The 248424-nt window shown below is 37.5% G+C and overlaps 1 protein-coding gene and 1 pseudogene across 1 annotated transcript; both read left to right on the top strand.

The window, feature by feature from the left end:
* The first annotated feature begins 6803 nt into the window (after window positions 1-6803).
* Window positions 6804-132418, top strand: LOC141507380 (zinc finger protein GLI2-like). The gene is made up of 12 exons (XM_074214972.1): window positions 6804-7367; window positions 54587-54789; window positions 60048-60233; window positions 88920-89121; window positions 92528-92741; window positions 96014-96127; window positions 104315-104446; window positions 111684-111833; window positions 119117-119281; window positions 124410-124691; window positions 126702-127038; window positions 128056-132418. Exons 1-12 carry the CDS (start codon window positions 7309-7311, stop codon window positions 130491-130493), a joined length of 4482 nt encoding a protein of 1493 aa, XP_074071073.1. The 5' UTR covers window positions 6804-7308; the 3' UTR covers window positions 130494-132418.
* A 102309-nt stretch (window positions 132419-234727) lies between these two features.
* Window positions 234728-235190, top strand: LOC141521897 (large ribosomal subunit protein P1 pseudogene; annotated as a pseudogene).
* The last annotated feature ends 13234 nt before the right edge of the window (window positions 235191-248424 follow it).

Below are 248424 nucleotides of genomic sequence, written 5' to 3'. Positions count from 1 at the left end.
CTACAGTCACAAGTAGTTGAGAGCAAAGGTAGAATATTTGGCCTTGGGCAACAAAAAAAGTCACTTACTCAGAGAGAGGAATTTTTGTTCCTATTCAGTCATTTTTCAATTGTATCTAACTTTCCAGGATCCCATTTGGGGTTTCTTTGCAGTTTGCCATTTCTTTCTTCAGCTCATTTTACAGATGAAGAAACTGAGGCAAACCTGTTAAATGACTTTCTCAGGAATTTACATCTTAGTAAGGCGCTGATTTGAATTTAAGAAGGTTAATCTTCAGGTCTAGCACTGAACCACTGAACAGAGAAAGCACAGGAGAAAGGATTAGAGGACTGGGGTGGGATAGGGGTTGGGGGTGGAAGAAGAGAGGAATGATTGATAGCTTAAATAGATTCAAATTGTAAATCTTGGAAATTAGGAAGTCAATGAACCTGGGAGGAGAGGTTGTTTGAGGGGACAACAGCACTTATTGAAATTCCCAGTATATGAATGAGAGTGGGGTTGGAGAAGTCTTTTTTCCAGGTACCAAATGCCTTTTGAGAAGAAAAGGACAGTGATGTGGGGGGATTAGTGTATTGCAATAAGAAGAATTTTGATTTAGTGATATAGATGGATGAAGCAAACCCCTAAGGGAAGAGGTTGCTAAGTAATAATGGTCAAGGGGAGATAGTTGAATGTGACAATAGAGAACAAAGAATATTTCAAATCCAAAATAAAAGAGTTAGTGGAAAGATTTTTTCAATCAGCAAACCCATTCATTAATCTCCTATTTTGTGCTGGGTTCTGAAGATACAAAAACAAAAAAATGAAACAAATTGCTCTGAGCAAGACATCAAAGAGACCTGAGTTTGAATCAAGGCTCAGTCCACCTATCAGACAAGTAATCCTCAGTAACTCGCTTTTTTCAACCACTCCATTTTTTCATTTGTAAAACTTAAGTATTAATACTGGTAGCCTATGAGCACCTTGAAATCAGAATCAATCTTTTGCCTTTTATTCCCTAACCCTTAGAAAAGTGCTTGGCATATAATAGGCACTTACTGAATGCTTAGTGACTTATATCACCTACCTGAAAGAATTATTAAGATCATATTTGGATAATATATAGGAAAAGGCTTTTTAACTCTAAAGCAATTCACTTTTTATTGTTCAGACTTGTGATTTTATTGCTGTGGGGAACCCCTGTGGTAAACTCCCTCTCCTTCAGTGGGTCACTTCATTTGGATTCTAGAAAGTTGCCTGAAGTACATTAGGAGATTATTTGCCCATAATCAAGCAAATGCAATTTTTCTGAATTCAAGACTGTCACTCAATCCTCCTAGGCCATGCTATCTCTTGAAAAACCATTACTAAATATTATTATTATTATCATTAACTGAAGTTCAGACTGGTATCCCAATCATGCAGATTCAAAGAAAACAAGTTTTGAATGCTGACTGTGGTGCTGACTCACATGGTCTCATAAGGCAATTCCACCTCCTGTCTCTAAGTCTGTTTTTTCATCTATGAAATGGGCAGAATAATATGTACCCTCTTCTATCCCTCCCAGGTTTTAGAGGCAAGAGTTAATAAACATAATATCTGCAGGGCACTTCTAACCATTCTCAGAAGTGTGTTATGCAGATGCAAAAGGGCCATTATAATAATTATTATTAATTTTCTCCTAGGAATTAGTATTGTGCAAGAAATTATTTTTTTTAGTAGTCTGAGCTCTTTTGACCCAGGCCTGACCTCTATCTTTTTCATTTTTTGCTGTTTTTTTTTTTTTACTGAGCCTTCTCAGACTGTGTAGAGATTTGAAAAATAACCCATTGAATTTGATAAATGAAGATGGCAATTTAAAGGATAGATTTTTTTCCTGCAGTGGGTTTTGGAGCTCTTGTCTTACCTTCATTGTTTGAGTTTCTTCATCCATACAGAGGCAGGTTTTCTATCAACAGGGATTCTTCACCTGGTTCTATGGGGTAGATTTTGTGGGGTCCATGAGCTCAAATTGGGGAAAAAAATGTATATATATATATATAAATATATATATATATATATATATATTTGCAATAACTTCTATATGAAATTTAGATTTCCTTCCATTATTAAAAAAGGCTTTATTTGAGGAAGGGTCCATAAGCTTCACCAATTGGCCAGTGGGTCCTTGACACAAAAAAGTTTAAGAATCCTTGCTGAATAGAGGAACAGTCTCATAAGTCATAAAATAAAGATTTATTATTTTAATTCTTACTATATATATTATTATTCTAGTGTGATGGAGAGATGTAAAGAGATATGAGTCATGATCTCTGCCCTCAAGGAGCTTACAATCGAATTGGAAAAAAATAAAGCAAGCCACATGCATAGTTGTATGGGAACTAGTGAACAAACTGAAGAGTAAATGTGACAAAGGAACAATGCTGACAATGAGGGTGTGAATATAGAAGGAGGTGGGCTCTGAAGACTCAGGAAAGACTAAAACACCTTAAGCAATAGGGTTTGGTTTGGTTTTGTTTTTAGGTTTTTGCAAGGCACATTGGGGTTAAATAGCTTGCCCAAGGCCACACAGCTAGGTAATTACTAAGTGTCTGAGACCAGATTTGAACCCAGGTACTCCTGACTCCAGGGCCAGTGCTTTATCCACTGTGCCACCTAGCCACCCCAAGCAATAGGTCTTTAAGATATCTAGGTTTTATTCCTGCGTGGACTGAATTGTGTGGTGCTTTGTGAGCATCTTTTGTGTTTCCACTGCTCAGTTATGTGCTCTTCAATGTCAGGCCATATAGGCTTATTTCTTTGATCTCCTGCTTTGTTCAGATGGATGCTGCTTTGTTGACTAACATTTGCTGCTCCAAGCACTGACCTGGGGAGACAGCCATGAAGTGTAGGCTAAGTTGGTGTTTCCTTTCGTTTCTGAGTTTTCCTTGATTGGATCCCTCAGCCATCAAGGTCTCTGCTGTGGTGCCTCTTCCAAATCTCCCCTCCCAGAGAGAACCCTGTGCTGCAGACCAGAAAGTCTTAACCTAATAACTGTGAACTTTTTAAAAAATTATTTTGATACTGTATTTCAATATTATTGGTTTTCTTTGCAATCTTATGCATTTTACTTTATATATTTAAAAACATTACTCTGACATAGGGCCCCATAGACTTTACTGGAGTGATAATGGGGTTCATGACACAAAACAGGTAAAGAATCCCTTCTCTAAATTTTTATTTTCCCTTTTTTTTTGTTTTGTTTTTACTTTCATTCCTCTGGATGGGGATAGTATTGTGCATAACTGGTCCAATAGGGTTGTCCTAGCTCTCTGAACTGCCTGAGAGGAACAGTGTTCATCAAGATTGATAAACTCACAATGCCTGTTAATGTGGAGAATGTTTTCTTGGTTCTGCTCCCTTCACTCAGCATCAGATCCTATAAGTCATTCCATACTTCTCTAGAGTCCAACCATTTATGTTTTCTTCTGGAACAATAGTATTCAGTAACATTCATATACCATACCATACATACCATAACTTGTTCAGTCATTCCTCAATTGATGGGCATTCCCTCAATTTCCAATTCTTTGCCACTGCAAAAAGAGCTGCTATTAATATTTTGGAACATGTGGAATTTTCCCATTTTTTTTTTATGATTTCTTCTGTATATAGACCTAGTATTGGAATTGCTACGTCAAATGGTATGATCAGTTTTATTGCTCTTTGGGCATAGTCCCATATTGCTCTCCAGAATGGTTGGATCAGTTCACAACTCTCCCAATGATACCTTAATGTCCCAATCCTCCTACAACCTCTCCAATTTTGATCATTGCCCCTTTTTTAAATCTTAGCCAATATTTTCCCTTCTTGCCATCAAAATGTTCGATAGCCTTGGGACTATGATATGTGACATTAGGATATTTAGGGATACTAATCCATGCAAATGATTTGATGTAGCTTAAAATGTATTATATTTTGAGGAATAAAAAAGACAATATCTCAGTAGTATTATTAGGTCAGTAGAGGGAAGGAGGAGGGCAGTGAGATTTTTAGGAAGACAAGACTTGGGAAGCCCTTCAGATCACATGTTGTCTATGATCATCTACAGGCTGTACACCTTTCATAAAGAAGATGTTAAGTATTAACAGAGAAAACATATATGAATGTGTTTTTCCACATGCTTTTTCCTATTCATCTATAAAGTTTTGAAGTTAAAAAAAAACTTTTCAAAACATGGTCATTATGTAAGTAAATTCCATTCTGTTTTCCTGGGGACCCAGAAGATCTCATGTTTTAGCAGTAATGGCTGACAATTTTGTTTGTTTTAATAGGAATCACAAATTTCTCATTAGAAAGGGGGAAAAAACACCCTAAAGGATATGTGTTAATGATATTCCATTATTTATTAAGTCTTTCCTCTTAGGGATTGAACAGTTTCACCACTGTGTCCTATTATTCGTTAGGCAGGGAAATTCTTCCATTGCATCAGGGACAAAAGAGTGCCAGCTCAGATCCAGTCTGCTATGGAACCTAGAAGGCTTTCAGCCTCACCAAAAGCCTGCCTCTTGAGCTGTAAAGCCAAGGAACTATGCTGAGTTTTAGTCTCTTTTGCATTTTCTTGCCAGGACTGCCAAAAGTCCCAGTCCAGATTTGCTCTCTCTGCTGAATTCAAGAAGCCTAGATTGCCCACGGGAAATGGCCTAAGCTTCAGAGTCCCTCCAAAAGGCGGACAGCAAAAACAGATTTTTTTGTTGTTGTTGTTCAGATGGCAAAAGGCTGAAAGGATTGTAGTTTCTGTTTGGGATGCCTGCCTGCCAACCAGTGGAATGTGGACAGGTGGTTAAGAACAAGTCTTAGCAAAGGACTAAAGATGTTCCTGCAACTGAAAACGCAGCTTTTCTAAATCTCCAATTATAGTAAAATGCAACGGAAAAAAAGGGGGGGGGGGAATGTGTGTGTTATGTCAACAAGAGCTGCTGACAAACCCTGGGTGAAAAGATGATTTGTGGAAAAACTGACTCACCTTTTAGGGAAGGAATAGGAAACATACCTCCAAACTCTCTCATTGACTTTGTTTTGTTTGGATTTTAATGATCTTGTGAAGGAGGGATAAAGGATTAGGGTTGCAGCCTAAAACAGGACCTAAGGAATAAACCCTCTCAAAGAAAGCTATGACTTACCAAACCCTGTCCCTCCTGCCTCCTCCAGAGGTAACAATGTCCTTTCAAACTGGTTGCAAATGTCCTGTGGACAATTTAGGACAGACCAGTGGATGCCAACACCATTGATACTAACGCCTTGGTTGGAGGGTCTTGAGAGGAAGAACAATGACCACAGGATTGTTAGAACTGGAATAGATATCTTTGAGATTGTTTAATCTTCCTGAGGATGAAAAAAGTGAAATGATATATAACATCCTTCAGCTTCCTTTTGTTGTACTCTATGTACTGGTTGTTTGCATTTGAGATTTGTGGGCTTCAGGTTTGGCCAACTTTGTGTTTTGTTTTTTAATCTAGGCTCTTCCTCTTTCTTTCTTTCTTTCTTTCTTTCTTTCTTTCTTTCTTTCTTTCTTTCTTTCTTTCTTTCTCTCTCTCTCTCTCTCTCTCTCTCTCTCTCTCTCTCTCTCTCTTGGTTTTTGCAAGGGGATGGGGTTAAGTGGCTTGCCCAAGGCCACACAGCTAGGTAATTATTAAGTGTCTGTGGTCAGATTTGAACTCAGGTACTCCTGACTCCAGGGCTGGTGCTCTCTCCACTGCATCAGCTAGTTGCCCCCTGCCCCTTATTTCTGCCCTCTGATTTGGGTGCCAGTTACTTATTGATACCAGTAGATGCAGTGGATAGAGCCTCAGACACTTACTAACAGTACGACCCTGAGTAAATCACTTAATCTTGGCACCTCAGTTCCTCATCTATAAAATGAGCTGGAGAAGGAAATGACAAACTACTCCAGTAAATCATAAGCACAGGATGAGACTTTAGAAACTCTCTAGTCCAGAGTTTTTAGCATTTGTGTGTTGTGTAGATCTGTGTCTATGTCTATGCTGGGCCTCTTTGCTTGTCTGTTAAAAACTGTGGATCCCTTCCCAGAATAATGTTTTTGTTTAAATTCACAATTAAAAGAAATCTAACTTTCATTTAGAGTTTAGTGAAAATAAAGATGATATTTGCAGATCTCCACTGAACCCAAGGTTAAGGATTCCTGACCTATTTCAACCCTATCATTTTTTACTAATGAGGAAACTGAGGACTTCATTGGCTAAAGATTGAAAAAATTAGATTACTACAGTCTGCTAATCCAATGTTCTTTCCACAGATTTAGTGAGGTTTTATTTTGACTATAGATGTAGTCTCCCATCTGTTTAAAATAACAAAACAACAAAATTTCTCACTATTTTTCAAATGCCTTTCTCATATTAAAAGACACAAAAGGGGGCATCTTTCTTTTTAGCAAAGGGTATTCTCAAATAATCCTGATGATTAGAAGGAAAGGTGAGGGCAAAGATAAGCACTCGAGAGAATAACCTTTGGAATATCACCTTAGCCTGTTAGCATTTTCCTCCAACAGGTTCCCAGCACCTCATGTTGGGTCAGTAATAAATATTAAAACTCACAGAATTCATAAGTCAACGTAGGTGTCCTGGGCCTTTGGAGACCACTTTATCTCTCCATCAAAGATGAAGAGAGCTCCTCAGATGAATAAGAAATAGAGCTGCGAATGCTGACAAGCAGGAGCAATTTAGGAGTCTTTCTCAGAAGCCAAGCCACAGACGTTTTTTTTGGCGGCTGCTAATGGGTATGCCATTTATGTGTGAGCGGCTTGATATTACAGATGGTCTTAGGTAAATATTTCCAGCCTAATCGTTCTACTGTGTACGGATGCTGGAGAAGGGTGCTGCTGAAGCTGCTTCCAGCCAAGGCCAGCTTGGGTTGGAGGTCCCCAGAAATGGGAATCTGTCAGCTCTGATTTGCGTTGGCAGTCTAGTGTTCCATGGTACTTCCTATAATCTCTCCAAGTTCAAAGAGCGCTTAGCTGCTTGTCTTTGTCAGAAACATGGTTGGAGATCTTTTATGTTGAAGATGTAGGATTTCTCGGGATGTCTTTGATTATTTATTTATTCCACTTCTCTGGTATATGATAGCACCGGGATCCTGAAGCCCCCTTGTCCTATATTGCACTTGCTCTGAAATTCAAGGAGTTTTAAGTCCCTTTGAAAATTGCTTTAAAAGGGAAGGGGGAAAAAAAGAGTTTTTGAAGTTCCTTTTTTTTTTCTTTTCCTCTTTCCCCCCTCCCCTTCCACAGTGCCACAACACCTACTTCCAGCGTTCCACGCTCCCTTACCGATTGACATGCGACATCAGGAAGGAAGATATCATTACGAACCTCACTCTATCCATGCTATTCATGGGTAAGTCTTGCATCTTCCCTATGGGTGACTTGTCTCCCCCCCCCCCCCTGCCCCAACCTCCCCACCCTGTATTTTCAGTGTGTTCTCTCCATCTCTCTCTTTATACTGTCATTAAAGTTTCCTGAATTGAGACAGAGTTGGCAGACTTTGGCAACTTCCCTCCCTGTTATCTTTGAGAGAAAATAGAGTTAACAATTTTAAACAAGTATTTGTCTCTATCTGCTGTTGGCCTTTTGGAAATGGTATTATAAATATGTGTGGGTGTATGTGTTTGTAGTATTCTGAATTTTTGAGAAGCAAACAGCCTTCTTATGAATCAACAACTTGTAATGTCTCTTAACTTCCTTATGTTTTTTATCCTAGGCACTAGAAAGTTCAGTGCTATTACTCCCCATCTGTAAAATGGGAATGCTTTAGGTGTGAGATTTCTCTAACCAGAACCATGTGAAGTTTTATATATTGGCAATGTTATTACTCTAGTCTACTTTTATAACCATAGGTGAAAAGGGATATAATTGTTCTAGGCAAATTCTCTAACCTTGGCTATCTGCCCTACTTGCTTAAAGTTTTCAAATCCTATTTCTATTATCTCCTTCTTTACTCAGAGATTCTGACCCTTCCTGTCACTGTGTTGGACTACTACTCACAAAAAGTTGCAGTGGAAATACTCATTCCTTTTCAAAGCAGGTTAACCTAAATGTCTCTCTTTACTTTATGAAGGTTTTGCTAGAAAACATAAAATGCCTGTAGAGAAGCTAGCTCATATATACATAAATGTATATATATACATATATATATATGTATATATATATATATATCTGTCTGGATTTACCTCCCAAGGAAAGGTGAACATATGAAGACCAATCTTGTCTTCAGTTGGGGATGGAGTTCAATGCCATAGTGGAACAAGTCACTAGCTATACATACATACATACATACATATACATACACACACATATATGTGGCCTATTAGGCATTGTGCTAAGCATTTTAAAAATATTTAATTTTATCCCACAACAACCCAATCCTGAAAGACAGGTGTAGGGGTAACACCCATTTTTCAGTTGTAGAAACTGTAACAAACAGGTTCAGCAGCTTATCCGTACAGTTTGTGTCTGAGACTGGACTTGAACTCAGATCTTCTTGACTCCTAGCCCAATGCTCCATCTACTGATACTTTCTAGCTGAAGGTCTCATTTCACTCTGCCTGGGAAGCTAAAGGATTTTCATGGTTAGGAAAAGTAGTACTAGCCAAGAGTTGTTAATTCAGGAAGACTGGAAAATCTCAGGCTGTTAAGTGAGCTCAATTCATTTTGTTTCAGGGTGGACCTTTGAGTCAGTCTATTAAACCCTTCTTAGCTCCCACGGTTTTGAAAAGCTCAGTTGGGGTTTATCAGCTGCAAGGACATGGTAATTAAGTGATCATCTCTGCAGATTTGGCATGCCAACTAAGCAGGATTCTGCAAGATTGCATTTATTGGGGATTCTAGCCTGAGAGCTGTAACAGGAGGCCCTCATCTGGGTGTAGAGGGAGGTGTTTGGTTTGCTTTGGTTTTGCTTTAGAGAAATCCTTTGCTGACTATACCTGTGGTGCTGATTTTAGATATGCCCCTTAAGTTTGGCTTTGTAGAACTCCAACATATAGACACAATATTTTTCTAGTTTAGTGGACAATTGACAACATAGGACTTGCTGTCCCAGAGCTTAAGAAGAAAGAAATAATATTTATGCTCTAAGAGTTATGAGAAGAGAGAAATCTTTGTGGGTTGTGAGTTACACTTAAAGTTCAGCAATTGGCAAACGGCCATCACTAGACCTGAATATGGGGGCAACCTGGGCAATTCATGAGTATATTTCAAAACTGAACAATGAATTTTGAAAACAAAAGACCAAAATCCTGAATGAGTATTACTTTGGCCACCATTTTGATATGCTAAGCATCTTTAATGAGTCCCAATTAAATAAATCATTAGAGTAAAAACATAGACTTTGTCATAGATTCAACAAACTATTAGTGAATCTTAACTTTAAACATATGTGTTATTCATAATGGCATTGTCTAGGGGAATGAGCATAAGTCTGAGAATCTGGAAAACTCAGTTCATACTACAACAGTCTGTGAGTTCCTAGGCAAAACACTTAACCTTTCTGCATTCAAGTGTCGTTATTTTCATGAGAAAGACTTGTTGAATCATTTCTGACTGGATCTCATTTGGAGTTTCCTTGGTAAAGACTGGAATAGTTTGTCATCTCCTCTAGCTCTTTTAATAGATGAGAAAACTGAGGCAAACAGGGTTAAGTGACTTGTTCGTGCTCATACAGCTAGTAAGTATCTAAGCCGGATTTGAACTCAGGTTTTCCTGACTCCAGGTCTGGTGCTCTATGCACTGCACCATCTAGTGTCTATGAGAGGAGCATACTAGTGCCAAATTCACAAGGGTGAACCCAAGGGTGTTGTTAAGATCAAACAAGATAATGAAAAGTTATTTTTGGAAATCCTACTGTGGAAGCATAAAGGCTTATTATTTGAATCACTTTAAGCCTGACCTTTGCCTAATAGGAAAGGTTGAGTTCTGAACCAAATGTAGAGGGGTCTTCAGTACAAGAGTGTGGTTAGCCTAACTGCTCTGATCGCCTAAGACATGGAAGGAGATGAACTAAGTCTTTCAATGTGAGTGAATTGCAAATTCTCTGAGTGCTAAGCACTTGGTGGCTACCACCAATCAACCTTAAGCTGGTGAAACCTTATGAAAATGAGTATCAGGGGAATACTTGAAGAGGAAAAGAAGTCAGAACAGGGCAACATTCAGGCTTAAGGGTATGTGGAAAGCAGGAGAGGACCTTGGGTATAATGGGGAGGTTTATGGACTGATTTTATATGGATCTTAGGTCTTTTTTTTAGCACCAGCTAAGAGTCACCTCCTTCTGTTCCACTCAGTTTCATGGAGTCACAGTCTAGAAACCCCTGTTATTTTCCCCCAGACCTATAACAACAAAAACTAAGGACAAGACCTCTTTCATACACCATTAGTTATTGTTTAGGGACACTATCCTATTCATAGCAATCTTCTAGCAATAATAAGAATAGCTAGCATTTCTATAGGGCTTTATGATTTGCAAAGCACTTTTACAGATGATTTCTCATTTTCTCCTTACAACAACCATGGCTAGTAAGTGATATTATTATTCCCTTTTTACAGATGAGAAAATTGAAGATGAAGGACTTTGCATAAGTGATTTTCCCAGAGTTATGCAGGTCTGAGGCTGTATTTGAACATGTCTTCCTCATTTTAAGTCCAACAATGTACCGCCCTCTAAATGCCTTAGCATTTTGTGATTGGGCACAGTGCTAGGGGATAGGGATCTAAAGATAACAAAACAATCCTGCTTTCAAGGAACTTACAGTCTAGTTCAGGGAAATGCAAAATTGAATTCAATTTTGAGGGAAAGGTACAAGCAAGTTGTGATGTAACAGAGGGGATCAGGAAAGGCTTTATGTAGGAAGTGGTGGCTGAACTGAATCTTGAACAAAACTTGAATTCTCAAGAGGCATTGGGGAGAAGGGAATGAGTTATAGGGAGGGGGAATAGCCAATGCAAAGGTATGGAGTTGGGAAATGGAATGGCATTGATGAATAATATATAAGACAGGTTTGACTAACCACAGTGTCTATGAAACGGAATAATTTATAATACTGGCATCACAGTTTGGGGAAATGTGAAGGGAAATTCCAGAGATGATTTCCCAGAAGGTTATAAACAAGGACTCATCTAACAAGATATTGGCTTAATGAAATTTCCAACAGTGATTGACTTAGTAAAGAGATAACTGTTCAATCAGATCCAAGAATCAACTTAGTGTTGATATTTCAGGCACCTGAGCCCTCTAGAAATACTATTCTCACAAATCATCTCAGAAATACCTTCTGATCTGATGATCCTACCTTATATATCCTTCACTTTCTATTTCCATGGCTGATACCCTAGCCCCAGGGTGGGGAAACTCTGCCCCACTTGTCATAATTGGTCTGCTATTGCCAAGGCAATTGCAGATAGGACTTAAAATTCAATAAATCTAGGAGCTTTTTAGGGGTGAATTAATTAAATGTTTGACCAAATATCGCTATGAATGATATTATAAATATCCAAATGGCCCTTGGCAGTACAAAGGTTCTCCACCCCTGCCTTAGTTCATGCTCTTGCTATTTCTCACTTGTGTCCTGAACCTTATCCTTACCAAGGCCATCTCCAGTCATCCTATTGCTTATCTGGTCACTGAACCCAGATGGCTCTGGAGGAAAAAGTGAAACTGGTGATGTAGCATAGCACCCCCTCACTCAAATCCAGTTCATGTGCTTGTCATGTCATAACCTCCCTTGATATCTTGGTCTTCTTTGAGAAAGAAGGACCAAACATCATGGTGGGAACCAAACATCATGGTGGGATAGAAAGTGAACTCTACTTAAAAGATTGAGCTTATCCAGGTCAGTGACCTTGGAAAAATCACTTCCTCTCTATCTACTTCAGTCACATAAAAGAGCCTAACTAAATGATTTGAAAAGTGCTGTCTAGCTCCAATATTCTGGGATTCTAGACTTTTGGTCTATTGGAATTGCTCTACTCCTCCAAGGCCCATCTCCAGTTCTATTTTCTCTATGAAACTTACCCTAATGTACACTGGAAATTACCTCTCTGCTCGGATTTCTTACAACATTCTTTCTGAATCTAATGCATGCTGGCATTTTGCCTTATATATTAGTAATTTTGTGTATATATATTTTAACCTCCCTGTTAATTGTAAGCCTACTTGATGGTAAGCTTTATATTATTTATTTTTTCATCTTTATATTCTCCACTGCCTAGACCAGCACCTACAAAAAGTTATTATTCAAATAATACTTGTTGGATTGAAATATATTATGTGCCTTGCTTTCTTCAAAATGCAGCACCAATCTCAAAACTACTTGTGGCAGACCATCTTATTTAGGCTCCAAGATGCAAAAGGGAAGCCATTTTGTTATGAAACTTTGATTTCTTAAAAAAAATTATTTATTTAAGGCAATGGGGTTAAGTGACTTGCCCAAGGTTACACAAGCTAGACAATTATTAAGTGTCTGAGACCAGATTTGAACTCAGGTCTTCTGGATTCCAGGGCTATCCACTGTGCCACCTAACTGCCCCCTGAAACTTTAATTTTGCAGAAGAATGACATGCTGGAAAATGTTGCCTTATAGAATCTTTAGGGCCCTAATTACAGTGCATGCCTTTTTAATGAATTGTTGCTATCACCTATCTGCTTAGCCTTTCTTGGTCTCATTTTTCTTAAATGAGGAAAGTTTATAGGTCTCCACTAGAAAACTGATTTTAAAGCAATGTGGAAAATACCTTTTTTTTTTACACATAGCAGCTACAGATATGCAAAATATTAATGTTGATTTTGGTTATTTTTATCATAATTCATCCATAGTTCAAATCCTGGCCCTGCCAGTTATTTCCTGAGTGACTTTTAACAAGTTTAATTTGTTTAGGATTCAGTTTTCTCCACTGCAAAATGAGGGGTTGAACTAAATGATCTTTAAGACCCCTTTTGTCTTTAAATCTAGGACCCCATGAACCTCTTAGTACTTTAGACAGTTCTCTAAAACTATGTGCTATAGATAACCTGTATTGGAACAAGGAGTCACCACATTGGTTTACCACACCAAAGAAATGAACCTCTCCACTTTAAAAGAATGGAGACACAAGTGTTTGATGATACCTGACAGTACCTGCTTTAGGTAAAAGAAAATGTACCCCCCCCCCCCACACACACACACTCCTAAAAAAATGGAAATTCTCAGGGAAAAAAATGGAGTTAGTGAGCTTTGCCTTTATGATTAATGTGATCAGAGCTTGATGGAGCCCCAATTTATCAAGCCCATATTTTAGCTATCTTCTTTCTTGTCTGTACCAAATGTATCTAATTACATGAACATTGCACAGCAAATTAAATGGCATCTCATTTGTCGTCAGCCTGGGTCTTATTATCTGCCTGTTGTTTCATGTCAAAGGTTGGTTTTCTGATTGCTCTGAGCGACAGGCCAGCACGTCCCTCTTGAATGTTGTTGGGGTCATAGAGTGAGGTGCTTGCCTCTTCCCTCCTGTAGCAACAGGAGGGAACTAGCAAAGTTGCTCTCCCATGGCCTAGTTTGTAAATCCGAGGCTCCTAACTCAAACCCTCTGAGAAGAGCTGCCTTTGGCTCTTGGTTAATTGACAATTAAGCAGGTTTTTAGCCCCATTTCATGCTGAGATGGCCACAGTTCTTATTTCTCCCCCTGGACAGGAAAACAAAAGAAAAACTGTTGTGTTCTTCATTTTCTACCTTTGCTTCCCTCCCTTTAATATTGAGGTGTCTAGTAGCCCTTCCCAGGCTGACTCCAGTCCCAGCCTAAATGCTTCCAGCCTGAAGCTAGGCTTTGAGGTGGTTTGTTCTGTTGACCCTGAGTCACCTCCAGAGATGTGGCAGGGACAGGTTGTTACTTGCTTTCCTCCTTGCTTTCCCTCAGCCCTGTTATCTCTGTTCTCAAAGAGAACCTGTCCCCAGAAAGTGAACGTTTTAAGAGCTTAAACTTCCCCCTCCTCCTCTTTCTCATTTTTTGCTTTGACATCTCCTCTCCTTGCCTTTAAACTCCATCAGTGCCCTTATAGTAAGTAGAATGGAAAAGAAGGAGGTATTTAAGTGAGAAGTCTGATGGGAGAATTAAATCAGGATAAATTCCATGCCTACTGATCTAGAATGTTCTTGTGAATGAAGCAAAACTTTTGGAATGTTAGAGTTGGAGACAACTGCCCAGAATATTTCACAGAATTGAGTTTCTGCATCTTAAGATTACTCCATTTGGGACTGATATTGCTTCAAATGTGATTTTTGGAATTACACTCTTGTTCCTGGGCATCTAACTAGATTCCTCCTAGAGCTCAAATCTAGTTGGTTACCTTTTCACTTATAGTTTTCAAAGACAATAGATACATTTTCCAAAAATTAATAATGATAGATATCTGTCCCTTCCTTCCCCTTCAATCTAGTTTCATTATAATCTGCCTGGGAGCTCAGATAAGGAAATAAATTCTAAGGACAATTCCCTAAGAAGCTATTTAGAATTGATTAATAAATGGGAGGACGGCACTTTAAATTGTATCTGCTGTATTATCCAAATTCGTGCATCTAAATTTTAAGGTTTTATACTTGTAGACCAAAGATTTAGAACTAGAGGCCTCAGAAAACATCAAGGCCTGCTCTCTCTTTTTGTAGATCAGAAAACTGATGTTCAGAAGGATCATGATTTGCTGAAGGGCACACAGGTCAGAGTCAAAATTTAAACCGAAGTGGCCTGACTTTAAATCTAGTCTTCTTTTCACAGGACCACTTGACTTCCTCCTGTGAGTTTAACATACTTTGATACTCAGCTCCATGAGCAATTTTGATAGATTTCAGAATTTTTATTTATTAATGTGTTCTCTTGGTTTTATGAGGACCAGGATCTTAACAGGTAACTGATAACCTTATGATATCAGGAGGAATCAAGGATGGGGTTCCAGGATAGTGAGCAGGTGCCCTAAGGTGAATTTATGAGAAAACAGATAGGAATTATAAAGGACAAGCAGTGTCCATGAGTTGTAATATGTTTTAGTTGAAAGAATTCTCAAATGCTTGGGATCCTTCAGAATCAGAGTATGTTCTCTAAGACTGCATTGGTCGGAATTTCCTTACTAGGAATTCCCTACCCAAAGAGTCACTAATGCAGGACTCCCCTCTTCCCCCATGCCAAGCACATGTGTTCAACTTTTGTTAGTCATTACCTTCAGTTCTTCTCTTGTCATTACTAACAACTTTTGTTAGAATATCACACATTTTGTATCTACTTTTTGATGTTGTCATTTCAGTCATGTCAACTCTTTGTGAGTCCAGTTGAAGTTTTCCTGGCAGAGATACTTAAGTGGTTTTCCATTTCCTTCTCCAGTTCATTTTACAGATGAGGAAATTGAGGCAAACAAGGTCAAGCAATTTGCCCTGGGCTATATTTAGCATCTGAGACTGAAGTTGAATTTAGGTCTCATTGATGGATGGATCAATCAATAAATAAATCATTAGTTACTATTGTATGTATATTCTTTTTTTCCCTCTATCTCTACTTTTTTCTATGCATATTTTCTCTAGTGGAAGAAATGACCATTAATCTACATTCTGAATTATGAATATTTCTAATTAAAGGGGGGGAAAAATTCATTTAAGTGGCCAATATGAACAAAGGGCTGAGATATAGGAAGCAGAACTCAAACCCAGGTCATGTCCTGGCTCCAAGACCAACTCTCCATTCACTTTTCCACATCGACCCTCTCATCTGTATATATGTATGCATGTATGTATAGAAAATGCAGAATAGAACCACATTGAAATGAGAAGACTTCAGGTCAAATCCTGGGTCTACATTTTCTTTTCTAGGCCTTATTTTCCTCAGTTTTTGAGGAAAAATTCAGTTGAGTATTGTACTAAACACTAAATTTCTCTCTAGAGATCCCAAAATAAGTTCAGCATAAAAAATAATACAACTAATAAAAGCTCTTGGAGTTAGAGAAGGAAGTTCTATCATTGAAGGCCCAAGGAAGTCTGAGAAAGCTTCAGAGACTTGAGTGAGATGGTGATAGATAAGAAGAGTGGAATGGAAGGCATAGAAGTTGGAGGGAGAGATAGTGAGGGGATGGTCTGAGAAGAAGCAGGAACAGACACATTTGAAAAACTCTTGCATTTACTAGTTTTCATGATGGTACAACAAAAGTATATATATATATGTATATATATATATACATATATATATATCACATATCTGAGAGTGGTTAAATAGAAAAAAAAGAATTATCTAGCTCTAGAAATGTTTTGAAAGTAGAGAAGACATTAAGTCAGCACTGTCTCCAACCAACATGTTAAATGAGTGTATGCATGTTCGTGTGTGTGCTTGTGTGTGTCTTTACTTGCTTTTCTAAAGGATTTTTTTTGGGGGGTGGCAGTTTCTGATTGATGGCTCTGTACTACTTTGCTTCAGAGATGGAATATCCTTGTCCAGAGGCAAAACAAATAGGCAATGGAAAAGGAAGTTAAGTATATATGTTTCTAAATTTTGCTTTTCCATTGCAATACTCCTGGTGAAAGGCAGTTGGAAGCTTTTATCCAGACTTGTTTTCTTCCTGCCTTACTTCCATGATTCCCCAACTTCCATGCTTTTGAAAAATATGCTAAGATTGAATAAATGAGGATTAATGCAGATTTGTTGCCAATTGGGAATGGCTCAATAAATAAATCAAACAATACACATATATTAAATGCCTACCATGTCTGGGCTAAGAACTGAGAATTCAGAAATCCCTCAAGTTGCTTAAAATCTAATGGAGGAGAACAGTACATAGAAGGAAGAAATGGGGGGTGTGGCTAGGGGGCATCTTTTGTTGAGGTCAGATTAGTCAGAGTTACAAATGGAAAGTAGAAGAATCTACAAAGGTGAGATTCTGCCTAATATAAGGAAGGGATGCATTTAGTATTGCGCCCACTAGTCCTCTAATCAGAGACTGAGTTGAAAAGATCATGATGAAGAGACTTTTGGCTATCAGCTTAACCTGGGAAGAGCATCTGACAGTTCAGACCAAGCAAAGCTTCAGCTGGAACAGGCATGATTCAGACCCTACTCTCAAGCCTCTTTACAACCTATGGGGATGGTGTTGGGAAGAAAGAGAACTAATAGATAAAGAAAGTGATATAGTATAAGGCAGAAGTCCAGACAGTTTTGTGAACACTTTAAGGAACAATCCTGGGAGCTAGATGTTATTATTATTCCCATTTTTGCATATAAGGAAACTGAGACTGAGTGAGGTTAAGTGATTTGCCCAAAATCACATCGTTAGTAAATATTTGCTATCACATTTATACTCTGCTCTTCCTGAATCTTAAGTCCCCTATCCATTGCATTGTACTCCTCGTACACTAGTCAAAGTCCTTCACATTAAGGAATTCGTATTGAGGGGAGAGGGAGTGATGTACTAAACAAACATGAAACAAGTAAAGAACAATGCAAAATAGTTACATACATACATGAATAGTATGCAGAAGATTATGTGTGATTAGTGATGCAAATATTCCAGGAGATCAGGATGGCCAAGGAGGGAAGGGTTCATGAAGTAAATAGAGCTTGAATTGGGTCTTAAATAATAGGTAGATTTTTTTTGGTTACTTGTCTTTTATGAGCATTTATTTATTCTGTACAGAAGATGCAGGAGATATAGTTCCTGCTCCTAGGATCATAGATTTAGAGTTGACTGGAAGAAATCTCAGCGACCATTGGTGGTCTCAGTCTCTATCTATAGATTCCTTATATTTGACAGATGAGAAATTTCATCACAATCTATTTTGTTTACCTTATTTCTGGCTTACAGACTTTTTTTTTGCAAGGCAAATGGGGTTAAGTGGCTTGCCCAAGGCCACACAGCTAGGTAATTATTAAGTGTCTGAGACCGGATTTGAACCCAGGGACTCCTGACTCCAAGGCCGGTGCTTTATCCACTACGCCACCTAGCTGCCCCCAGACTTTTTAAGGATAGGATCTATGTCTTATACTTTTGTGTGTCCCCCAGTGTCTATGTATAGAAGGGATTTAATGAACTTTTTTCTTTTTGGTATGAATGGATGAATAAAATAAATGACTGAGTGCTGAGTGATGCATGAGCTATGATGTGTTAATGATTTATGCTTGGGATCTTTATCTGCAGTCCCCATAGAAGGTGAGATAGAACAGTTAATCTATATACAATTTGATGCTCAGTAACTATCCTTTTCATCTTTGCCAATCAGTTTCTAAGTGTGGTTTCAGGAACTGATTGATTTCATGACTGGGCTCATTGCTCCTTAATAAGAGAACTAAGATGGCACAGAATATAGGCAATCCAGCCCCTTCCCTCATAGAGATTTCAGTCTAAGATGAAGCTGAGAGAGACAATTTTTTTTTGCAATGAAAAGATCAGCATATACATATATATATATATATATATATATATATATATATATATATATATATATAAACTCCTTTTTCTGGCATTGCAGGGACCTATTGTGACCACAATAGATGAAGCTTCCCTATATTGTTGGGGATATTTTCAGTTTTGAAATTATTATCACCATACTAAAAAGATACCTTTCCCATAGGTGTCACCACTACTTATTTTCCTGTTCCTCATCAAGAAGAAGGTGTATGGTTCAATCTCTTTTTTTATAGGAAAATTTTCTTTTCTTCTGGTTGTTTAATCATTCATTTGTATCTGACTCTTTGTGACTCCATTTGGGGTTTTCTTGGCAAGGATACTGCAATGGTTTTCTACAACTGATTTTACAAATTAGGAAATGGAGACAAACAAAGATAAGTGACTTGCCCAGGGTCACACAAATATTAAGATGAGTCTTCCTGACATCAGGTCCAGCACTTTATTCAATGAGAGACATCTAGCTGCCACTGGGATTTCTCATACAGACAAGACAAAGGACTTCTAGTCCTAGGTGTTTCTACTACTTCTCCTTTTCATCTTTGTACTTCCCTGGCTTTTAAGATCCAAGGAGTACAGAGCCTCTGGTCTAACACAAACAGTTTCACATCATATCTAAATCAAGTTTGTTATTTTATTACCAGTAATGATGAAGCAGGGATATCTCCTAGTATAGTACTGAACACAGCAGACTTTAAAACACATACCTGTCAATTGATCAACTGATGGATAATAAAGAACCCTGATAAATTCATGGGCTTCTAAACCTAATTTTTCCTCCACACCTAAAAGAGAGACAATAGTGAACAAGGAGCTCCAGGCTGACTGTTTGGCCCACCCTCATATATATCTCCATTCTGTGTCTCATAATGGGACTTGCAGATTTCCTTCCTACACATCTGGAGACGTTGAAAGAGAATTGCTTCCAGGTTTGGAGAAGGACATGGGAAGGTTTCCAACAAAATATGGCTTTGTTGTTCAGCCCTAAACCTTGAAATAACCTGAGTTTTATCTCTTCAAAGTGTCAAGTCCTCTTTTAGAGCTGAGGGTTCATATCCCTCAATCCCACAATGTGAGTGAACTACTTATATAAGTCTTCAGAAGTTCTAAAGGCTAAGTGGATCTGGGGGATTAGACTTGTCTCCCCAGGAACTTTTAAAAGCATTTTACTCTCCTCTCTCCCCCTTTTTTCTCTTCCTCTCCCTCCCCCCTTTTCCTCCTTCCCTTCCTTTCTCGATCTCTTCCCCCCGTACCTGTGTGTGTGTGTGTGTGTGTGTGTGTGTGTGTGTGTGTGTGTGTGTATAGGTTGATGGTGAAATATCTGTGTGGCCACCTGGAGTTGTCATTTCCCCAAGCCTTGGCTTTTTCCCTTGTCTTATTCAAAATAAATGTGTTGCCCTGTCCTGACATACTAATGATCTAAGAAGGGAAGAGAGAACTTCCCCACAAATGGAATCAACCAACACTCATATTCCTAAAAAAGTTATTTTGAAGGAAGAAGATGAGTAGTGACCTTGAGTTTGTCCCTTCCCTAAAGTGGACTGGTCAGGACCGTTCAAAGTACTGGACACAGATATCACAAATGTTAAGCAAAGTAGAGAGAAAGCTAAACTTGTGATTAGGAAGACTTGATTTCAAATTCAGGCTCAGTTGCATGTTCTGCTGTTCCATTACGCCTTCTTCCAACCAGGTTGGACCTCACAATTTCCCTTTCCTTTTGACTTAGTCCTTCAATAATAGTTTGGGACCATATCTGATTCAGACAGTATTAATTTATTGCTAATAATGAAGATGTAGGGAAAGCTACCTAGCACAATACTGAACACATTGTAGATCCTGATATTCATACAATTGATTGATTGAAGCATAATGATGAATCCTGATAAGTCCATGAGTTTCTGAATCTAGTTTTGTCCTCCCCATATCTACAAGGGGAATAGTAGCTAACAAGGGCCACCAAACTGTCTTGGTATGAAGTATATCATATGTTTCTGACTTAGCCACAAGTTCATTTCTTAATCACTTTCTGGGACTCTGATATCTGATGACTCCCAATGGTGATTCTTTCTCTCTCTCTTGTATTCCTGTCTCTTCCTTATCTGTATCTCATAGAATTTGGCTTTTATCTGTTCTAATCATCTTCAGAGGAGTAAACTGAGGCCCATAAAGTAAATTGACTTACCCAAGATTGCAAAGTGAATCAGTGACAGAATTTTTTTTTTTGTTCTGTCTGACATTATCTTCAAAGAATGGTGCTATTATTCACCAAACTTACTGGTTTCACTTAATTCAAGAATCATTGCATTTATTTTTGAAAGGAACATTAGAGGTCATGCTCTCATTTAGAGAGGTGGGTAGCATAGTAGAGAGAGACCTGGAGTCAGGAAGACAATTTCAATTTCAGGTTCAGGTGCTTACCAGTTGTATGACCTTAGGCAAACCACTTAATCTCTGCCTCAATTTCAGTACCTGTAAAATAGGAATAACAATAGAATCATTTTATATAAACATAAATTAAATTAATAAGTTATTTAAATATTCCCATTCCCATCTTCAGAGGGGCTGGGGACAGGTCTATGGGAGAGCAGATATTTTTTATGCTATATAAATAAATTCAATTGTGAACTGACTCTTAATGATCCCATATGGGGTTTTCTTGGTAAAGATATTAGGATGGTTGACCATTCTTTCTCTAGTTCATTTTACAGTTGAGGAAACTGACACTGAGAGGGTTAAGTGACTAACCCAGGGTCACATAGCTATTAAGTGTCTGAGACTAGATGAATCTTCCTGACTCCAGATCTGGTGCTCTATCCACTGTACCACTTAGTTAACTAAGTAAATTTGAAGCTAAATTTTTCCTTCCTTCCTCCTGTCAACTTCCTGGATCCTTTCTCTATTTCTACCTGTCCTTTACCACCCACAATCCTACTATGACAAAGAGAACTTGGGGGAAGGGATTCCTATGAAGGACAGATGGTTGTGGGTCTAAGCTATAAATGTAATCTATGGAAAAGTAGCCCAGGCAGTTTAAAGAGAGCTGTCAGCACTCCAGCTGGTGGACATAAGGGACTCCTCACCTAGAAGACCATCAGCACGTACACTGCACCTTGTCAGGGTGTGCAAATTACCCCGATTCCCCTTTAGAGAGCTATTAATAACGTCCAGATTTCCTGCCTTGCCTTAACGACTGCATATTAATGGAGCTAGTTTACTCCAAACATTTGTGTCCCTTACCTCAAGGAGGTAGTTTCTCTGAGATCTCTGGGCTAAGCGCATAAACTTTTTAGTCTGAGGGGATTTGAAAGAAGCTCATTTCAAGGTCAGTGTACCATAAAGACTAGCAGTAAGTCGTGAGATTAATAAACATATTAAGATTCTCAGCCCATGATTCACGAGCATTGTTCTCAATACTCCTAACAACCCTGCCCCAGAGCCAATCATCATGTGGAGCAGAAAGAACTTAGGATGTTTTCTTTTCTCTTTCTTCCTCTCTTTCTTTCTTTCTTTTTTTGTTTGTTTTGTTACTGGCACTGACACAGAGGGTCAGGACTCTTAAGGGATTGGTTTTGTTTGGTTTTTGTTTTAAAAAAAAAGTTTTTGAAGCCTTTCCCCCCTCCTTTGGCATACACGCATTTTATAAAGAAGTGGAATCCATGACCTGATCCCATGAAGTTAGAGCATCCATGCCTCAGCCTCAGAAAGAAGGAGGAGTCATGGGATTTCAAACTGGAGCACAGAGAATATCTCATACAACCCACTCATTTACAGATGGAAAAGGCTCATTTGAACCCTTCTGACTCTGCAAGCATCTTGATGTGAATCAATCAACATGCATTTATAGTGACTACTCTGCCAATAACTGCTCATCAATATTCTGCAATCAATCTCCAAGGCTTCTTCTAAAAATTATTATGATTCTAAATGACATTTATTTATGGATTTAAGGTTTGTTAAGAATTTTATGGTATCTTATTTGACCTTTGCAAATATCTCTTCAGTGTAATACTGCAGGGATTATTATGCCCACTTTTAGATGAAGAAACTGAGGCTCAATGTCACACAAGTTTTTTTTAAGTTTTTTTGCAAGGCAATGGAATTAAGTGCCTTGCTCAAGGTCACACAGCTAGGTAATTATTAAGTGTCTGAGGCTGGATTTGAACTCAGGTCCTCCTGACTCCAGGGCTGGTGCTCTATCCACTGCACCACCTAGCCCCCCCCACACACCAGTCTTCATACTTCCTAAAGGTGGTAGGTTACTCTATAGTCAGGCTCCATCCTTAGGGTAAGACTGTCAGTTTCCCTGGAATGCCCTTTCTCTTCCTGTTATCTAGGGAAAGGACCTTGTCTAATCCTTTTCTTCTAAAGAACTTCAAAATTTCCTCCCATTTATTGTATTTTATTTATCCTTGAAACACAATCTATATAATTATCATCCAAGGCCTTGAGGTCCAAAACAGGACGGGTTTCCCCTCTAGATCTATGGAGACTTTTAAGGCAGAAAACCCAGAACTTAAGAATCAAAAAATCAATCAATAATTATCTAACAGACCACTGTTTCCCCCCCATTTTAATAGACATTTATCTCTACTTGAAACACTGTGCTAGGCACAAGAGATATAATGATGAGACAAAACAGTTCCTGCCTCCAAGGAGCTTAATTCTATCAGGAGATACAATGGAGGAATAAGTATATATACTTAGCATATATTTATACATACGTATATATAAAATAAATTTAAGGTGGGCAATATTACTAATGATGCAGTAGCTGGGGTGGGGGATGGGGAGAGGGAGAAGACTTCCCATAGGAAGTGACAACTGAGTTGAATACTCAAAGAAGATGACTCCTGAGATGTGAAGGTGGAGCATTCTAGGTGGAGCAGGAGGGGTGAACTCTGTGAAGGTGCAGAGGCACCTTGAGACCAAGGAATGGTGAGTGAATAGTCTATTTTGATGGATATGTAGAATTAATAAAATAGAAATAACAGGAAATAAATTTGGAAGGGTAGACTAGGACCAGATAAATACAGGATTTTAAGTATTAGGCTGTGGAGTTTGTCTTTAATCCTGGAGGCATGGAGGAAGCATGTGTCAAAGTGAAAGGAAGACAGGATTTGGAATCAGAGGACCTGACTTCCAACCTTAGCTTTGGCACTTAATATTTGTGTGACTTGAGACCAATCCCTTAACCCTCTGAACCTCAGTCTCCTCATTGTAACCTGATGGGACCAGACTAGATGACTTTTGAGGCCTTTTGTAGCTTTCAATCTCTGTTGTTTCTATGAGGGGACCCTGTGAGAATGAAAGCAAGGAGATCCTTAGAAGACTCTTACAGTAGTTGAAATATAAGGTGGTGAGGGAATGCACTAGGATGATAGCTGTGGGAATAGAGGAAAAGGGACTCACTGAAGAGATATTATGGAACATAGACAGTGCATCAACAAGATTGGCAACTCATTGAATGTGGAGATTGAAAGAGAGAGGGAAGAGTTAAGGATGCAGTCAAGGATTTGAAGTTTTATGGTCCCCAAATTGTTTGACTAGGATCTTATTATCTTATGATAACTATCCTTAATAGAAGCAAGAGAGTTTGGAGGAGCTTGGATTTGGGGGTTGGGGGTAGTGAAATAAAGAGGTCCATCTTGTACATGTTGAAGTAGCTATACCAGCAGGACTTTAAGGGGAAATGACACCATCTAAACTCATGCTAGCAGGTGAGACTTCCAAGAGAAAGAATGAATAGCGAATAGAAGAATAGACCATCTAATAAACTTTTTTTTTTAGGATTTTTTGCAAGGCAAATGGGGTTAAGTGGCTTGCCCAAGGCCACACAGCTAGGTAATTATTAAGTGTTTGAATCCAGATTTGAACCCAAGTACTCCTGACTCCAGGGCTGGTGCTTTATCCACTGTGCCACCTAGCCCCCCCCCCCCCCATCTAATAAACTATTAAAAACAATGCCTGGAAGGGAGAAAGGAAACTATATTTTCTCTCTCACCCAGACCTAATTAGGGAATCAGGGGGCTGTGTGGAGCAAGAAGAATAGGGTGGACTTCTCCTTCAAACTTCTTGCTAAACTCTCTTTTTTTTCCCTCTCTTGTCTTGGCATTGAGCCCTTCCATCCCCATCTCTAAGGAAAAGAACTTAAAATTCCTGCTCCACTTGGGCCCTTAACCATTAAACCCTTTCTGGTGACTATAGTCTGGGCCCCTCCAACCTGGTTCATGAGACACGGTTCATACTACTTGCATGAGTTGTTGTTTGTGCTTCATTCTCAAAGAAAACCCTGACATCAGGGAGGTGCTGCAAGTGAATTGGATTTGAGTGAGGGGAGACTGTGCTGAGTCATCAGTGCCTCACTTTCTTCTCTGGGCTAATCTGGGTCCAGTGGCCAGTTATGAATTAAGATGACTGGAGATGATCCTGGACACAAGGTAATCAGGGTTAGGATCACACAGATACTAAGTGTTAAGTGTCTGAGGCCAAATTTGAACTCAGGTCCTCTTGATTGACTCCAGGGTCAGTACTCTAATCCACTGTACCACCTAGCTGCCCTTATGTGCATGAGTAAATACTGACTAATCCTTCCAGCAAGATGGAGGTCTATTGAGCCTTACCATCTTGGCTGCCACTGCATCCTGGGGTTGATAATGCTTTACCATTTACCCTGATATTCTGCCCTTCAGACACTGATGCTATTTATCCTTAGAGCTTGTGGACTTTTCCATTTGTCCTATAATAGAGTTTTTTTAATATGTGCTATCTCTCACAATTAGAAAATAAACTTCTAGAGAGCAAGTACTATCTTGTTTTTCTATTTGCATTGCCAGGACTTGGCCCATAGAAAAGACTTAAGAAATGTTTTTGTACTATTCATGGAAGGCTAGGAGATATATATGATGATCTAGCAAAAGAGACCAAGGAGGGGTCAGATAAGTTGGTGAACCAGAAGTGAGCAGTCTCATAGAAGTCAAGGGAGAATAAGAGGAGGAGAAATATGAGAGGAAGAGATGCTCCACAGTGTCCCAAACTGCAAAGTGATCAAGGGGGTTGAAGACAGCCATGAAATGGCATAGCCTCTAATCTCAAGAAACTTTACAATCTGGTTGGGGCAAAAATACCACACAGACTTGAATCTTGCTTATTTATTTCCCAATTAAATCTGAAGATTCATTTGGAACATTGACTCTGGAAGCTTCAGACTGCTTTATTGAATAACTTTGGCTTTTTGAGGGAAGAGTGGGTGCCAAGATGACATTATGAGGAAATCAAAAGGAAAATAGTTTTAACTTTGGGTTACCTCCCATGGCCTGCAGCCTAGGTGTTCAGTTTTGTACTGAGATCTGTAAAATCCTGCTCTAATTAACAGCCACATTGAATGCTCATGGGAAAAGAGACTTGAGTGAAGCCAGTTGTGCCTAGAGGTATAGTCTGAGCCACAGAGCCCAAATGGCTAGAGTTTAATAATGATTAGGTAAAGGTGAAGGGTTTGGACACCATTTCCCTCATGTTTCAGAACTACAGAGTATCCTCCCCAGCCTCAGCTCCAACCCACTACCTCAAAAAAATGTGTCTTCTGGGCTCCAAAGGCCTGGCCCAAAGAACACTAAACTGAGCCAAATAACTCTACTGCTAATTTGTTGTAGGTCCTTGGGCGAGTCATATTACCTCTGTAGGAATTGACTTTCTTATGTTTTATAGCTAACCATTTATGATTATCCTTTCTAATAGTATGTTCACATTTTTGAGGTGGTAGAATGGATGTGGGTTGAGGAGGTTACTCTAATTTTAAAACTGAGAGAAAGGAAAAAATGGAATGAAATAAGCCTTTCTATAATATCCATTACATGTTAGGCACAGTACTAAATATTTTACAAATATGAACTCATTTGATCTTTACAATAATCCTGCAAGGTGGGTACAGTTATTTCCCTATTTTACAGTTGAAGAAACTGAGACAGAGATGAAACAACAACTCACCCAGGGTCACATTGATTGAAACTCAGATCTTCTTGACTGTAATCTAATGTACCTTGCCACCCAGCTGCCTTTGCAAATTTTATCATATAGCAAATAAACCTTTGCCTTTGACTTTCATGCTACCTTAGATGACTAAGGTCCTTTTCAGCTCTAAATCCTGTGATCCTATGATTATATAGTACATGCCCCGTTAATGGCCAAGGGGCAGCTGCCTCCTTGTATGGGGAGCCCATTTATCTACAGTAGGACTGAGTGCCATTTATAATGGAATTGGACCTTTGAAAGTTTAATTTGGGATATGTTTGATAAGACAATCTAGTCTTTGATCTTCCCAAGCTGTCTTAGCTCTTCCTAAATGTTCCTTTGTGTAAACAGCAGAAGGGCATTATACTCAGCCCTTTACCAGAAAGGAATCCAAAGGAAAATAGAAAGAATGAAACAACAAATAAAAGAAATTTGTCTGGATGCTTTCATAAAGAGGAATGGGAATAGATTGGGAGAAGAGCAAAACTGACTTAATTCATTACATAAAGTTGTGAATCATAGGATTTATAATTGGAAGGGATCTGAGTGACCAATGAACCTGACCCTTTCATCTAACATCTAGGGAAACTGAAGCCCAAAGAAGGGAAATGATCTGCCCAAGAACATTTTAGAGACTAAACAGAAAAGGCAGAATTGAAAGGATCAAACTAAAATCTTCTAAATCTAATATTCTTTACCTTACTACCACTCATCTATCCAAAAAGAAAGGGTTAAGGGCAAGGGGAGAGAGAGAGACAGAGAGAGAGAGAGTTTTTGATTTGTTTCTTTTTTGGTCTTGACCTATGATTGGTATTTTGAATGTCCACTGTAAAAACTTCCATTACCCTTTTAAAAACGTTCCTTCCATGAATATCTGCAACTCATCTGTAATTTATATTCTTAAAGAATTGCTGGGATATTGAGACATTAAATGACTTGTCCAATTCTTACAATCTCTGTATGTCAGAGGCAGGATTTGAACCCAGATCTTCCAGACTCTAGGGATACTATTCTATTAACTAGGCTGTGCTGAATTTCAGCCTAAAAGTATTAGGGATATTTGATTTTATTCTTTTTTCAGGATGATATGTATTTTTTTTTTTAGTTTTTGCAAGGCAATGGGGTTAAGCGGCTTGCCCAAGGCCACACAGCTAGGTAATTATTAAGTGTCTGAGGCCAGATTTGAACTCAGATACTCCTGACTCCAGGGCTGGTGCTCTATGCACTGCGCCACCTAGCCACCCCATGATCTGTATTTTCAAAGAGGACTATAGTTAGAGGATAATAATATAAGCCCAAGATATTCCCTTTAATTATATATTATTATTGATATGTATAAATTATTATAAACATATTTAATAAATAATTTTATACTATGTAAGGAACATAGCATGTTAGAATTGAAAATAAGATATGGTCCAATTCCTTATTTTAAAAATGAATCTGATGCTGAGTGTGGTTAAATGACTTCTCTAAAGTCACTCAGCTAAACCAAGACTTAAACTTGGTTAGTTCTTATGATCCTAAACTCCATGCTCTCTCTTTATATGTTTCATTTGTATTGATATTTTCAACTTGAATACAGATCATCAATCCTCAATGCTTCATAAGTTACTACCACAGCCAAAAATTTTATCATCTGGGAACCAGATTTTATATTAAACAAACAAGCAAAGGAAAAAAAAATCTAATAGTAAGATTCTTTGAATTGAATGAAGTTGGTACAAGCAACAGGCACATAAGGTCTGTCCCTGGGTCCATACATGGAGCTTTTCTTGACTGATAACAACTTCCAGGGCACTATTCTAATGACCAACCTTTTGAGAAACCATAGCACATAAAACCATACAGTAGGACTTTAATGGAATTACTGAGATACTAAATATAAATGGATATAAATAAAATATTAAAAATATGGAAGTCCAAAATATGAAAACCTCAATAATAATAATAACAAAAATAACTGATCTTCATTTAGGATTTAAAGCTTTGCATTTCATGTTTGTATTTATTGTTTAATTTGTTTTTGACCTTTGTCCTATGAAGGAAGTACAGCAAAAATTACTATTGACCTTGTAGGGTTAAAGGAACAGAACTAACCAAAAAAAATGTACAACACAGGGCCAAATAGTGAGTTATTAGCAAAATATAACTTCTATTATAACTGCTTAAAAACAAATATATTAGCAAATATAACTGCTGAAAAATCACTGAGAAAACCTAATGTTGAAGTTTAGTGTCTTCTGAAAAATCTGTGCAAATTTTCTCTACATTTAAGTGTGATGTAATTGAACATTGAATGTATAATGAATGGGTGGATAGATGGATGAATGGATGAATGAAAAAGCATGCACTAATCCTTCCTCCCTCCCTCTCTTCCTTCCTTCCTTCCCTCCTTCCTTCCTTCCTTCCTTCCTTCCTTCCTTCCTCTGACATATAGGATCTGTGTGACGCTAGAAAAGTCACTTTATCCAGTGCTCTAAAACCATATAAGTTTAAGAGAAGATATTGACCTACATTGGCACAGAATGTTCCCTTACTTGGAAGCTCCCCATTCTGGTGAAATCACAGTTCTAATTACTATCAATAATCCCAATGCAAGGGTACACAAGGGGAAGGAAGAGACATTGCAGAGACATTACTCATAGTGAATGTATAGTCTAACAGGAAAGGGAAAGGTAAGTAATTTACTTCTTTAAGGTAGAATGAAGTAGCAAAGGGAAATCCTGGTAAAGTCTTTTGAGAATTTTGATGGGGCAGCTAGTTGATGCAGTGAATAGAGCACTAGCCCTGGAGTCAAGAAGACCTGAGTTCAAATGCTACCTCAGACACTTAATAATTCTCTAGCTGTGTGACCTTGGGCAAGTCACCTAACCCAATTGCCTTGGGGGGGGAGAGAATTTTGAGGAGAAAGTCATCTTTTGTACCCCTAGGAATGATAACAAAAATTTGTTAAGCTCTCTATATGAGTCAGACACTATGCTAAGTACCAGCAATATGCATAATAGAAAGACAGTGCCTCCCCTCTAGAAGCATACAATCTAATAAAAGTTGATTAAAGATTGGGGGGCAGGGGTGGGGAATGGGACAAAGGTACACAACACAAGGCATAGAAGAAGTGCAGAGTGTAGGGTGGAGAAGAAGTGGATGAATTTCTTTAATGGACATTCTAGGAGGGGGCCATCTGATCAGAGAGAGAAGATACAGGGGTAGAGAGTACTTCCCCTGTGTGAATTCCAAGACCAGAGTGGGCTTCAGGATGAAAAGCTAGGAAGAACTCTATTTCAAAAATGAATAATGGAGCAAGTCGTATTTAGAGACTTGAAGGAAACATGAAACTGTCTAGGAATTGGAGGTGACATCAGTATAGAGGATTGGAGAACAAGGACAAGAACAGGGAATTGAGAATAATCTAACCTAACATCCTATAGAATATGAGACACAAAGTGGTGGGTGATCACTCTAGAATGATAGATTGAAGCTAAATTGAGGAGGACTTTGAAATGCCAAAATCAGGAGTGTGTAGTTTTATTGAGCAGACCAAGGAGAACCACTGATTTTTTATTAAAGCAAAGGAGGGCCAAGGTCATTGTGTGCATTCAGAAAGAATTAACCAACCAGTCCATGTGCTATGCAGAATGGAGCAGACAGGAGAGATTGAATACAGAGACTATGTAGTTAAGAATATGTTATGCCTGGGCTAAAAGAAAGGATAGTAACTTAATCTCTCTGAGATTATGCTTTCTTATACGTAAATACCTCACAAGGTTCTAAAAGGGATCATATAATAGCTTTTTTACAAAGCACTTTTATAAATATGATCTCATTTGATCTTCACAACATCTTAAAGATAAGAAAACTGAGGCAGACAGAGGTTAAGCCACTTGCCCAGGGTTAGTCAGTATCTGAGGACACATTTGAACTGTGGACTTCCCAACTTCATGCCAAGTCCTCAATCCACTGTACCACCCAGCCCTATCTCACATGAAGCTCCCTATAAAGTCAGCTATTTTAAATAAATGCTAATAAATCATCATTCTTTCAGTTAAGAGTATCAAAAATGCTTCAGGAATTAATATCTATGATCTAGCCAACCCAGTAGTTGGCTTCAGAAATTGAGGGTAAGACACTTGATGATGATGTTCATCCTTTGTAATCAAAGACCATGTCATCAACTACATTATCACATGGCTTGCACACTGATGTTCATTATAGTGAGGGGAATGTGCAAAGATATCCTTCTCATTTGCACTTACCAGGATCATTTCATCCTATGGCCTGATTTGATAGGAAATAGAACTTTTGGTGATGCTTCGGGGGTCTTTGGCCCTTAAGTATGATTTTTTTCCTCCCACATCAGTGAGGCACCTTGATGCTCCAGCAAAGCCAGATAAAGTGCCAATGTGTGATAAATGGTGACAAAAGAGACACTTGATGGAAATGTATGGTAGTTCTACTCCAGGGTTTCTGAGTTCTCTGAGGTTAAGGATATGTTAAAAAAAATAATTCATAATCACAAGAAATCTTAAAAGGTGGGATGGATTATATATATATATATATAAGATTTTTGTAAGGCAAATGGAGTGAAGTGGCTTGCCCAAGGCCACACAGCTATGTAATTATTAAGTGTCCGAGGTCATATTTGAACTCAGGTACTCCTGACTTCAGGGCCAGTGCTCTATCCACTATGCCACCTAGCTGCTCCTGGATGGAACATATTGTATGGAACAATAGGAAGGCAGAGAAAGTAGAGATTTGCCCCTGACAAGTAGGTCTTGGATGTTCTGTGGTTCTGGTCTCCATAACATTTTGGAATTCTCTTAAATCCCAAGTAAGAGGTCTCCATTCCTCATGTGATTTTTTTAATGGGGGGAGAGGGAGAGAAGAAGGAAGAAAAATCAAGAATGCCACCTTGATTCCCTTCCCTCCCCGCATTGATCCCACCCTTTAAAACCCCCAAAAAATCAGACCTAAAGGAAAGGAAATTATGCTTTGTTTTTTTGCAAGGCAATGAGGTTAAGTGGCTTGCCCAAGGCCACACAGCTAGGTAATTATTAAGTGTCTGAGGTCACATTTGAACTCAGGTGCTCCTGACTCCAGGGCTGGTGCTCTATCCACTATGCCACCTAGCTGCCCAAAATTGTTTCTAAACTACTCCACATACATCTTGATTCTCAGAGACTTTTAGGAAAGAAAGTTTCCTTAAACTGCTTTGGCAATTCCTATTAAGTATCTGACAATCCTTAATGTTGAGATGTTTTCCTTGTATCTAACACACCTTCCGCTTGCAATCCTTGTCCACTACTTATTCCTTTTAAGTGTTCATTCAACACTGAGAAAAGCAATTCATTTTTCTCCAAGGTTAAAAATATCCTGCTTCACTTTGTCTCCTTTCAGGCTTCTCCCATCTCCCAAGGTGATGGCACCCTTAATTTTTCTTCCTAACCCCATTGTCCTGTTCTTTTGTTTTTTTTTTCCAAAGATAACATAGTTTATTTATCCAGAAACCTGTCCTGTTCTTGACAATGCCTACTATACTTTTCTTTGTGTGTGTATTGCTTTTTTTTTTTTTTACTATAAATCTCCAGGATCTTTAGGAAGACTATGTTCAATGATACTTAGCAAAGAGCTGAGTATCATGACGCTGGTGATTCAGCCTTTACAGGTGGGGTGGGGTCTCTGAGGCTAGACAAGGTCAACTAACTAAACTAGGGTCACACCGGAAAAGCAAAATCAGGAGTAAGGTTCAGCCTTTCCCAACATTCCACTAAGACTCCTTGTCATCCGACTGTCTAAATTCCAGGCATGTCAGGAGAAATTGATCAAAATCCATTCTTAAAATCCAGACTTCCCATGTCCCCCACAAAAGACATCACTTTGATATCAAGAGACACCTTGATTTCTGCAACCCCTTTTGTTTCACATTTACAAAAAACTTTACAAATCTTTTCTTTCCTTTCCTCTCTCTCTCTGCCCCTAATAAGTAGTGGGCAATTGAATTAACCACTGTTGACTATATTGCAGAAGTTTAACAAAGTCCATCTGTATGACCTCCTTTGTAGGCACAATTTTATAACTTAATTTTCCTACCAAAACATCAGTGTTTACTTAGTAAGAAATCTGTTCTTTGTCAGCCAAAAACAGTGATTTCTTTATTACTGCACTGAACAGGGAATGACAGCAAGTCTGGTTGAATCTACAGGGTTGTAATGGAAACAGGGTGAACTAGGGGTCAAGTATAATTGGATTTGTATACAGAAATGTGTCTGCATAAGGAATAGGCACATTAGATAAGGGAAGAGGACTCCAGAGCTGTTTGACTAGCAGGGGGTTAGAAATGTGAGGTGAGCAGGCAAATAATGGACTGGAAGCTTTCTTATCCATCTAAGACCAGTAAGGCTAGCATATTGACCATTCTCTGTAAGTATAAGAAGAAATTTGTGAATCCACAGAACATTTATCATCTCTTCCAACATCAACAATATATTAGCATCTTTCATAATCATTTTGTTAACCATTTATGATTTCATTTAAATACTCAGCTACCCTCAAATTTAGTTATTGTATTTCACCCACTTCCCACTTTCTCAAATGTATCCCTCTATTTTACTACACCCCTACTCTTAATTTGCTAACTCTCCCCTCTATATCTTAAATAATCATCAATCAGAGCAGACAGCAGGAGTAATTAAGACAAGGGAAGTTAGGTGGCACAGTGGAAAGAGCACCAGTCCTGAAGTGAGGAGGACCTGAGTTCAAATCGGTCTCAGCTACTTAATAATAATTACTTTGCTGTGTGACCTTTGGCAAGTCACTTAACCCACTGCCTTAAATAAGAATAAAAAAGGAGTAAAGATAGACACCTGTCTAGTGTATAGCATAATGGGGGTCCAGGTAATACTGAAATGAGAGACCTTTTTAGTTTTTTCTTTTAAATATCTATTCTTAATGCCCCAAAATTTCATACTTGGGTATTTATTTTGTGAAAAGTCATTTGTACATCTATGTAGCTATATCTATATCTATTAGTAAAATTTCAAAGATTTTCCCTAGTCAGTAATATACAGAAAGTACAGATTTTTGAATTTGCCCAGTATTTACAAATTCCTTGAATTAGGTCTGCTAAGCAGTCTAGTTTTCAGAGTGGGTGCTTTGTGTGAAAAGGTTTTGTTGTTGCTGAGGTTTATTTGTTTTTGGTTTTCAAGAAATTAGTTATCCATGTACAAAAAAATTTCAATATGTAATTACAGTTAAGGAGTCATCTATTTAAAGGAACCTCATGATGAAAACTCTTACATAATGAGAAATGCTTCCCATCATTTTATCTTTGCATACACTGATTTTATTTAAATCAGAATCCCTGTGTGAATTTTTGGGAGTATTTTAACATTTAAAGGTCTGCAAGATTTTGATGTACAGGTTATGGGTTGGTGAGTCAGAGAAACAGACATCCTATCTCATAATAGCTATTTGGCTATTACTCTCAAATTCTTGACTGGTTTTGGAAGCCTCTTGTATCTATGTGGCTAAAAGACAAACAGATTGGGTCATGATCTGAAATCATAGTCTATTTTTACATACATAAACAAGGCAAAGAAGTGATCTTCAATGCATTCTGTGAGAATTTATATAAAAAAAGATACAATCCCTGTTCCAAAAAGAAAAAAAAACTGGAATCTGATTTGTGAGATGAGATATTCATATAATTGAGAAATGATTACAACAGTAATTTCATGTTCTCATTACATTTTACAGTTGAAAAGTATTCTCCTCAAAACAGGACTAGATAGCTTAGTAGATTTGCATGATGGACTAGCTATTTACTAGATGTGTGACCCTGGGGAAGTCACTTAACCTCTATTTGCCTGAATTTTCTCTTTTTATAGAAGAGAATTGTGGACTTGAGAAATGGAGAATGGAGGATAATAACAGTTAATGCCTCCCAAGGTTGTTGTTAAGACTTAACTAATATTTGTAAAGCACATAGCACAGTGCCTAGACAGAGGGGATTTCTTGTTTCCTTTCCTTACTCCCTCTATGAACAGTTCCCTTCCTTTGGAACTCAGTTTCTTTATTTGTTCTTGATGGCCACAAAGGTACCTTCTAGTTCTTAATCTATCATCTTGTGATTTCTTAAGAAATAAGTAGCGTGAGTTTCATTTCCCTTGTTTTTATAGATTTAATAATGATTGCATTCTATGATGAAGTGCCAAAGTCATTGTTAGAAAATGAGTGATTACTAGAGGCTGGAATAGTTGGGGGAGGATGTGTGGACTTCCTTCCTTGTAAAAGAAATGGCCATTAAACTACATCCTGAATTATGATCATGATTAGAGAAGAGGGGAAAAATACAATTCAGTTGGGAGACCAATATGGACAAAGATCTATATAATTTGAGAGAACAGGAAAAGTTTAGATATAGAAGGTTCACCTTTATGAGTAGTAGTTTTTATTTTATTTTATTTTAGAAATTTAGTTTTTTGGTGACTAGGACCTGTATTAGTGATGGCAATGAGAATGATTCATATGCATTCAGCTACCACAATAGGCAACAAAGTACTTTAAGAAGTGAAGTGGACAGGTGTGTAGATGACTCTAGGCAAAACACTAAGTCAAAAGTTTTGCCCTTGAGAACTCCACTAAGAACCTGCCTATATTCATTCCTGATTGTATCCTTTTTACTGGAACATATTCTACATAATTAATGATTCTAGATTATTTGTCCTGGAAATTATATATCTCCAGATTGACTTCTAATTTAAAACCTGGAAGTTTGACCAGGTCACTTTTTCAAAATCTTGCCATAACTAAGTGTTGAGTAATGCACAGATATAAGAGATTCTTCCAAAGAAAGAATTAAGAAGACTTGGTGACTGGGTGGTTTTAGTAAATTAAGGAAGAGGGTCAGGATAATTCTAAGAGTTGTAGACTAGATGAACAGGAAAATGGTTTATTTCACCATTGATGAAAATAAAGAACTTTAAGAGAGGGAGATTATGAGTTCAGTGTTTATTTGACTATCATGATAGAAACAAGTCATCTTCCTCCCCTCATAACAAATTAGACTAGTTTTCCTTAGAAGATATTGAGATCATTTTCAAGACCTTAGGAAACAGAAATAGCATTAGGAGAGATGCAAAAAGAGGGAAACTGGGCTTGTTCAGTAAACACTGAGCCATCCAATTTTACTAATATTGCAGTGGGAGATTCAGAGTGGAAGTTTAAATCTTCTGGTCTCTGGAAACAGAAGCTAGAGTCATATGTTTTGAATGCCAGACTGAAGAATTGGGATTTCATTTACTGAAATTCACTAAATTCATTAAAGAATTTCAAGCAGGGGAATAACATGTCTTCAGTCTGAATTCTAGGATTATCAATTTGGCAGTGGTGATAAAACTTAGGAAACTATAGTTTCCTATATAGTAATAATAATAATAATTTGACAAATATTTATTAAGCACTTACTATGTGCAAAGCACTGAAAGACAGGACAATAGCTACTTGATCCCTACCCCCTTTTAGGTAGGTACCCTATAATTGGTAGTCTCCTGGCATATACCATAGGGATCTTTGTGTGTGTGTGTGTGTGTGTGTGTGTGTGTTTTCTATAAGTACCCCTCTACTTTAGATATCCTCATTATATATAAAAGAAAATTGAGCCTCAAAAATGTGAGTGACTTGCCCATAATCACACAATTAGAAGTGAAAGAAATAAATTTCAGAACTAGGTCACAGAGCACTTTTCACTAACTACATGTCTCAAGTGGAAGACTTGGGAGAATAGTGACTTTGGTTTACCAACTTTGAATCTCCCAACAATTCTATAAAATGTGTACATAGATATTCTTATGTGCTCCTTGATACAGACTGAGAAACTGAGGTCCAGAAATATTAAATAGTTTGATTAAAATCATAATTAGTTTGAACAGAGTTAGGACTAGAACCTAGGTTACTATTCTAGTGTACTTTTTTTTGCCCTATCACAACTATTCCGCAGCAATGATAGTAAAACCTTCAGTGGCAACACATTTTCAGATGGATGAAGTAATTTCCACTTGGGTTTATGCCAGCAGACTCCTCATATCCCATCCCACGACTTGCCACAGTCAAAATTCCCCAGGTCCTGTGATCCTTGTGGGAGGCAGGCATTTTGCTTGAAGGTAGAAAAAACACACCCTCAGTAAGTAATCTCCTGGCACTGGAATGGGAGAAATTTTTTAAGTCAGTGCTATCATCCACAGCATGGTTTCAATTCTATGTAAAGTCAATGACCATGTAATCCAAGAATGGGTGGGCAAGTACATGTGCGTGTGTGAAAGCTAGTATATGAGAAAGGATCAACAAACATTTTTCCCTGTTACCATGGACATTTTGCTTAACTGGATAGATCAGACCATTTAGAGAACTTGGTTAAGAGGCCCTCCCCCATACCTTATAACTCTTTATTTATAGTATGAACAATTTATACCATGACCAATCAACTGACCAGTTCATATTTAGGGAGCTCTTCCCATGGTCAAGGCACTATGGTAGCTGTCCTTTGGCATGCCAGACAGTAAAAAGATGCCTGCCTTCAAGGAGTTTAAAATCTAATTGGGGCAATTATCTAACTGGGGTAATTAGAACAGATTAAATAACAAATAACACAAGACAAATGTATATGATAAAATAATAGATTGTATGGATTTGTAGCATAAATGATTTAAGAGTTCGTTCAATGATTCAAATTCTGAAATATGGAAGGAATCTTAGATACCATAGAGTTTAATCTGATGCTTAACTGTAAGACTCTGGGCAAGTCATTTAATCTTATTGAGGCTTGGTTTCCTCATCTATAAAATGAGGGAGTTGAACTATATAGTCTTTATGATGTCTTCCAGATCTAGGCTTATTATCCTTTGATGCTTTCATTTAGAGGCAGGAAACTTGAGATTCAAAAATGACATCTTTAATCTCTTAGCTATTTAGATACTGAATTTAGTCTAGAACTTCCTAAATTTCCTATTTTCTATATGTCATGACATATAGAGCATTTTGGAAAAAAGGGAACAAGTCAGAGATGAGAATAAACATTGCCTCTGAGGGGAATGATATAGATTTTCCTGATATCAGAGGATCTCTGTATCTGTGTGGTATTGGAGTGATTGAAAAGTGACTTTAGAAAGGATTGTCACCAAATGGGAAGAAAGGCAGAGTCCTGAGTCAAAAGTATTTTTTTTAGTTGCCCCCTATTTAAGAGAGAGACAATGTGCTAGAGAGGAGAAATAATAACAGTAATGATGATGATAAGAACTGGACTTCTAATTTCATTTCCAAGTAAAGAAACTCCCTCTACTGATACAAGACTGCCTCTTCTCTGCAAATTATAATCTTAGGGAGTTCCCTAGAACTGAGCATTTAGTGACTTATCTAGGGTCATGCAACTATTATATATCAGAGGTTAAGATTTGAACTCAGTTCTTCCTGGCTCACTATACCATGTAGCCTTATAATATAGTTAATATTATATAGCACTTTAAAGTTTGAATATCACTTTCATTTGAATAGCCTAAAGGACACTAAATTGGAAGCCAGGAAACCTGGATTCAAATTCAATTTCTGTTATTGATTTGCTCCAGGCCTGAGCTCTACACTGAAAGTCTTCTCTGATGCTTCATCATTGAGTCATAGTGTCCATGGGTTCTAAGAAGCCATGTCTGTAGAGCACGTTGGGACAATTCCTACAAACTGGTGAAACTTTGTATATGAGCCCTGGCAACATCTGTTACTTCATCTTGATTTTTTTTAATCATAGAGACTTAAGAAGGTTAATAAGAAATAAAGGAGTTGTAACCTCTATCTATGGAAGCAGGCACTCTGAACAAAATACGCATATTTTGAAGTGTTCAAGTGACTTTGGGCAAGAAGCTTCACTTCTCTAGAATTCAATTTCCTCATCTGTAAAATGAGAATGTTGAACAAAATTAACCTCTCTGAACCTATCTAAAAAATATTGACCTCTAATATTTTCAAACTCAAGCTTAAAATGTTCATCCTTTATGGCATATTAAAGACATAAATTACAAAGTCCTACTCTTGGAGGGTACTAAGAGAGAGAAATCTAGGGGTAGAAGCGGAGATGTACTGGAACTCTTTAAACTACTCCCAAGAGCTGATTGTTAAATTTTCAGAGTGAACATTTACACCATAGAAATCTTCAAATGCTACAAATTAAGCCTTCTTGCTTTGTTGTTTGTCCCAACTTGAGAAAGTGTTGAAGAAAACATTAATAATACAGATTAAAATTAACATTTTTAAGGGGGAATTATTATATATCTGACTCTTCATGACCCTATGGATCATACTATCCATGGGGTTTTCTTGTCAAAGATACTAAAGTGGTTTACCATATCCTTCTCCAGTGAAAGGCAGTCAGAGATTAAATGACTTGCCCAGGGTTACTCAGCTAGAAAATGTCTGAGTCTAGATTTGAACTCAGGTTTTCCTGACTCCAGGTCTGGTACTCTATCCATTGAGTCATCTAACTACCTTCCTTTTAGAGGAAAGCCAGTTGTTAAACATTTACCAGAAAACCATTAGGTACTAGTGCACTGTTAGGAATCATTTCATCTTTCCTTTCCTTGGATCTAGTGGGATCCCATCCCAAATTGACAGTTGTCTACTCTCTGGAAAAACAACTGGAGAGAGAATATTATCTGTATCCCAAAGTCAAAATGCACATCTGGTAGACATCTAGAGAAGACCACAGAGTCAACAGCGTGATGTGGCAACCTCAAAAATAATTCTTAATTATCTAATCTAAACATCTTCTCTTAATTGAATCCTCCCCATTTTTCTCTGAAGGATGTAAGGAAATATCATTTTTAGAGTTACCATTTCTGCTTCAAAAGCATCTTTATTAATGTACAAGTAGGTAAAAGACGTTTTGCCCTGCACTAACTAACTAACTTTTCTGAAGTCAAAAGTATTTTTTTAGCTGCCCCCTATTTAAGAGAAACAATGTGCTAGAAAGGAGAAATAATAACAGTAATGATGATGATAAGAACTGGACTGGGCTTTAGTATATCATTGTGTAGTAGGAGAAAGTGTTTTCAAATCCCAAGTTTAATACTAGCTGTATGGATCTAGATAGGTTTATTTTCTGATTTGTAAAGTGAAATAATTATAATATATATTTTATATATAATATATAACATAATGAATATATAAATATAATATATATAATTATAAATTACAAAATAATTACACTGCCTACCTCCCAGGGTTGTTAAGGAAAAATGCTTTGTAATCCTTACTGTGGGATAGCTCTGGAAAGAACATGATTTGGTTCCCAGGAAGTCTGCCTCACAGAATCTAGTGCAAAATGGTCACTCAATGCTTTTTTCTTGCCCTTTTACTTCTTGTCACATATATTCTTGGCTAGGGAACTTTTTTTTAACCTCTGCTAAATTTCATCTATAAAATGGGTATAAGCAGGAATATGCTGGGAGCTATCTTAGACTGACTCAGGAAATCTAATGATTAAAAATGCAGTGCATTGAGTGCATGAGAATGTGCACTTTAGAAATTAACAAATGCTACAAATCATGACTTGATTTACTGTTTTGTTGATTATCTAGAATTAAGAAAGTATGGGGGAAAATGTTAATGTAGATTAAAATTAAAAGCATGTCATATGCTCATCCCCTTCCCCCTGCCCTAGAGTCATTAAACACTTAAACCAAATTCCCTTAGGTATAAGAAACCCTCCTTCTATACTCTTCTTTTCAGACTCAATGAGGATTTACTATACCCTTTGCCTCCACCAAAGAAATCCCCAACAAAACCTTACCATCATTTATGTAATCTGGTCATTTGCCAAGACCCATCTTCAATAGGGCATGTGCTTTGTATTATTTTTCTAGTAGTGATGATAAAAATCTCAAAAAGTCTTCAGATCTACAAATATTTTCACCCATCTGAAAAAAAAAATTTCCCTTGGACCTCACACATTTTCATTAAAATTTATCCTTTGTTTCAATAAGTTGAAAGTGATCCTATTATCCCCAAATGTTCTTTTCATTCCTCTGCTTATGCTCATCCCTTGAACTGAATTGAATTGGTTCCCCTTCACTTTTTCACAAATCCTTATCTTATATTTATTTCAAGACTCAATTTTAGTTTATAGGATCATAGGTCTGTGAATTTACAGCTGGAAGGGCTTTCAGAGGCCATCAGAGCTCCCCCTTTTCATTTTACAGATGAGTAAACTGAGGCCTCAAGAGGTTAAGTGAATCAAAGCCCCAACTTCCTCCATAAAACCTTCCCTGGCCAATTGAGCTCCCTGTAATCTTTTCCTTCCTTTGAATAGTCATATCATTTATATGTGTCCCACAAAGGCTTTCACTTTATCATTTACTGACTTGCATTGCTCTCTTAGGGGTAATGTGGTATAGTAGATAGAGTGCTAGGTTTGTCATGAGAAATCTTGCAGTTCTTAGTCATATTTGAAGCTTACTAGCTATGTGGCAAGGCAAGTCACTTAAACACTGAATGTTTTAGGCATTGTCTAAAATTTAATCTTTAATGAAGGTGAAAAGAAATTCCCTAAATTCAAGTCACAGATTCTCTGTGTACTGGTCTCTGGAACAATTTGTGTTGTTCAAACTGGGAGGGACTTCAGAGATGCTATGGTGTGATACTCTCATTATATAAAAGAAGAAAAAAGATCCAGAGAAACAGTGTGACCCACACGTGGCATGCAATTCCTATTTTTTAAAATCTATTTTCATTGTTTCAAGTGCAGAAAAGTGAAATGACTTGTTCCTTCAACAAAATAGTGGCAGGATTATGACTCAAGTCTCCCGACTCCAAGTTCAGTGCTCTTTATATGACACAACAAAAAACTTAATGTCTTAGATCAAATTATGTTGACTTGATTCTAGTTTTCATGCATGCTGATTATCTTTTCTGGCAATCATTCTTCATCCCTAGCTTTTAGAAGAATGACATAAATCAACAGAAGAAGCAGTTGGAACAGAGGCCCAGTTTATCCAGTTTACCCAGCCCCAGGAAAAGGGAATACACTTTCTCTGGTCTAGATTTTACCTGAATGAGGTCCTGCTGGCTTCTGTTTGCTAGTCACTTAACCTTTTCTATCTCATCGTTTAACAATTGGAGGGGAAATTTTAACATGAAAACTCTACATATGAGTTGAGCTTTCTGTCTCTTTTCTCTCTATCCTTTACCTACTTCTGGGGTCAGAATTGTATAGTAAACACATCTCCCTATCCCCTACAGTCTTCAACATCCCATCTTCTCTGTTCCATATGCCTGGTATGCCTCCCCATGATAAGAAACACTGATCCAGCTTTTTTCAAAAAAGTTGTATATTTTCCATAATTTTGACAAATTCTCCATCACATGTTATCTGAATGTGGAACTCACAAAGTCTCTTCCCAACCTCATCTCAAAATTATTCCCTTATCCTTAGGTATGTCCTACCAAATCTCAAAACCTGCTTAATATCATAGAATATTAAAGCTACAAAGGGCCGTGGAGATCATTTTACATAGGAGGAAACTGAGGCACAAAGAAGAAAAGTGATTCAAAGTCATATGGCTAATTGAATTATTGAACCTAAGTTGCCAGAGTCTTAGCCCAAAGATCTTTACACTATAACACACTACATGTCTCTGTTGAAGCAGGCACCTGGATCTAGAGTCAGGATGCCTATAGATCAAATATTGCTTCAAACATTTACTAGCTGTGTGACCCAGGACGAGTTATTTAACCAGTTTGCTTCAATAGTTTCTTGATTTATAAAATTGAGATAATACCACCTATCAGGGTTGTTGTAAAAAGCAAATGAGATAATTGTAAATGCATTATATAAAAGCCTGGCAAATAAACATACATGCATATATATGTATGTAAATGTATGTATATATGTGTATATATCTGATGAATTATTTATATGATGAATTCACTTTACTAATTGTGTTAAAGTGCTTGTTTTTATTTTATATAGTTTTATTTTACTATACACACATTTTTTAATTGATCATCTTTACCAGTGACTCTACTTTTAAGTTAAAACTTCTAAAAAGCACGGATTATGTTAAGGTAAATCTTCTTTCAAGAGAACATGACATAGTACAGAATTTAGTTCAGTGCTTTATAATCGTTTCTACTAATGATCATTCATTCAGCAAATATTAAATGGCTGCATTGGGAAAGAGGGCTAGGGGGTGGGGAGAGATCAAAAGATGAACAGGACATAGTTCCTGTTAAACAGTATTTAATAGTATCTGAGTCTCCATGTGAGAAATGGGGAACAACTGTTCATTCTCAGATGCATTTCAGATTCTTCTCTCAACCTCAGAGGGGTCTGCTAAGCTAGGGTCTCATCTTCCACAGTACCTGTGAACATTTGGGTTGGGTTGATGAACTGTTGTCTTCAGAGGCAATTGAAAGGAAGCAAGGGGAAGAAATAGAGGTTGCTGGGTTCCCTGAACTGAGACCACTTTCCTGACACCAACTCCCACTGCCCCCTTCCTGGTCCCCTTACAAAGGGAGCTGAGGTCTTTACAAGCCAGACAGAACAAACTATAGACTCTGATGTCCAAGCTCCTAGTTCATAACATAAACAACTCTTAGGAAAATTTAGGCTTCTTCCCAATGTTGTTGCTACCAGTCTATTAAACACACGCATACATATACACATACACTCAGAGCATAATCTTGCTAGCTAGACACATCACTGTCTTTATAGGAGCAGGATAGCTAAAGTTTGAGATTTAAATTAATCAAAATGATACCCTGTCCGACCCATATCTCCTGTTTGGACCCCATCTGTAGGGTCCATGGTGATTTCTTGGCAATGATCCTGGAGTGGTTTGCTATTTCCTTCTCCAATATATCCCCTTTTTTACAGATGAGAAACTGAGGCAACTAGGCATTAAGTGACTTGCTCAGTGTCACACAGGTGGCAGGTGCTTCAGGTTAGATCTTCCTGACTCCAGGTCCAGTGCTGTATCCACTGAATCACCTATCCTCCCCATGTAATCTGACACATAGTAATTTCTTGATAAATACTTACTTTCTTTCCCCTTCTTCCCTAATTTTCCAAATCAAGTTGCAAAAGTAACTGTCAATACTGTTTAGTTCCAAAATCTTGTGATAAACACTCACTATATTCAGTAAACTTTGGCAGGAATTTAGAGGTATACAAAGTTTAGGTGAGACATATAGTACCTATAAGGTTTGGAGCTTTTCAGTCATATGAGGGGATAAAATTCTCATAGACAACCATAATAAATATACTAAATAAGCGGATTAGAGAGTTATGTAACAAGGTGCTATGAGAGATTTGGGGGAGAAAGTAATGACTCTTAGGATATCAGGGAACACTAAGAAAAAGAAATAGCACCTATTAGACCTTCAAAGGGTGTTGTCTGTCATGAAAAAGGGAGGAAGACACTGTGCAAGCAAAGACATGGAAGTAGAAGAGCCCAGGTTGTGATCAGGAGACATTGAATAATGCATTTTGGCTAGAGTGAATGAAGGGAAGGGGGCTCAAATAAGTTTGAAAAACTAGGGCCACACCAAACTTGGCAAAGCATTGAGAAGTTTGAATATTACTCATATTTAAGAAGAATCCACAGAAACTTTTTTCAAGAAAAAGGAGATATAGGAGATTCATGCATAGAAATGATAAGTTTGGCAATAGTATAAAGGATAGAGAAAGAAAGGGGTCTGGGGAGAGACAATAGAGTTAGGAAGCAATCGTAATAGACAAGGAAAGTGGTAATAATGGTGTGTTCTAGAAGGAGTTAAAGGAATAACATATAACAAAAATGTTTCCAACATGGAAGATTATATAAAAGGAGGCCCTAGAAAGCTGAAACTAGAGCTATCTTGTCAGAAACATGGAAGTTGGTTTGAGGGTTTGTAATCTAGAGCAATGGCAGGAGAATAGACAAATTTGAGAGATATTATAAGAGTCAGTTCAGAACAGAAAGATTCAGAGGAAAAAAGTCTGGATTTTCTAAGAAAAGTGTTGTTATTCTCTTTCTCCACCCCACTTCTCTTGCATAACCTACAAATTTCCACTGAAATCACCTTTGCTGGGATTCAGTCATCAGTCTTTGGACACTTCCTAATTTCTGTGATAAAACCTAAATTCCATTCTCCAGATTAAAGGATTGGTGACAGAATAATAGAGCTAAAATAGACTTGAAATATTATATTATCCACCTCTTTTATTTTCCAGATGAGGAAATTAAGATTTAGTAAAGGATGTATCTTTCCCAAGGTCATCAGAGGCTTAGCCAGAACTAACTGGAAACCAGGTTTTCCAGTGCACCATTTTGTGCTGCAATTTAATATTACCCTTAAGAGGAAAGGATATTTGACAAAGAGTTGTTGATGCCACTGAGCTCCTTTGAGGTTTGTTTTGCTTCTTTCACTAGGTTCTCAAGTTTTGGAAGTGACTTCAGATTAATGATAGTTTCCTCATTAAAGCTACATATGAAGCGTGGACCAAGGGAATCATGTTGGCTCAGAGATCATTTGTAAAAGAAATGGGATCTCAGAAATATCAACTGATTCCAAAGGAGTTCACAAAAAAGAAAATGAGAAAATCACTCCATTATTTTTCCTGAAATGTGTGAATTGCCAAATATATGGATATCCCATTCATCATATATTTTTCTAGAGTCTCCTGGAATCTGTTGAGAAGCAAGTCAACTCTAATACATTATTGTTTTTCCACTAGGAAGTAGAATAGAAGACCAGACAATTCCAGTATGCAACTACTAGACTACCATTGACATTTTTTCCTTCCTCTTGTCTGTGTCCTAAAAAAATTCTCCCTGAATCTCAGTTTCCTCTAAGTGAACACACTATAAGCATAAAAGCCAGTTACAGGTCATAGTCCATGACCCATGGACCCTTCCAACTTTAAAATTCTATGAAACAATGAATAACTTAATTCCATTCAAGCTTAGCTGATATTCTCACTGACCCAAGCACATCAGGCTTGTCTTTGCTTAGGCTTTTCTGCCTCATTCTAACCATGAGTGTTTAATTCCATGCCCTTGATTACTCTAGTCTATGGATTGATTGATTGATTAATAATTAACAAAGCTGCCATGTTTAGAGCTCATTTGGACAACTCTACCTTACATATGAGGAAGTCTTTGGTGGTTCTTAATTAAAGGGAAGTAAGCATCTTATGAAATTCTTATATTAAATCTTAGCATTAATTCCAATGGGAACCCTGGACATATATTTCCTGATTCTTGACTGTTTTCTACTCAAGCATCCCATCATAGCTATCTGACCTTCTTAGATACCAAAGATCAAGAATTCAGTTAACAAAAGAATCCTGATGGGTGCAATGTGGGATATATTGAAGATTTCAAGCTCATGAGAAACTTATAGTCTAAATGAGAAGATGATATCCACATTTAAAAAAAAGAAGAAGAAAATGACCTAAAAAATACAAAAGAGTTAATCTGTGCTAGTGAGTATTATAGTCAATAAGAGCTTTAGGAGTTCAGGAGGGAAAACAATCCAGTGGCTTAGGAGGAGAAACACTGGGTTGGAATTCTCTAGACTTGAGATCTCATTCCAGTATTGTCATGAAATCACTGTGGTATCTTAGACAAAAGAACTCTTAGTATAACAACTTAATGCCATCCCAAAGTCCTCCTCATGGTATAAAGCAACTTCTTTTTAAATCTAGCCACAAACAAGCCAATGCTTGCTTATTCTATAATCATTTACCCAAATTGGGAGTTAAATAGCCTTTTTATTTCTTTACCTGCTCTCTACCTTTCCATTCCACCATTTTGGACATTTCACTTGATGTTGCCTTCTTCATCAGAAAGCAAGAAGAGAACTAAACCTACATGTATTTGAACTATAATCAGACTCCTTTCCTAGTTGTCTTTTCTATCTTCCCCTCCCATAACACACACACACACACACACACACACACACACACACCCCACACACATATAGAGCTTTAATTATTCCTGACTCGTTATAAGAGTTCATGTTCTTCCCCTTTTCTTTGCCTGCCAACATTCTGCCCATCTTCAAGTCCTATTATCTCCAAGAAATTGCCTTTGAAACACCAGTCAATAGTAATACCTTTCCTCCCACACCATCCATGACATATACAGTTTGACCACATATTTTAATTTTAACACTTCATAGAAATATAGATTAAGAGCTTAAAAAATCTCTAGGGTAAAGAGGGTACCCAATCCCTCTCATTCTACAGGTGAAGAAATTAAGGCTGGAAAATTTAAATGATTTACCCAGGGTCACACAAGGAGAAAGTGGCCTTCTACCCACCCATTACTTATCTATAATTTCAGCACCCTCCTCTCCCTTTCTTCACTCTCTATCTCTGTCTCTCTATGTCTGGCTCTGACTCTGATCTCTCTGTCTCTGACTGTCTATCTCTGTGTCTATCTCTTTGCCTCTCTCTCTCTCATCTGTCTCTCTAGCTTTCTATCTTTCTGTGTGTCTCTGAATCTGTCTCTGTCTCTGTTTCTGTCTGTCTATCTCTTTGCATCTATCTCTGTCTCTGACTGTCTCTGTCTCTCTCTTTTTCTGTCTATCTCTTTGTGTCTCTCTGTGTCTCTAACTCTGTCTCTGTCTTTGTCTATCTCTCTCTCTCTGTGTCTCTCTGCCTGTCTGTCTGTCTCTCTGTCTCTTTAGCAAAAGGGTTAAATGACTTGCCAAGAGTCCCACAGATTTGCTATACTCCTGACTCTCCAGTCTTTCTCTCTTATGACCCACAGTTCTCACCTTCCTCAACCTTTTTCAATGTGTGTTATCATTTTCTCTTGGGTAGATAGATGTCCTCTGAGGGCAAGGTTTGACTTTTTGATTATATTTGTATTCCCAGTGTCCAGCACAGTGCTTAGCCCATAATAAAGGTAGCTAGGGGGCTCCATAGTGCAGGGTAACCAGGTCTGAGCTTAAATTTGGCTAGCTGCATGATTCTGGGTAAGCCTCCTAACCCTGTTTGCCTCAGTTTCCTCATCTGTAAAACGAGATGGTTCTTCCTGACTCTGGGCCCACCTGCCACCTAGCTGTTCCAATTACTTACGGGGGATGCTGCAAAAAAAGAGCTTTGAAAGGGACTTGATGTCATTTGATCCTTATAACAAGATAGGTGCTGTCTTTATCTCTATTTTGCAGAAAAGGAAACTGAGTGTTAAAGAATTTAAATGGCTTGCTCAGGGTCCTAAAGCAAGGAAATGGCTGAAATGGGACTCTGAAAGTTTTCTGGTTTCCCAGCCCCACCTTCCCTGGATTATGACACATCTATGTTTTGGGTCGGGGGTTGGACCAGATGACCTCACTTCTGAGATTCTGTGATTTTGCGATCCTGGGCACAAGGCCAGATCTGACAACAGACTTCTTAGGCCAAGCAGTATTGAGACTAAGGAGTTCCATGAAAGAAAAGCATTTCTACAAAGTCTTCATTAGAAGAAAAATTAGCTAACTGTTTTCTTAATGACTACATTGGAGAGACAGCAAGAGGAAGAGAAGAGGGCCAACTTCATTTTTTCCACATGGAGTTGTGTTGATGCAGAAATAAAATCCCCAACCAAGCTATAATCTAGACTCTGGCTCCTCTTTCTACCCTCCTCCCTGCCTTGCCCTTTAGCCTCATGAATTGATGGCTTTTCCTACAGCCTTGTCAGATGCCCAGAGGCAAACAGCCTCAGGAAGTCTGGTCTCTAGTTCTGCTGTCAGTGGCAGGCCCCATCCCTGGGATCCCAAGTCCAGCCAGGGTGGTGCCATGAACTCCCTCCACTCCAGGCCACCCCATTTAAAAATGGGTCATCTGGGAAGGACCTGAGTCATCTATGAAATTCCAGAGCTTTAGAGTAACACAGACTGAGGTTAGGTGGCTTTAAATCACCATGTAATCATCAGCTTGTCATTCGAAAACTCTTCTGTGGTTGTTGAGAGCTATTGGTTAGAGCCCTGGGCTAAGGAAGCCAAGATTCATAGGTTTGATTCTTGTGTGGGCCACTTAGTTCTGCTCTGTTCCATAGCCACAGATTGCACCCCAGATCTCAGCCAACTCTCACAGAGCCACAGTCACAAGGGAAGCTGGGGGATTGAGAATTGATCAGTATAAACCCTCCCCCATTACTGGAGGAAGTACTCATTGAAGGTTATCTACTTCAAACTCTGATCTCCTTCAACAATCTCCTTTACAACAAACACTTCTGGTAGTTGACCACTTAATCTTTCTTGAATACTTCTAGTGATGGGAAATTGCTCTTATCTCATGAGGCAGCACAGTCTCATATTTTTTTTTTGGAAAGATTTTATTTATTTTGAATTTTACAATTTTCCCCCCTAATCTTGCTTACCTCCTCCCACCCCCCCCAGAAGGCAATTTGTTAATCCTTACATTGTTTCCATGGCTTGCATTAATCTAATTTGAATGTGATTAGAGAGAAATCATATCCTTAGGGAAGAAAGATAAAGTATGAGATATAACAGAATTATATAATAAGATAACTTTTTTTTTAAATTAAAGGTAATAGTCTTTGGTCTTTGTTCAAACTCCACAATTCTTTCTCAGGATACAGATGGCATTCTCTGTTGCAAATATCCCAGATTTGTGCCTGATTGTTGCCCTGCTGGTATGAGCAACTCCATTAAGGTTGATCATCACTCCCATGTTGCTGTTAGGGTGTACAATGTTCTTCTGGTTCTACTCATCTTGCTCAGCATCAGTTCATGAAAATCCTTTCAGGCTTCCCTGAATTCCCATCCCTCCTGGTTTCTAATAGAACAATAGTGTTCCATCATATACATATACCACAATTTATTAAGCCATTCCCCAGTTGATGGACATTCATTCAATTTCCAATTCTTTGCCACCACAAACAGAGATGCTATGAATATTTTTGTACAGGTGATGTTTTTACACTTTTTCATAATCTCTTCAGGGTATAGACCCAGTAGTGGTATTGCTGGGTCAAAGGGTATGCTCATTTTTTATGCCTTTTGTGCATAATTTCAAATTGCTCTCCAGAAAGGTTGGATGAGTTCACAGCTCCACCAATAATGTATTAGTGTCCCAGATTTCTCACATACCTTCCAACATTTAGCATTTTCCATTCTGGTCATGTTGGCCAGTCTGAGAGGTGTGAGGTGGTACCTCAAAGATGTTTAAATTTTAATTTCTCTGATAATTAATGATTTAGAGCAATTTTTCATATGACTATGGATTGCTTTGATTTCCTCATCTGTAAATTGCCTTTGTATATCCTTTGACCATTTGTCAATTGGGAATGACTTGCCTTTTTAAAAAGAATTTGACTCAGTTCTCTGTATATTTTAGAAATGAGTCCTTTGTCAGAAATACTAGTCCCAAAAACTGTTTCCCAATTTACTACATTTCTTTTCATCTTGGTTACAGTGGTTTTGTCTGTGCAAAAGCTTTTTATTTTAATGTAATCAAAATCATCTAATTTGTTTTTAATGATGTTCTCCATCTCTTCCTTAGTCATAAACTGCTTCCCTTTCCATAGAACTGACAGGTAAACTACTCCTTGATCTTCTAGTTTGCTTATAATATTTTTTTATGTCTAAATCCTGTTTCCATTTTGATCTTATCTTGGTATAGTGTGTGAGGTTTCCAGGTTTCTGCCATACTAACTTCCAATTTTCCCCAACAATTTTTATTGGCGAGAGTTTTTATCCCAATAGATCCTAATCTGTTATATTAAGAGAGGGAGTGTGGTATGTAGAGACCTTTAAGCCAACAAGACCTGAGTTCAGGTCTCACTTCTGACACTGCTTGTGTGGCTCTAGGCAAATCTCTTAGGCTCTCAATGATCTAGATCAGTGGTATCAAACTCAAATTTAAAAAGGGGGGGAAAGGAGACTAAACTATACTTAAGGATCCCTGCAGGTCACATATAGACTTAGAAAACCACTTATGTTCATATATTTTTATTAATACATTAACACATTAAAATCAGATAGAAATTACATTTTTATCTGATTCTGGCTACACTTAGATGCTCCTTTGTATGATACTTCTGCTTTAGGTAACTTCCTAAGACACTAAATTAAAGCTAAGGTGCCAATATACATTAGTAGAGAGAATTTTCTTACTCAGGAATTCCCTGTTCCATATGTCCAAATCCTGGACTTATCTTTATCCCTTGTTATATTGAGCTGTAAACAATCTCAGTTCATTGATCTAACTTCATTTCATTGTAGTTCGGCCTTTGGAAGCCCCACAGATTACTTTTCCATCCATGAAAGATTTTCACAAGTTTGAAAGTCACCATTATGCCCCTTCTAATCTTCTCTAAATAAATGTCTTTGCTGATTGGGGTCAATATCATCCCTTGCAGCAAATTATAGAAAGCATGTGCCACTGTCAGTAAAGAAAGATAGATAGATATAGTATTGTCTTTAGCAGTTCCCATTTCCCTTGTTATCACTTTCCTTTTCTTCATCAGAAACCCAGTTAAACAACACTCCAAGGTTATAAGCTGGGAAATGGGGAGCATAGTGGTACAATTAACCAAGGAGAAATATGAATAGAAGGGTTGAGTTTAGTGGTTAGGATGATGAATTTAGTTTCAGATGTACTGCATTTTATTAGTTTATGAATTTCTAGCTAGCTAGAAATATTAATCAGGTAGTTGGAAATATGAACTAAAACTCTGGGGAGGAGGGAATTTGGAATTTGGGATTTTAGAGGAAGAAAAGTTTTAAAAGTTTTAAGATCTAGGGTGGGACCTTCCTGGTCAGCAGCTAAAAGCTGAGTGGAGGTATAGAATTCAAGACAATAAGGTGATATGATATTAAAAGCATCATCTAAGTTGGGGCCAGGAATGCCTGGTCCATGGACTGTATAAGACCCATGTGTAAGGCAAAATCATTTGATCTAGCACTGTCAGGACCACCATAGGCAGGACTTAAAATTCAATAAATTTAGGAGTTTTTAGTGATTAATCAATTAAATGTTTGACCAAATAGAGCAGGCTAATTTTTAAGTTAATAATTTTGTATAGCCCATGAATGAGGAATGATGTTATAATATCTAAATGGCCTTTGGCAGAAAATAGCTTCTCCTCCCCGATCTAGGTGGATATTGACAAATCTGAGGGTAATTGTAGGATCAAGATTGTCACATAAAATATTAAATCCAATGCAAAAAGAAATCAAGGAAAGAATTGGGAGAGTGTTGAGGAGGTTTGCAAACAACATGGATAAGAATCAGGAGAGGGTGATAAAGGAGAATTGTTTAGTGATAGGGTAGAATACATTTGGAAGTGGCATAAAGAAAATGTTGACTCCACTTTCAGGGGGTAATGAGAAAAGGTGTAGGGGAGGAATCCAAAGGAATGAATGTCCAATGGTTAAATATCAGACAGCTTGATAAGTTACAAACAAGATTTTGGGTGTATCAACTCCTTCCTGTCATGCCTCATTATACTTACTTGCAAGGGCAACATCTTTATATATACTGTGAAAGAACTCATCTGTATAGTCTAACCTCTGAGAACATTCATATATTATAGCATTCAGGGATAAGAATTTTATATAAATCAAGGGACGTCACACCTGCATATTTTACCAGGGCAGGGGGCAGTAGGTGGCACAGTGAATGGAGAACCAGACTTAGAGTCAGAAGGACAGGACTTTGAATCTGGCCTCAGACACTTGCCACTTACCAGCTATGTGATCTTGGGCAAGTGACTTAAACCTGATTAACTTATATCCAGGATCATCTCCAGTCATCCTAATTCATATCTGGCCATGATCCTAGATGGCTCTGGAGCAAAGTGAAACTTGTGACCAGCACCCTTCACTCAAATTCAAATTATGTGCTTGTCACAGTATCACCTCCTTAATGTCATGGTCTTCTTCAATAATGAAAGACAAACATCAACATTTCCCCTGGGGCATTGATTTTTCAGTGAATGACAAGCCTAGTTCAGTATTGAATTTAGATGATAACTACTTAAGGTTATGATAAACCAGTTATCAGGCTCTCTTTCCTTCCCCCTCACCATAGTAGGTTTCATACCTAAACTATTCAGCCTATATATGATGCTATAATTTAAGGAGAAAACTTCTGATGAATTGTTATGACACATAAGGTCTATAAAGTCATAGTGATAACTCATATTTACATAGATCACCTTGAAGTTTGAGCAATTTCTTCCTAATAGTCCTGAGAACAGATATTCCATCTGTTATCATCCTTGAGACTTAAAAGAGTTCACTGCTAGTAATGTCAAACGCAGGAATTCAAACTCAAGTCTCTTCTGACTTGAAATCATTACTCTTTTTACTAATGTTCTTATTGTCTGTGACTCTGTGTGTGTGTGTGTGTGTGTGTGTGTGTGTGTGTGTGTGTGTGTGTGTGTGTAATAGGCTATGAATTAGAGGCAGCAAGATAGTACCTAGTCAGAAAGACCTGAGTTCAAATATGACCGCATTTACTTGATTGTGGGATCCAGGACAAGTCATTAAACTTTTATTTGCTTCAAATTCTCATTTATAAAATAGAACATAATAATGCCTTGGCTTTATGAGGATAAATGCTAACTGCCATTATGATTAGAATCAGCCTCATTATTAATTTAGTTATGTAGACTACTTAGGGTTACCTTCCTCACAGGAGAAGTATTCCTGAAAATATATATATGTATGCTGAAATTTTAAAAATCAAAAAGAAATTTTCCCATTATCTTCACATTATAGTTTCAGATTGAACTTCAGTAGACAAGGACATCTAGCACATTAAGCTTGAAACTTCTCCATCTTATGGAGAATATCTAGCTTTTTGAGAAGTTTTTATGAAAACTAACACTTCAAAGCACTAAGGGGAGTCAGAGTTATTAGCACTTGATACAAAAGATTCCATGGCTGAGACTTCAAAATCTTAATGGGGAGAGACTAGAACGTCTTATCCTGCTGGTTGCTTCAAAGTGGAAATAGCAAGTAAATGTGGAAGCTTATCCTCTTGAATGGAAAAGCAACTCACTGGTTCTGGTCTATAATAGTGCACAAAGTTGAAGGAAAGCATAATTATTATTTATTGGAACCCTTTAGCAAAATTCTTTTACAATTGTGTTAGTGGCTACTATGTTTGCTCACTTTTCATATTTAAAATCAAGAAGAAAACTGAACCAAGGACAGGGTGCTGGATTTGAAGTAAGGAAGATCAAGATTGGGATTTTGTTTCCTATACTTACTAATTATGTGACCCTTGTGAGTTATGTAATGTCTCTGGGCCTCAGTTACTTCATTTATAAAATGAGGTGGTTGATAGCAATGATTTTTTTTTACTATTACATTTAATTTTTATATATGTAAACAGATTTTAAAGACATTCTTTAAAAATTTTGTGTTCCAAATTCTCTCCCTTTCTTCCTTGCTTTCTTGAGAAGGTGATGTACATGTGCAATCCTGCAAAGCATTTCCATATTAGCCATGTTGCAAAAGACAATGTGGACCAAGAACCTCAGGAATAATAAAGTAAAAAAAAGTGTGATTCAATATGCATTCAGACTCCATCAGTTTTTTCTCTAGATATGGATTGCATTTTTCATCATAAATCTTTTGGATTGCCTTGGATTATTGTATAACTGAGAATTGTTGTTGTTGAGTTGTTTCAATCATGTCTCCATGACCCCATTTGCAATTTTCTTGGCAAGGATACTGTAGTGATTTGCTATTGCTTTCTCCAGTTCATTTTACAAATGAGGAAACTGAGGCAAAATTAAGTGACTTATGAGGCCAGTTTACCACCTAGCTTCCTATGCTGAGATTAGCTGTCATTTACAGTTGATCCTTGTATAATATTGCTGTTACTATGTACAATGTTCATCTGGTTCTGCTCATTTCATTTTGCATCCGTTTATGTAAGTCTTCAGTGATTTTGAAGGTCCCTTTCAGTTCTAAATCTATGATCCTATGATCCCTTTGCACTGAAAATAATTGACCTTTCACTTACAAGTTTTGGGACATTCAGTTCTCCCTGGTGAGGGTGTGTCTTCTCACAGTGAGGAGTCCCTACCTTTCTTCTTCAACCCCCTTCCCACAGTACATTGATTTGGTGCTTTCTTACATTTCCTTTTCTCTTCCCACAGGCCTCCTACTCTGAGTGGCAGCCCTGTTATTTCTGATATCTCCCTCATCCGGCTTTCACCACACCCTGCAGGTCCTGGAGAGTCACCCTTCAACCCCCCTCATCCATACATGAACCCTCACATGGAACACTACCTCCGCTCCATGCATAGCAGTCCTACCCTCTCTATGATTTCAGCAGCACGAGGCCTCAGCCCAGCTGAGGGTGAGTAGGGGGCTAAATTGTGGGGGATTTGGGATGGTTGCTACAAACATAGAATCATACTGATTACCTGTAACAGAATATTAGTAACTGAAGCACTTTCTTTTTCCTTCTAAACAATAATGAACAATTTGTTTCCTAAGTCACAATTCATAGTCAGTTTGGACATAGTAGGGACCTAGACCATCTTTTCTTTTGGTCATGAAGAAAGGGTATTTTAAATAAAATGGATTTGTAGATTGAAAGAGTCTTAGAGATTCTCCAGTTTTACAACTTTGTTTTACAGCTATAGAAATTGAAGTCTTGAGATATTAATTGGTTTGCCCAAGGTCACATAAGTAGCATAAGGATTAGCATGTAGTAGGCATTTAACAAATTCTTATTGGTTGATTAATTGATTCATTTGGATTTCATCCAAGGTCCTCTGGCTCTAAAATCTAGTGTATTTTCTAGGACATATTATTGTCTATTCCAATAGTCTGCCATTTCTTTCCCTGCCAGACTCCTAGAAAAATTTTCTATAATTGTTACCTCAGCCTTCTTGTTCTCTTTTTCTTCTCACCATTTAACTAATCTACTCTCACTACTGATCTCTTTATTCTTAAACCTTATGGCTTTTCCCCATCCTCAGTCTTTATTTTTCTGACCTCTACAGCATTTGACATTGTTAACAAGCCCCTTTTCCTGTATATTCTCTTTTCCCTGGGATTTGATAACATTGCTCTCTCCTGGTCTCCTCCTACCTACCTACCTCCTCCTCTATCTCCTTTAACAGACATTCATCCATATATTTTCTGTGAGATGTTGTATCCCAAGGCTCTCCCCTGGGTCCCCTTCTTTATTCTCTTTTAGATACTTTCTAGACTAGCTAGATTATTAGTTATGGAAGAAGTGTGCTAATCTGAGAATACCCTGAATCATTAAAAGCACAAGTTCCTCTCCCTTTCTTTATCACTATCTAGACCAAGCTAGATATTCATTGCTTATATGCAGTCATGAGTCAAATCTTTCAATTCTGTCCCTAAAACATCCCTTTCTTTTTATTCCACTCTCTTAATGCTTTCCTTGTCCCTCATCCAGACTCTTATGATAACCTCCTATTTGGTTTTCTTAGTTCCACCTTCCCTTTCCAATCTATCTTTTACACAGGTGCCAAATTGATATTCTTAAAGCACATATCTGATCATATCACTCTCCTACTTAAGAAGCTGTAGTAGCTTCCTTTTGTCTCTAGGAGGAAACATAAACTCCTCTGTTTGATATTTAAAGTCTCAAAATCTAAGTCTATCCTACCTTTCTAGGTCTATTACACACTACTTCCCTTCTTTGTAGGTTAAAGTGACCTACATCTGTTTCCTACATACAACATGCCATCTCTAATTTCTGTGGAATGTTGTTCCCTTCTCACCTCCATCTCATAGAGTCCATATCTTCCTTTAATATTTAGCTCAACTTCCCCTTTCTACACTAGATCTTTCCTAGTCCCCCATCCCTACACAGCTCTTAATTTCACCCCACCTCAATGTCTTTGCATTTACCTTCTAATATTATGTTAAATCCTCTTATATCTTACAACTTCTGACACTGGCTCCCTTGCTTTTCCTTAGATGATCATATGACTTCAAGCATTCCCACTGTCTGTCTCCCAGTGATGGAATTCTCTTTCTTTTTTACTTACATCTCCTGGTTCTCCAAATTTTTTCATGGCAACTCAAATCCTACCTTCTACAGGAAGCCTTCATTGCTTTTACAGTCATTTGTATGCTGTTCTCCTTAATTAGAATATAAACTTTTTTTTGGAGGGGTGGAGCCAAGATGGCAGCATGAAGGCAGGAATTCCAGGAAACTCATGCCCCCCTAAAACTCTGAAAGCCATCAAATTATGACTCTAGCCAAAATCTAGAGGGACAGAACCCACAGAAAGACTGAGTGATACAATTTCCCAGTCCAAGATAACTTAGAAGTCCTCTGGGACAGGTCTGATCCACTGGACTAGGGGTTGGAGAAAGCCACAGTGCAGCACAGCCAGGCCAGGAACCTGAGTCCATGGTAGAGGGGACATTTTAATCATCGAGAACAGTTGGAAGGGGTGGTGAGAGAACTCTGCTGCACTAGAGTGAGTGCAGAGTGGAGATCCAGCCTCAGAGCAGCCTGCAGTGAGAACCTGCAGTGGGAGTTGGCAGATCCACCCAGCACCTCCAGAGTTCTCAGTCCATAGATGATAAGGGGGTCAGGGGACACTACAGAGGTTGCTCTGCTCCCCTGGGGCAGAATTCATCTGTTTGCCCACACCCAAATCCAGGTTGCAGTTTGGGTTTCCATTCTACCATAGTTGAGCAGAGACCATCATCACAGCTCCAGGGCAGAGGGGAGGGCCTGAACACAAGCAAGAGAGCAGTCAGAGCCTCTCATAAGACCTTGGAGGAATTAAGGACCCCGTGGGTTGTCCCCAACCACCCCCTCCCCAAAGCCTTGGAAATGTGATAAATCAGTCATAGGCTTTGGAAATGAGCAAACAACAAAAAAAAAAAGAACCTGACCATAGAAAATTAGTCCCATGGAGGATCAAAATACATACTCAGATGATGACAAAATCAAAGCTTCTGTATCCAAAACCTCCAAGAGAAATTGTAAATGGGCAATTGAAAAGCAATCAAGGGAGGTAGAGGAAAAAATGGGAGGAAAAATGAGAGCGATGCAGATAAATCATGAAAGCCAAATGAGCATCTTGGTAAAAGAAATATAAAAAATACTGAAGAAAGAAGGTAGGCCAGTTTAGGCCAAATGGAAAAAGCAACAAAAAAAAGGCAAATGAGGAGAAAGATGCCTTAAAAAGCAAACTTGGCCAGCTGGAAAAGGAGATAAAAAGTTCTCTGAAAAAAATAACTTCTTCAAATACAAAAAGGAATTAAAGGAAGCTGATGACTTTGCAAGAACTCAGGAAGAAATAAAACTGTACCCAAAAAACTAAAAATTAGAAGAAAATGTTAATTATCTCATTAGAAAAACAACTGACGTTGAAAACAGATCCAGGAGAGATAATTTGAAAATTATTGGGCTACCTAGAAGTCATGACCAGGAAATAAGTCTAGACTTCATTTTTCAAGAAATAATACTGCAAAATTTCCCTGAGATCCTAGAAGTAGAGGGTAAAATAGAAATTGAGAGAATTCACTGAACACCTCCTGAAAGAGATCCCAAAAGAAAAACTTCCATGGATGTTATAGCCAAACTCCAGAACTCCCAAGTCAAAGAGAAAATACTAAAAGCTGCCATAAACAAGCAATTCAGGTACCATGGCTCTATAGTCAGGATTACACAGGATCTGGCAGTATCTACATTGATGGCTAATGGGGCTTGGAATATGATATTCTGGAAGGCAAAAGATCTTGGTTTACAACTGAGAATCAAACTACCCAGAAAAATTGAACATCCTCTTTCAGGGGAAAAGATAGACTTTGAATGAAACAGGAGACTTTCAAACTTTCCTATTGAAACAACCAGAACTGAACAGAAAGTTTGATCTCCAAGTACAGGACTCAGGGGAACCATAGAGAGAATGGATGAGAAGGACTAACTATAAGGAACTTAATAATGTTGAACTGTTTGAATTACTGCATGGGAAGAAGATACTGATAACGCATATGAACTTTCTCATTCATAAGCACAGTTAGAAGGAGCATGTATTGACAAGGCACAGGAAGGAGCTGAATATAATGATATAATATAGTAAAAACTGGAGTCAATGGTGATAAAAGGTGATAAAGGAAAATACTTGGAGGAAGAGGAAAGAAGAGGAAGAAGGAGCTAAGATATTTCACATAAGAGTCAAGAAAAAGCTTTTACAGTGGAGTGGAATGGGGGAAGGTGTAGGGGGAGATGAATGAGCCTTCATTCTCATTTGAAATGGCTCAGAGAGGAAATAACATACACACTTAATAGGGTGAGGAAATCTATTTTACCCTAGGAAAAAAAATGAGAGGAAAGGCATGGGATAAGGGGGGATGGGGGAGGGAAGGGGTAGTAGGTGATAGAAGAGAGGAAAGATCAAGGGAGAGGGTACTTGGATACAACACACTTCTGGATAGGGACCTGATGAAAGGAGAGAGAAAATGGAATAGATGAGAGTGGGGAGGAATAGGGTGGAGGGAAGTACAGTTAGTGATAGGAACTATGGGAAAAATATTGAAGCAACTTCTCTGGTGACTATGATGAGGAAAGCAACTCATCCCAGACAGAGCCATTGGAATCTGAACACAGAATGAAGTACACTTCCCCCCCCTTTCTCTTACTATTCTTGAGGTTTATCATCCTTTTGAGGAGGGGGGGTTTATGAATACTCTCAGTACAAGATTATTGTAATAATATAAAATAAATGAAAAAGATTTTTAAAAGAATGTAAGTTTTTTGATGATGATGTCAATAATGAGGAAGAGGAGGAGGAAGATGTTAAATCTAGGGTAAGACGTGCACTGGGGATAGTAAGGAGAAAAGCTTGGTTGACTTAGAGGCTTAGTTAGGAGAGTAGAAGAAGAAAAGGTTAGAATGGTAAGTTGAGCCCTTGCTTATTGGTTCCATATTTTTTACATGAATTCCATCATTCTGCCTTGATAAGTGGGGCTTTGCCCTTTTCTTCTAATCCCTAGTCAGCCAGGGACTGTAAGATCTAGGGAAAGCAGGATTGAAAAACTTCAGCTGTGGAGAAAGAGGCCATAATGAGTTTTGGCAGGCGGCAGGTTTTATCTAGCCAAGGAACTTAACGAGCACTCGGCATTGGGTCTCTACTTGAATTTTCAGACATAGCTATCGTTGACCAGGCTACAAACGTCTGGCTTCCACGGCGCCTTCTTTTTCCTTTTCTTTTTCTTTAAAAACCAGATCAGCTGGGATGTTGATGCTGACAGCCCTGTAGCTCCCAGTTTCTACAGGAGTCCCAGTTTGTTGAGGGTGGGGAGAACAGGGAGCAAATGAGAAACTGTTTATGAATTTGAGGAAATGGAGGAATGTGGAGGCCTAGGCCTGGTCTCTTATTGACAGAAACACACCCCTTATGGAACGTCAGCAGAGCACTGAATTGGATGCTTGAAGTGGAGGAAGCTGCTGGGGAAGTTCAAGGGGAGGCAGAAGATGAAGAGAATGGAATTGAATAGAGACTACTATGTCCCTGTGGACATTTTTTTTTCTTATTAAAGAGGAAAAAATAAGATTGGTGTAAGATTTTGATTAATTCTTTTTCTCCCCTGCCTTCTCCCTTCCCTTAGTGGCCCACGAGCACCTTAAAGAGAGAGGCCTCTTTGGCCTTCCTCCTCCAGGGACAAACCCTTCTGATTATTACCATCAGATGACACTTATGGCGAGCCACCCAGGCCCTTATGGGGACCTCTTGATGCAAGGCGGAGGAGCTACAGGTGCCCCCCACCTCCATGACTACCTCAACCCAGTGGATGGTAAGTACTGACAGGACAATATCCTGGATGTGGGGAAGGTGGGAAGGATGTCTTCCTTTATTGATTATGCCAAAAAAAAAGAACTAAAGCTTGATTATCATTGTTGATTCAAGTGTTAAGATCCTATTTTATTGATTTTAAAAAAATAAAACCTCATCTGTTTTTGTAAACTAAAATTTTTAGATGGTTTTGAGAGAAACTTGGTTGGTTACCCAGGGTATCCATATGAAGGTGGAGCCTGCTTATGCCCATTTTCAAGAAAAAAAAACAAAAGATGCAGAGAATTCTCTGTGCTAGGAAACTAGTTCCAGTGTTTATGATGTTTGGCTAAGTTTGACCCCATTTGCCCAGTTCAACTCAGAGAGGGTAGTCTTTAGGGACCCTTCTACAGATGTTAATGAATAGTTCAGTTTAGCACTGGGAACCCCATTTGCTGATTAAAAGAGCCACATGAGGGTCTTATTGGATTCAAGTCACAGAATACTAAAGTTGGACAGTACCCCTGGAAATCATCCAGTTCAACCTCCTAATTCCAGGTAGGGTAATATCCAAACCATCCAGGAAAAGAGTTATTGGTCTAAGGTAGACCATGGCTATAGGTCTAAAGAACTTCAGTTGTTGAGTACTTGATTAGTTAAAGTGGTTACCTTCCCAACATTGTTGCACCATGTCCATCAACTGGAGAATGAGCCTTAGGAGAGTTTGGAGTTATCAGATTTCCTTTATCATGAATATTTTGTGCTGATTCAGAGTTGACATCTGTGAACCCACTGAGTTATTGGATATTATAGATGGAAATGCCTTTAAGAATTATTTAATAGCCACTCTACCCCTAAAATAGCAAAGGAACCTTGGGCCAGTCACTTCTCATCTCTCACTTCATTGTTCTCATCTATAATATATGGAGGTTGGATTAGGTGATTTATAAGTAAGTGAAACAGAAGCCCAAAGAGTTTTAAGTGACTTGCTCACATTTTCACCTAGAAATGATATTTTAGTTTTTTTGTGTTGTTTTTCTGCCTCCAAACATAATTGCGTGAAGGGGAATCTGGGCTGGTTCTGACTGATTATTCCCTAGAACAACTTTGTGTGCCTTTAGTTCCCTCTATGGTTTTCCTTAGAAGGATTTTTTCCCCCCTTGTTGTTAAGAGTTCAGCCAGTAGATCAGCCAATGGGGAGATGTAAACATCAAGGCTATTAATAAATTGTGTAAGCCCCTTGTAAACAAGCCATAAAAGGCAACTCCTACTGAATGACTAGTAATTGGATTAATCTCAGTACCTCAAATTAGATCTCAGAGTGCAGAGCAGAACAGAAATTACTGACCACATCCAATGCTTCCATTTTCATTACTCTGTCACAGGAACTAAGGAATCAAAACATTCTTTCCATTTCACAGATGAAGAAAATAAGAAGACCACATGAGGTCCTTCTTTTGGTCATACAATAGAGGATCTAGTCCTGTCATTTCTGATGTCCAAGTCAGATCTTTGAGATATCACTTCTCAGTCATTGTGAAGTGGTTTTTTTAAATTGATATTTTATTTTTCCAATTACATGCTATGAAAGCTTTTCAACATTTATCTACATGCATATGCATATTCATAAGTTACATAATTTCCTTCTACCCTACCTTCCAATCCCCCCACTTCAGCAGCAAACAGTCTGATGACCATTGTACATTACATTTGTGTTTGTGTTTGCAGATTAGTCATTTTATGTATGAGGAATTAGGATTAAGGGGAAACAAAAGAAAACCATGAGTTTAGAAGGAAAAATATCAGAGAAATTTTTAAAAAGTGAACATAAAAAAGATTCTGTAAGTTTTTTGTTAGTTTGTTATGTTTTGTTTTTCTTCATCTGGAGGTGGATAGCATTGTCAATAACAAGTCTTCCAGGGTTGTCCTAGCTCTCTGAACTGCTGAGAGGTGTTGCATCTATCAAAGTTGGTCAACTCACAGTGTTATCGTAAACATGTACAATGTTCTCTTGGTTCTGTTCTCTTTGATCAGCATCAGTTCCTGTAATTTGTGGAGGTTTTTTTAAGGTATGAAAAGAGTACACTGAGGATCAATCATGAAACAAGAGCAGTAAGAAATATGTAACCCCTAAACAGGGGGAAATTATCAGAAATTCTTCTGATTTCTTATTTGTGTAGGAGAGTCTCTGAGTTAACTTGCATCATTTGGTACCTAATAGTTATAGCTAGCTTTCACATGATGCTTCACTTATAAATGAAATTTTAAACCTCACAACTACATGAGGTGAATAATATAAGAATTACCATGGCCATTTTACAGATGGAAAAAAAAACTGAGACTTCAAGAGATGAAGCTACTTATCCTATATCACACAAGTAATAAGTGCCAAGGTCGGACTTGAACTCAAGTCCTCTGATTGAAAATCATCACCACAGCCACCACCTCCCTACAGTTTTGTTGTCCAGTTATTTCAATCTGTCTGACTCTTTGTGATCCTATTTGGGGTTCTCTCGACAAAGATGCTGGAGTGGTTAGATGAGGAAAGTGAAGTAGAGTTAAGTGAATTTGCCCAGCATCACACAATTAATAAATGTCTGAAGCTGGATTTGAACTTAGGCATTCCTGACTTTCATAGCCAGTGCTCTATCCACTACTTCACCTAGCTGCCAAAAAAAAATCCATTTTCTTGGCTATACCCCTCTTCTTTTTTCAATTATGAGGACAAAACCTTGTTTAACTTCCCACATATAAACATTCCAGATGAGGAAAAGCAAGGCTTTGTTTGCAGAGCTGCTGTAGTTGTGGCAAACTTCTGATTCTATACTTGGTGAGGCATCAGCTTCTGGTAGATGAGCAGAAGTAACTCAGAGAGCTAGCCATTCCAGAAGGAAGCAGTCAGTTCTGGTGGTCCAGTGATGCCAAACTCAAATAAAAATGAATCCTTTTGAGATGAAAAATGTTGCTCCCCCTACCAATCCATCAATGAGTAATGAAGCTGGTGTTTAAAACACACAATCTTTTGCTTTCTTCCTACCCTTGCAATGGAATTTTTCATTCCCCTATATCTAAAGACTCTAGTGGTAAGATTAGTAAAATTATCCACTAAAGCAGAACAAGGGGAGGAAACATCCTGTCATCCTGAAGCAGGACAAACCAAGATCAATGCCAAATGCACTGACTTTTCTCTACTAGACCTGACTTGCCATCAGTCCCAGGAAGTCTGGTTACCCATGTTCCCCTGCCTGGCATTACAATGGGGGCAGATGTTGGGACTGGCAGTGAAACAAATCTCACAAGGGAATCTTGGCTTCCTCCAGACCATGCACTTGTTTCTGAGCAGTGGCCAGGTCAAGAGCCAGAGGCCACAGCAGGAGATTCCAACCAAGGGATTTATGGGCTGTCAAGCCTAGTATGATCCCTTTGCAGTAGCCTGTTTGCTCTATTACTGACACCCTACTCTTTTCTGTTCTTCTCTCCATGCTTTTGCTCATGTCCTATGAGCCTGGAATGCCTTCTCCTTCAGGCTCTCACTGATAGAGCTCTTTGCCAGGCATTGTGATAAGAGCTGAAGCTACTAAAAAAAGAAAAAAGCAGCCCCTACCTTCATGAAGCTTACTTTCAAATGGGGGCGGCAACATTATGTACAAATAGGTACATTTAAGATATATTCAGAGAAGGGAAAGGCAAATTTAAAAGAGAAGGCTGTAACAGATGGGATGATTGGGGAAAGCTTCTAGCAAAAGGTGGAATTTAAGAACTGCCCTCCCAACTATACTGTAAACAGAGGTCAAGATCATAATTGTTTCTATATTTTCTGCCATCCTTCATTTGTGGAACATATTGCTGGGAATGCTGTATAAACTCTTATGAAGACATTCTGCATTGTGTTTTTAAATGGTGATCCAAGACTCCTGTCATATCTAAAGGAGGAGAAGACTTGGGCCTCCCTTCTCTCTTTGCATTTGGTTGCTGCTCTGTTGATGAAGTATGGATTGACAGCTCTGTAGAATGTTTTCCTCTGTCACATTTGTGAATTTTTCTTAATTCATTGACTGATAGAATTTCTGTTTTACTGGGAAGTTCCACCATCTACATCAGTGAAATTTCTTCATTTATTTAGCTTAGTAAATTGATCAATCATTTAGATGCATAGTAGTAGGTTAAGTATTTTAAGGATGCTTTAGGGTAGAGTACACTCCTCTTAAGAGTGTTCCTTCTAATTGGGGCCACTGGACAGGAGAAGCAACCTTTCACCTCAGAACCAAGCCTCAGTGATACTTCTGGCCATTTCTAAACCATACTATTGCATATTTCCTCTTCTTCCACCTCTTTGAGCTCCCTTTTGTATGTTTAGCTTTCCCCATTAGACTAAGCTCAATGAGGGCAGAGACTGTCTTGGCACTGCAATGGATGGAGTATCAGCCCTTGAATCAGGAAGAACCAAGTTCAAATCTATCTTCCACTTGACACTTACTAGCTGTGTGACTTTGAGCAAGTCACTTAATCCTAATTGCTTTGCATCCCAGGCCATCTCCAGTCATCCTGATTCATATTCCAGATGACATCCTGATTCATATCCCAGATGACTCTGGAGAATCAGTTCATATGCTTGGCATGGCAACACCTCTCTGATATTACGATTTTCTTTCAAGGATGAAGGAAAAACATCATCATCATCAACATCATCATCATTAGTGCTGATAATATTCATGCTTTTTTTTTAATTGACTTGCCCAAGGTCACAAAGCTAGGCAATATTAAATGTCTGAGTTCAGATTTGAACTCAGGTCCTCCTGACTCCAGGGGTGGTGCTCTATCCACTGTACCACCTAGCTGCCCCAATATCATGCTAGTAGTATATGGTAAGAGTTTTTGCTGTTGTTCACTTTTTAGAAGGTTTGACTCTTTTTTGATTCTATATGAAGTTTAACTCCATTATTTTTTGGCAAAGGTACTGGTGTGGTTTGTCATTTCCTTCTCCAGTGGATTAAAGTTAAGGGCTTAATAAATACTTTGTCTTTAATTCATTAATTCATGATATACTCATGTAAAACATTAAGGTAAAAATGCAGCCCACTGAGTTGTACAGAGTAGAGAAAAGACCCATGGACTAGGAGTGAGAACGGGAGTTCTGATACCAGCTCTCCTACTTATTAGCTTTATCTATTAAAAATAAAGTATAAGCTTCTTGAGAACAGAGATTGTATATGTTTTTTTTTAAATTTGTATCCCCCTGCATTTGAGAAATACTTTTTGAATAATTATGTGACCTCAGAAAGATCTCTTCTCCCTGGAGCTCATTTCCTTCATCAATAAAATAAGTAATTTAGACTATATGGTCTCTAGAGTTCTTTCCAGAATTGGACACTAAAACAGTTCTACAAACAATTAAGTTCTATGAATTAGGTATTGGGGATACAGAGACAAAAACAAATCCATTCCTGCCCCTAGGGAGCTTACACTTTTTAATGATGGATTTTGGTATCTAGGAAGATAAGTCAATGTTTAATTCAGGAGGGAGGAGATAGCACTAACCATTGGGGAAATCAGGAAAGGCTTCAAGTAGGAGGTGACATCTGAGCTGAGCTTTGAAGGACTCTGACAATTCTAATAAGAAGAAATGAAGTGATTCTAATAAGAAATAATGAGACGTGGGGGTGGTGGTGGAGCCGACAACTTCTGCAAAGGCATGGCAATAGGAGATGAAATAATTAAGCTGTAGAGAATGTATATTTCTTGATTACTGCTTTCATAGACTTATTTATGCCTTTCTTCAGAAGTATAGAGACAAAAAAAATGTCAAAGGGATTTCTAGAAGGGAGAGAGCCCTGGAGAATGGATTCCCTAGGGTAAGGAGTTCCCCAGGAAGGAATGAAATTTGAACTGAAGCTTTATAATCATTGATCATAACACAGTGTATGAGAAAATAAGGTGATTAACCTTGTTTTTTTATTTTATCTCAAGGAGTCAATTATCAGAAAATATATTATCTCATCTCCCAACAGGAATATGAGCAAGGACTGTCTTTTATAGGTTTTTTGGGGGGGAGGGGGTTTGATCCCCAGCATTTAGCACATTCCTGTCTACACGTAGGTACTTGGTAAATGTTTATTGACTGATTGACCATTGACAATCTTCTAAAACATTAACAACTCTAAAATGGAGATATGGGACTATAATTCTGTTATAGACCAATTTTAGGAATTCCCTGTCCCTCTAGAGGGTCATAGAAATAGTCGATTAATGCTGTAGTTTGGGATGATGGGAAAATGATAAATGGTTCAGGTTAGACATCCATAAGAAATCCCCAGGAGTCAAATAGTAGAGTAAGACCACTAGAAAAGGTTGATGACACTTGGGATAAAATACATAGAACTCGATCTGAGATAATTTAAATGTAATCCTCCTACTCAAAGGCAGAGATATGGTCAAATGGGACTTTCAGGTGCCATTTAGCTTTAGGATGCTGTAATATAAATCCCCACAAATGATCCTGTTATCAACAAGTAGAATTCTAGTTGCTTGGACAAGGACCTACTGAAAGTTTCCTTCCTAATTGGTTTCACACATGCAGTGCCTGCTTTTTCCCTGCCTGGAGGATATATTTGTTCACTGATCAGCCAAAGAGATTTGTATAAAGCAGTTCCTTCATTGCTCCCCCCAGGTTTGTTTTCAGCTGAACTAGATTGTTTCTGATCTCAGGCTAAAGAATTAAACTCCTTTATTCCCCCCAAAGAAAATAAGAAAACTTATTAGCAACGTTGCTCTGGTTTCTGATCCCACCAGTGATACAAATCTCTCATAGGAGAGAGATTGGGTGTTGGCAGACCCAATCAAGCATTCATTTTCCTTAGTACTCAAGTCTTACACAAATTCCTGAGAAATCAAATCCTTTGGTTGCTCTATGTGATACCAGAATTCATTAAAGAACCTTTTTTGGTTACCATTTGGTTTTTGTAACTACTCTGACACTGAGGGTTGTAGCTTCATGGGACTCGTCAGGGGGCCAGGAAGGTAAATGAGCCCTTCTTCTTGTGGACAAAGAATTGATGTGCCTGCAGAAGGACCCAAGCAATCCAAGATTCCAAAGTTTGAGTCAAGATTTAGAAAAGATGTGTGACTTTGGGGGGTAGCTAGGTGGCTAGGTGGCACAGTGGATAAAGCACGGGCCCTGGAGTCAGGAGTACCTGGGTTCAAATACGGTCTCAGACACTTAATAATTACCTAGCTGTGTGGCCTTGGGCAAGCCACTTAACCCCATTTGTCTTGCAAAAACCTAAAAAAAAATTTAGAAAAGGATGAATGATAACTTATATATATATTTAAAAGAATAGCAAGTTATACATATTAAATTTACAGTTTCAAGTGCAAGGATCTTTTTCATTATACTGTTATGGAAATACTTATTTTATTTCATAAATATAAAAAATTAATTAAATTTGTTTTAAAGATTTAGAAAAGGAATGAAAAGTTTTTATATGCTGACTCTGGGGAAAAATTAGATCTAGAAAAAGTCATTTGAGATGTGTATTTATATATGTACACATATCTATTGTTACTAGTCATTCAGTCATAACTCCATGGACCATAGCATTCTCTCATTCCATACGTATGTGGGGTGTGAGTGTAGTCCCCTATCAAACAAATAAAATGTTCAAATGCCCTGCTTTTAAAATTTAGGACATTGAGCACAAAACTTTAATTAATAAATACAAAAAGATTTCAGAGCACTTTTCCAATATCAGCTGTGGAAAGAAGGTAGGCCAAAGACAAATTCTATTATCCCCATTTTGCACATGAGGAAATTTAAACTCAGAAAGAATAAGTAACTTACTCATGGCCACAAAGCTAATAATGTCTTCTGACTCTAAGCCATATATTGATATCCAATCACTTTCTTCAGTTAAAACCTTTTTTTTTGTCAAACCTTGCATTTTGATATTTAATTAGATGATAAAATAAAAGATTCTCAGAGTTGAAAGGCATCCCAGTGGTCAGCTGTCCTATGCCTCAAGAAGAATCCAGGTAGTTAGTCACCTACTACCTCCTGAAGTACTCATTTTCATTTTTGTTGAGCTCAAATTATTAATACTATATATTAAACTTCCTTTTTGAAGTTCTTTTGATGATTAAAATCTCTCTTCATTACCCCCACCAACATTCCCATTAATTTCAGTATGTTTATGAGCCAGATATATGTGAACCATAACTATCCTTCTCCAACTTCAATAAATTCTCTAGTGCTTAGCTGCTGAGATTAGGACTGGACTTCACTCTCTTTAGTAGCAGCAACCAGCTAATAGTAGCTTCTGAAAACAATAACCCAATAAAGATCATCCTCAGGAGGTGGCAAAGTAGAAAGAGCACTGGTCCTGGAGTCAGGAGGACCTGAGTTCAAATGTGACCTCAAACACTTGGTTCTTAAATTTGTGACCTTGAGCGACTCACTTAACCCCTTTGCATTGCAAAAAACATAGACAAAGAGTCAGCCTCTATGGCTAATCTATCAACAAATAAATTTTCAGATAAGAAACTCAGGAAACATCTTATACTAGGTTGCATTATATATCCTTTTATTGAATTTAGCACTTTTTTCTTTCTTTTTTTTTTTTGGTCTAGTATGGAACTCTTCATGTGAGTCTGTACAGAAGCAGGTCAGCACCTGCTCTGCAACTTAATGGCCTGGAGAGTTGACTGGGGCATCGAGAATTAAATGATATGGCCCAGGTCACAGAGCCAGCATATCTCAATTATCATATAGTCTATAGGTTGTGCTGTGTTCATTGACTACACAGAAGGCAAGAAGTAAAGTGGATGAGTGGAGGTAGTTCTGATCTCAGAGTTAGTAACAACAACAGCAATAATAAATTGGCACATAGCATTGTTAGTCACTGTGTTGAGTGTTTCACAATGATTATCTCATTGGATTCTCACAACAGGGGGCAGCTAGGTGACACTGTGAATAGAGCACTGGCCCTGGAGTCAGGTGGTCCCGAGTTCAAATCCAGACTTAGATACTTACTAATTTACCTAGCTGTGTGACCTTGGGCAAGTCACTTAACTCATTACCTTGCAAAAACCTAAAAAAATGAAATGATTCTCACAATAACCCTCAGAGTTAGGTGTTGGGATTCCTATTTTACTACTCCTTGTGGGGGGAAACAAAGTACCATGAGAGGCAACTCTTCACCTAATGGAGCTTGTTGTCTATGGGAAAATAAGAAATACATACCTATGGAGAGCAGTGGGAGAAGCAGAGTGCTAACCTTGGGAGAGGAAGGAAACAAATATTTTAATTATTAAAGAACCTGCTATGTGCCATCCACTTTGTGAAGAGATTTACAAATATTATATCATTTAATCTTCACAATAATCCTACATGGCAAATGCTATTCTTCTTCCCATTTTACAGCTGAAGAAACTAAGGCAGGATGAAATGACTTGCCTAGTGTCACATAGCTAGTAAGAATCTGAGGCTCGATTTGAACTCAGGTCTTCCTGACTCCAGGCCACAGTGCTCTATCCATTGTACCAGCTAACTTATTACTCAATTGGGGCAGCCTTCCTCTCTCAGTTAAGGATTAAGGTTAAAGACTAAGCCTGTGTTTTCTAGGTGCAGAGGGAACTCCCTGATAAATTCCCTCTGCCAATGCAGAATGGTACCTTCTTTTTAACTTAAGAGCCTTAGAACTGCCTACAGCCCTGAGTGATTTGCCAGAGTCATACAGTATGTGTCAGAACTGGAACTAGAATTTGGGCTTTCCTAACCTCAAGTTCAGCTCTCTATCCACTCTGCCATGTTGCCTCTCAATGACCTTTTGTTTGATCTAACCTCAAACCTCTAACTCCTTACCTCCCATGCTGCTGTTAGATCATCTCATCAAATTACTATGAAACCTCATTAAATTGCAGTATTGACCCATTACATATTTGCAAAAATTTAGAAATTGACTATTTTTCCTGAACATTTCATTGCAATTTTTTTAACCATTTCATAGTTCATAAACAAAATCTTTTCCTTTATTTCTTATTTGTTGCAAGTCAGAAAGATAAGTCAAAAACATTTGTATTAATGAGAACATAAAATTTTAAAATTATAATTATGATCAGGACATTTTCTTTTTGGTTTTATCTATACATTCATATATTATTCATGAGGATGTACAAGGGGGGAAAAACCAAACCAAACCAAGATGCTGATGTATGTAGGCAAAAGAAAACAAAGTAGCAGCCTGGGAAACAAGAGACTTGGATTCCAGTTCAAGTGGCCTTCTAATTGTTAGACAAATTATTTTACCAGAGGCTTAGTTCTGGAATCCTCAGTTTGGAAAAAGAACATGAGGTAATCTAACCCAAACTCATCCTCTGTATAGGATTTCCTTATATAATTAGCCAACTCTGCTTGGATAGTTTTATTGATGTGAAACTCATTCACATACAATATATCTCTGGTTTGAACATTTGTAACTGCTGGAGTATCCTTGTTTATTTTAAATCTACATCTCCATTCCTGTAACCTCTAAATATGAATTGGGATCTTTTTTTTGTACAATGGGATTATAAAAATTATTTCAGATTTTCTCAGAAGGTAATCCTTCCAACATCAACATCTCTGGGGCTCATTTTCCTCATCTTTAAATTGAAGAACTTAGCTGAGGAGATCTAGAGAATTCAGAATCCATCTCTTAGTGTTCTGCAATCCTATATTCCTCAGTCCTATTTGCTGGTCACAACTATACTGCTCTGTGGGTGTTCTTTCCTTGGAAATTTTACTCCTTTTTTTTTGAAAAAAAAATGAACTGTTTTTTTTCCATTGAGTCAATTTTTCCTGCGACCTTACAAAGTGCAAATAATATAAGCTGTCACAGGAACACGATATGGAAAAGTATTTAGGTGAGCAACATGAATGAAGAAAAGCATAGAACTATAAATTTCTCATTCTCAGAATGAGAAACCAAGTTTGGTGAAATTCAGCAGATTTTTCTTAAACAACGAATACATGTCCAGTCCTGTACTATTTACTATAAGAACCATAAGACATGATTCCTAAGCTTAAGATGCTAATAGGAGGGAAGATCAACACATAGGATGCCAGATCTGATACTTCCTGATTGTGTGACATTGAACAAATCACTTAGTATCTCTTACCCACATTTTCCTGAATTGTAACTTAAGGAGATTGAACTAAATGGCCCCTTAACCTGGGGTCCATTAATTTGACTTTTAAAACTATTTTGATATCCATGTTTCAATAAAATTGGTTTCCTTTGTGATCCTATATGTTTTATTTTATGTATTTAAAACATTAAAGGGTCCATGACAGAGAAAGTTAAGGACTCCTGGATTAAATAATGTCCAAGCTAAAGAAGCCTATAAGAACACTATTAAGGGTAGTTCATTTTTGTGCATAATAAATATTTAATCCATATTTGTCCTATGAGGTAGGTAGTGCCAGAATTATAATTCTCCTTTTACAGATGAAGAAACTGAGATAATAGAGGTAAAAATTAGTTGCCTATGATTATAGTTAGGACCTTTTCAGAGCCAGTTTTTAAATTCAGGCCTCTTAACTGGGTCCAGTGATTTACACTATGCCATATGCAAGAGCTAAAATTATGTCTAAGAAAGAAAATTGTGATCTAGGGTAGTTATGGAAGGTTACATAAAAGAAGGAGGACTTGAAATGGTTTTGAAAGCTGGGCAGGAATTATTGGTCATATTTCACTATAGAAAAGCATGCAGATTAGGATGATAGTAAGAGGGTTAGAGCACTGGATGTTGGAGAAGCCTGGTTTTAATGGAAGACAGTTACAAAAGGAGTTAGAGGAGCAAACATCAAATCCTATATCTGTCATTTACAATTTATGTGATCTTGAATAAGTCATTCTTTGGACCTCAGTTTCCTCATTTGTAAAATGAAAATTTTGGAACAAATGGTCGCTGATAGCCCTTTTAGTGCTAAATATAAAATCCTATGAAATCTCAGTTCGAATTTTGAATCACATCCTTCCTTTATCTGTGGTTATGAGCAAGTTATTTAAATTCAGGAAACCTTAGTCTTCTAATTTGTAAAATAGATAATAATACTTTTACTGTTTATCCCCTTACGGGCACCTGGATGGTACAGTGGATAGTGTGCCTAACCTAGAAGACTCATTTTCTCAACTTCAAGTCTACCCTCAGAGACCCTGGGCATTTTCCTCATCTATAAAAGGAGTTGGAGAAGGAAATAGCAAACCACTCCAGTGTCTCTGCAAAGAAAACCAAAAAAGGGGTCATGAAGAGTTGAACACAATTTAAAAATGACTGAACAACTGCTTGACTTACAAAAGCATTGTGAGAAGCATTTTACAAAATCTTAATACACTGTGTCATTAGCCATGCTTCATCCCCTCAACTGCTAATGTTCACCTCCCTGAACTATCTCAAATTTATTCTGCATTTATTATTAATATATTATATATGTAAATGTTGCCTCTCTGATAGAATAGAAGGTCCTTGAGAGCAGGTTGTATTTATTTTCTGCCTTTATATTCCCAGGGTCTAGCACATAATAACTGCTTACTTATTACATGCTTATTGATTGATTATTAGTGAGAAATCGTGTTGGGTGTGTAAATGGGACCTCAGTTTTGGAAGGCTTTAATTCTGGTCTTTTTGTGATGAACAATAGAGAATCATTGCAGGTTCTTAAGCAAAGATATTATATAGAGAAAGACTCAGTTGGGGGGAACAAGGAATAGAGGGGAGATCAGGTAAAAAAAAAGTCTGTCATTAAATTACAGTAAAATCCTAAGTCAACCTTAGTGTATGAAAAGCAGAATTATAGTTGTGCCATAATTTTTGTTGTGTAATAATAAAAGTTATTTGCATTAAGTTCATTGAAAAACTAACCTTTCTACTAGTTCCTCTAGTTTTTTGATAGGATAAGGAAAATGTTCTCCAGTTTGTAAAAGGTCATGATTTATGGTAAGAAGAATATGGAGTAAAGCTACATTATAAAGGTAATAGATAATCAGACTGGTAATCCAAGGTGATAATTCCACTGAGTGGTTCTCTAGAGAACAGAGTATTTGCAGTTTGTCATTGGGGCCCTAAAATGGAATTTCCTTATATTATGCTGTTGAACATTGGTGTTTTAAACAACCACAGCAGTACTTCACCACCCCCTCCAATCCATAAGATTGAAATGTTTCCGTTTGAAATGTTGTCTGTTTACACCCCATATTTTCTCCAAGTCATATATTTCATTGTCATATTGACACTAATTCGACTCAGGATGTCACATCAATACTAATACCGTTCTTTATTTGGCATGCTGTTCCAGGGGATTTTTCAGAAACCAATTACATTGATCACACTGCAGGGAAAGGCAATGCACAGCCAGAGAAAGTGACTACCCATGTATCCCATCTCAGCTAGGTAAATCAAGTTACAGTCTTGGCTGAAAAGAAACTAGGCTACTGTTGAAACCTAGGGCAAGTCACTTGAATTCCTTTAGCCTCCATTTCATTAGTAAAAGGAGGAGTGTGGATTAGATGAATTCTAAGTTTATTCCCTGATATGCTTTTCTATGATTTGATCATTCTAAGCCAGATATAAAGGAAATTAGGCTATAGATCTGGGATATAATAAGACCTAGACCTAAGATCTAGAGCTACAGGGGAACATTTAAGAAGAGTATCTAGAGTATCTTCATTTTATAGAAGAAACTGAGCTAAAGATGGTGATGTTTGTTCTTCATTCTCAAAAAAAACCCATGACATCAGGGAGATAATTGCCATGATAAGCACATGAATCGGATTTGAGTAAGGGAGTACTGTGCTAAGTCACCAGCCTTACTACTTTCTCCTCCAGAACCATCTGGATCCTGTGGCCAGGTATGAATCAGGTCAACTGGAGATGACCCTGGATGGGAGGCAAATCAGGGTTAAGTGACTTGCCCAAGGTTACACTAGCTAATGAGTATCAAGTGTTTGAGGCTGGATTTGAGTTCCCCTCCTCCTCACTCCAAGGCCAGTGTTCTATCTATTTGTACCATCTAGCTGCCCTGAGATAAAGTAGTCAATAGGAGAGTAGGATTTGAACCCACATCCTTTTAATCCAACTTCATTATTCTATATCTTCCTTCACAAAGAAGTTTCACTATTTTCCTATTCCCTTGGTATTAAGTTTGGTCACAAACCAATATGCTGGGGAACATGCTAAGCATCTCTACTGTGTTTTATTAACTCAGTACATGGAATAGAGAGCTCTAGAATACAGTGAGTATTTACAGAACATTGCATTGGAATATTAAATGTGGCATTAGGCTCAATTCAAATAGTGAGAGTTCCAGATTTTTTTTTCAGATTATATCCCTAGGGTGAGTCTGCAGTATGTGACTGGGAAAATACTTAGCAGGAGGAGAGCAAGCTGGTCATTAGAATGAAATTGCTATAGTTGACTAGTTGTGTTTCCTCATTGGTGAAATGACAGAGTTAGACTAGAGGGAATCTAAAGTTCCTCCCACACTTCTGGCAATCATTAGATAACCTTCCATTTACTCTGTGGATAATGTGCATGTAAAGATTTGCGTATTGTTCTTCCCTTATGCAGGGGCAGATTTTGGCTTTCATATCCCAACACTTAGCACAACCCCTAGAAAGTAGAAAGTGGCTAATAAATAAATATTAATTGAATGACTGAATCTATGTAGCTGTGATCAGCCAGAGCTTAACTAACTAATCAAGATGCTCAGTATTTTGTAGCTGTCACCATCTTTTTGAGGGGGAAATACAATGTCAAGAAAGTAAGTTGGTAACATATTTTTAACAGCAATTCAGGTGCCAGTTTGGCAGAATATCTACAAACACACCTGGTAATGGAGCCCAGAATGTTAAAGGGATATTCTGGCTTCATATGGACATTTTATATTTATATTTTTTGTGATTCATTTGTTTCAATGGTGTCTGACTTTTCATGACCCTACTTGGGATTTTCTTGACAAAGATACTGGAATAGTTTGCTATATCCTTCTCTAGTTCATGTTCCAGATGAGGAAACTGAAGCAAACAGAGTGATGTAACTTGCCCAGACCCCATATGCTTGGCAAATCACTATAGTATCTTTGAAAAGCTATATGCAGGATAAACAGAAAATAATTACAAGACCCTGCAATGCAGAATGTAATTGTGATTCAGACATAAACTCAGAGAGTTAAATCATGAGAATCATTTTCAAAATAAAGGACAATGTGAGAATCATAGACTGGAAAGGTCTCATTGATCATATACACAGTGCCATAGCTCCAGACTAATCATTTCACAAATAATCCCAGCTGAACTGTAGGGATGTTTCCTTCCCTCTGGCAGCCAGTATGAGGGCTAAGTGATCCTTTTGAGGTTTCCTCTGGTTTTGCTGTATGTAGCAAAGGGGGGGGGGCAGGAATTGAGTTCCTGCATGTGCTCCACCTTTAATATCTTCTCCTTGCTTCACTGCCCATTTTGCCTGTTTATAGTGACTTTTTCCCTCTTAAGTCCTTCAGCACAGACTATGGCATATTATTAGCTAACTTTTCATTTTTTCATTCTGTCTCAACCACCGACTCACCCCTGGGCAGAAACTAGGACTTATTCTTCTTTGTATACCTTCAACTACCAAGTTGGGACCTTCATTGTACATAGCAGGTGTTTAGGGAATAATTAATTATTGACTGGATTGAGATCAGGAACCAGTTTCCCAATTTGTTTTTTCTAAATACTTAATGATGCTGTAATTAAAAGAGTACAGGCTTGGAGTTCAGAGGCCTGGGTTAGAATTCTGACTCCATCAAACCCTATCTATGTTTTCATGGATACACTACAGGGGTTATGTGAGGAAAGTACTTGATAAAACTTTAAAAGATATAAATATAAGCTGAGGCTCCACAATTTAACTGAAATGCTAATAAAATTCACTTTATTCAATATGTTTATGAAGTTCAGGAGCTTCCAGGAGAAAAGGGACTGTGAGGTTATTCCAGAAAAACCTAGGCTGCTGTTGAGTATTAGGAATGGTTTCCCTCCACAAATTAATAGGGACCAATGGCTGAGTCAGCCCTGGGGACATAAATCATGAAAGAAGCAGCGAGAAATGAGTACAAGGCTTTTCTTTCTATTTAGTAATTTATCAAGGGAAGTGGCACATTAATAAACATATTTCCCTTGAGGTGTGGGAGTAACAGAGATAAATATCACTGTCAGATCTGGCCTGTTTCCCCCAGTTAAAGGAGCATGAGACTGTGGGAATCCAAACACAAGGAAGAAAATCTAAATAGCTTTTGGATTTTTAAATGTGATTATTTCCTTACTGTGCCCAGCCATGGGATGGTGGAATGTACATGTCAGTCTTTCTTCTTTTCCATATTTATCTTTCAGCACATCGGTAATTAAAGGTCAATAAAAGTTATCAGGGATTTTTTTCTCTTAATATTTTAGAAATGACTCAATGACTATAGGTTATCTTGGCATTCAAATATTTGTTGAATGGATGGATGAATGAATCAGCAAACAATCTTGTCTCACATCCCCTATCTGCCCTGTCTTATCTCTTATTGTTTCCTTACCTGAATTCACCTCTCCAGCCAAGGTAGTCTATTTACAATGCCCTGAATATACATATATCCCTCCACTCATTTTTTGTTTTTCTTACTAGTCTTGTGTATATAGCAAATCATAGAATGACCTTCCTGGTGCTCTCTTCCTGTCCATGGCAAGTCTGACTGTTAAAATTTAGTAATGCAAAGAAAGGCAAAATACAATCTCTACTCTTATGGAGCTTACATTCTAATGAAGGAGACAACCTGCAAACAACTATGTACATAGGACATATATTTATAGTGTAGATACAAAGCAATGTCAGAGAGAAGACACTAAGACAGTAGTGAAAGAACTTAGAGAAGACTTGTAGAAGAAGGAATTTGAAGTGAATCTGGAAAACTAGGGAAGCCAGGAGGTAGAGAGAGTATACTAGGTATTCAAGACAACCAATGAAAAGGTTGAACAGAGTTGAGACACAATATCCTATATGAAGAACAGAATAAAGACTAGTGTCCCTGGATAGTGGAGCATATTGAGGGGAAGAAAAGTATAAAAAGACTGTAATGGTAAGAACAGACTGGGTTTTAAAAGCAAAATAGAATATTCCTTTTTTTTTAATTAATTGTTTTCTCTATCAGCAATATTCTTCTCTCTACCCCCACAGTCCCTCACCCAATTAAAAAAAGAAAAGAAAAACATAATGTCTGTTACAAATTTATATAGTCTAGCAAAACAAATTTCCATACCAATCTTCACCAAAAATTTCTATCTCAATCTGCACTCTTAGTCCATCACAACTCTACCTGGATGAAACAGCTCTAGAATCATGATTTATCATTGTGATGATCAGAATTCATAAATTTTTCTTAGTTTTCTTGTCTTTACATTAGTGTTGATGTTTTTCTGATTCTGTTCACTTCTCTTTGCATCAATTCATTCAAGTCTTCTTGGATTTTTTCTGAAATCATTTCCTGCATCATTTTTTACAACATAATATTATTCTATTACATTTACTCACCATAAATTACTCAGTCCTTCCCCAGTTGATTGGTTACCCCTCAGATTATTATTTTTGACATAACAAAAAGAGTTAATATAAATATTTTCATGCATCCTTAGAGTTTTGGTGGTTGTCATTTTTGTTTAGAACTAATTCCTCCTTTAATTTATTTTCCTCCTTTCTTTTCCTCCTTTCTTTTTTTGTTTCTTTTCTTTGTTTCTTTGTTTTCTTTCTTTCTTTCTTTCTTTCTTTCTTTCTTTCTTTCTTTCTCTTTCTTTTTTCCTTTCTCTGTTTCTTTCTCTTTCTTTTTCTTCCTTCCTTCCTTCCTTCCTTCCTTCCTTCCTTCCTTCTTCCCTCCCCTCCTCCCTTTCTTTATCTTTATCTTTCTCCCTCTTTTTCTTTTTATTTTCTTCCTTTCCTTTCTTTCCCATTTCCCTCTTGTTTCCATGTTGAATGAAATGTATTTCTGTATCCAATTGTGTGTACATGTGTGTATCTTTCTCTTCTTTGGCAAGTTCAGATGAGAGTGAGGTTCAGCTTTCACACATTCCCCTCATTTCTTCTTTCTTGTTTGTATAGACTTCCACTTGTACCCCAATGATATGAAATAATTTTCCCCATTTTTTTCCTCTCCCTTCCCCTAGTGCATTCCTGTTCCTCTCCCTTTCCATCCCTCTTTTATGAAGATCATACATAATTGAATTACTCAAAACAGGATTCTCTATTTGATCCCAGCAGTGATAGAGAACTGCTGTAGTTTTATTGAACAAGAAAGGGCCAAGTCAGAGTTACACTTTGGGAAGATCATTTTGGCATTTGAGTAGAGGATGAACTGGTATGGAAGAGACTTGAGGCAAGAAGATCCAACAGAAGGCTATGGTAATAATAGTCAAGGCATGAGGTAATAAGGACCTGCACTAGGATGGTGTCTGTGTATAGAAAAGATATAGGATGGGGCAGCTAGGTGGTACCATGGAAAGCGCACCAACCCTGGAGTCAGGAGGACCTGAGTTCAAATGTGACCTTAGACACTAACTAGCCTTGTGACCCTGGTCAAGTCATTTAACTCTGCCTCAGAAAAAAAGAGGGAAAAAAGTCCTTGGAGTCTGAAGATAAGGTCTCAACTCTCAACTTTTCTGCTTAATAACTGTGTTCAGGGGCATATCATTGCAACTTTCCCAACCTGAGTTTGCTTACACTTAAAATGAGGATAAAATAATATCAGATTACAAACCTTCCAGGGTTCTTTTGGTTACATTTTGTCCATTTCAAGTCATGTTTAAGTGTGAATTATCAATGTCTGAATACAAGTCAAACTGAAGCCCAGCCTTCATCATGAAGCCCTCACTATTTCCACCAGCCAAAAGTGAGCTCTTAACCCTCTGAAGGTTTGTGGTTTAGAGATCACAGAGGATCAGAGCTAGAAAGATTCTTAGGAAGCATATAGCCTAACCCCCTTCTTTCACAGATGAAGAAATTCAGGCTCGGGAATAGGTGATAAGTAGCTGGGCTAGGCTTGGAACCGCATCTTCTGATGCTAAATCCATTGCTGTATACTCTGGATTGTCAAGTGACCTTTTATATGTGTATAAGTTTTGACTGTTAACATAGCAAGCTTCTTCAAGGCAAAGACCATGGTCAATATTTTTTTTTCTCATTATCTCCCACTGCTTCTAACCAGAGATACCCAGCAAAACACTTTTTAGAACTGATTTAGAGTTAATTGTGCACCTTAACAAAATCTTGCTATATAGTTATGCGTGTCTGATTGGTATGTGAAATACTTCTGGTCCCTCCGAATTCTGTCAGTTAAGTCATTAGTAACAAGTCCATTTTCTGCACAAGAAAAGTCTGGTCATATATTAGAAAGAACTCTGAATTTAAAGTTAAAGAATAAGGGTTCAAATTATGACTCAGTTACTTGTGACCTATATGATCTGAGGGAAATCATTGTAGCTCCCTCAGTTTCTTGATCCGTGAGATGAGATTTTAAGAGTACATGATTTTTTCTTTTTGCAAGGCAATAGGCCCAAGTGACTTGCTCAAGATCACACAGCTAAGTAGGAATTAAGTGTCTGAGGTCAGATTTGAACTCAGGTCCACCTGACTCTAAGGCTAGTGCTCTATCCACTGCACCACCTAGCTGCCCCAGAGCACCTGATCTATAAGGCACCTTTCTAATATGAATCCTTTGGTGCCACTTCATGGGCTCTCCATTCCATAAGTTCTTATGGGAATCTGACTCCATGTCCAAAATCATACTGGATGCTTTAGAAAAGGGAAAAAATATATTTTAAAAAATAGTGACTACACTTAAGACCTTAAACTCCAAAAGGAGAAATAAGACAAAATCAAATTAAAATCTCAAACCAGAATGTTTCAAGTTTCTATGACAGCAGAATATAAATCCCTGCCTTGATTTTGCATTTGTATATTCATTATGTAGCACATAGTAGATACTTAATAAATATTTAATTGATTCATAGTCTGGTAAACTGAATATTTTTGTTAATTGATAATTCATTTCTTCCTGAAAATCTTTCCAAGATATATTGATGTCTTTTCTTATCTCATTCTTTATGGGCTAGTCAGTTTTTGTGATAGGGTGGTATAGTGTGGATAGAGTGTAGAAGATTAGAGAAAGGTAGATCTAGCATTGTCTTGTCTCTGAGTCTTCCTAGCTGTGTGACCACGGCAAAGCTCAATTTGTAAAATGGGAATGACAAAAGCACCTAGCTTACTGAGTTGTTGTCAGGATTCAAGGAGACCATGCATAGAAAGTGCTTTTCAAATCTTCAAAAGTTACACAAATGGAAGCTACTATGATTTGATGTTTCAGAATATTGCAATGCCTTGATTATAATCACCAAACATCACTTCTCATTGCCTGAGACAAGTTCTAGAAGATAAAAGAGAATGAATGTGTAGCTAAGATATAGGATCATAGATTGAAAGCTGGAAGGGATATCAGATTTGATCTAATCCAACATTTTCAACTAACAAATAAGGAATCTGAGACCCCAAAAAAGGTTAAATGGTTTTTCCAAAATTCTGTAGGGAGGAATTTAGATCAGAATTTGAACCCAGATCCTCTGACTCCAATTACAGTCCTCCTTTCACTACTGCTCTTTGGTGTACTTGAGGTTGATTTTTTTAAATCCCTAGTATTAATTTATTTTCTTACAATATCTCCCCCCTTTTTGCTTTAAAGAAAGTACCCCCAAAACAGGGGAAGAGGAAAGGAGATAAGAAGCAATGAATAGTTCTGGTTATTAAGTTTTAATTAATCAAGACCTTACTGAGCATGAATAAACAAAGAAACAAGTGCAGATAGAATCAGGAATCTGGGCTCTGCTTCGGGCCCTTTCCCAAGCTACCTAACCTCACTTTATTTTTCCATAGCATAGTTCCCTCATCTCAGAAATGAGAGGGACAACATTTTTCCCAAGGTTCACTACAGTTGAAGATGTCTACAGACTCTCATTCCCTTTCCAGGCAAACCTAAAGAAATTCCTTTCCTTCTGTTTTTCTCATAGCTAGAGATGACCATGTTGAATCATTTTTATTAGACCATGAGTAAAAGATTCTCATGCAAAGACCAAATGCACTTATGAGAGGAAGATCCTTTATACTCTTTAATCCTGTTTACCTGGCAGTTGAGACTTCTGATTGACCCATTCATTCATTTAGGTGAGGAAACCTCATCTAGTCCAGAATTTCACTGTGGATGCTGATTTTGTGTAGTCTGTAGGGACTTTGTAATTTGCTGCGGGTCTGCAAGCTGGCAAGTTCAGTCCTAAATCAGGAACCTGGCTTGGCTCTTAATTTTGGAGGACCAACTTTAGGAACTTGGTGAAACTTTGTTCTGACTCTAGGGTCTATCTGAAAGAAAAAGGACAGTTGGCATGATGAAACTGCACTGATCCCTCTTTCTTTGTATAATTAAGCTTGGTACAAGAAATATTTATTAAGTCATCTAGGCTCACTTCTCAGCTCTTCATTGGCACTCAAATCCCACATTTCCAAACTGTTACCAAATCTTGCCATTTCTTTTTTACAAAATAAATTTGTTTATTTATTTTTTCAACTACATGCAGAGAGTTTTCAACATTCGTTATTTGTAAGGTTTTGAATTCCATATTTTCATTCCTTTCTCCCTTCCCTCCTCCTCCCCTTGACAGCAAGTAATCTAATACAGATTTTTACATGTATAACTGTTCATCACAGAATCAAAACAAAAGAGAAAAAATGAGAGGAGAAAGAACATGAAAATTTTTTAAAATTGAAAATAGTATGCTTTGGCCTGTAGACTCTACAGTTTCTTCTCTGGTTATGGATGGTATTTTCCATCACAAGATCTTTAGAACTGTCATTGATCATTGTATTGCTGAGAACAGCAGATCTATCATAGTTGACCATCAAACAATGTTGCTATTAATTGTGTACAATGTTCTTCTGGTTCTGCTCAATCAACATCAGTTCATGGAAGTCTTTCCAGGTTTTTCTGAAGTCTGGTCTCTCATATAATACAATTTGTTCAGCTGTTCCTCAATTGATGGTCATCTTTTCAATTTCTAGTTTTTTGCCACTATAAAAAAGAGCTGTTATAAATATTTTTGTACATTTGGGATACAGACCTAGTAGTGGTGTTGCTGGATCTGAGAGTATGCCCAGTTTTATTTCTCTTTGGGTATAGTCCCAAACTGCTCTCCAGAATAGTTGGATCGGTTCATAACTCTACCAAGAAGAGTGCATTAGTGTCCCAGTTTTCCCACATCCCCTCCAACATTCATCATTTACCTTTTTTTTGTCATATTGGCCAATCTCATAGGTGTGAGGAGTACCTCAGAATTGTTTTAATTGCATTTCTCTAATCAGTAATGTAAATCTTGGCATTTCTACCTTTACAGCATCTCTCCTCTAATATTGTCACCACCCTTCTGCAGGACCTCATTTCCTCATACATTATCTCAGTAGCCTGCTGATAGATTTCCCTGCCTTGTCTCTCCCCTCTTCAATTCATCCTCCACTCAGCTGCCAAAATGACTTTCTATAGCATGTCTGACCATGTCACTGGTTACTCAATAAACTCTATGGCTTCCTATGACCTCCAGGATCAAATATAAAATCTTCTGTTGAGGATTTGAGACTTTTCTTAGCCTGACTCCTTCCTCCCTTTCCATTCTTCTTATACGTTACTACCTTCCACAATCTCTGCATTACTGAGACAATCTCCTTGCTCTTTCTCATCCCATATCTAAGCCTTTCCCTTTGATGTCCCCCCATGCCTGGAATGCTGTCTCCCTCATCACCTCTGCCCCTGGCTCCCTAACTTCCTTCAAAATTCAAATCCCACCTCTTACAATTTACTTCTTTTTAAGAAAGCTTCCATTTATATTGTGGACATCCAATGGTCTGCATGTTTTTCTCCCCAGCTAGAATGTGAGCTCTGTGAGGAAAAAAGCAACATATTTTTGTCTTTATATCCATAGCACTTAACATGCTTGGCCTACAATAAGCACTTAATAAATGCTTGTTACCTGATTAAGTTTGCCTACTATGTGCAAGTCACTGGGATTACTGTTTGTAGCTATTTATTTTGTCTTTTAGCAATGAGGCATAGTTCAAAACGCACTGGGTTTAAGATTTCAAAAGGTCTAGACTTGATTCCTGACTCTGCCAGTTTCTAATTTTGTGTTCACTTAATCTCTCTGGGTCATCTTCTCTGTAGGAATTGAGGAGGTTAAATTAGATAATCTCTAAATCTTTTTCTAGTTCTAGGCCTATATTTCTGTAAAAACTGTGTAGCCTATTGGATAGAACATGGGCTTAGAATCAGGAAGACTTGAGTTTTACCACCTCTGGTCTTCAGTTGCCTTGTCTGTAAAATACGGATAATAACAGTAACTATCATAAGGTATAATAAATTAGTGTGTGTGTGTGTAAAAAGTGATATAGGACCACTGTGATAGGTTCAGTGAAAGATATAGAGAAGAAGAAAAATAGGTATCATTTTTATAATGCTTTAAAGTGGCAAAGGAGGTAAAGACAAATTGTGGGAGGTTAGGGATGGAGAGAGGGAGAAGGGACAGACAAAGAAAATCCACTAGGTCAGAAAGAACTTTGGGGAGGTCAGAATTAGTCTTACAACTTATCTTAAGGTTGCTTCATTTCCCAAATGAAAGTAGCAGGAATAGGAACTACCCCTCTTGAAGGGAAGGAGATGTTAAAAGGACTGACATGATAACCTATGGGAGTCACAGCAGAGCCAAGGGATAGTGTGAACAAAAAAAAAAAGCCAACAAAAAACCAGGCAGGGTCAGGAGCCTCCTTGGACTGTGTAGCTGTTGTTAATAAGCCACAGACTGCAGCTGGTGAGAGATGAGAGCCTGAACTCTGAGCTGTCAGATTGTCTATGTGTGTGTTTGTGTGTGTGTGTGTGTGTATGTTTAAATATACTTTTACTTCCAAGTTCCCAGAGTCTCATCATTCTTATGAATTGACTACTCAGCACAGTACAAATACTTCCTTCCCCTTCTGTTCCTCCCACACAGGCTCATGCAAGCCTTCTTCAAGTCCCAAATGCACCCCATGTAAGCTGGCTTCCTTTCCCAACCTCTCATTCATAATCAATGGAAAGGCCTTTTGTTGTCCTAAGTTCTCTCTGCATCACTAAAAGGGCCGACAGTTTAGAGGCTAAAACAGCCAGCTATTCACCCGATGGCAGGCCCAGAGCTACTCTGGGGAAGCCAGCCAAAGCTCTTGGTTAGGGGTACTTTTAACGATTGAAGCCATGTGACATTGCTGGCCTGGGGTGCCCTGAATCCCCACTTTTATTTCTAGAGGTGGAGGGGATAGGCTAAGGAAAATGCCTCTCTCCACAGGATAGCCCTAGGTAGGATAACCTGACTTATTCAAGTGGATCTGACCAGTCCTTCATTAAGGAATGATTTAAGTGTCTATGTAATGGGCAAAGAAACCAGAGGGAGTTACAAAGATAATTAAAATATACCTGTCTTCATAAAGCCTATCATTTAGCAGTGGGGGGGGGGGGCAGACAAAACAAACCGAGAAACATTGTGGGGTGAAAATAAGAGCTAATTATTTTTATCTTATTTTTGAACTTTGGAGCTGAAAACTTAGATTTGTATATCAGTTGAGATACTTCCTGCATAATCTTGTGTTAAACACTTGTCTCTCTGGGCTTAAATTTCTTATTCTGTAAAATGAGGGGATGCAACAGCATGCTTTAAGATTCCTACTTGCTTTAGTTCTCATGCTCCTACATATTATCTTACATACATGTTATAATTAACTATGCACAATTACAATGCCCCATAGGATATGATAAGAGCAAAAGTCAAATTAAAGTAATGAATATTTATTAAACACCTACTATATATCAGGCATTGTGCAAAGCATTGGAGTCCCAAAGTAAAGGAAAAAAGAATTCCAATTCTCATATTAGAAAGGGGCTCCCTTTCTTTTCTTTAGGTTTTTTTTTTGCAAGGCAAACAGGGTTAAGTGGCTTGCCCAAGGCCACACAGCTAGGTAATTATTAAGTGTCTGAGACCGGATTTGAACCCAGGTACTCCTGACTCCAGGGCTGGTGCTTTATCCACTGCACCACCTAGCCGCCCCAGGGGCTCACTTTCTAACATAACATTGGGGAATCTGATGGATTGACTATGGTCTCAGTGAGATTCTTGACATCCAGACTTCAGGGGGCAGACAATGGGCAAGCAGGATATGTGCAGTATAAACTAGGGGTAGTTTCAGAAAGAAGGTATTTAAGGGGTCTAGAAAAGGCTGTTGATAGAAGGAGGGGGTTTTTAGCTGAGTCTTGAAAGAAGCCAGGAAGCAGAGAGGTGGAGAGAGAACATTCCAGGCATGGGGGACAGCCATAGGAAGAGAACAAAGTGTTAGGTCTGGTTGTTTGTGGGAGCAGTTTCTGGAGTAACAAGTGTACCTTATAAGGTCATTATGAGTAAACCGCCTATTTAGAAATCAAATTTTATTCATCCATTTAAGGGTAATTAGGCTCTAGGAAGTTGATTCACATTAACCATATTCACTTGAGATGGATTTATAAGCCAAAATGCCAGTTTATTACTTTACTAGGGAAAAAAATGTGTGCTGCTTCCATGAATATTGGAATACTTAAATCAGCCAGCTATCTCCCAGAAGCAGGCATATGGTGAAGGAAGAGAATCTGCATTCAAATTCTGACTTCTAACACAATACCTATGTGACCTTGGACAAGTCACTTAATTTGTCTGGAACTCAATTTCCTCTTCCTGAATAGGAGTAGAATTGGACTTGATGATCTACAAGGGCATTTCACCTCTAAACCCATGCATTGTGTGGGAATTCTTGTTAGCCTGTTATTTCTGCAACATTTTAGCCTTATATTTCCTTTCTAAATTTGGAATTCTTGTTTCTGATTTCTTTTGTGGTCATCACCATCTTGAATCCACACATTCCCTCTTTCAGCATTTCTATTTCCTAGTTGCCCTACTTCATCTAGAACTCTCCTATCTCTGCCTTCAGATTACCTGCCTACCAATGCCACTGTTAGCCTTCTGGATTTCTGTTATCTGGTCTTCTTCCATGCTAATTGTCTTGAGATCTGAAGTTTCATATAATAGCAAACTGATTTCACTAGTGAGCTGACTCTTTCCTTTTTATCACATCCTGTATTACCTGCAATAAGATGCTAGCTTCACTTAGACTCGTGTAAGGTAAATCAAACATTTATAGGATCAGTGACCTCTAAAGATATCATGCTCCCCTCTGTTTGGGTGAAATTCATAGGAGGCAAAAATCTCACTTAAATTATCCCATAATATATAAAATCTTGGACTCAGAAAAGATAAACCCTTTTATTTTATATGAGGCAAATTAATTTGCCCACAACAGTATATAGAACTGGGGTAGGTACCAAGGTCACCTGATACCTCTTTCCAGGAGTCTTTTTGACTTATCATATTGTTTCTGCTTTTCCAAAATAGCATCAATAAAATCATGATTATTACATGGAAAAGGTATTCATGTTACCTAGACAGTTCTAAAGTACTCAACAATGTGCTAAAATCTCTTCCAATTAGGGCTTTTTACACATAAAAGAATATTTTTTTAAAAAATAGAATAGTAAGCACAAAACTAAATGCAAGCAAAATTTCTCAATCATTTAGTGAGTATCAATTATGTGTATGCTAGGTGTTACAGAGGATCAAAAAAGTCAGCATTAGGTACAGATCTTACACTCCAGAAGTTTTCATTATGGATGATGATGATAGCACTCATTGAGTAAATTGGGAAAGAACTTTATAGATACTATTTCATTTTATCCTCCCAAGTCTAGAAGGTAGATATCCTTGTCATTCTTATTTTACAGATGAGAAGCTAAGGCAGGCAGAGATTAAATGATTTGTTCCACAGTCATACTAGTAAGCATCTGAGGTTGAATTTGAACTACCATCTTCCTGACTCCAGATCCAGCTAGATTCTAACTTCTAGCTGGAAAAATTCTAACAGGGAAAAACTAAAATATTTCACTTTGCTTATTTTAACACTAAGTTTCCTGCCCCTTTTAAGAAGAATATCCATTAGAACATTTAGCATTTAAGTGAGTGGTTTAAACCCTGAGACTCGGTTTTCTATATGTAAACTGTACCTATCTTTCAGAACTACTATGAGAAAGTCATTTTGAAGGAACTGTAATATAAAGGCAAGAGTACTTGATGGAGACCAAGTCTAGCCCATACTTTCCTATCACCTTGATATGTGGCCTTGGGGAATTAACTTGGTTTTTCTAGTCGGTCAATCAGTCAATAAACATTTATCAAGCACCTACTATTAATCAGACCCTCTGTTAAGCACTGGAGGGATATTAAAAAAGGCAAAGATAATCCCTGCCCACAATCTAATGGGGAGAGAATATACAAAGAAATATATGCAAAGCTAGCTATAGACAGGATACTTAGGAAAAATTAATAGAATAAAGGCACTAGAATTACAAGGGATTGTGAAAGTTTTCCAGTAGAATATGAATTTTAATTGGCACTTAAAAGAAACCTAGTACTCAGGAGCAGGGGAGGAGGTTAGACCACAAGATCCCCTGGTTCTTTCAGCTCTTTGAATCTGTGACTTATAAAAGTGAGCTTCTCAGTTGGAAGAATAAGCATTAGAAGTGTATTGTCGTTGGATATTAGCCATAATATTTTACTTTTGTTTATGTATATGATATTGTCCTTAGATAGTATATCTCATTTTTTAAAATGAAAAGGAAAGATGACCTGGAATAATTTTGGGTCTTCAAGAACTAAGAAGAGAGACAACAGACAACTACTAGCTTCCAAGGACTGGAAGCTCCATGCTTACTTTCACCCCTGGCACCAAGAGTTTAAAGCCAGGTTCAGGCAGCTACCTTTTATATGGACAAGTTTGAGTTTAGCATAATGGAAAGACTTCACATTTGCAGTCAATGTATTTGGATTCAGATTTTTACTCTACCATTTAACATCTCTGAGACTCTCAGTTTCCTATGTGTAACAGTAACAAAGTTATTTATGAGAAAGGCATTTTGTATACCTTAAACACTATGGAAATAGAAACTATTATTATACCATATATTATATAAATTCACTAAATTTCATACTTGTACATAATCTAACACACCTGCAGATGAGTGAAGCAATGCCTAAAGCACTACACCTAGAGGTAGGAAGATTTGAGTTTAAATCCAAACTCAGACACTTAGCTGTGAGAACTTAGGCAAGTCACTTTAACCTGTTTGCCTCATCTGCAAAATAAGAATAATCATAGCACCTGTCTTCCAGGATTGTCAAGAGTTTCAAATGAGATAATAAATGCTAACTATGGTTGTGTACTCTTTTAGCAGAATATATGGTGCTTAATAGGGACTGGGTCTTATTCCTTCTTGTATAACATTGACTTTCTAGGTTCAGGGACTGCTTTATTTTTGTTCTGTATCCTGGCTCTGAACACAGTGCCTGGCAAGTAACTAACAATGTTTGCTGAATTTAAGTTAATTGACTGGGCGGTTTGTTTTAAAGGTTCTTCTTTCAATCTCACAGAAAGCATTTCAAACTAACCAGCTCTGCCTTTGCTCTTTCCTTTGCAGTGTCCCGATTTTCCAGTCCTCGGGTGACCCCAAGGTTAAGTCGCAAGCGGGCCCTGTCGATCTCCCCGCTCTCAGATGCCAGCATTGATCTGCAGACAATGATTAGAACCTCTCCCAACTCTCTGGTGGCTTATATTAATAACTCCCGAAGCAGTTCGGCTGCTAGTGGTTCCTATGGACATCTGTCTGCGGGGGCAATCAGGTAAAAGAGAGAGAGTGGCATGTTTGATCTTTGGTTAAGAGATTGACTACAAGGCCCTCTTGAACTTGGGAATCTCCCATATCAGGGAAAGCAAGTTCTCAGGTGCCAGTCTAATTCAGTAAGACTAACTGCTATACCTCAGAGATCAGAAGCTTTGGTCTGGGGGAATTTGGTGGGAGTGGTATTTAATTGGTCCTTTGAACTGTGGGAGATGGGCAGCAAATCCTTTTATAGATCAGCATAAAAGTAACTTTTCCCATTAATGTTGTGTGTTTCTTAAAGACTAATGATAAAGAGTCCAAGTAGACTTCTGTGGGATTCATCCTCAGTTCTGACTTATTGGGGAGGGTGAGAGGGGAGTCCAACTTTCATCTTATACCCTCCCTTCTGATGTGAATGGTGAAACTGGTCAGGTCCATGACAAGAGATACAATCATGAAATCAAGGACACACCCCAGGTGGGTGTTTTAATTTCCACTGAATATTAACTGGGTCATTAAGCTGCCAGGTTGTCTGTTGGACCATAACCATAGTATTTACACTAAGGAATTCTCTATCCCAATGACAAATATCCCATTGTGTTATATAACAAACTACCTGTCCAAATCCTATTTACAAAATCATATTAAGAATCCGCCTTTCTTCCTCCCTTCCTGTCTATGCAGTCCTTGGCCACTCTCTTATTAAGGATTTCATTCCATAACACATTAGAATGAAAAAGTCAACTTATTCAAAACTTGGAGAACAGTCAGATCATAAAAAAATGTTGGGAAGTTTAAATAGTCTTCTGCCCTTTGACCTGAGGGTAAAATTGTTTATAACTAGTCACCACTTATTGGGATGGGGTGGGGGTGGGGGCAGCTCAGCTGTTATAAATGGTACCTGAAGTGGTGATGCAGGTAGGAGTCTCCATCAGCCATGCTCTTCTGTCAAATGAGAAACTAGTTGTTAGTGTTAAACGGCTAAAGGCTGCTCTTTCTGTTCCCTACACAGAATGTCAAGATATGTGTGTTGACCTCACCTAATATTTTAGAAGAGAAACAAAAGATATTTCAGCTTCACATAAATGAGGGATGGGGAGGAAGCATATTAGTGAGAGCTGAAAGATAGAAAAATGATAGAAATGGAGTCCTCTGTCCCCATATTTTCACACCCTTCTACCCAGCTCTGGCCCTTATGATCCAGGAAAAAAGAAAATCAGATTGTAAATCCTAAGAAAAATTAGGCAATGAAATTTAAATAAAACCATATAAGAAAGGCAAAAATAAAATTAGTAAATGATCCCTTCCATCTTTATTCTTTTTTGTTTAAATTCATGAAGATTTACATCTAAGGGAAAACGTTGTCTACTCTATACTAGCAGGCCTTTGTGTAACCTTAGCCGAGAGTCCTGACACCAAAGGAAGAAGTAATGTGACTTGTGGGTAGAAGATATGTGAGAAGAGTGAGTCCATGCAAATTTTGTAGCCTAGATAAAAGATGTGCAAAGACCTGGATAGGTCTTTTTGTTATTGTTTGTTTCTTTTATTTAATTAGTGTGTGAGGTAAACTCCATGCTTACTTATACTTCTGGCACCAACAATTTAAAGCCAGGCACAGGCAGCTACCTTTTAACTGGTATCCAAGCAGCTTAAAAATTCAAATAATCAAATGTTTGAAATTTTTTTCTGCTTGGTATGTGATGTTATACAATTTACTTAAACCTCTCTTGGTCTCAGTTTACTATTCTGTAAAAGGAGGAGAACGAACTAGATGAATTCTAAATCCTTATTTATCCTGGACTTTTGCTGAGAAGGAAAACATGTGTATGTGTGTGTGTGTATGTATATATATATATATATATATATATATATATATATAAAACAAAAGTTTACACAAACAAAACACTCTAAGGAGATATCAGAATTCATACAGACCCAGTCCCATATTCTGCAATTTTACTTCTATAGGACGATATAGTGATATCAGATATTCAGAATGATGGCTCTAATACAACTGATGTACCTCACTAAAGACAGATTTAGTTATGATCAGCATCATTTTAAGACATTGTTTTTTGTGTCATAATTCTGTGAAATTCAGTGACATTATATTATATTATATTATATTATATTATATTATATTATATTATATTATATTATATTATATTATATTATATTATATTATATATATAAATTCATAGGATAGCTCTGTTATCTATAATTCTATAAAAAAAGGACCCCCTCCATCCCTGGACAAATGAAAGTCTTTGTTTACAATGTGATTTTTATAGCTTGGCATTTCAACAGTGTGCTGCCTGATAACTATGGAGACTAATTGCATCTTCATCATGAGTCAGTCAACCAACCGACAAGTATTTATTTATTATTAACCATGTGTCCAGCATGTGGTATAATTAAAGAGACATAAAGGATATAACTTATGATCTGTGTAACTTTGGGCAAGTCATTTAACCTCTGGGCTTTAGTATCCTTATCTGTAAAATGAGGAGTATAAATTATATTTCTAAGGTCTCTTCCAGCTCTAAATCTATGATACTATCATCTTGTGTTTTTAAGCCATTAATAATATAATAGAGAAATGAAATCTACAATTAGGACACAATTAGGAAACAAGAATAAAAAAACACTGAACTTTTTAAAATGCAACTTCAGAAAAGGAGAGATTACTATGGGTTAGAGCCAATAAGAGAAGGAAATGGGACTTGAGCTGAGCCTTAAAAAATAAGTAAGTTGGGCAGAGGTAGGATATTCCAGGTGAAGGAACACAGAGAACAATAGGCACAAAAGTATGTTGGGATATGCAGGCTACTTGGTGGAAACCAGTTACAGGAGCAATGGGGAGAGACAGGAACAAAGGTTGATGGGTAAAGTCAGCAACAGACTGTGCAGTACCTGAAAACCAAGCAAAGGAACTGAAGATTGATTGAAAGGACAATAAAGAATTATTTATGTATTCTTGATATGGGAAGTGACTTAGTAGGTTTTCAGTAGGTTTTATTTCAATTCATTTCATAAGGCCCTAGAATTCCCTAGAATTTGAATATGGACTTTTATCTCTGTCTTAACCTGACTGTAATGAGATCAGATATAGGTTTTCTCCTTTGTTCCAAAATGATAACTTCTCATAGAGATACATTTCCTTCTTCCCAAGTCCTCTTTGTATCTTTAGTTTGTAAAAACTCAATTTAAGTACGAGATCTTTCTGCCAGTATCTTTCTCCTCCAAAACTATCTGTATTTTTGTGCTCATTTTGAATACACACACACACACACACACACACACACACATATGTTGTCTACCTTAATAGAGTATATGAGCCTTGAGCTATTTCCTATATAGTGGGAACCTAATACTTGACTGATTGGTAGAGTAATTTATTGATTGATTGATGTTTTTTGTTGCAGCCCAGCCTTCACTTTCCCTCACCCCATCAATCCAGTGGCCTATCAGCAGATCCTGAGCCAGCAGAGGGGTCTGAGCTCAGCCTTTGGACACACCCCACCCTTAATCCAACCCTCTCCCACCTTCCCTAGCAGGCAGCACATGGCTGTCATCTCAGTCAACCCCACTCCAACACAGCTCAGCAACAGCAGCAACTGCATAGCTGACTCAAACCAGGTAAGAGGTTGGGAAGGAAGGAGGTACACATGGTTAAAATTCAAAAAAGATGTTTTGTCTTTTTTTTTAAATATGTAATTAATCTGTAATTTAATCTTTAATTTGTGAAATTTAATCTGTAGGAGGAGGCCAATAGAATTAAGCGCTGTGCAGTCAAACTTTATTTTGGACTTTTTCTTTTCTATGCCAGTTATTTAGAATGTCCTGGTATGGGTGATTCGTGTAGGCTTAACCTGTGGAAAGAACACTAGAGTAGAATCAGGAGACCTGAATTCTAGTCCTCATGCTTTGAAACTCAATGATAAAATAATTCCTACCTTGCTTAACTTGCCATATAGTTGTAGGGATGAAAGAAAGTGATTACAGTGAAAACGCTTTGGAATACATAAAGCAACGAATTGTACAATTGTAAAGAATTATTATGAAAGCTGAAAAGGGTTTTGTAATGTTCTGAATTGTATTTCCCCAATTTATAAACCAGTTTCCCCTAAGGCACTTATATTTATATACATTTTAGGGAAAACATCCCCAAAATTTCCTGATCCACATGTCTGCAGGGTCTGATAATATCCCATGGACTCCCTTACTCCCATTCTCCTCAGTTCAGATGAAAGGTTGCCCACAGCCTTGTGGTCAACCACACAGGACCTGACCTGATGGAAAAATCAGATCCCACTGAAGTGAGAGGAAGGAGCCTCCAGATCTTTATTTACTTTTTAATTTAATTTTTATGACCCTCCTCCCCAAAATATATTAAGATCCTTAGTGTTGACAATAGGATGGATCAGCAGAAGGGTATTAAACTGAAAGTCAAGGACCCTTCATGAGTCTAATCCCTGCTCTTTCATTAACTTCCAGTGACGCTTTGTTGACTCACTTCCTCTCTCTCTCTCTCTCTCTCTCTCTCTCTCTCTCTCTCTCTCTCAGCACTGGTTTTCTTATTTATAAAATGAGCAGGTTTGGATAATAGTTCTTTCTAGATCTCTTTTGGTTTTTAAATTCTATTGTCCTCATGATGCCTAATATCCTTCCCAGCGCTAAAATTCTTTTAGCTATGGCAAAGGAAAAGAGAGGAGGAAAGATATTTTGGCATTTTAAATCAATGTGGAGAAAGGAGGGGAAGAAACAGGGAAGTACTGATATTTCATCATTGAGATGATTGGGTTATTAACTGACAGAAAAGTGTGGAGGTGGGAGAAGGGGTGCTTCGAAAGGGAAGCTAGGTGGCTATTTGAATGAGCCAAAAAGATACGTGTTCAAAGTCCACCTCCAACATTTGCTAGTTGTGTGACCCTGAGTGAGTCATGTAAACATTCTCAAATAAGATATTTGCAAAGCCCTTAGCATACCATCTGGTACCACAGAAATGTCTAATAAATAACTTATTTTCTCTATCTCTCTCAACCTCAGTAAAATTAGAGAGCTGAATTTGGTAGTCTCTAAAATCACTTCTAGCTCTAAATCTATAATCCTGTATCTGCTACTTCTTCAACCTAGTGAAACTTGACAATGAACTGTGAAAGATTTTGGGGATAGTAGGAGCCTATGGAATTGGAAGGACAGCTTGGTGATGTAATATATAGAATGTCTGGCCTGGGATTGGGAAGACTCATCTTTGTGAGTTCCAATCTGTCCTCAGACACTTATTAGCTGTGACCCTGGGCAAGTCACTTAACCCTATTTGTCTCATATATAAAATAAGAACTGGAGAAAGAAATGGCAAATCACTTCAGTGTCTTTGCCAAAAAAAAAATTCAAATGAGGTTACAAAGGATCTGGACTTGACTGAAACAACTGAACAACAAAGTGGAATCTGATCTCACTAAAATTTGGGGGATTCGAGACAACAAGGAAAATTTTGCTTTCATACTCAGTCCAGGCTCAATCCTGACCAAGAGCTTTTCCTTACCATTATTCTGACATAGACTTTCTCCCTCTACACTAGCCAGAAAAATGTCCAAATCTTTCTAAAAGAGATACACTGCCCCTAATGTATGGTTTTCCATCAATATATGGACACATCATGGTTTTGAATGTCACAGAGAAGCAAGAAGTAGGTCCTTAGCCAATCCTAGCCAAACAACCTCAGTCATGATCGTGGCCATATTTCTAGCAGAAAATGACAATATTGAGTAAAGAACATGAGGATGGACTATTCTTGCTTTCAAAATTCCCAAAATGATTGGAAAAAGCCATGCTCACTAGCATCCTTTCACAGTTTTCCCTTTTACTAATGGTTTTAATTCCCATGGTTGGGGGGAACGACACACTTGGGAGTAAGGTTAGTGGTGAGTGGGAGTGATTTGCCTTAATTTTCTCATCTATAAACTGTGGTGAATGCTTGGACATGTTCTCTGGAGGAAAGATGAGCAGGGTGGTGAGATGTTATGGACACCATGACATAAGAATTGGTTTAAAGAACTAGGGATCTTAATCAAGGGAAGATAAGGAGGAAGTGGAACATGATCACTGTCTTCAAATATTAAAAGGGGCTATTATATGGTAGATGGATTCACCTTGTTCAATCTGGCCTTGATTTAATTTATAAACAGAAATCAACTTCCTCACATTCATAACTGTCCAAAGGTAGACTTGGTCCCTCCTCACCCAACATTTAAAACCAAATGCAAGAGAACCATTTTTCTGAAGATGTCATAGTGGAGATATCTGTTCATATCTGGGTTGGTCTAGATGACCTTTGAGGTCTCTTTTGGTGATAACCTTATAGGTTAAGGTGGTATATCAGCTAAAACCAGAATGGCTCTTGGTCAGCTATCCTCTGATTTACTAGTGTCTCTATATTTTCTCTCTCTCCTTTTCCTCTCCTCCCTCTTGGACATATTTGCACAAACATGTACACACACATGTAGAAATGCATACATGTGCTTGGTTGTCAAAGGGACAATTCCAAATTTCTACCTATGAGTTTAAAGGGCCCTTCCCCTAATTTCATGGCATAGAGGTCAAAACATAAGTCTTCCCATCAGACCTAGCACCTCTGTGACCCTGAGGAAGTTTGAGTCTCAGTTTATTCTGTAAAATGGAAATGATAATATAGGTACTTCCTATTACATGGGCTTGTTTTGAAGAAAGCACACTGTAATCCTGAAAGTCCTATCAGGGACACTTAGGATGATACCTTCCTCACAACCCCTCCCCCGGTTCACCCATCTCCATCCACTGCTGACCATCCCCTCTTGCAGCGAGCCGGCTGCATCCCCTGGACCTTCCAGAGCTTGACCCTGACACGGGTTCTCCTCTGATCTCTCCAGAACAAGCCAAGCAGTGAGGCAGCAGTGAGCAGCACGGTCAATCCTGTAATTAACAAGCGCAGCAAGGTCAAGACCGAAACTGAGGGGCTGAGACCAGCATCCCCACTGACGCAGGTAACCCCTCCTCCCTAGGCTACAATGCCCATTTTCTGCCTCCCCCTATCCCCACACACCCAGAATGCCAAGGCTGAAGCAGTGATAGAGATTTTACCAATAGAGCCCCCCACACCCCATATACACTGCCCCTCCCTTCTTGGTGGGTTCGTTTCCTATTGATTTTCAAGACAGCCCCAGCTCCCAGAGGGAATTACACACATACTGGTCAAAGGATCTTACCCACTTCCATCCATTGAATGAAATGCTATTTCTTTGGGAATTTGGATGCCTGCTGTGTGGCCCAGGAATGAAGAGGGATGGGACATTTATGTGGGGAACCTCAGAAATTACACTACTTGACTTGACTTTCCAAGACTGCAAAGCTAGCAGTCCTTGTGTCTCTGAACAGACATAGATCATGGAGGAAAGGAAGCGCGACTCCCAAGTTCTTAGCCCTGGCTCCTTCCAGCTCAGTGTGAGATTGTTTGTCACACTGTCCTCGGCAGTAAGGACACACCGTCTGACACCAAGGAGGCCCCTCGGGCCTCTGCTTCCTTTCCCCTGTTATACCATGGAGAGCTGCCCCGCTGCCAATTGCATCCATCGGACCATCCTTTATCACAACTGTAAACTATCAGGCGGACTCTGGGCACTTCATTTTCATGAAATATTGGACTGTGTTATTGTCAGATGAACAGAGGTGTTTATGACAAATTCCTCTTCCCGCACGGAATCTAAAGTGGGTCTCTGCATGATGCATGGGTACGGTGAGGCCGGCCATCATCGAGGGGCTGGTAAAATTGATGAAGATAGCATATCGGTGAAAGATAAACATGCTAGAGTCAGCGCGATTAGGGGAAGGAGGTCGATCTCCTGAGGGAAGAGGCTCAAAGCACACCAGAGACCATACAACCCAGCAAATTCATCTAGCCAACTTGGGGACCCCTCCTCCCAGACCCTCCCACCCAAATAAAATAAAAATGAACTGTAGCCTGCCTGCTCTGTCCTCTAACTTCCTAAATACTCAGACCCAGAAGGAATGGTCACTTTGAATTTTTTTTTTAAGGCAATGGAGTTAAGTGACTTGACCAAGGTCTCACAGCTAGGCAATTATTAAGTGCCTGAGGTGGGATTTGAACTCAGGTCCTCCTGACTACAGGGCCAATGTTCTATCCCACCTAGCTGCCCCTACTTTGAATTTTTTGTCATTTGTCAATACCCCTTGTGACAAATTCTTGCTTGAGTTTAGCTCCAGGCAAAATTTTGCTTCTTAAAACAAATTTGTGTTGTTTCTTCTCAAAGAGAAAAAGAAAATAAAAGATTTTCCTCTTTTTTTCTCTTAGCTACTAAAAACCAAACAGCATACAAAAATAGTGGGCAAGTTTTAACTTTGAGGCATTAAGGAAACTCAACACATTTGCCTCAGTATATTCCCTCTGATGTCTTTAGGTGGACTCTTTTATCCTTTCCTCAAACTGTATTTTAATCTGGAAGCTGCTTCATATCCTTTCAAAATTTAAAAAAAAATGTACTTAAAGTTATTTACAATTTTCTTGGAAACCCATAAAGCTAAGTCTATAGAGGACCTGGAGAGGTCATCTTGTTCATCTCTCAGTCAACATGTAATTGTCATCCTAACAGATGGGCATTGATTCCACTTTTAGTCCTCCTATATTTTCTACTTACTTGGGATTTTTTTCCATTTTTGATTGTTTTTTTTTGTAACATAAGAGTATTTGGTATTTAGGATGACAATTTAGTATGAACACAATTACAAAGGATGACACTTTACAAAAAAATCAACTAAAACACTCTTTTTTGAGGAATTAAATAGGAATGCATCTTGGAAGATAAGATTTTCTTTATCACTTTCCTTAAAATCAACACTCACTAAGAGAAATTAATTTCAATATCCTTTCCACTTGAAAGCAGAAACTTAACATTAAAGTGAGCCAATGAATTTTGGCAAAATAAGATCCTGGGTGGTCAGAACTTGCCTTCAACTTCCATTGTCAGTCCCAGTGGAATCAGTGGGAGTTATGGATTTAATCTCTTTGGGGAGTTGTCCTCTTAAAACTCAAATAAATGTTTCTCCCAGGAGGCTATTCCAAAAGCAAAACATTTTCTGGTTGTCATCTTAAGATGATATTTTAAATTTAATACAAGCTTTTAAAACATCTGTCCCTGGAGAACAGGAGGTAGATCCCTATTATGTTCTGAATGGAGGCTTGAGTGAAAAAACAGACCCAGCCCTCAGGAGAACTGCCTTTTTCTCCACTCTGATTTTCCCCCTTATCCCCCCACCTTCAGTCACTCATATTAAGTTCTCTTCCCAGTCTTCTCTGCATCAAAATGTGTGCTTAAGGGAGATTCTGATATTTACACTTGAATGTAAATTTAAATCACTGTGTTTCCTCTCCCAAGAATATTAGGATGTTTGAATCTTCAGCTTCCTTTCTAATTAATATTGTATAATGATAGAACTGGAAGGAACCTTAAAGACTGTAGGCCATGTCCATCTCCAGAGAAGGAGATGAGTCCCAGATAGAAATAATGACAACTCATGATTACATATCAAATTAGTGGCAGACTAGGATTAGAACCCAAATCTTTTAGTCTCTCAACCCAATATGCTAGAATCTATCCCCCATCTGCCTAAAATGATAATTGGTCTAGATCACCTATATGGAATTAAAGGTTTTCCCCCTTTAACAATTTTTTCAGTGAAGAAGTGGTTAAGGTGTAGAGGATGTGGTGACAACAACCTTCCTTAGCATTGTGACCAATTCTTATCAGCAATGACCCCTCTCCATCTAATCTAACAAATTTCTGGGTTTTTCCTATTTTCAAGTAGATATGGCTAAATGAGTCACCTGCACAGTATTCTTGCTCTCCTTAGTACATCTCCTTGATTCCCTTTTCCAAGACCCTAAAGGGCAGGTTCTAAGGAAGATACAATACCTCACACATACCTAGATGAGACAGGGAAGGTTCCTATCCCTGGATAAGGAGGTGCCTGATTTGTGTGGTCCTGGACATCTTTCCATAACTTGTCTCAAGTAAGTGGGGGCAAGGGGCTGGTTCAGATCACCAGTGCCCAACAGTGGCCTCTTTTCATCTTTAAAGTCAGAGTACTTGCTTTACAAGAATGAAGAACTCATTAGGTGAAAAGAACTCTTCCCACTCCTTCCCTTGACTGGAGATTTTCAGGGATCCACTTGTCAGGGATATTGTAAAATAGATTCTTGTTTTGGAATGGAGTGGTTTAGAAAACTTCAAAGTTATCTTCTAAATCTGAGATTCTATGTCACTCTCCCTATCCTCCAATATTATAGCCTATTCTGCTTTTTGGTGAAAATCACAGATAATAGCATCAATAATAGCTATTCTGAATCCAGTTAAAAAACTTAGAATCATTTTATTTTGGCATCCTCATGACTAACAAGAAAACTCAGAACATGACTTCAGCATTGCACATAAATCCAAAATCACATTCCCAACCAGAGACCATATGAGAAAACATAGTCAAATTAACATAACTGGCTCCTTCATTTGATAATTAATTGTTGAAGCAAGTGAACAAAAAGCATCTTCAAAGATGCTCTGATGATGGAAATTAGACATTAAAATGAAGTGTTAGCTCCAGAATAATTCAATGATTAGATATATGTATAAATTACAGTTGACTAATAGAAAGGAATCATGACCATATGATTCAGTGAGTCTAACATAAAAGATATCTAGTGTCTTTGCTCTTAAACTTGACCCAAAAGGAGGACCCATCAGTGGAAGAAGAATGACATAGAAGGGGACGAATGGATAGATGAATGGATGGGTGGTTGAGTAAATACAGAAAAAGTCAGCAACCAAAAAGATATTCATTCTCAAGTATAATCACTCTAATCAAATGAAATAATGCATATAAAGTTTTGTGCAAATATAAAAGTACTCCATGACAGTGAATATTAATGTGGCCAAAAAAGGGAATTCATGACTCCCTGCTCTCTTTAAATTAAATGACTAGATATTGAGTACCTGCTCTGCCCAAAACCCTGTTGGCATTTTCTATGAGGGATTGTAAAATAAATATAAGACACAACCTCTGGCCTGGAATACTTTGCTTATCTAATCTATTTGGAATAGTAGCAATATAAAACAATATATTACTAAGTACCAAATGTAATGTACAAATAGTAAGAAGGCTAAAATAGGAGAGATCAGTGTGGGTTAGAGTGCTTCGGGAAGGCTTCATGGAAAAGGTGACACTTGAAGGAGACTTTGAAGGACTTGAATAAGCACAGATAAGTTGGAGATAGCATTTTAGGAAGAAAAGATAGCATCAGCAAAAGAGAACAGATTATATTCCGAAGCCTATAACTGATTTCTTTCTCCAACACTCTCTTCTACCTTCTCTGCCTCTCATTTTACAGATTTGTTTTCATTGGATTTTCTTTTTAAAAAACAAATAAACAAAACCCCAGAGGTCATTGCTTCCATCCCTGAAGTTGTAGCCTGGTTGGCTTGACCTGTTTTATTCCTTTTAGCTCTTGCATTTCTTTTCAGACAACTCTTTTATGGTTAACCTATTATCTATTGGTGACAAGCAAGCAGACCCAGACCACAGAGAGGGAAATTATTGATTTCCATTCACTTGCAGACTGCTAGATTTCTCACATTTCACCTTTGCTTAAATTTGTTTCTCATCATCCCTTTAGTTTTGTTTTTCCCTGAGCTTTTCCATTGTCCCAAAACCCAATAAAGCCTCCTTTGCTTTTGGGTCCTGTCCTTTTTTGAGGGTCTTTTCCTCCCATTTGTGGTCCCTGCCCTCTAAGGTCCAGTGAATCGCTTTTGTCAGTCCTTTCTACATCACTCAGTGTTTCATCATCTGCATATTTCATTAACATATTATTTGCAACCTTCCACCTGACCCCATATACATAGCATTAATTAGAAGGATAAGAGGGAGCAGACCTATCCCGCAACCCCTCGGTCACCAAAGAAGACATTTCTTGTCACCATTGATTATTACTCCATGCTTATTATAGTGTTTCAACTGTCATATGTCAGCCAATTTGAATTCATCTGGTGAATGAATTTTCATTAGATGCTACATCATAACCTTTTTTTCCATTCTAAAAAGAGAACAGCAACACTTTCTTTTCTGCATTTGCAACACAAATCCCAGGCCCTTTACTTTTTTGGGGGGTGGGGGTGGAGATGGGAGGGAATAAGAAGGAAAGGGAAAAATATACACTTTTTGTTTTTTAACAACTCATTTCTTAAGAGTTATTTAGGGATTTGGAAAATAATATTAATTCTTATATGACAGCTCAAAGAGCTGAAATCCAATGCTATGTCTGACTCATCCTGCACTTGGAACTCATGCCAATAACAATCTCAAAGTGCCTTAAAATTACACACTGCAGAACAGTTGACAATTTATACTGGTTCCCTTACAACTGAGATGACAAAGTCAGGCACAATTGACTATAATTTTGGAATATTAAGATTAGGCTCAACATAATTTGGGGATAGGCAGAAGCTTAGGGGTACATTTCTTTTTCTCTCCCATCCTTTGATTTCATCACAATTTACCTTTTGTTTTTAATTTATCATGACCAATTTTGTTTGTAAGTTTATTAAAGTGATCTCCTTGTCCCTCAGACCACCCAAGTCCCCAAAGCATTCAAAATTTCCTTCAGACTTATTGTCCAATTGCCTATAATCCTGCCTGCCTCAGTTTCCCCAACTGTAAAACAGGGCTAATAATATCCTTCCTTCCCAGGATTGTTGTGAGAATTGAATGAGATCATATTTATAAGGCACTTAGTTAATTTTAAAGTGCTATATTAATTACAATCTTTGAGAAGTAAGAGTCCTCCAACGTCTTATATATAGTCCAACCCCACCAAAAGCTACACCAAGGAGTGACTCCACTTTGACTAGAACCCAGATCTTAGACCATGTGGCCAAATAGCTCAGATCCACTGACTCCAAAATGTTAGCAACTTTACCTGACCTTGCCCTTGTCTAAATTCCATGCATCTGTATGTCATGATATTTAATCTTGTAGCTAATTTGGTAAACTGAAATTAGAATTTTTATCAATTCCATTAACATGAAGACTGTCATAGAGTTGTTCTAGAGTCAGAAAATTGAAGTTCTAGTCACCAATGTGCTTAACTTTGAACAAGGCATTTGACATTTTGGGGGTCTCAATTCCCTCAACTGTAAAATTCAGAGGTTCACTAGATTAAAAACTAAGGTCTGTTCTAGTTCTAACTATATGATCTTATGGTCTGACTTATGATCATCGTATGTTCATTTGACTAAACAGGCCCTTCCTTTTCCAGTATCTACCATTCTTTCTCTTTTTTAAATTCATTAATTTATTTTTGAAATTCATTTTAAAAAAATTTCAAGTTCTAAAATCTCTCCCTCCCTCTGCCATCCATTGAGAAATTAAGTAATAGGATCCCTATTATATATGTGGAGTCATGCAAAACCTATTTCCTACTATATTTTCTCAATAAATACATTTACTTTCTGTTTTGCCAATGACATATTAGTTTTTAAAGGAATTTCAAAGAAAACTTTGCATCCCTGCCAAACTTATGTTCCTCTTCTTTCCTAAATAAAAATGGTTTTCTATTAAGATAAGTAAAATTTGTCATCTATGATAAGAAAAAACTCTTCACTTCAGCTTAGTGACTTTAGGCAAGTGTCTCGCCTTCTCTGTGCCTTTTCATAATTTAAAACCATAGGTAACCTATCACTATCACCGGACTTAATCAAAGATAAAGATGATAACACCATCTAAGCTGTTACATTTCTTACCTCTGTAACTAGGTGAAAACAAAGCTGAATTCCCTCATCTCAGCCAAACTAGTCCTTATACAGGTTAATGAAACCTGATATTTACTCAGATTCTAGGCAATAAGAATAAGCTGGATAATAATCTCATCACCTTAATGGGTGAATATTTACTTATCTGTAAATTGAAGGGGAATCTTGTAGTACCCTTCCATCTCTATGTTTGTGATTAATAACAGCACTTTTTAAGATTTGCTACTTATTTTACAAATACTATCTCTTTTGAGTTTTACAACAATCATGAGAGATAGGTGGTATTCTTATGCCCCATTTTATAAATGAAGAAACTGAGGCAGACAGAAGTGAAGTGATTTGCCTAGGGTTCACATGGCTAGTATCATGTCTTCCTGAGTCCAGACCCTGAGCTCTAGCCATTATAGCCACCTACTTACCTAGTCTAGGTTATGGACAGAAATCCAAGTGGACTTTAGTATTGTGATTACCAAAAGCATTTGAAGTTAATACAGAATCTTCAAAGGTTTTTTTCTTTGCCAGATGTATTAACTTAAAAATAATTGAAAAGAATTATAACATTGTATCTTCAATAATCACAGGGTAAAAACTGTTAGCTAATGGTAACTCTTGTTTTTGCTGCATTTAATTGAGCCTTTGCTGGAGCAGGCATCCAAATCCTCAAACTGGATTTTTTCAGACTGTTTTGGGACCCTCAGAATGATACATGTATATGTGGCATTTATATGCATCCAAATTGAGGGACAAGTATGACAAAGGGTTGTATAGGTATAGGTTATCTCATGCTTTGATGGAGGGTAGATTTATTACTTGGGAACTTTTAGAATGAGAACTTCCTCTTCCAATACAGTTTCAGTTTATAGCAACTTATAATCAGTAACTTATAGACTTAAATAACAAGTTCTTAACTTTTCTTTTTCCTTTTGGTTGTGGTCCCATTTGACAGTCTGGTAAAGAATACAGATCTCTACGCAGAATAATATTTTTGAATCTATAAGATTGCAAAGGAAACATTGTTCTGAAATGTAATTATGATTTTGAAAAAAGGAACAATTTCTTAGATCCTAGAGTTAGTTTAGTTTTCACTCTGGAGTGAAAATGAGAATAAGGTTCAGAGAGAGTGGAGAGGCTCTTCTATAGTTCAGTAACACCCTAGGGACACATTCATCCCCTACCCTTCCACCCACCCACCTTTACATACCACTTGGGAAGGTGGGGGGAGGGATCAAGTCAACACCTTCTTTTCCTGCTATAGACCAAGGATGACCAGCTAGTCATGATGAAGTCATCTCCACAAACATTATTCATGTCTCCAGGTGAAACAAGCTCACTTATGTGTTCTTTACCCTCCTCCCCCAGGAGCATCTGACAGACCTCAAAGAGGATTTGGATAAAGATGAATGCAAACAGGAGCCGGAGGTTATTTATGAGACCAACTGTCACTGGGAAGGCTGCGCCAAGGAATACGACACCCAGGAGCAACTTGTCCATGTAAGTGATGGCAAGGAGAGGCCCTTGGCATAAATCAGCAAGGCCACAACCGGCCAGTTCTTTGTCAGAAGGCTCCAGACAGCACCAGTCTGGGCCAGGGACTTCAAAATATGCAAAAAAGAATTATGTCATGGAGGCAATATGATATGGCAGGGATGAACTTGTCTGCAGAGGGGAGACATTGATATATTCATATTTCATAACTGTTAGCAACATTTTCAGTGACAGGCTGAGCCAGAAGAACTACCTTCATGTACCTGCATACACATGTAGCAATGCCTATATCCGAATAATTGGAACAGGGAGAGAAGCTTCCCTACCCCCAGGAAAGGACCTGCCTTTAGAGGATGACAAATTTGAGTCATTTGATACTACTTTCATAGAAGGCTGTAGGATGTAAGAAGTATTCAACACCTGGCCTCCTATTTGATTGTCCTACCTTCTCCACAGGAGGGCTGAGGTGGGTAGTTGGGCATCAGAACCCCTTAAGTGGCTTTCCCCTTCCTTGGTGGTTTTCCAGTCCAGTGAGTTACTGCAGAAATGGTATTCTTCTGAAGAGAAGTCCAACTGACACCATGTCTAGCATGACATCCCCCCTAACACTATTACCCCAATAAGTCTCTTGAATAGACATTCCTCTTGAAATGAAATTTATAATGATTATTAGGCTTGGTAGCTTTGAAGAACATCAGGCTAAAGTGACTCCCTTACTGAATGAAATGCTCACTCAGAAGTTTCCTGTTATCACTTAGAAGAAACTAGGCTGTTCTTCCCAGACCACTTCCAGAAGACCTAATTAACATTGTCTAAGCTCTAAGGTAAATTTAAAGCTGTTAGATAAAGAAAGTTAGCTAACTTTCCAGACTTTTCCTGAATTCATAGTTATTTATTATAGTTGTCTTTTTTCCTTTCCTTTCTTGTGAAAACTCTAGGCTTTTTTACTATTTCTTTATAAAGGCTTCATTTCCAATACCTTGCCCAAGAAAAGCAAAACATTTCTGTCCCTGGGAGGTATAGGAAAGGTTTACTACTTATGAATCCAACAACCATGAATTATATTTAATTATATCTAAAAATCACATATTTTGAGTTTATCCCACACTTTTGTAGAGTGGATTTCCTACCCATTGTATAAAGTAAGACCTTTTGTCAAAGGTTGTCTCCCATTTCCCCAGCTTTCAGTCTCCTCTTTCTAGAACTTGCTTGCCTTCTCTCTCTGTCTGGTTTTGAAGCCCAGAGATCCAGACTTAAAGTTCTCCTAAAAAGCATCATAGCTGACCACAGACTTTTTTGTGCTTAGTCAAAGAGTTATGTTTAGTTAGGAGAGACCCACTATCATTCCCAGATCAACCTAGCCACATCTGAAAAGGCTCTTCCCTAGAGAGTTGGCCATTAGCTAATGATTCTCTTGAACCATAGCAATCCCTACAGTATTGTCTCTTAAGGTGTGGAAGGGATGTCATATGCATTTGTTGGAGGAATGAAGAAATAAATAATCTTTTGAAATTATTAAAGTCAGTAGAAAAATCCAAGTAAGGGACAGACCCCCCACCCCCCAAGGAAATGATCCAGGAGGATGTGGGAAATAATTTGAGGTTTTAAAATATTTTCACTCTAAGTTTTTTTCTTCTAGTTCAATGTCATCCTACAAGGTACCTTTCAGAAGTGTTTCAGAAATGGGTCGATCTATGGGGAAAATAAAAAATAGACTTGGCTAATATTTCAGCAAATATGAAGTGAGCTCCTGCCCCATACAAGACAATATGTCAAGTACTGTGGGAAACTGAGAAGTAAAAAAATACTGTCTCTATCCTCAGAAAACTTAGAATGTGGTTGGAGAGGTAAGGCATCTGAGAAGGTGATTAACAATAAGAGAGTGTAGTATAAGCACACGAGTAGTATAAATAATTAGAAGAATAGAGAACACTATTAACTGGAGGAGTGGAAAAGAACTTTATGGAAAAGGTAAAATTTTTATCCAATTTTCAAGAATGGATTGATTTGGATAAACAGAGGAAGAGAGCAGAAGGTAATTCCATGTGATCAAATAGTCAAGATGAAATTATGAGAAATGCAACCTGAGTCTGCCTACAGGAAAGGGCTGACCCCAAAGGTTGCTTTCTTCTGCGTCAATCCTGATGTCTAGGCATATAGTAGGTGCCTAATAAGTATTTGTTGACATATTGATTAAAAATGAAATAATAGAAAGCCTTAGATATCAGAATTAGAGGGCTAGCTTCCCATAGAAGAAATTCTCCACCAGAGAGCCTCTAAATGGCAATGTAGAGGAAAAGGAAGGGAAAATCATCTTTCCTGATATTTGACAAGACCTCTAGAATTCCCTAGGGCTTCCTAATAGGCAGGCATTGCCCTTCCCATGATAACATGGTGGCCCATTTGCAAAGCTGAATTTTCCTTTGCTTCCAAAAATGGATGATGATTTAGCTCAGAGTGGAAACATGGTACACAGGCGTGGGCGCTGGGCAGATTATTAACAATTTGTTGCTAAGTAAACCAATAAGAAAAAAATATTTAAAGTTGTCAAGAAGCATTTTTATCATTTGAAAGGCTTTAAAAATGGAAAATGGGGCTAATATGATGAGATTATCTGCCATAGTTCAAAGTGTTGTAGATTTCACTTGCGATGGATGCCCATATTCATATTCATGAAGTTCAGTCCTATACCATAGAAAGCAAGGCTGCTTTTCATTGCTTTTTTTCCTCTTCACTGAGGCCATAATGCTTTTCAACGTCTGTGCTTTCAGTTGGGTAATAATGGAGCTCTGAGTGTGGGCAGGCCCTCCATTCATCCTCAGGGTTGCAAAGTTATAGAAGTTGTAGCAGGGGGAAGGGAGAAGGGAGAGGATGGAGGGCAGAAAGAGGAAAAAAAAGAAGGGAGAAAATGGGGGAGGGGATAAAAGACACAGAAGGAACTAAGAAAAGGGAGGCAGGAGAGAGAAGAATGGGGGGGGAAGAGAATTAACACACCAATAATTCAGTTTTTCTTGATTTCAAGCCAATATAATTAGATAATATATATATTATATATACATATATATAAAGCATTTTTAAACCTTAAAGCACTATAAACATGTTAACTATTCTCATTATTATCCAGACATTATCTAGTTGACAACTAAATCCATATCTTAGTTAAGAAATTTTTTAAATATGAATTTTTGATATCTTTTGTTTACAAATTGCCTAAATTTGCCACAAAGCCTTCTCCTTGTCATCACAAGCGAGCCATCTCATATAAAAATATTTTCTAAGAGAAAGAGGACAAAAAGAAACAAACAACAAAACAAATCAATACATCAAAAAAAAGTCTGACAATATTTGGGACAAAGCTTGTTCTTTGTACTTTTGCAACATTTATTTTTACTGTTTTTGATTATTGTTCTTTCAATTTATATTGTTTTAGTCCTTGTGTATGTTGCTTTCTTGGCACTACTTAAATTCCCTTGCATCAGTTCATGTCTCTCTTTGCTTTTTTTCTCTGTACTCATCATATTTGTTATTTCTTATAGAACAATAGGCCAACGTATTCACATACTTCAGTTTAGTCATTAATTTCCCAATGAATGTATATCTGCTTTGTTTCTAGCTTTTTGTTATCACAAAAAAATGCTGAAAAAAATATTTTTGTATATCCGGCCTTTCTTTTTACCAATAGTCTCTTTGGGTATATATCTAGCAGTGGAATCTCTGAGCCAAAGAATATTGGCATTTAATCACTTTATTTACATAATCTCAAATTGCTTTTTAGAATTATTATTATTTTTTGGTTTTTGCAAGGCAGTGGGGTTATAAGATTTGCCCAAGGTCACACAGCTAGGTAATTATTAAATGTCTGAGGTCGGATTTGAACTCAGGTCCTCCTGACTCCAGGGCCTGTGCTCTATCTACTGTACCACCTAGCTGTCCCTAGAATTCTAAAGAAATAAATTATTAATTCAAAATGACAAAGATGAAAAATTATTTATTTGGTAGAAAGATAAACTTTCAATGTAAAACTACTGATGACATATGTATATTTAAATCTGGGTGGTAATTAGAATAGGAAAAGGAATTTGAGGGTGGCAATGACATATCACCAAAGAAGAAAAATCAGTGAATGTTGCTGAAAGAGTTCAACGATGCCAACACACTTCTCTCTCTTCTTACAACTTCTCAGTTGTGTAATCTCATGGCAAAATTATTAAGATTGTCTTCAGTGTCCCAGACTCCCTCTTCAGCACTCTTACCCTTTCTGATAGTACCACCTCAAAGTAGTCCACCCAAACCTTCAGGCCCTTCCTCAAGCTTTCTTCTTCCTCTTCAACTATCCTTTCTTCTACTTGTTCTAATCAAAGGATTTGACAGACTCATCCACACTAACCATTTGTGGGCAATGGACCTCTCAGTGGGATTTATATTTGAACTGGAAACAAAAAATTAACTCTAGAAAGCAGAATTTCAAAAGATTAGAAAGAGTTCTTTTATGGGGACAGAACAACATGAACTAGGGCTTCCTAAAATTATATGAAGAAGGGAAAGAAACTGAAGAGGGAAGGAAGAGAAGGATCTTTAATAAAACTTTAATCTTTTATAGTGCTTTACTCTTTTCAGATAATTTTCACAGATCTCACCTCATTTGGTCTCCTTATGATCATTCTATATGAGAGATGAATCAGTTATTATTATTCCTATTGGACAGATAAGGAAATTGAGGTCCTTGAAAGTGAAGTGAATTTCTTAAGATCATCTATATAGTTATTTGTGTAGATAAAATTTCAACCTCTTTCCAATAACCTATTCTAACTCTACAAAAGGCAGACTTAACTTACCTCTACTCTTTAACTTGGATTGCGTTTAGATATATACAACTATCATCTCTTTTCTCAGCATGATGGCTATTCATTGGACATCTTTCTGTAGTCACTGGGAGGACACCCTTTAAATAAACAGATTAAAGGCAGAAGGGTTAACATATCATTAGTTTGCTTACATCCCTGCCATTGATGGACTTTAGCCACAACTGCAAATCACTCTTGAATATGTTATAAGAGCACATGCTGAATAACATGGCAGCCAAAAAGGGTGCAGGATCAAAGGATTTAGCATGTAGACTAGAAGATATTCAGGAAATTATCTACCCCTTTCATTTTACCAATGTTTAAATTCAGACTCCAAGAACTTAGGGGCAGTTGTTGGTACAGTGGATAAAGTGCTGGGCATGGAATCAGGAAGATGCATTGCAGCTTTGTGTGACCCTGGGCAACTCACTTAAACTGTTTACCTCAGTTTCCTCTTCTTTAAAATGAGCTAGAGAAGGAAAATGCAAACCACTTCAATATCTTTGCCAAGAAAATTCCGAATGGCATCAGCAAGAGTTGTACACAACTGAAAAAATCAATAAGAAAACAACAAATGAGATAATTTAAGTGAGTCACATGAAGAATGAAGATCAGAACTAGAATAAGAACCTAGATAATTCTATTTCCAGTCTGGTTTTCCTTTTGCCATAGAATGAAAAAAAGGAAGTAGAACAAAGGAACTTGGATAGATACTTATATGCTTAATGGTTTTCCTGTTGTGTATACTCTTGTCTAAGAAACAACTATTGAACCAAGGAATATTAGGATCTAGGTTCTTCTGGTACAACTTTTTCATTTTGTGAATGAGAGACTGATTCCCAGAGAATGAAGTGAATCTATTTGAAAAGGAATAAAAGACTTAAACAATGAGAGAAAGCTCTAACCAATGACATGTTATCAGCAAGTATAGGTCTTGGATGGTTTAATATTTCCTAACCTGTACCCCAGATTCTAAGTGGGAGAGAACTCCTTTTCCCCTATAAAGAAAAATATTGGCACAGGTTACTTGATAAGATAATTGCACAAATGGCACCATGCTCATCATAAACACTTAATAAATTAATTTGATATGTTTTGATATTTGTCCATGTGAATTACAGAATATCCAAGTTGAAGGGCTCCTTCCTAATTTCCTCAACAAATAATAATGTAGCCTTTTCTTAAATATCAACATTGATGGTGAACTCACTTCCTCCAGAAGAAGACCATACCATTCTGGGGTATCCTTTATTATTAGGACATTGTTTCATATCAAACCTGAATTTCTACCCATTGCTCTTTGTTCTACCCTTTAACACATAACAGCTGTTCTGTTAAAGATAGCCATCATTTCTCCATGCAATAAACATCCTCAGTTCTTTCAGTTCAACTTTGTGTGGCCTGGTCTCAAATGTTTGAACTAGCCTTGTCACCATCTCCTGAACTTGTACCAGTTTATCAATGCCTTTTCTAAATTTGGTACCTACTTTATATGTGGTCTCACCAAAGTAGAGGACACTTGTGAGAAATGATTATTTCTCTCATATTTAAGTTATTGTTTTATTAGGATCAAAGTTTTCCCTTTTTTACTTCCTCATCCAGAAACTAAACAGTGTGAGTAATCTTTCTAAAACATTCAATCCAGCCAGAATGACTAAGATCCAATCAAAGACAGTAAAAGAAATTCTAAGTTTGGGTGCATTCTTCCTCATGTTTACTCAGATTGATCTGAAATATATTGAATCTCCCTTTTGTCAGATAGATGATATGGAAATTGAAGTCTCTTTAACCAAGATTTTGGTGACCCTAAGTATATATCTGTAGATGCTCACTGTAATATAACGCATTGTAATACTCATTTTTTCATTAATAGTTAACCAGAGTTGATTGCCAATCTAAGGAACACTTGTCTTTGAAGAGCATATAAACGGTGAACCCACCACTATGAGGGATCTTTGTGCTAAAAGAAATGGCCAAATAACCATCCTTTTTAAATAAACATACTGGCATTATTAATAAAATCATTAAATTAGCCCAAAATTATTTCTCTAAAATCTTTTTAAATGCCCCACGATGGAATTGCTATCTCCCATTTTTGGTTTGTTTTGGTTTTTGGAATGTTGCTCATAATTGTTTAAAGTTTGTACTACTGTTCCTCTTTTAACTATAATGTTGATTCATCTTGAGTTTATAGTTCATCAAAATATCCAGGTCTTTTCTACATTAACTGATGCATTTAATGAGTACAACTAATGAGTTGTTTTAAACACAAGTGTAGGACATGAAATATATCCCTATTAAAATGTCATCATATTATTCAACCCATCATTCTAACTTGTAAAAAAAATTTGGTTGGACTAGATTTGAGTCATCCTAATCATCTTTCTTATTTCTTGCAGCACATTAATAATGACCACATTCATGGGGAGAAGAAGGAGTTTGTCTGCCGTTGGCAAGACTGTACCCGGGAGCAGAAGCCATTCAAGGCTCAGTACATGCTAGTGGTACACATGCGTAGGCACACTGGTGAGAAGCCACACAAATGCACGGTAAGAAAATTGATGGACTTAGTAGGCAGATTTTGCCTTTTGCTGTCATACAGTGAAACGAAGTTATTTTAAACTATTTAGGCTTTTTATCTCACTTGAATATTTTTAAACACTTAATTATGTAGGTAAAATGTTTTGAGTTTCTAAGAAAATGGAACTAATTAGAAATTAATAATGCTTCTATATTTTGAAAAAGATCTCTCTTTTTTAGATTTGTTTTCTTAGAAATCCTTGAAGTTTCCTTGATTATCCCTTCTTATTGCCACCTGAGTCATTTCTGTTAATTTCGACCTGCTGCTGTTCCAATCATCCCCTTTTTCTCCTGTTCAACAATCCATGAACCCAATGAACCTATTACTCAACCTAATCTCTTAAGGATATCTAATGGACTGTGTATCAGTGCAATAAATATATGGGGAAATGGAGCACATTTGCCAGTGATTTTATAGCAACCTTCCCATAACCCATGACAGTGAAACCATCATATTTAGGTCCATCATATTGCTTCCCTTTTCAATGAGTGGGAAAGGGGTGAGAGGGAAGGAAAGAATTTGGAACTTAGATTTTTTTAAATTAATGTTAAAAACATTTAGGCTCTAAACTTTTTAGTCTCTAGTGTGTTACATACATGAGGAATTAGAAAGGGACATACAAGGACATTTCAAGAAATATGCTATGAATGCAACACAGATTTGGAAACATTGAAAGAACAATTTGCAAGTTATCTCAAGAAAGGAAAATACCTAATTAAAAAAAAGAATCATAGATGGCATTTTAAAAGGGAAGCACAATTGAGATGATATTACTTGCTGTAAAATGAGTACTCAGAAATATTGAGTGCTCTGCTTTTATCAGCTACTGATCAAGGTATTGATATATCTATAAGACAATAATCTGCACATTTAGGAAGGAAGGAAAAACAGACTTATCAAGTTCCTATTATGTGAATATTATTTAACACTTTGCAAATATCTCATTTAAGTTTCACAACAATCTTGAGAAGTAGGTGCCATTATTATACCATTTTATAATTTCTGTGTAGGTGGTGAGTCTATAAAATCATACCATTTTATAATTGAGGAAACTGAGGCAGACAGAGGTTAAATGATTTGTCCAAGGTTACACAGCTCCTAAGTACCTGAGGTTGCACCTGACTTCAGGACAAGTGTCCCAAACACTGTACCACCTACCTGCTTAGTACTTGATGAAAATAAAAGAAAATAGGGCAGCAAGATAACACAGTAAGTAGATAAAGCACTGGCCCTAGAGTCAGGATCCAACCTCAGATACTTGATATTTATTAGCTGTGTGACCTTGGGCAAGTCAAATCCAGCAAATCACATTTTTCAATTGAATAAAAATTTACAGTTGATTGAAAGATGTAGAAAATATGAGATTTAACTGTGTTTATTGTTTGTTGGTTGTGGGGGGAGCATGAGAGAGGCATTTCACCCTTTAGAGAAAAATATAATTTTAAAAATTCTCCAATATTCTATATCCAATGCATATATTAAAGGTTATTTTAGAATCCCCAATAGCTGCTAAAAAAGAATTGACTATTTTAAGTGATCCTCTGGTTATCAGTATCAAGTGAGGCATAGAACAGGAAGACCTATTCTTTCCAAAACTGGTTACTGATACCTTGGAGGATGTCTAGCAAATACAAATGGGAAGGAGGATTTCCCAAAGATTATGAAATACCCCAGATTTTCTTATTTGCAAATGACATTGTACTGATTCCATCAAGTCCTAGAATACAATAGGACCTCTTTAATGAGATCAGTGTCCACTCTGGGATTAGACTCACCACCTACACAGAAAAAAAATAAATGGATGAAAAAAATACACACACACACACACACACACACACACACACACACACACACATTGCAGAGGGGAAGTCTCAGTACATGTATCTTGTACAGTCATGCGAGCTGAGCACAGAATTGAGTAGGAGCATGAAAGCAGATTGCATTTCGGCTAAGAAACTGTGCTGTATTCCCAATAATCCCAGGCTGTCATCTAACACAAAACTCCATCATTTAATGATGGTATAGCTAATAAAAAAAAAAGGAAAGAAAAGATGAGGTGATGACTGGTTATTTGATGCCATCATCAACTTCTTGTGGGATTGGCCTGAACATGCTACTTTATAAGAGAATTTCACACTATCTTATAGAAAAACATAGTTCAAGCAAATGAAAATATATTCCCAAGTACTAATTCTCTGCCCAAAAGTATTTGGAAACATCATACTTTAGATAAGTAGATAATTAATGAAACTAGTGATGCATAAGAAAGTCTTTGTTCCAGGTAATGATCCTGGAATGGGGGTGGGTGGGGAAGGATATCATTACTGCTTCTTCTCCATAATATCGCCCAACCCCACATCTCACCTCATGTTTTCATTAGTCTACTTCTATCTTGCAGCACAACCATCTTCCCAACATTCTCTCAGAAGGCTTGAATTATCCCAAAGTTCCCTCCCATCTGGTCATGAAGAGGGCTGGAATGTCCCTTCTTGTAGCCCAGTTATATCTTGCCCCAGAAGTTCTTTCCCCTTCATTATTTTTGCTCTAAGGGAAAGGGGAGGGGAAAATCCCTAATAAGGGCTCAGTGAGCAGCCTTTCATCTCTCAAAGAGGCAGAATGTGAACATCAACAAAAGCAAAGCTTCTGTGTGAAAGACTCTTAGTCTGATTCTTACCTTCTCCTCAAACATTACTGGTAACCTGTAGAGCCCCTAAGACATCTCCCTGCAGATAGAGATGAAGTCAAGCAAGCTTGTTAGTTCAACCCAGGCACCTTTCTTCACTCTGGGCTCCTTTCTCATGTTTCCCTGCTGTGAGTTTGTTCACCCCCCCCCAATATCCTCCTGTTCCTCCAGCTGTCCAGAGAGATCACCCCTCTCCTTCCCCAATAGCTGCCAAAGGCCTGCCTCTCTTGGGACTGACTTGTGTTCCAAATTGACTTTTCCTTTTTCCTCTGTCAAAGATTTCCATTTGCTCAGGACTGTGATCTCCTATCACTGGGAAAAATATTCATACTAAGGTTTAATGAGTGTGAACTTGTGAACTTAAGAGTTCACACTCTAAAAATGGTTATATTTCAAATTTATTATTTAGTTATTTTTAACATTCTTTACTTTTTAAAATTTGAGTTCCAAGTTCTCCCTCTTTCTCCCCTAATCATCCACTAAGAAGGTATGTAATATGATATCAATTATACATGTGAAATCATGTAAAACATATTCCCAATACTATTAGCCATATTTCTAAATAAATGCAGGAAAAGGACAGTGAGAAAATTATTTTTATTAATAATATTTTTCTGAATTACATGTCAAGACAATTTTTAGCATTCATTTAAGGTTTTGTATTCCAAATTTTTCTCCTTCCCTCCCTTCCCATCCTCCCCTATTCCTAAAATGGTAGGCAATTTGATCTAGGTTATGCATATCCTACCATGTAAAACACATTTCCATATTAGTCACAGTTGTGAAGGAAGAAACAGATCAAAAGGAGAAAAAACTGTGAAAGAGAAAAAAGTAAGTGAAAAAAGTTTGTTTCCATCTGCATTCAGAATCCATCAGTTTCTATTATCTGGTTGTGGATAGCATTTTCCTTCGAGAGTCCTTTGTATTTTCTTGGATCATTGGATTGCTGAGAAGAACTGAGTTATTCATAGCTGATCATAATACAAGGTTCCTGATATATAATATTTTCCTGGTTCTGATCATTTCAAAGTGACAAAATTATATTCAATTTGTACTCTGTTCATCAGTTTTCTCTCTGGAGGTGCTAGCACTCTTTTTTTTTTATCATGAGTCATCTGGAATCATCTCAGATCATTATATAGAGCAGAGTAGCCAAGTCCTTCATAGTTGGTCATCATTACAACATTGCTATTATTATGCACAGTGAAAATGATTATATTTTAAAAGAGGATACCCTAAGACTTTAGCTGATGTTATTGTTTTATTTTATAGATACCTTTTGTTTTTATATCACTTTCATTTACAACCATCCTTCCTCCCTCCTTTATCCAGTGAGCTGTTTAAAAGAAAGAGAAAAAAATACTTCAGTAAAATTAACCAACACATCAGCCTTGCCTGATATCTTGTATTCCACACTCATAATCCCTGACTCTGCAGAGAAGGTAGGAAAGTTAGGCATCTAGACATTTAATAAGGAAGAAACATTTAATTTTGAAACTTCAAGTAGACGAGAGGAATCTGTTGAAGAATGGGCTCCCAGAACCTTAAAATATCATCACAGTTGTTAATTATTCTGTCTATAGGCAAGGATATCTTACTGTCAGATACTGACATAGAACAGACTCTATTGTAAATCGGGGGATTCTCAATTTTTTCATCTCAATACCTTTTGGCATCTAGTTAACCTTCCTATGCCCCCCATTAAATAAGAAAGGAAATAAATGTTAAGAGTTTACTGTGCAAATACTCGTAAAAAAGAAAATAAAAATAATTTCATCAAGATACTATAATTATTTATGAAATGTTTTCCCTATCCCATTGAGAAACTTCTCATAACACCTCTCCCAGGGGTGTACATATAATATGCTGAATAATGCTTTTTTAATTTAATAAAAATAACTACAATCCTGGAAGATAGGTGCTATCATCATCCCCATTTTATAGTTGAGGAAACCAAGGCAAATAGAAGTTAAGTGTCTTGCCCAGGATCACACAGGTAAAAAGCATGTGAAACTAGATTTAAACTCAGTTCTTCCTGACTCCCATTTTTACCTTGAGTCCTAAGGTTGAGAAATCTATGATTGAAGACAATTCTTCTAAAGTTTCTTGCATTAAAATTCTATAAGCGTGTGTGTGTGTGTGTGTGTGTGTGTGTGTGTGTGTGTGTGTAGAAAGAAAGATTAATTGATTTAGGCTATTGGTGGGCCTATTATGTGAGAGGAAAATAACTAAAAATTTAAAATCCAAACCTAATAGATAGACAAAATTGGGAGGATAGAGGAAAAACTTTATTTACATTGCCACATTAATTAGCTTTATAAAAAAAAAGATTAACTATACAATTTTTTTCAAGTGGTAGCTCCCTGGTGTATTTTAGATAAAATATGTTTATATGTTATTCCCCTTCTAGAAAAAGGAAAAGGATTCTATCTTGTCTAAAGTTCATATCTGACCTCTGAAACAAGCTGAATGATGTATATACCATAAGTAATGTATATATAGATATATGTTAAATAGATATCATTTATATACATATATGTTGAATGAATATATTGTTGAATATATAAACAGCAAGTCTCTTGGACAGATAAAGTGAGGCAAATATATGCACAAAGTTAGGCAAATATATAAAGTGAGTAAATAAATATATAGATAAGAAATTGAATTTTTCCTCTCCTAAGAAAGAATATCAGGCAGTGGGATAAATGCTCAGAAATTTTAGAATTCTCTTTTAGGGAGATATTTGAAAAGAAGAGTGATTCTTCTGTTTCATACATATATAAATTTTTTTGTTTGTATTGTTTCCTCCCTTTTGAACATAAGCTCTGAAAGTGCTTTATTAATTTGTCCTTGTCTCTCCAGTGTCTAGCACAGAGACTGACACATAGTAGTTACTCACTAAATATTTGTTTAATGAATAAATAAATGAATGAATCTGAAGCATCTCAATGTCGACAGTCTATAGAACAGAAAACTTAACAGGAGTCATTTTAACTGTCTTGAAATTTTTGAAAAGGGAATTAAATTTGTTCTATTTGTCCCTAGTAAAAGTTACTGGGTTGGGAGGTGACAATTTTGGTTCTCTAGGAAGAGTATATTCCAAATATTAGAGTTGTCTGAGAGTGAACCAAATTGCCTGATAAATTGGGAACTCGCCATCTCTAGAGATCTTTAAGCCAAGGCTGTTTCAAATGTTGTGAATTGATGCTCCATAATAAGGAGGACTGGATGATCTCCGGGGGGGGGGGGGGGGGGTCCCAGACAACTAGATTCTATAGTTTTTCACCAATTTAGGAGACTCTGCCATCTGCATAGACTGTAACCCAGATTGTTCTCATTCTGGGGAATCAGTTTTTTAAAAAAAAGAAAGGTTGTATTAAGTTCCTACTCTGTGACAACATAGTGCTAAGCACTATGGAAAGAAATAAGACAATCTATGAATCATTTTATTTCTGAGGAAAAGGCAGAAAGTTAAAAGAACCCAGTTTCTAGTCTTACCTTTGCTGTGTGACTTTGGTCAAAATTCCACAAATATTTTCCCAGCATCTGCTAAGTGTGAGGTGCTAGGTATGGAAAATGGGGAAGGGAGTGGAAAAAAGAGCTTTCTAACTCTCAGAGCCTCAGTTTTTTTTTTCCTGTAAAATGTTCTCCTAAAATAACAGATTTGAACCAAATGGCCATTGAGGTCCCTTGAATCTTTAAATCCCATAATCATAAAATTACTAACTCAGATCTGCTCACTTCTTCCATCCTATTCAGTTCTCAGGATACACAGTTTTCTCTCCCCTGCACTCTTCTAAGTCCATGGAATTCACCATCTTCAATTTAAGTATTCTTTTAACCAACTGCAAGATGAAATGGACCCCAGGGTTGGAATTGCTTCATAATCAGAGAAACTTAAGTACTGCGTATGGTCTTAATAGCCAGAGGAAATTAGCAAAAATAGCAGATAGGAAAGCCAATAGATAGTTTATCAGGCTATACCTATGTGCAAAGTTAGGTGTTATAGGAGACACAGGATATAGCAGAAGCTAAGTTTCTGTCTAAGGTCCCCTCTCATCTCTGTGACTACAAGATAAGCACACATATCTGCATTCAAACAACTTAAAGCCTAAGTGGAAAAAATAAGACTAAAATGCACAACATGAAGGTTTAATGATCAAATGAACTCTAAAGATGTTATTGACATTCATAAAAGAAAGATAGATCATGGATAGGCTTGGTTATCAGGGAAGGAAGGCAATGTGGAGGATGAGGGGGAATTTGTCTTAAGACTTAGAAGCCATTCAATGTATCTTTTAAAAAAAGTTAGAGAAAGGAGTAGGGAAAATTTTTTGTTAGAATCCTCTAATATTAGTGCTGTAAGATTCCTTACAGAAAAAGCAGACTAAATAAATCCCCTGAGAAGTAAACTAAAGTCCAAAGTCTAAACTAAAACTCAATACTTCTGACGTCTTCTACTGCAACATACTACCTCTCCTTAAAGAGGACCCCTCCTTGTAGACTTGGCTTCATTTTCTGGGTTTATTGATTTCATCATGCATTCATTTCTTTCTTTTTGATTTCAGTTTGAAGGATGCTCAAAAGCCTATTCCCGACTGGAGAACCTAAAGACACATCTGAGGTCCCACACAGGCGAGAAACCTTATGTGTGTGAGCATGAGGGATGCAACAAAGCTTTCTCTAATGCTTCTGACCGGGCCAAGCACCAGAACCGAACTCATTCCAATGAGGTACCTCTCTTAGGCTCAGATTTTGGAAGGTATCGAGGAAGGTGGGTAGTCAGAATAGGAAAAACACCTAAAGGCAGCTTCTCCAAATGGACTCCTGAGATTTCTGTAGCTAAGAGCTTTTAACTCCACTGTCTGATCCTGACAAGAGGGATAGGGTAGTCAGAAGAAACCCAGACTAATGAGGTGAAGTGCTATGGACATCATGGAAAAAATACTTTGCTTAGAGTCCCTAGACTTCAGATTATGACCAGCCTATTGCTACTGACTTCCTAAATGACCTTAGTTACTTAAACTCCTCGTCATCTTCATGCTCATCATCATCATCATCACTCTCAATTTCCTCATCTGTGAAATGGAGCTCACAGAATCTGCCCCACAAGGTCAGGATAAAGACAAAGATTACTAAGCACTCTTCAGATGTATTCTATTACAATGAATACCACCAGCTTATCCAGCAAAGGTGTGAAATAAATTTTTTACATCATAAGAAAATGACTGTCATAATGATTTAACTTTGCTTGGGAGTAGGCAATCTGAACTTCCCAGTGAGATCTCTCTGCACCTGGTAGTGATGCTTTACAAAAGAAAATCATGCCTTGGCCTTTTGATGTAAATTGATGAAGCACTATACATGCTTTGTTAACTCCAGTTAATTTAAGCCCACTACCAGTACTTAGGGAATCCAGAAAATTGGCTTTATTATAATACATGTGATGGTCTGCTGCAACAAGCGAATACCTGTGGATTGAATTTATATTGCCATTAGTCTAACAGACTAAAGAAAATAAAATCTCCTAGCATTTAATAATGTTTTTGACCACTTAAAGAATTTGATATGACTATTCATCATTCTAGAAAAAAACTTAAAACTTTAACAATTAAAATTCATCTGAATGTGGAGTCACATAGCTATGTTTGTGTATTCCAATGATTTCCTTGAATAGAAATTGCAAGCCCAATAAAATCTTAGAAGCCAGTAAATCAACAGACATTTATTAAGTGCCTACTATGTGCTGAGTAACATTCTGCTTAGTCCTAGGGATACAATACAAAGATGGTAGATTCAAAGAGATGGCCATGTAGCATTAATATGATTGTTTTCTCTTAGATCTTTACTCTAAAGGATTGTGTTACTGAGTTCAACCTGGGTGCTTCATGTTTTAGATCTAAAGTCTTCAATCTGTTGTTTGTGAACATGTCAAGACACTTAGGTCATTGCACGAATTAGCCCCAGCAGCACAAGTGAAAGCCTTACTACGAAGAGCCAGAGCTTTAGCAGGAATTAGAAATCAGAGGAGTGTTTGGTTCTAGAAATGTTTCTTGCTTGTCAAAGAATCCCAGGTCACCATTTTCCCCCTTGGATTATTTTAATGACTCCCCTAAGCAGTTCTGATTTACTCATTACCTGGATTTTGGATTTAATGAAAGGATCTGGCACAAGCAATGGAATTTCTCAGTTAACTATCCCCCCTAACCACCCCCACCTCCCTCACTCCCCACCCCCACACATCATAAATACCAACATGAGTTATCACCTTCTTGGGGACCAACTGTAGTAAGAAATAGCTCTTGACATTTACCATGCCCCAGACACCTCTTTCTCTCTGGGTCATACCAAATAAGAACCCCTACTCTTGCTTACATGTATTACTAACTTACAACCTGCATTTTCTAAGCTTATTTCCAACTGGTTTTCTCCATTAACCATCCACTCCAGCCATGCTAAATCTCATAAATGACAGAGTATCTGCCAAGATTCTGGAGCAGAAAGAGCATAAAATGTTCCTGGTTTCCAATCATGCCATGTATATTCCCACATCTGCTTTTTTTATTATGCCCTTCTCTATCCCTAGATTGCTCCTCCCCCCCCCCCTTACTTTCTACTGAACTAAATGCTACCTATTCTGCAAGACCTGCCCCTGTGTTCAGGAAGCTCTAGAGGCTGTGTTTGGAGAAAGTAATGAGGGGGAAAACAACTGATAAAATTTTGTAAAACTTATTATGACCATAAAAAGGTCATTCCCCCCCCCACCCCCAAGGAAATGAATGAAGAATTCATTCAATTCAGCAAAAATTAAGTGTCCACTATGTGCAGAGTGTACTTCAGTGAATCTTTGTGGCTAGCCTCAGAGTTAAGATCTAGATTCAAGACCTCCCTATGACACTTACTGATTGTGGAACCCTGAACAAGTTACTTACTCTCCCAATTGCCTCCAGAAAACTCTTTAAAATTCTAAGTTGCCAAGAAGGTACTAAACTACCTTAGTACAGGGGAATTCCTCACTGGGGATTCTCTAATAGGAAATCAGATGAGAGTGAAAAAATAATCCTAGTTCTGTGATGGAAATCTTAAGATAAAAATGAAACAGTTTCTTCCATCAAGGAATACCTGAAACCTGAGACAAAAAACTTAAGAAGCTAGATGACCCTGTGGAGAGAGCAGGCACACTGACCCTGGAGTCAAGAAGACCCGAGTTCAAATGTGGCCTCAGACACTTAAAACTTACTGAGTGACCCTGGGCAAGTCATTTAGCCCCAGTTGCCTCATATCCAAGGCTATCCCCCTTTATCCTGATCTATATCTGGCTACTAGTCCCAGAGAGCTCCAGAAAAGAATGTGAGGCACAGTTATCGCCCTCACTCAAAACCAGTTTAAGTCCTTGTCATGGCATCACCTCCCTGGTATCATGGTCCTATTCAAGAACAAAGGTCAAATAGCTACAACATGCTTGTCCATTCAGCAGACCTTGAGTTACTTTTATATCATATTCAGCGATCCTCCCAGGACATCCTGCTATCTCTTGTCACTGTCAAGTTGTCCACCTTCTGCCTTCTATCTCTTGAAATTAAAACATGCTTCCCGGATGACCCTGCTCCTAGAGTGTCATCTTCCCCTATTAGAATTTAAGTTCCTTAACCACAAAGACAGTCTCTTATTTCAATATGGGTTTGCTAGCACTTTACACAGTGCCTAATACAGAGAAAGCACTTAATACCTTGCCATTTGTTCATTCAGAGAGCTTACATTCTATTTTGAAAATTTAATATGTTAGCACTAGGACAATGACACCAATTCAAATAGACATGAATATTGACTTAGAATATTAAAAATTAATATTATCTAGGTTGTATTATATTTTTATTTATTTTTGTTTAGCATTTTCCAGTTCATCTTAGTCTGATTCAGGCCACATTCCAGAGTATGGTAACCTGTGTTCATGAGTTGGACACATTTGCCCAAAACAATCTTCAGCTGATAGAATTTGTTAAGTGAACAATTGGTGAGTTTCAGCTTTGTCTACCACAAATCAAATATACCATTATTCCTAAAAACTGTTAAATCATCAGATATCATGAAATATTTGAATAAATTTATTTTCCCAAATGCATGCAGAGAATATGCAATGTTCATTTTTGTAAGGTTTTGAATTCCACCTTTTTCTTCCTCCTTCCCTCCTCCCCTTGACAGCAAATAATCTAATGTAGATTATACATATATAACTATGTGAGACATATTTCCATACTGATGTTTTGTCCTTCGATCTCAAAGAAGACTATGACATATGATGCCATGACAAGTACAATAGATTGGATTTGAGTGAGGGGGTGCTGTGCTATGTCACCAGCCTCATTTTCTCCTCCAGAACTACTGGGTCCAGTGGCCAGATATAAATCAGGACAACTGGAGATGGCCCTGGATGAGAGGCAATCAGACTTGGCTATGTCACACAGCTAGTTAAGTGTGTCAAGTCTGCAGTGAGATTCGAATTCCCATCCAAGACCAATTTTCTACACTGCCCCACCTAGCCCATTTCCAGATTAATCATGCTATGAAAGAAGAATCAAAACAAAAGGAGAAAAACATGAGAAGGGGAAAAAACATTAAATATTAAAAATGGAAAATTTTTGCTTTGATCTAAATTCAGACCCTATAGTTTTTTCTCTGAATGTGGATGCTTGTGAAATATTTGAGAAAGAAGGGTATTGCAATAGCTAAGAATAATGGCAACAGACCTGATTCTTGGAATAGTGAAAAGCTCACTAGCATGGGTAACAAGGGTTCTGGATTCCAGTCATAGCTCTGTCACTGACAGATATGAGATCTTGAGTTTCTTGGCTTGAATTTCCTCAATTGTATAATGAAGAGGTTGGTAGGATTAGAATAAATCCATACTTTGCCCTTAGGGTTCTAGTATAACCAAGTTTGGTTAAGTTGGCAGACTAGTGATTTGAGGCTTAGGTTTTGACTGGCAGGTATAGGATAAGGATGGTTTTATTCTTGCCTCTGAGTTTCCAGTTCCTAGCTTTGTGTCTGGGACACAGTAGGCACTTAATGCTTGTTGATTGATTACACATGTATATAGTAAAATTTAAAGGACAGTCTCATCACAATTGCTGCTGAGATACTGATCATCTGTATGTCATGAGAATACATCCGGAACATCTCATGATCATTGAAATAGTAACTCCCTCCCTTCATCCACCCAGTTATTTTGTCAAGTGTCTTATTTGTGTCATTTAGCATTGTACTAAATACTTGGGGGCAGGGTGAAGAGGACATGTAATAATAAAGACATGTAAGATACAATCCTTGTTGAAAAACTGACACCCTAGTTGACATGACAAAACATATACACTTCTGTTTTGAAATTTTAGCATGTTAGCACTTAGAACGGGGGGGGGTCAAATTCAAATAGAAACAAATATTGATTTAGAAAACTATAAATGAACATTAATAAATGTTCATTTAATAAATTAATCAATTAAATGTTAATAATATGACACAATCCTTATCACCAAGGCTAATGAACTCTCCTTTCCAAGGGTCAGGTCTGTTATAATTATTTCTTAGCTAGGAAAACAACATAAGGCATATGTTATATTTGCCTGGTTTGGATTTTAGTGCAGCAATTTCAAGAAGAGAGTGTGAACTAGAGTCAATAATTATTAGCTTATGAAGAATGGCTTGAATTTGGAAAAGAAGGAGAGAATATTCTACCTGGGGAGAACAACACAATCCAGAAATTATTGTGGTGAATAAGCATGTCATATGGGAAAGGCCTCCCTTAAGACACCACTAGGATTTAGCAATCTCCTATGTCATTAACATTAGATTCCTTTTCCTCAGAAACCTTATATCTGCAAGATCCCTGGTTGTACGAAGCGATACACAGACCCCAGCTCTCTCAGGAAACATGTGAAAACAGTACACGGTCCCGATGCCCATGTCACTAAGAAGCAGAGAAATGATGTGCACCCAAGGGCACCTCCACTCAAGGAGAATGGTGACAATGAAGCAAGTGCTAAACAGGGCAGAGGGGGCCTGGAGGAGAATGCCGAGGCAAACAGCACCAACCAGGCAGTGGAGGATTGCCTACATGTCAAAGCCATCAAGACAGAGAACTCGGTGGTAAGTGTCAATGTAGACCTTTCATCCTACCCTTCAAATTCAATGTGTTTGAACCCCTGACTGGTCAGATCACAAAGCTAAGCACACAATTCAAAGAAGTTCTGTCCTCAAGGACCATAGACTGCCTTGAAGCCTGTGAGCATTAAAGATCCATCAAAGATCAGCCCAGGTTGTGGTCCATATTGTGATCCATGCCCTTGCCAACAGGCCCCATTTCTTCTCTTTTTTATATACCTTATAAAAAATCAATTGGCAAATCTTCATATGATGCAACTGGAACATAAGAACCCATTGATTATTATCTTCTGGAACAAAGGACCTAGTTAATAATTTAAAAAACAAAAAACAAAAAGCAGAAAAAGCTGCTGTATTTCTCTGACCAGGCCAAAAGACCAGAAATGAGAGATGAGCACCTAGAGGCAGGTGCCTCCCCCATGTTTCATGTAATAATGATTAAACAGTTTTAAATATTTTTGGGAGCTGTGTATCTGCTCTTTTTCCATTTGTTGCACAATTAACTTCCAGCTGTGACTCCTTAATTCTAATCACTTGTTCTTTGTCTCCTCTTCTTTTCCTTACTATACCTCCCTAAGGATAGTCGGTATTAAGGTGAGCAGAGTAACCCTTTGTGTTAGGCTATGGTTTAAATGTTGTCTGTATCTTAGATGTGATGTACTAGAAATTGGTATAGAGTGTGTGTGTGTGTGTGTGTGTGTGTGTGTGTGTGATCTCAAAGTATTGATTTTATTAGTTCATTTGAAATCTTGAAATTAAAGGCAACAGAAAGGACCACAAGTAAATAAAAGCTCATTTGAGTGTCCCTTTCCCCATTACAACAGGAGTACTTCCTTTCACCTACACCACGAACTTCTCATTTCTCATACCCAGTGCTCCATTCTTGTCTCCATCTTTTTAATTTGCCTGCTCCAAATGCATAGTATGCCTCTCCTCTTCACCTGTGCCTCTGAGTCCCTCATTTTCTTTAGGAGTTAGCTTAAATGCCATCTTCTCCATGAAACTTTTTCTGATCTCCCCAGCTATCAGAGTTCTCCCTTCCAAAATTATCTTGTATCTATTTTTAATCTATTTTTCAATGTACCTATTGCCTAGGTATCCCTGATAGTATATGAGCCCCATCAGGACAGGGAATGGTTAGCCTTTGCCTTTTTAACCCCAGCATTTAGCACTTTGATTGGCACATTGTAGTGCTTAATAAATTCATTTTTGCCGTTGATTGATTGATAGGATAAAGAGCTGGATCCCTTACTGCTTATTCTTAGACAAATGTAAGAGACATTATCAATCCAAATGAAATACCACAGTCTGTATATGGTGGACTCAGAAATCTTGCCCTTTAAGTTCAAGGACTCTGGAACATGAGGTGGGGAATAGAAAGCCAAACTGTAAGTGAGCTGGCCCTTCTGGTCTAGGGTGCCTTCTACCATGGAAAATGCCAGGTCAGTCATCACAGCAGTCCCTCCCATAGCAGCAGAGAAAGCAAAAGCAAAGTCCATGGGGATCTAAAGCTACTAGCCAGCTTATTCTCTCCATTCATTATCTACCAGTGTTCACAACAGAGAAGCCAGGAGACACTAGTCAGCCAAGGTGATGAATTAAATACTAAGGTTCTTAGCAAACATTGGTTAAACTTGAAGGACAAGTCCCTCCTTTAGTCTCATAAGTCCTTGTATAAAATACATGAGGAAAGGACACAGTCCCTGTCCTCAAGAAACTTAAAGTTTGGTTGGAGTGATAAGATTAATAGAGATTAAATACTTCTACAAGTCAAGGTACAACCAATAGTTAGATTATATGTAAATAATAAGAGCTTTAGGAATTAAAAAGAAGAAGCCACAATGTTTGAATCCGGTTCCTTCTCCCCCAGCAAATTTTCCAATGTAGATATGTGTTGGCCAATTTGTGCACTGGTATGGGAGTTCACCTCTGTTTTTTAGCAGTCCAGTACTGGTCCTTAATCAGCTCACAACCTTTTGATCTGTTTTCCCTCAGTTGTATCAGTCCAGCCCCGGGGGCCAATCATCCTGTAGCAGTGAGCCCTCACCCCTTGGCAGTGCCAACAACAATGACAGTGGAGTAGAGATGACCATGCACAGCGGGGGTAGCCTGGGAGACCTGACAACACTGGACGACAACGCTCCTGTCGCTGACTCGACCGTCCCCTCTGGCTCATCAGCGGTCAGCCTGCAGCTGCGCAAACATATGACAACCATGCAAAGGCTTGAACAGCTCAAGAAGGAAAAGCTTAAGACAGTCAAGGATTCCTGTTCATGGGCAAACCCGGCTCCTCAAGTCCGAAACACCAAGCTGCCTCCTATTCCGGGAAATGGTAAACTGTCCATTTGTGCATGCCTTGCAACCTGGGAGAATGGACATCAAAGTAGAGATGAATGACCACAGGAATAGGAATCAGGAAACCATTCTATTTTGGCTCTATCCCTGGGCTTTTCACCTTGTGGAGACTCAGTTTCTTTCTTCATTCCTCAACCGAAGGATTGGATCAGTTTCTCTAAGGTCTTTTAATATGCTCTTAAATAGAGCCAGACCTTTCTACTACCTCACTCCCCCTCCACATGCTCTGAAATCCTTGGCATCCTTGATGTCACTTGCACCAGGTCCTCTATCTCCTGCCTATCTTGCCGGAGACATTCTCCTTCCTGACTTCCTTCAAGAAGCTTAATCCCCTCTCACCTTAATGCCCTTCCTATGAAACTAGTTCCTATTTTTCCTTTAAATATTTTGTTTCTAAGTAGCACGTTGCTTCCTTCCATTATACTACAGGTTCCTAGAGAGCAGGAATTTATTTTTACTTTGTATCTCCAGTGTGTAACATAATATCTGGTATTTGTATAGTAGTTACACACACACACACACACACAATTTATTTATTTTAAAGTGGGCATTTAATAAATCTTCCTCCCTTGTTATTTCACTTCCCAAAGGAACACCTAGTGAACTCTTTCATTCTGCCTTAGCTTTTAAGGGAAATGTTCATTTAGTGTCCTAGGATCTCAGCAAAACTTTCTAACTTGGTTTGTGAATTCTATGTCATCATTGATAGAGAGCAAGCCCCCCCCCCCATCCCCCGCTTGAAGACCTCCAGGGATGGGCAGCTCGCTACCTTTATGAATAGGCGTGATCTTGACCTAGGACTTTGACATCTCAGTTAAAAACCTGGTGCGGCGGGTTGGTTGACGGGTGAGGAAAGCGAAGGCGGGTGACAGGCTCAGGGTCTATTATTAATAGCCACGAAGTATCCAGGCGTTTGTTTGTTCTCCGTCCCGGCCGCTTGTGCCAGCCCCGGCGCGCTCCGCGAAAGGTCACTGTTTGGCTTGCTTTCCTCCAGGCTCAATCATGGAGAACTTCAGCGGGCCCCCGGCGCCCCTGCCCAACCCGAGGATCATGGAGCTGTCGGTCCACGAGGTGACCACGCTGAGCCAGCTGAGCGAGCGCAGGGACAGCGCCGCCAGCACCGTCAGCTCGGCCTACACCGTCAGCCGCCGCTCCTCCGGCATCTCCCCGTACCTGTCCAGCCGCCGCTCCAGCGAGGCCTCCCCGTTCGGGGGCCGCCCGCACGACGTCAGCTCGGCCGACTCCTACGACCCCATCTCCACGGACGCCTCGCGCCGCTCCAGCGAGGCCAGCCAGTGCAGCGGCGGCCCGGGGCTGCTGAACCTCACGCCGGCGCAGCAGTACAGCCTGAAGGCCAAGTACGCCGCGGCCACGGGAGGGCCCCCGCCCACGCCGCTGCCGCACATGGAGAGGATGAGCCTGAGGAACAAGCTGTCCCTGCTCGATCCGCCCGAGCGCCCCCTGCCGCCGGCCTTCCCGCGCCCGCTGGGGCCGCGGCGGGGCAGCGACGGGCCCTGCTACGGCTACGGGGCGGCGCCCGCCTTCCCGCACGAGGCGCCCGGCGCGGCGGCCCGCAGGGCCAGCGACCCCGTGCGCGGGGCGGCCGAGCCGCCGCCCCTCCCCCTCCCGCGCGTGCAGCGCTTCAGCAGCGCGGGCAGCGTGCACCCGCCCTCCCTGGCGGCCTGCGCCGAGCGGCGCGGCCCGTGCCCGCAGCCCTACGCGCGCCCCGAGGCGGCCCTGCCGCGCCACGCCTACTCGCCGCGGCCGCCGGGCATCAGCGAGAACGTCGCCATGGAGACGGCGGCGGCCGAGGCCGAGGGCCCGGGCGCGGAGGACGAGCTGGTGCTGCCCGACGACGTGGTGCAGTACATCAAGTCCCAGAGCGCTGGGGCGGCCCAGGAGGGCCCGGGCCCGGCCTACCCCGGGGAAGCCTTCCCCGCGGGCCCGAAGCTGCCCAGCCCCAGCCTGCACGGCCCACGCCGGCCCGCGGCCCACGCCGCGCATGGCAGCCAGCCGGCGCCCATGCTGAGCGACTGCCAGCTGGGCTACGCCGCCCCGAGCAAGAGCAACATGCCGGTGCAGTGGAACGAGGTGAGCTCGGGCTCCGTGGACCTGCTCTCCAGCCAGCAGCCCAAGCCGTTCCCGCAGGGCAACCTGGCGGTAGTGCCGCAGAAGCAGGCCTTCGGGCAGTACCAGGGCTACGGCCAGCAGGTCCTGCAGGCGGGCCCCGGGGACCTCGACAGCGCCCAGGCTGGCCTCCTCCCCAGGAACGGGGTCGGCCCCGGGCCCAGGGTCAGTTACATGCAGGTCCGGCAGCCGCTCGCGGCCAACCCGTGTCCCGCCATGAGCTCGGACCTGAGCCCCGGGGCGGCCTACAGCCAGCCCCACCCCATGCTGAGCCCGGGCACCGGGCCTGGGGACCTGAACCAGCTCTCCCCGTCCTGTAGCAACCTGGGAGTCAAGGCAGGGCACCTGGGCCTCCCTCAGCAGATGGAGGTGGCCCCCGACCCTTCCCTGATGGTGAACAACCGGAGGGAACACGCACTTCCCAACCCAGCCATGCACATGGTGACCCCACAGAACTATGCACAGCAGAGCCATCACCTGCCGCCTTCCATGAGCCAGGAAGGCTACCACCAGCCCCCATCTCTTTTGCCCTCCCACCAATCCAATTTTGTTGACCCTCAACAGAACATGATGGGCTCAGTGGGACAGAGCTTTGGACCAGGTCTGGTACAGCCGCGCCCACCTCCAGAGCCCAGCCCAGCCAACAGACACCGTGGGGTACGCTCTTCGCAACAGCTAGGCTACATGAGAGCCGCAGCATACCCCATGGGGGCTAGCACACCGGGACAGGAGACTGGGGAGGCTATTCCCAAATCAATAAACGAAATGGTCTCGCCTCCGCAGCAGCAGCTGCAGCAACAGAATACCAATGGGCCCCGGGATAATAGCATGATGTACTACTATGGACAGATCCACATGTATGAACAGAATGGAAATTTTGAGAACCATGTGGACTGCCGGGTAATGCAGCAGCAGCAGCAGCAGCAGCAGCAGCAGCAGCAGCAACAGCAGCAGCAGCAGCAGCAACAACAGCAGTGTCCATTGAGCAGCCTCAAGCCGCATGCCATGGCTTCCCCAGGGGCCAATCAGGTGTCCAGCACAGTGGACTCTCAGCTTCTGGAGCCCCCCCAGATCGATTTTGATGCCATCATGGATGATGGTGACCAATCAAGCCTAATGTCAGGAACCCTGAGCCCCAGCATTCTTCAGAATCTCTCCCAGAATTCCTCCCGCCTCACAACTCCACGGAACTCTTTGACCCTGCCCTCAATCCCAGCAGGGATAAGCAATATGGCTATTGGGGACATGAGCTCCATGCTAACGACATTAGCAGAAGAGAGCAAGTTCCTTAATATGATGTCTTAACACAAAGCACAAGGAGGCAAGGAGAGAGGGGCTGTTTGCCAAGCAATCTGATGAATGTGCTTTTGAAAAAGAATCACTTCCTAGAGAATAGAGATTTTTTTTTCCAACAAGTATTAAATACATGAAAGGGATTTTAGCAAATTATCTGTACAGACTTCATGAACTCTTTAGAGTTATTTTTTTGTACCTCTGTGGTATGTCTCTAGTAAATTTTTGACTTATTTTACAGAGCACTGAGAAATGTCACAATAGAGAAGGGGCTGAGGGGAACTCCTACAAGACTTCCATGTAAATGCACAACTATACTCTGGCTGCCTCCTTTGTGTTACTTGGCTAATGAAAACTTTTCATTAGCCAAAAGTTTTCCCCCAACCTGCTTTCCAAGCAAATTTGGGGAGGAGGAGTGGTAAGGAAGGGAAATTGCATTTTGTTCTGAGTTTGAAAGTTATAATATATATTTAGCTCCTATGAGATTAAGTTTTCCTTATGGTGCCAATGAGGAAAAGCGCTCTTTATCCCCACTCCCCTGCCCAGTTCTTCTTTAAGAATACTGTAGTGGAACATTAAGTTCCTTGCCATAGAGGAGAAACAACAATTTCGTCCAGCCACTTCAAAAGTGCCTTACTGTGCTCTGGTAGGGAAGTATCAAAATATAGGGCCTGCAGTAGGGAAGGCATCAAAACATAGAGCCTACAAGCTTTGTAAGATATGTGTACATTAATAAATAAAATATGGCAGTGTTGCTAGAATGACACATACATGGGCTGAGTCCAGAATGATGGCCCCCTTGTATCCAGATTGTGTTTACAGTGTGGTTGATGTTATATTTAAAATGAACCCCATCCCGAAGAAGAATGCTCATTTTTATATACCTCTAGGGCAATGGTGATGCTATACATTGGGATAGACCAAATTTGTACTTGCCAAAGGGGATGAGTTGGGGCAGTACTACCTACCATTGGTTGGAACCCATTCTTTTTCCTTCATAGAATTGCCTTCCTCCTCAAGCAGACTATCAGGAGTCTATTTAAAAGTCTGATGTCAGGAAAAAGAAATATGCATTTACCAAAAGCTTCTATGTTTTCCTAATACATTATTCTCTTGCTTTGCCATGAAAAATGCTATAGGGCTCTGTCATAGCCCCTCCCCACCCCCAGGTCTCTGAAGGGCACTTAGTCTCCTGGCAGAACGATAGTGTCCAATCCTCTGACAGTGCTCGTTACTCTCAGCTGAGTTACAAATGGGCTATACTTGCTGTATCTTCAAGATACCCCTTTCTCCTCCTACCTTCTCCCATTCATTCTTAAAGGAATGATGAGGATTGCATGGTCTACCAACTCAGAGGCTGGTTTGAACCAGTCTTTCGGAGCACTGAGGGACTGTCACTAAATTCTCTGGCTCAGAATGACTTGGGCCAACTTGGAATATGAAGAATGCATTTGGAGCTTGGATTTTAAGGGGTAACATTGGTTTCCCCCACCTTTTATAATGAGGCTTGCAGCAGTCAAATTCAAACCCCACAACTCCATCGTTATCAGTGATTTGGGATATTCTCCCAGTATCTGGCATAACTTAGGCCTTTATATTGCTGTGGGGGATCAGTGGACAGAAGACAGAATGATCAGTCCTGAGCTCACTATCCTATCATGTCCTGAACTCATTACTTGTAAAAGGTCAGTTCTAAATGCCCAAATCTTGGATGTCCTGAAGGTCCTGAAGAGTCTGTGGCTTCCTAATGGTGTTCACTCATTTACTGAGATAGTATTATGATAATCATCCTCGATTTGTATATATTCTGTATAGAAGACATCATTACTAAAAAATACTGTAGGTGAATGTTGGGTCAGATTTATATCTCAAACATTTTTAGCTGTTTTCTACATCCTACAAATTGAGATGACACACTCAACTTGTAAATAACTCTTTTTGTACATTAAAAAAATAATTTTTTTCATAATTTATTTTGTCTGTCTGCTTATTCCTTGACAGTAGCTAATGAAAACCAGGACAGTAAATTTGATGCATTTGAAATGAAATTAGACTGTATTTTTTCTCAGCCAAATTGATATTGACTTTGCTTTCTCGCCAAAGAAACATTTTAAACTGGAGTGTTGGCTAGCCAAATTGGTTTCTACAGCTGAGGGTTTGGTGGCTCTTTAGGGGATGGTTCTAAACACTAAATAGTTTTATAATTAGTTTTTACAACTGGGTCAATTTGTAGAGTCTTAAAGCTGGAAAGGACCTGAAAAGTCATCTACCCCCCTTTTTAGAGAGGAGGAAACAAAAGCCAGGAAAGATGGCAAAGCAAACTCAGGTCTCTTCGTGGCCAGACCAGTATTTCTACTAAATTGTGCCACCCTTCTCATCAGGTAAATCACAGTGGATAGACAGCATAGGCCCTGGAGTCAGCAGAACCTGAGTTCAAATGTGACCTCAGACACTTTCTGTGTGACCCTCATCAAGTCAGATTGCCTCACATCCAGGGCCATCTCCAGTCATCCTGATTCATATTTGGCCACTGTATCCAGATAGCTTTGGGGGAGAAAATGAGGCTGGTGACTTAGCACAGCACTGCCTCACTCAAATCCAATTCACGTGCTTGTCATGGCATCACTTCCCTGATGTCATGGTCTTCTTTGAGAATGAAAGACAAACATCAATCATCAAATCCCTAGAGTTTCAGGGCTGTGGACTGAGAATGGGACTTTTCTCTGCTTTTGAGTAAAACACATTTCATTTACAAGATTTTGACTCAGAGGGATTAGTAGGAAAGAGAAGAGAATAAGCCTCTACATAGTGCTTACCATGTGTTGGATACAGTGACATGTGTTTTTTACAAATATTATCTCATTTGATCCTCACAACAATCCTGAGAAATAGGTGCTATTATCATACCCATTTTGTAATTGAAGAAACTTAAGCAATAGAAGTTAAATGACTTACAAAGCAGGAAGAGAGATGACCATATGTCAACTAAACAGGATGAAACCAAGGAAGTATCATAGGGAAGTACAATAAAGCTCTTCTGCCATGCTAAGACATTGGACAACAACAGAGCAGAGGTCACAGGTAAAGTTCAGGATACAAATGGCAAGTCAGATAATAGTCTATCTAGTATAGAAAGTAGAGGTCAGACCTCAGTTGAAGGCAGACAAGAAAATCAACATAAGGTATCAGTAATCTTTACCAGAAAGTAGACCTGATTCTAAGTCAAGGTCTTATGATAATAATAATAATAATAATAATAATAATAAGACATTAATAGAATATTTTAATGTTTTAAAATGCTTTTCATACATCATCTAACATGGACCTCACAGTAACTCTATAGTACCTTTTGTCTACAGGACTATTGTCCCCATTTAACAGACATGTAAACTGAAGATCAAAGAGGATAACTTCCCCCAAATCACAGTTTAGTATGTATCAAAGACAGAGTTTGAATTTGAATTTGAATTCATATCTTCCTAGTCTAGCATTCCATCCAGTATAGTGCTTCCCATGGAGCTTTTCACAAAATTCTTCTTAGGACAGAAATCAATCCAAAGGTAGTCCTGACCCTAAAAGTGTTGCATGTGCCTGCAAAAATTTATAAAAGCTGATCTTGATATCTTTATCAATTTTTTGTGTATTAAACTGAATCTGAGATCTTAACCCAATTGTTTTCAGGTTTGATAATTTGCATTTTGGATGCTTATATTTTTTCTTATTTTTTCAAAGAGTCTTTCTTCCAAATTGTATTTAGTTCTGGCAGATAAAACTGAATTTGAGACATATAGAAGTGGAAGGGGGCAGCTAGGTGGTGCAGTAGATAAAGCACTAACCCTGAAGTCAGGAGTACCTGGGTTCAAATACAGTCTCAGACACTTAATAATTACCTAGCTGTGTGGCCTTGGGCAAGCCACTTAACCCCATTTGCCTTGCAAAAAAAAAAAAAGCCTAAAATAAAGTGGAAGAAAGCTCCAGGACCATCTAATCCAATCTGTATCTTAATAAGAATCTCCTTTACAATATGCCTTCAAAGAGGTCATTAGCTTTCCCTACAAAGGCTTGGCCCTTCTGAACTTTTCCCATTCCTATTAATATCCATAGCCACCCTACTCACAACTTCAGTGTTATCCTCTACTCCTCACTCTAACTCACCCCACATAGTCATCCTATTGCCAAATTTCATTTCTGCTCTCACATTTTGTATGTATTTTGTATAATACATTTGTATGTATTATAGAGCTATAATCCTAGATCAGGCCCTCATCATTTCTCATTTGGACTGCTGCAATAATAGCCTTCTACCCGATTTCGCTGCTTCAAGTCTCTTACCTCTCTGATCCATCCTCCATTGAATTGCAAAAGTGATTTTTTTTCCCCTAAAACTGAGGTCTGACCATAGCACAGACCCCATCCTCAATACCTCTGCTCATTAAGCCTCAGTCTTCCCAGGATCAGGCATTCACATGTTGGTCAGAGGAAGCAATGCAAGGATATTCTTAAGCTCTCTGAAGAACTCTGGAATTGAGTATATGACATGGGAGATGCTGGCAAGGGACCATCCAGCATGGCATACCTACATCAAAGAAGGTACTGTGTTCTATGAGTGAAGCAGTATTACATTAACTCAAAAGAAAAATGAGATGCACAAATTTAGAGACATCTCTATCCCAAATGTTCCTTTGCACTAATTGTTCCTGACTTGTGGTAGAGCCTTCCAAGCTCATATTGGTCTGATCAGCCACAGTCAGACACAGATATCCTGATTCCAATATAGTGATCTCAATTTTGATCCTTTTCAAGAGCAAAGGACAACAACTAATTAACCAACCAGGATCAAACATAAAAGCCTCTCTTTCAGATTTGAAGTTCTTCATCTCCTGATTTCTTTTTTGCTCTTTCAGTTTTTTTACACTTTAACGAACCCCATCCCCACCATGAACTCTACAATTTAGATATCTCTATTTCTTAAATAGAATATTCCAATCCTATTTTTACTTTTGTATTTGCTATTCCCCATACTTGGAATGTCCTTTACCCTCCTCTCCACCTCAGAACTTCCTTCAAGTTTCATGATCTTTGAGTCCCTTTTCAATCCCCCTAGCTGCTAATGTCATCTTTCAGATTACCTTCATATGCCCCATCTATACCTTCTGTGTAACTATTTACATGTTTTTTCCTTCACTAGAATGTATACTTCTTGAGGGCAGGGCTTATTAGTAATTGGATTTTCTATTTTGAGGGGAAGGGGGAAGTTGTCTCTCTGTATCCACAGAACTTAGCATATAGTAAGTGCTTAATAGTTGCCGACTAATTGACTGACCAATTGGATAGCTTATCTTTACTGGAAGATTTTTAGTGATAGAGATCTCTATTTCTACCATTCCACTTTTGTATATCCTTAATTGTTAGAAAGTTTTTCCCCTTCATGGAGTCTAAGTCTGTCTCTTGTGTTTTGTTTTGCTTTTGCAAGGCACTGGGGTTAAGTGACTTACCCAAGGTCACACAGCTAGGTAATTATTAAATGTCTGAGGCTGGTTTTGAACTCAGGCTCTCCTGACTCCAGGGCCAGTGCTCTATCCACTGCACTATCGAGGTGCCCCTTAAATCCTCTTTTCTTCTTCACCATCTTCCCCAACCCCCCCCCCCATTACATCTAATTTTGCTATTTGGGATCAGACAAAACAAGCCTCATCCCTCTTCTGTGTAACAAATCTTCAAAACTTGAAGATAGTTGTTTTGTTCCCCATTAAGTGGCTTCTCTGGGGTAAACATCCTAATTCCTTTAACTTGTCCTCTTAGCACAATCTTAATGTTCTTTATCCCTTCCGCCCCACCCCGTGCCTATGCTCTGGCTCCTCTCCAGCTTATCAATGTCTTTCCTAAAATATAATTCCCATAACTGAATACAATGCCCCAGATGTGGACTAACCTGGATGGGGTACAATGGGGCAATAATCATCCCAGTCCTAGACATTATGCCAAACTCCATTCTGCCTAAGATCATATTTGCATTTTTATTACCATATTGAAGTGTTGACTGATACTGAGCTTGCAATTCACTTAAAAACCCAAAGAACTTTTCCAGATGAATCCAATTCTATCTCAATCTTATATTTGAAGCTGATTTGTAAGATTCAAGTGTAAACAGAATATTTATTGTTATCAAATTTCATCTTATTAGATTCAGTTTCTTCTATATTGTTGAGGTCTTTTTTGCTACTGATGCTGTCATTCAATTATACCCCACCCTGTCCTGCCCCTCCTTCTCTTCATGTACTTTCTCATTTTGTGACCTCATCAACTCCCATGGGTTTAATTATGATCTCTATGTGAATGACTTCCAGATCTATATATCTAGGCTTAATCTCTCATCTAAATTCCAAGCCCACATCACCAACTGCCCATTGAATATTTGGAACTGAATATCCTATAGACAATCTAAACTCAATGTATAGCAAATAGATTCATTATATTTTCCCTCAAATCCACTCTTTGCATAAACTTCCCAGTTATGATTAAGGATACCACCATATTTCTGGTTCCTATCTTTTTAACAATTTTTCTTTATTTCATTTTTAATTATGAATAAAATAAACATTTCCATAATGATATAAAAAGATAATTGTACATGAAATTGCAAATCTATTAATGTACAACTTGTTCTTCCCAATAATTTTTTTCATTCATTGATTTGTTTGTTTTATAGTCCAGTCCATTTTACTTTTAGTGTTGTTTGTATGTGACATTCCATTTTCTATTTATGTGCCTTTATCCTTAGCATCTACCACACCTCTTAAAACTCCTAGTTTCAGTCAAGATTCAGCTCAAGATCTTAATCCCCCATCTGCAAGTACCCTCTTCCATAAAGCATCATCGTATCTATTTTACATACACACTCACATACACACATATACACATATGCACACACATGTACACACACAAAGACAAACACATACACAAACATAACCAAACACACATACATACAGGTTGTTTTCCCCAATAGAATGTAAATTCCTTGGGGTCAGTAATGCTTCACTGTACCTAGCATATTACCTAGCATACCAAAAATGTTTAATAAATGGTTATTGATTTTTTATTTTTGAAAAAATTAGTTTTACCTCCTGGATTACTATAATCTACAAATTTGATGATCATTCCAACTATGTTTTTAACTCAATCATTAATAAAAAAAAATGATTAATAAAACAGAACCATGGATAGGTCATTCCACTAGAGACCTTTTAAGCTGCCACTTAGTCCATAATGATTACTGTTTAGATATTTATTACTAAATAGATATATCAACCATCTCTGAATCCACCTAATCCACTGTACTCTCATCCAGTCCATTAGTGTAGCATCATTTTTTCCTGATGAATCTTTACTACTTCTTTTGTAAGCATTCCTTTGCTTTATAAATGTTCATTCATGTGCACATTAAGAATAGATTCTAGAATTTTGCCAGAAACTAAAATCAAGATATTGCAATGTGTTTTTCAGACTTGCCTCTCTTTCCTAGTTTAAAAAAATGGTATACTTGTGTTTTTCCAGTCCTATCAGAAGAATTCAATTCTCCATAATCTTGCAAAAAGTACTAGGAGTGGCACAGCAATCTCCTCTGCCAGTTGTTTCACTACATCAGGATAGTGTTCACCTGGGATTTGTGAATTGAAGTCATTGAGGACATCAAGGGACATCCCTCTTTATTTTAGTTTTCAATTTCTTTTATTTTTATTTTTTATTTAAGACAATAGGGTGAAATGACTTGTCCAAGGTCATACAACTAGACAATTATTAGGTGTCTGAGACTGAATTTGAACTCAGGTCCTCCTGAATCCAGGACCGGTGCACTATCTACTGTGCTACCTAGGTGCCCCTTTTCAACTTCTTGGTAGGCATTTCAGGTCTATCCTTTCCAGACTTAAGATCAATCTCCTTAAATAGAGAAAAAGAGAAGAAAAGATAAGTGGAGGCAGAGCCAAGATAGTGGCATGAGGGTAGAATTTCTCAGGAGCTCTCTTCCAAAACATTCCAAAAACTTGGGGGCAGCTAGGTGGCAAAGAGGATAGAACACAGCCCTGGAATCAGGAGGACCTGAGTTCAAATTTGGCTTCAGACACTTAATAACTGCCTAGCTGTGTGACCTTGGACAAGTCACTCTTAATCCCATTGTCTTAAATAAATAATTTTTTATTTAAAAATATTCCAAAAACCTTAAAATTATGATTCTAACTAAATTTTTGAGAGACAGAACCCACTGAAATACTTGCTGAGGCTATTCTTCATCCCAAGGTAACTTGAAAGAGCATGAGAAGGCTTGGAGGGGGCAACAGCACAGCTAGGATCACCACATTCAGAGCAAAGGAACTCCAGCCTTCCAGGAACAGCCCACAGGGTTCCTGGATCCCTGGGGATGCCAGCTCATGGCAACAGAAACAGTTTCCAGACTTTCCAACCCAGGTAACACCAAGCACAACTTGGAAGGTGAGCGGGGAAACTTCTGCCAGTATGAGCATGGAGCCTAGGCCAATGTGGCCCTCAGCACAGCTGGGGGCCCTTGGTGCAGCCCTCATCCTGGGAAACAGACACAGACCTGGGAGCCACCCAACAAAAAGCCTCCAGACAGCTGTTCCCAGAGCACTCAGCCCATGGAAGGTAAGGGGGTGGGGGAGACTCTCAAGGTCTTGCCTCTATCCCTGGGATAGGATTCTGTGACTTCATCTATATTCAGACACTAGTCACAGTCTGGGCCCCCCATTGCCATAGAGTAGTGACCCATCTCTCAGCTCCAGGGCAGAAGGGAGTGCTTGTGGTCATCCACAGACCAGAGCACAGGCAGGAGAGCAGTCAGAGCCTCTTATAAGACATTGAAGGAACTGAGGTCCTTGCAGGTCCTTGCACTAAATAACACTCAAAAGCTTGGGAAGCACCTCAAAACCAGGACATAGCCTGGGGAAATGAGTACAGAAAAAAAGGAACCTGACCATAGATAATTACTTTGGTCCCCCAGAGGATCAAAATACACACAGACAAGATGACAAAGTCCAAGCTTCTGTATCTAAAGCCTCCAAAAAACATAGGAATTGGGCTTAAGCTGTGGCAGAACTCAAGATTTTGAAAATCAGGTAAGGGAGGTAGAGGAAAAATTGGGAAGAGAAATGAGAGCAATTTAGGAAAATTATGAAAACAAAGTCAGCAGCTTAGTCAAGAAAATACAAAAAATGCTGAAGAAAACAACCTGTTAAAAACCAGTTTAGGTCAAATGGAAAAAGTCCAAAAAGTTAATGAGGAGAAGAATACTTTAAAATCAGAACTGGCCAGATGGGAAATCAGACATACAAAAGCTCTCTGAAGAAAACAAATCCTTCAAATGTAGAACAGAGCTAAGGGAAGCTGATGACTTTGTGAAAAATCAAGAAACAATAAAACAATATCAAAAAATGAAAAACTAGAAGAAAATATGAAATGTTTGATTGGAAAAACAACTGATCTGGAGAACAGATCCAGAAGAGACAATTTAAAAATTATTGGGCTACTTGAAAGTCAAGATCAGGAAAAGAGCCTTGACTTCATTTTCAAATAATTTTACAGGAAAATTGCCCTGTTATCCTAGAAGCAGAGGGCAAAATAGAAATTGAGAGACTCTACCAATCTCCTCCTGAAAGAAATTAAAAAATTAACCCTCAGGAATATTAGAGTCAAATTCTAAAACACCCAAGTCAAAGAGAAAGTATTAAAAGCAGCCAAACCACTTAACCCCATTTGCCTTGCAAAAAACTAAAAAAAAAAAAGCAGCCAGAAAGAAACAATTCAAATTTCATGGAGCTACACTCAGGATTACACAGGACTCAGCAGCATCCACATTAAGGGTTTGTAGGGCTTGGAATATAATATCCCAGAAGGCAAAAAAAGCTTGGAATGCAACTGAAAATCAACTACCAGCAAAACTGAACATCCTCTTCCGGGGAAAAGATGAACATTCAATGAAATATGGGAATTTCAAGTATTCCTTTTGAAACAGCCAGAGCTGAACAGAAAGTTTGATCTTCAAGTACAGGACTCAGGTGAAGCATAGAGAGGATAGATGGGAAGGGAAAATTATGAAGGACTTATTGGTGTTGAAATGCATGTATTCCTGCATGGGAAGATGATACCAATAATACTAATATGTACCTTTTCATTTAATAGAGCAGTTAGAAGGAGCATATTTAGACAAGGAACAGGAGGGAGCTGAATATGAAGGTATAATATATTGTAAAGATAGAGTCAATGAGTGAAAAGGGAATGTTTTGGGAGAAAGGGAAAGGAGAGGTAGAATGGGCTAAGTTATTTCATGTAAAAAAAGCCTTTTGCAATAGAGTTGAAGGGGAGAAGGTAGGGGGGAAATGAGTGAGTCTTCATTCTCATTGGAAATGGCTCAGAGAAGAAACAACATACACAATTGATAGGGTGTCCTTTACCTTAGAGGGAAAATAATAGGAAGGGGATGGGAGAAAGGGGACAGTGGGAAGGGATGGGGATGCAGGTGATAGAAGAGGGGATAGTTCATGGGAGAGGGTAGTCAAATACAGCATACTTTTTTTTTTTTTGCAAGATAGTGGGGTTGAGTAGACTACACTACTGGGTGGTTGCTGGGTATCTGGGGTGGGATGTGGACTCAGACCTCCTGGCCCCAGGGCCAGTGCTCTGTCCACTGTGCCATTCAGCTGCTCCATAGCACACTTTTGAAGAAGGACAGAGTGAAAGGATAGAGAAAATAGAATAAATGGGAGTGGGGAGGAAGGATGGAGAGAATTACAATCAGCAATAGCAACTGTGGGAAAAAATATGAAAGTAACTTCTCTGATGGACTTATGATAAAGAATGCAATCCAACCCCCGAGAGAGAGCTGATGGTATCTGAACAAAGACTGAAGCAAATTTTTTTTCTTTCTTTCATTTTGTTTCTTGTGAAGTTTTTTATTTTTGTGGTGAGAAGGGGGGATTATGTTTACTTTTACAAGACTATTATAATAATGTATAAATAAATAAATTACATAAATCAAAAGAAAAAATAAAGTTTAAACACATACATACACACACACAAAAAAAGATATAAGCAAAATGAGAATTGGGTAGTCTGTCTTCTCTCCATTAACAATCAGTCCCATCCATCCTGAGAAGTAATGCTTCTTTCATCTGCCTCTCCTTTTTGAGATAGTTTTAAAGGCTCCTTTTAATTGTCCTTTTCCTTTTGCATCCTGGCTTCTCATGCCATAACTTGACTGAAATTCATCTCTTGAAAACTGGTACAGGTGCAGCTAGGTGATACAGTGAATAGAGCATTGGCCCTGGAGTCAGAAGGACCTGAATTCAAATCTGACTTCCAGATACTTAATAATTGCCTAGATGTGTGACCTTGGGCAAGTCACTTAGCCCCATTGTCTTAAATCAATAAAATTTTTTAAAAAAAGAAAGTTGGCACAACATAAGGACAATGCATGAGTTTTGTTGATACCCACAATATCAAGAGATTTAGAGGAAGGCATCTAGTGTTGGAAGGACCTATTCTAGAGGATTTATGAGAGGACATAGCCAAGTATAGCTCATGATGAAGATGATAGTTGGTAATTGGCACCCCTGGAGAGATTACAGATTTAAAGTACTCTAAGTAAAGTCCTTTGGAATAAGGCATATCCTAATTGAGTTATATTCCAGTTTTGCATCTCATTCCTCAATTTCCCAATGCAACTTAAATTACTTCCTGATTAGAATTTCTAGGGCAGCTAGGTGGAGAAATGGATAGAGCACTCGCCCTGGAGTCAGGAGTACCTGGGTTCAAATCTGACCTCAGACACTTAATAATGACCTAGCTGTGTGGCCTTGGGCAAACCATTTAACCGCACTGCCTTGCAAAAAAAAAACCCTAAAAAAGAAAAAAAAAATTTCTAGTTAATCATGCTTGTTATACATATTTTGTATATTTGTGCAAAGGCAGTTGAGGCCATTGGTTTTAATTGCTGGCTACTTTCTTGAACTTTTGTCTCCTAACATTTTCCTCTTCCTACATTAGATTCACTATGGAACCTAACTCAGATGGGTTTCATAGTATTCTTTTCCCTACCTGCTTTCTTTCAGTTTAAGTCCCTTTTGTTTAGATTTAGAGAACTCCAGATAAAAACATTCTTACCACCTTATAGGAACATTCTATTCCTGATCAGATACTTGTTCCCATATTTTAATTTATTGTCTAGAAATCCAAATTCCATTTTCAGATACCATATTTTAACTTGTTTTTCACATTTACCATTCCTACACAAACCTCTTCCATCAGACCAAGTTCTCAGTAAGGAGAACTCACTGATAGAAACTAAGAGCAAAAAACCCTATGTTTAAGTGTCAGCATGACTTTAGTTGCATCTGGTTTGTATTGGCAATACAAAAAAGAGATAAGAAACTTGCTCTGAAATTGCTGATGACTTCCCAACAACAGTTTCCTCTTCTCTATCAAAGAAGATACCTATTCCAGGGGCAGCTAGGTGGCGAAGTGGATAGAGCACAGACCCTGGAGTCAGGAGGACCTGAGTTCAAATGTAGCCACAGACATTTAATAATTACCTCGCTGTGTGACCTCAGGCATGTCACTAAACCCCATTGCCTAGCAAAAACAAAAAAAAGCAAAAAAAAAATACCAAGTTCCAGAGGAACTTGCAAAAACATGAGGTTGTCTCTTAAATGCTAGTTTACATTGGCCAAGCATAATCAGTGTATGTTTCTGCTTCCCAATAAAGATGGATGGCAATAGTTTAGTGGGTTAAGGAGGAGGTGGGGACTATAGCACAATTAGGCAATTCTTTCCAAGGCATTAATCAAATTTAATTAAAAGAGAATTTCCCTGGATTTTGAACTACCTGTACCGATTCCATAAAAGGAAAAAAGAAACTATATCTTCTATGGATTTGTTTCTCCTTAGGATGATTCTAAAGATGACAAGGTAAAGGCAGCCCAGAAGCAACTGTATTTCACCTTAGGATACTATGCTAGTAGAATGTAAGTTTAATCTATTGCAAAATAAGTCCAGCTGATTAAATACACATCCTACCACCCTCATTGGAGAAATGCCTTGTCAATTGTGGGAAATGGGAGCCCTTAGGTGCAATGATCTTACAAAAACACCACCTTCTTTTACAGCATTTTGGAGAGGTGCTATGATTTGCCCTCAGTCATATAAGAAATAGGTCTCAACCCCAGGAAATTGCCTGTTTTCCTATTCAGGGAGTTTTCCTTATGTTTGTTGCTATCCCTAGGAAACTTTTCTCACCTAATAGCATCTGAGTCACTAAGTGCTTTGAGCTTGAGGGAACAAAGTCTACCTTTGGGTTACCAATCCAATTTTCAGTCACTGAAACCCAGCAACATTTACAACCAATTCTCCATGACTTATTATCCGGTCATGGATTAAAAGAGCCCCTTTCCCCCTGGGCCTCCTCTTTAGCTTACCTTTGGGCCATTTTAGCCCTGCTCATTAGCACCTTGGCCAGGAAAAGATGCTGAAACTCAAGTAAGCCCCCTTGGCTCATCATTAGCAGCTCTCCTGCCAAACCCATTCACTGACCCTTTCCCACATGCAGTTTCATTGTTCCTAGAATTCCTCCTCTGCCAACCTACATCCTCTACCTTTGCTTCAAATCCTGGGCCAAATGCACTTTCTCTAAGAGACCTGAACTTGATAACTTGGACTCTAAGTTATATAGTTGACTATATATTAAAGAGTAAACTTGGATCTTCTAGGGAAATGATTTACTTATAAAATAGGAAACACATCTTCAGCATGTATTAAGGAAGGAGTTCTGGACTTGGAGTCAGTTGAGATCTGGAAAAACATTCATTAAGTTTAGTGTCTACTTTGTGAAGAGCCAGATGCTGGTAATACAAAGGTAAAAGTGAAACAGGTGCTGCCTTCAAGGAGATTACATTCTACTGGGTCAGTATTGTAGGAGCCCTGAATTCTGAGGACCTCAGTTAAAGTTTTAACTCTGCTACTTACTAGATGTGTGATCTTGAGCCATGAATTTAAAAACCTTTTTGAGCTTCAGTTTTCTCACCTGTAAAATGGGTATAATAATTTAAGCCTCTCATTTAACTATATTGATGCAAAGCAAGTAATCCAATCAAATGAACAGCTATTAAATGCTTACCATGTGATAGGCACTGTGTTAAGCTCTGGGAATACTGTTACTGAAAAGCAAATCAGTACCTACCTTCCAGAAGTGCTGGGTCTTTACTTCTGCCATTTCTAAAGCAATGCATTGGGAGGAGTTTGGATTTTTGCTTCCACCAGCCCTCCAATCAAAGGAGAGAGGAGACGGGGTTGGGGGGGTAGAGTCAATCTAGGCTTGAGTTAACAGGAGGTGGTGAATTTCAAGGGGATGAGTTCATTTCTAAAGGAAATAAAGGAATATCTTGTTCTATAGAGTTGAAGCCAGGCAGGTCAGCAGATGCAAAGTAGAAAGCATTTTTTTTTAATTTGAAGTGTTATAAAATATAAACTATTTATATTATTCAGCTGGAAAATTTTTGATAACTATAGACAAGACAGGTCTTTGACATAGACAAAGCAGGCAGTCACATAGATGGTGTGCTTTCAGGAATCTTCTCCCAAAAAACTTTTTATGAAATTCCATTAGTGAGGCATTCATTCCTTTGGGTCAACAAACTTTTTAAAATGAAGGTACTCCTACACAACAGGTGATCTGTACTAGCTCCTACAACTCACTTACAACTTACTTAACAAGTATTCTCTTCATAGTACTCTGTGTGAATAGGTAATGCAAAGATCATTATTCTCATTTTAGAGTGGAAAAAATTGAGGCTAGATGGTCAAGTAACTTAGCCATAGTTACACACAAGCATTAAGTAGCAGAACCTGGACTCAAATGCAGTTCTCCTAACAATTTATTGGCTAGAACCATAAGATACCACTATTACACTTTTACACACTAACACGAATTGTATTGATTCAATAGCAACTAGTTGGAATCACCTTCCCTAATAAAAGGGTGGGGTTATAAAGGCAAGGTTGGGAGAAATTGGTAGTGTATGATTCTAGAATATGAGGCACTTTCTAGGGGAAAGCAAGCATAGGTGGGTTGCCACAGTAAGGACAATGGAAAAATACTGAGGGGGGGGCTAGAAAAAATGGGTTCCAGGAAGTTAATGAGCTCTACAGGAGAAAAGGTGGGAATTCATAGTAGTTCAAATCTGTATAGCTCTTTTTTAGGTTTACAAAAATAGCAGCCTTCCTTAAAACTAACTTGTGAGTAATTAGTGTTAATAAGATGGTTTCCATTTAACAGATAAGAAGTGAAAGAAGTAGAACAATGCTTCCACCGCTAAAATCCCACACAGCAAGAATCAGAGCCAGTAGTGGAACTCAGGACTCCTAACTCCAGGTCCAACACTCCTTCACTATACCACTCTGAAAACAAACTTCTTCCATTTTGCAATTGGGAGCTGCGCTAGCCTTATGGAGAGGTAACTGCCATTTTCCAAGACATTTTGAAATTGTCGGTCCAAATCTTCTACACAATGCGTTTTTATTCAGTCCTCTGAAGCCCCCAGGATGACAGACCCTGGGTCAGCAGAGTCTTGCAGAGCACCTGGCCAAGGACTCCGTCATGCACATGATCCAGTAAGCAGTCATAAATAATAATAATCTCAACAATACGTTGCTGTTTTATAAGGTACAGGAGAGCCAAGGCTGGTTTATTTATTTATTTTTTCAGTTGAGCATTCAGGATGAAAATACCAGATGTGGGTGAGGTAACCAAGGAGAATAACAGCTCTCTCTTTCACAGCTGGATTCCACGCTCACCTTTTCTTCTGTTACCTCTATCACCGAAGTTAACTGTGATGCTGGGATGCGGAGGGAAGAGGAATTATGTCTGCATTTAATGCTTTTTGAGGGGGAAAAAATCCATTAAGTCGACTGCTGCCTTGGCGGTGCTGTCGCAGTCGGGCAGAGCGAAGGTAATTCCCCTGCGCCCTTTATTGCCTCAGCCTCGGTGGGAATGACACGGGAGCCCAGTGCTTTACGAGCAGTTGGAGCTACTTGGAAGAGAGTACCCGCTGTAAATAAGTGGTGTGTTTTATATTATGGGCAGGACAATTTATGACCAACCACGGCCTTCTGCAGACAGCCATTTAGCCCGTAAGGAAAATGACCTAACACTTAAGAAATTTGGAAGCCACAAAACAACGAGTGTGTGTGTGTGTGTGTGTGTGTGTGTGTGTGTGTGTGTGTGTGTGTAAGGAAGAAATTCGAAAGCCCAACTTCACCCACCTGATATATAGTGTGTGTAAAACCAGGAAAGGCTACTTTAAATATGTTTGCTGTAAAAATAAAATGAATTGAAATAAAATATTCCCCTTACACCATACACACATCCCTAAACTCTCCTTGTATTGCCAACTGAAAACAAGATAGTTTGTATATTCTTTTTCAGTTATCATTATCATAGAGGGCTGAAGCTGCAAGGGACATTCCCACCCACCCCCATACTCATTTTATAGAGGATAAAACTGAGGCAGAGAGAGGTTAAATGACTTATTCAAGATCACACAGTTATTGAGAGATAGAATAGGTTTCTGAATCCTAGGATTCAGATCTAAGATCTAGGTTTCTGAATTTTCTTTGATCTATTCCACACAAAAAAGTTATGCTTAACTAGCCTCATTTTCTCTCTCCCTCACCCCTTTTTTTGACAGGGCAACTAGATTGGTAGATCAGAAGAATGTCATAGACATATTACATCTTGACATCGGCAAGGCAGAGGATGGTCCTATAATGCTCTTGTGGCCAAATGGAAAATGTTAAATGGTTTACAAATAGCCAAACAATTCATTCTTTAAAAGTGGTGATTAATGGATCAATGTCAGCCTGAAGGGAAGTATGGGTATCCTACAAGGCCAATTCAGTCCAGCCCTATTCCATACATTTTTTTGAATCAGATAATTGGATAATAGCAATACATACTTGTCTAGCTTTTTATTTAAATCAGCAGATCACACAAAGCTAAGAGGGGGGAGCTAAAACACTGAATGGCAGAATTAGGATTCTGCTGGAATGATAGCCTAAAATTAACATTTAGCAGAGATTATTGGGGTTAAATAAAGCAATTGACTAAGTATAGAGTGAGGAAGACCTAATCTGGCAGAGGTCTGAGTGTTTTGGTAGTCCACTAGCTCATTATGAGTCAACAATTTTGTGTAGCTGTTGAAAAAGTTAATGTGGCACGTGATACACTAATAAAGTATAATTTCCAGAACAAGGGAGGTGCCACTATGCATGGTCCACATCAATCCACACCTGTAATAATATTTTCATGTTTTAAGAGGGACATTAAGAATTTTGGTGTGTCCAGAGGAGAATATGCAGGATGGTAAATGGTTTAAATTGCTTACACTATAAGGAATGAGTGAAGGAAGATGGAATGCTTACCCTGGAGAACTTTTTACCCCAAATACAATGTAAACTTTATGGCAAGGACTGTTTCATTTTGATCTTTATATTACCAAAGTCTAACAAGATATCTTATACATAGGAGGAGCTTCACAAAACATCTGCTAAATTTAACTGGGTAATCAGAGAAGAGTTGCCATCACTATCTGTCTCATGGAAAAAAAAGGATAATTTAGTCATTACAGGCTTCAGTGAGGTAACTGGCACCCAGTGGGTTGGTGGAATCTTCAGAGTAAGGAGTTGTTGAAAGGTAAAAATCCTTCTGTTCTCATTGATGAAAATAATTAAATGAAAAGGTCAAGGTAAGGAAAAGTAAGACATAGGTCATGATTTGAAAGCCTGGAATGAACAAAGCTAAAAAAGGCAAAATGGTCAAGACTGGGGGAAACATACCTTGTTCCCTAATCATTTCATTGCAGGGGAACAGCATGGCATCCAAAGACCTGGGGCTAGTGAGCAACTCCCACCTCTGAAAAGCTGTGTGGTTTTGTGCAAATCAGGTTAAGTCTTTGATTCTCCTGTTTTATAATTAGTACAATGGCGATGTTTTAATTTATACTACCTATCTCAAAGAGCTATTCTGAAGGAAGTGCTAAGCAAGGATAAAATGCTATAAAAATGTGAGTCTGATGGATATCCTTGAATTAACAAGGTGTCACCAAATACAGTTCTTCCTATAAGATGGAGAACCAGAGGGTAGATAACTTACTTTGGGCTATGTCACTGAACTCTAAGTCCTCTGAGTCTGTCATTTGAACAGGACCCTATAACTATGCCTCCACTCAAATAGGACCCCACCACTGTACTTTCACTCCACTAGGACCCTACCACTATATCTCCACTCTAACAGGGCCACTATACCTCCACTCTAATAGGACCCTATCACTATTGGGGAAGGGAAAAGAGAACACACATTTCTTACAATATAGGAAGCAGGACAGTTAGATGACTCAGTGAATAGAACACTGGGCCTGGAGTCAGGAAGCCCTGAGTTCAAATCCAACCTCATATACTTATTATCTGGGTAAGTGTCCCTGGGCAAGTCTCTTAATTTCTATTTGTTTTATTCCACTAGAAAAGGAAATAGCAAACCCCTCCAGTATCTTTGCCAAGAAAACTCATGGTCAACATCATTCACAGGGTCAGGAAGAGTCAGATAAGACTGAACAACAAATGTATCAGTGCTAAGAGCTTTACACATGTTATTTTGTTTGATCTCACAATAACCCTTGGAGATATTATTATTAATATTATTATTGACCTCATTTTACATTGAGGAAATTGAGGCAGACAGAGATTAAGTGACTTACCCAGGATCATGCAATGAGCAAGTATCTGGTGTCGAATTTGAACTCTGTGGTCATCCTCTCTCCAGGTCCAGCACCTTATCCTTTAGGCCACTTAGCTATCTGACCTGCTGAAGAACCCAAGGCCTTGCCATTCATCCTTCAACTACTGCCTCAGGAACATTGGGTTTCTCCATCTTCCCTACAACTAACTCCTCCTACATGTGTTCTTTCTCCCATTAGTTTGTGGGTTCTGTCAGAGCAAGAACTATCTTCCTTTTCTATTTGTATTCTCTGCTTATCACAGTTCTTAACACATAGTAAGTGATTAATAAATGCTTTTTCATTCATTTCTTCATCCATCCATCCATCCATCCATCCATCCATTCTTTCATTCATTCATCTGTTTTCTTCCCATCTCACCAACTAGATTGGAAGTTCCAGTAGGGCAGGTATTTGATCTTATACTTGTCTGTAACCAGCATGGCAGGAGCATAGTAGCTAAGCACACAGTAAGTGATCAAGCAATATTGGCTAATTGATTGACTAATTGTGAGAGTTAGTTATTGTGAAGCTACTACAAAGCACCCCAAATGAAATCCACAGCATCCAAATACCAAGTATATTTGGCAAAGTGCCTGAAACTGTATTTTATTCCTCCCGCCTGCTATTATCGGTATTGATTTAAGAATTTGGAAATTCAATAAAACAGATTAAGCCGCCAAAAGAATGAACACCCAGAGCATCAACACAATTTACCAAGGAAAACAAAAAAAGATCACAATGGATGGATATTAGACACTAGGGCTATATAAATAGCTGCAGTAAAACAATCCCTGCCATCCTGCTCCATGAAGAAAAGTCGTTAAACCAAACACAGGAATTAGAAGCTTTTCTTCTTTTTGGATGTCAGGACTCCCAGGGCTCGTCCCTGCAGAGCTCCCCTCAATCTTCCTTGAGAGAGGCCTTACCCCCCTCCCAAGTGATGGAGTCACTTCATTAGAAATAGAAATAGTATCCCTATTCTTATTAGAGATGGGGACTTAGATGGGTAATTTCTCAGTAAGTAATTTCCTATGCCAGTGTAAGTCAGCATCACCATAACATCCATGGGGTTTTCTTGGTGAAGATAGTTTACCTTTTCCTTCTCCAGTGAATTAAAACAAACAAGTTAAGTGACTTGCCCAGAGTCACACAGCTAGTAAGTATCCGAGGCCAGATTTGAACTTAGGATTTCCTGCCTCCAGGCCCTGTGCTCTATCCACTGTGCCACTGGATGCCCATAGTAGGTAGGCATGCAAAATAAAAATTAATATAATCAGGAATGATGGTAGTAGTTCAGTGCTCTATCCATTGAGTTACTCTTAAAAGTTACATAGTGTGGGAGGCTGATTACTGTCTAAATTACTCTGTAACTAAGACTCAGAGAAGTAATTCTAGCCTCAGAAAAAGTCAGTAGTGCCAAAGCGCTATCTCTAGCAATCTTAGAGGTATGAATTAAGCCAAGGAAGAGGGAGAAAGCTGCCTCAAAAGATTGAATGCAAGTATTTTCTTTTCTATCCCAACTAGTCACTACAGTTACTACTCTGAGGAAGAAAAATAAAATCTCATCACACATAGACCTTGATTAGTATTTGCAAAATTACAGAATTTCAGAAAGGAATAGGATCCTTTGGCAATGAATTCTAACACTTAATTGGAAAGAATTTTCACTTCAACAGACCAGAAACATGGTCCTTCAGTCTTTATTTATTTTATTTGTTATTTATAGGATAAAACAAGAATTTCCATAACATAATATAATGAAAAAGATTATACAGGAAACTTAAAATCTATTATGTACCTCTTGTTATTATTTTATATATATTGAATAAATGTATATAGTTATATAATAACTTTTTCTTTCTTTTCTACCCCCCCAGAGATGGCTACTATTAGACACAGATAAATATATATTTGTAAAATTATTCGATTCATACTTCTATTTATCAGTTGTTTCTCTGAATGCAGATAGTGTCTTTCTTCATATGTCCTTTATGGTTAATTTAGGTTTTTCTAACAGTCAAAATGGCTTATTCGCTCAAAGTCAGCTTGAACCAAAAAAATCATTTCCCCCTAAACTAACAATGTTTAGGTGTGGGAGTATGAACAGATATAATTCTAATCTAGTATCTTTTCTCTGAGGAGAACATAGTGACTAGCCTCTGACCCCAATCTCCTGCTTCCCTCCCATAGAAATCAAAGTCTCTTGGAGAAATGTGGATAGAGGAGGCTCTAGAAATATCCATTCATGTCTTCTTAAAAACTGCATTTAAAGAGATACAGATCTGTGTGGATTCACAAAGACTACATGAGCCAAATACACATAACAAGATTCCCTTACTCTTTGAATGAGTACCTATTAATTAGTCCCAATGTTTTATATAAGCTTACCATTTTTCTTCTCCAGTGGATTAAGACAAACAAGTTAAGTGACTTGCCCAGGGTCACACAACTAGTAAGTGTTTGAGGTCAGATTTGAATTTAGGATTTCCTGCCACCAGGCCCAGTGCTCTATCCACTGTGCCACTGGATCCCCTCAGTAGATAGGCATGCAAAATAAAAATTTATATTCCCAACTATGAAGTTCATCTCTCTCCTGCTCCCAGGAGGTTTTGCTAGATGACTGTCTTTCTGCAGTTCCTCTTCAGCATTTCTTCTCTAAGTTCTCTTATACTCCTAGGAGATATTATCAGATATTATCCCCAAACCCCTGCAGGTGCAATCAGGTAATACTGTCCTACAGTTTCTTTGTGCTATGGTCTACCAAAAAAAAAAAGTGTGCCTCCAGGGTTTCCTCAATGTGGCAGCATAGTTTTAGTGATGTAGTTCCAGTCTAAAAACTTTGGTTCATTGACGCTACTGTTTCCCATCTTGCTCACATAAAAGGAAACAACTCTGTTGTGTTTCAATTTCAATTTTCATCAACTCCAGGTTCAGGTATTGTGACTACAAATCTTCTTTGCTCTTAGGCCTTATAAGGCATGGGGAAGAAGGAAGGAAAAGAAGGAAGGAAGGAAGGAAGGAAGGAAGGAAGGAAGGAAGGAAGGAAGGAAGGAAGGAAGGAAGGAAGGAAGGAAGGAAGGAAGGAAGGAAGAAAAGGAGGGAAGGAAGAAGGAAGGAAGGAAGGGAGTGAGGGGTGACCTGATGACCACCTGAATGATTTCCACCTCTATACTAAACTCTGATGACACTTATTTTAATTTGACATATATTGTATTTTTAATTATCTGTTTTATATGAAAGTTTGATGTTCCCAACAGGAGGCCAAAGAAGGGATTATGCATTCCTTGATATTCCCCACAGAGTCCAATCATACCTTATTCAAAGGTGTTTAATCAATAATTGTTGCTGATCTTAAAAATCCTAAGATTTTAAAAATCTTTAAGGTCTTAAAAAGTGAGTTCCTGTCCTTTGTTGAAACATCCCAACAGAATTCATAAAGAAGAAATTGGTAATAAAGATTCCAAAAAGAAAGAGATGCTGTAAACAGATATTGTCTTCATGAACTCCCCCCAAGGGCCCACAGCTGGAGAGGTTATTTATATTAACCTCTTATTTAGAAATTAAGATCTGATTTGGAAATTAAGGATTATAATTTAGTATTAACCCATGTGCCAAGAAGTAATGAGACACCCTGTGGAGGAAATTGAATTCCATATTGCCAAAGCTCTATTTTATTCATAATGACCAGTAACTCGCATGATGCCAATATTGATAGATCATACTTTAGAAATTTTGATAGCTCATTCATTTTTTATAATTGCACTTATTATAAATTAAATAAGTCTTGCACATCCTTGATATACAAAGATATAAAATTAATTTTCAAATCAGTATTAATCTGCCATCTAACTCTCCTTCTGGCAGCCCTTGGAAAACACTACTCTAGCATTTCAGATAAGGAGGTTTTTAAATAATGAGTTACCAGGCTGAAAAAGTTGGCTCTGTGGAAAATTTCATTCCTAGGTCCTATGGGGCATCTCACTGAAAGTTGTAAGTATAGTAGAGGTTGAAGTTATCTGTCTCTATATTAAAACCCGCTAACAGAAACTACTCCAATCGCAAAAGAATTGGCCTACCTGCAAATTGGTAGATGGAGCCCAGGAAGTTATTTTAAAAAGTTTTTTTGAGATAATGAGTTTTTTAAATTGAATTTTAAAATAATGTTTTATTAACTTATTAATTTTAAGCTTACTTCTTTTTCAATTCAATACAAATTTTTTCTTAGCTTCACCTTTTTGAAAATAATTCTTTATTATGAACTTGATGGTCATTAGCAAATGTAAACATTTCTAAATACAAGGGGCAGAAAAGAAAATGGTAAATGAAATCTACCATGGACAGCTTTTTTTAAAAAGTAGGTATCTCACATATTATGGTAGCAATATTATGAGGCCAATAGGTAGTACAGTGATCCCTGAATATGGAATCAGAAGGACCTGAATTCAAATCCAGTTTCAGATACTAACGGTATGATCCTGGGCAAGTTAGTTTCTATCTGACATAGTTTCCTCAACTATAAAATAGGATTAAGAATAACACTTACCTTACAAGGTTGTTGTGAGAATTAGATGAGCAAAACATTTTGTAAACTTTAAAACACTATAAAGATGTTAGCTCTTAGTTGTAGCAATACCAATATTGCCCTTCTTTCATTGATATGCCTTCATTTCTTTTTTCCTTTCTTCCTTCTTTCCCTCCTCCTTTCTTCCTCTCTCCCTTCTTTCCTTCCATCCCTCCCTCTCTCTTTTCTTTCTTTCTCTCTTTCTCTCTCTTTCTTTCTTCCTTCCTTCCTTCCTTCCTTCCTTCCTTCCTTCCTTTCTTTCTTTCCTTTCTTTCTTTCTTTCTTTCTTTCTTTCTTTCTTTCTTTCTTTCTTTCTTTCTTTCTTTCTTTCTTTCTTTCTTTCTTTCTTTTTTTCTCTTCTTTTTCTTTCTATCACGATCAGTACCATGCTCTCATTTCCCCTCCTCCACAAAAATCCCTCCCTTATGACAAATTAATTAGTCAAACAAAACAAATTTCTGGTCCTTGGTCATGTCTGAAAATGTAGGTCTTGTTCTGTACCTACATTTCATCATGTCTTCACCAAGAGATAGGAAACATGCTTCCTACTGCATTAAACAGATTTTTAAGGCTTTTAAAAACTGTTTCCCTTTACAATGTAGTAGTCAAAGTATAAATTTTTCTCCTAGCACTTCTCCCTTGACTCAATATAAAATCATACAAGTTTTCCCAGGGTTCTCTAAATCTATTCTGTCATCATTCCTTAGAGCACAATAATATTCCATTACACTCATCTGCCATCATTTGTTCAGTCATTCTCCCAGCTGATAGGGACACACTTTGTTTCAAGTTCTTTGCTAAAAACAACAGAGTGCTACTATAAATACGTTTGTACTTATGGATTATTTCTTTCTGTCTTTGACCTTTGGGAATGGAGAGGGAAAAGAAGCATAATAGTGTAGCTGAGTCTAAAGGTAAACACAGTTTAGTGACTTCCAAATTGCTTTCCAGAATGGTTGGATCTTTTCCCAGTTCTACTAACAGTGCATATCAGTATGTCTGTCCTCTCACAGTCATTCCAGGAATTGTCCTTTTTTTTCTTTTTTGGTCATCTTTGTCAATTTTATTGGAAGGAGCAAGAGGTAGAACCTTACAGCTGTTTTAAGTTGAATTTCTGTCATTTATAGTGATTTGGAGCATATTTTAAAATGATTGTTGATAGCACATGTTCCTTTGAGGACTGCCTGTTCATATTTTTGACGATTTTTCCTACAGGAAAATGGTTCTTGGTGATATATATCTGTGTGTGTGTGTGTGTGTGTGTGTGTGTGTGTGTGTGTGTGTGTGTGTGTGTGTCTGTGTGTGTGTGTGTGTGTATAATTAATTCTCTAGATACCTTGGATAGCCTCTATGTAATTCTCTTGATATCTTGGATATCAGAGCTTTGTCAGAGAAATTTGCTGAAAAGATTTTCCCCCTTTGAACTGTTCCCTTTTAATCTTAACTTCATTGATCTTATTTTACAAAAGCTTTTCAATGTCATGCAATTAAAATTGTCATCTTATCTCCTGTGATCTTCCTTTTTTCCTTGTTTGGTCAAGAACCCTTCTCTCATTCATTGTTGTGAAAGGTATCTATCTCTTTCCATTCTTTTCTAATTTGTTAATATTACTTTTTAAATCTAGATCCTATATAACTCTGAAGCTAATTGTGATCTATGATATGAGATGTCACTCTAACCTAGAGGTGGAGCTAAATCAGGAGAGCCTGCTTTGTTTGAGCTAATTGTTAAAACATTTAATGTGAGCATTTACACCTTGGAAACTGACAAATGCTACAAATCTGGGAGTGATTTGTTGTTCTGCTGATTGTCTAGACTTAAAAAAAAAGTGATGGAGAATGCTAATAATGAAACAAAAGTATGTCAGGTATGTGGGGGGGGGGGGGTTGAGAGTCAATTATAGCACCGCTTAACCTTAATTGTTTCTACACTGCTTTCCAATTATCTTAGCAGTTTTGTCAAATTATTCTTAACTTAAAAGTTGTCCTTGAATTTACTGAACACAATGCTATAATATTAACTTCTCCTGGTAACTAATCTATTATTGTGATCAACTTTTCACTTTTTTAAAACAACAACAAATTATTTTAACAATTACCACATTGTGGGTGGCTAGGTGGCGCAGTGGAGGGCAGCTAGTGAATAAAGCACCGGCCCTGGAGTCAGGAGTACCTGGGTTCAAATCCAGTCTCAGACACTTAATAATTAATAATTACCTAGCTGTGTGGCCTTGGGCAAGGCACTTAACCCATTTGCCTTGCAAAAACCTAAAAAAAAAACAAAACAATTACCGCATTGTACTGTAGTTTGAGATCTGGTACTGCTAAATTCCCTTCTCACTTTTTTCTTTACTGTTTCCCTTAAATGCCTTGATCTTTCCTTCCTTAAATGAATTTTGATATAATTTTTCAAAATTCCTTTAGGTATAATTGGTATGACCCTAGATCTATAAATTAATTTAGGTAGTATTATTATTTTTATATTGTATTAGCATAGCATAACCATGAAGAATTAATTCTTCTACAATTATCGATTTTCCTTTATTTCCAAAAAATGTTATGAAGGCCTAAAGGGAAGCAGATGGTCCAGCTCCTATATACTAACTCCTTCAAAATACTGAAGTTTACAAAAAAACTAAATAATGATCAAAAAATTCAATAGGTCAGCTAGATGGCATAGTGAATAGAGTACTGGCCCTGGAGTCAGGAGGATCTGAGGTTATATCCTGTCTCAGACACTAAATATTTACCTAGCTATGTAATCTTGGACAAGTCACTCAACCCCATTGCCTTGCAAAAATCTAAAAAAAAAAGAAAAAGAAAAAGAAATTCAATTAGAAACTTTACTAAATAACTTCTAGGCTGCGTATAAATTCATCCATAAGTCTGGGGCAATGGGAAAGGAGGTCACCAGTTAAACAGGTGCCAGTCCTGGCAAACCTTCCAATGAGAACAAAAAGCAATGTGTATGGAGGAAGGATGGAGTACTCTTTTATGAAGAGTTGAAAAACCACAACAGTCAATAACCAGAGACAAATTTTGGTCAGAACACCTCAGATCCAGGAGATTCCAGAGAGAGCCCTTGGAGATGTAACCCTTTTAATCTCACAGATCCAGAGGAAACTAACACTCAAAAGTGAAAGTCCACAAGAAACCCAGGGGATCCAGAATGAATCTTTCAGGACAAATCATCCCACTTAAGAGCATAGCTTCAGGAAGAAAAGTTAGGGTGGTGATGGCATCAAGAAAAATGCAAACAATTATTATAAAATTAGATATCCTCCCCTAAAGGAGTAATTCCATAACAACTATAAAGCAGTATTCAAAGGAAAAAAAATGTATTTCCTCAAGAACTATATGAAACCTGAAAGGAGAATAAATAGCTTAGAAGATGATAAACCTTACTCAAGGAATGTATTTTCTGAAAACTAGAATGGACAAAACAGAAAACATGACTCTATAAAACAAAATCAAAACATTGTAAAGACAAAAGAAAACATAAGGTATCTGATGTACTTAATCCAGAGACACATTTACTTTTAAATATAGATCTATCTTATATCTAGAGGGATATAAATAGATATAGATGTAGCTAGATATAGAAAGATAGATAGATAGATAGATAGATAGATAGATAGATAGATATGCTTAGACCTGTGATATGCTTAGACCTGTTAATAGGTAAAGAGAAAATTAAAAAATTATTGTAGTCCCTGAAAAACATGATTTAAAAAGCATTTTGGACTCTATATTCCTAGAAATAATTTCCAGTAATTATACTTAGATCTATTAGAACCAGAAGAGAAAGTGAAGACAAAAAAAATCCACCAAGAATTTATCAATTTGTCACCTCCTGAAAGGAGTCACAAAAGACAAATTCCCATGAATGCTCTAGTCAAAAATCCAGAATTCTCTTATCGAAGAAAAAAGACACTACAAACATTGAGAAGCAAGCAATTTGAATTGCTTAGCCTGCCCCATTACTGTCTCAGTCATAAGACTTCATAGGCAGAGTAGAGGAGGAGTCATAGGACCCAACACCAGTTGTTTTCTTGTAGTCCATTACATGCTGGGAAAATACCTTATTGACATCCAGGGACCCAACTACATTTTGTTTGATTTCAACCAGAAGCCAACAACATCTAGATGAAGGATGATCAACCTTCCTGTTCAGGATAGGATGGAAACACTATGCAATTTGCTAAATATAATTTAAAAAATAAATATTATATATAAATATATATATAAATATATATTTATATATACCATATAACTCTACAAGAAGTAATATAAGTATAAATTGTCTCCCACAGTAGAAAATTTGCCTTTGATCCTGCTATTACTTTTATCTGCTGGGATGCTTCTTTGATGAATTTCTGCAATCTACTACTTTTATTTGGAATGAACTACTGCCACTTTCTGGAACTTGGCTTTGGTTCCTAGACTTCTTCCTCAAAGGAGTGTTACTGTTCTTTTATGAGTCTGCTCATACCTCTGGCTAAATCGATGCATTTCAATTCTTTTACTTATTAAGTTCACAATTGCACTCAACTAATACAATAAAGAATACACTCGGGCAGCTAGGTGGCGCAGTGGATAGAGTACTGGCCTTGGAGTCAGGAGTACCTGAGTTCAAATCCAGCCTCAGACACTTAATAATTACCTAGCCGTGTGGCCTTGGGCAAGCCACTTAACCCCATTGTCTTAGAAAAAATCTAAAAAAAAATACATTCATATTAAGATCTTTCTTCATCTTAACTAAATTATATGTTTGATGAATAAAGGTGTGCAAATTCACCTAAATAACTTAATCTAGTTGGCCCCAGACTATCTTCATATAATCTTTAGTCATCCACCAGGAAATCTGGGTTGACTTGGACAAACTTCTATCTTCTTAGTTGTTGTATCTCTGCTGTGTCCCACTGTGTCTTATTTTGACTTCTTACATATAATCAGCAATCAAATAGTTATTACTACTACTACTTCTCAAAAGGGCAGGCATCTGCCTTATGACTCCATTCACATTCTTAGTGATGCAATCACATCTCCCTTCTTTGGCTACAACTGTCCTATGTATGGTTTCCTTGTCAACAGAACGTTAGCACCTTGAAGGAAAGAACCATCTCACCTCTATTTTGTCTAAATATCTAGCATACTGTCTAGCACTTGGTGGGTTCATAAATGCTTTTTGATTCATTTTATCCATCCTTTCCCAACAACCTCACTTGCCCCTCATTGGTGAGGAAATTCCCTTCCAATTCCAAAAATTCCCTTCCAATTTCAATTCCAATTCTAACTGACTCTACAGGGGAGCTTCAGGGAACCTCAAAGAATCTTTTGGTAACACACTGGTAACTTTTGCCGTGTATTCCTGCAGCCCCCCAGGATGCAATAATTTGGACACAAGGAAGAGAAGGAATTGGTGCTTCTTGAATCTAAACACTAATAGCATTTCTTTCTGATAATCAAAACCTTCACTTTCCTTCTTTCCATAATTCTCTTACTTTGTACATAGAAGACTATTTCAGACTCTTTAAGTCTTCAGAGCAACAGGGAACTAACAGTTACCTCACAACTTTTCTTGTTGTTCCATGACACCTGGGAAGGAGTGATGGGGATGTCTTTTTCTATTCAAGCTGCCAATTTGAAGGAAAAATCTGTAAGTACTATAGATTTTAGCATCCTGCCATTTATCTATCTCTGAAGCCCAGCTCAGGGAGCATCAGGGTGCTCTGTCAGCATTGGATTATCTCTTTTACTTCTCTTGTAATGTGTTTTCCAGTTTTTACTTAGTGGATATCATTTTAAATTCAGCACCTCTTATGATTCTTGTCGTGCACACTGCAGTTGCTCAATAAATGTAGCTGGTGGAATGCAAGTAGCTAAACCTAAAGAGGAAAAGGATTATTAAAAAAAAACCCAACTCTTTCAAAGATCCATCCATGCATGGGGCAAGGTAGACTTGGAGCTTGAAAAATTCTTTGAGAATAGTTAATCCAAATGCTCTCATTTCAGATGAGGAAACTAAGACCTAGAAAGAACAAATTTATGAAGGAAGGAAGGAAGGAAGGAAGGAAGGAAGGAAGGAAGGAAGGAAGGAAGGAAGGAAATAAGCTTCTATTAACTACTTACAGGACTTTATAGATATTATCTCATTTGATCCTCACACCTACCCAGCAAGGGAGGTTATATCATTATCCCTATTTTATAACTAAAAATTAAGGCAGACAGAAGTTAAGATCTTGTTCAGGGTTACATAGATGTCTTAAATCAAATTTGAACTCAGATTTCTCCATCCACTATGTTACCAAGCTAGTAGTAAGCAAAAGATGGTTTTGAGCTTAGATCTTTTGATTTTTAAATTAGAACTCTTTCCACTGGATCATACTATATCTGCAGAATGATTTACTAAATGCTTTAGTAACTTGGAAGCAGAGGTGAACCTAGGATTCTGAAGGCTATGTTAGCAGAGTGTCAACTCTAGAACATATGGAAAATATATAGGCCTAGGAATAGACTATTTTTGTCCTCTGAGGACCACCTGGCAAAGTCTAGCAAGGTTCACCAGTGGAAGGATGGCCATTAGGTGATGAATTATTGTTTTGTCCAAAGAAACTCATAAAATCATATGCTGAGCTGTGGACAATTCATATTAGATATGTAGATGGCCCCTGGACTTCCCTCTGCCCTGAAACTCTAAGGAGGGATATAGCTTGGCTACTTAGTATGGAAGCCCAAACTGCAGCCTGGATCTGAGTGTAGGCTAGCAGCACAGTCCTACCCCCAGGGAAAGCAGAGAAATTTCTGCAGACTTCCTTACAGTCTCTGGGGGGGTGCAGGCTGCTTTCTCCCGATTCTTGCTGCAGATTCTGTGGCTGGTGCTCTTCACTCCACACTCATTCTGGTGTAGCAGAGTTCTCTCACCACCCCTTCAAGCTGTTGCTGGTGATCTCTGGGCTGGGCTGGGCTATGGCTACGGCATTTTTCCAACCCCCCCCCACCTCCGGAAATGCACTTTTCCCGCAGAACTTCTAAGTTATCTTGGACTGGGAAAATGCATCACTCAGTCTTTCTGTGAGTTCTGCCCCTCTAAATTTTGCCTAGAGTCATAATTTTGGCTTTTGGAGTTTGGGAGTAAGAAGTTCCTGGGAAATACTGCCTTCACACTGCCATCTTGGCTCTGCCCAACAATTCATATCAGAGAAGGAAACAATCATGCTGATGAAATCATGAATCCTTAAAAATATTTACATATGAGTGAATGGAAGTTATTAGTGGTGTCTTTAGACCAAAGACTAGAGAAACTAGAATGAACTCAAACCCATTCCTTTTGGGTTATACTGAGCAGTGAATAAGTATCCAATGGGAAACAACCTCTGTTTCCCAGAATTAACATCATCATTCAAGGGAAAATAGGACTCAGGGTAGGGCAACTTTACCTAAGCCACCTGAATTTGCTACAAAGGTTATCTCCAAAAGCCTCCAAACCAAACATTGAAAGGGAGGGGCAAGAACATCTCTAGAGGCCAATGAAAGGTTTCACAGATATGCTCTTTTCTGTGTGTGTGATTTCCTCATTTCTGGCATCATGAACCATGACCAGATCAAGTCTACCACTGTTCCTGAACAGGGTGTGCCACTCTACTTTCCTATGGCCTTCCTTAATTAACATCCCTGTATCTTGTCTTACTGAAATGTTCCTCCCTGACCACCACTCCCTTTTTTTGTGTGTGTTGTTTTTCCCATTGGAATGGAAAGTCTTTGAAGATAAATGCCAAATGAGACAGGATGAGATTTAAAGGTCACAGTATAAATTAGGGAAGTAGGGAAGAAATTACCTTTTGCATCTATGAACAGGGAAAGAATTTACATATAAACATGGGATAGAGAGGATCATTAAGGGATAACAAGAAAAATTTTGATTATATAAAATTAAAAAAATTTGAACAAACACATCCAATGCAGTAAATATTAGAAGGGAAACAGAACTGTGAAAAATCTTTGAAATGAGTGAATGATGAAAATCTTATTTTCAAGATATATGAAACTAATTCAAATATATAAAACTGAGTTATTCCCCAATAGACAAGTAGTTAAAGGAATTGAGTGAACAGACAGTTTTCAAAGGAAGAAATTCACACTATTAACAATCATATGAAAAAATGTTTTGAATCACTAATAATTGGAGAAATTCAAAATAAAGTAAACTTATACAATGGCAAAAATGTTAGAGAGAGTTTGGGGAAATAAGTATATTCACATAGTTACAGTAGAACTATGAATTGGTTCATTCATTCTGAAAAGCAATTTTGAACTCTACTCAGAATATTAACTACTACTAGGCCTATACCTTAAAGAAAAGAAAATGACACAAAACTTATAGCAACTCTTCATGGTAACCAAAAACTAGAAACTAAGGGGTTGTTCTTCTTGGGGTTTTGGCTAAACAAATTGTGGCATTTGAATGTAATGGAATATCATTGTGCCACAAGAAATTATAAAATGAGGTGTTTTTTTTTTCAGGGGTAACTGTGAAGACCTGTATGAACTAATACAATTAGGGAAATTATTTATATAATGATAAAATTATATTAAAACACCCTAAAATTCTTTAGAACTTGAATCATTGTAATGATAAACCATGAGTCCAAAAGGATGAAAACGAAACATTTCACTTATCTTCTGATGGAAGTAATGAGCTTAAATATAGAAAGAAACAGACTTTTTTTGGACATGGTTAATTGTAAATATATATTGCGGGATTTAAAAAATTGATCAGTACATATTTTTCCACAGTTGCTGTTGCTGCTTATAATTCCCTTCATCCATTTCTTCCCACTCAAAAAATAAATGAATAACCTTTAAAAGAATTGATCAGTACAGGAGATTAGTAGAAGGGGTGGATTAATTTTTTTAAAAAAATACTTGTTACTTGAAAAATGAAACAAAATTAAAATCAAGCTTAAACCCATAAAATCCAGAATTGAAATATGCCTTTAGTCTTTGTTGCCTCATTTTTATGTTGAAGGAACTGAGGCCCAGGGAGTTGAAATGACACATAAAGGTCACCTACGTAATAAGCCTCAGAAGCCAGACTTGAGGTGAGGGTTTTTGACTCTGCATGCAAACCTTGCTTTTTGTGAAGTACTAAACTGCCTTTAAGTAGGCAAGAATTAAGCTGATATTCCTCCCAGGATATCCATATGTTAGTAGTAGACTCTCAAAGACTGAAAAGACTGAAATTATTAGTGCTAGAATTGAAATAGTGGAGTCTGGGGGGTTTTGTCCTCTGCCCCTCTGATTATTTTAGCTAGAGAGTATCTTATTTCTCTCCTCATGAGGCTAGCTCATTTACCCAGCCTTTCTTTGGCCTAAGGCTCAGTTGAAGGGCATTTTTAGGAAAGCAGGAGTAAATGGTCTATCCACCCACATACCTAAGGTATGGTACCAATGACTTTGGCAGGCTCATTCCTGTGATGGAGAAGGTGGAAAAATCCAGATGGAAAATCCTGTCTTGGCCAAATTAATATGAGCAACAGGAAAATCCCTAAATTGGTTCTATAACAACTGACGCTCTGTTTCTTAGTCCACAGGAAAGAAAAAAAAATGAGTCCCACGTGAAGGAATTGAAGTGAGCCCAAGAGTTCATCAATACTTTTCTGTCTCCTCTCTTAGTGTTCCTTCTAAAGATGTTAGAACATACCTCACTGTTTAAGCAAGGTAATTTGATCCAGGCAATAATCCCCATAAATATTCATGATTTTGCCTTAACATTAAAATAACATCTGTTTCCAAACATCTGCAATCTGTTTTCAATGCTTCAGTAAAATGTAAATTAACTATAACTAATACAATAAAGTGCTAATAGGGATAATGATAATGAAAGATGCCTATTAGTTGAGAGAACATGGCCCAGGCCACAGCAGCCAGTTTCTGAACTTTCTTGAAACTTCACTTTTCTTCCATCTAAAAAAAAAGTCCCCCAAATGACTGGAAAAATCAGGAAATAACTTTGTGTGTGTGTGTGTGTGTGTGTGTGTGTGTGTGTGTGTGTGTGTGTGTGTGTTTGAATTTTCATGAAACTCCTCAAACCTTTCATAGGACAGTTGAACCTGAGCAGCAGGGTGGTGCTATGGAAAAAGGATTGACTTCAGTATCCAGAGATCTAGGTTTCAATATTGACTTGGAAACTTCCAATCTATTAAACTGTGGGCAAGTTATTATAGCTCCCTGAGACTCAGTTTTCTCCTCTACAATATGGGTATGAACAATGCCTTACAAGATTGCCATGAGAAAAGTACTTTGCAGGTCTAAATGTGAGTTATTATTGCCCATCATCACAACAGTAAAGATATTTACATTTGAAAAGGAAGAAGAGAACAAAGGAAGAATTGTGGAAATAATAGGTCACATTGATTAATTTTTTTCTTCTGCTCTTTTTTTATCAAATGGCTTCTAAGGTCTGAGATGGAGTTGCCCTGGAAATATACACATCACCTTCTTTGACTGTTTGGAAAAGAGCATTTCCTCAGAATGCAAAATGTCATCCTTCAAAGACTAGTTCAAATAACACCTTCTCCATGAATTCTACCTTGACAGCTACCCACACTGACCTTTCTTTTCTCCAGATTCCTACCACCTTTTAAATCTAGATCACATATGTAGCTTGGCAATAGTATAAACATATGTGTGTGTGTGTGTGTGTGTGTGTGTGTGTGTGTGTGTGTGTGTGTGTGTAGTGCCATGAATTTTTCTGCCAATTCTCTCTGTAATTGGAAGATGAGCTCCATGAGGGCAGAGACTTTTCTTTTACTATCTTTTACTTCTCTTTATCCCTACAGGGTCTAGCTGGGAGCTAAATACACAGTAAGTACTCATTAAATACTGGTGTTAACTTATTCCCAGAATCATAGATTTTCATGGGCTGGAATGAAAATTAGAGACCAACTCCTGACTAATCAAGAACTCCCTCTATAGCAATCATCGTAGATAAGCACGATCGTCTAGCCTTTGTTTGAAGGCTACTAGTAATAGAAAACCATTTCCTCATGTCTTTTTTTACTTTTTATCTTCTCATTCCACTGTTAGACAACTCTGCTTTTTGAAGTTGTTTCTTTTTTCCCTTATAGGGAGACTAAATCTGTCACTTCGCAACTTTTACCTTTTTCTCTGAGGTCTTCCCTCCAGAAACAAAGTAGAATAACTCTAAATCATCATCCATATAAAACAAGTCTTGAAAGCCTTTAGAGACGGCTAACTCACTCCTTGAATCTCCTTTTCTCCAGAATAAACATTGCCCGTTCTCTATTCTGATTTTCACATGGTATGACTACTAGACCCTTTAGAATTCTGTTTGCCTTCCTCTAAACAGAGCTAGAATTAGAACCTTAGTCCTTTGACTCTCAATGAGGAACAAACATAAAAACCAGAACTACACCACACTGCTCCCACCTCAAGAGGAAGAGGAGATAGAGTCAGAATTGAGTGAGACTGTATGGAGTAAGCCCCTTTCTTCTGAGCTGCCACTGACAGATTGATAGTCTAAACTGCAGACCTAATTCTAAACTTTTTTTATGGAGTGAGGACTAGATCTTCAATATTAGTATTATATTAATGATGATATGATGATGAGAAAACTTCTAACAATAATATTCAATTCAATTTGTAATCTCAGAAGTTGATTGAAATATTGAGAGGTTCAGTGATTTGTCCCAGATCCCACAATTCATGTGAGAGGTGAGACTTGACCTCAGTTCTGTAACTACCACACCACATCGCCTTTCTAAAACTTGTTTATATTGTGTTTTTTCTTCTTAACTAAATACTTGAGGATTTGATTCAGCCATGTTCCTTAACCTAGAATTTAGCATATGTGGTCAATAAAGACTTGTTGATGGAATGATTGCTCCATCTCCATGTTTCCAGATAGGTTCTAAAATTCATTCTGGAAATCATGAGATTTCTGGAGGTTTAGAAATGCTCATAAAGTTATGATAGTTCAGAAGTCTGTTGAGAAATAGGACTATTGTATTTGATTATATTTTTAGGACCCATGAATATTGGAAAAGGGAAGCTTGCTATGAGATCATTTGTGTTTTTTTTAATTGGTCTACTTTAGGGTCAAATGAATGAAAAAGAATTGATTAAATGCCAAACCTGTGCTAAGCTGAGGATATTCATGTAAAAATAAGACAGTCCCTGTCCTAGAGTATTTAAATGCTCAGAAGAGACAAGATATATGAGAGTATGAGAGAATGGAGGCCCAGGAAGGAAGTTTTGATTGAAGAAGTTAGAAGGATGGAAAGTCCATTTTTCCAGAATTAATGGTAGTATTGATTTGATTATTGTGTCTAGAGCAAAAGTTGGAGAGCCAAGAGGTAGGGTACTAGGGTGGGAGTGGGGACAAAGAGGAAGAAGAAAAAGACTTGGATGGGATTTGGAAGATGACATGGCTAAATGAGCACATTCTAATTCATTAAGACAGCTAGATGACACAGTGGATGGAGTGCCAGTGCTGAAGTTAAGGAATCTGACTTTGTTGAAAGAGAAATATTTGTCTTGTCTTTCCTAGAAATGACTAAGCAACAACTAAAGACTATTGCTTGTCTGATATTTTCTGTGGGCCTCTGACTCCTCCATTGTTCAGTTTAAAACTCTTCTCAAATGTAAATTCACCAAGAAAATAACCTCATCCTGTTCCCATACCCCTCCTCTACCTTCCTGTTGCTTAACCTTCCAAGGTGGATACCTGACTTCAGTCATATCCAGGTGGATCATTCCTTGACCTCTTTCCCTTGACCCCTCTCTGCACAGGAGGTAGGCTAGACTCCCCTTAAAGATTTTACTGATCCAGCTACCCTACAGCACATTTAAGAAGAGGGACAGAGTGAAAGGAGAAAGAAAATATAGTGTATGGTAGTAAGGAAGTACGAATGGAGGGAGTTGCGATCAGCAATGGCAACAGTGGAAAAATATGGAAGTAGCTTTTGTGATGGACTTATCATAAAGAATATGATCCACTCACAACAGAGCTGGTGGTGTTGGAACACAGACTGAAACACATTTCTTCTTATTATTATTCTTATTATTAATTATTTTATTTTATTTGGTTTTTGCAGGGCAATGGGGTTAGGGTGGCTTGCCCAAGGTCACACAACTGGCTGATTATTGGGTGTCCAGGGCTGGATTTGAACTCAGGTGCTCCTGAGTCCAGGGCTGGTGCTCTGTCCACTGCATCACCTAGCTGCCCCTATTATTTTTTAAATTTTAATTGTAATTTTTTTCTCTTTAATTCACTTTATTGCTCATGAGGGTCTATATTTTTTAGGGGGAGGGGTATTATGTTTACTGTTAAACAAGAATATTTTAGTAAGGTATAGAAAAATCCCTCCCCTCCCCTCCCCTTTCTTAAATGTCTTTGCTATTACTTTTTGTGAACTTATAGAAAGCTGTGATCCTTTTTGTAACTTGTAAATTAAAAATCTAACCCTTTCTTACCACCCTGAGTCAGAATGGTGGGTTTTTTCACCCAACTGAACCTGATCTTTCAGCCCCCCTTTCCCTGAGGGCATTTTCCTGACTTCACCTTCAGATACTTACTAGCTTTGGGGGCAAGTCACTGAACTCTATTTGCCTCTTTTTCCTCTACTCCAATGTCTTTCTTTTATTTATTCATTTTTTGTTTGTTTATTTATTTGTATATTTAAGGCAATGGGGTTAAGTGGCTTGCCCAAGGCCACACAGCTAGACAAATATTAAGTGTCTGAGGTCAGATTTGATCTCCAGTCCTCCTGACTCCAGGGTCAGTGCTCTATTCACTGTGCCACCTAGCCCCTCCCAATGTCTTTTTATTTTTTAGGGTTTTTTTTGGCAAGGCAAATGGGGTTAAGTGGCTTGCCCAAGGCCACATAGCTAGGCAATTATTAAGTGTCTGAGGCCACATTTGCACTCAGGTACTCCTGACTCCAGGGCCGGTGCTCTATCCACTGCACCACCTAGCAGCCCCCAGTGTCTTTCTTAAGAAAATCCCAAATGGGGTCACAAAGTGTCAAATAAACTTGAAAAATGACTGAACAACAACAGTCTGAAGCCCAGGGAAGGGGAACTCCAAACTGAGTGGATTAATTCTCCCATGGGCTAGAGTAATCTGGAGCTGAAATAGATCTTATTGTAGATATAGTGACTTAGGTTCTAAGAGGGGTGACTGAATCAAGATTCAAACCCTGATCCCTTCCCTGCCTTTCCGTTGTCCTTCAGTGCCTCTACTGTAGTCAAACAAGACCCAAAGAAAATAAGCCATTCAGAGCTTAGATTACAACATGAGAGTACAACTGCTTCCCAAGAACCCTTATGCTAGTCTCACCTTAATGGTCTCATATCCTACCACTAAAGTGGGCAAAAGGAAATGTTTTTCAGGAGAAAAGGAAAAACCAAGTTGGTTAACTTCTGCTTTGGTGATCCTAGACGTCTAGAAATGTCACTAAAAAGAAAAACTGATCAGGAAACAATGGAAACATTTGTATATGAATACAACTGTTGCCTAATGGCCAGGAAGAGGTTTGATTCTTTATAGCTCCATCAAAAACCCTCTTTCCCCATCACCAGAAAAGGTGCTGTCTTATACATTTTTATGTAGTAGTAAGTCAAAGGGTAGGGTCAGGTTCATAAATGCTACATCCAAAGTTTCTACTCCTGTCCTCTAGACTAACTTAAGACTAATAAGCTGATTGCATTGAACAAGAATCACATTTTTCAGGGCCTATTGATACCTAACTAAAAACTGTTAAATATTGTCCATGACTGTCTCTGTTTTATCAACAATAACATTTTCCCCCTAGTTTGATTTTGTTTTTCCAACTGTGGAAATTTTTCTTAAACTTCCCTGTTAAATGAGGTTATTGATCATGAACCATGACTCTGAGCTCACCAAAGCTTGTTGCCAGGTTATATTTTACAAAGGTCTTTTTGGTTTCCAAGTCACTTTCCCATGCATCATTTTATATAATCTTCACAACTACCCTGGGAGGTAAGTTGGATCAGGATTCTTATGTCCACTTTGCAGATAAAAAGATTAAGAAGAAAGAGGTAATTAAGTGATGTGTTTAATGTCACATAAACAACTTGAGGCAGCAGTTTTGGCATTCTATCCTAGGTCTTCTCATCACTAAGTCTAGATTCTTTCTTCTATACCATATAAAAGAACACTAAAGTTCCTTGGACCCTTAGGTCATCATCATCATCATCATCACCATCATAATCATCATCATCACCACCATCATCATCATCATCACATCATCATCACCATCACCATAATTATCATCACTATCATGAGCATCATCATCACTACTACTATGATCATTATCACTATCATCATCATCATCACCATCATCACCATCACCACCACCATCATCATGTGGCTAACATTTATATTGTACTTACTGATGATGATAATGATGATGATGATGCTTATCCTTCCTTCTTGAAGAAGACCATGACAAGCACATGAATTGAATTTGGGTGAGGGGATGTTGAGCTAAGTCATCAGCCTCACTCTCTCCCACAGAGATGGCCCTGGATATGAGGCTAAAGGTCACACAGCTATTAAGTGTCAGGTGTGTGAGATTGGATTCGAACTTCTGTCCTCCTGACTCCAAGGTAAGGCTCTATTCATCTGGCTACCTAGCTACCCTATAGTACTTATTATATGCAAGGCAATCTACTAAGTGCTTTACAGTTATTACCTCATTTGATCCCATAACTCCCTGAGAGGTAGGTACTATTATTATCCCCATTTTGCAGCTGAGGAAGCTGAGGCAAATAAAGATTAAGTGATTTACTCAGTATTACATAGTTAGTGTAGTATCTGAAGTCAAATTTGAACTCAGGACTTCTTATCTCCAGGCCCAGGCACTGTATCCAGGCCACTTTGCTATCCCATCATTTAAGCAAATAATTATGCTAAGTGTTAGTGAAACAAAAGCAAAAGCAAGATAACTCTGACTCTGGGAGTCCACATTCTAATAGAGGAAGACAACCCTGATAGGAGAGTCTCATCTAGTCATTGGTATCACTCACAGCTTAGTCTTTATCACCTTGAGCCTCCCCCACAAACCCTTACTTGACTATGGAGCCAAGAAATGGCTCTTTGCATATTCCATGTTAAGACTGGCCTATGGGTGGTATCAAAGGGTTTGAGATACTTGGTTGAACTTTTGTATATGGAAGACAGAAAATAGATAGGATCATGGTCATGGATAAGGAGGCAGAGACCCTTGACTGTCTGTTTCTTTTCCCTCTCAACTCTGTCCCTTTCACATGCACACATATCTAAGTCATTAATATCCTAAATTGAGGTTTCCTTCAGCCAGTGTTTGACCTTAGCAAAGCTATAAAGGAAGTAGTTTGCCTTCAGATACCTGAGCCTCCCATTCTCCATTCTTTTCCACAGTCCATCAAGTTCCAGTACTTCAACCTCTACACCACACAGAGGGATCCCTTGTACTCCTTCCCTGCTCCCATAATATCAAACCTATTATCAGGAAAAGATCTGTTATTGGTCATTTCCACCTTAGTATGAACATATGTCACTACTTGGAGAAATTATTTTCTATGCATTATCTCTCTCTGAAAAAAGAAAGACTTTAGGCCTAGCTGACAAATTTCAAATATATCAATAAATTAGATATATAAGTTGGGAAAGAATTAGGGTGGAGAACACAAGAACTTTCCCAGTGCCTTGAGATCTTGAGTTATCTAAGGCACAGACAACCAAGACTCTTCACATTAGTTTTTTGTTAATCAAATCAATAGGAATGACCAGGTTTCAGAAGCATAAGCCTTATTTGGAATCTGCTTGACCAAGACATTGAGATTTGAGTTCCATTCCCCAATTATCAGGCAATTCTCTAGTTCCATCAGTGCTTCCCTCAAATTAAGAACAATTCAAAGCAACCCATATTCTAAACACTAACCTTCCAAAACCACTGGCTTCCTGTGTCCTATTGACCAAAAAGTCCCATGTCCCTATATAAGATGAACCTGGTCTCTTTTGAATATGAGGTATGTAATGGAGAATCAGCCCTATAGGAAGCTATGTCTGACTTCATGTGGTCACTTAGTCATTTGTTAAAGAGGCCTATCTCACACTTCAAATGAAGGTAACCTTCAGTATCAGCCTACTTATAACTTATAGATTCAGGATAAGGTTGAAGCTGATAGCATACAAGTCTAGTTCTAAAATGCTATCTTTAATGCTCTGACAAAATATTATAGAAATAGTAGACACCTATGTGATGATTAAAGACCAAATGATAACTAATGTTATCAGTAGGGAAGAATGATCATCAAATACATGAATTGTGTTTATGATCTCACTTCCCCAAGATAGTTATTTATTTAAAACATTGTTAAAATAGTATTTTCCTCTCTTGACTCTAGCAGTTAAAATGAAAATATGTTTGTATTTCTATAGGCCTGATATGCTTGAATTTCAAAACTCCTTTATTTCATACCAGAGATGCAGCCTTGAACAAACCTTTAATTTTTAATAGTAGTAAAAGAAGATTACAGGGAATTTTATGTATATGAACAATTAACAATTGAGGATAAAAGTGTAAATAGAAACACACATTACCAAATTTACTGATTGTTCTTCTCTGCTTTGGACACTATCCAATTTTCTGCATTTCTAGTGTCATTGAGATTATTATCACTGCTTATTTTTCCTATGCATAAGATTGTCCCTGCTCCCATTTTCTAAGCTTCATAGGATTCTTAGAAGTCACCTATCTAACTGAGAATTCTAAGGAAGCTCCAATATAAGCTCTGTTATAACTGCTACAAGACAGCTTTGGCAGCTATTCTTGCCTAGGGAGTGGCAAATGAATCTCTTTTCTCTTCTTCCTAAAATAACAAAACCCATGAACTCCCAGTAAGGAGTCAGGCTGTATTTGAACTCAGGAAGATGAGTCTTTTTTGACTCCAGACCCTGCACTCTAAGCACTGCCTGATCTAGAAGCCCAATATGTAAAATACCAAGCAGTAAATAAATAACAGATGAGTAGTACAAAGCAATGTAGGTCTTCTGAGGAAGGAAAAAAGCACAGTGGCTCAGGATGAGTGAAGATGTCTTTAGGGAGGAAATAGCATTTGAATTAGGACTTCAAAGATGGGCAAAGTATCAGCAGGTAAAGATGGATTCCAGATTAAACAAAATCTCAGAGGTATGAACATTTTTAAACTTAAATTTAAAACATCTAGAAATATTTGTGGGTGGGGGATAGAGCATAGATGGGGTTGATTAGAGATAAAATTCACAAAGAAAAGTAGTTGGAGATACACTCCAGAAACATAAGGGTAGAAGGAAGCTGTGAAGGGCATTGAATACCAAACTAAGGAGTTTGTACATTATTTTGTAGGTAGTAGTAACCATTGAAGTTTCTTGAATGGGGAGGAGCATGTTATAAGCAATGCCTGAGGAAGATCAATCTGACAGTGGTAGAAGGATGGACTAAAATGGGGAGAGATTGAGGCAAGGGGAAAGTAAGGAAATGCATAATATTTTCTGACTTGAGGAAAGGAAAAGGAAACCCCTGGACATTAAAACATTGTTCATGTCTATTCTGAGAACCATGAAAAATTCAAGAGTATCACATGGGAGTCCTAATAGCTGAGCTATGCTGAATTCTACATATGCATTAATGATGTCCCTAGTGTCAGAGGATCTGGGTTCTAACCTTAATTTTCAGTGTGACTTTGAATAAGTTATTACATCTCTCTAGGTCTCAGTTTCTTTATATGTAAAATTAGAAAATAGACAATCTATCAAGATCAAAGATGTCATCTATCAAGATTTTCCTAACTTTAAAAATTGATAAGTCTGTAATTTTTTCTATTCTTCTCCCTTTCTCATTGTCTCCAAAATTATGTAATGAGTTATCAAGAAGATGCTAAGAAAGGAAACAAAATGAATTCTGTATATGATACCATCCCCAAGGTAAAAACAGTAAAATAGATTAGTGTGGCTTTCAAGAGAGGGAGTGATGAAGGGAAAGATGGGGGAGGAGGGAAGGAAAAACAGAGATTGAGAGGCAGAGGAGGAAAACAACAAAAGAGAAAGAAAAGAGAAAGAAAAAGAAAAAGAGAGTGCTTAAAAGATAACACAGTGGTCAAATGAGATTATTTGAGGGGGAACTTTTTTTTCTATTTTAGTAATTTAGGAGTAGAGGGGGAGGGAGAGTAAAACATGAATGCTGTTTGTTATTAGTAACACAAGTGAGGAATGTCCATCCTTCCAAGTCCCCCTACCTGACCCCCCTTTCCTCCCCCCACAAACCTACCACATTTTTAAATGAGTCCAAAGTCTGCCAGGACATGCCAGGGTCTGCACACATCGTAAATTGTAAATGAAACAATCCTGGCTGCAGCTGTTAGCTCTACTGGAATAAGTCGCTGCCTTTCTAGGAGAGCTCAGAAAGAAGCCATTCACCTGAGCTTTTGTGCCTTTCTTGGGGAAGCTTAGAGCATCGACATGTAATGTCTCCTCTTATAAATAAGCAATGGACCAACCTGATTCTTCCCATTTTACAGATGGGAACTCTAAGATTCTAATAGAAGAATGGCTTTGCTCAAGACCACTTTTAGGGAAATAGTGTTAGAACTAGGACTGGGAAATCAGAGTCAGGAATGCTAGTCGATTCAGTTATACAAGCATTTGTTATACTATGTACCAGGTACTGAATTTGCAAAGATGAAAAAAAAGACCCTGCTCTCAAAGAAATTAATTTCTACTTGACAGAAATATCTCCTAGACCTTACAAATAGAGTTTGGAGGTGGGCCATGAAAGGAGGGAAGGAGTGGGAGGGGAGAATCTCTAACATCTAGAAAAATTAGACACACCCTTCCTTTGGTGCTTGAACTTTGAAGGCAGTCAGGGACTTCCAAGGACAAAGGTTAGGAGGGAGCACTTTCACATACATAACTCTTTCTTTCCTACTACCTTTACTCAGGCTATTGCTCCCACCCAAGATACTTCTCAGTCCTTTGGTTTATCTACATTTCAATAAAAATCTAACAAATCCTATGTCCTTCAAGAAACTGTCTTTGCTATCCTAATCCACACTGACCTCTTCCTTCTCTGAATTTATGTTACACAAATCTGTATAATGAATATATACCAATAGATTTACCTTTTTTGTGTCATGGACCCCTTTGGTAGTTGAGTGAAACCTAGAAATTCTTCTCTGAATAATATTTTTAAATGTGTGTAATACATGATGAAAAGAAAACCAATTGCATAAAAATACAATTATCAGAAGTATTTTAATTTCTTAGAACCCATATTAAAGTTATTGTCTATTTCCATCATTATTATATTGAGAAAATCAGGTCCCTGAAAGGTGAACTAATGGGCTCAATGCCATACAACTGATCAATAGCATTACCAAAAATAAACCCAGGTTAAGGGCTCCAAGAATGTAAGAATCCTAACTGCTAGTCTTTCTTGGGTCAGCAGTAATAAAACTAAAAATAAAACCCTCCTTCTACTTTTTGTCCCTCCCAAACCTCATTCTTTGGAAAGCATCAGTCTTCTGGGTATGCCCAATATGTAGCTATTTTTCTTCCTTTCTTTTTCTTTTAGAGGCCAACCCATAAGGACTACTTGGATTCACTCCAACTTCTGAGTCAGATTAATCAAGTATTATTAAAATGAGGGGTTAAGATTTCATGAAGTCATTGAAAACACCCAATTGAAATTCCCCTAAGTCCCAGAGCAGGGGTCTTGCAACCCTCCCTTCAGAGGACTGAAAAAACAGACTTTCAAAGAGTTGTCTCTATCAATTCCGCACCTGTGTTAAGAGAGGAAAGCAGAGAACCTGAAGGATAGAGATTAGTCCCAAATACTGGGACCTTGCCCAGTCAAACATACTTACGTAATCTCAAAACACAATCTAAAACTCTATGGGACTCCTCTGTTCATTTTAAGAAAATCCAAAATGAGGAACTAAGAACAAAGTTTGGAGCCCATACATGACTATAAGTTTTAGAACTGACATATGCGTACAAGGACAAGTGAATTATTTAATTAGACATATAATACTCTCACGAGTGAGGATATTTCTTTCCCAAGTAATGACTGCAACCCCTCCACACATTCTGAAAATCATAAGATCATTGATTTAGCCTGAAAGGCACCTTAAAGGTCCTTTATTATAACATCCCCAAATTAGAGAGAGTAAAATAGATCTACTTTCCTATTTTATAGAACAGGAAACTGAGGCCCAGAGAAATTTGTGACTTGTCCAAAGTTCCACAAATTTTTTGTGAAAATTTGAAACCAGGTCTTCTGGCTATGAATCTAGACCACTTGAACAATTAAAAGACTCTTCTTTGCAAAGGAAAAACATATTCCCCTCATGCTGGATTAAAAAATGCAATTCTCTAGCCCTGTAGAGCAATGAATGTATTTAAGTAACTAGAACTCATACCATTTGAGTCTTGCAGACAAGAATCTGACCTATAAATGACTTGAAGAGAAGATTAATTGACAGCACTTCTAGCCTTAGTCATCTATTGGGGTGACATGGGACCCAGAAAAAAATTGTTCTTTTCCCTCATCACCACGAATAACTATTCAATTTATTTCAATTCAATATAATTAAAATAACATTCATTTAGTACTTGCCATGTGCCAGGCTCTATGACAGGTCTAGGTTGACAAAGTCAAAATAAAAACCAGTACTTCCTCTCAAGGAGCTTACATTTGATCAGAAGAAATAGCAAATATATGTACACATATGTGTGTATGAATTTTGAAGGGAGATCAGGATTCCAAGAGATTCCTCTCTCAGAGGAATGGGTGGGAGGTAATCTATGTGAAACAGCTAAGAGACCAATTTGGCTGGAAAGTAAAGTGCCTCAAGGGGAGAAATGTGTTATCAGTCTCTAAAGAAAAGCTGGAGCAATGTTACAAGGAGGTTTAAATAGAGACCAACAAGAGCTATTTTATACTGGAGGCAGTAGGGAGCCATCAATGCTTCTTGAGATAGAGAGTAACAGGTGAAGAAACTCTCTCCACTAATGCATTTAATAAATAAATACTTGTTATCATGGACAGCTAAATGGTACAGTGGATAAAGGGCTGGGCCTAGAATTAGGAAGACTTTAGTTCAAATCCTATTTCAGACTCTTACTAGTCAAATATCTGACAAATCACTTGACTCTGCCATGGTTTCCTATTCTGTAAAATGGCTATAATCATAAAACCTATGTCTCAGAGTTATGAAGATCAAATGAACTAGCATTTACCAAAAACACTTAGCACAATATCTGATACATACTAAACATTACATAAATGCTTATTATTATTTTAACTGAAAAAATGGCAGGAATCTAAGCTGGAAAAGAAAGCTTTTCTACAACAGGTGGTCAATAAAACAATGTGGACACAGAGATCATCAAATTTCTGGATGAATATTTTTCCTTCTCCCCCCCTCTCCCCAGCTCAGAGGCAGCAGGGGTGAGTAAGGGGCAAGGCTGGGGTTCACTTTAAGGATTTGCTTCCTCAAGCTTGCCCGGGAGCTCATTCCAGGCCTAGAAGTTGGTCGGCCAATACTCAATCATTTCCTTTGCCAGTGGGTGAGTCAGAAGGGCCACACATTTCCAACTAATAAGAAAAGACCCCATTAATAATCAGGGGGCTAGGCTTTTCAAGGAGAGCCCCTGCCCGGGGGGAATGGATGCTAACCCCACTGCCACTGTTTTTCATTCTGGTTCAATAATAAATTGTTTTTTTTTCCCTCCCGACCTCCTCCTTCCCCGGCCCGGCCCTTGTTTCACAGTCAGGGAATATCAGTCATGATAAGACATTACTTAAAGCAGCGGTGACAGTGCCTAATCATTCTTGTGAAATATAGACTTCTCTCCCCACTCCAGGCAGACCCGACATTAATACACATTTATGCAAAGCAAGAGCCGGAGCTGTCGGGGGCTAATCTTTACAAGTATGATAAATGATGTTTATTTTCCATGATGGAATGAAACACCCTGGCCGACAGTAATTGTAATAAAAAGGACAGATCAACTTCTATAAAGTGATTGAATTACCCAGCTATTGCATTAATGTGTGAACTCAGCACTGTCACCCAGCTCTCTTAGGGTTCCAAGTGACAGTCGCCCAGGAAATATTCACCTTCAGTCAGACTCCCTGCCCTTCACCCCAGAAAGTAAGAGGGAAGGGAAACCTTGGGGATGAGACTTTTCTTTTGTCCTTCTCTAGCTCATGTCTCTCACCCTTCAACTCTCAGGTCTTGACCGACCCAAAGTAGATATTTCCCATCCTCAAATGGAAAGAGTCAGATCTTCTTTGAGTTTGGGGTATGGGTGGCAGTCTGGGAGACTGATGAGTCCGTCAGAATGTCAGAGTAGCTGTCAGAGCATGGACCAGACAGATCATCAATTATGACCCTTGAATAGCTGGGATGAAACCTGATCCCATACTTTTTTTTGCCAAAGTGGGATCAGGCCACCATCATGGTTCTGAGGAGAGTCCAGAGCAGCCGGCTTTTACCTAACCCAGAGGCCATAGCTATTCTAGAAGGGGCATTGATGACAAGGTCCATTTGGCAAGGCAGCTGTGTGTGGCCATAAACTGGCTTTGAGAGGCTAGTAAAACTCAGCACAGGTATTTACCTGTTGTGTTAGAATTATGCCAGTACCCTGTCCATGCTCTTTTCCAAAGGGAAAACCTTTATATGTGTGTGTGCATGTATATATATATATATCTATGTATGTCTGTAAAACTGTATTCCCATGTTTGCACATATATTGCTTTAAGACACAGCACACTATAGTGGATTGAGAGTTAGCCTTGAAGCTAGGAAGACTTGCTTTCACCTTGTGTCTCTGAGATATATTGGCTGTATGATCTTGGTTAAGTCACTCTCTGTGCTCTAGGAAACTCTCTAAAAACTCAAAGGCATTGAACTGAATTGGTAGAGGGACTTTCTACACACATGAGTTTCCTAAATCCATGAATCACAAGACTCTCCCCTATCTCTTTCTATTTAGGAACATATGTGTGTGTATACATATAAATAGATAGATAGATAGATATAGGTATATGCATATATACATATATTTATATTTCTAAATATATACAGATTTTATATATATGTATATACATACATACATATATATATATATATATATATGAAGTATCTCAAAAGTCTTAAGACTTTGGGTATATCCTGTATATTGCTCTAAGTTTTGCCAAACATTTAATATCCATTGTCTCATTTGGGCCTCTAAACCATTGGTGTCAAATTGAAAAAAAGAAATGAGGACCACTGATCCTATGGCCATATATTGACTTAATTTTAAAATGTGATATTATATATGTTTTATTGTATCTTTTATTTATTATGTTAAAAATATTTCCCAATTGCTTTTAAATCTGGTTCAGCCAGCACTTGAGAGTGTTATGGGTTGTGGGCTACTCTAAACAATTTTGTGAAGTCAGATTATCTCCATTTCATAGATGAAGAAATTGCATCTTAAAGATGTTGGGTGATTTGCTCAGGTTCACAAAGCAAGTAAGCAGATTCCAATCTGGATCTCTGGCAGATTCCATGGGCTTGCCTTTCTAAAACTCATCTCTGACTGAAGGTAGTATCCCAAATGTGGATACTTTGTAGCTGTGTAACCCTGGGCAAGTCCCTTCACCTCTATCTGCTCCAGGTTCCTCATCTGTAAAATGAGGATAATACCAGCCTACCGCATGGGGTGGTTATGAGAATCAAATGAGATAATAATTGTAAAATGTTTTGCAAACTTTAAAATACTATATAAATGCTAGCTAAGGTGATGATGATGATGTTGATAATGATGGTGGTGGTGGTGGTCCTAATGCACATTTCTGACCATGATATCTATCTACTCAATAAATCTCAGTGACACTCTATTACACTCTTTTTCTTGGAAGGTTAAAACCAAAACATTTAGCAATTAAGTCTCTTGACAGCCTGAAACCAACCTACATTTCCAAGTTTATTATATATTAGCTACGTAAATGGACTATTAGATCCAACCAAACTGGACTTTTTGTTTCTTGTATAGAGTCATCCAATTCCCATCTTCATGGGGCAACAGTGATTCACCCTCATGTCTAAAGTTCTCTTTCTCTTCACTGATACTCCTAGATTCTTTGTGTCCTTCAAAATACAACTCACTTCCAACATGAAGCCTTTCTTGATCCCCCAGTGCCTTTGCTAGTGCCTTTGTTTCTCAAAATGACCTTGTATTTATTGTAAACAGATTTCTATTTTGCATATTCTTCTACTGTGTACATATTTATATTGTATATAGATATATTGTATACAGACTTCTATTGTGTACATGCTTACTTAGTGCACATATTTAATTTGTGTCCCATGATAGAATAGAAGCTCTTTGAAGGCTGAGATTGTTTCAATTTTGTTTTTCCCAATCCCAAACACTGGCACATAGTTGGCATTTTATAAATGTCTATTAATGGATTGATTTGTTTAACAGCCCAGATAAAAGTGATCATCCAACCTCTGCTTAAATATCTTCAGGAAAAGGAATGTCACACTCTGTAAGGTGATCCATTCTATTTGAGAATAGTTGCTATTGCTAGAAATGGTTTTTCTTACTGTAGATGCTGTCAGACTTGCCTGATGTGTTGGTTAGTTTTGTTGAACTGCTTTTTTCTACCTTTCTTTCTTTTTTTATTCTTTATTACAAGGGATGACTCTCCAGGGAAGGAATAAGGAAGGGATATATTTGGAAATGAAGGTGATATAAAGGCAAATGATAGCAATATATATTTTTTAAGATACAGCTTTCCTTATGTTGAATTAGACTCTGCTTACCTATAACTTATAACCATTGGACCTAGTTTTGTCCTCTGGGGCCAAGCAGAAAAAGTCATTTATTTTGTTATTATTACTACCAATAGTAATGGCAATAATGACAATAACTTATATTTGGCAGACATCATTATTCCCATTTGACAGATTAGGAAACTGAGATTCAGCGAAGTTTAGGTAGCTGTCCAAGGTTACCCAGCTTGATGAGAGAAGCACAATTCAAGATAGGAAAGGCATGGCTAGAAAGTAGTTAATGTAAAATAAATCAGGAGGTATAAGTGAAGTGTAAGCTTTATATGAGGCAGCTAAAAACATTAATGCAATCTTGGACTGCATTAAGAGACATGTAGAATTCAGGGCCTAGGACATAATTGGTTCATTCCAATCTGCCCTGGTCAGGCAACATTTGACAGGCTGTATTCAGTTCTAGGTACTTCATTTTAGGAGGGACACTGATAATCTGAAGCTCATAATAAGAGGGCAAAGGAGAGTATAAGGAACCTTGGTACTGTAATGATTCTGCCATTTCCTTGACCATCTCATTTTATAGATGAGGAAACTGAGCAAACAGGGTTAAGCAACTTGCTCGGGATCATAAGCTATTAAGTGCATGAGGTTTGATTTGAATTCATAAAAATTAGTCTTCCTGATTTTTCTCTACCTATTGTACCACCTAGCTGCTCTTTTTTACATGTAATAAAAATTCCTAAGGGATAAGGACTTCAATCACAACTTTGTACATCTCACAATTCCTTTATGCTACCATGATTTTACTTTGCTCATAGAGCACAGTGCTTTCTTTGATGTAGGCACACCATACTATGTGGTCCTGTGCCAGTGTCTCCTATGTATCAAGTTTCTCAAGAAATTTATAGTTTTTGTCATAGACTCTGTGACAAGATGGTGGCAGGGGAGGTAGGAGCACAATACACACATCTTTAACTATGTACAGAATCTTTAATTGTGTAAAACTTCATTAAGGCTTTTCATATACTTTCTTTACAAAGTAAACATGATATAATTGTTGGTGGAGGTGTAGGCTAAAAGGGTTAATTTAAAAAGGTCAGTGAAGAAGGTGTTCAAATTTGCTCTTTGAAGGATGCTAGGAAGGATGAAGTAAGAGCTATACCCAGACACTGGGGATAGCCAATGCATAAAAATAGTGACAGGAGATGAAGTAGCATGAGAGGAACAGCAAAAAGACAAGTTGGGCAGGACCTTAAGAGTGCAGAAAGGGAAGTACTATACAATAAAGGTGAGAAGGTAGGTGGTGGTCAGGTTATGAAGGGATTTAAAAATCAAGAAAAAGTTTGTTTTTGAACCTAGAAGCAATAGGAGAGTCAGTGCAGTTTATTAAGTAAAGAAAGACATAATTAGAACTGCTCTTTAGGAAAATCACTAAAGAAGTTATGTTGAAGATAAGCTAGAAAAGTGAGGAAAAGAGGCAGGGAGATCAGTTCTGAGGTTATTGCTACAATTCTAGTAAGCTTTTCAAAGGAAGGTGAATTAAGATGATGGTTATTGAAGCAGAGATTTTGAATGGGATGAAAGATGAAATGGAAGTAGAAATGACTAACTGCATCTCTAGACTCAGAAAGACTGGAATCTCTGACAACTATGTGGAATTCTCAGCTAAAGACTATCAGAGTGGGCACAATCTTCCTTTGGGAGGCCAACCTGATGTTGGGGAGCATGATCACCCAGAGAAATTCTCCTGCCCTTATACCCTTACTTATTTCTTATCCCCCTCATGGTGTCTACTGTTGCTGCCACTGCTGCTAATCTCTCTATTATCTTCTGCTAACTAAAGTAATAAGTAAGTAAAACTTTTTTTGTCCCTAAAAAATAAAGATTATCAGAATGGATGTGAGCTCACCCATAGTTTAATGCTAGATTAACTTTGCCCCTTTACTGCCAGGGCTTATACATGGCTGAAGTTTATTTTGGTAATATGGATAGTGTCATAATCAAAAGGGATAGTGCACTTACTGTGGTGTGTGTGTGTGTGTGTGTGTGTGTGTGTGTGTGTATGTGTGTGTGTAAATTACATGGTATACTTACTATTGATGTATTTTCTCTGTGTAGGTATATCTCACATGAGTGTGTGTATAAATATGCACATATGTGTGTTTATGGAATATATTTATCATTATATTGATATTTTATATGTACATATATAATATATAGCATACTACACAAGTATACTCATATATGCATTTATAACTACATGAGGTATACAGATATATATTTATACTCTTTATAGATATACTTTAAATATTCTTTATATATAATATACTTATATCCATATATATATATATATATATATGCAAATGTGTATATAAAATATAGGACTTAATTCAAACAACCAAAAGCATTCTTTCTCTCACTCCAGTTCTTAATAAGACCTAACAGACCTATAAATTCACATTTCATCTGCCAAAGATTTTAGATGGTGTGTTGTTCTGGGTTTAGAGAACAAATGAGGAGACTGGCAAGAATATTTTTTTTCACAACCAGAGATTCTTCTTGGGCCTCCACATTCTGAGATTATATTGCAAGGCCAGGCTGAATCAATTTGGGAAAATATGTTGCTAATAAGATACGTTGGCAGGAGAGGGCCAAAGTTTGCTTTCAGAGCAGGCTCTGTTTGTCTATTTTATGCTGATAGCTATTTTTAAAATTTTTAAATTTTTTAAAATTAGCTCCACTCTGAGACTTGGGTGGCCACATTAAAAACTTTAACAGATGATTCCTTCCTCAAATGATAAGGTTGAAGGTTGGACTCTGAACATAGAAGTGATCCAAGAAGAAAGGATAGGTTTCTGGCTAGTCACTGTATTTATCTCTGTATATTATGTGGTAGTTTGTTCCCCTCAGTCGTACCTTGCTAAGACATCCTGAAAAGAAGTTAGTCTGAATTAGGTAGCTGTCATAAAAAAAAAATAGAGAACATCTTATAGGTAATACAATTTTGCTTCTTCAGATTACAGAGTAGAACTCTAGGTAGGTGATAAATCAAGAATTGATCTCTGACAAACATTTGTTATGTGTTCGAGCTCACCCTGTACAAGACAGTTATCTGAAATTGTAACTTTTTTTTTTAGGTTTTTGTAAAGCAAATGGGGTTAAGTGGCTTGCCCAAGGCCACACAGCTAGGTAATTACTAAGTATCTGAGGTCAGATTTGAACTCAGGTACTCCTGACTCCAGGGCCAGTGCTCTATCCACTGTGCCACCTAGCCGCTCCAAATTGTAACTTCTTAACAGTTTTTTATTTCATGAAATCAGAGGTATAATTTGTTTTTAATAATTCAGGGTTTTAAGATTTACAAAGTGTGTCACATATGTTATCTCATTTAATCCTCACAACAGCCCTATGTAATAATTGTTATTTTTATCCCCATTTTTGTTGGTGGAAAACCGAGGCTTAGAAAGATTAAATGACTTGTTCAGGATCATATATTGAGTCTAAGGCAAGATACAAATTTAGATCTCAAGACTACTAAGTTTACCATTTTATCTTCTATGCCATCTTACTTATTCTTCCTGTTTTCCCTTTTCAATAAGCAACTAAAAAGCTTTCTAGATTCTTTAAAATGAGTTTTTTATTTAAATATTTTATTTGTTTTTCCAATTACACACATTTTTTTTTGTTTTTATCAATCATTTGTTGCACGGTTTTGAGTTTTACAATTCTTCTCCCTCCCAAGCAGAAAGCAATCTGATTATAAGATCTACATTTATAACCATGCTAAAGATAGATCAATATTGAGTATGTTTTGAGAGAAGAATCAGATCCAAACAAAAGAAAGAAAATATTAGAGAGGAAACAAATGATATAACATAAGACAACTTGTAAGAATTGAGGATAATAAGCTTTAGTCTTCATTTAAACTCCACAGTTCCTTCTCTGAACACAGATGGTATTTTCCATCTCAAGTCTTTTAAAATTGTTTTTGATTATTGTATTGCTGCAGTGAACAACTCCATCAAGCTTGATAATCACCCCATGTTGTTGTTAGTGTATATAATGTTCTTCTGGTTCTGCTCATTTCACTCAATTCATGCAGGTCTTTCCAGGCTTTTCTGAAATCCCATCCCTTATGATTTCTTAGAGAACAATAGTGTTCCATCCTGTACATATATCACAATTTGTTTAGTCATTCCCCCATTGATGGGCATCCCCTCAATTTCCAAATCTTTGCCACCACAAACAAAGCTGCTATGAATATTTTTGTGCATGTGAGATTTTTACCCTTTTTCATGATCTCTTAAGGATACAGACCCAATAGTGATGTTGATCGATCAAAGGATATGATCAGCTTTATTGCCCTTTAGGCATTATTTCAAATTGCTCTCCAGAAAGTTGGATCAGTTGGCAACTCCACCAAGAATGCATAAAATGAATTTATTTTATAATAAAATCATTTCCCTCTCAGAGGAAAACTCTTATGCCCTCATCTTCCTACTGGAAAAATTATTATTGATCTTAGTAATAACTAGGTAGCACAATGACTGAGTTGAGAAAGTAAAATCACTTATTAGCTGGGTCACCCTGGACAAGTTCATAAACTTCTGACTGTCTATTTCCTCATCTGTAAAGCAGACATTATACTAGCACCTAACCCCCAGGGTTGTTGTGAGTATTAAATATAAAAAAAAGATATTTGTTAAGTGCTTTGCAAACTTTAAAATGCTTATAAATGTTTGTTGTTGTTTTTCAATCATTTCAGTCACGTCCATGAACCCATTTGGGGTTTTCTTGGCAAAAGTACTGGAATGGTTTGTCATTTTCTTCCCCAACCCATTTCCAGGTGCGGAAACTGAGGCAAACAAGCTGAAGGCCTCAACTACTAAATGACTGAGGCTGGATTTGGACTCAGTAACCCAAGTCTTCCAGACTCCAGGCCAAGCTGTCTATCCATTGTGCAACCTTGTTACCTCTATGGTATTGCTAGCTATAATTATTAACAGGTTGTATAACTCTTTGAGGCTACAAACTATTTTGCATATATTATTTATTTGGTCATATTTGCTATACAGCAATTTGGTTTTTTTCAGGCAACTTTCTATGAGTGAAATTTTTCCTTAAATTGAGTTTGCCCTTCCAGTATTGTCTTCTTTCATCCTGATCTCATATTGTCCAAAATCATTATCACTTTCCTAAGGAAGGTTGATTCGTTTTAATTTAATTTTTTGGTTTTTCTAAGGCAGTGAGGTTAAGTGACTTGCCCAAGTTCACACAGCTAGGAAATTATTAAGTGTCTGAGGTCAGATTTGAACTCAAGTCCTCCAGACTCCAGGGTTGGTGCACTTTCTACTATACTACCTAGCAGCCCCAAACAATCATTCTCTCTCTCTCTCTCTTTTTTGAGGGGTGGTTTTCCAAGGCAATGGTGTTAAGTGACTTGCCTAAGGACACACAGCTAAGTAACTGAAGGGTCTGAAGCTGGATTTGAACTCAGATCCTCCTCAGTCCAAAGCCAGTGCTCTATCCACTGCACCACCTAGCTTTCCCTAGAAGGATGATTTTGAAATAGAATAAGAGTAACTTTTAAAAATTATCTCCAGGCTTCTTGTTTCATGCATGCATGTAGATACATACTTCCATCAAAACTGACTTAGAGGGGCAGCTAGGTGGCACAGTGGATAGAGCACTAGCCCTGGAGTCAGGAGTCCCTGAGTTCAAACCTGGCCTCAAACATAATAATTACCTAACTGTGTGACCTTGGGCAAGTCACTTAATCCCATTCCTTTGCCAAAAAAAAAACAACTGACTTAGATGAGACAATGAACATAAAATACTTTGATTCCAAGAAGTCTTAACCTTCAAAAAGAATTTTCTTTGAGAAAAACCAAAATCGTTAAAGAGCCCTTTTGTAGTTACTTGAAATTCAGGGTGCTTAGAAGAAGTGATTCCAACAACATCACATGGTTCCCAATGATCTTTTTTACAAACTAGCCTCTTGTATTCACTGGACAGTGGGTCCTGTCCCTTCTCATCAAACAGGACTGGCAGTTTGGCCAAAGATGTGATCATTTTTCCCCCTCATTTCTTCAAAACTGTTACCATTGTAGCTGGCAGACAGAGCAAAAGACTTTTAGTCTCATCTCCTCCACTCTGCTCGGTTAGGTAACATGTCAGTCAGGAAAGGGCAGGATTAAAAGTTAGTCCTGGCTCGACTGAAGTCAACAATTTACTGTTTTTCCAGACGGGAAGGGAAGGAATATTTAGACACGATCCCTTGGCAGGAAATACCCATCTTCTCCTGTCATCTGGTGGTCATCCAAACAGTTTTGAAAGATTGTCTGGCCACAGATATTTTGTTGGGCCTACAGAATATTCATTTCACTTGCCCTCAATTACCAATGCTTTCCCTTCCTACATTCCACCTCATATTCTTCATGTAAATAAGCAAAGTCACCAGTATCTGACTGCAGTAAAGACCTTCACATTGTGTTTATGCATAAATACAAATAAATATGATTTCAAAACAAAAACCAAACTAAACTAACCTAATTTAATCAGTCAAATCTTCAAATATTTTTGTTATGGTAAATGGTAAAATGTGGCTAATGTCTACAGGAGGCACAGTTAAAAGATTAATTATCAGAGTCCATAGGGGAAAAAAAATCAATTAGCAAATTCATGTTTCCTTTATCCTTTCATTCTCAAAGTTCAATAGTAGTTCTTATGAAATCTTATTTAAGCCAAACATAACAAAGTATTTTAAAGCCAAGTCAGCAAGTGTCTCCTATGACTCTTAGGTACTATGACACAATGTTATTTTGCCATTTCAAGAATGGTGCTCTTGTCTCCCAACTAGATTGTAAGGACAGGGTCTACATCTAATACTTCTTCATTTTCTTTCAGAGCACTAACATGGTTCTAGGGCACTATATTAATACTTTCTGAAATGCATAGACTTATATTTTCTCAACAAGTCCAGCTTAAAACTTTAGGCCTCAAATTACACTGGGCATTAACTCATGAAGTATATTAACCATGCACCTCTTAATGAGTATCCATGAAATCGAGGTCCCACTGAGAATGAGTACAGGTACATAAATGTGAATGAAATCACAAAGTCCATCTTTGTTGAAACTTGCCCAAGGTCACACTGCTAGGCAATTATTAAGTGTTTGAGGTCGGATTTGAACTCTGGACCTTCTGACACTAGGGTCATCTAGCCACCCCTCTAAGTCAGTTTTGATGGAAGTATGTATCTACAGGCATGTATGTAACATCTCTGCAAAGCATTTTCTTGGTACCACTTTCATTAACCAAGTACTAGCGGAAAGACCTTTGGTCTTGAAGTCTGCAGACCTGGACGCAAGTCCCAAATCTGACATTTCCTAGCTCTATGGCTCTGGGAAATATGCTTTATCTTTCTGTGAACTAAAACACTTTGACAGAATGTGAACTCCTTCAGAGTAGGGATTACTGTGCTTGGCATTTGTATCCTTAGCAATGCTTGGTACATTGTTATCAATAATAATTTATTAAGTATTTGTTGATTGATTTATAAATTTTACAAATGGTAAATTTTCATTATTTGCATGTGACCATGAAGTTAATAATTCACCGTCTTTGGGCTTTTTGGTTGTTATAAGTTGTTTTTCCAGAAGTGTGTTTTGATTTTTACTGATCTTTTATCTTATTCACTCAGTCCTTCCACCCCTAACATACCCCACCTCTATAACAAGAAGTGTATTTGTTTGCTGATCTGGTACAGCTCTGGATCTAGTCTGGGGTCTTAGAACTCAGAAAAGCTAACAGGCTTCATGGGGCTCCAACCAATGAACTTGAGCTCATTAGCATGCTCTTGGAAACCCACCATACAACTAGTCAAGGCCTCATGCCATCCAACCAAACCTTGAATGTCCTCAGAGAGCTGCCGTGGGCTTCTGACTCACCATTTCTGATGCCCAGGTCACTTCACATTATACACTGTTTCTTCCTTCTCCCTCCTTTTGACTTTATTAAAATCAAGTCTCCATTCTCTTCCCTACCCACAAAGTCCTTGAACTCAAGAAACACTAACAGATGTTCATTAGTGTGCAGGGAACAGGAGAATTAGAGTCATTTGCCAGGGCTGTATGTTATGAATAAATGTTTGAGAGTCTCTATAGAGAAACAACCATTTTGGTTCAGAGCCAGTTTGGATCAGGACACAGCCAACATGGGGTGGGAGAAAGTAAAGCCTAGAAGGTTATTTTTAATTATTATTATTACTTTTTATTAAGAACTCTGGCTGCCAAAAGCATAAGGACATGTAACTTCCCTATCACACTACCACTTGAACATAATTAAGGGAAAATATTTGGGTGAGAATAATGAGGTTGACTTAAGAAAGAAAGAGAGAGAGAGAGAGAGAGAGAGAGAGAGAGAGAGAGAGAGAAAGAAAGAAAGAAAGAAAAAGAAAGAAAGAAAGAAAGAAAGAAAGAAAGAAAGAAAGAAAGAAAGAAAGAACGAAAGAAAAAGAAAGGGGCTTAGTTATTGCAAAGGTGTTTCAGGTCATATTTTTATTTTGTTGAACATACTGTTTTTAGTCCTGGTTTTTGTTAACATGCCCAGCAGCCTCTGGGTGTTGGAGGCTGATAAATTTCAATTTGTTGTGATTAGCATGAATGGTGATTAGGGGATGTTGGATAGAAATTCCTCCCAGATAATTAGGTAGGCTGGGCCATATGCCATCCCCAAGGTAATTTCCCTTTGGCTTTGCAGGCAGAATGTAGACTTGGCCTCTGTGACCCCTCGTGTCACCCAGTCTCCTTGATCATCATACTTGGAAATCTTCAGTGCAGCCTGCTGTTGAGACCAGCACAGTGGGAGGCTGGTCAATGTGTTCTGTTTTCTCTAATGGCTTTAGCCTGGTGCAAGGCTCTGGGGCCCCTTTCTGGTGGAAGCCCTGTTAAATGAGTGAATCAAGTCATCCCCACCTCCCTGTGTCACACTATTGTGTTGCTGTGTAACACCAAAGACCCTAGGCCCAAAGATAAAATGGGCCATCAGGACTACAGAGTTCGAGGCCAAAGGCTTGCAGAGATAATCAGATTATAGACAATAGACATAGGATGCACAGATACCAGAGGATAAGGTACAGCAGAATTAAATAGTCATATTCCATGGGAAAATGGAAAGCACACTCTATTGGATGTCAAAAAGATGGAGATCTGAATTCTGAGTCTGGCACTTGATAACAAAATGACCTTATAAGTAAGTCACTCAGTCTCTCAGGACTTCAATGTTTACACCTATAAAATGAAGAGGTCAGACGAGTATCAAAGGTGCTTAACCTTCTTTGCTTCCTGGATTTCTTTGGTAAAGCCTATGGATCTCTTCTCAGAATAATGCTTTTAAATAATTGAAAAGAATTCTAAATTTCAGTTAGAGGTTAGTGAAAATAAAAATGCATTTTTTTCACTCTCCAAGTTCAAAGACCCCAGGTTAAGAACCCCTGGATCGGATGATCCCTAAGGTCCTTTCAGCTTGAAATCAGTTATCCGGAATAGAAAAATTTACCTCATTCCCTTCTCTCTCCATTGAAAGTCACAGAAAGCAGGGAAGAATGAAATTAGTTTTTAAAAAGTGACTCAAGAAAATATTTGCCATATAGACTCCCTCCAAATGGCCAATGGATTCATTTGACCTTTTAAAAAAAACAGAATTCATTCAGTTCATGAATCCTTAAGTAAATAATATATGTAATATAATATAATATAATATAATATAATATAATATAATATAATATAATATAATATAATATAATGACGTTCAATTATGTCAATATCAAGGACAATTACTGAATTCATGAATTATTCTTTGCTTTTACATGAATCAAATGAATTAACTGTAACTCTTTAGACATACATCTCTCAAAATACTAATTCTAAAGGGAAAAATAAAGGAATGAGTCAAGGATCAGGCATGTTTTTAGCACAATGTTAAGGAAAGAACACTGATGTTGGAATCCAAAGACCTCAATTCAAGTCCCTATAATGTGTCTCAATTTCTTCACAAGTAAAATTAGAATATTGAACTGCATCTTCTCTAAAATCCCTTCCAGCTCTAAATCTTATTATCCTAGAATAAAGTAAGCAATCAGAAGAGAAAAAGGAAATTTCCAGAATGAATGAATGGATACAGACAAGCATTTATTAATTAATTTATTTAAGTTTCTTCTATGAGTCAGACACTATGATTAAGCACTTACAAAATGATATCTCATTTAATTTTCACAACAACCCTATGAAGTAGATACTGTTACTATCCTAATTTTTTTGCAGGAAACAGAGGCAAACAGAAATTAATATTTGTATAGTGCTTTAAGATTTGCTAAACATTTTACCCATGTATCTTATTTGGTCCTCACAAGTAGATAGAATTATTATCTCCATTCACCAGATGAAAAAAATTTACAGAAGTTAAATGAATTGTCCATGGTCATGCAACCAATGTTTGAGGCAGAATTTGAGCTCAAGTCTTCCTAACTCAAAGTCTAGCTCTCTCTTCACTATGTCATCTAGCTTTTTGAAGAGATCATAATTGGATACATGAGAGTTGATGCCACTACAATTGAGAAAGTAAAGATAAAGAAGGAAGGGGTTCCATGATAAAGTCTTGGTGTTGCTCAACCTCCCTAACATGTCTTCCCGTCTATCTCTGCTCTATTCTTAAGGCTCAGCTCAAAATCCACTCTTCCAACAAGGACTTCTTGACAACTTTAGTCCTCAATGATCTCTTTATCTTCTTTCTGAATTTCCATGGTATTTATAGTATGAACTACATGTCTATTCATTCAGTTCTTTAATATTTTATATTTCTCTCTATTATTTAATAGGATTGGAGGCAATATGGATATAAAGAAGAGGATGAACATAAAGGCATGTATTAGGTATGGGGACAAAGGAAGTAGAAAGTGTTGAAAATGACTCTAGGGTTATTAACTTTATTAACTGAGAGGATGTTGGGTACTCTCAACAGGAATAATGTAGTTAGTTGGGTGAAGAGAATGAATTTAGTAGAGAATATATGTGCTATTTTAACCATTATTGACCTTGGGCAAGCCACAATGTCTCTAGGCTCATTTAAGCAACACCTAAGATTCCTCCTGGCTCTAAATTTGTGGTCTTATCTTGGAATAGGATATCCAGATGGAGAGGTTCAATAGACAATTACCCAAAAAAAGGTCTAGAGTTCGGAAGAGAAAATGGAACTAGATAAATAGATTTGGGACTCACATTGCAGAGATGGTAATTGGACCATGAAAGTTGATGAGATAACTAATTTTTAAAAAAAATTCAATTAAATTTAAAAAATTAACCATCTATGATGTGATGCTAAGATAAAAAATAATCTCTGTGCTCAGGGGATATAATATCTACTGGAGATATATGGCAGATAAACTTTGGTGTATGCCTATGATTACGTATTAAAGATGGGAGATGATATAGCATATAAGACTCAGAAGGTACATACAGGTTGGAAGAAAATTATTAGAAAGCAGTGTCAATAAAGCCAAGGAATTTGAGAGGAGGGGATAATCAGTAATATCAAAAGAAGCAGAGACTTCAAGTACATTGGGTTCAGGAGCAAAAAATTCCTTTAATAACACTTTGGAGACAAGTGGAATGGTAGGATTAGAAGCAAAAGGCTAAATCTTGCTCTCTGTTGTTCCTCACCTCTAAGAGACTGATGAGGAGATAGAGGCAAGGAAGCTTGGATCCAAAAGAGAAGAAATCCAGAGTAATTATTTGAAGGGATTACTGTATTAAGTCAAGATCTTTTGAATAAATAGATAAATATAAAGAAAACCCAACATTTATTAAGCATTTAGTAATACTTTGGATGATGATGGAGTCATGGGTAGTCAATTGGAAATAAATGCAATAGTATTTAATTGATTACTATTCTTAGAATAAGTGGTAGAATTTAGACAAGTATATGGTGGAGGGGTGATTCAGGATGTTGAAGACAAGGGGGTAAGAGATTTCAGGGTTAAGGACTGTGTATAGTTGAAATGGTCAAGCACAGCATCCAGACAGTGAAGCTAGAAAACTGAAGGGTAATGGACTGAGAGAATGGGGAGGAGCAAATGCATTTGAGGTCATGGAGAGGACACAAATGAAAAATAGGTTAGGGAATGAGGAAGAGGGAGAGATGGAAGGACAGGAGATTATGATCAGAAAGGGGAATTTCAGAGCACTGAGAGGAAACAATAAACAAAAAAGACTTCAGATTAAACAAACAAGTGATTAGAGTTGACAGGAGAAGAATAAACATGAGCCAAATGAATGAAGATGCAAATGGCTAGTCCCTGAGTTTGAACATCAACTCTCTCAATCAATCAACATAATTATTGACTATCTACTGTGTATAAGGCACTTGATGGTACCTTGTAGGAGATAGAAAAGGACAGTTTTTTGTCTCTGCCCAAGAAGAGCTTTCAATCTAGTAGGAGAGATAGACCATATAACCACAAAAGGTAGCTATTTTTAGATTGAAAATGAGAGGGAAAAAATGACTAATCAAGAGTTGATATACAAGGTAACTAAAGAGAAAATAGGAGAGTACTTAGCTAACCTTGAGGAAATCAAGCCACCTGGCCCAAAGTGAAGTGCATCCTCAGATTCTGAATCAATTGGGAGGGAGTAATTGCTATTGTCCATTAATTGATACTTGAAAGATCATGGAAAAATGGAGAGATCCCACAAGACTGGAGAAGGGCAAATGACATCCCAACTTTCAAAAGAGGGAAGACAACAAAGTAATAGTAACAAACTAAGCAATAATCTACTAAGATTACCATTAATTTTATGCTAAGATTCTAGCAAGGACCAATAATGGTCCGCATAAAGCTTAGCTCAGTGATTGACACATAGTAGATACTTAATAGATGTTTGCTGACTTCACTTGAGGACATAATGATAAAATTTCTGGAAGGGGAACCAGTGATTCCAAAGAACCAGAATGGATCAATTAAAGGTCAGACTTCAGTAATTCATTTCCTTTTTTTTTGGTCAGGAATACTCAACTAGTAGATGAAGGGAATGCTGTGGATGAAGTTTGCCTTGGTTTTTAATAAAAGTAACTCATTGGAGGTAGAGCTAAGATGGTAGCGTAAAAGCAGGGATTCACCTGATCTCTCCCAAATTTACCTCCAAATAACATTAAAATAATACTTTAAAACAAATTCTGGAGTGGCAGAATCAACAAAAGATCAGGGTGAAACAATTTCCCAAGCCAAGACAGCTTGGAAGTTTGGCAGAAAAGGTCTGCCTCACTGGGGTAAGAGAAGAGGGTAGCACAGGCCAAGACCTGGCCAGCAAGCAGTAAACCTTGAGGCATGACTGAATCATCATTGGTAGCTTCCAGAGCAATCAGTCAGACAGTGGGCAGGGGAGGAGGGGAAGACAACTGGTCAGAAGAGACCAGTCAGACAACTAGTCAGAAGGAGATTACAGAGGATCTTTGCTGGCACTGGGAGCAGGACTCTGTTATTTTGCCCATATGTGGTTCTGGATAATAGTCCCAAAGCAAGGAAGAGCACTAGGGAAAACAAGAACCCTGGTTATGGTTTGAAGGCAGAAAAAGAATGCTTGTGGTTGCTCACAGACTAGAGCACAGAACCAGAAAGCAGTGGCCATTTTTCTCATTAGGTCATACCATTTTGGGAAAACTGAGAGCTCATAGGACACCAGAGCTAGCTCTGAAAATAGTAGCATGAAAACTTGAATCTTGGGACAGTGCCCTCTCCACCCTGACAGCAGAGTTCAACTTTAACATAAGTTAAAAAGTCAAGAAATAAGCTGAAAAAAATTAGCAAACAACAACAAAGAACCTGATGATAGAAAGTTACTATGGTGTCAGGGAAGATCAAAATACAAATTCAGAAGACAATAAAATCAAAGCAGCTACATGCAAAACCTCAAAGAAAGATGTGAATGCATATTGAACCCTAGAGGAGCTCAAAAAGAAAAAAGTTTTAAAATTCAAATAAGAGAGATAGGGAAAAATTAGAAAAAGAAATTAGAGTGATACAAGAGAATCATTAGAAATGAATCAACAGCTTGGCAAAGGAGGCACAAAAAATACTAAGTAAATAATGCTATAAAAAACAGTATAGGCCAAATGGTAAAAAAGAGGCACAAAAATCCTTAGAAAACAGAATTGGATAAATAGAAAAAGAAGTACAAAACTCACTAAGTTAAAATCATTCCTTAAAAATTATAATTGAGTGGGGCAGCTAGGTGGTATAGTAGATCGAGCACTGACCCTGGAGTGAGAAGCATCTAAATTCAAATCCAACCTCAGACATTTAATAATTACCTAGCTGTATGACCTTGGGAAAGTCACTTAACCCCATTGCCTTGCAAAAAAAAAATATAATTAGGCAAGTGGAAGTTAAAGAAAAATCTAGACATCTTATATGAGAAAATAATCAAAGAAACTGCCCTGATAAGCTAGAAGTAAAGGGTAAAATAAAAATTGAAAGAATCTACTCACCACCTTTCTTTTTTTTAGGTTTTTTCGAGGCAAATGGGGTAAAGTGGCTTGCCCAAGGCCACACAGCTAGGTAATTACTAAGTGTCTGAGGCTGGATTTGAACTCCAGTACTCCTGACTCCAGGGCTGGTGGTCTGTCCACTGTGCCACCTAGCTGCCCCTACTCATCACCTTTTGAAAGAAATTCACAAATGAAAACTCTCAGCATTATTATAGCTAAATTCCAGAGCTCACAAGTCAAGGAAAAAATATTGCAAAGAACAAGAAAGAAACAATTCAAATATTGTGGAACCTCAGTCAGTATAAGACAATGTTTAGCAGCTTCTATATTGAAGGATAAGAGGACTTGGAGTGTGATATTCCTAAGGACAAAAGAGCCAGAATTACCACCAATAAATCACCTATTCAGCAAAACTGAGTGCAATCCTTTGGGGGAAAAAATGGATATTTACCGAACTTGAGAGTTTTCAAGCATTCCTGATTAATAGAACAGAACTGAAAAGAAATTTTGGCTTTCAATTACAAGAATCAAGAATGGTAAAAACTGTAAATATAGGAGAAGAATTATAATGGATTCAATTAAACTGTTTGATTTACTACATGGGAATATGATACTTCTAACTCCTAAGAATTTTATCATTATTAGAGTAATTAGAAGGAGATTGTATGGATAGAGGCTATGGGTGTGAGTTGACTGTGATGGAATTATATCCCCAAAAATTAAATTAAGGGATGAGAAAGAGAAATGCACTGGGAGAAGGGGGAAGAGAAGGGTAGAATGGGGCAAATTATCTCACAAAAAAAATGAGGGAAAGGAGCTTTTACAATAGAGGGGAAAACTAGAGACGGTGAGCAACACTTGAACCTTACTCTCATAGGAACTGGATCAAAGTGGGAATAATATACACACTCAGTTGGATATAGAACTTTATCTTTCCCTACAATAAATAAAATAAAGGATAGGGGAATAAGAGAAGAGCAGAGGGAGGGCTATTAGAAGAGAGGAGGATTTGAAGGAGGCAGTAGTCAGAAGCAGAATATCTTTTTGGAAGGAAAGGTTGAAAGGAGAGAGAAAGAGAAGGATAAATGGGGAAAAGAGAAGGATGTAGAGAAATACACAGTAATCAAATGTTGAATGTAAATTGGATGGACTCACCCATAAAATGGAAGTGGATAGCATAGTGGATTATAAACCAGAACCTCCAATTTGTTTACAAGAAATATAATTGAGAGAGTGAGCGTAAAAATAAGGAGCTGTAGTAGAATCTAATATGCTTCAGTTGAAGTTTTTTTTTAAAAGTGAGGGGAGTGATCATGATCTCATAAAAGCAAAAACAAAAATAGATATAATTAAAAGAAATAAGAATTAAAAGCTATAAACATAAGAAGTGTATTTTGCTAAAAGATGCAATAGACAATGAAATAAGATCAATACCAAACATATATGGACCAAATGACATAGTATTCAAATTTTGAAAGGAAAAAAATATCTTATGCTACTCTTCTGGAGAAGATGGAGAGATATCGATTAAATAATAATTCAATCAAATTTATTTGTACTGTCTGAGTGGCTGTAATCAGAGCAGTTGCTAATTATTCACTGCAAATATGTTGGTAAATTTCTGGTAAACGACCCTAAATCTGTGTTTGAGCTTGTGTTACATACCATGTTTATAAATTACTTGAATAAACTTGTAAAATTTGCCATCAAGTTTTACAACCTGAGAGAGACAAAGTGGATGACAAAGATAGGATCCAAAAGGATTCTGATAGGCTAAATAACTGGTTTTAATCTAATAACAAATTTGGGGCAGCTAGATCACGCAATGGATAGAGCACCAGCTGTGGAATCAGGAGGACCTGAGTTCAAATCTAGTCTCAGACACTTAAATAATTGCCTAGCTGTGTGACCTTGGGCAAATCACTTAACCCCATTGCTTCAAATAAAAGAATTTTTGAAAAATCGAATAACAAATTCAATAGGGGTGAATATAAAGTATTAGACTTGGGTCCAAAAAAATTAGCATCCCAAATAATAAAAGGGAGGAACAGTTAGACAGCCATTTTTGTGAAAACAATCTGGGGACTTTTGTAGATTGCTAGCTCAATATGAGTCAGGTATGTGATATAGCAACCAAAAAAATTAATGTGATATTGAAATTAGTTAAGAAATTCATAGCTCCCAGGAGTAGAGAGGTGCCATTGTACTCCACCCTTTTCAGACTTCATCTGGAGTGTCAGGATCATTTTTAATACCACTATTTATGAAGGACATTAATGAAGCATAGTTTCCAGAGATGGAGAATCAAGATGGCAAAAAGATGGCACGGCACAAAGATGAGGTGAAGGAAGTGAAAGGGAAATGCAGGGAAAACATGATGGTTATCTCCAAATATAAATTGTTTATATTATAGAGTATAGAGGAAACTTTTTTCCTGTTTGGTCTTAAGAGTCTCAAAAGGAGTAATGAATTTAAGGTGGAAAAAAAGCAAATTTGGGGATAATTCTGTCCTCATTACTACTAGGTCTATCCAAAAAATGGAATAAATTGCCTCAAGGAACGAAGTCTTCCAAAAGAGGATAAATGACAACTTGTGGGGTATATAATAGTAGGAGATACCTTTTGTGTATGGATTGGACTAGATAGATCTCCACTGAGATCCATTCCAATTCTCCAATTCGCTTATTCTTTGATACAAAATAGCATAGATCAAATAACAAATGAAGATTTCAGTGATTACCTTAAAAGTTGAGAAGATGAAAAGAGGGTACTATTCTAGGACAGTCAGGGAAAATCAATGGGCATCTGACCTGAGCATAAATACCACCAAAACTGTCACTTTATAGGGAGAAGATTGTATAAACAAAGGCCAAATATGAGAAACCAAATAATTAAGGTTATATCTGTTTCCAAAACAACCACCTGAAGAATGAAAGGTCCAACCAAAGATGTCATTTGGTTTTAGGTAGACAAAACCAACAACCACTAACCATGAAAATTGTTGGTTTGACTTGAAACTGGATTCACTCATTTGTGGGATTTTTTTTTCTTAACTCTGAGTCAAAAAACATTCTCCAAGTGTAAACTCATCCTTAGTATCTCTATTTTAGTATCTCTTTATCCTTTAGAAATTTTAAAGTCGGTGAAGATAATTCAAAAATAGACCACACCTATGAAATGAAACTTTCTTACACTTTGGTCTGAAGGATAGAATTTCAAAATCATGAGAAACAAAAAAATGGGGAAGGCACTGGATTTGGAGGCAGGGGTCTTGGATTCTAATTCCAAATCTGCAGTTGAATACCTATGCCACAAGGTTCAGAACATGATATATGTTTTCAGACACAATTAGTGTAGGAATTGTTTTTACTAGTTTATTATTTCTTCTTCCCAATGGCACTCTTCACTCCCACTGAGCAAATACATATGTGTGTGTGTGTATGTGTGTACTACAAATATATAAAAATATACAAATATACAAAATATCTATAAATATACAAAAATACACAAATATACAAAAAAGAAATTCTTCCTTAGGTGGAGGTATGGTCTGATAAAACAAATTCTCACATTAATCATATATAAAAATATATTTCTTTCTATACTTTACCTCCATCACCTCTCTGTCAGGAAATGAATATCAGACTATTTGGACTTAAGTCTTATTATTGCATTTATCAGAGTATTAAAGTCTTTCAAAGTTTCTTTTTTCCCCCCTCAAAATTTTTTAAAAAATGTTTTCTTGACATGCTTTGTTTTTATGCTATACTTAGGTACTAATTAGTACAAATAATGAACACTGTGAAGTAGTTCCAAGTATTCAAATTTGCACTATACAAAGTTTGTTATATAAAATATGATCATTGGTTCTAGACTATGGGAGATATTTAAGTAATGTGACCACTTTAAGCAATTCATTATTTGCATTAACTGGTTCCTAGTACATTTCCATATTGCTCCCACTCTATAATAACTCTCTAGTAACAACATAAAACAATTAAGTAAAACTAAAATATGGTGAATACATCTGAAAGTACATATAATATTTCATATCTGCAGTACCCTGCAACTCTCAATTTTTTTAAAAAAAGTGGTTTCTTAAAAATTAACAAATATATTTTCTTTCCTCATTCACTGAAAAAAGGAAAAGACAAATTCCCAATAACAAATGTGCATAGTCAAGCAAAAGAAATTCCTTCATTGTTTGTGTATACAAATAAATAAATAAATAAGTGTGTGTGTGTGTGTGTGTGTGTGTGTGTGTGTGTGTGTGTGTGTACATATTTCACTTTTAAATCTCTTACCATTGTGTCAAGAGGTAGCCTATTGGAGTGATGAATGGACAACGTATTGATAATAGTTCTTACAGCTTTTAAGTTGTTTTTCTTCACCAGTATTACTGTTTTTATATCAATTATTCTCCTGGGTCTGTACATTTCATTCTCCCTCAGTTTATAAAAGTCTTCAAAATTATTCATTTTTATAATACCAATATATAGAGCATCCTGGTTCTGCTTACTTCCCTATGCATCAATTCCTGCAGGTTTTTCCATGTTTCTTTGAAATAATCTATTTCCTCATATCTTACAGGACAATAATACCAATGGTATAGCTGATTCAAGTATACAGTGTAATAACTTTTGTGTTTAATCTCAAGTTGCTTTCCAGAATGTTGAAGCCATTTATAGGTCTACTAAATGTATTGCTTTTCCTACAATCCCTTAAAAATTTATCATTTTCCTAAATTTGTCTTCTTTGCCAATTTAGTGGGTGCAAGGTAGAATCTCAGACTTTAATTTGCATTTCTCCAGTTAGTAGTGATTTGGAGCATTTTTCCATGTGCCTATAGATAGCCTGGATTTTTCCTCTTAATAACTGCCTATTCATAGCCTTAGATCATTTACTACTTGGAGAATGACTCATTGCTATAAATTTGAATCAGTTTCTTATATATCTTAGAAATAAGACCTTTATAAAAGAAACTTGCTGCAAATCACTTTTTTCCTAGTAAATTGTTTCTCTCTTAATGGTAGTCATATTGGATTTGTTTGTGCAACTTTCAAATGTTTTGAATTTCATATAATCAAAATTATACATGTTTTTCTTCTGTGAGCATCTGTCCCTTGTTTCATCGTAAACTATTTTTTCTATTGACAGATTTGATTGGCATTTTCCTTACCCCATTTTTCTCTAATGTGTTTATGATGTGATCTCTTATATCTAAAACTGATTCGGAACTTATCTTAGTATAAGGTGAGTTATTGGTCTAAATCTATTCTCTTCCATATTGCTGTCCAATTTTCCCAACAGTTTATATCATCTACTGAGTTCTAGCTGGGGTCTTTGTGTTTGTCAAATATAAGGCTTCTAGATGTGTTTACATCTATACAATGTATAGTTAATCTATTCTACTTTTTCCCAGTGCCACATTATCTTAAGAATCTGCTTTATAGTATGAGATCAGGAACTTCTAGGTTGTTCTACTTTTTTTTCCTTATTTTTCTTGAGCTTCTTGATCTTTTCTCTCCATATGAATTTTATTATTTTTTCTAACTCTAAAAAGTAATAATTCAATAGTTTGGTTAGTATGAAATTGAATAAGTAAGTTAATATTTGTAGTATTATAATTGTAATATTGACTAATCCTACTTATAATATGTTCCAGTTATTTGAATCTATATTTTTTGGAAACATTGATTTGTGGTTTGTAGTTATATGATTCTTGTATCTTATTAAATAGATCTCAAATATCTTATATATTTTTAGTTATTTTAAATATAATTTTCTATTTCTTCCTACTAGAGTTTGCTAGAATCATATGGAAATGGTGTGAATTTATTTGATATCCTGCAAGTTTTTTGAGTTTAATGATGGTTTCAATTAATTTATGGATGACTCTTGAATTCTTTAAGTTTACCATCATATCATCTGCAAAAAGTGGTAATTTTTGGTTCTTCTTTCCCTATGTTTATTCTTTTACTTTCTTTTTCTTGTTATATAGGTGCAGCCAATATTTCTAATCCCATATCAAACAGAAGTGGTGACAATGGACATCCTTGTTCAACACTTGATTGTTTTGAAAAGGAGTCAAGTTTATTTCCATGACATATATTGGCAGTGCTTAGTTTTAAATATGTACTGTTGATCATAGGGAAGGATCCATTTATTTCTATATTTTCTAGTCTTTTTTAATTAGAAATGGATATTATATTTTTGTCAAAAACCTTTTCTAAATATATTGCTATGATTATATGATTTTTGTTGATTTTTAACTCATATGGCTAACTTAGTTTACAATTTTCCTGATATCAAGTCAACTTAATTAATTAAATGAGTATTTACAAGAGACAGCTGGGTGATGAAATGGATAGAGCACTGAACATGAAGTTAGAAAGATCTGAGTTCAAATCCAGCTTCAAGTATTTATTGGCTGTACAAACTTAGGCATGACACAACCTCTGTTCATCTCAATTTCCTCAACTGCATAATGGGGAAATGATAAAATTTACATTTTAAGGTTGTTGAGAGGATCAAAAGATACAATATTTGTAAAGTACTTAGCACAATCTAGTATATAGTAGGCACTATAAAATGCTGGCTGTTATTATTTAAATATAAAATTAACAGAATTATAAATAGAGAATTTAAACAATCCAATTTTAAAGAAAGAAATTGAACAAGTTATAAATGAACTTTCAAAGAAAAGTTTCTGGTACCTGAAGGACACACAAGTGAATTTATCAAATATTGAAAGAGCAATAAATTTGAATATTATATAAACTTTTTGCAGAAATATCAAAAGAAAGAATGCTCTCAAATCCCTTTTGTGACACAGAAATGATCTTTATATATAAACCAGTGAGAGTTAAAATTTAAAAAAAGAAATCTATAGATCAAACTGCCAATGAAGATAGATACAAAAATTTTATATAAAATATTAGCAAAGATGTTAGAACAATGTATCCTAAAGATTAGACACTATGACAAGGTTGATTTATACCAAGAATTGGTTTAATATTAGGAAAATGATAATCTTAATCATATTCATGACTAAATTTTTTAAAATCATATGATTACATCAAAAAAAGCTGCTATACAGCTTTGAGGTACCACCTCACATCTTTCAGACTGACCAATATGACCAGAAAGGACAATGTTCAATGTTGGAAGGGATGTGGGAAATCTGGGACACTAATGCATTGTTGGTGGAGCTGTGAACTCATTCAACCTTTCTGGAGAGCAATTTGGAATTATTCCCAAAGGGCAATAAAAATGTGCATACCCTTTGATCCAGCAATACCACTACTGGGTCTATACCCTGAAGAGATCATGAAAAAGGGTAAAAACATCACTTGTACAAAAATATTCATAGCAGCCCTGTTTATGGTAGCAAAGAATTGGAAATCAAGTGAATGTCCATCAGGGAATGGCTGAACAAATTATGGTATATGTATGTTATGGAACACTATTGTTCTATTAGAAACCAAGAAGGGTGGGATTTCAAAAAACCCTGGAAAGACTTGCATGAACTGATGTTGAGTGAGATGAGCAGAGCCAGAAGAACATTGTACACCCTAATAACAACATGGGAGCAATGATCAACCTTGATGGACTTGCTCATTTCATCAGTGCAATAATCAGGGACAACTTTAGAGTACCTGCAAAAGTACCATCTGTATCCAAAAATAAAATGTGGAGTTTAAACAAAGACCAAAGTCTATTACCTCCAATTAAAAAAAAAAAGTGTTTTATGTACTACATAATTTTTCTATCTCTAATACTTTATTTTCTCCTCAAGGATATGATTTCTTTCTCAAAACATTCAATTTCGACCAATGTATAGCATGGAAACAATGTAAAGATTATCAGACTGCCTTCAGGCAGGGAGGGGGAAGTGTAAAATTCAAAACCTTATAAAAACGATAGGTAGAAGCTGCTATTATATATAATTGGAAAGCAAATAAAATATATTTTAAAACTGCTATAAATATTTGTGTGCAGATGGGTATTTTTCCTCAATCTTGAATTTCCTTGGGATATATCCTATTAGTGGCATAGTAAAGTAAAAGTATATACAGAATATGTTAAAAAATATAGACATTGTTCCAAATTGCTTTCCAGAATGACTACAAAAATTCACAGCTCTACCAACAATGTACTAGCAGTGAAACTGTGGGGAACCTACACCCCCTACCCCCATATTTAGCATTTTCCTCTTTTATCATCTTTCCCAGTTTGATAAGTAAGAGGTGGGACCTCCAAGTGGGTTTAATCTTCATTTTTCTTATTATTAGTATAGAGTATTTTCAGATGATTGTTAATAAATCTGGATTTTTTTCCTTTGAAATAATGTGGGGATTTGTTTTGATTGTTTTGCTTGACTATATATATTTGCTTTAAAGGTTTCATTTTTCTTAATATTTCTAATTGAGAAAGAAATGGGATATCAACAGAGTGTCTAAAGGGAGAAAAAGATATTAAAAGAAAAAAACATGAGGCATTGAAGCACTTTAAAAACATACAGATGAGAAAAAAGGTAGAAGAAAACCTAATCAAGCAAAATAGCTTTGAAAGTTATATATTGGATTTATTATGTGCTTAAAAGGAAAAGCAAACTATACATAATAGAAATTCATGCATAATTTTTTTCTGTTCTACTTTATGTATGGAAACATTTTTCTTATTTGTTTTTATTATGTTTAAATAAAAAATTTTTAACTTAACACCTGTATGACTTTAAATAAGTCATAACTTCTCTGAATTCCATATTATTGAACTATAAAATGAGAATAAAAGTCTGGGTGAATTTTGAAATCCTCCTAGCTATGAGTCTATAATTTTTTTTTAATTTTAACTTTTTTTTTCCCCTACTGGTAATTCACATCTTGAAAGGAAACAATAAATTTGTGATTACACAATGACACAATAAAATGATCATTTGATGTTTGGAAGAGGTGATGATACTCCAAATGATGTTTGCAGTAGAATATATTGAGTCTTGTGTTCTGGACAATTTATCTCTGTTGATACATTGTAAGAATGAATCATATTTTATGGTTACCATGTAATTATGTAGATTCATATTATGTTTTTCAGGCCACTAAATCCCTGGACCTTTTTCACAAAAACTTGTCTAATCGTATTAGCTTTCTTATGGTGGAAGATCTCAGAACACTGTCTTTTAGTTGCAACAATTCCTGAAACAAATTAATTAAATAAATGATTCTGAGCATTTTTATTTAGAGAGAAAAAATTGAAAGAGATTGACATCCACCCTGCCTTTGAGAATCTCTCTCATGCAAGTCATTTCCACTCACAGTTTATAGTAATCCTAAACAAAAGACCAAAATCTTCTATCAAGATTAAACAAGAATGTCAAGTTTAGGTAACAGTTTTGATTGGTCAATCAGAACAATAGTAAACCTGAGGAATCAGTTCCCTAAAATCATTCAATCCCTTTTTAACTGCTGTTTCTAAGGATTTACCTTAACCTGGTCAAAGGTAAACTTAAAAAATACTTCTATGACTTGAATTAATCAAAAACTTCTTCTTTTTAGTCTGATCATTACTCTGACCAGTTTCAACTCTTCCTGGGCTGAGCAGGCCTCTTCTCATTAGAAAGTCAATGAGAAAAATTGAAAAGAAATTTAATAACAATAATTTACTCAATAAGAATAAAGTCAAAAGATTTTGCTTCACATTTGAAAGCTTTAAAAAGAGTAAGGTTCCCTCATTCAGGATAGATGAAGGACTTTATAGAAAGATAATTAGAAATTATGAATTTTTATTATTAAAAGGGTAAACAAGGTGGTTCTTGGTGTGCTTCCACATCAGCCACATTGAATCCTGGGCCTGATGATTCCTTAATTATGTGATCATGAGCAAATCATTTAATCTCTTGAGAAGTCAGTGTCCTAACTTGTAACATGGAAATAATAACTATTGTACCCTCTTTATGGGATTATAGTGAAGATCAAATGAGATAATATGTATAAAGTTCTTTGTAAACATTGAAAAATGATACAAAGTTTACCATTGTTACCATTTTCACACTGATTCAAATGTAGGCAGCCTTGAAGTTAGACTACATTTAAAATGTGAACCTTTTTAAGAGAAAAAAAATAGGTAAACATTGAATAATAACACTGATTATAAATATGTTCAGTTTTTACACAAGCCATATTTGGAGGGGAAAATGCTTCCTTTATTTGAACCAATAATGGTAATTGTTTTCTAACTTTTTTTGGTTCCCAACTGCACAGGCCAGTCAGTTTCTTTTATGTCTTCCACAACTAGAACTAGCTAGAATATCATATTAAATAGTTCATGGGATTCTTGACATGTCTCAATAGTGTCAGGACAAGACCTTCCTATAAAAAGATGATCCATCAGCATGTGTGCTGAGGGCAGCAAACTGTCCCTTAGCTCATTGTTCCTGACTTAGGACTATTTTCCTGACCTTCCTGATGCCATGTTACTCATCCAAGTCTTTCTGTTCTGACTTCCAAGGAATAGGATCATGGTATTGAGTTCTGAAGATTATCTTGGAGATCATCTAATTCAATCCCTTTATTTCAGAGATGAGAAAAACAGAGGTCTGACATGGATGGATTATTAAGATCCTAAAAGTGACTTAGATTGATGCTCAGTTACAGAATATTTGAATAGTTCATCTGTAAATTGCACAGGAGGCTTGCCCCTCCTTTTCTCCCTTCCCCCACACCCCATTCAAAGAAAAACCTTTAGGACTTCTATTCACATGCTTACATGCACAAATACTCCAGTGTACCATGCAGTTTAAGAAATTTCTGCTCTATCTGGTGTGATCATGGAGGCAAATCCATTTGGGAGATTCCCCCTCCCATGTAGTAAAGGAAATAAATGTATATCTTTAGGTCTGTAAGGGTGTAATTTAAATCCCCTTTCAGGTTTTGGCTGCCCACATCTACATATGAAAAGCTAGGAATGTAGTTAGGCAGGTAGAAGAGAAAGTGACCTTGCCCCCTGGGCTTAGCATTGTCTCTGCACCTGTTTCTGGATCCATTCTTATACAAGAATGAAAGGAAGAGATTTGGGGTTAGAGTTGTGAACCCCAAACCCCTAGAACTGCTTAGTAGTTATTAGGAAAATAATCACAAACTGGTTTATAGTCTAAATTTCAGAGATTAAAATTGGAAAGTATATAAAATGTTCAATATGACCTAGAGTAGCTCTCTAGCTGAGCAACCAATAAATTTAGTTTAAAGAATAGAGATTTGAGCTTTAACTACTTGGTTAAGATTATCTCTGCTCTTTGTTCCAAAGAGATAAACATCTGGAGCTGAGAGTCTCTTTCTGGAAACTTGAGAGGTATCACAGTCAAGAATATGGAAAATAGCTCACTCTATAAGGGAAAAAAAGTCAAGGTTTCCTCCCATAGAAAAGGGTTGTGTTTTTTTGTCTTCTTTTAAAAGAGAGTAAGGGAAAAAATCTTGTGGGTTTTAAATTTAAGGAGCATGGACATAGCTATTCTTTCCTTGAGTAAGAGAAAGTACAGAATTAAAACTGAGTAGAAGCTGTAAACAGGAGTAACCTCCACCCCCACCCCCCACTTAGCATCTGGCAGCTATCATGTTGGGCTGAACAGCATTAAAAAGAGCATTATCTATATCAGAGACTATAAGAATAGTGGTCAGCAAACCCAGCAAAAACAAAACAAAACCAAAATAACAACAGCAATATAAGACTTCAATGGCCTTGTAGTCTCTTCTACACATGTGCCCTGGCCACACATATTCCCTATATAAGTATCTCTTCATATATAACCTGCCACACATGGTCTTTGTATATGTACCATCCCATGTATGTTCCGTATTTATATTCATTGTTGTATTTACAGGGATTGTATTGTGATAATTACAGTGGAATTGTTTTATTGCTACTTTTTTTTTACTATATCATTTCATTAAATGTTCTTGTCTAAAACTAATCATCTGCAGTCTGACCATTATAGGAAATACATCAGTGGGGGCTCATGAGCTATGTTTTGTAGATACTTAATGTAGATACTTAAAATACCTTAAACTTGAGGTAGAAGTTCTCTAGGGAGTCAATCTTGTGAATTGAAAGGTGACACCAGGATTACAAGTGAAATATACAAAGCTTTTTCTTGCTTAGCAATATTCCTAACTTATTTATGTAGTCCTTCAGGTTTAAGCTACATGCTAAGGGATGATACCATAAGCAAGGATATGACCAATCAAAAGGCTAAAACCTTTAAAGTGAAGATCAAGAAGCAGGAAAATGAGGATAACATTCTATCTTCTCTCCAAATAAAATACTGAGAAAGCCAGATCAAAGACTGAGAAGTTGGGAGTAGAGTTAGCCTTGAGAAAAAAGTATAAAAGAATGGTTATAAACATTTAGATACTGTATTTTCCTTTGCATTAAGTAGGAGTATGCTGTGCTGGAAGATGTGCTCCCTGGGAAATCTGAATAAGAACCAACAGAGAGGTGTAGGCAAAGGCACAGTCCAAGTGTTGCTTAGGTTCACAGATGCAACATTCTTCTTTCTTCTACTATCAATGATGTGAAAGCATTTTTTTATTCTTGTTGAAACCTTACTTAGTTGATACCAGCCAACCAGAAGTGACAATGTCATGATAGTCAAGAGACTTGTTCTGTATTAGTATTTGCTGTTGGTCAAGTAAGGAAACTCGTGATAGGATGAGATATTCCTTGTCATACTCAGAGGAAAAAATATCTCCATAATAATGTATGTCTTGCTTTTGGAAGAGAAGTAATACTAAATCTACTAAAAAAAATCTGACTGAGAAGTTTTTAGAAGAATCTGAATTATCTTAGGAGCTCAACTTCAAAAGGATGCATATTTAATTTTCTTTTTTGTTCCTTTTGTGCTTCAGTCTGTATTCAGATACTATCAGTTCTGTCTTTGGGATGGATCACATTCTTTATCATAACTCCATCAGAGAAATTACTTCAATATTTTTTCCACAATTTCTATTCCCTCCATCCTATTCTTTTCCACTCCCATTTATTCCATTCTCTCTCTCCTTTCACCCTGTCCCTCCTCAAAAGTAAGTTGTATCTGACTAACTTCTCCTATGATCTTCCCTCTCTTCTATCTCCTACACCACCACCCCCATTCCTCATCCCCTTTCTCCCATCCCTTTTCTCTCCCTTTTCTTCTGGGGTAAGGTAGATGTCTGTACCCTATTGAGTCTGCAAGTTATTTACTCTCTGACTAACTTTTAATAAGAATGAAGGCTCATTCATTTCCCATAACCTTCCCCCCTTCCACTCCATTGCAAAAACTTTCTTGCCATTTTTATCCATTTTTACCATTTTTCCATTTATGAGATGGCTTAGTCCATTCTACCTCTCCTTTCCCTTTCTCCCAGTTCTTTCCTTTCTCATCCATTAACTCCTTCTTTATAATATATTATACCTTCATATTCAACTCCCTATGTCTTGTCTATATATGCTCCTTCTAACTGCCTTAATAAATAAAAAGTTTCATATGAGTATCATCTTCCCATGCAGAAATACAAGCAGTTCAATATCATTAAATCTCTTATCATTTGTCCTTCCCATCCACCCTCTCTAAGCTTCACCTGAGTCCTGTACTTGAAGATCAAATATTCTATTCAAGTCTGGTGGTTTCAACAGCAAAGGTTAGAAAGTCCCCTAGTTCATTGAATGTCCTTCTTTTCCCTTGAAATAAGATATTCAGTTTTGCTGGGTATTTGGTTCTTGGTGGTAATCCAAGCTCTTTTGACTTCTAGAATATCATATTCCAAGCCTACAAATCCTTCATGTAGGTGCTGCTAAATCCTGTGTAATCCTGACTGTAGCACTATGATATTTGAATTGTTTCTTTCTGGCTACTTGGAATATTTCCTCTTTGACTTGGAAGTTCTGGAATTTTTATTTTGGGATCTCTTTCAGGAGATTATCAATGGATTCCTCATCTTCTATTTTACCCTCTGCTTCTAGAATATCAGGACAATTTTCTTGGAGAATTTCTTGGAAAATGAAGTCTAGGCTCTTTTCCTGTTCATCACTTTCAGGTAGCCTAATAATTTTAAGATTAACTCTTCTGGATTTGTTTTCCAGGTCAGTTATTTTTCCAATGAAATATTTCACATTTTCTTCTAGTTTTTCATTCTTTTGGTTTTGTTTTATTGTTTCTTGATTTCTCATAAAGTCATCAACTTTCCTTAGCTCCATTCTACATTTGAAGTAATTTTTGTGTTCAGAGTGCTTTTTAATCTCTTTTTCCATCTGGTGCATTCTGCTTTTTAAAGGCATTCTTCTCATCATTGACCTTTTGGACTGCATCTTCCATTTGACCTAAAGTGGTTTTTAAGATGTTATTTTCTTCAGTATTTTTGGTATCTCCTTCACCAAGCTACTGACTTGATTTCAGGATTTTCCCTCACTACTCTCTCATTTCTCTTTCCAATTTCTTCTCTACCCTGCCCCCCACTTGATTTTCAGAATCTTTTTTTTTTAGTTCTTCCATAGCCTGAGACCAATCCAAAGGATGCTTTGGATACAGAAGCTTTGTCTGTCATTTTCTGAGTGTGCATTTTGATCCTCCAAGGGATCAAAGTAGTTGCCTATGGTCAGATTCTTTTTCTTTTGTTGTTTGTTCTTTTCCCCAACCTATGACTTGATTTTAGCTCTTTGTTAAGGTGGGGCTCTGCTTCCAGGATGGAGAGTCCACTGTTTTTAAGGGATTTTGCAGCTATTTTCAGGGACACTTCTTCTGGGATCTTGTGAGAGGTTCTGACTACTCTCCTGGCCTGTGCTCTGATCTATGGTTGACCACAAGCACTCCCCTCTGGCCTGGAGCTGTGAGGAGGGTCTCTGCTTCTCTATGGCAGTAAAGCTTCCCTTTGTGAGACTGAGATCTGAATATGGGCAAAGTAACAGAATCCTGCTTCAAAGGTAGCAGGGAGACCTTTTCAGTCTCCCCTTTCCCCCCCACCCCCTTACATTCAGTGGTCTGAGTGCTCTGGAAGTGGCTGCTGGGTGACTCTACAAGACTGTTTTCAGTTCCTAGGGTGGAGCTATGCCAAGGTCTGCACTGGCCTGGGCTTTGTGCTCATTATGGTGTAGCAGAGTTTTCCTTCTGACCTTCCAAGTTATCCTTGGAAATCCCTGGGTTGAGAAGTCTAGAAACCACCTCCACTGCCACAGACCCAGTCACCCCCCAAGCTGTTCCTGGATGACTGGAGCTAGTTTGCTCCAGCAGCTGGAGCATCCAGCATAATGGCCCTTTCCAACCATTGTGCAACAGACCTTTACGGTGATTCTTCCAAGTTGTCTTGGATCAGAAAATTTTTTCTCAGTCTTTCTGTGAGTTCTGCCACTGTAAAGTTTTGTTAGAGTCATTGTTTAAATGCTTTTGAAGGCATTTGGAGTGTGGGGGGAGGGAGAGCTTCTGGTATTTGCTGCATTCACCATCTTGCCCCCCCCCCACATATTTAATTTTCTGCAAGTATGGGGCTGATTCTAAGGAAAATTGTGAAGTCTATTTTTAATATCTAAACCCTACTCTCTAGAACCTTAGTCAGAAGCTCCATTCTCTTCTACTCAAGCAAATATCTTAGAACATTAGAATATTAGAATGGGGGGGGATTTAAGAGACATGAATCCAGATTCATCATTTTGCAGACAAGAAAACTGGTACTCATAGAGTTTAAGTGACATACCCAAGGGCTGAGCTAGTATGAATAAATCTTCCCTAAAGTGTTAGTTGACGGATAGCTAGGCGGTATAATGATAGACTGCCAGACCTGAAGTTAGGAAGACCCATCTTTCTGAATTCAAATCCAGCCTCAGACTCTGACTAGCTGTGTGATGCCAGACACTGTGTCCTATTTGCCTCAATTTCCTTATCTAAAATAACTTAGAACATGGGAGTTCCATAGTATTATATCATGTCTAGACCATATCTAGAATATCTTGTTCAGTTTTGGGTGTCACATTTTAAAAAATTAATTGTTTTTAATTAGAAACATTCATTTCTTCCTCTTCTTAACATCCCTATTCTGAGAGAAAAGAAAAAGACAACCTTTGAAACAAATATGCATCATCAAAATAAATCCCCACATTGGCCATGGCCAAAAATGCATGCATGTCATTTTGTTTATATTGAGGCTGTGGGTAGCATTTTTCATCTTGGAGCCCTTGAAACCATGGTTGGTAATGCATTGATTAGAATTCTTAAGTCTTTCAAAGTTGTTTTGGGTTGTTTTTGTTACAATGTTGTTAGCATTGATTATATTATTCTCTTCATTATGCTTATCAGTTTCAGAGAAACCTGGAAATATTTGCATGAACTGCATATCACATTGTGAACATATTATCATATGGAAGCATGTCCAAAGAAGGGCAATCAAGGTAATTAAAGGGATGGGAGGTCAGGTTTAAGAGTTACTGTTGAAGTAACTGGGGCTTTTTATCCTGAAAAAAAAGGAAGGCTTAGGAGGAATATGTCTTCAAGCATCTAAAGGGTCATCATACAGAAGAGGGTTTAGGTATGTTTAGAAAACATAAAGGGAAAAAATGGCTAGAAATTGCAGAGAGGAGGATTTCAATTCCATATAAGGAAAATAAATCCTAACAATAGAGAGCTATCCAAAAATGGAATAGGTTGCTCCAAAGAGTAGAAAATTCTCTTTTCATCACTGGAAATTTTGAAGCAGAGGCTGGAGATGATGATTGGCCAGGATGCTGAGACTTTCTAAGGTCCCTTCAGTTTGAGATTCTTTGGCTCTGAAAAAGACTGATGGGTAAGAAATTTTTGGAAGGGGTGGGGCTTCCTGAAGTCTCTAAAACAATACTAGAAAGGGTACAGCCCAATCCACTCACTTATAAAGACAGCTCTGACTTTGAGCAGCATATGGGAGTTGGTATAACCAAAGAAACCTTTCATCTTTTCTTTGCTCTCTGCCTTTGGTGTGGGAGAACATACTGCTAGCAGACTTGGGGTTCTCTTAACTGAGTAGTGTGGGAACTTTTAAGAATCATTTCAGAGGAATATGCAAATATAGGTGCCATTCTGCCCATTTTGTTCTTTGGGATCCTGTTTCTTCCTTTCTACCTTCTTCCCTATCCGCATATTGAATGGAGTGCTGAACCTGGAGTCAGGAAAACAGGTTCATCTCTTGCATTCAACAGTTCGGTCTCAACAAGAACAACAACAAAACCCCCTGTCTCCAAAGGTATTAATACTCCTGTATTCATTTGACAAGAATCCTAGAGAAGTAGAAATGGCATTTGGATCAAAGTCAGAAGACTCCTGGACTCCAAGATTCCAAATGACAGCTTTTCCTTAAAGCCTTCCCTAATTTCCCATCTTGGGAATGGTCTTCCCCTACTCTGAACTTTGACACAGAAGGAAGAATCCTGGATTTGGAAACAAAAGACCTGGGTTTAAATCTCAGTTCCATTACTAAGTATATGTGTGACCTCAGGCAATTCTCTTCATTTTTGTGAGCCTCAGCTTTCATATCTATAAAATAGTCAAGTATGTTTTAACTCTAAATCCTTACTTCACTGACCATCTTGTACCTGTTATATACACTTATTTATACTCTTTACTATATAATTATTCTTCTCTCCACCAATGACTATAAACTCCTTAAGCTCTGAGAATATATCTAGTTAATCATTCTATTCTCCTCAAGTCCTAGTGAAGTACCTTCTGTATTGTTTTTAAAATGTTGGATTGAATTTAATTCAATTTTTCAATCTCCTGTGAAAATTCAAATACTCCTGGAAGAGGGACTATGTCAAGCTCCTATCAAGTACTGGAATTGCTTCCCGTTCCAATTTTCCCACTAATTACCAACATGAGCATCTTTCTTGTCTTCCTGTGCCTCAGTTTTCTCACCTATATTATTCACCAGTTCAAAACCCTACAAGATAGTATATGAATTTAGCTTAACCTGTAAAGTCCTCAATCTGTCTCTAATCTCCCTTTCTGGCCTTATTTATGTTGCTTCCCCATGTGAATTCTACAAATCAGAGAACTTGGATGGAAGAATCATAGATTTTGAACTGAATGGAAATTCAGAGATCACTTAGTCATTCATAAGATCCTGGATCTACAGCTAAATGGAATGTCATTCTTTTATTCATCTATGTAGTCTATTTTCTTCATTTTACAGATATGTAAATTGAAGCCCAAGAAGATTAAGTGACTTTCCCCAGGTCACACAAGTAGTGGGTAGCAGAGTCAAATCCATTGCTTTCCAAGATAGCATATCTCTTCTGGTTGTTTCACAGTCTTATCCTGTCTTTTCTTTTCTCTATATATTTTTGTGTACTATCCCTTCCTAGCTGTACCTCCCAGCTGTATGACCTTGGGCAAGTCAAAACTCTTCTGGACCCAGTGACCCCTGTAAAATGAGGGGGTGTATACTAGATAACTTTTAATTTTTTTTAACTTATTTAAGGTAATGGGGTTAAGTGACTTGCCCAGGGTCACACAGCTAGGCAGCTATTTATTAAGTTTCTGAGTCTGGATTTGAACGAAGGTCCTCCTGACTCCAGGGCCAGTGCTTTACCCACTGTGCTGCTTAGCTGTCCCTAGATAACTTTTAAGATGATTTTCAGTCCTAGGATGATAAACCTATGTAAATCTCATCAGGTTAAAAGTTCCTTGAAGTTGGAGTCTGTGCATACACCTACACCCACATACCTCAACACTAGGGATATAATGAATACTGTACAGCAGTTGGGGTGTGGAAGACATGGGGTTAAATCAGGTTTCTAACTATATGTGCCCTAATATCTCCTAAGTCATAAAAAGGTTTCAATGGAGGGAGTTCTCAGTCTGGGAAGTTGACTAAATCACAGATCTTTCCTTATGCACACATCTCCTCTCCCCTCTCCCCACCACCCTTCATACTTTATATCCAGTACAAACCACATTCTTAATTGCTGCTCAAGAAATGTGAATATGGAATAGAATTAAATCATGAACCGATTTTGGGGCAGGGGCTGGAGGTGACCTAGTCAGAGAAATCTCAAGTCCCCTCCAGCCCTCACATTCTGGGATCCAGGACATAGTCCCTAGGGACTCTCAGGAATGGTCTGCAAATTGAGAGAGCATTAGGGCAGCTTCCTGCCTCATCTCCCCAGCAGCGTTCATTTAAAAGGTGCATGAATGGTTCTGGTCCCTCGAGCACATAGTCTATGTGCGTGGGATGATGGCTTTCAGTCTGCACTCCTTGGGTAACAGATGGGGCTGGGCAGTAGCCTCATTCCAATCAGCAAAGTGCCAAAGGTAACTAGGCAATGAGCATCTTGGGTCCTTCCTGACTGCACCAAAGGGAGAAGTTGAAGCTATGACAAGGTGGGCAGGTGATGCTTAACAGCTGGAAAGTAGATACTGAGAAGAGATGGTGTCTCTAGTGTAATAATAAAGGAGGGGGCTCTTTCCTAGGCTCTGTTGTGTTAAGGAGTGAACTGGCATTGAAAGTCCCCTTCTGAGTCCTCTAAGTTCCTTTACTAAGACCCTCCTCTTGCCCCCCAAATTACTGAGGCCCCTTTGCATGCTTGAACTAGCTCCTCCGAAATTTCTTTGAAAGAGAATTTTGATAGTTTGGTTTTTGTTTGCTTGTTTGTTTTGTAATCACATAAAATAGTAATAGAGAGCAAAAGTAAAGGCCAATTTAAAAAGCCCAATAGTACCACCTAGTGGAACAAAGGAAGGTTCCCATATATAAACTTTTAAGTGGAAGCTAAGCAGACTATTTATCTATGGGTTTTTGTGTCCAACTCTTCACAATCCCATTTGAGTTTGGGTTTTTTTTTTGTTTTTGTTTGTTTTGAAGGTTTTTCCCCTTGCAAAAATACTGAGTGGTTTGCCATTTTCTTCTTCAGCTTATTTTTTAGGCAAATAGGGTTAAGTGATTTGTCCAGGGTCATAAACTAGGAACTGTCTCAGGCGGGATTTGAATTCAGATCTTCTTCACTCCAGTCCTGGTATTCTAGCTACTGTGCTACCTACTTGTTGTATTAAGGAGTAAACTAGACGTTTAAGTCCCCTTCTGAGTTCTCTAAATTCCAGGCTACATGGAATTCAGGAAAAATTGCAAAAGTGGAAGAAGCTTGTATTGCCACTTTTTTCCTTCCCTGATCTTCTACTTCCTGGTCAGGTAACTCTCTGCCTACTGATATCTCTCATGATATCCCAGACTTAACTATTGCCAAACTCTACTCTTAGACAATTGAAAATTTGAGGTAACACAGGAGTTTGTTCTTTGTGTTCATGTAAATATTTGCACATGTGTGTCTATGGTTCATTACTGAAGAAGACCAAAATGACAACACTATATTTGAGACAGTTTACAGTGTGTCCATCTGTAGCTGATCAGACCAGTCCAAGCTGGGAATGCTCTGCCACAGGTCGAGCACAAATAGTCCATGCAAATGCCTGGGGTGGTTATTCTAAACTTAGGTATCTCATGTTTCCTTTGAACTGTTTCCATTCTACCTTGCTCATAGAGTGCAGCCCCCTCAATGATGAGGGCATGCCAAGCTGGGCAGTCCTAGGTCAGTGTATCCCATGCTGTAAAATCTAAAGTTCTTAAGAGAGATCTTCAGTCTATAGAAGGCAGAATGGAATATAGTAGGTAGAAAGCTAGCCTTGGAATCAAAAAGCCCTTGGTTCAAATTTTGCCTTTTGCCACATGCTGACAGTGTGACCCTTTGGGGTAAGTCACTTAATCTGTTCCTTTCCAAGAGTTTCCTATTTCAAAGAATTCCAAATAAATCTGATAAAGAAAAAACAAGGATGTGTATATTAAAACCCACAGGGAGTAGAGATAACTGAGAGAGGAATGACTGCTAGGCAGGTGATTTCACCCAGATTCCCAAGTTCCAGCTTTCATCTTGACTTTTCATCTTTGAAAGAACTTGGAGGAAAGAGAAGATGAAAATCAAAGGATGAAGATGCCACAGAAATGGTACCTTTTGCTGAGCTGTGTGGAGGCACAGAGATTTTAGGGGGGGGAGGCAAAGTGTGCCTGCTCTGGGAACCTTTGTCTTTCTGTCCCCTTCCCTCCTGAATCTGAGTTTTTTGGTTGCTGATGAGGACATTAGAAAACTAGGGGAAAGAGCAGACACTATTGGGAGATGACTGGGAAAGACAGATAACCAACCTCTCTCCCTCTCCCCTCTCTCTCCAGGTTGCTAGACAAAAAGTAACCAGAAAAGTACCTTTCCTAGAACCCTTTCAAATCTGATTCTGTTCCAGTTGCTTGAAGCAAAACAAAGTGAAAAGAAAGAAAAAGAAAGACAAGGAACACACACAGGTCTAGTCTAGCTCCATCCTACCTCATTTATACATGCAAGTTCATGCTTATATGCTACTTATAAACATACATGTTGACATGTAATAAAGATACACACACATACTGGATAGTTACACAAATATCATGTCTATAGATAGTTACACACATTAGATAAGACACACACACACACACACACACACATATATATATACTAGATTTTTTTAGATGGATATATATTTTTTAGAACCATAAATATACATATCTGTATGTAAATATGTAATGTTATAAATTTTGTTATACATTATTTTTCACATAGTATTATGTAGAATCTCTAATCTCTTCTCTCAAAAAATATATTCTAAAGTTCAATTTACGTATATATACATGTTATGCTCTTCAATGAGCTAAACTGAGTCTTAGCATTAAAGTCATCTGATTAAACCAATTTGTCATCAGAAGGACATGGAGTAGCTGAACACTGGTCTTGGAGTCAAACAAGATCTATGTTTGAATACCACTTCTGATACTAGCTGACCAATCCAGTTAATTCCTATGAATCTTAATTTCCTCATCTCTAAAATGGGGAAGATGATAGGGCTTACCTCACAGGCTGATTTGGAGATAAAAAAAAGAAAATTTTGTATGGAGGTCTTCACAAATCTTACAGCACTATATAACTGTGAATGATTATTCATATTATAAAGTATGAATATTGATAAGGTGAAATAACATTTGACAACAGCTAAACACCATCCCTCAAAAAGCCTTTATTGTTTTTTAGTTTCTTATTCTTGAGACTTGTCTCCCCAGTTGAACTGTGACTTCCTGATTCCCAAGAGGGCACCAATAGTGTCTAACATTTCTTTGTTTTATTCTTGGAGCCTAAAAGTAGTAAGTGATCAATAAATTTTTATTGGTCCTTTTAAAAAAGGAGCCTCCACTCTTTCCTCTGGAAAATGAGGATAATTATATTTTCACCACCTAAATCAGGAGGTTATTTTGAGGATCAAGCACCCTGATGCATGGATCATCAAAATTTGCTTAAATTATTACCATTCAATTCAATCCAACATTTACTAAGCAACTACTATATACAAGGCTCATTGGTAGACTCCAGGGATGCAAAAATAAAAGCCAAACCTACTGCCTGCTGCAAAGACTTTACTTTTTACTTCTCTATTATTATTGCAAGCAGTTGTGATTTATGTTGGTAGTTGGTACTGGTGGTAGTAGTAGCAATTACTCGAAGGAATCTCTTTAACTAGTGAAATGTTTAGGAAATTTCATGTTAGAACAGGAATAATAATAATGACAATGATGATGATGATGTATAGAGAGCACTTTAAGGTGTGCAAAATGATTCATAAACATTATCTCATTTTATCCTCACAACAGCCCTATTGTGATTGTACCTATTATTATATTTTATAGTTGAGAAAACTGAGGCAGACAGAGATTAAGTAATTTACCAGAATTAGTTACACAGACAATAAGTGTCACAGCAAGTGTCTTTGCATTAGTGACTTGGTGCCTTATTTCTCAGAATCCACTAACCCTTTCTTAATAATTTCCTGTGATAATTATGATAATCAATGATCGATCATTCAGCTAGTATTTTTGAAGTACCCTCTGTATTTCCAAAATGGTGCCAAGTCTTGTGATGCATGCAAAAGAAATATGACTGCACATTTATCTTTATAAATTCATAGAAGAGAAAATAGTAACTACAACAAAAATTTGAAGCATGCTTTGAGTTTAAAATGTCTCATACAATATTGTTTGTTATTGCAAATTTATAATTTTTTATCATTATTGTTATTATCTCATTCTTCTCATCTAATTTTGATGGAGTACAGATAGGAATGTCCTAGAACAGGTTACTGTCCTGCTATTATCTTTTTCTGTTTCATGCTCTGTAGACTATTGCATTGGTAATTATATTGCATGAAATAACTGCTCCTTGAAGTTGAATAGAAACATAAGGATGTCAACTCATCTTCTATTCTGTAGGCTTACAATCACATTCTTGTATAGACAATAGAAGATAGGGTGATGTGTGCAATTAACAACCAAAAGAATGAAAGGGTGTGGACCTAGAAGGAGATCTCAAGGCAAATGGGGGAGAGGGAGGGAAGAGACCATGGGGAGGGCAAAGATTAATAATGAACTGTACAAAAAGGGACATAAAAATTACTGCCATAGAGCAACATTTTTTCTATTTCAGTAGTTCGAGGGTGAGGTAATGAGGGTAATCAAAGGCATGGTGGGAGTTGGAGTAAAGAGGAAGGGACAGATGAGAGAATATTATAGAGATAGAATCAAAACAACTTGACAAGTAAGTACAGGAGACCAAGACAGAGGACTAGACATGTTCTCTGCCTCTCACGATCTCTCAAACCTCTCCAAAATAGGAATTAATAATAAACAAGTATTATACACTAGTAATAAATCAATTTCATCTCCCTCTATGGTGTAGCACATCAAGAACATAAAAGAGATAAAAATGATGAAAGCCAATTACCCCTAGCCACCCGAAGCACCCCTCTGCCACTGCCAGGCAGTAGGATGCACAAGTTGTCCTACACACCTACCACAGAACTCAGCTAATCCCTCCCCCGCCCAAGTTCCACCTTTCAGTGTCCTGGAAATCCAAATGGCAAAAGAGGGACCAGACTGCAATAAAGACATGACAGTACCCTGAGGCAGCAGAGCTCAACTGGAGAACTGGGGCAGACAGAGTGACACCCCATTAAACCTGATGGAAAGAACCTAGCATTCCACTCAGGACCATTCAGTCTCCCCTAGAAGTCATCTGGGGGTAGAGACAGGCCAATGAAAATTGGGTCACCCAGTATGGAAGCAGCTGATATAGCTTTAAGGTACATCCCTAAGAGAAACTGCCATCAGAAGGGAGGAAGTGGGAGGAAGGATGGAGAAATGGAGAGATTTTTTAGAATAAAAAAAAATGCTCAAAATTACTAACACTTAGCAAGTTAAAGAAACTTTGAGGTTTAGATAGGCAAAGATGTAAATAAAAAAATGCCAAGTGTTGGAGAGTTATGTGGGGGTGGGGGAGTTACTAATGCACTGCTAGTGGAGTTGTGAATTAGTCCAGACATTCTGGAAAGCCACTTGCAAGTATGCCTCAAAAAATAAAAAATAAAAATGTGTATATTCTTTGCCCCAATATACGTGTGTGTGTGTGTGTGTAAATATATATAAATATATATATATAAATAAATATATACCTACATATATATATATATGTATATGTATATAAATGTTAATAGCAGTTCTTTTTGTAGTAATGAAGAACTGGAAATTAAGTGAGTGCTTAGGAATTGGGGAATGGCCAAAGTATGGTATATTGATGTAATATAATGCCATTGTGCTGTATCATATGATAAAAGTTTCCCGGAGAAACCTGGGAAGACTTATATGAACAGATTCCCAGTGAGCAGAACCAGAAGAACAATTTATAAAATAACAACGAACAACTTTGAAAAGCTTAAGAGTTCTGATCAATGTAATGACTAAGCACAATGTCAGAGGACTGATAATAAAAATTATGATACTCACCTCCTGAAAAAAAGGTGGCTGACTTGAGATGGACAATGAGAAATGGTCAATGTGGGAATTTGTTTTACATGATGATGTAATTGTTATAAGGGTTTTTTTTTGATACCCATGGATATTTGCTAATTAAAAAAATAAAAGAATAACTTCCCAAAGGGGATAGGAAGACAGAAAGTGAACAATATGGGGAAAAGGATTAAAATTATCAAATGTCTCAAAAGGAAGAAAATTTAAAGCTCTTGAGTATAAACAGATAACCAACAAAGAAGATGTTAACAACAGGAGAGAATATAGCCTCTAAATCAGCCAAAAGAGTTAACCAATCTTTGAATGAAACTGTAAGAAAAAGAAAAATTTATCAAGATCTGCTGTGGTAGAGAACCCTGAGGATTCCCAAGAGAACCTGGAAGCATAGAGAAATAAGAGAAATAACAATAGTGAAAGAAGAGTTTATGACCTTAACTGAGAAATAATTAGCAAATGGGGGTGGGGGAGGAGAATCCACAGAGGTAAATAGCACCAAAAGAATAAGAGAGACAATAACTTATTGGGAATGCAAATACAAAGAAGTGAAGGACAATCTGGAAGAAGAGAAGCAAAAAAAAAGTTAAAGGAAAACATTCTTCATACAAGTAAAACATTGTTTTTCAAATACTCCAGAAAATATAAAACAAGACAAGTAAACAAATATAACAAGGAAAACAACAACAGATAAACAATAGAGATCATTAAGAGATTTCTTCTAAAAGTACACAAAAAGTACACAAAAATGAAAACCAAAGTCAAACAGAAGTGATAGTGGAGAAACAGACCTGAAACAACATGGACTAAATCTCCTAACATTTGACTTGTAGATGAATCAATATATTTTGTAGAACTAAATTAAAGAAAGGGAGGATGCAGAAAAGTGGGGCTGGAAGAATATAAAGGAATATGGGTGATGTACTCTAATCAAGTCAAAGGTTAACAATGAAGCGAAAATAATTTCTGTGGTCTCTAAGGATGCAGAACTTAGGAGAGAAAGCCATCCATATGTGCAGGGTAACTCCATAAGAAAATATTTAGAAGACTTGCTAATAATAGGATAAGAAAATGAAAATAAAAGCTTAAAGATATGTAAAGAGAAGATAAAACAGTCACTATTTACTGATCATATGATGTTTTACTTAGAAAATCCTAGGGAATCAGAAAAGATTCTAATGAGACAATTATACCTTCAGAAAAATTTGCAGGCTACAAAATAAATTAAGAAACTGAGTAGTATTTCTAGTTAACAACAACAAAATCCAAAAGAGAGTAATAGAAAAAGGCCCATTCCAAATTACTATGAATGTGTAAAATATCTGGATTTAGAACTGAACCTTAAAAGTCATCTAGTCTAATTCTTTTGTTTCAAAGGTGAGAAAATCAAGTCCCAGAGAGTTTAAGCAAGTTACCCCCAAGGTCAGGTAAGAAGAAGATGGCAGAGGAGAGATTTGAGTACAAGGTCCCTAACTTCAAATCTAGCATTCCTCCCCCGCCCCACACACACACAAACACATTGTAGGAAGCCCCAATTAATTGGTGTACTAGAAGACACCATTTCTAGCACTCTTGTTTTTGAAGAAACTGGTGATTTTAAACTGGATTCATTCCCCTTTATCTATAAGGAAGGTCATGAAAATTCAGAAGATGAGATTTCCATCTTTTCCTTAGGAATCACATATGCCAAGTGATATTCTGAATGTGTGGGAAAGGCGGGGGGGGGGGGGGGGAATGGTATCACAAATTCCAAATGATTGAGGTCCCTATCCAAAGCTTTAGCCTGTAGACTCAAGGTGCCCATGACCTCATTACCCATCTAGCTGATCATTTTCCTCCTGTTTTACCCAGAGTAGCTGCTGATTAGGAGATAACTTCGTTATCCCATCCATCTGATGCCCCCCTTTCTCCACTGGAAAGGCCCACCAGCACATGCCGCTAACATTAACAAGGGCTGTCTTCCCAATTTGATGGCAGGCAGACCCATCCATCTCAGGATGGCTGGAACAGATGGATGAGGTTGGAGGACGAGAGCAGAGCAGCGACATGGGAATAACAAGGGCCACTGAGGGAAGTTTCTCAGACCCCAGGGCTGGGAGGACACACTGGCATCTTGGAGGTGAAGCACAGGTGTGGTCTCCGAGGGCTCTCCGGGGCGGGTCTGGAGTCCAGAGGATGACCCCTCTTCCTGCTCCAGGCTTCCACCTACCCACGAATCCCATCATGCACACCGGCCTCCATTTCCCACGAGTGCCTGCCCGGCTCCTGCCATCTGCTATGATTTATAGAAAATGGGCAGTGATTAATAGCCTAGTCATCTCTGAGTGAAGCCATTTTCTTTCATTTACCTGCTCCCTGACCTCCCTGCACAGTCCCAGACTGGAGCTGGGGAAGTGTATTAATCATGCACTTTAAAAATATTTAAAGGAGGAGATGGGCCCAGAGCTCAGTCTGTTTAATGGAGTCATTTGCGACCCAGGAAGAGTTTTCCTATGCTAATTAACAGATAAAACAAACTGGCTGTTTGAAATGCAAATGGGACAGTGAAGGAAGCTCTTGCCTGGTCTTGGATTGCCGCCTGTGCTGGGGAGGCAAAGCCCTTCTATTCTTCCCCTCTTCTTCTTTTTTCTCCCTCTCCTCCTCTCATCCATTTTTAACTAAAAGGTAATAGCAACCTGCTCTAAATTAGGAGATTTGGGGTGAGCTTTCACTTGCCCTCATCCTTTTATCTTCTTCCCCTGCCCCCCAAAAAACACAAAACCCAAGTGTAGTGTGAATTCATGCAAACAGGTCCTATGTTACTTTTCAAATCCTATTAAGAGTCCCCAACACCTTGGCTTACACAAATTCACCTGTTCACACATATAAACCACCTGTTTCAAAAGCCACTTTGGCATTTTAGGTCGGATCAAGTCATTAATTCATTGTAATACCCCTTCCCCCATAAGGGTTCAATTTCAAACTCAATTATTTTTGTCTTCCTAATTCAAATTTTTTTTCTTTTTAACTCCATTATTATGCATTGCAAATCATCAAGCATTTATTAAGTGTCTACTATGTGTCAGACCTTATATAAGGTAAAAGGGATATGAAGGCAAAACATAGGCAGTATTCAAGTCATTCAAAAAACTCTAAAGCAAAGAGAAAGTATATGTGTATTGAAGGGTCCAGTGGGGACGAAGAGGCTCATGTGTGCCTCAGAGGTTGATAAAACACCTCCTGATCCGAGGGAGAATTTTGTTCCAATCAGAATGGGAAGAAAGTGACTGGATCATAAACTTGGCCACTCTGATCTCCTCAGTGAGGGAGTGCTAAGTTAGAAATATCTATCTGCTCCCTTAAATATTTGTCCAAAGGATATGATCAGGTTTGAACTAACTTCTAATTGTTTTATCATTGAAGGAAAGGAACCACAAGTTTTATATCCAAGGCTTGATCCTTTTCCCACCAAATACCAGTTCTACAATAAATATACAGTTCAAATGGTAAAGAAACTCATTTATCCAAAGTATAACAAAACAGAAATCAGAGAAAGTATACATAGAATTAGAATATACGAGACATTACAGAATGAAGGAGTTCTTCCATTTGAAAAGAGATAGCTCAGTCAAAAGAAAGTGTCCTAGATCTCACCCAAAGGAAAATCCTTCAAAGTCCTTAGGTAACAAGTTGAGTATAGTGACATGATAGAGACTACCCTTTTTTTTTCATTCTTCCCATTCTTCTCCTTCAGCAGTTTGATGTTAGGTTGACCTCTTCCAACTTCTCTTTTGATGATAGAAGCTCCTGAAATGACATTGCACTGAAGAGTCCTAAAGTCTGAGCAATTCTGAAGAAAACATAATGTTTGAGGGGATAGGGCTTGGGGCTCTCTTGCCTCTCAGTGCCACAGAATATTCATCTTTACTGATAAAGAGAAAGTCCCATGCCAATAGACTTTGACACAACAGTTACTTATATGACATCTCTGACATTCATTCTTTCTCTTTCTTTCACAATCTTTTATCAAGTGTCTACCATGTAAAAAAAAAATAGAAACCGTTTCTGCCCTCAAGAAATTTATACTCTATTATAACTTGCAATGATGTTGTCTTCAGCCCCAGGGGTGACGTTTGTACTATGTTCTTGAAGACAAACATGTTATCAGGGAAGTGATGCCAATGCATGCACTTGAATTGGATTTAAGTGAGGGGGTACTAGGCTAAGTTAATGAACTCATTTTCTCCTCCAAAGTTATTTGGGTCCAGTGGCCATATATGAATCAGGACTACTGGAAATAGCCCTGACTGTGAAACAATCAGGGTATAAAGTTACTTACCCAGGGTCACACAGCTAGTAAATGTCTTAAACTGGATTGGAACTCAGATCCTCTGGATTTTAGGGCTGGTACTCTATTCACTGTGCAAACCACTCAATATACTAAGACTTGTAGGAGTTTATTAGAACTGAATGGAGGGAGGGGTGGCTAGGTGGCGCAGTGGATAGAGCACCGGCCCTGGAGTCAGGAGGACCTGAGTTCAAATCCAGCCTCAGACACTTAATAATTACCTAGTTGTATGGTCTTGGGCAAGCCACTTAATCCATTGCCTTACCAAAAGTAAATAAAAATAAAAAAGCTAAACAAATTTTTTTAAAATAAGAAGTGAATGGAAGGGCAACTAGATTTCTACTGTTTCCTTGGTCTAGGACACCAAGTGAGGTAACAATTTAATGAATGATCAGTAATATCTAGCTCTAATGCTATCAACAAGCACCCGTCCCTTATCACTCTCCAAGCTTCGATGTTGTTCTTGTTGTTCAGTTGTAATAGGTCAAGCAAAACTGTGGAGATAATAAATAAGAGGAGTTATAGATCTTGAGAGAGAGAGGAAGAGAACCAGTGAGAATAGTATTTCTTTAAAGTGGATTATCCTAAAATAAGTGAAAACAAAGTACTGCAATTATAGAAAAGAAAAAAGCCTAATTTGGAAAAAAATTAGAAACAAATGGAGAAAAATATTAACTTAAATCTCATCATTTTAAAATCTGCATGAATCGAACAATCCAACAAGACAAAAAAAAAAAAAACAGAAATAGATTGGATAAGAAAAACCCCATATAACAAAAACATAAACAGAATAACAATGAAGGTCTGGAGGGAAATTTTACTATTCTTCATGTGAAACTAAAAAACATGAATTCCTATTGGACAAATAAAAAAACAAAAAAAAACCATTCAAAACAAAACAGATGCTGTGACAAACTATAATTTCTTTAACATCTAAATTCCTAAAAGAAAAATGAACTGAACCATAAGAAGACATAGGTAATAACTCAAGGGTACAGGAGATCTTGATGCTCCTCTGTTATAAACCTAACTTAAAGTATTTTCCCTTTAAACAAAAGGGAAAATATTTAATTGCACACATTTAGAGAAACTTATTGTGTGTTCTAACTGGGGATGCTACATATATGTAAATATATACATACATATTTATATATACACATATATGAATGTGTGTCTCAACACTAAATGGAACTTCTCAAAACATTGTCATGTATTAGATATCACAAACAAATATAAAGAAGTATGAATAATAACAAATCTTTTACAGACCATAATAAAATAAAAAAAATCAGTTCAGGAATTATACAAAACAAAAGACACAAAACCAAATAGAAACAAAAATGAAATTATAAATATAAGTGAGTTAAAGAACAAGTCTTTGAAACAATAATTATTGAAAGAAAATAATAATGATAAAATGGCATACCAAAATTTCTGGGATGCAGCTAAAAATAATTCTCAAAGGGAAAAGTAATATTTCTACAAATATATTAATAAAAATTAAAAAAAGAATTAATGAAATGAATATACAATTTCAATATTAAAAAATCTAACAAGAAACCCAAAATAAACACAAGGGAAGAAGAGATATTAAACTTTTAGGAGAAATAGATAAAACAGAAACCAAAAATATATGTAAAAATGATAAATAAAACTAAAAACTCATTCTTTGAAAAGACTAATAAAACTAATAAACATTTAACCAATCCTATTAAAAAAAACAAGGGCAAGAAAATAAGTCAACACATCAACAAATAAGCAAGATGAAATCATAACAAAGAATAATTAGTTCTAATTTTGTACAGTTACATAATAAAATACTTCCAAAATTGTAGCATATACAGACTAACAGATCAAATACAGATCTTAAATAACCCAGGTGCAGAAAGAACCAAACTAATTATATAGGAACTACCAAAGGAAAAACTTTTGGTCTTGATGGATTCATTGGGTTCTACCAACTTTAAAAAAGGGAAAAAAAAATTAGTACCAATACTAGGGCTATAATTCTAATACCTAAAGCAAGGACTCTTTCCCTAACCCTAGACATATTCCTACTCTTTCTTTCTCCCCTTGGCTCAGATCTTTCATTCACACTGAGCTGTAAATTATTTACAGTTTAAAGTTAACCCCCACTCCAAGGGAAACTTATAGATTGACTATCATCAAAGTCTTAATAATTTAGTCTCAGAATATTTCTGCCACTTGAAATTTATTAATGAAACCTATAAATGCTGGGCCTGAGACTTGGAAATATCCCTGGAAATAAGTGTCTCTATTTTAAAGAAGAAGTAGCTGGAAAAATTTGGAAACAAAGTAGAAGGAATGGAATCTATCTTCATTTTGCTCAATTTCTTCATTTAGCATTCTTATCATATATATATATATATATTTATATATACATATATAATGTATATATTTTTTCACTATTGATATTTTAAAGGGAAAAATTTCCCTGGTCTAGACATTTTCTCATGAAATCCATTCACACCAGGATTCTGAAGAAAGCAATCTGGAAAACACTAGCCTAAACCTATCTACTTTCTATAGTAAGACTGACAATAATCACATCCTCTAATAACAAAGTAACAAAAATATCTCTACTAAACAATTTTGGCTCTTGGGGAAAACTTCACAAAACACATTAAAAGATAGCATCAAATGGGCCCTAGAAAAGAAAGGATCAGAAACTAAGAACCTGGGATACAGACTTTTATAGGGAAGGACCATGGGAGATTTTGAGATGACTACTTGGAATATTTTTGGGGTGGGGACAAGTTCACCTGAGAGACAATTATTATAATTGTCCTTTCTAACTAGTTGCTAAACTCAATTATTTCTATGCTGACAGAGGACTATGCCTGCTGCCAGCACTCATCAAAACTGTGGCTTAATTTATTCCATTCAGAGGCCTTTCCATCTCCTACTTGACTACATCCAGTTTACATTGTTCGTAAGTCTTACATTCCAGTTCCTATGCAATATCGATCATCATAACATTGAACTTTCCTTTCGTCACCAGACATACCCATAATTGAACTTCATTTCAATTTTGAGCCAGTCATTTCATTAGTACCAGAGATACTTGTAGTAGTTTGTAGTTGTATTCTACCTTTCTCTAGGAGTGTGTTGAATACCTTTAGACCTGAGGGACTCATCTTCCAGTGTCACATCTTTGATCATTTAAATACTGTCCATGGGGTTGGCTTAGCAAAGATACTGAAGTGGTTTGCCATTTACTTCTCCAGTGGATCAGGTTTTATCATAACTCTTTCACTGTAATCTGTCAGTCATGAGTAACCCTGAATAACATAGTTCATTGAACTACACAGCCCCTCTACCACAAGGTAGGAATTTTAGTGACTTCAAGTGGAAGGGAATGGAAGAATTTAATTCAGGTGATCATTACACATTAAATTTTGGAAAAGAATCATTTAGAAGAAATGGAATAGCCTTCATAGTCAACAAAAGGTTGAGAAAAAATAACACTAAGGTAAGATCACAAAAATGACAGAACAATATCTATTTGAATCCAGGGTAAACTATTACCATAGTATTCTAAGTCTATTCTCCAGCTAATACTAAAGAAGTCAAATTTGATCAGTTCTATGAAGAATTACAAAAATCTTCTAAAAATAGCTCCCCCAAAAGAAAGGCAAACATACAAAAAGAAATAACATCTCCCCCCCCCCCCAAAGATATCACATTCCTCATGGAGGACTGGAATGTTAAATCAGGTAATCAAAAGATAATTGAAATAAGATGCAAATTTGGCCTTAGAATACAAAATGAATTAGAGCAGAGACTAATAGAGTTTTGTCAAGATAACTTGCTGGTCATTATAAACCCTCTTTTTCAACAATCCAAAAGGTAATTCTAAATATGGACATCCCCAGATGGATAATATCAAAATCAGTTTGATCATATACTTTCCAGCCAAATTCAGAGAAACATTATCTAGACAAAACATAGAGCTAACTAAGATTCATGAGGTTCATGAAAAAGTCAGACTTAAATTGAAGAAACATAATTCATCATAATATATAGATATGATCTAAATAACAACCTTTATGAATATGGAAATGACAAAAAATTAAGGAATTAAATATGGACAGAGGTTCACAGTATTGTACAGGAGACAGCAACAAAAAAAATTTCAAAGAAAAAGAAAAACAAGAAAGCAGAATGATGATGCTTTATAAATAGTTGAGGTAAGAAGGAAAACAAAAGGGAAAGGAGGAAGATACACCCAAATGAATACAGAATTCCAGAAATAGCAAGGAGAGATAAGAAGATTCTTTTAAATGAGGAATACAGAGAAATAGAAAGAATTATTAGAATAGGGAAGATAAGTGATCTCTTCAAGAAAACTAGAGATATCAACAGAGTGTTTTATGCAAAAAAATAAAAGACAAAAAATGATAAGAACTTGGTAGTAGAAGAGACTAGGAAGAGTTGGCAAGAATATACAGAAGAACAATACAAAAAAAGATCTTAGCATCACTTGGTGTGGTTACTGATTTGGAACCAGATATCTTGGGAAATGAAGTCAAGTGGGTCTTGGGAAGCCTTGCTAACAATAAGACTGGTAAATGGAGGAAACAGAATACCAGGACTATTTAAAATCCTAAAAAGATGATACTGTTAAAATACTGCAATCAATATGCCAGCAAATTCAGAAAACTTAACAGTGGCCACTGAATTGGAAAAGATAAGTTAATGACCCATTCCTAAAGAAGGCCAATTCCATAGAATATTTAAATGACCATACAGTTGAACTTTCCTACACCAGCAAGTTTGTGCTTGAGATTCTGCAAGTTAGGCTTCAACCTACCAGAAACCAACTTAAAAGTAAGCTGGTTTTTTAAAGAGATAGAGGAACTAAAGAGAAGCTTTCCACCATTTGCTGGATTTTGGAGAAAGCAAGGGAGTTTCAGAAAAACATCCACTTCTGCTTCATTGACTACAGTAAAACCTTTGATTGTATGGATCACAACAAAATATCACAAATCCTCAAACAGATTGGAGTATCAGATCATCTTACTTGTCTCCTGAGAAACCTATATTCAGACCATGAAACAAACCACAGTTAGAATCAAGTATAAAACAACTAATTGGTTTAAAATTGAAAAAGGAGTATGACAAGACTGTGTATTGTCAGTTTATTTAACTTACATGCAGAGTATATCATGTGAAATGCCAGGCTGGACAAATCAAAAGCCTTAAGGTTGTTGGGAAGAGTATCAACATTCTTACATATGTAGATAATAACACTGTGATGACAAAAAATAAAGAATTAAGAAATCCTTTGATGAGGGTGAAAGAAGAAATTGTAAAAACTGACTTGAAATTTAACATAAAAAAACTAAGATGTGTTCAACTAATCCCATCACTTTCTGAACAAGTAGAAGAAATGGAAGCAGGATCAGATATTATACTTTTGTCATTTTATACATTTTTATACATATATTTTATACATTGTAAAAAGATCACTGCAGTTGGCAGTTGCAGTCATAAAATTAAAAGATACTTCCTCTTCATAAGGAAGAAAAACTGTGACAAATCTGGATAACATACTAAAAAACAGAGACATCTCCTTGCTGTCAAAAGTCCATATTGTCAAAGCTATGTTTTTTTCAGTAACAATGTATGGCTGTGAGAATTGAATTCTAAGGAAAGCTGACCACTACAGAATTGATGCTTTCAGATTGCATTGCTAGAGAAGATTTTTGAGAGTTCTTCAGATAGCAAGGAGATCAAAGCAATCAATACTTAAAGAAATTAACTCAGACAATTCACTGAAAGGTCAAATACTAAAACTGAAACTTAGATACCTTGCTCACATAATGAATGAGAAGACAGGATTTATTGGAAAATATCCTGATATTGGGAAAGATTGAAGGTAAAGGGAGAAGAGGACAGCAGAGGATGAGATGGATAGATAGTATTATGGAAACAACAAAATAAACTTGGGCAGATTTAGGGACATAGTGGAGAATGAAGGGCCTGGCATATTATTATCCATTTGGTCAAAAAGAGTTGGAAATTAGGCAGCTGGGTAGCACAGTGGACAGAACACCTACCCTGGAATCAGGAGGACCTGAGTTCAAATCCGGCCTTAGACACTTAATAATTACCTAACTGTGTGATCTTGGGCAAATTACTTAACCCCATTACCTTGCAAAAACCAACAAAGGAAAAAAAAAAAGAGTTGGAAATGACCATAAAGAAATGACTGAATGACTAGTGATAATGCAGTTGAAGAATCAGGATCTGAAGCCGGGAAACCTTCAGCGGTTTCTTCAGGACAGTTTTCTGCCTCTTTATTTCCCAGTACTTTGCAGACAAATGTCTCCATCACCTGCATGATAAATGATTGTGACCCTCGACCAACAGGAGAGGATGTTTGCAGGGCATTGCAAGAAGCTGTGTTAGGCCTTGTTCTGCCTGACATCTTTATTAATTGTCTGAGCAGGAAGATAAACAGCATGTTAATTAAATTTGCAGATGTTGTTAAATCAGGAGGTGTTCCCAACATAGAGGACAGAACAATAATACAAATGGACCTTATAGAGGACTTGAGAGAGGCTGGTTCCAAGGTTTCTGAGGATGGCATCATTTTCATGGATACATAGCTGCATTAGCTCCCTCCCTCATAAGTGTGGAGTAGAACAAGTATTTTAAGGAGATATATAATCATTAAGGAAATATATAATCATTATTATTATTATTATTATTATTATTATTATTATTATTATTATTACTATTATCAATAACAATTCAGCTGATGATGATCAAGCCATTTATTATCTCAGAGTTTGCTGAGTTTCCCCTAGTGAAATGAGAGGGTTAATAGGTTGGACCAAATGTCCTCCAAGAAGATTTAACTCATATGAGAAATAATTTGTTGTGAGGGAAAGAGCGCTGGGCAGAATTAGAAGACCTAGGACTGAATTCTGATTTCAACATGTTAGCTCTGGCACAGCCTAGACAGGTAACCTCACCTCTCTGAACCTCAATTTCTCCCTCTGATAAAATATGGATAATGATACTGAAATTTGTCACATAGGGTTCTTTTGAGGAAATTTTTTTGTCAATTTTAAATATCATGGGGCAGCTAGGTGGCCCAGTGGAGTCAGGAGTGTCTGAGTTCAAATCCAGTCTCAGACACTTAATAATTACCTAGCTGTGTGGCCCTGGGCAAGCCACTTAACCTCATTGCCTTGCAAAAAAAATTTTTAAATATCACAAAATCACTGAATTTGGCAGGGACCTTAGTGATTAGTCTAATTTGTACCTTTTAAAAAAAATCTTTTGTGGGGGTAGGGGGTGAGAGGAGAGAGTAGTATTGAAATAATCATTATGTAAAAAACATCATCAAACTAAATTAGGAAAACATATCAAAGTCCATCCAGTCCAATCCCTTTATTTTACAATTAAGAAAACTGAGATGCAGGATGACATGACTTGCCCAAGATCATATTAAGAGGCACAATTTGAACTCAGGCTATTTGATACCGGAACCAATTTTTTCTCCATTGTGCTATGTTGGGGTTTTTTTTATTCCATGATCCCTAACTGATAAACATCAAGCAAAAATTTGAAAACTTCCAATGATGTTCTAAAGCAAGTTCATTGTTTTAGTTTTAATTGTTGTAAAGTTTTTCTTTACATCAAACCTAAATTTGATTCTTTTTATCTATTACTCCTAATTCCAAGGTTTGGAACCTATCCTTCTTCCATATGAATATCTGAATATAGCTGAATCTCTTCTTATCCAAACTAACTCATTCTAGTTCTTTCAATTAATTCTTATTTGGCATGAACTCAAGACTCTTGTGAGATTTTGTTTGCCTTCCATCTTGCTCACTATTTCTTATAGCATATTCTTAAGGCATCCCAAAATCACTTTAATTTTTTTAGCTGCCATATCACACTGTTCCTCATATTGTGCCAACAGGCCTACTAAAACTTTATATTTTTTTCAGCCATACTAATAACGTACTATACCTCTCCTACATCTTATACTTATGAAGTTTATTTTTGAACCAGAGTATATAAGTTTACATTTAACTCTTATTAAATTTCATCTTATTAGCTTCAATACAATATTCTAGCCTGCTGAGACTCTTCTGGGGAATATTGATTTTGTCATTTATTGTATTAGCTGTCTCCCCTAGCTTTATGCTATCAGAATCATTTATCACAACTTGTTCAGTCATTCCCCAGTTGGTGGACATCCCTATGATTTCCCTTTGTCACCATAAAAAAGAACTGCTATAAATATTTTGTATAAAAATAGGTTCTTTTCCCTTTTCTTTGGTCTCTTTGGGATCCAGACCTAATAGTGGTATTACTGGGTCAAAAGGTATGTATAGTTTTATAGCCCTTTGGGCATAGTTCCAAATTATTCTCCAGAAGGGTAGGCTTATTCATAACTTTACCAACAGTGGATTAGTGACTTAATTTTCCCATATGCCCTCCAGCATTTGTAATTTCCCTTTTTTCTATCATATTAGCCAATCCAATAGGCATGAGGCAGAATTGTAGATTTGTTTTCATTTGCATTTCTCTAGTAAGTAGTGACTTAGATTACTTTTTCATGTGACTATTGGTAGCTTTGATTTCTTCTTCTGAAAATTGTCTGTTCATATCTTTGTAATTATTGTTGTTCAGTCATTGTCAGTCACTTCTGCTTCTTTGCGACCCCATTTGGGGTTTTCTTGGCAATGATACTGAATTAGTTTGCCATTTCCTTCTCCAACTCATTTTACAGATGAGGACTGAGGCAAACAGGGTTAAGTAATTTCCCCAGGTCACACAGCTAATAAGTGTCTCCAATCAGCTTTGAACACAGAAAGATAAATCTATGTGACTCTAGACCCACACTGTGCCACCTAGCTGCCCATATCCCTTGACCATTTATCAACTCATGAATGACTCTTATTTTTATAAATTTGCCTCAGTTCCATATGTATTTGAGATATGAGGCGTTTATCAGAGAAACTTGCTATGAAATGTTTCCAGTTTCCTGTTTTCCTTCTTATTTTAGCTGCATTCATTTTATTTGTATAAAGCTTTTAAATTTCACTTAATCAGGGGGTGGCTAGGTAGTGCAGTGGATAGAGCTCCCACCCTGAGTTCAAATCTGACCACAGACACTTAATAATTACCTAGCTATGTGGCCTTGGGCAAGGCACTTAACCCCATTGCCTTGCAAAAACTAAAAAAAAAATTCACCTAATCAAAATTATCTATTTTACTTTCTATAATTCTCTGTCTCTCATATGATCATGGACTCTTTCTTTATCCTTAGATCTGACAAGTATATTTTTCCATGTTCCCCTAATTTACTTATGATATCACCATTTATGTCTAAATCATTTATCTGCTTTGACCTTATGTAGATATTTGGTGTGAGATGTTGATCTATGTCTAGTTTCTGCCAAATTGCTTTATAGGTTTTCCAGTCATTTTTGTCAAATGGTAAGATTTTACCCCCCAAAGTTTGCATCTTTGGGTTGATCAAACACTAGATTGCCATATTTCCATGTATAAGACACACCTTTTTTCAAAAAATTTGAGGTCTACAAACTGGGAGCATCTTATACTGTGGTTATAGATGTTTTAATTTGCATTTCCTACTTTTTTTGCACTTGTGGCCTTTGTGTTCATTATTTCACATTTGTTACCAATATTTTATGTTACATTTTGCCATGTTCTGTCCAGAAATGGCTCAGAAAAATTTTTGTACAGTGCTGAATTCAAGTTCAAAGTGATCCAGTTTTAAAAAGTGAATAGAAATCATGCGGCTGAATGGCAGTTTGGTTTCCCCCAACTGAGAAAACAACCCGAGACTAGTTACAGAAGAAGAAAACCTACTGAAACCTCCAGGGCAGAAGGACATGAGAGGCAAGTCAGCCAAATGACCCAAGTTAGAGAAGGAGTTGAAGAGATGGATTGAAGAGCAAAGAGCCAGTGGAATTCCTGTGTCCACAAAGATGGTTCAGCATGAGGCCAGAAGAATTGCTGATGAAAAAGAAATGACTGATTTCAAAGGAAGATGCAATTGGTGCTTCAGGTTCATGAAACACAATGGATTAAGCATGTGTCCACACACCAGACTTGCCCAGAGAGTGTTTATGGTCAACCACAGACCAGAGCACAGGCAGGAGACCAGTCAGAGCCACTCCTAAGACAATGATTCATCATCAAACACAAATGAGGACAAGCTAATGGATGGGAGTTTTGACAGTGACAAGGAGATATATGAATTTTATGATGAATAAAACTTGAGTTCAATAACTTTATGTAAAACTTTTTTTTCAAATTTTGGGCCCCTAAATAAAGGTGATCTTATACATGGGGAAATATAGTACTATGCTAATTTACTGTTAGTAATTAGTTACTGTTAGTAATTAGTTATTGTGTAAATAATCTAGTCCACTGATCGGCCATCTATTCCTTGGCTAGTAAGAGATTGTTTTAATGATTACCACTTTGTTATATAGTTTGAAATCCGGTATTGTTATGTGGTCTTCCTTCTTTTATTCCACTGATTTCTTTGATATTCTTGACCTTTTGTTCTTCTGGATGAATTCTGTTACTATTTTTTCTAGTTCTATAAAATAATTCTTTGGTAACTAGATTGATAAGGCACTGAATAAGCAAATAATTAATTTAGGTACAATTGTTATTTTTATAACAATTGACTCAGCCTACCCATGAGCAAATAATATTTCACCAGTTGTTAGATCTGTATTTATTTGTGTAACAAGTGGTTTGGTGTGATGTTTATTTAGTTCTTGGGTTTGTTTTGACAGGTATACTTCAAAAGTATTTTAATTGGAATATCTCTATCTCTTAATGCTGGTTTTTGTTGGTAGTACGTAGAAATGCTGATGATATATGTGGGTTTAAATTGTTAATTATTTCAACTAGTTTTTTAGCTGATTCTCTAAAGTTTTCTAAATATACCATCATAATATTTGCAAAAAAAATCCCATTTTTATTTCTTAATTTCTTTTTCTTGCTTTATTACTATAGTTAACAATATTTGTGAACTAGATGCAGCTAAGTACAATTTTGAAAAATAGGGGTGATAATGGACATACTTGCTTCACTCCTGATCTTACTGGAAAGGATTCAAGTTTAATTTCTTTTTTCTTAGTTTTAGATAGATATCATTTATTATTTTAAGAAAGGCTAATATGCCCTCTCCTCAGTTGTCTGTAAGGTGCTCGGTTCTTCTTCGGAAGCTAAGGCCGTGTTGAGGTGACTCCACTTCAGCCGGCAGCTAGCACCATTACAAACAAGTCTCCTCCATCCCCCGAAATGGCCGTGCCCAAGCTCACCTGCATCTACTCTGCCCTCATCCTTCAAGACGACGAAGTTACGGTCACGGAAGATAAAATTAACGCCCTCATTAAAGCAGCAGGTGTGAATGTTGAACCATTCTGGCCTGGATTATTTGCAAAGGCTCTGTCTAATGTCAGTATTGGAAGTCTCATCTGCAATGTAGGAGTTGGTGGACCTGCCCCAGCAGCTGCTGGTGCTGCCCCTGCTGGAGGTGCTGCTCCTGCTAGTGCAGCTGCCCCAGCTGAGGAAAAGAAGAAAGAAGAAGCAAAAAAAGAAGAATCCAAGGAGTCTGATGATGACATGGGTTTTGATCTGTTTGACTAAATATTTTTTGTAACATTAAATAAAGGGCTTAATTCAACTAAAAAAAAGAAAGGCTAATATTGATTCCTAAGCTTCCTAGTGTTTTTAATAGGATTGAGTTTTGTCAAAGACTTTTTTCCACATCTATTAATATACTATATGATTGTTATTGTTTTTATTATAAACATGGTCAATCATGCTGATAATTTTCATAATAGCAAACCAGGCCTGTATTCCTTGTATAAATCCCACCTGATCAGATTTATGATCTTTGCAATATATTGCTTTAATTTGCTTGCTAGTTTTTTATCTAAAAATTTTGCAACAATATCCATAAAGAAAATTGATCTGTACTTTTCTTTCTCTGTTTTTGTTCTATCTGATTTATGTATCAAAATCATGGTTGATTCTTGTCCTTGGTTATTGAAGAAGACCAAAGGGACATCACTATGTTAGAGACAAATTACAGTGTGTCCAACCATGGCTGATCAGACTCTCTCTCTCTCTCTCTCTCTCTCTCTCTCTCTCTCTCTCTGTGGGGTAATGGGATTAAGTAACTTCCCAAGGTCACACAGCTAGTATCAAGTTTCTGAATCTGTATTTGAACTCAGGTTTCCTGATTCCAGGGCCAGTGCTCTATCCATTGTGCCACCTAGATTCCCCTTTTTCTGACCCTCCCTGTGAGTGCTTAACCTGGGTAAGATCTCCATAAATAATCTTTTTTGGTAAGCATATATTTGGTATTTGAAAATTCATTATGCTCTCAGCAGGAGAGTTTGAATACCTCACAATTCAGCTCAAGAAAAAACCTTCTGCCAGGTGATCTTCACGATCTTCCTAAGATTATTTAAATGGACCAAGAAGTGTGCAATGAGACTTAGAAGGCTGCTCAGATAACCAAGGAACTGTTTAATCCCAGTGCTCCTTTCAGTGAAGAGACAAGCCTATGGTCTGGGTCTTTTGTGTGCAGAATTGTGACTACAGGTTCCAGCAAATCCACACCTGCTGCTTCATCACTTGCCTTTTGTCAGAGCACTTTGAGCTAGGAACAGCAAAACAGTATGGGTAATGTCTTTTAATTCGGGCATAAATTGAATTTAAGTGAGGCAGAGTTGCACAAAGTCATTAGTCTTAATCTCTCTTGCAAACCATCATAATCCAGTGGCAAAACAGAGTTAAGACAGCTGGTGATGGCTTTAAATGCAAGTGGATGACTAACCAAGTCTTCAACAATTAACTAAACTCTAAGAATGCCATAGTGCCTGCTTCAGCTGCCTTTGTGACTATTGGAACAAATTGTTCTCATTCACCCATTTCACCAGAGAAAGTTTTATATGCATGGAATAGATAACCCCTCCCCCACTTACTGAAAGGTTGGAGATGTCCTCAGTTATCCTCAGCCTGGTTTAGACTGTCTGCTGAAATGGTTTAATGGGGTGTGGCCACTGTGCCTGCTCGAGCTTCTTGGAACCACAAATGAGAGTTAGGCAGCACAGGTGAACATCTAAGGTGGAAAGCAGCCCTGAAAAGGAAATGGCAGCCCTCACACCAGAACTCCTATTCTTCCTGGTGAAGTACAATATCAATATTTGTGAAATTCCTGTATAGAAAGGGATCCCTGACATCCTTCTGGGCCCTGAGAAATTCTTTAGAAATATAACTTTGGCTAGGCACCTTCGGGTCTGAAAATCGTCTGATAGGACCCAAGGGGTCATGGATATACCATAAAATTGTCTAAAGATTTACAAAGCACCCTTGTTAGCCTAATTATCTTGCTGTTTCTGTTAAATTCCAGGACTGCCTCCCCTTCCCCAGATGCAGCTGGAACCATAAGATAGTAAATTCCTGACTCCCTCCATCTCAGAAAATCATTACATAAAGACCTTGACCCCTTCTCACTCCTATCTATACTGAGTCATATGTTTACATGTTTGTATTAGTATAACAAGATAGTATATCTAACTGCTGACTTTACTTCTGTATCTTGCTTGCTCTCAGTAACCCCCCCCCCCAAAAAAAAAACCACTATAAAAACCCTTTCCCCTGAACACTTAGGTACTGTCTGATTTGGGTACTGAATCCCCAGACAGTCTCCAGGAATAAAGATCTCCAACCTTATCAAATTCTGGGTTCTGTCTCACTCTTTGGGTATAACACTGGAACACACTCTACACTCTTATAAAAATCATATTTGTATTATAAAATAAATTTGGTAGGATTCCTTCTTTATTAATTTTTCAAATAGTTGATATAGTATTGGAGTTAATTGTTTCTTAAATATTTGATAAAAATGATTTGTGAATCCATATAGTAGTGGTAATTTCTTTTAGAGATTTTATTGATGGTCTGTATAATTTCTTTTTCTGAGACAGGACTATTTAAGTATTCTATTTCTTCTTTTGTTAATCTGGGAAATTCATATTTTTGTAAATATTCTTCCATTTCATTTAAATTGTCAGTTTTATATAAAATTGGGCAAAATTACTCCTAATAATTACTTTAATTTCATCTTCATTTGATAGTACATTCATCCTTTTCACTTTTTATGTTAATATCTTTGCATATAGAAAGGTAAACAGTTTAACTTTATTGAGTCTCTCATGTTCTCTCTTTCATGTTTACCTTTTTTATGCTACTCTTGAGTCTTCTCTTTGAATGTCATAATTTCTATTCAGTTCTGATCTTTTTGCCATAAATACTTGAAATTACTCTATTTGATTAAAATCTATTTTTTTATTTTGAAGGATTATTATCAGTTTTGATGGGCAGGTTTTTCTTCAATGTAATTCTAGCTCTTTTTCTTTCTGGAATATCAAATTCCAAGCTCTCCACTCCTTTTATGTGGTAGCTGTTGAATCTAGTGATGATTCTGACTGTGGCTCCACAGTATTTTAAAGGTGTTTTCCTAAATGCATGAAATATTTTCTGTTTGACTAGGGAATTTTGGAATTTGTAATATTCCTGGAAATTTCACTTTGGGAACTCTTTCATGTAGATTATTTCAACTTCTATTTTCCCCTCTTGTTTAAGGATATTTGGACAATTTTCCTTGACAACTTCTTGAAATATGATGTGTAGGCTCATTCTTTGATAATGGCTTCCAGATTATCTAATTATTTTTAAATTATTTCTCCTCAATCTATTTTCCAGGTCAGTTGTTTTTTGATGAGATATTTCACATTATCTTCTTTCCTTTTTGTTCATTCTTTTGACTTTGTTTTTTTATTGTTTTTTGATGTCTCATAGAGTTAATAACTTCCACTTGCTTAATTCTAATTTTTAAGAAATTATTTTCTTTAGTGAGATTTTGTCCCTCTTCTTCCATTTTGTCGATTCTGTTTCTTAAGGTATTATTTTCTTTAATGTTTCTTGTTCCTTTTTTACCAAGTTATTAATTTCTTTTCTTAATTTTCTTAATTTTCATATATTTGTCTTATTTTCCTCTTCTTGTCTTATTTAATTTTGAAAAATCATTTTTAAGCTTTTCTAGGATTCTTATAGGACTTGTGTACAATTCAAATTTTTCTTTGAGGCTTTGCTTGTAGCTGCTTCAATTTCATTGTCTTCTGAATTTGTCTCTTGATCTTTCCTGTCAACATAGTAGTTTTTTATGGATGGGGGCTTTTTGGTTGTTGTGGTTGCTCATTTCTTAATTTGGAACTTTATTTTACTATTGGGTTTTGTTCCCACTGTAGGAAATAGAGGATAACTCAAATTTCAGGGGTTTTCTGCACTGCTATTTTCAGAGTTAGTTCTGGGGTTTAGAAGTTTTTTTGTGCTTCTAAGGTGGTATGATCTGAGGAAAGGTGTGGTCACTGCTCTCCTTGTCTGCAATCTAGTCCTTATCCAGGAAGGGTCCCTGATTCCTTAAGGTTGCAAATGATACTACTTCTCAGGGTCCCTGATCCTTTGTACCAAAAGTGATACTGCCCTTCAGGTCTTCCACTTCCTCTTGACCTGAACCTCTTTGCCCTGCCCTTGAACTATCACCTAGAAGTGAGTATAGACAATGAAGTTTCTGAACAGTTGAGATTTCCACTCCCTCAGGACTGAAATGGCTCCTTTCTGCCTTTGTTCTATTATCTAGAAGTGGGTTTAGGTTATGAAGTTGCCAACCATTTTCTGGTTCTGTGTGCAAGGTTAACACAGGGATCTCCTATAGACATTTTCTGACCAGTTTCCTGGTCTTCTTAACATTTCTGACTTGGGAGTTCCTGAAGCTACTGCTGCTTCTATTACCACCACCAGTCCCAGCAGATGCTAGAGCAGCAAGTTACTCCCTAACCTCCTGATTACTTATCTTGACTACCAATTTCCTATTAGTCATTATTCCCCTGTACTTTCTAGTACCAAAGTACTTTTTCTTTGGCAAAGAAATAAAACTGAGCTCCTAAAAAGTATAATAAAGTATTACACAAAATTTTGCCTTTTAATTTCTGACTTTGCAGCAGGGACCTTTCCTGAGGTTTAAATAATCAGGCAAATTAAATCAAAGAGACATAATTTCAGGTTGTTCTCTTGGGCATCTTCTACAAGGTGTTCTTAATAATTTATCAGAAAAAAAACTTTGCTAGAGTAACAAGGCTGTTACCTCAAGAAAGTGAGAGGGTGGCAAATGATTAAATTTCTAGATAGGTGAAGGATAAAATTCAAGTTAACTTTTTTTTCAAAAAGGAAATTCTTGAGATTTCACCCAGATGACTAGTAGGCATTTTAAATACCAGAGAAGAATGGAGTTGAGTGTTGTTGAATATGAGAAATAACCACAAAGGGTAGGAATTGCCAACATAAAGTTGAAGAATTATTGCTGCCTCAGCATTCTAAATCCTGGCTTACCTCTGTTTGATTTTTCAGAAGATTAGGATGTGAATTGGCAGAAGTAAAGTGCTGGTAACAAAGAATAAGGAACCCTATTAAAACTTCTTGCTTCATAGTTGAAAAACTATCAGTGATCTTGGAGAACTAACAATGAAATATGCTTCTCTCCTCTGGGTGGAGAGGTGGGGAACTACTCTGCAAGAATTTTTCAAACACTGTCAGAATGAGTTGCTATATTGATTATTATTTTTGTTTAATTATTTTTATGGTTGTTAAAAGGAGATTCGTTTTGGAGGGTGGGAATTGGAGGAAAAGACAATATCCAGAAGTGACTGTTATAGAAACAAAAGATATCAATGAAATGTATTTTCAATTTAAAAATTCCTGGTTCCATGAATACCATCCTACATCTCCTAAGATGTAGGAAGGGATCAGGCTGACCCCATCTTGATTTTGTAGATGAAGAAACTGGCTCTGAGACTTAAAGTGAACCATGCAAAGTCACAGCTGGTCATGGAAACAGAACCAAGATTATAGTCTAGCTCTTCTGATTCTCAGAGACAGCTGGTAATACAGTGACCAGAGTTCTGGTCCTGGAGTTAAGAAAGACTAAATTCAAATCTAGTCTAAGACATTTATTAGCTGTGCCACCCTGGACAAGTCACTTAACCTCTATTTGTCTCAGTTTCTTCAACTATAAATAGAGAAAATAACAGTCCCTTCCTTGCAGGGTTATTTTGAAGATCAAAAACTTAACACATAGTAGACACTTTGTAAAGCTTTTTCCCACCTTACAATCAGCACACACTTTTCCACCAGGCTCTCTTCTTCAAACTACAGGAGAAAGAAACATGGTTTTGTGGATAGAATACTGATATTAAAAGAGACAGTTTTGTAAAGTAGAAAGATATCTGAATTTGCATTCAGGAAAATGATTTAAATCCTGTTTCAAATTGGTAAAATCTGAAAAAAGAAAAATCATTCAACCTCTCTGAGTGTCTGGGAATGATAATCCTAGAAATTTATCCCTACTCTGATTGGATCTTTGTGAGGCAAGTGCTTGATAAACTTTAACAGGTTAAATCAATGCAAAATTGTAAAGAAACAGACTTGTAGGGAAAGAATAACATTAAAGGAAAAATCTTGTGCTCTAAGTAAAAAAAATCAATTTAATTCAATAAACAATTTTAAGTGCCTATTATACCTAAGGCTCAGAGTCTTCAAAGATAAAAAACAATGACAGCGCACCTGCTCTCAAGGGCTTACCTTCTACTAGGAGAGAGTTTACAAAACTCAATCTTAAAAGAAGAGAAAGAGGCAAGGGAAATTATATTACATTAAAGGCAAAGAAGATGGACTATGAGAACGCATAGCATTGCTCCAGAATCCGGGAGATATAGTATCTCTTTAGGAAAAAAAAAGCAATTAAACTTTAATTTTTTTTGAGAGAAGGGCAGCCTTTAAAATCCTCAACTGACTACTTCTCTAAGAAGTAACTGTCACCACTAAGTAAACCCTATGATCTAAGCTAGGCTCTGGGAAAATTGCTTATCCTAAATTAGATGGAAAATCACAAAGCCTTCTTCACCTAGACACCAAAGGCCTCCATGTTACACTTTGGACGAACAGAGAACCATTCTATTACTCACTACTACTCACTGCCTATCTAATCTTGTAGACAGATTTCCCTTTCATTTACACACACACACACACACACAAACCCTTCTTCCAATCAAAATTTACTTAGTACCATAAGAAGCAGCCATGTTTATATGCTTACTATAACCTTAAGAGGTCACCAGTGAAGTGGAAAAACATGGTTCTGAGGTCAGGAAGGCCTATATTCAATATGGGGATCTTTGGAGTATCTTGTCTATGTTAATCTGGGCTACTCACTTAACTTTTCAGTGTTCTAGGACATGGTTATTAACTCTAAGGCAATAAATTAAAGAAAATGCTCACTTGAAGAGGTAGAAGGAGTCAGAGGGAATTCCCTAAATCTGAGGAAATCTCTATCCTTTTAGGACATAGATCTTGAGATGGATGGTACCTCAGAAGCCACCTAGTCTAATTGCCTTATTTTATAGATAAGGAGCTAGAAATCTCATGGAGATGACATGATTTATCCAATGTGATCTGCATAGGTGGAATTTGAAATCTATATCATCTGACCAAGGAGATAGCAATTCACCTGAGTGATTGACCTTCATAACACATTTGTGGCCTATAACGGGTTCATTGGATTAACTTTTCCCAACTACATTTTTAGTGTGGCAGAGTTTGACTTGGAGCCCACTCCATGAGCATGGTTGGAATCGAAGGGACTGGAAAGGCATCCAATTTGTCATGAATGGAGTTGAGTTTTTACCCTTGTGGTGATACATGTATTCTGACTACAGGGCTTCAACATTGAGATCACTGAGGCTTTATTGGGAAGACATGCTTTGGTCTCTTGATAAATAGCACATCCAATGGACCAAGCTTAAGGAAAGCCCCCAATTCAACCTCTATGGGGTATACACTTTTTTTTTAGGTTTGTGCAAGGCAAATGGGGTTAAGTGGCTTGCCCAAGTCCACACAGCTAGGTAATTTTAAGTGTCTGAAACCAGATTTGAACCCAGGTACTCCCGACTCCAGGGCTGGTGCTTTATCCACTGCGCCACCTAGCCGCCCCAGGTATGCACATTTTAATGGAGTTGGCATCAACTTGGAGATATGAAGCTTTAAGTCAAATTAATAGATCTAACAGAATTTCAAGTACTGAGACCCAGAATTCCAGGCTCTTCAAGTACTTTTCTAACCTTGTCTATTAGTAATACTAGCCCTACTAATGAAGCAAGTAGCAGCACCTTACCATTTCCTCTCATACACATTTCTCTATTCTCTTTCTTTCAATTCAATTTAACAACTAATTTAAGTTCCTACTTTGTGCCAAACACTATAGGAGGTGCTGAATATACAAAGGAAACAAAGTAATAATCTGCTCTCAAGAAGTTTACATTCCATTTTCTCTCCCATCTTTCCTTCACTCTGATATACACTGTCTTCTTCCTCCGCCTTCTCTACCTCCTCCTCCTCTTTTTGCTTTTTCTTCTCTTCCTTGTCCTCACTCTCTTCCTTCTTCATTTCCAGTTCATTTCATGTTCATCTCCTTCCCTTTTCATTTTGACACCTCCCCCTCCTCAATGCCTTATGGTTTCTAGCACCCCAACCATCACCACTGTTTAGCTTAGAACTTGAAGACCTCTAATTTGATGTAGTTTGTGCTTTAGTCAATACGTTCAGTTTTTCTTGAACTAGATGTAACTTCTACTAGATCCATTTTGTAAAGGTTGGTTAAATTAAAGAAATCAAATATTTTTCCTCTTTTTGTTTTTGGGTCATGGGATTAGTTTGGGGAAACCAATCTGGGGATCATAATACCTTAGTTTTAATCCTGGCTCTGCTACCCATGACCTTGGCTTGGATTTAGTTCATTTGCTTTTTGGACCTTGATTCCGTCATTGGATTCATTGTTTCCATAAAAATTCAGGTTGGACTAGAAGGCTTCTAAGAATCTTTCCAGGTTTAAATCTCATGGAATTTTTTTTTTGTTTTTTTATAGATAGCTAGCAATAGAGATATAAGTAAAGCTATCTTCATATATATAAATTATCTACCTAGAGATATCATACATCAATATCTTTATATATGTCTATTTTATATGTATATTATATATATATATTTTCATCTAGTAGGTTTCATATTATGTAGATATAGCCACAGTGCCATCTAGTGAATGAACTTTCAAAAGACTCGATTTCTAAAATGTATTTAATGTCTTTAATACTGCACAGACAATGTAAACTATACTAAAGATAGGTAAAGATGTAATTCTCAACTAGCAACTTCTCTTTCCTTCCAAGTTTCAGTGGCTTATCCATCAGAGATCTAGGTAGAAGAAAGAAGCTGGGCCAGAGAAACAGGATATAGAGAAATATATATAAAAGAATACAATCCAACAAAATCAAACCACATAGATGGTACTGAAGGCAGGAAAGCCTGTATTCAATAGGAGAATCCCTTGATATAACCTGTCTATGTGAACCTGGTTAAGTCACTTAACTTCCCAGTGTTCTAGGTTCCCCTGCAAGGGAATAATTATCAGAGAAGCCCACTTGAAGAGATAGAAAGTGTCAGAAACCAGCCATTCCCTATCCATTTTAGATCATAAATTTACAGCTAAATGGTACCTCAGTGGCCATCTAGTCCAACATCTTCATTTTAGACATAAGGAGACTAGAATGTGTTTCCAGAATTTTCTGTATTAAATGCAAGTGGAGATACTTAGACTAGAAAACTTTAGATTGATATGACACAGTTCCTACAATTGAAAAGCTTACAATCTGGTAGAGGAGGATAGGTTACCAACACAGATAGTTATTATACTAATTGATATATAGAGTAGAGAATTATATATATAACAATCTATCAAAATGCTAAATGAGTTTAGAAAAGGAAAGTTATTACCAGTGGGAAGAATTAGTTTTATTTTCTTTTTTTAATTTTATAGATTTTAAAGTTGATTGTCTTTAGTTGTAAAAATTGTGTAGACTAAAAAACACATTGACCTACATTACTCAAGTAGAACTCATCCTGTAAGTAAAGAAATGTATTGTGTCTATTGCATACAAATGTACTGTGCCAGATAGTAGGGATAGATAGGAAGCAGTGATCTCTCAAGTTGCTTTCATGATAATAAGTAAAATCTTAAGTATACAAATAACTGATAAAAGAAATGAGACAAGTGGAAAATACCTTGAGAAATTTGAGGAGAGAGTTCTTGTTTTCACCTGAAAGGTCCTGAAACATTTTATGCACCTGAATTGGCCAAAAGAGCTGCCCTACAATGGGATATCTTTGTTGTTCAGTTGTTTTTTCAGTTATGTCCATCTCTTTGTGACCTCATTTGGAATTTTCTTGGCAAAATGACTGGAGTGGTTCAACATTTCCTTCTCCATTTTACTGATGAGGAAACTGGGGTAAAAAGATTAAGTGAGTAGCCCAGGGCCACACAGCTAGCATGTGTCTGAGACTGGATTTGAATTCAGGTCCTCCTGACTCCAGGCTCAAGAGGTCTATCCACTATGCCACCTAGCTGCCTGAGTGGGATATTAGGAGCCAGTAAATTCCCTGTCACTCAATTTTCAGACTAGAAGACCAAGACATCAGGATACGTGTGATAGGACAACATCATATAATACATAGCAAGACAAGATGATTTTCAAACTTAAATACTGAGATTTTGTGATTCTTTGATTTTGTGGTTTGGGCCTTGAGGAAAGGAAGAAAAATTAATAGATGGAGGTATAGGGGGAAGACCACTCAAGGTATAGGGGAAGTCATGAGCTAATGTATAAAAATAGGAGAGGCAGAACTGAGAACTGACTTGTACCATCAAAATATCTTTTTATATTCCATAGGATCACAGAATGTTAGATCTGAAAGGTACTTTAGAGATTTTCTAGTCTAGTCCACTTACTCTAAAGATGAATAAAACAAGATTCATAGACAGAATAAGGTGACTTTTCAAAGTCATATAGTATGAGTGTTGGACACAGGATTCAAATCTAATTCTTCTAACCCCAAACCCTCTCTACTATTTGTGTTTGTGTTTTGTCTCCCTGCCTGTTTTGTGTGCTTTTTGAGAGTAGGAACTCTGTCTTCTCATAATTTCTCTGCCTGCTCTTGGCCCTTAACTATTGTCAGTTCAATTCAACAGTCATCTCTTAAATGCATCCTATTTGGCAGGAAATGAAATAATCTCTGCTTTCAAGAATCTTGCATTTCATGGGGAAAACCCCTGTACACAAAAGATTAAATGTAGGGGCAGCTAGGTGGCTCAGTGAATAGAACAGCAGCTCTGGAATCAGGAGGACCCGAGTTCAAATCTAAACTTATTAATGATTACCTAGCTGTGTGGCCTTGGGCAAGTCATTTAGCCCCATTGTCTTGTAAAAAATCTTTAAAAAAATTAAATGTAAGTAAGTGTAGTATTAGAGGCTAAATGGGAATAATGGAGAATTGGAGAATTGTGAATGCACTCTGAAATGCATTCCTGGAAATTTCTGGGGACTCCAAGGAAGGTGGTGTCTTATTGCTTAGGTCTTAGAGGGGTGACAAATTTCCTGATTGCTTCTGGTTATGTGGGGATCAGCACCAAAAGTACTTGGTAGTTCATAACTACCATATTTCTCCATTTATAAGAAGCACCCTTTTCCAAAAAATTTGGGATCTAAAAACTGGGAGCATCTTATATAGTGGTTGTAGATTTTTTTTACTTGCATTTCCCACTTTTTCACACTTGTTGCCTTTGTGCTCATTGTTTCACATATATGATGTTGTTTTGCCATGTTCTGCTCAGAAATGGTTCAGAAAAAGATTTTCCTACAGTGTTGAATTCAAATTCAAAGTGATCCAGTTTACAAAAGTCAATGGAAATCATGTGCTGAATGTCAGTTGGTCTTCCTCCAACTGAGAAAACAATCCAAGCCTGGCTACAGGAAGAAACCCTACTGAGAACCCTGGCAGAAGAAGCCATGAGAGGCAAGTCAGCCAAATGGCATGATTTAGTGAGGAGCTGAAGAGATGGAGTGAAGAGCAAAGGGGAATTCCTGTGTCCACAAAGATGGTTCAGCATGAGACAAGAAGAATTGCTGATGAAAAAGAAGTTACTGATTTCAAAGGAAACACAATTGTTGCTTCCAGTTCATGAAATGAAATGGACTAAGCAGGTGTCCATGCACAGATTTGCCTAAAAGATGTCTAAAAGCTATGAGCATGAGGTCCTTGAATTTCATGATGAATAAAACTCAAGTTCAATAACTTTATGTAATACAAATTTTTCAAATTTCAAGGCCCCAAAATGTCTTATGCATGGGGAAATACAATATGTGGAAAATTCTAAGTTCTTTGATCCTTGCCTATCCCATTGACAATGGAAGAGGGTTGGAGTGCATCATTGGTTAGAAGAAAAAATAAATTTTTTGCTCTCATCTCTTAATTTTAGCTCTCCAGAATGCAATGAGGGGAGGGAGAATGGAAGGCTTATATCTCTACCCTGAACACATGGTGACCCTGCCCCTTCATGGATTCAACTAAAGTTACCTTTCCTTTTGTGTTTGTTCTTTCTTGAACTCATTTGAGAAAGTACCCTAAAATGAACATATTCAGATTCTTCAAGCAATCTTGAGAGTTTGAAAGGTTCAGAAGTCTAGGTTTAAAACGGCCTGGATCTGAGGGTGATAGAACAATTAGGGCAGGAGAGGTTGACTCTAGAAATGGCTGAGCATGAAGTTCAGAGAAGTTTGGTTTAGCACAAAATGAAGTAAACTGAACTGAAATGTAAACTATCTAATCAGCAAACCCACAGGCTATTTTATGTTCTGATGAAGCATAAGTACCATCTTCCCAGTAGATTTTTATCAGTAGGCAAAAGTTGTTACTGAATCCCGTTTTGTTCATGCACACTTGTGAGGACTATTTGGTTATGATTATCCCTTATGTACATGTTGGAATAAATTATTTGTCCTATATATAATTCATATCTTAGGTTTTGTAAGCCATATTCTAATTGACTGCTATTCAAATCATCACCATGATGGGAGTGGGAGAATTTAACAGGTCAAAAAATATGAGAAAAGGGAAAGGCCCATCATGAGAGGTCCCTCAGGACTTTTCTGTCTAAATTGGATGTTTAGATATAGGAAAAATCAGAATGTAGTACCCCTGTCCTGGAAAGTCTTGGGTAAGAAGCTTTTCAATACTAGATATACAAAGTCATTTTGAGGGGAGAGCATTAATATCTGGGGTTATTTGGAGAAACCTTCTATCAGAGGCATATGAAGGAAGTCAGGAATTCTATCAGGGGTGAACAACAACAGAGATGGAATTTCCTATATGGGGAAGAGCAAGTAGGACAGTGTCCCGAGAACTGAGTCTCTGGGGGACATGGCATTTATGGTCAAAATAAGTCTTTCACTGAGGAAAAGGCCCAAAGTCAGAAAACAAATAGATTCCAATGCATGTTTTGCCAGAAGTATAGAGCTACAGGTTAGGAATAAAAAAAAAAATATATCTAGGGATCCCTTTGCTTGCCTGCACCTTAACACTTTAAACCTGGCCTCAGGACATAAAACATCCTGTATATGCAAATGAGAAATGGAAAAAATCTGTAGGAAGGTGAGGAAGAAAGGAGGTGATGAAGTAAAAGGGAGTAGATATCAAGACAGAAAAAAGTTCCTATTGGCCAAAGTTATCACAGCAATACCTTTTAGTGATAACAAAAAACTAGAAAAAAAAAAGTAGGTATTCATCTATTGGGGAATGTCTGAATAAATTGTAATATAGGAACGTAATAAAATATTATTGTCATATAAGAAGCAATGAATATAAGGAA

This window comes from Macrotis lagotis, chromosome 1, assembly GCF_037893015.1.
Source record: "Macrotis lagotis isolate mMagLag1 chromosome 1, bilby.v1.9.chrom.fasta, whole genome shotgun sequence".
NCBI classification, from domain to species: Eukaryota; Metazoa; Chordata; class Mammalia; order Peramelemorphia; family Peramelidae; genus Macrotis; species Macrotis lagotis.
Note: the sequence above shows the minus strand (reverse complement) of the source record. Positions and strands in the feature narration are given on the sequence as shown.

Coding starts and splice junctions, on each gene's coding strand:
- LOC141507380 (XM_074214972.1), top strand. CDS start 7,309: ATGCGACATCAGGAAGGAAGATATCATTACGAACCTCACTCTATCCAT. Junction 96,128..104,314: donor CAGCATCCCCACTGACGCAG/GTAACCCCTCCT, acceptor CTCCTCCCCCAG/GAGCATCTGACAGACCTCAA. Junction 127,039..128,055: donor GCCTCCTATTCCGGGAAATG/GTAAACTGTCCA, acceptor GCTTTCCTCCAG/GCTCAATCATGGAGAACTTC.